The sequence below is a fragment of the Corvus kubaryi genome, unplaced genomic scaffold (genome assembly GCF_017639235.1).
Source record: "Corvus kubaryi isolate FWS band 111438036 unplaced genomic scaffold, C.kubaryi_AGA036_p1.0 37398, whole genome shotgun sequence".
NCBI classification, from domain to species: Eukaryota; Metazoa; Chordata; class Aves; order Passeriformes; family Corvidae; genus Corvus; species Corvus kubaryi.
The window spans coordinates 50,616,621-50,904,978 of record NW_024581137.1 but is presented as its reverse complement, the minus strand read 5'-3'; the positions used below and the strand labels follow the sequence as shown (position 1 = coordinate 50,904,978).

Sequence of the window (288,358 nt, the reverse complement as noted above, 5' to 3'; positions counted from 1 at the left end):
ATGTTTCAGCAAAATCACCTTGTCCATTGGTCAGGTAACAGTAAAGCTGCCTTCCATCCTAGAAAATGATAGAAAAAAAAGTTATCCCTAGGTTTCAGAATTGCATGGAATGGGTATGAAAGACCTACTGTGATGTGTGGGGAGAAGTGTAGGAATATTTGCTATCAGTGTTAAAATACAAGAGACCTTACATTAGGCACTTCTTACACATGGGTTTCACTGACATGGGTATGCAGTTACCACACTGCATTCACATGATGATCATCTTCAGGTGGAACAGCTCCAGCAAACAAGAATGAATATGGGAACCTTTCCTTGTATTTGTCATGTCAGAAATAAATCTCTATTGTTGAACTATAACAGCATTTCTTCCTAGTGCAGGTAGTGTTGCCTTTATCACATCCATCATGATCCTAAATGCAAGACCAATGCTTCATAGAACTTTCCCAGTCCAAGATTTGATTGAAAATTAAACCACTGACTTTGCATATCAAAATCTTGCCTGTTACAGCACAGACGTGTTTAGGATTCATCCAACAAATCCTGACAATGTTGTTTGCTTCACACTGAGGCAGCAATCTTGGTTTCAGTGTAGGCTGTGGTGTAACACCTTTCTCTGCTTTCAATTATTTCTATCTTCACTTCCATTTGAATGCTTCACTTCCATTTATCCTCTGAGGCAGAGAGTGTTCTAGGACAGGATTTTCTCTATTCACCCTTTTGGAATACTTTCTGTGGAAGATTGAAATATTCACTGTGTGTTACGGATTCAACAGGATTTACAACCATCCATTCATGAATTAGATTAAATCTTCCCTCACCAAAATATAAAATTTTCTCTGAAGGAACTATGTCTTTCATGGGATAGATAAATGGTTTGGGCAATAATTCTAAAATGAAATGTTTCACAATGACTAATTTGACTTTTTTGTCAAATTGATGAGAGAAAAATTGTTTTGATTCTTATCTTGCTTTGGCATTATACTGAAATACTGTTCAGTGCAAAGATTATATAGTTATCAGATTTTAAATGTGCTAATCTCTTTAACATGGTCAAAAATAATTTCATTTTTCCAACCAAAGTAAGTTTACAGAATTATTTTCCATTAAATATTTCAAATATGCATATGGAGCCCCACAACAAAAACAAACTTTAAAATCTTTTAACCAAAGTAAAATTGAAAGTGTTGAAATTGCCCAGAAACGTATAATTCTACTTGTTGGGAAACTTTAATTATATTTCCTAAAAGTTTTCCATGCTTCTATACAGAACCCAAACTTGGTCACTCACTACAATGAGAGATGTGAAAAGGTTTTCCACATCAAAAGCCTGCCTCAGATTGAAATCAGACTTAACACCAACAGCAACAAAATTGTCATTGCTTTTTAAGATTGAGAGAAGAAAAGCATATAAGTTATTTCTTTCCTTTGAAAATAAAATATCTGTAGACATTTTTTCTGAGATCTTACATTTCTCTGCCTCTATTGAGGCTTTTAAAACTGTCAAAAAAAGATTGATTTATGAGAAAGTTCTGTACATTTGTGAAAATGTTCCAATCAATGAATGTAAAAGATTCTGAACAAGGAAAAATTAAAGACTGAATATGTTCAATGGACTCTCATTAAACTTTGGCAGCAGAATTTGTCAAAGATCCTGCCTGTCTTGTTGAGCAATGAGCAGATGCCAACCCAGACCAAAACCCCTCTCACAAACCGGCAATAAAACTTTGGCTGCAAATCAGAATATGGCCAGTGTTTGCTATTCTCAGTGGAAATGCTAAAAGGTCATCACATATCCCAGCTTATTTTGGTCACCCCATGATCACAGTGCCTCTCCATGTTGAATTGCATCCCTGGCATCTCTCTGCAGCCAGAAACAGCAATGCCATGACAAAAATGGATCTCACTAGAGCCATCCCATAGTGTTGCTGATTGTGTGGGAAATAGAAACAAATTAGGCCTCTGGTCCCTCTCTCCCCTACATTTGTAGAAATCTTCAAAAGGGAATAGACATGTTACATGGTGCATCGAACTCTTTTTTCCTCTGTACTGCCAATCACTAAACCAGAATTCTTGCATTTGATTCAGTACATTTCTGCAGAAGTTCCTTAGAGAGTGTCATGCTCATAACCTTAGAGAATAATGACAAAATTTGTGATTCACCGACATCCTGAAGCTTTTGTGTGACTTTGTGCAGCTTTTAATGGAGCTGTTCCACAGAAGCCAACTCAGTTGCAGGGAACTTCCACATTACAGAGGCACTGGAGAGCATTATCCCAAAAAACAGGGAAAAGAGCTCATGACCCATTGACTGTACAGCCAACAAGGTGTGTTTGCCTACCTGCTCCACAGAAAAGGTGTTAATATCAATGTGTTGCATCCTTAGAAGGAATAGAAGAAAGACATTCTGGTTTGAGAGTACAAGTGTGCCCTGGACATTGACTATGCCGTGTGAAGTTGCTAAATTATCCTTCCTCAAGGGGAAGTTGTAAAGTGGGAGCTTATGACTTGTATGATTGCGGGGTGTTGCAACTTAGCGACCACATAAAGTCACGTAGGGTTGAATGGTGTGCATGGGTAAGCCCATCCTGGTTCAAATGTAATTACAAAGCTGAAGGACTTGAATGGGTTGTGTAAGTTACCATGAAGATAGCATCTAAAGCACTTTTTCTATAGTGCTAGCTACTCATCCATAAATATTTATAGGTACATATAATGCAACTAACAATAAAAAATGCATCTAATGCTCTTTTGTTGTGTATCAATAAACATGACTGCCAAAAAGAGAGAATATATGTGTATATATGTAGCATTTTTTCATTTCGTTTTAAAACAACTTTTTGATAATGTGTTTGAACAGTCCCTGAGAGTCTTTAGATTTCAGACAAGTGGACCATGTGACAATTGCAAACATCAAACTACTGTTATTTAACAAAGTTGGTTAAAAGTAATTCCAAAGCCATCATATTTCTAATTAAGTTTGAAAGTGATGCATAACAAAAGGACTCAGAGAAACTTTAATTTCATATTCCAAAGTAGTTAGTCCTATTTGTTTGCTTTGAATCACTCATTTCAATAAGGTGAAAACTTGTGTTAATCCTCCATTCATCAGTTGCCTGGGTGCGTGTGAAATGAGTCATGTGGACAAAATAAACCACTGCTAGCCGCAATATTCTATTGTCCTTTAAGCTTCTTCAAGGGGCCTCTTCACAGGTACCAAAAAGCCACTCTAGACACTTCACATATTTTTGAAGATCCTCCCTTTTTTCACATCGCACATTACTCACTCATTGAAGAATAGCCGAAAACAGGCATAAAATGAAGGGAGCTGAAGTAGGCCAAACTCATTTTCTACACAGAGAGAGATAATTGGCACTGCAGTAGTTTTGAGGAACTGAATTAAATGAATAAATTGTGACATGGGAAAAACTGAAAAGGACAACAGCTTCCTGGCTTGCACATAATAGTTACTTTGGACAGCATTTTTCTTGGAGACCAATTGATAAAACAGGACAAAAATGTTTTTCCCATTAATTGCTTTCAAACATTGTCCTGCTAAATGCCCAATTAAAAGGTAGAAGTGTGAGCTTCTTTTTTCCTTATAATGACCACATATTGGGGGGAAAAAATCAGTAGCAACGTCTTAGCATTTTCTTTTGTGGATGTGGAATAAAAAGATCAATGGAAAAAGGTTCTTAGCTTACCTTAAACTAAAATAGCCTCAAAGTCTGGAGACCAGCATGGGGGTGAGGATGGGGTGGTGGGTGGTGGGACACATACAGTATCACTGCACTGTGCCAAAACTATGATTTACACCAAAAAACTTCATTTCATAAGTTAGTAAAATACAATAACATAAATCCATAAATTTCCAAGTGTTACTATGAATAGTTTATGAATGAGGTTATTTCAGAAGAATAATTATTTCTAAAGAAATAGTTATGTATATAAACAGTATCCCAAAGTTTTCCCTCATTTGATTTTTAAAAAATGCTCGCTGTAAAGACATGGTTCTCTGACAATGAAAGAAAATTCTGATGGGTCAAATGGATAGAAGGCAATGGAGTCAAAGTTACCTTTGAGATAACTCCACTGCATTAAAATGGGTTAATTCATCACCTTTTTATTAACTACATTAGTTGACCTCTAAGAGAGCTGTCACTGCAAGTCAACACTGTAAACATTCATTAATTTTTGCAATGTTATTTTTAACAGCAGATTTCTAGATGGGGCTAGCCTAAAGCTAGCAAAAACATTTTAAAAGGGACATCTTGATAACAAAGTAGCTTTTTTCTGTCCATACATCTTACCCATGCACCAGTAATGCCTATATGTTTCACAGAGCTTTACAATTTCTTCCAGACCATCATGCGCACTCATCACTATCCTTACATGGAAAACATGATTAAATAGTTGTACAGATTAGTTACAAAACACCTGACATGACCTTGCACTGGCTAGTAATACACAAGGAATTAGTGATTTATGAGGTTCTGTTTGGCTGAATTTAGAGATAAATCCTGCTTCAGATGAAAACAATCTGCAATTTTCTAGTACCTAGGAGCACTCTAGAACAGAAGATATGGGTGGTGCTGTGAAGGAAAGCATCAGTGCTGGGCAGGGACCTTATTTGGAACCCTCTGTGTACAGACTCTTCCTAGAGCTGTCTCTGAGCCACACCTCAGATAAGCCATTGATGGTATGCATCCAAATCCACTTATGCTCTTGCAAGGAAGCTTCAAAGAGAGGTAAAGTCAAAGGCCTCCTGACAAAGGGAAATGAGGGGTGAGAAGTCAAATGATAAGAGCTCCACATTTTATAAACTGATTAACAGTTTAAAATCTCAAAGTCCAGCTGAAAGGAAGGATGGCAGGAGACACAGGTTCTCCTGGATACTGCATGAGGCTGCTGCATTCCCAAGAGAGATCTCCTGTGCGTGTGCTACACCTGGATGGACATCTCATTCCCAGCACCAGTATGTCAAAGACCATCCATGACCCTTTTATAGCCATTTCTAGGCCAAAGAGGGAAAGTTTCTGAAGATATCCTGATTATAGTGATTCCAGCGTGTTGGGATTTATGTTGTTGGGGTTGTTTTTTTTTTCTCATCAGTCTAAGTGAAATTTTCTGCCTTTGTCACAGAAAACAGACTGATCCATCTGGGGCAGTAGATTTCTCTTCATCCTCGTTGCCTGAGGCATTGATTAAGTGAAGTGCTTAAGCACCTGTGTGATTGTAAGCACATGAACCATTGCACTGAGTCAGTGAAAGACAGTCAAGTGCAAAAAAAGACCTTGCTTCTGGAAGGTTGCTGTGTAGAGCTATCTGTTAACAGAAAAACAAGCCAGAAATTTCAGTAGGGCACTTCTACATATTTTTTCACTATTTATGGGTATTTAAAGAGCTCTGTGAAACAGACCCTGACCAAAAATTTTAAACTATTAGGTGAGCTTTACATAATCATTCCCTCTTGTTTTAACACATTATGATTTATATTCAACATCTGCTCCATAAAGTTCCATCTTTTAATTTGAAAAGTGAGACATCATTCTTATGCAAAAGGGGGAACACAAATATCATTTCTAAATATTTTTAAAAATGGGCTGAAAGACAGCTGGGTGAAGAGTTTTTAAAATTTGCATGCAGTTTATTGCCTCACTGTTATATATCTTATTTGGAACAGAGAGTGAGAAAAGTATCACAACAAAATGTCACAGAAGTTCCATCCTGCAGCAGACATCCTTACCTGCAAATAAAATGGTTATTTCATTAAAAAACCACAATTTTTTAAAAGAGATCTTCTCAAAGCATTATGATACCTGAAGCTTCAGAAGTTACTTAGGGGGGCTGTCTGTGATGGAGGGAAAACTCTACTTTTCCTCCCCTCCTTACGCCTGTGAATGAATGGCAAAAGCCTCTTTTGTTGCTGCAAGAGGATTTGGCACTGAAGTTGTTATCCTAAATGATTTGTGCAGGGACAGAGTGGGCCTGCAATGCTGTGCCAGTGCTGTGCCTCTGTGTAGAGTCCTGTCCCACACCGCTTTGCTTTCAGTGCAGATTTGGACAGTGTTGAGAACTGACCACATCAGGGCAAAGAAGGACTCTATGATTTTGGAAAGTGTTTGTCAAATGAGAAGGATTTATCTAGACAAAATCTGTGTTTATAATGAAATAAATGAAAGAAAGTGAGCAGCTTCCACTGGAGTTCCACCTCTGCCACCATCTGCAAACTCCTGTTCCTCCATGCCCTGCTCATCACATGCCTGTTACACCTCTGGGTCTTGCATTTAGTCCAGTGGGACTCTGCTGCTTCAGGAGGGATATGCAGTAGAAACTGGGATTAGCTGCTTTGCTATGGTGTCCTGAGCCTAGAGGGAAGAAAGTCTGCTCCAGCTTGACTGAAATGGATGACAGGCAGGTTTATGGTGATATGACATCAAGGAATTCACTCACGTACCCATTAAATAAAGGTGTAAGTTTTATGAAAGCGTTTACACGCCCTGTGTTACATGTACTAGTTCATCTTCCTTTTGCCTCCTATCCCAGAGTGAATTGACAATTCAGAATCTCTTTGGGTGGCTTCTGGAATAGACAAGGAAAATCCAACAGCTGTCTGCTAGGTCTGCTGGCAGAGTGGCCTGAGGGACACTCAAATCATGCATCCCTCTGAGGGGACACCAAAAGAGGACAAGGAAAATCCTTCAAGCAGCCAGTCCCTGGGAGTAGTGGCTGGAACAAATTTTAAGAAAAGTGTTAGGGAAAGAAGACCTTCCCCCACTACATCTCAGAGCCTCTCTGTATAACTCCCTTTCCAAAAGGTCTTTCTTTTCTCCACCATATTTTAAGATCACTGCTTGTGTCAGGTTTCCTGTTTATCACTTATTTTAAGAATTAGCTGGTACATGACCTTTGGATCAACGGGTAAGATCTCATACATTTTGTTAGCCACTATAGATTCATCCAAATATTACAAGGTTGTGTTACTTTAGTACAAGATTGCGCATTATGTTACACCATGCTGAGAGCTAAAACTTCATCTGTACTCTAACTTGATTTCCCTCTGCTTCTGTGGACTTCCAGAACTGCACTCGTGCTTTTCTTCCAGCATCTGCATGTCCACCCTCCCACCATTTTCTGTTGATTGCTTGGTACTGTTCATATTCTTCTATCATCTTGAAAATGGGACTTATTTTTTCCACTAGAGTTTCACTCTTCCAAGAGAGGTCCTAAAACCAAATATATAGTCAAGTCGTCATTTCCTTCATGCCAGTCCTTCAACAGGTGAGCCAGAAAAGTTGAGAATGCCCCATCCCTGGAAGTCCTCAAGGCCAGGCTGGGTGGGGTCCTGAGCAATCTGGTCTAGGGGGTGGCATCCCTGTCCATGGCAGAGGGATTGGAAACAGGTGATCTTTAACATCCCTTCCAACCCAAACCATTCCATGATTCTATGATTCAAGCTTATATAAAATTACATAGTTCTGTAGACCTCGGTGGAGCTACTCTGAGAGATATGTGCTAGAGATTGGTTCTAATATTCTTATATGGAATGTTGATATTTCTGCCAAAAAAATCCAGGTCATTTTTACTGCTTGTGTCTTTCATGGGATGATCTGCATTAAAAAGTAATGTGCATTTCCTATTTTTCAAAAAGTGTAATGATACTAATTTTAAATTTTTAAATATTGAGTTCCCAACAACTGCATTTTACATGCTTTACCCTCAACACATATGAACACTTTTTGAAAGCTGTAGATGAGTGGATATCTCTTCTAAGTAAAAATCTATTAAGCATGAGTAAAAGTCCAGTTACAACTTATCATTAAGGTCTACTGTGTCGTCGTATCCATTACACTTTAATGATCCCTCCAAACATAACTGAAGAAGGATGAATTTACACGTACATTGTATATCAATAACACTCATAGTGAATACTAAAATAATTGCATGTCCTTCACAGTATCCTGTTGAATATTATAGCTTCTATGGGAATATAAAACAGATAATTTGTGTTCCCCAAGCAATTCAAACAATATGATTTTTTTATGTCCCTGCTACTTTAAATGGAATTAGTGAAGGCAGTATGTTATCTCCAGTCACTATCCATCAGAAGTTACGTTAAAATTGATTAAAGTATTACTTATCCTAAGTACTGTTGACCTATTTTCTTTCAAACCTATCACATATACATGTAAGATTAAATATATAGTTGGAACGATGCAAGGATATAGGATGAAAAGCTTGGAATTCAGAACAAAACAGCAGCTGGTTGTTTCCAGAAGAGTAACTTCCTGAATGTTCAGGAGATATTAATAGGATGCAATTTTAACATGAGCCTGGACAGTGAAGGTTTTTTCAGGGATTCATATCTCTAATTCCATCTTCCACACTTTTTTCCTCATTCTTCTGTTTTCTATGCTTTTCTGTTTCCTGTCATCTTTCTTTGTAATTACAAGCCATAACTCTCCCTTCACTTTTTCCGTGGATGCATGAAGAAACTCTGTTTCTCCCACCCCTTTCACAAAGAACCATGCTCTGGAGCAGGGTTCACAACCCCCTTTGGCTGCCAAACCAAAGGAACAACACAGCCAGACCTGACTGTAAATATTTTTTCATTTGTCAATTGAAAATGAGCATCCATTGCCAATTCACAGCCACTCTCAGACACCAGGTAATTCCTGAATGGGGAGACAGCATAAGCTGCTATTCTCTTATTTGAGAACAGGGTCCTGAAAATTATCCAGACGCACATTTATTAAAATCTTGGTGTGGGCAACTGGCAGTTTGGAAGGGGACACTCACAAAATCTAACAAGAGTGAAAATGTGGGTTTTTTTAATAAAAAGAAAACACCATCAAAAGTCAGCAGGCTGACTATTCTTACACATTTTGGGTGAAACACTTCAAAAAGATATATTGATCTGTGTCTTGGAAGTTTATGTTTATGTAATAGATACTTTGGTGACACATGGTGCGCTGTTCTCTTAATATCTCAATGTCGTAGTTTACAATGCAAAATGTAACCAAAAGTATGTATTCCATCACCATCTGTTAAAACCAGGTGGGGCAGTGTTCTTTGTCTCTTCCATGACACATCCCTGATAACTCCCTCCGGGGGATATCTTCTGTTAATGGGCCATCCAGCCTCACTGCATGACTTACAGAATTACATCATCCCACTGTGAGATGCCCCGCCCAGGGGGAGGAGCCGAGCATTCCTACCTGGCTATAATCTAAGGTTTGGAACACCACAGGCAGCCCTTACCTACTGGATTCCCAGAGGACAAGAACTACATAACCACCGCTGGACCTTCAGAGGAAGACCAGACCCTTCTACAGGATCCCTGCTTCAACAGAACCACATCTGTCACCCCAAGAGGCGTGCAGCCACCCCTTGATGGGACTGGTGCCACCACCCTGCCCGACAGGGTGTCAGGTTGTATCCGGACTCTGGCAGGTTAAGGCAGTGTTTCTGTATTAGTGCCTTGTTATATATACTAGTAAAGAACTGTTATTCCTATTTCTCATATAATTGCCTGAAAGCCCCTTAATTTCAAAATCATAATAATTCAGAGGGAAGGGGGTTACATTTTGCATTCCATGGGAGGCTCCTGCTTTCCTTAGCAGACACCTGTCTTTCAAACCAAGGCACGCAATTGCAGTAACACAGTCCTAAAAATGTGAATGTAGATATCGGCAGTGTCTTCTAAATTGGGCTAAAAAGTTTTACTATTTGCCTACAAAATTCTTCCATATACATGTACTTTGATGTCTGTATTTTCTTGCCACAGCCCAGTTTAGATGTCCTGCAGATCCCACAATGTATGTTTTACCTAAACAGCCTATTAGAAAGAATCCACATTGCTAGAATTAAATATTTGCCAGTGACACAGTAATATAAAATCAAATACAAATTCTCTTGTAAAGACATATATATATCTCGAATATTTATATATATTTATATAAATTTCTTTTTATCTTTTACTGTCTTCAACTGTCAATTCAATGAGACTTTGTTGATTTGACAGGCAACCCAAGCACTGCCAAACATGCAAGAAAGTCTGCCTGGGTACCTGGCAGACATGACCATGTGCAGGTTTTTTAGAGTAGGTTGGACAAACATCTGTCAGGAATGACGCAGGTAGACGTGATCCTGCCTTAGGGCAGGGAGCTGGACTAAATTACCTCTTGTGGTCCTCAGCCTTTTATTTAATGATTTTACTGCCTTGGGCCAAGGTGACACATTGGGTCTGATCTCAAGCCTGGAATGTCCAAAAATTTTACATCAGTTACATGTGGGTACACAACATCATGCCTTTCTGTCCACCACTGCTTTATTCTTCTGTCTTTCTTTTATCTAAGCGCTATGCACAAGCTCACAAACTTCCTCAGACTTCTTATTAAACTCTTTTTAAGCCGTTCAAACAGAAAACATAATGAAAACATATGAATATTAGGGGTTGAATATAACCTTTGTCACTCTACACATTTTGCAGTCTGTACTTTCCCTACTGGGGTTTGCTGTCAGGGAGAGAGCATTTAGGATTTTGGTATGTTCTAAAATCTGCAGTGCTTTGTTGGTGTTGCATATTTGTGGGGATTCCTGGCTGGTTCTCACTGTTTGTTTTGCAGAGCCAGAGGTTTGTATTCTGAGACACTGGGAGACAGAAGACTGCAGTTGGGTGAAAGGAACAGATTTGTCAAGGAGACTCTGTAAATGCTGCTTCTGCCCTCTTTTGGAAGAATTAATGCATCTCTAATACCTGAGCTCTTTAGGTGCTCAGGGCTGGGAGTAGAACCCTAGGTTTGATGCTGTGGGAACACCACTCTCATCTTCTTATGTTCCCCAGAGCTGTTATCACTGATTTCAGGGACTACACCAGACTTCACTTACAGTGGTTTCTTAGGCACTTCAGGTACTGCTAACACAGAGTTGCCATGAAATGTCACAGCTTCACACAGGGCCGCACTGCAAGCAGACAGAAAAAAAATGTTAAAATAAAATAAAATAAAATATAAACATCTTCTACTAAAGCCAAAATATGTTCTATCAGTTTGTGAATTACCTGTTCATGAGCCTATCATCAAGAAGGAAGCTGTATCATGAATGTTTCTGCTCAGTGTTTTCTCTAACTGGTCTGTAGTCTGTTAGCTTTCAAGTACGTGGTTATGAATATTCAGGTCTCAAATATACGGGGTCTCATTCTGGGACGGGATTATTCTGTTATCTCCCTTTTCTTTAACATTACTGTTAAAGGAGAAAGCAGAGATTTACCAGTCAAGCTCAAAGACACTGCACTACAATCAACTGCTTCAGATTAAAGTCATAAAAAGCCACCTTTACATCTTGTCCTGAAAGGAAATAAAGATTTCATTTTTGAGGAACAAATAAATGTAGAACATTTGCACAAGAAAATGTTCCTTAAGTTTTGACCCAAAAGTATATAATTGTCATAGAGTCCAGCTATCCTTTACCTCAGTATAGACATTTTTTAATGTGTGTACCTATTTCTGTTCTTGAGTCTTTAAATATGCCCAGTTCATGTCTGGTAAGTGTTAAAACAGGAATATGGCAGGACAAGAGGTCTCTAAATGTAACATAGCTCCGAATCGCAATAGTTTGATTCCTGTCTGTGTGGAAAAATTACTGTATGTTATCCCTCTCCATTTTCTGTTTAGTTTGTTTTCTGATCACTGGAAAACTCATTTCTATTTTCTGGTATGATACTTTTAAGTGTTTGCAAAGTACTTTTTAAGAATAAATTAAAGCCTACAAGTTATCCCTTACTTTCTCCCTGTAAGTACTCACTAGACATTCTCCAGGCTGAAATGGATAGGTAATCTAAGACATGTGGAATTATTTCTGCTCCCCAGAAAGACAATTTCCATTCTTTAAAAAGAGGCAGTAAAAATTTATTATCAAGTGACACTCTTTGCCACCACCTGTAAATATTCACTTCTGGCTCATATCCATGAATTCTACAGAATACACAGTGATTTCATGACCATGTGAGCAACCATCTGAAGATTCTCTACAACCCTGGATCACAAGGAGCAGAGGAGTGATTATATTTATGTGCTTCCCCCCCACCCCCATTCGTCAAAAAGCTCTGCTTTTTAAAGTGTGATAAAAAGATACACAGATGCTTATTTTTTGTATTCCTTCACATTCTAAAGAGCACACTGGAAAGGCACCTGCATAAAACAATATCACAAAGAATGGTCAATAATGACTGAATATAGTGTTAGTACAGGTGTTGTATTAACATCTTTGATCTTGAAAGCTCTGCTTCTTTTAAAAGCTTTAGGAAGAATGAATGTGTTTAAGTCAAAGAAAGAGTATTGTTTTCTAAAGTAGACAGGAAGAAAAATCACTGACTTTACTCAAATACCTGCTACACTACAGCAAGAATAAAGGCTGAAAAGAAGCTAAGGCTTTTTATGTATATATAGAAATATGAGTAGATTAATTCAGCTATCACTGGCTCTCCAACAGTAAAAAGTGTCATACATTATTCATAACCCTCTGATGATCTACTTCTAGGCAGTCTCAGATATGTAATTTCTAATATAAACCTGATCTAGATACCCTTCTCTAAGTTCATATCTGTTAATTTTCTACTAGTTTGAATAGTAGGATAGCAAATATGATTGAAATTCTGACTGTGTTCCTGAGGTTGTAGTGAGATTTTCAGAGGATCTGTACGTTTGCAAAGATATTTGGGTTCACTTGGAATGTTCTTGGAGGCTGTGCCATAGCCACGAACTACATGTGTTCATTTCCTGGAAGCAGCAAGACAATACAGGCATGAAAATACCTGCCTGGGTTGTACCAAAAGTCATACGATGATTTAAGGGCACAAAGCCTCAAAGGTTACACGGCTACTGGATGATCCAAGCTGTGGGAGTGCATCCAGGAGGAGCCCTATTTTCTATAAGCTGAGCCCTTGGTAAGCGCCTAAGTCAGGCAGCCAAACACTCAGCTGCCTATTTCCCCATTTTGAGGTAATCACTTGACGTTTAGTGCATTATTTTTGCTGGTAACTCACCCATAAGACCACTCAGGGCACACATAGATCACAGCACAGTACAGTGGGTTTATCCACTTGTTCCCATTCCTCTCCAAACCCATACTATTGCCTTGCTTCAGACAGCTCACCCTCATGAGCAGAATAAAATATCAGGAGTTAAAAGAGAGAAATAGTGCAGCCAGTTCAGGGTTAGACCCTAGGGGCTCAACAATAACCTGTAGCTCATAGTATCTGAAGGTTCATTTGCAGACGGAAGTTTCTGTCTCCCTTGAAGAAAGAACTTGGTTTAATTCTTACATCTCTTGACAGCAGCCTTGGCCAGAGAATAAAGGCAGAGGCCTTCTCCTGAGCTATTTGATCCTTGGTTTCCGTAGCTGAGATCAGGACCAAACCCAAACCTCAGACCAGTGAGCTGAGAAAGTTTTTTATTCTCTTCAGTCAGACAAGACCACGATCTAACTCCCAAAATGCAGAGGAGTTGAAAGTGAACAACAGATATAATGGCCAGCTTTCCTGAGACTTTCCATTGTCAAACACTAGATAAGGACCTCATACATTAAGTTGCTGCTAAAAATGTGGATATTTGTTCTTTCTTCAGAAAGCAAAAAATAAACAAGTAAATGACAACAGTTAAAGTCTAGCCCGAGTCAAGAATGATGGCCAGAGTTTCAGAAGAGAGGTGACGTTATAACCAGGAGTAAAGTTTATTAGAAAAAAAATAAACAAATTTGTTTGATTCACTGCTGCAGTGGAGCAGGGGAGTGTGCAGCATGCTCTGTGTTAAGATCTGCCGCAAAATACTGAGTGATGTTAATGGAAAATGCAACCAACTTGGTAACCAGCTTTTCAGCTGAATTCAGCCACTACTGAAAAAATTTGGGTCCAAAGAGTGAGGGAGGAGGTAGGTGTTGAGATGGCTACTGAAGATCCCCTTTTAAGAAGCCAGCTGTACATTGACAGTTGCATTTAAATGAATGTATTGCCAGTGATTTTGTCAGTATTTCTTCTAGGGGGTGATGTTACATTTTCAGTAAAGCTTGGAACAAAGTTCTATATTTCTAACAGAAACATTAACCCAATAGAAGAGAAGGAAGGACTCTGTATCTCTGGCATTTGTTTCAGAAAGAAAGGCAGGTTGGAAAACAAGAAATCAATTAGTTAAGATTTAACATTAGCTAGAATTTTCATCTAATTGTTTTTCTTGCCTTCAGAGCCAACATTTCAAACCTGCATTCCTCTCTGTAGTTCAAGGGACTCTGCTGTGAATTTCCCTTAGAAGAGATACTGCTTTTTAGGATCCCAAGAATAACCCTGCTCCATTGTCACACTAATTCCCAACAATGAGTTCCTCAGCCTCAATAGCAGGAGAAGGGTTTTACAATACCAAATTTTCACAAAATGAAGTGGCTAAAAGCTACTGTAACTCCACATTCCCTGAGGTGCCTTGTGAAAACATTCAGAAGCTTAGCACCGTGCTTAGCTGGGGGTTTTTTAAGTTTTGTCTACTCAGCCCATGTCTGCATTAAAAAAAACATTCAGCATCTTGGGATTACAAGAGCAACAATTAAAGTAAAGCCTAAAAGCTGACCTCTCTTCAAAACCTTGAGCTATTGCTGTGCACAAAACTATTTTATACTTAGGTGCCAATCTTTGCATAAGCCTTAAGCTTCCCATAAGCAAACAAAGACTAAAGAAACATTCGTCTCCACCAAACAGCAGTGGCAAACATAAACATAGGGGGGTTTTGTGTATCTGGTGAAAAGACGGTTTGGGAACGGAACCATAATTCACTCTAATTGCCAGATCTGACTTCTGCTCTTTCAGAACAAAAAGATAAATTTGAAGCCTCACAATCTCTTTGGTCAACTCATCTACAACAGACATCAGACGCTCTCATTTTCACATAGTCTCGTGATGAGTTTAACTTGAAAGTGCCCTTTAATGTCCTGGAAAAGAAAAGCAAAGTGAAGAAATACCTCTGACACCTCAATGCTAGGCCTCTTAAAGCAGATGGTATAAAAACTAATGTTGAAAATAAAACCTGGCATCAGCATTTCAAATCACATATTCATTCATAAGAGATGGACCAATTCTTATTTGAAAGTTCACTATAAAGTACTTGCCAAGAGCTTTACTGAACTTGCCTTCTACTAACAAGATGGAAAGCTCACAGAAAAATATTTTCACTGAAATATAATGATTAGGGATAATGTCTGCTGAGTTGCATATGTCAGAGTGGACAGCTACAAACTGGTCTGGTGACTAGGGTACCTCTGCTCCTCACTGGGGGAGGATATTGGGAAGGGAGGGGTAAACTGGAATGTGGTCTTAAGGTTAGTACAACTGTGGTCATCCACACAATTTAGAGAGATCTACAACCAGTGGTAAAGTTGGGTTGAATTTTACAAGAATGTAAAACCAGAGTGTTTCAACATCTTTAAATAAGCCATTTTGCTTATTCATTTTGGAACATGTTCTGGTTTTGATAACTGAAGAGTTAGACATTCACTGAGATTGAATTGGGCAGTGTTACATCAGAGAAGGAAGACCTTTTCATGGGACACATTCTCTTTGGGAGGTGGATCCACAGCCATTCTCATGCCCATGGAAAAGCCCTACAGATCCAACTGCCTGAAACCACCAATTGCTGCATGCTGGGAGATTGTATAATGCCATACACTGACATGCACTGCAAAACAAAGGAATTATGGAAGCCACAGGATAAAACATCAAAGTAAAATTCACTGCATGCCAGTATAGTTCTAACTTAACCTGACTAGAGAAGGAAGATGCATAGATCAGATAAGACAGGTGGCCCAGCTATGATACTTATCCTTCAGCTACTTCACAGAAGAAAAAAAACAAATTGAGAAGAATGAATTGGACTTAGACCTGATTTCATTTTTCTGCTGTGAGTGGTCCAGGATCATAAGGCACATCCAGAGAAAACAAACCCTCCCTGATGGACTGTTTGAGGAAGGTCTGCTTTCCAAAGTCAGGGAACAATAGTTAGCATTTAGACAGCACTTTCAATTAGCAAAGCATTTTGTAGGAGCAGTATTAAGTATATTAAGTGAAAGAGGCAAAATGTTTTGAAGGATCACTTAAAAAGTATAGTGGTATCATATGATATTCCCATTCTTGTGACCCAGGTCCTGATCTGGTGGGAGTTGTTCCTGCCATGGACAGAAGGGTTGAAACTAGATGATCTTTAAGGTCCTTTCCATCCCAAGCCATTCTATGATTCTGTGGTCACTTCATTCTGGGTAGTACTATTCAAAAAGACCGTCAAAAGGACTTTTCTACAGCGGAGCTGTCATGTAGGATATCAGGCAAAATGTCCCATTTTTTTCAGTTTTCTGACACTTGCCCCCTGAATTTTTGTTGCTGATGGTTTCCAGTCACATCAATAAAACTGTGAGCAAAGGAAGGAAAGATATTTTAAGTAACAACTTTCAGGTATGAAGCCACAGGGAAGCAAGACAGCCCTCTAACATGCAGCTTATGTCATATGTACTTAGTACATTTAGTAGTCTGGACACATGGTGGGGATTCTTCTGTGTATCACTTGTGTCAAATACCTGAGCTCGGAGACAAAGTGGACAAAGGCCACCCACAGAAATTTCTCTCAAGGCTGCAAGTTATTGTATAAAACAATTCTTTAGCCATCTTTTATAGCCAAGGAAAGGAAACATCCCCAAAGCTCAATTAATCTCTTACTTGAAGCAGCCAAGGATCCTGAAAGTGAATGTCACCTGTCCCTCCCCTTTAGCCAATGAGAGAGCCAAATAATCCAGCTCAGATACCTAATTTGTGGACAGATAAAGTAACACTACTGAAATCTAGAGATTTTTTCTGAGCAATGCTTTCATGCTGTCTTTAGACTGCAAAGAGGTGCTAAAAAAAGTATCATAAAAATACTTTTTTTCTTCTTTGTTATAAGTCTTATTCCCAATTAAGGAAAATAGATTTTTTTAATGATGACAGGCTCTCACAGTTCTCATGAAAAAAATATTAAAATTGAGGCTCTGTCTTGCTTTCCATAATCTGTTCTCTCCATCTCATTCATGATAAATACTTGTCTTTATCTGACCACCTTTGACACCAAGTAAACTAATTCATAGCTTTCCTGATACTTCTAGTTTAAACCACCTCATACTGCTGTTCTATCACGGCTTGATGTGACCATCTGCTGTGTTCAAATTGATGGAGGACAAAGGAAGGGGCAAGAATGTTCCAAGTGCCTATGCTCACTCCAGAAAAATCATCAATAAGAGATTTCCTTCCCAAGGATTTTTCCCTGCTCCCTCTGTTCTTCTTCTATAAATAAATGAAGATAGAGCAGAAAGTAAAGCAGAAATGTTCATCAGCTTCCTGGAGTTTAGCAGCAAAGGTAACATTTGCTATTTATGAATTGAATTACTTACAGTATTTCTGCTGTAAAAGCTTCAGTATGAAAAACATAATGCAAATACTTTTTTAAAAAATAAAAAAAAAGCTGTCTTTCCCAATCATGCTAAAGCATATTGAAGTAGTCTGGCAAATCAAGCAAAAAGATAGCTAATGGGCCAACAGGATATCAACATCTTTCTCTGACAAGTGAACAAGTGTAAAGGTAGGCAGTAAATGTGAGAAAAGCAAGAGGAAGGAGGAGAAAACACTCAAATGAAAGAAACAACAAAGGATGCAAATAAGGACATTTCCTCCTACTCTCCCTTTCAGCAAAGCAGCCTCTCATTTTCAGTAGGAAATTACAAGAACTAGAAGCAATCCTTTGAAAACAAAACAGGATGTTCTTCTGCTAGTCTACTGCCCTCCAAAACTGACGAAGGTTGTAGCACCAAAAAAAAGTGAATATTGACATTTTATAGACAGTTGGCTGCAGCATTCTAATGAACACACATGTAAGTAGACTGCAATTCCAGACACATTAAATTTAATCCTGGGGGCAGTGTCCCCAGACAAATTTGAAGTCCATGTAAAATTGGCTAATGGCAAACAATGCATTCAGTACTTTCACAGAATCTGCAAACTAAAATGAAATCTCCAGACAGGGTGGGATCCACTCACGCATTAACTCTGTGAGTTACCATCTGAGCCCATTCCCATGCTGGTCATAGTGATGGAGTCTCCGAAGGTGGCACTGCCAAAGTGGTTGCTTTCAGGTTGCACAACACCCCGGCTCTGAAGCTCTGCACTGAGTCGTGGTTTGTGAGCCTGAGCAGGAGATGGAGCTCAAACAACTTTTCTACACCTGGATACCACTCCTCAGCTACCTACCATGACCCAATGTGCTTGTCACACCTACTCATGTATAGAACCAGACACTGCATGCTCCAAGATCTGTCAGGTGAAAATGCATCTTCCCATAACGAAGAAAGGCAAGGCCTCCCACCCTGCCTTACCAACTAAAGCCGCCAGACCTGAAGCTGTGAAAACACTGCTGTGGCACTCAAGTCAAAGAGCAACAAGCTCAGAAGAGATGCTCAGCTATACAACAATACAAGGTCTGGGCCACTGACCTCATCTGACCAAAGGACATGTCAGCAGAACATCCACAGACGAACGTGTCAGGATGTTAGAGAAACCAAAGTGTTTCTGAAACTGCCAGACTTCAGTCCTTAAAGATTAGCTCCAATGCTTTTGATATACACAGAAATCCAACAGCAAGTATACTACTATCAGAAGACAAATTTAACAGACAACCTGTAATTTTTTTGGTTCAAATCCACACATCTACTTCATTTGGACGCAAGTTTTAGAAACAAAATGATATAATCAATCACCTTTAAGCTGTTTCTCCACTATTGTATTCAGGACACATTCTGAACCATGAAACAACAAATAGTATATAATTTGGAAAACAAATGCCTATCTGTATATTTATCTACATACAAACATCCCTTGTTTTAGGACAGTCACAGTTTCTGGCTGTCTGACATTAGCACCTTCATGAAAAAGGTCAGAAACCTTCCTACTCTTTGTTTCACCCTTCTGTCGCTAAATCGCAAAATATATTGACTCCAAACATGCCCCATATGGCACAGATTGCAGAGCTGCTTCAATACTGGTCAGCTTGGAGTTGAGACATAAAAATTGGTACCTGTCTCCAGCCATCTTTGTCAATGCACCCTTAGAATGACTTTCATCTCATGTAATTTGAGGTATCTAAAAATTAAGTATCTAGTTTAAGCCAGGCTGGTTCTATAGCAGAGAATGAACTTCTTGAGGAGTGAAGCTCCAACTGTGACTCATTCACTGACCACCAACTTAAAATGAAGGAATATTTTCATCCTGACCTGGGTTCTTTTGGATGTCATTGCTAAGGGAGCCCATCAGAAAAAGATGATAACACAACTTACTGTTGGCTCTTAAGTCAAATTTTGATGAGTTTGTTAAATTCTCAATATTTATTTTACCAAATAGGTCTAGAAGTTGGAAAAAACACAAACAAACAAAAACAGGCAGAAGACCATCAGCTCCAGCTGTGTTTTCCTGACAATAAGACAGACACTGCTTGTGCCATCCACTTGAATGTGCAGATGGCAGAATCTCAGACAACTCTGTAAAACTAACAGCAAAGACATTCAGAGGGGATTACTGAGATACATGAACACCTCAGGTCTGTGGGAATTCCAGAGACTGGACATTGGGAGTAGGAGACAAGGGGAATGTGGGGGTACATTCAGAAAATAGGGGCCTACTCTGGACAATAGTGCAGCTGTACAGTGTGTGGAAGACTTCTTGCACAATGGCTCGGTTTTATTTTTTAATAAACAGTTAAAAGAGAATGAGTGTCTGTATGGAACAGGTAAGTAATTAAAATTCTTAACTGTGCAGTCAAACACATACAGCAGCACATTGCCAACTACAGACAAAAGTAGGGCTGTACAAGTCTGAACATGCAGCTATTTATTAAATCTTATTTAAAACACTGAACTAAGTGCAGTGTCTGATGAAATATTTAGGTGTTTAAACGTGCCACAGCTGACAGAAAGCTTTTATTTTTTTCTCCTACTGGCACAAGATTATTTTGTTTTGCTTTTTTCTCTCTTTTCTTTCAAAAAAAGACAAGGTAAATGATTTGAACAGCATCTAAGTGCAAGGTAGGCTTTCCATGCCTCCAGTTTCAGCATGGGGCTTTCTAGAAGTGCTGCTGATTAATTGAATAACTTTTTGGTTTGCTGGATTTTAACCCATAGACTTTCCTCTGTGTTTCTAAAGACACAAGCATTTGCATATAATATGACATTGTGCTACTTAATATCACTGCATAGCTGTGCAAGTGGCCTCACGTATTGTTTAAACCCAGACAAACTACTCTTTTGAAGTGGGTGTCCTGGTAGTGATTCTGGCAAAGTGCAAGAAAAGGACATTGTATCATAAATTCTTTGAGCTCCACCAGAATGTCACTCCCTTTTTGACTTTGTGTGAAGCTCCAAGAACCCAGAGGTCATTATCACACAACAGGTAGTAGTCTTCTCTGCTTTGGTAAGTGTTGTTTTCTTTTACCTTCATCACCAGCTATTTCATTTTTTTGTACTTACACAGAGCTTCATGGTAATGGTTGTCTTGGTGCCTACTGGTGCAAAATAAATACTCCTGAGAGCAACGAGAACTACTTCCATGCATGCATACAACCTCATATCTGCTCTTCCTTGCTGGCTTACAAATCTACTGCAAATTCTTTTTGGTAAGGCTGTTAACACATTGCATTTGAATTTTATGGTTCCAGTGACTCCATAATAATCCCTCAAGTTCCCTCTTCAGTCTTCCAGTTTCTCTGCCCATTTTGCAGGCTATTAAACATGTGTGTAGTGCAAATTATCCAAGAAAGCACAGAGCATCTCTAGGTCACTTTGAGTCACTTCCCATTTACTGAAATGTGAGTGGTCAGCTTTCTCACCCAAGCACATCCTGAGCAGCACCTCCCACCAACAGGAAAGGGTATGAAGGTGAAAAAATCCTTAGTGAGCTCCCTTAGGTCATGCCACAGCCACTGCTGTTGGGAAATGGTCTTATTTTGAGGATACAAAAACAAAAATGAGGAGAGGGAAAGTCAAGAAGGAGCGGTAGGATGGGGGCAGGAAAGAGACAGGAATTTAAGGAATGGTGGAAAGCAAGCCAAGGTAGAGAAAACTGGGAAAATTAAAAATGGGAAAAGAAAGTGGTAATGTCCATTCAAACAGCACTGCCAAGCACTGATCCACAGCTTCTTCCCCCATGACTGTCTTGGCTGGATGCAGAGGCATCCACAAGGAACACACAGGGAAAGCCTTCGAAGATACGGCTGAGCTGAAGGATTCACTTCTACTCCAAGTGCCATCCATGGGAGCTGCGGACTCCAACAAAAACCACCTGAAAGATGCTGTGCTAAGGGCCCTAGGGGGTACCACGTAACTTGCCAAATCAGCCACTGAGCTGACATCCAGAGAAGGTGATCCCATTTCGTTCCTGACATGCAGAACCACCAGCAGACGTTGCTAGTCCAGGAAATCCTACCCATTGAATTTGCCTCCATCTTCCTCGTTAAGTCAATGTTTTTGAAGTCTCAGTGAGCTTCTTAACAGACTTGCTCCTATGCCTTCTGGATTAAATGGCAGGACCTACTTTGACTGCAACATGTGTTCTGGCAGATCTTAACAGAGCACTCCAAAGGCTTTCTCAATTACTTACGAACAGCCTAAAAGACTGCAAGAAGTGAGCTTTTATTTTTCCCTTTGGACACTTTGTGAATGTATCATCAATCTTATAGATGTCATCCTACAATGAGTAAGTGATTTATAAGTTATCCAGTTAGTGTTTCCAGCCTCTAGTTGCAGTTTTCTCATGATTGTTCATCCTTCAGATTAAAAAATATCTGTTTATTCTTGGATTGTTCGGATGGTTTTGTTGGGTTGTTTTGTTCCTTCGTGACTAGTCATAAAAGTCACACGATCTGTGCAATTTCAAATTCCAGATTGGATAAATGCAAAAGCACCCACATCTTCAATTTTAAAACAGATTTTATAGTTGGCTTTTCACAAAAATTTCTACAAGACGATTGTCCGCTTTAGACAGCAAATGAACTTACTTCCAAATTCTTAAATTATCGCTAGTTGCCACAACAGCTGTTACCCAAAAAGTGCCAGATACACACCATATTTTTTGCTTTAGTAGCCTAATGAAAATTTCAGATTTTACAAAGAAATTGTAGAAATGAGACAATAAAAATTATATTTCACTCTTCTAGCCTTTTCAAGCACAAGAGTACATTTAGATTTTCATAGGAAATATGAAATAGGCCAAAGATAACTCAGTTTTAACAAATATAATAATAGCATGCTGTTTCTTGTATCTTCTGTCTTCTTTCAGACGTGGAAGCTTCAAACTCTCCTCTGCAAAAAGATGGACTAGAAAGTGCTTTTGTGAACAACTGAGAGCTGAGAGCCTCATATAATATTATAACACCATGACGTAGAAGTTTCAAAAACAAGTCGACATTGAAATGGTGACAACCCTAAAATAAATATCCACTCTGCAGAAGGATGTAAATTGTTATCTGATGGGGGTCGACATGACTTGAAGAGGAATCAGGTCTGCATGCAGGTTGGACCTTGGCAGCAGAGGGACCGCCCAGCCACGTCTCCTCCAGGGCATGAGGTGCCAAACACGAATAAAACATTGCACACGACATGTGCCTTGATGCTACTTCAAACTGAATTTGCCATGGGCCTTTTGGCAAAGACACCAGGCTTTGTGTTGGAGAAGCTGCTTCTGTGCCACTCATCAGAGTGCTGGGGAAGGGAGAGGCTTTGCCTTGCAGGGCACTTGCAGCTCCTGCCTTGCAGCCAGGGATGAAGTGCTTGGAGAGATGGGGGCAGAGGGAGGAAGTGAAGCTGGACACAAGGAAAAGGAAGGGAAGAAGGGATTGCAAAGGTGCCATTGATCCCAAATTTACAGCAATTGTCGCTGTACCTCACCATATACAAAGACAATACCCTGCTTTCCTTCCAAAGACTGGTATTTTCTGCCTCTTGGCTGCTTTGCAATGGGCAGAGCAGATACTGATGCAAACATAGCAGGAAGGAAAACATATTGCAAACGTATTTGGAAGGCATAAGGGATGTCTTATTCATGAAAGTGTATAAAATTGCTTAGACAATATGTCTGTAATTATTCATATTGTGGTAGTAAGGAGAGACGCTACTCTGAGAACCCTGCCATGGTAGGTGACACGTGTGTATTTATCAAAAATCCTAACAGTCTTTCCTCTAAAAACCTCACCATTTTAGCATGGGATGAAAACAACAGGTGGATATAACGAAGAGGGAAATAAAGCAGTCGGGATAACAGCGTATTTATCTTCTTCAGTAGAATAAGTAGCAGCACACCAGCTGCTGGGCTATTGTCAGACGTTTTCCAGCCACCACAGAAAAAGTGAGTTTTGAGGAGGGGTTTGAAGGAGAATAGATTAGCAGCCTTATGGCATTATTATGAGGAGTTATGCATATGCATAAGGAGTAGCTCTGAGAAAGTAAGGAGGCTCTTGGACTAACAAGCGACGAAGAGAGGCATCATGGGGCTGCCACAATGTAGTGCATATTGAACCTGCTTTCATATGTAAACAGACAGCATGCTGCAGTCTCACAGGATCACTGCTGCCTTTTATTCAGCATCCCAGTGCTGCACATAGTGGTGGCTGCTATGCCAGTGATATATTAAATACAATCAGTTAGATAAATAAATATAGTTTAAAATGTCTCAGCATTTGAATACTGAGCACAGCTATAGTGTAATGAAGAAAAAGGTAGGAAAGGGTAATTATGTCATTCTAGGACTATTGGAAATAATGACAAATTTGCTACTAAGTTCACTGGAAGATAGATTTCCCTTTAAGCATTTTGGAAGCTTTAAGCTTCAGGGCTTTAAGCAAGACTGCAGTGTGACTTAAGAAAGGTTTTCTTTATTGATAGGTTATCTTACAGATACCTTTTGCAACATTTCCACTTTTCTCTTGCACAGGAACATACAAACCACAGTGTTGACTCCTTGCAGCAAGGCTCATGCTTCTAAGTAATTTATTGACATAGCTGCCTCTTAGCATAGAAACTTAGGAAAACATTTGGGAATAAGCTCCACAAGAATTAGGTGAAACTTTTTACATTTTCGAGATAAATCTGATTTTTTTTCTTTTCTGTCAGTCCTTTGGATTAATAATATTAGGAAAATGAGGTGGTTTTTTTTGATGACAACGTTTACTTTAGGACAGTGAATGTGCTTCCACATGAAACACATGGGCCATGTCAGTACACGTCCATGTACTGCACATAACCTTTTCATTTGAATTGTACATGTGTTAGGAACATATTCACTGGGGCTACACTAGATGCTGAACACTAATATTTGCACAGGAGGTTCTGTTCCTGCATTTATTCCTCAGTGGGCAGGCTCCTGCCCTCCTTTGAAAGCATTTATAGCTGTATGGTTCAAACAGAATGTGCTGCAGACTGAAATCACCTAGTGCAAAATAATATATGGAGGTTATTTGCTCGGCTGCATGAGCCTGAGACTGGAGCGTATCGCTGCAGGAAGCCGTGGGGACTACGGTGTATTTTCATTAGGTACTTAGGATTTAAATGATTTGAAAACTGCATTTCAAGTAGAGGGAAAATTTGCTGAATAGCCTCTTCACCTACCTTGGGAAATCTGTGAGCTTTCCAGTATTTCAGATATTTCCACAAGCAAATAGGCACTTCTAGAATATCTCTTACGATTTATCATCAGCAGGGCTCTGTATGGAAGGCCACTGAAGTGCCCTGGCATTCTGCAAACACCCTGAACAATTTAGAAATGTTATTTTGCCTCCTTATCAATAGATGGAACACATTACAAAGCCCAGCCCTGATAGAGAGCTCCTGCTCACACAAATAGTGGACCTAGCACTAAAAAGAGAAAGATTTTTAACTCTTTCCACTCCCCTGTCATGCACCACACTAAGTTACTTCAGGGCTGCTACAGGCAGGAAAAAAAACCATAAAAAGAGACATCCAACATGGTGCAAGCATCCACTGACTCCACAAAATATGTGGTGCTGAGCAGCCCACTCAAGCGCTGTCGTGGCACCCCAGAGAGGGCTGCACAGCAGGGAGGGAGTCTGACCTTTGTACCACCAGCACATGGATATGAAACCAGAACTGCAAACCCATCAGGGATCAACCTGCACCATTTTCTGGGAATATTTTATGGGCTTCTGTATCATTCCAGCTGATCTGAGCCTTGCTGTATTTCCTAGCAGTTAAAACACTTTTTCAAGCACTTTGATTTAGTTTTGTGGGCATCTTTCACTTCACTTTCACATCCAAAACAGAGTAGGTTGCATTTATGTCTCCGATACAACTTCCAGAGTGGCTGATGTATTGAACAACTATGAAAGGCCAGGGGATTAGGCATTTTGCTTTATGTTTAGGAATGCTATTTAATTTCCCTTGAACACACTTAGAGGCAAAGTCCTATAGAAGGCTTGAGAAGGAAAACTGAATTTCAGTGGGGAAAAAACCAGTTTGTTTTAAAGCATTACATGGCTTTGTGTTTGGGTTTTTTTTCTTTTCAAGCACTGATAGTGCCATGGGCAGTGTCATTGGTGTGGCCTTATCAGTTTCTGTGTTTTAAAATACAGGGTGGATTTTCAAAGGATGGGTAGGAATCCAGCTACTGTTGGCTTTCTGTGGACACCTTACCTCTCCAAAGAACCTTATAAAATATCCCCCTATGGGTGGAAAACCTGTTGGGCAGGCATGCACACTTTGCAGTCACCCATGCTCAGTTTTATGCCCTTTTTTTAGTCAGTTTCAGCCTGACTGAGGACAGAAGGATTGCAGGTATGGCCACCACTTCCAGGCAATTGAAGGGCAAAGTGGAATAGGGGAAAACAACCTCCTTGAACTCCCTTTATGAAATCCATACCAGCTACAGTGGGTCTCAGTTTGCACAGAAAAGTCCTTTTGTTTCTCCTCTGCCATGACCTCTGTCTGTTTGTCTGCCTGTCTGTCCAGAGGCTGAAAGCTCCAGCTCTTCATGAAAGCCTAGAAAGTGCCTGTAACATTGTGGACACTGCCACAAACAAACATGAGGAAAGACAAATTCCTATAAGATGTTAATAAGAATGCAAAGGCAAATAGTCTTGCAAAATGCAGGAGATCAGACTCGATTATTCAAAGAGTCTTTCCTGGACCTCGTTGTTTATCATTCCATGATAAGGGATATATTTATCTTTTAAATTCTTTCTAGTCAAACAGAAGAGCTTTGCTTTCCCAGAGGAACGATTTCCCTCCATCCCACGTCAAACGCCTCCCTCCCGCCTTCCCCTCTTCCCGATACACACAGCTTCTGGTGCGTGGAAACAGCAGTGGGACATGTCAAGTACATTTTTTCTCCTTAAAGCACGTGTACCTGGGAGGTCACAATCTTTACAAAGTCAAAGTTTTGTGTGTTTGAGAGCTTTGCCCTACTACCATGTAATTGAAATCAAGCTTTTAAAAGCTCACGACAATGTGTTTGTTCTTTAACCTCACCCAGCAAAAGGAGAGGGCTTTGCTGAGAGAACCCATTGTTAAGCTCCTGCACTTAACTGATAAGGCACTGATACAACCAGTAGCAAAGAAAGAAACTAATAATAATAATAAAAAAAAAGATTCACATGCCTTCCTTCCCCACTGCATTAATGCCCTGCCTAGATTAATTTCCCAGGTTCTTAAGAAATGAGGTGCAGCATCTTTAATCATATTAAAATATTGTTATGGAACTTATTTAATAAGAGGGAGATATAATGAGTTCTCTCATCAAAAAATGGAGAGTTTCATGCATTTGAAGGTCTGCTCATTTTCCATTCTTACATTTTAATGATAGATGTGTCTATTACTCAAAAAAAGTAGAGAATCTATTTGGAAATGTTTGAGACTAAATGACTGGAACAATTCTTAAACCATCATACGTCATCTACCACGCATATGGGACACATGTGAAAACCCCTGAGCACATGGGGATGCAACACAAAGATTGAAATGGGACAGGGCTGAGGTGTTGTTTCTCTGATCCCAAGGAGGTGAATGCAGGTTGTGTGAGTGTATATAGCAATCAAAGCAATCACATCCTTTCCCGTCCAGGAACTAGAAGCTCATGAGTGAACTTTGCAAGTGTTTGGATTCTGATTTTTTTTTTTTTCATGCCAAACACTATTCACAAAAGCATTTGTTTCCTCAGTAGAAAGTTTGCAGAAGCATGATCCAGCTTTACCAAGTCACACCTCTGGTGTGCCACGCAGTTTATAAACCCAGAGCTTTCCTTTGGCATGAAAACATCTTTCAAGGATTCAATCATTTCCACCCTGACTGGCTTGTTGATCTGCAAGTTTTTCTTTCCTTACACCATAGTGCCTCTGTGAAAAAGGAACAGGATTTCAATAAGTGGTTTCTATTGGCTTCAACCTTCGATTACACAGAAAGATGCCTGGGATCCAGCAGTGAAAACCCTGGAATGATGGTATCTCTAAAGACAAGAAGTTTCCAAGGACACTAATTGAATTCAACCGGCAAACATTTCTAAATGGAAGATTGTTAGTAGCCAAAAGGTTTTTCCTGGGAAACCACCCAGAAATAGAACTTTGAGCTGATTCCATCAAAGGAGATTCTCAACTGTGAAAAATGATAACAACCCCATGGCAAGTAGTGCATCAAAATCAAATAAGGCTTGGAACAGTAGTTACTAGAAGGGGAGTTTGTTGTGATATAGCAAATATCCATGTGCTGCATCTGCAAAGAAACACTCTGAGATAGCCTTTAAAGGGGCAAATTTCCACCACAGTGTAAAGTCCTTCTGAAGTAGAGAGCAGTACAGATCAGTATGTTTTTACTGAATGGTAAGCCAAGCCACATGGAATATGACAAAAATCTATTAAAGTATACATTCCTCTTAGCAGAGAGAATTAATAAAAAGGAAAGAGAAAACCTAAAAAACAAAGCCATTTACAGCAGCTTGGCCAATTTTTACAACTGAAAGCTGCCCATGTCCCTGCGTAATGGCTCATTATGCTTTTGCAGTGTTATGCTTTTACCTTCTCAGCCAGTGGGGAAGCATCCTCAGAGCTAGATCACTTGCTCTAAGGAACACAGGACAGAGGAATGCTGGTTTATATAGACAAAGAAGGATGCAAGAAGGCCCTTTTAATTCCTTGCTTTTTATGCTGCTTTATCAGAATGGCCATATAAAAGCAGCACAAAATTGTCTGGTTCCCAAGAGGCTGCCATCAAGCTCCTCAGCACAGAAAACAGGTGGGCACAGTGAGCATTGATGCAGTTTTGAGCTGTAATCACTTTTAGGCAGAAATCACTTCACACCACCTGTCTCACTGTTGTCAGGGATTTTTGGTTGCATCGTGGCCTAATGGTAAATAATTCAGCAGAAACTGAGAATCATGTACAAACACAGACAAAGCCAGAAAAGTAAAATAAAAAAGATCAGAGGGAAGATCCATCACTAGATTTAAAAGGTCATCAGTAAAACCCTATTTATAGGCTTTTCTGACCAGCTGAAGCTCTGTCCCTGGAGGTAAAAGCTGCCTGAAATGTCCCCATGTGGGCAGAGCAAACAGAGCCATTCTAACAAGTGAGGAAAGGTTAGGCTCAGGGATGAGTATGAGTGAAAAATATTTGGCTAGACTCCTGGTACAAACTCCCACACAACGCTTTGAAAATCTACCCCTCTGTGTCCTTAGCATTGGTTTTCAAAGTACAGCAGCCTAGAGACAGATGTGCCATTATTGTTTATGGTTCAAAGGCAGAGAACTCGTTTGGTGGGGAAATAAAATCCATACTAATAGAGCAAGTACCAAAAAATGTTCTAAGAGGGAATAAGCATGTTCTAAGGTGTTTTAACAAACTTCTGGCTCCTAGCCCAGAACTCAGTTGGAACAGTTGTATTCATCTCCAGGCCACCACTCTTTGAACTTATGGAAACCTATGGTTATATTTAGCTAGTTAAAAGATATATGGCCAGCTCATTGTAACCCTTTTGTCAATGTCTCCCCATTACAACTTTTAATTTTATTGCTTTTTAACCACAGTTGCTTAATTCATGGGTTCAGCTAAGAGGGACGGAAGGCAGTTGATGGATGGTGTGACAATGGCACTCCTGGCTGCTGTTAAGGCACTCATCATCTTAGGAGGAAAAGCCAGTTTGCACCACTCTGCTCAATGGCTGATCCCAAAGTGACATGTGCTCTGAACCAGCCCTCTCTGTGCTTATTAGATCAGCTATTAATAGATCTGCTGTTAACAAGACATTTTGCAGATAGAACATCGCCTTAGGTAGGCAGTGTACACAAGGCATCACTAAAGAAATAACAGCCAAAAAAGGAGCTTTTTCAGCAGCCCACACCTAAAACTTTTCAGTTATAATGAGTTTCATATTCTTTTGGTTGTATGGGGACCAATCAGGAGTATGTCAAATCTTAATGAAGAGAGAATAAAGCAGAGTATTCAAATATTCGTAGAGCTGAAATTGCCTTCCTGTATGATTGTAAAGATCACATCTACAGATAATGTGCCAAAAGGTCAAGCAATTAAAACCACTGAAGCTCCAGCCTACTAATAGGTCTGGTAAAAAGAAAAGTTTCAGTAACTGAGAAGCTGTAAAAGTATCATAGCGGCTCTGTGGGGTAGCCCAGGTTTCCAGCAACCCCAAAATAGCACTACAGAGGATGGATAAATGTGAGGGCTTAGAGGGTAAGCGGCAACTTTTCTCAGTTTAGCCTCCAGTTTCCAATGCCAGTCCTGAACAGGTGATTCCATCCAGACCACTTGTGCTCTGTAGCCACCAACAGGGACTGGAATGGCATCAGGAAGGATGAAATGAAGATGTGAGGTTGAACACACCACAGAATTGAGTGGCCTGATTATTTCCACCCTCCCTATTTTGAGTGCAAAATGTTGGCAGTGCTGTACCAGGCACAGGGTCAGCAAGTGCACAGGATAAGTGTGTCATGGTCCTTCCTTCCTTCCTTCCTTCCTTCCTTCCTTAGTTCCTTCCTTCCTTCCTCTCCCATCTCCCTCCTGCTGAGTGCTGCCATAGAGCCAGAACCATCATCCATTCACACAAGAGATGAGATGGATGAGTTCCCTAAAATCAATTGGGAAGCAGAGCAATTTTCAGCCCTCATTGGGGTTTGCATGAGTATGGCCACAAAGGAGACAGCAGGAATTCATACTTGGAGAAAGGAAAAGACAAAACTGCAGCTTTCAGGAGCTGCCTGCACAGAGTTTTACTTAAGGCAGTTATGAAACTGCAGCTTGTCTTCATTAGACCTACAGATCCCAGAGGTAGGAGTTTGGTCTAAAGGGAATTTGTGCTGAAATTCTCTCTGTAATACTGCTCAGTGAGGACAAGGAACCACACATTGCCTGCCTTGAGAGCTGAACCCTCAAAGGACTCAGAGAAATGGTTAAAAATAGGAGTTGGAAGCAGTCGTTCAGTTCAGTGCCTAAGTAGCAAAGCAGTTGGACAGGTGGGGGCTGTGTCTGAGTGCCAACTTCATATCAAACATCATTCCCTGTTTCACTCAAAACCGAGGGGATCATCAGCTGTGGGTTCAGCAGCTGCAACTGCAGCTGGATACAAGGGCTCCTGAACTGTGACTTCCTTGAGGAAGCTTGGAGGCATCTATATTTTGTTTTCCTTAGGCTCTGTAGAAAGCTAGCGAGATGTGGAACAACCTCAACTCAGGTGGGAATACATACTAAAGAATATAGCAACATAAAATCATTTTGAAAGGGTATCAATACATTCACTGCTTTCTATTATCCTAAGTTCAGTAAGTTAACACAAAGCTTCCCTAGATCTTCTTGGAAATACTTTTGAGAACATACTAAATGCTTGCTCACTATCAGTTGCCTGCTCTCTCTAAAGCCTCTCAGCAGCAGGTATTAGCAACTCTAACAGGGATTTCACATGCAACAACCTTGAGATTTAACCCCATTCAGACTGTGCTCATCAGAAATACAGTGCGGGGGAAAGTGGACAGTGAGGGCACTGTACATATTTTGTGCCTCTCGTGCTCTCTGACTGTTGTTCACATTTACTAAAAATTAGATTCCAAAACTCATGACTGCTAACTAGTCTTTTCCTGCAATGCAACACAGCCTACTGCCGATGTAGCCATATCTCCACATCTGTGACCAGCAGGCAGCTGAGACCTGTCCTTTGAACCTTAAAAGTTTTTATCAAATTCTTCTCCCATCCCTGTTCCCTTCTTGTTTCTCCAATCCCAGGTCATCTTCCTGACCTTCCCTTTAAGTGCTGAGACAAGGACAAAGCCTGGTATAACAGCCAACACCATGTTACAAATTATCCCCATTCAGATTTTCTTTAGGTTATTATTAAAGAAAGGGTCCCAGGAGGGTTAAAAAAACTTAATAGTATAACTTTCTATCTGTCTACATACATGTTAATGTATCAGCCTAGGAAAAACATAAATATTTTAGTCCCTGTCTCACCCCTAAACCCTGTATTATTTTCAGGAGCTGTCAGCACTGTGCAATCACATTGGAAGACAGCCAGAACCTCCACATTCAGAGGTATGCTGTGAAAATATGCCCTTCCTGAAAAACTTTCCTTGTCTGGTGGATTCTTTAAAACATTTCCATAAAAAATTACCACATAATCTGAACAGGAGCAATGTTTCCCTCCTCACACATCAGGCTGACACATACAAGTAATTCAGTTCATCCTCTTCTTTACCCCCAATATGATGTAAGCAGTTGCCAAGTCTTTTCCTCACCAAATATCCTGGAAAAATGCAAAGGAATATTAAGATCTGTGCAGTTCAATTTAAAGACAGAATATTCCTACAAGATCTAAGCTTCTGTTTAACTATCTGAGAAAACAACTGCAGCAGGGTTATCTTCTCCAATATTATTCAGGATAAATCTGGCTATTTGACAACAGGCCCCTAATGGGGAGCTGTGATAGAATAGTTATTCAAAGGAGATGGGATTTGGAGTAATCACATCAACATCTTGTGGTGAGGAAAAACCTTTGGTCTCACCTGAATTATGTGCAGAGCCTATGAAAGCAGAAACCACTTCATGATTTTATAGCCTAAAAGCAATTTTAAAAATACATAACAAAGGGCTGTAACAACTCTATCCAAGCTAAACCAATGAAATTTGCCTCTACCACACACTGCTGAGCCCTAGGGAAAGCACCTCAAGAACCTGGGATTTGAGTCCGAGACAATGAAAAAGAGTTTTATTCATCAGAAGTCTGGAAGCACAGGGTGGGATTCAGCTGCCTACACATATGTGTCTAGTGCCATTTTTGATGCCTTGGGGTGTTGCTTCTGGCCCCCAGCTGCTGCTCCAGAAGGGAGCAGGTCTTTCATAGATCAAGTGTCAGATCTGCCAGTCCTGTGTGGATGTCTCAGGTGGCCTCAGGCATTGAAAATGATGCTCTGTGCTTATATTTTGGCACCTGAATTGCTCCCGTGCTGCCTATAAGCAATTTCCGGTTCTCTGTTTTAAGTGTTTTCCTTTTTTGTTGTTGTTGTTTTCCCCAGTCTGCATTAAATCATGGAGATTAATTGTCTCACTCTGAGCACCCTTTCTTCCATGTAGGCCTGCACAGTCTATCTCAGTGCCCAGGGCTGGCAGGAGAGATGCTTTGCCCCTTTCTGAGCCCAGGAGAAGCTGAACTCAGCCCCAGCTCCCATGGGCTTCGGTGGGAAGTGAGGCAGCTCGGTGCATCCCTGCAGCCCTCTGCCTGCTCTGGGATGCAGATGAATAATTCCCATGTGAGTCACACACAGGCAGTACAAGACAACTCAGCATTCAATGCCATGGGGCTGTGGCAAGGGACAAAATTTTATTTCTGTCTATGCCAGCTGCAGTTTGGGGATCTGCTGATGACAGAACTGGCTTTCCATTTGTAAAAGATGTTCCTTCCTCATCTTTGTTATCAGACCCTCAGGTCTTTGAAAGAAGAGTGATGATGACTAACCCTCAGTAGGCATTTCTGCCATCATCTCGATCTCCTGAAAATCTTACTTTTAGCTACAGATACAAAATGTGGTGACATGGCCACTATGGCAGCATGGGCACACAGGTGTCCCTTGTGCACCCAGAAAGGTCAGCTACACCTTTTGCAACAAAGAATTGGCTAGGCTGGGAACACACAGGACAGTAAAAGTATGAGGAAGATCTTCACCACTTCATTCAGCCTATTTATGTAGCAGGAATTGTTCTTCAACAAGGACTTTATTACATTAGAATACAATAAGTTATCGTGCCTGTGAAGCAGATATAAGACTGGTGAAGGTATTTATTGTTATATAACAAGTCATATGAGGAGCAGCTGAGGGAGCTGGGAGTGTTTGACCTGGAGAAGAGGAGGCTTGAGCGGGACCTTATCACTCTCTACAACCACCTGAACGGAGGCTGTAGCGAGATGGGGATTGGTTTCTTCTTCAAAGTCATAAGGACAAGACGAAATGGTTTCAAGTTGCACCAGGGGAGGTTTAATTGGATATTAGGAAGTATTTCTCCACTGAAAGGGTGGTCAGGCATTGGAACAAGTTGCCCTGGGAAGTGGTGGAGTCAGCACTCCTGGAGATATTTAAAAGATGTGTAGATGTGGCACTTAGAGACATGGTTCAGAGGTGGAGGTGGCAGTGCTGGGTAAATGGCTGGACTCAATGATCTTAGAGGACTTTTCCATCCTAAACAATTCTACTATTCTGTGATTCTATGACCCAGAGTAGCTTTTGTAGACTATTGTCACTACAAATAGCTACAGGATAGTGAGTGCCTACTCTGATCTGTTAATCACAGAAAAACTCACATCAGTTTCTGCTACAAATAGCATGTCTTCAAAAGACAATCCTAACACATCAGTGAGTAAATCTTTGCAAGCTGTTTCAGTACAATGGCATGAGAACAGCTTTGTAACACCACCTACAAGTGCCAGTGAAGGATCCTGATGCATTGATTTGCCAAGACCGAAACAGAGCAGCGTCCACAGGTGCTTATTTTGCCTTTTTGTACTTCATCAGTGTCGTGCAACTGTTGCTCAGTCAGCAAATGTGTCAGGTCTTGGAATAACAGCTACTTGTGTAGCTTAGCTACCCTGCCAAAAGGTAAGTGTTTTAAAGAGTAAAATCATAAAGTATTATGAACATAAAGCCTGTGATAGCAAAGGTGACCCCTCAGCATTATGCACCACAGCAACATATTTTACCAAGGGCAGGAAAAGTCAGCTTTATCATCACCAGTGTCATCACTCTTAAATATTGCATCCTCGGCAGTTTCCTTTTGGAGTTAGACAGATGCTTTCCGAAGCTCTAATTTTGCTCTTTTAATCTCTGGTAAACACAGGGTTCTCAATTAACAGTTATGAGTTGCTCTCACATGGCACAGACCCATGCAAAAAGCACACAGTACTCCCCAGCCATGCCCTGGGCAGCACCCTGTATGCACATTGTGATGGAAGCATGAGCACAGGGACAGCTCACAAGAGAGGTAGGAAACCTGGAGAAAGCCAAGCAGCAGGCTGACAACATGGTCAAGGGCCAAGACAACATGACTCAGAGGGAGAGGCTAAAGGAGTTGGGTTTGTTTAGTCTGGCAAAGAGGATAAGGGGCAGTGTAATAGCAGTTGACATCTACTTGACAGGTAGTTAGAAAAATGACAGAGCCAAGCTCCTCTCAGTGGTGCTAGACAACATGACAAGGAACAATGGACACAGGCTGGAGCTTGGCATGTTCAAGTCAGACATTATGGAAATAGTGCACTTGAAGGGAGGTGCAGCACGGGAACAGGTGCTTGGAGAGGTTATGAACACTGTCCTCGGCGGCTTTAAGACTCTGTTAAAGGCATGGCTGAAGTCATTCCCAGCTGGCAACAGTCCCACTTCTCATGGGAGGCTGGATGAGAGACCCTCAGAGTTTCCTCCCCACCACCATTTCTGTTTCCTGTTTCAACTCATCACCTTTACAACTCTGCAGGGACTCGTGCCTTAAAAGTGCAATTTGCACTTTGTATTTTCTCATGCCCAAAGTGAGCCTCTGAGCCCCTGAGGTTTAGAATAAGGTCAGTGCTACTTCTCCCTCCAGAAGGGTGTGCCCTGCATGGCTCTCCATGAAGTGAGCATGTTCAGAGCATGTCTTCCAGAGGTGAGCTTTGCTGTGGGAGTGGGCTTGGGACCATGTATAAATAAAGCATCTTGCTACGTGTCTTTATTAACTCCAGAGCACTTCTGATATTCCCAGGTGTGGAACTTTAGGTGGCTGCTGCTTTCAATCAGCTGCATCTTAGGCAGTAGCAGTGCAATGTTCTTGGGCTTCAATTTTTGGATTTAGGGAAGAGATTGAACTTTGTGTGAGTCAGAGCAAAGGAGCACAAGAACAGAGTGCACCTAAAACATTTGATACATAGTGTTATGCAACATACTAAGCATTATAGGGGGATGTATTTTTATTAGTAGTAGTAGCACACTACTAATTTATTAGTAGTAGAAATACACACTTCACTATTCTTAATAACAAATCTTTACGAGTTTTCTGCAGTATCACATGGGACATAAGAATAACCAGACAGTATTAAACCAGTCTAGCCCAGTATCCTGACTCTGATGGTGGTCGGTGGGTAAATATTTTACGGATAGGTCAAATACAGAGTTCTTCCTTGGCAAAATTCATCCTCCTAGACATTCTGAGTTATGGGCTCCTTGAAATGGCTTAATAGTCACCTGAGCAACTATTCCTCACAAAGGTATTAAATTGTCTTACAACTTATACTTTTGGCTTCCACTGTCAAGGTGTACCAAAATTTAATCATGCTTCCTAAAAAAAATCCTTCTATTTGTATATCTTAAGCTTATTTCTTCATAGTTTCACTGCATTCCCCCTAATTCTTGCATTATGAGAAATTGTGAAGTAGTCACAGAGGAGTGCTGTGATGACTACACTGAAGCACTCAAGATGAGTAATTTTGAGTAATCTGTCCTTTGATTACATGATATTAAAGCAGAAGGAAATCCAGACCCTGCAAATAATTTATATCATCTTGCTGGTAGCTTTGATTTTCTGAAGATATTCTACAACTAGATACAGGCTGACAGTGAAATTTCTCTCTGTGTGAAACAGCACAAGCTAACAAAGCATGTCTGTGTAACACACAGAAATTGCTTAACTATTTCAGAGGGTTACCTTGGCACTGCAAGATAAAAGAGAGCAGAGTGAAGAGGAATGATGGGGACGTTGGTGCATTACAAACAAATCTCCAGAATGCTTAAATTCATTTCAGAGCTGACACTTAAATCATGCTGTAAAGTCTTCTGGTGTCCTTTATTGTAAGCAACACAAATCTTACTGATTCTTATCCTGTACTTGTAACAGGTGGGTGGGTGGGTGTGTATGTGTGTATATATATATATATATATATATATATATATATATATGCTCAAGTTTTTCAAGCACTCCTTTCAATTCCACACCAGAATCTGACCCAAGAGAGGACATGGCATTCTTGGAGCAATATTAATAAGTACCAAGTGTCACAGTGAAATCCCTCTTCTGAGGTATCTCTCTATTTTCACTATTTGTTTCCTGCACTAGCTGAAAGCAAAGTGCATCCACATGACAATTAAAGGCTAGAATGATTCATGACTGCTCTTTAACAATAAATTACTGATGGATTTCTGAAGACCCCAATTCAATTCTCATTATAATCTCACAATATGCACTGCCATCTATGCCCTTCAATGTTTGACATAAATTATTTGAGGCAGTATATATTTCATCTTCGTTGATACAAGAAATTGCAAGTGGCCTAGTGGTTAGTGACAGAAGTCGACATATCAAAGGATTCAGAGAAACATAAACAAAAAATAAATCACCATCCCACTGCCCCTCCCCAATACTAAATTCCTCATTTTACAAAGACCATATAATCCTTTCTTTTTCAAACAAATACCACCGTATCACTGTTATTCTAGCATAAGCTAGCATAAAGCTTACAATAAGGACCTGTTTAATGTGCTTTTTAATAGCCCTGTTTGAAGGACTTCTTACTGACATCATATCGCTGGGCAATCCAGAGGGGATTACATGTGTCAGCCCAATCAATTGCTGGTAATTGTATCACAAAAGACCTATCTGGGAGCTCACACAGGCACAGTAAACCATGCTTCTATATTCGCCTACCTTGTTAAAAAAAAAAAAACAGCTATTAAATTAATTGGCACTAAAAGCATGTAATAGTTATCTAATCTATTAATTTTTAGTTTAATATTAACTAGGGTGTCTCCTATGACAAGTATTTGACCTGTAGAGAAAGAATGGAGTAAGATCACCCATGCAGTCTTTCAAGTTAACAAAATAGTTGCTTGAAGGAAAGGGGTGAAGGCATTCTTTAGCCTCTGCCTCGTACTCTAAGATTTTATTTGTTTTCATCCAAGTATTGACTTTATGTGGGGCCAGCCTGGTTGTGCCTGACACAGCATGTTTCTCTGCAAACTTCAGACCTTTCAGCCCAGTCTGGGGGACAGCAGAGGCCACACTGGCACTCTGCAGAGCACAGACGGAGCATTCAGAGCTCACAGCTGCTGTTCAGTCACAGAGGGGCACGAAGAGGTGACCATCCTGTTGGTCAAGATGCTTTGGGTACTGTCAGCTCTAGGAGTGGACTCAGGAGCCCTCATCTCCTCCAGTGAGTTTGTCCATACACGGGGCCAAGAGAACAGCCTGGATGTCAGCATCCTCTTCCTGCCTCCATCACTTGGTTGTGCTTGTCTAACCCAGGCTTCAGGATAGGAAATCGCCAGCCTGCCACAAGGCCTGGCTGCTCCAAGGTGCTGAGAGCTCACACTCTGCTGCAGTCATGACAAGTTGGGTTTAACTCCTTCCAGTCTGCAGCACACCCATGGCACAGGTCAGAGCCAGATCTCAAAACCAGCACTCCTTCTCTAATTTATATTCATGTCACTGAGGTCAGGCTCTGTTTAACTGATTCTGAGTAGTGCAGGATTAGACCTGACACAAGTCCAAAGCCCCTTTAGCAGTAAATTAGTTTTAATTAGGGCAAAAAATCATTTACCACCTTCTACTCCCCTTCAAGGAAAGGCTTTGGGAAAGTATCAGGAAGAGCTAGATAAATATCCAGAACAGAAACTGTGATTTCACCCTCTTGAAAACTGCATTTAGGAGGCTGACATGATTTATTGATCTCAGTAAAAGCCGTGTTTCTGGCTGGCGCACTGCAGCTCCAGGAAAGTGGCTGCCACAAGCTGCAAGTGCACCTGAGGCATTATCCAGCACGACCCCATCACCACTGTGATAACACACCCCAGGCAGTTCCCGTGGTGCCATAAAGTTGGCAGAGAGCTGCAGGTTAAATGCAGTAACACATGAGTGAAGAGTTTCAAAGAGATAAATTCATTCCCTAAGAATACTCAGTCACCAACTAATTGCTCCTACTCCAAATAGTTATAAAAGACCATGTTTTATTTATATGCAGCCTACCTGCCAAGGCTTTCTAAATACCTCACAAAACAAATAAGAAGCATTAAAGGGAACCAAAGTGATCTCACACAGCAAAACTTTCCAAAGAGCCAACACTGCCCTAGCAGTGAAACTAACACCCATTTTTCCTCTGACATTCTTGGGAAGAGAGAGTCAACAAAGAGGGTTAGAAGTTATATCCTCTTTATAGGCCATAATAAATGACCCTCTTGAAAATTATGCATTCTATATATGCAAAAATAGACACTCCTCTGGATTGGCATTGACCAGGACTGAGCAGTCACTTGTGCTGAGTGCAACAACCAAGGATCTTCCCCTAGTGATGCCCAAACACAGTTATCATAAACTTGTCTGCAGTGTTGAAAAATGAGAACAGAAATTAAGTGTACACATATGTCTTCTGAAAACACACCTTCCACTGCTCTCCCAGTAAGGTGAGCAGTAAAAGCAATACTGCAATTTTCAAAAGAGTTAGTTCATGTCTCTGAGAGTCCTCAAACCATCCAATGGCAGGGCAACCTCAGATCATTAATCTAACACAAAAGTAAATAGGTTTTTGGTGACCCCATCATCTTCAAATTAGCAAAGATGCAAGAAGTATATTCACACTGTCATCTGTGTACATCCAGCATGAAAGCCTTACTCCTTTCCTCCATTGACTCACAAAAAAATGGGTCCACAGCCACGGAGAGCAGCTGATCTGAATTGTACATTTTTTGCTTGAGGTTTGGTGTGGTGTTAAGCATCCAGCCACTCTCAGCCACCACAATAAGCAATTTAATGAAGATCATGAACTAATCATTTCAGCATTGTGTTTGCAGGTCAGGTGTCCTTTCTTTGCACCTTGTGGATGAGGCTTCAATTTTCTTCCCCATGTTGTTTGTGTGTCCATAATTCAGTCACCAGCTGCAGATCAGTGTGTTTTATTACAGTTGGATATAATAGAGACAATCAAGATATAGATTTAATAGTGCAATCTATATCAAAATATAGATTTAAAACTGCCATTTTCCACTTGTATTGTTAGCACCCAATTGTCACAACAATGAGGTGCAAAGGCAGAAATTAGTGTTATGTCTCAAAAATCAACCAGACCTGCTTTTTTGATCTAAATGACAAAACATATTTTCTTTACCAGCACACAAGAACTACTAAACATCTCTGCTCTGCTTAGAATAGTTTCATTTTAACTTCCTATGAACAACAAGGCCAAGATTTCAGCAGCAGAACTTTCTTACATTCTTCTCTGTTCATTTGTTAGTGCTCTTGAGTGATAAAAATCATGATTTTCTTAATAAGTGGAGTTAGTGAAGTATGTTTGGAATTTGAAAGAAGTGTTGAGCTCATGGTGTGCATCTCATTCCAGTTAGTCAGCCTTTTGCAAGCCAAGGAAAGGCTCAAATGCAAAGTACAAATTATTCCTTGTCCTTCACAAGTGCCTGACAGGACTGATCCCTTTGAGACTGGGGCACATTAATTCCCTTGCAATACCAGTCCTGGCTGTGCAGCAGGCACTGAGGCATCTTGGTACATTGACATTAGCAGTGACATTAGCTGAGGTCGCTAGAATTGCTAAAATGCAAAAAAGAAGTTACTGTTTTAACCTTGGCAGGATAAAAGGGCATGAAGGCTTTTTTTTATTGTTCTTTAGATCTCTGAACAATTATGTGTGGTAGTGTTTCCCCACAACATGATGGGTCAGTGTGCTGTATGTTTGGTCAGGAATGGAGCATTATTTTACACAGCAAGTGACAGTGGAGGAGGACAGGGAATACTGTGGATGGTTCATCACAGGCTCAGGAGGTGCATGCACAACTCCTGTTCTTCTGTAGATCAGCTTCTGTGATCCTGTGCAATTCCTTTATCTTTTCAAAGCCTGGCTTCACACTTGTACTAGTACTTTCTGCTCCTCTCTCCTAGTCCTAGCGTGTCTGGCTGAGCCAAACTGCAGCTGAATGTGAAAGTGAGTTTCAGACATACATGTTTTTTTCATGTACCTCATGCAAGGCATCCCTTCCTCTAGGCACTGCTGTAGTACAAATTATCACTAATAACAATATGTGCTTTGCAAAGAGACTTAATTCCATAATTATATGGGTAATTATATATGGAGAAGTGAGTATTCTGAGTAGGTGTCATTGTGTCCTGGTTAGAAAAGAATTTCTGCGACTGCAGAGCTTTCCTTTTCTGGCACAGGAAATGCTCAGGTCAGAACGATCCATAGTCCACACCATGAGACGGCTGGAAGTGGGAGAATTCATGTGGATTTGGTCTGAATTAGGGGTATTTACATTACACCTTTGCCTCTTAGGAATAAATTGAAGGACCAGGAGCATCAAGAACCATGGTGAGGTTCAGCAAATTGAGCAGGGAAGAGATTTTCAGCCACCAGTCAAGAGGAAAAAAAATGCAGACCAAGAAAGATCACCAGCATCTCTCTGGGTTTGTGTTCCCTGCAGAGAAGTTACCAAGCACCAGCAGACCATAATTCAGAAGCTGAAACAGCCTCCAGTGTGAAGAGAGGCAACATTAACCAATAATACTGAATTGAAACATAATTCTGTAAACAAGTAACCTAGTGGTAGAATAAAGCACTAAAATACAATAAAATAGACTTCTACAAGGCTTTTTGGTATCCCAAATAAACTTTGACTATCCACTGTGATACCTATTGTCACAAGAAGACAGATGTTGTTGACACAGTATGTGATTACTGAGATAGGTTTTCTTGGCCAAGACAAATATTTTAATTGAAGAGAAAATAAATGCAATTTACATTTCTTTTTGAGCTGCAGTTTTTTGAAATCCAGTGGGGAAATATAATTATCTCATTACTGTCATTTCCTGCTTCTTTCCCAAAGTGGCAAAAAGGCATTCAAAATCTGAAAAATCCAAGCAGCCCCAATGTTCCCTCGTGTTTCCTGTATTCCTGGATTGCAGCAGTGATGACAGTCAGATATGGCACGAGAAGGGTGTGGAAAATGGAAACAGATCATACCCAACCCTGCCTTCAAACACAAGGAGCTTCACCTGCGCTCGAAGGGAAGGTCTAGGAAAACCTGGCAGAGGAAGTTAACACATCTGGAGAGTTTTGGCTGTCGTGCAAAATTTGAAAAATGCATAACCCTGTTGCAAAACTTGTGCATTGTAACAACCAACGTTCTTAAATTCTATTTTCTTAAATTTTATTGGTTTCAGAAATTGTCTATAGACCTCTATTAAATATACTTCTTGATATCTTTTTTCTACAGAATCCTCCAGGATTTTCTAGTCAAAGGAACACATACTCCTCGAAAAGATGTGGACCTGCAGCTCATAATCCCCTGCTGCTCTGCTCTGATCCCAGAGAAAGCCTTTCAGAGTGTACTGAAAAAGAAACTTAGGGATGGTTTCCTCATACTCTAATGCAGACTCACAGAGATGTCCTTAGTCAAGTCACATAATCATATGCATCAATTTATAGGTTTATAGTGCTATTATGAGGCTGTTGTGCTCTTGCTGCCCTCTGAGGCTGTGCTGGGGAGAGGCACATTGAGGTTGTCCCTGCTGCAGGGATTCCTGGAGCAGCAGCATCCCGCCACGTCCCGTCTAGCAGCACCTGACAGGATTCCAGTTGGAGCTTGCACTTGCAGTCAAAGGCTTTCAAGTTTGATCCCTTCAAATCTCTGAAGTTCACCCATACAATTACCTCTGCTGTTCAAAGCAACCCAGGGCTTAGATGGAAATAAAGAGCACGAAAGGATTTCCCAGGGTGCTCTTGGAAACCTGAAAAAAAAAAAAAAAAAAGAACAGGAAAGAAAAAAATATAAAGAAGCAACATTAAACCTTGAAGTTCTTGCAGTGGCAGCAGTTCATTTGACATTAAAAGGCCAAATTCTGCTCTCAGAGAGTGCAGACAGCTGGAGCTCTGCAGAGCCATGAGTCCTGATTGTTCCACACACCAGGCAAGGAAATCCTTCTGGATCCCTGGCAACCCTGAGGACCTTTGCTGGCCAGCAGACACCCCTCTCCCAAAGTGTCTGCCACATTTTCATCTGGAGACAGCACTCCCATGGAATGCAAGCTCTGACAGACTGAGGCTCCAACCCAGTGTGTTATTAGAGATGTATTGGTACAGAAATAACTATTTATAGGACAAACCATATATTAAGCAGTATACTATATAATAAGAAGCACCCTTTCCTTTAAAATTGCTTACAATGTACTGCAGATTTTAAATGTTGCCTACACCTTATGTCCTTCCTCGTTTTATCTGTCCTGTTTCCAGCTTTGACCTTACTTCCTGCATTTCTCTCTCTTTTTTTTCTCTTGCTAATTAGAGATATTTGTATTTCTTAGGAGGTCATCTGATCTTGCTGCTTATTTCCCACTTGGATCAAAACTCTTATAAAAAAAGTTTAAGCTTTTAAAACACATTTTACAAGATACCTATATATATAACTAACCTCTTAGGATCAGTCTTGACCTACATCTTTTTATTCTATCATAATAGGCTTATCTTTACCTGATGCTTAAAATATTCTTTTCACCTGAGTGATTCTGTCATTTACACTTTCTTTCTCTTTCTGCCTCTTGAAAAAACATTACAAGGAAAAGAAAAATCCTCTATTGGATACAGCCTGTTTGCACTGGGCACACATGTTTATGAATCAGATAAGACCTTTGTGTGTCAGGTAGGTGGTGGCACTAAAAGCTTTATATATCACGACATCAAAGCAGTGAGGAGATGAAAGAGCATATTTTTGCATCATAAACAATATTTACATATTGTGATATTCCAAGAATCTTTCATTTAAACAGGTGGAAAAACAGGGAAGCAAGCATACATGTAAAGCAAAGTCTTACTTGTGGTTGATGATTAAATTTTATATGGCTTTGATATAACCACTGCAATTAAGTGTAGTGATGAGCAAGGACTTGTTTTGCTCTTTATAGGGTACACATTATTTACTAATCCCTGGTTCATATGATAAATCCATCATCATCTGGGCACAGCTGCAAATAAAATTTTAAAAGGACAATTTTCACCCTATGGAACAAATTTCAGACTTTTTATCCCTCCTGTGCACCCTCTATTTCTTCTTCCCCTCCCTCCTTGAAATGTGCTATTCTTCAAAAAAGGCAGCTTTTCTATATTCAGACTTCCTGGATGGTGGTGGCTATTTTATATGACAAATACTACCTTTTTTTCAAGCACCAGATAGCACATATGCAACAAAAACAGAGGCTGGAGGTTCATTTACCATTTCACTCGAAGGTAGCTGTTAAAAACTGGAACATTCTCAATCACCGCAAATCAACACACTGCAATTTTCACTTTTCCTGATTTTGAGCATTCATCACCACTTGCTCTTCACCCTTGAAAAGAAGGGCAAAAAGACAAATTACTTTAATTAGGAATTAGTTATGAGAGAATGAGGTGTTCTAATTATATCTAGAACCTCTTAAATAGTTTCACTCAGGCTTATTTGATTTCTTAATTACTGAAAGAGAAAAGCTGCACACAAATTGCACCAGTTTTTGAAAACAGAAATGCTGTCTTTCGTCTGATATTATGGATTAGTCTACAATGAACAGTAGTAAGGCAATAACACCTCCAAGACAGCACATGCATTAGCACAGGATAATTTTTTTTTGTTGAAACGTTCTTCCATATCTCAAAATACATAATTTTATACACTATGGTGTGAAACCATAGATGTGACAGGCTGTAATGATTTATTTATGAGACATTATGCTTTGATGCAAGAATACATTAGGTTATAGATCCTATTTCCACAAATACAATGTGTCATGCACTACATCTCAACTCCAGTAAGATACTGTAGGCTGTGAGGTTCACTTTGTATATATAAAACTGTGTATAAATATATATATTTTATGACTTTATCAACAGCCAAAGTTGCGCAACAGTGTGCCTTTTATCTGATCCTTCAAAATATATTTTTCTCAGATCCATCTGAAAATATGTATCAAACTGGAGAGAGGGTCTAGGAGAGTGACAGGGGCAGTATTTGATTATGAATGGTTTGAATACTGTTCTTTATTATGGATGTTGGATGTATTTATTTTATCTTTTTCAGGACTTCTTAGATTATTCTAAAAATAACTATTGTGATTGTTAGCATCATTTTTTTTTCAACTATACTTGCCCTTGTCTTAATAACATTACTACAACAGAGAGTGCAGATGAAATTTTATACCTCTCTAAAAGTGACTTTCATTATTCTATTTTTTTTCTTCCTAAGTTCTCTTACTGATGGAAAAGTCCCCAAAAGTCCTGGTGTTGGTTGGACTCTTCTCCCAGCAAAACCACTGGGCAGCTTTTACCACATCTGCTCAGGGGAGATTAGAACTTGATGGCCAGTGTCTCTGAGATCAAGTGTGAGGAGAGGCTGCAAGGTCTCTGCACCTCCTCTCTCAAGGAATATTCCTGTTTTAGCAGTGGCTGCTTCTGGCAGATGTAAAATCTCATAGCAAAATGATTTGTGTGAGGGGAAGGAAAAAGGGGCTGGGAAAAGGTCAGGCACATCACGCATCTTGCAGAAATTCTTTTAAATCTTTTGAAAACTTTTTTGGAAGGTGTGATGAATTCAGGATCAAGCCCACACTTACTGAAAAAAATCTCTTAGCAATTAGTTTTCTTTTTATATAAGTACAATGCTTCAGGGTCTTCTTGTGATAGAGCAGTAGGATTCAAGGGGTGTCAAGATCAGCTACTTACTTTCTTTATCACCAGTTGTGATGAGCAACATGCGCAAACGGAGGCATGTTTATTACCAAGCTTAGCACAAAATACTATTTATTCTTTTGACATATCTAAGGTCTAATAATTACAGCCACTGGGCTAAGTTTGTGCAACAAATGTCTAGCCTTTAGAAAAACAGATATCCGTAATAACAGAGGAGGAAGGGTTCAGGTTTCCCAGTTCCTTGGAGCAGCTCATGCAGTATAAAAAACCTGATGAAACCAAAGTGTACAGTTGAACAGGAAAAAGCACTGCAAAACAACACAGTCTGAAAAGGATGAGGAATTTGTAGCAGCCCTGAGAGGGAGACTGCCCCACAGTTAAAAACTGGGAGCTGATTATAAACAAGGGCCATCGTTGGAGAAAAAGACAGATGAGTGTCAGGTATGTGGCACATGTGTGTGCTGGGTCTCCAGGTGGGTATGAGAGCTGAATATGTGTTGCTTTATTTCATTCCTTGAAAAAAGATATTCTTAAAACTGATTTTTTTTCAGGAGAAATCTGATTTTCTTCTTTTGTTTGTTTTGCTTTAATGGTTCATTAACATAATTTTTTCATTTGCCTTCAAAATGTCTTGATTTTTAAATGTTAGTATATGCGTAGGAAAATATCAGTAATAAAAACTGCACTGAAATATGCCATAGATTTCAAATAAAATATTGCATTTATCCATTACTGACTTATAAACTTATTGCAATTTTGGGTTTTATTGCAGTTCAGGCAGGAACACTTTCAAAATGTAAAATATTTTCCAGATTCAGGAAAATTAATTCACCTCACGGCTTTAAAAGCCAAAAAGCGAACCAACACCAATTTTTTGTCCCTGTTAAAAACTTTTTATGATGAATATCCATTCAAATATCTCCTGGAAATGTGTACTGTCTCCAATCCCTGTGGAGTTTATGCTATCCATTAACTTACTTTTGAGGACAGAGTCTCCCTGTTACTGTTTACCCAAAGACCTCATGCCTAAAGCTTGTCTGCTTTCCCAATACATCAATCAGGATAATAAAATCTATTTCTTCCTCCTATATATATCTTGTCCTACTCATATCTTTAAACTCTTATGGCTTTATTAACACCACTATATTAAAAATTTGAACCTTCATGGTGCAGTTTAAATTAAAAATAATAGTAATAATTCATTGCAAACTTTTTCTAGGCAACATTTGGGGCTCCTGAGGAAAGTTCTATGTTTTCTTGTTCATTTGGCTATGTAAGTGTGCACATAAAGTGTTCCTCTAAAAGAGGGTCATCCAAAGTTTCATGCCCATGACCCCTTCTGCTCCTACTCTGTGGAGAAGGAGAGAGATGGGGAACAGGAAGATGTGGCTGCTGTAGCTGATCCTTGTACATTTTGTGAAAAACGATCCTCCTGTGAACAAAGATGTTTCTTCTACCTCATGGAAAGAGAAGGATCCACTGCTTGCTCAAGAAGTTCTGCAGAAACTGCCTACATCACCTGTATTCAAAGCTGGGTCTGTAATGGGCAGTGGGAGTTTCTCATCTAATTAAACACAGGGACATAAATGTGTATATTACATGTACTGTAAATACAGAGTGCATTTAAGCCAGTCACCCCAGGCTGAGGGTATAGTCAGTGAGAACCTCGGCAGTCTGCACATGTAGGAACCTTCGGTGTGATTCATGTCATCTCAAAGTAAATGTCTGTAATAGGCCAGGCAAATTGCACCTTAAAAGCACTTATTGGTCTTCCTTGACTATAAAGGGAACCCAGAGTGATTAGCACAACTGCAGACATCTACTTTGTAGATGTTGAAAGATAAATGACACAAATCCCACCCTCTCCTGTACAAACATCTGAAGAATTCGCCGTAATGACGGTGGTTTAGCCGTGGCCTGCAGAGCACACGACAGCACCGTGTGAGGATGTTCCTGGCTGCTCTCTGTTGCTCCTCAGCAGCAGCAGTTTGCAGAGGTGTCTCAGGGCACCTGCTGATGCAGTCACAAACACCTTTCTGGTAGGAAGGGGTTGAAATCTCAAATCTTTAGAGATTCATGGAAGGTATTTAATTCTTGGAACTATGCAGGACCAAGTCAGGATGTTTCATTTCCAGGCAGAGATCAGAAAACAAGCACTTTTCTTCTTGAGAAATCCAAGACAATTTCTCAGGTGGAGGAACAAATTGCTAATACTTTCAGGAACTCCAGAAGCTGATGAGAAGAGTCTCAATCTTATCCTAAGAAACTACCTAAAGGATCTGACCAGGGATACATCTTGTAGCTATAGTGGAGGAGCTGGGGCCTGTGTGGATACGGTGGGTCAATCTCACCAAAAAAACAGCAGAAGAGAGAAATCTTCTCTCTGAGTTCCCAGCTGCTGCCTCTCAAGCATCTTCAGGTATTTTACAATGACATTTTCCTTTTCTTTTTAAGCCTACAGTCACAAGAGGCTCTGGGATCTATTTACCGACTCCTATTTTCATCAATTTATTTTTAATTTCTCCAAGAGTTTGTACCTTGACAATCTTCCCCTCAAACCAGAACCCTGCCTGAGACTCCCCATGGAGGCCCTGCAATGATGTCTCTTCATTTAGATGGGGCACTGGACAAAGGGAGACATAAGGCCCTCTCTCTGGGAATGGCAGGCATTGCCTCTGGAGCAGATCCCAGCTCTTGCTAGCATAATAGGTGAGAGATTTCCTCATAATAATTTTAATATCTTTCAAATGACTGCATGGATGGATAGCAGTCCTGGAAGAATATACACTAGAGGGTAGTCAGGGAGCATGATTAGTATTGGGAACAAGTATTTTTCTTAGCAGAGGACGAGCGTTCCATTTGATAGATAGTGAAACACAGCAAGAATGCTGCTCAGTAGCAGATGCCAAACATTCTCTTGTGTGCATTGAAGTAAATTGGTTTGGTTTGGTTTGGTTTTAAAGCATAGGGGAGGGAGGGGGGGCTTCCCACTGTCTGCAAGAGCACACATGGCAGTACCTGCCTCTGTGCTGTGACCACAGCATCTGGGACCATTTTCCATCTGTGGTGCTGCTTCTCCCAGCTGTGTTTATCAGGATTAATAAACCATTTGAAAACAGTGACCTGGCTCTGATTTTGTTCTGCATCACTTTGAGAGGTACAAACCTCCCTCGTCCTCATCTTTCACACATAAACATGCACAGCCTCTTGTTTCCAGATTGGCATCTTTCAGATGGAAACACTTGCAAAGGAAAAGGAATGGTATTTCTGAGAAGTTTGTGTTCTCTTTTAAATTAAAACAAAGCTCTATGTTGACAAGGTTTGGATTTTGTATGTTTTAATCCATCACCATATACTTTGGAATAAAATATTCAGTAATTTAAAGAAAAGAAAAACATTCATTATTTTATTTCAAAATAGTGTCTAGTGGGCATCCAGAGCAATGAGCTTTTCATAAATATTTCATAAGGATTTTTAGTGGATGTGTGTAATCTGCTTCACACAGACCCAGACAACTTCTTGTCTAAGGTGTTGATGACTTTTAACCTAAGGCATCTCAGAGCACAATTTGACCTGAAGCTTGCAAATGCTCCTTTGGAGTAATTGCAGCTTATGCCAAGAAGTTAATGGATTGGCTCTAGCATCATAAAATATAATAGATCTACAGTAATGTATTATTGCTATGTATTTACCAGCAGTATCCAATACACTTCTATTAAACCAGCCCAGGCTATGGGGGTTGGCTCCTTGAAATCAGTGTGGAAAAACATTAAGGAACCACATTACTTCCAAAGCCATCACTGGGGCTGTGCTGTTGTATTAGTTTGCTGACAGTATTATATTTCTTCAAAAAGGATGAAAAAACCAGCTCTTGGCCCAGGAGAGGGATTGACTGAATGCCTACTCCAGTGCAACACAGCTGCTCTGAATCATCCAGGTGAAGCACTTCACTCCTGTCCTGAGCTGGCTTTCTCAGATGTGGCCTTCTCCTTGTGAGGGGACGGATAGCTTTCCTCTGAAACAGAGATTAGTGGACAAATCTGGAAAGATAAACAAATCCTTCCTTTTGAACTAAGCCCAACAGAAACATCTGTGTGAAAGAAGAGCCATCACAAACCTTTTCCCCCAATTCATACTCTTCTAAAGTTTGGAAACAGCACTTAATTCTTCATTCTTTTCTTCAGGCTTGTGAAAGTAGAAGTGTTTTCTCCTCCCCACGATTTTACACGTTCAATCATGCTACCTGCTAAACTTGCAACACTCTTCCACATCCTTTCATGAAATCTCCTCCCACCTCTGCAAAAAGCAGTGCTTCCCCTTCTTTTCCTCCAAGGTCACTGCTCTCCCGAGAATTTGCACCACCTGTGACCTGCTGGGGCATTCTTCATTTTCTCCTTACGAGCCAGTGTGTTCCTCAAGGATACCTTCCTTGCCACACATTTCATTACTAGAGAAGGCAACTGAAGCCCAACTGAAATTAATGGCAGAATTCCCATCAACTTCAACAGAGCCAGGATTTTGCTCAAAGTATTCAAATGAGGCCTCAGTTGGATGTCTGTGATGCAGATATTTCTGTGTGCAAGGGCAAATCACATCTGCTGTCTGCATTTAAAGCACATTGAACAGCTGATATTTTCAGTGCTGTATTTCTTTCTAAAATAGACCATTTCATTTGACAACAATGTAGAATTTTTCACATAATGAAAAAAATAAATTAAGAAACAAGCTAATTTATATAAGGGGGTTGTTTTTTTCTCTTCAGCTGGCATATATATATATATATATATATATATATTTGCAGATATCTACATGATGCTGTTTCCTTGAGCACCTCAAACAATAAATTGAAACATGCCTCATGGTAACATGGTTGGGTATTTTTCCCTCACCCACATACATACCTACAAAGGTTTAAAATACAACTCTTGAAAAGATTCAAGATTGAAGGGGGAAAATAATCTTATTATGCAACAATTTATTGTCCTGCCAAATGTGGGTGCCTTGGAAGCTTGAACAACCCGCCAACACACCTGTGTACATTGGCATTAAGTTAAATCAATAACAAAAACCAGGCCTGAAGCCAATTATCTGTCACATGGAGATTCCTTTTAAGTGGAGATTTTACAAGCATAACTTGAATCATATCTAAGTTATAAGATAGTCCACATAAGAGATTTACAAAGATGTTTGAATTTAAAGTAACGCTTACCAAAAAGCTGTGTATAAAAGCACGTTATTAAAAAGCACTCAATAGCCATAATAACAATTGATTTTCCTTCACAGCAGAGCAATTTGCAATAATACAGATATGAGAAAAAAAATGTATTTTCTTTACATTACTGTTTCTTGTGATCAACTTCTTATATTAGACAGGTCAGAAAAATGTCATTCTCTGCTTCCAATGTTTCATTGCCTTGATGCACATGCATCACGTACTAAACATTTATTGCTTTGTTATGATTTTTCAATTCATTCTTTCAGCTCAGTTGCTGTAGGTTTTGAGCTGTTCTCTGCCATCCTGTATGCTAAATACTAATGGCTTAAGGTATATTCATTTATTCGTATGAATCATAGTGGACTTAAAAAGCAATGGTTTTCACATTAAAGATGTTACTCATAAAAGCTATAACTGATATTTCACCATGCACCCATTTTCCTGGAATCCTGAAGGATGGTATTAAACATGATGAATCAACAGTTCCTTTTGACAAACCACTGTTTCTCCACAAGGTCACTGCACGTTGTCAGAGCAGAACTGGTTTGTGGATTTCAGGACATGCTGGGACTTGAAGCTTGGAAGGGAGGACATCATATTCTCTCCCCTGAAATACTCTCCCAGCTATCCTCCCACTCTTCCAAAGTTAGTTAATTTGATAAAACTGCTATCTAAGTCTTCTGAAAATTTATCTTACAATGAAAACATTTTTCCACTAATATTGTAGGAGTTTGGGGCTGATACAGTGCCCATTTGATGCTGGTACAACTGGCTGCAAATATGGGAAATCTTGTTTTACAGTTCTTTTGGGTGCCATATAACTTTTGTGAACATGTAAAATTTTACTTTTCTTCACTAGGAATTTAATCAAGTTGAATTTAGATTTAGATATAAGGAAGAAGTTCTTCCCTGTGAGGGTGGTGAGACACTGGAATAGGTTACTCGGGGAAGTTGTGGATGCCCCATCCCTGGAAGTGTTGAAGGCCAGATTGGATGGGGCTTGGAGCAACCTGCTCTGGTGGAAGGTGTCCCTGACCATGGCAGGGGAGTTGGAAAAAGATGATCTTTAAGGTCTCTTCCAATCCAAACCATTCTATGATTTTATGATTCACTAAGAAAAATAATGATAAGGCAATGTTGAAGATATATTAAACTGGATCCCACTACAGCAATTGCTGTGTCTACTGCACTAATAGATTGTTTTACCTTCTTCTATACATCATTTATCATTTGCATAGAAGTAAGGATGAAAGCACCCAGAGAAAATGGAAATGTCTATCAGAAAATCTCTGTACACCAGTGCCCTAACTTCTATTTTACGAGCACCATGAAAAAAGAGATCCTAAATGTGGAGATGCTAAAATTAATAATTGATTTTTTTTGTAGGAGGTGATAAGAATTTCCTCCCAAGAATTAAAATTATCATTGGAAAATGGATATTATTCAGAAAAGACAAGGAGTAGAAATATGCAAAAGAAAAGTTACATTGTTTAAGGCTGGGTTTAGGAAAATTTTGCCACAATATTTCTGATTGATATAAAAATAAGGGTTTGCATTTGTGGATGAGGGGGTGGAGGAGGAAAGAGGAAAAAAAAGAAAAAATATGAGAAAGAAATGGGCAGCCAGGACAGGCATGGTCAGGGAACATGGGACAACAAGAGGACGTGCTGAGAAAAAGTAGTCCTGGAAAGGCCTCTGGAATATACAGGAACTGGAAAGAGAGTGTATGAACAAATTCTATACAACTTCACCATTTTAACACTGGAAATATTGCCCCAGAGTTAAACAAACTGGCCATGGGCAAAAGGCAATTCATGGCTGGGGTGAACAAGAGCAGTCCCAAGACTTCATGGATGAGTGAGGACAGTGGTGTTTTAGGTGAAGATTAGGGAAAAAGAATGAGAAAAGGTGGTCAAAACTGCAGAGGAATGAAAGTAGGAAAAGTGGGAAAAGACAGCAAAAGAAACCATTAAGGGCCAGAACAGCAGAGAGGAGGAAGATGAAAAATGCTCAATTATAAAATTTCACTTTTATTCCAATGAGCCATTATTAAAACACTTATTTTTACTTTATTATGTATTTTATCTTATTTTCTTGTAAGTGTAGATATCCTCAGTGACAGTAGATTATCATAAAAAGTGACACTCAGGAAAACATTTCTGACAGTTTGAAAACTCTTTTCCCTGACAAACCTGACTTTGTACACTCTTTGCTTTTTTATTGCTAGAAAGTGTTTTCTAAGACTGTCTGTATCTTTGGGGATCTTCTCCTGAAAATTTTGTTATTCTTTATTCCTTGAGATAAAGGAAAACAAAAATGTTTAGATCCTTCCTCTCATACTGACTGATTCTTCAATAAACATTTAGAATAGTGTATTTTATAAATATATATGTAATTTGCAGCTTGAAGTCACTGCTGATGAGTAAATACAGGGATTAATTTTCTTGTTCTAATGTACCCCCACCTCAACTCCAATAGAGTGCTTACCTGAGTTACTTTTTCTTTTTTTTTAGTATTTCAGATAGTCAGAGAGCTAAGAGGTGGCTCTGTTTTGCTGCCAGCCAAAGTATAAACCTAGAATACACAATAAATTTTTTTTCCAAAAGTTAAAGATTAAATAAAGATAAATCTTTTAAAACTGATTATTGTCCAAGGGATGGAAAAAATAGAAGACAACGCTTACAGCTTCCTTTCACAGCTTTAGTACTGGAAATAATTAAATACCCACACCTCACTACCAGGTACATCCTTTGAAGCCTCTATTTATTGAATGCAATAAATACTTCGGAGTTATCAGTATCTGTTGTAACCTGGCAGTATTCTCAGAGAGAGGATTACTAATTAATTAATGGAGAACTACTGAGTCAGAAGTACTTCAGAGAGTGTCCCAGTTACAGTGTTAATAATGGTGCAAGCCAAGCAGAGGGCAGGAATTTATCCTTGAGATCCAGCTCAAAGATGGCACCGAAATGCCAACGGCTCCTTCTACCCCGCTTCGAGTTGAAAGCGCTGAAAGAGCTTCCGCCTTTAAAAAAAAAGCCAACAGATAAAGATGCTTTAGTTTAAATATGCCAAGTGCATATGTAACCTCCCCCAAGCTAGAAAGATTTCCTCATTGTTAAACCAGACCTTGACCTCAGATATACCATAACACACACCAGCCAGGCACAAAATGGGTTTCAACTCTTAACCTAGAGGTGGCTGCTAGGCAAATGCACCCAAAATTATGGTCCTCATAATGCTTATGGACTGGTCCAGAGCCCTGTTTGAAATCCAAATGGTCTAGCTGATTTCTGGAAAACTTATCAAAATCATCTTCTTAGCCTTTAGTCTGATGCTCAAAAAGCACGTAGGATTTGCAGTGTGGTATCAGTTGCAATCAAAGACATTTGCAAATAGCAAATGTGCTGTGTCTGATTCCTTCTCTAAGAAAGGTGGCGTGGAAAAATTTTTGAGTGCAAAAACTGTATGTTGACAAACACAACTCTGCACCATAAGAGAGGCTAAAAGAGGCAGAATATTGACAATGCTGTGTTTAAAAACCTGGAGCTGTTTTCCAAGTTTTTCATCCCCCAAAGCATTATATATTTTAATAATATATATTTATGTGTTTGTATTTATATTCATGTGTGTATTTTGCACTGCAATAGAAAATATATCTATTTTTTTAAAGTGAAATTATGGTATTTCACTATTCTTATCCAGCTATTCTGGGGCAGTTTCCAGTGTGAAATACATATCACTAAGGCATGTAACATTCAGCAGTCGATGGTGAAACCACAGACACCTTCATACAAAATGCCATAGAGCAAAGTTATTGCATGCTTCAATATTCTTGTTTGAGGCCACTTCTGACTTTTATGATCACCCTAATTCAAACTTAAGTAATAGAGAATGTGTCAACACAACTTTCCCTCTAAGTACTGCTAAGGAGCATGCAGGAGCCCACGTGTTTGCTTAACTGGCCCTGCAACCAACACTGCTAACAATAAAACCAGAAGTTCAAACTCAGTTCTTTGCTTTCAAGTATGCCCTTCAAACAGCAAATACCAGTTTATCATCCCCCTAAAACAGGGTGCATGTTAACCAGGAATAAATCCAACATATCTACACCAAGGTGCTTAGCACACTAGATACCAAATCCTTTCACTGACTTTTTTAACCCATAATTTCTCTCAACAGTAACAGCTACTCATGGCATATATGTGTATGCATGTGTGAATGTGTCTCAGAGACACACAACCTCCCCCACCCTGTGTTTTCAAGGACCATAATATACTGCCTGCTTCCTAGTCCTGCAGATACCCTTGAAGTGGAATAATATTTAACAAAGGGCAATGCTGAGGGAAAACTGCCAACGAAAGGAAGGGTGGGGGAAGTCAGTCAAAGCATTCTGATGAATATTTTTGTACCTCCAAAGACACAACTATTATACAAACATTGACCTATTTGTCAAGCAATCACAGTTTACTATTGCTTAAAGGTCACAGAAGTTTCCAAGATTATTAAATAATGCATGGAGCCAAAGACCAAGGATATTATTTAAACAGTGGAGGTAACTTTTGTTAGTGAAGGACAGTATGATGACAATGTCCCTTTATTTTCCCTTGAAATATTGTAGAGTTTGCAGTGTATTATTGTAATGGCCCACTTCAGCTGAAAGAGGGAACTCTGCTGCGGAAATGGGGCTCAACACTATGATAAAGTATTACCTTGATTTTTTGTGTATGTTTGTCAGTACATGATTTAATTTTTTTACAGGCATTCAGTGGTGCTAGGGAATAGCAGTCTGTCCCACACATAAATGAATGCAATGATCTGTCTGTATTTGTCTTTACATTGAGGATTACGAGTCAGTGCAAAAAGTGCTTTGCAACAATTTAGAGGATGTGTTGTGCACGCACTGACAGGAATCAGTAGAAGTTTGTAAAACTCATATCTGCTTAGACTCCTGTTAAGATGGTCTTGTTCTAATAAATACTGCACCTACTGCTTCCCAGTGGCTGCAGTTCTTTTAGCTCTCAGTGGGTCTTCCAGATCACCTCTTCATTGACCTCCAGAGGTGTCCATTTCTAGCTGTTCCCCAGACCCAGGGATTCAAGGAGAATTACAGCTGCCCACATACAGTCCAGCATGGCTTTACTCCTCTGGCTCTCAGTAAGTTTCTGCTGAGTGACAGTCATTTTCCTGTTATCATTGTCCGGAAAAAGAGACACAGCTCAGGGATTAACATCTTCAGCAAAATCATATCCCAAATAGTTCATTATCAAATTATTGTTTTTCCCAGGTCAGAAACATCCCAGTGTATCGCCCATGTAGATGTGCTGTGAAGGACTGTTACAAAGCAGATAATCACCCAGCCTCCACCAGTACCTCCCAGCACTGTAAAACAAAACCTAGCAAGGCTCCCACATCCTCTGTTCTTCACCAGTTACAAAACAGAAATCAATTTAGTCCCCAAAAGGTGGATATTTGGAGAACAATGCCTTTCCTAAATAATCCTTTGCCTCTCCACACTGCAGAAAACTGGTTAATCAGGGCCATCATCAAAAAGAAGACTAAGCAGTAGCAGAGTTAGTCCCTCTCACAAGTCATGTCACAAGACCTGCCCCATCTGATGCAGATGATTCTGCCTCACAAGCATCAAGCTCCAGGCAGCTCCCTTTTTGACTGAGATCATGAAGGACATGTTTCCCCACCACAAAAAGCAGCCAGAAGGTTGTTCTGAGATCTCCAGTGGTCTGGACCTGGGAACTTCACCAGAAACCACAAGCAAGATAACTTAAAAGGTTTTTTCCAATCACTGAAATAATCAATACTTCTCTTTACATCTAAAATATGCAGCAATGCAAAACTGGAATATTGTGGAAGTGAATAATTACTGACAGAATTTCTGATTTAAACTGAATACCAAGAAGAGCAGAGTCATGAATTGGAATGGATTCTAGCACCCACTGCAATATTTCTCCTTGATGTTGCTTGGCTCCTGTTAGTTCATTTTTATGGACATTCATTTTTGGATGTCTAATATTCTACTCAATTACCAAAGTGTCGGGGTCTTCAGTGACAAATTCAAGAAGGGAAAGTAAGAGAAAACTTCAGAGGACTAGTGAGAATTAGAAAAATTCTAGTGTTATTCCTCTGCAAACCATGACTGTGAGTCTGCTCTCTTATGAAAATGTCTACAGGTCACTTAAAATAAAATGAATGAAAATATGATCTCTTTTACATGAAAGACAGCCACCTGCCAAGAAGTGTTTGGTCACATGACAGGGCAATTGAATTTATCATCAAAACCAAAAAATTATATTACAAAAACACCAATAAAAAGGCAGTGCCTTTGGACAATAATTGCACATTACACAGGTAACTACATCATAGGATGACTCTGTCATTCCAAGAGACACAATTTCAGTCGTTAGCTCAAGTGATCTGGGGAGCACATAGGTACCTAATGAAATTGGTGAAAGTTTAGCCAGAATCAGAACCTCACGTCTGACCCTAGGGCTGAAGCAAGATGCTTCAGGGGCAGGAGAAGAAATAATTCATTATTAGTGGGGCTAACAGATACAGAATTATTCCTGGTAAATCCAAAATACAGTCCTGAGAGCCACTTTGCTACAGAAAACTTAATGGCATTTGAAAGGGCATGCAGTAACTTTATTATTCCTTATCCCAGTATAACAAAAGAGGCATATTCATTTGTATACCCTGCAGACTCCTCAAATAAGCCATTGCCCAGGGCACTGTCTGCCAGACCCACCCTTGCCTTCCCTGTAATCTAGGGGAGAAAAGCATGAAATGAGAGCCAGGAAGTTCATCTATCTGGATGCGTCCTGATGGCACTGCAGTGGGCATGTCTATTCTGGCAGCACCATCCCTGCACCCGCTTCTGGTGCAGGGCAACGCCAGGGGGAGATTCCATATCAGGTCACAAAGGCAGGAGATCCTAATTCATAGGCTGTAGCACCCAAATCCTCCCAGTCAGCACCCAGCAGCAGCATGTGGCACAGGCCCCACGAAGAACTAAGCTCCAGTGGGTCCGACAGCTGTGCGTGGTACCTAAACCTCGCTGCCGCCAGCTCTCCTCACTGACTCATCTCAGCACAGACAGGGAAACATCTAGGAATGTAAACTGATGCAGGGGAACTTAATAAACCTTGAACCTACATGAAACTAATACTAGGCTTCCCTCATTCTTTCTCATCCTCGCTGTTCAATAAAAAATATTTTAAAAAAATTTAAAAACGCAAGCAATCTGTAGAGTATAAATCATGACTTGATAAATGTAGGTCCTTAGAAGCCAGTTGTGTAAATACAGATACACCTGCAGGCCCTGATAACCAGATTAGCAGCAACAGCTGCCAGACCACGCATCAAAAACCAAGAGATATTGTTGTGTCCTGGCCAACGAAGTTTCCAGATTGACTCTCAGGTGCTTCCCGTACATCACTGTTAGTGAGAACAATGCATCATGAAAGTAGATGGTGTTCATTGATCTTGAAAATTTAACATTTTTCTCCTTGGATGTAGACAATGAGGCTTGACACTAACATTAGTTCACAGCACCTCTGCTGTACAAAGGGATCGGACTTTGTCTGCTGGCAGCTGGGACGGATTTCTATGAAAACAAAAAAGGTGTCTGGATTTGGTATGACCTCCTATTAAAAAGCATATCATTATTGGATAAAAACCCAGATCAACAGGTTCATAGGTGTCCTGCCACGCCTGTTCTTATTGATGATTAGAAACTAACATTTCTTCTTGGCAAAACCCCACTTAAATCACACAACAAAATCTGATGAGCCTTAGAGCTCCTAGTAATACAAGCTAGACCAAAAAGTACACAAAGAAGACACAGACCTGGGAGAGGTTGGGGGAAAGATAGCTGTCTGTGTTTGGGAAAGAAGCTCTGTGTCCCTAAAAAGCTTGGAAAACAAGTCTAATGTTACTGACTGCACTTCAGCACTATGCTTGCTATTCTTTCAAGAAAATATCATAAAATCCGGATGCTTCTTCACTTTGGGGGCTGTGGAGCTGGGCAGGACCTAACACAGTCCCATCCCTCCTCAGTGGTGCCAGTCCCAGCAGGGTTGATGTGGGCAGAGCCAGGGGTTGGTAACAGGGTCCATCGGCAGCCCCCCAACGTGCCAAGGCATGGACCAGGGCCAGGGATCATCCAAGGGATTCATCCAGGAGCAGAATGACACCGGGCCAGAGAAAGAGTTGAAGATTTCTCTCCTCTGGCATTGTTGAGACAAGGTCTGAATCCAGGATTGTTAGATGCTGAATGTCTGCTCTCTTTGCCTACGGATTCTGGAATGCTGATGCAGAAATATGGGCTCTCCTCTTTGGGTGAACTTGTGTGAGGCTGATTCAGCCCTTACATTCCCAGTCAAGTGTCACTGCATTGTAGATACAGTTGGAAAATAATAATTAATATTCACCAGAGAAATTGCTTTATTTTAAGATGCATTATAACATGCCGTAAAGACATGTAAAAAATAATTTTAAAATACTTAAAAGCTGATGCTAGCTTGTTGTGGCCTGTTGTGAAGCATTTATAAATTGGAGTACTTACAATAGTTCATGCATGTCTCTGCATGTTAGAGCAGCACATCAGAGAATTTATTTATCAGGGAAAAAAAAACCAAACTCTGCTAAGTCATTTTAATGCTTATAAAGGTTACTGTCATTTACAATTTTGCCAGATTTTATAAAGCACAATACCAGATTGTCACATGGGAAAGACGTGCAGATTCAAGTCCTCATTCTTCCCTCTAGCGAGTGCTGGAACCAGCACACTTGGGACACAGAGGTTACGTCAAAGCTTTCCAACTCTTTGAAGGATAATTACCATACCTGCATAATCACATGGTCTACCTTCTATGCATTCATGCTAAGGAGAGGACATTAATCTAACAAACACCCAGCAGCTGACAATTTATATATATAAACAGGTCTCTAGCATTTCTCTATAAGATGCAGTGCTCCACCTAACAGCTGCAGAAAACTCCTAGCCACACTCCCAGTCCTTCCGTGGAAGGGCTGTACAATGCTTTTCCAACCTGCCATACTAGGAAGGAATGTTCTGCTGCAGGATGTGATGCTGTTGATTGTCACTTTCTGTTCTCTCAGTAGACTATCTAGACCACAAGTTTATTGTAAGTTATATAAGAATTACAAAAGGTAGCCAATGAATAATACTGTACTTGCATTACTTATGCTCCAGAACATTTGAAAGTACTTGTAAATATGCCTAGAGGTCATCTAAAACAGCTGTCTAGTTCAAGGAGAGGGTGTGCAATGACAAGGATCTCCTCAGCAAACAAGCCCCAAAGACAACAGTGGATGTAGGATTACCTGCAGGTCTTGGTATAGTAGACTTAGCAGAGCTATGTCTCTCTTCACTGTCTGGTTCAGTATCCAGAGACTGCACTGCCATGCATCAGCAAGGTTCCCCTCTTCGGTATCTGTACAAAGGCAGGGAAATAATCGAATCTAACGGCACGTACCAGCTGGCCTTTTCCTGATGGTTTGCCTGCTTTTGTCAGTCCATGTTTTCAAAACTGGAAACATATGGAAATCTCAGCAGTACCTGGATGTCCCAACAAACACAGTGAGCCCTGTTCTCTCTCTGTCCAGTACAGAGTGGACATGAAGGCACGACCTCTCATGTGTGACCTCTGCTATCTGTGCCCTTGGCTCCTCCCATCTGGGTTACCAAGGTCGGCTCTGCTGCAGCCCTTAGGAGCCTGCGCCTGCTTTCAGGCTCTTTCTGCATGTAATTCCAACTATAAGCTTTTATCTCTAAACTCACCTGCCTTGTGTATTAGATCTTTCGAAGTGCTGTTCTGCCACGCTGCTGAGCTGTGGACACTGGAAGAAGTCCATAGGAGGAGAGCTCTCCTGGATACAACTCTGAGCATGTCCACATACCCCAGAAAATGGGGGGACAAGCGAGATGTTTTGATGGAGGAATTAGGGAAATTAGAGTGTAGAAACACATAAATACAAGACAGAATTCTTGGTCTGCAACTAAAGTCAATAGTCATATATCCTGGATTGAGACCAATGTATGTTTCCATGTTTCAGAGACCTATTGACAAAGCCCGTGTTATTGTGATACTATGTTTTCTTAACGTGTGTCCAGAAAAGCTTATATTTCATTAAAAAGCCATTGTCAAACAGATTCTATAAATGGATAATAGCCCTAATAAATATTATTACTTACTGTGAAAACAGTAACATAAACAAAGCACATTAAGCAAGTCCTTTTACCTACAGAAAACATATCAGAACTATTTTCCTCCAAGATCTAACGAGATTAAGATTTAATTTTCAAAAAAGAAGAAAATAAGTCTTTTACCTGGGGGAGATCTGACTATAAGTCAGCAGCATGTTTGTTGTGTTTTTGTTTGCTACTTTTGTTTATTTGTTTTTTGCTCTATCAAGTGGCAAATTTGCCTCAGTAATAAATAAAAGGAGCACAGGAGTTATAGTACCTACTTAAAAGTAAAGCCCAGCTACACACTAAAACATCAAAAGATAAATTGTTGCATTTTTAAAGCAATTAAATTATTTTCTTTAATGTTTCATACTGCACAAATATTTTCGCAAACAGTAGTATGCATATATTCATGCAAATTTTAAGGAGCCATAGACCCTACTGTCAGCCTTTTCATTTCATATACTTATAAATACAACACCTAAATAAATTCTAAACTCAGAACCAGCCTATGCAATCCTGGAAACAGCGTTTTCATGTGGGGAAAGAGTGCTTTGGTCTACAGCTGCAATGGAGACATGAAGTCGCACAAGTTCTTTGAGATTCAGTTTGATATCTGAAAAATGAGAGATTAATCCCCTCCAACTGCTGAGCATATTACTGATGTAAGAGACCATTGAAACCAAGGAGAGTTCCTACTGTGTTTGGCAGGACTTGAGCCCTCACTGTTTAAGCAGGACAAGAAATGGAATTTCCCTGGCAATTAATATGCTGCCGATGCATATTAAACAGACTGAGGTGGCAGGGGAAGGATCTCGGTATGGGTCTGATCCAAAGGTGAATCTGTGTCCACTCTCTGGGCTTCATGGTGAAAGCACACATTGACTTTGTGTCGCTTTTGGGAGTCTCCCACACCTGACCCCAAGCACTGAACTCTCAGGAGCCTGTGCTCTGCCTGTCCCTGCATTTCACCCTGCAAGGGACTACAAGGCTAAACTTGCTGTTTATGAATGGGTGAATTGCAACAAGCATCACCTTTGTGCATTTGAGTGGCTGCTTTAACCTTCCCTGTGAAGGGTAGAAGACCCAACCACCCTTGACATCAGAAGGCAGCAGTAAGGGACTTGTACTGGTTTTCTGGTGGGACCCATCTTTTGTGTCCACATATCCAGGCTTCAGCATACCTGGGACTGTTTTAGCTCATCATTGAGACTACACTAACATGACTTGTTGAGACCCTTTATTAGTCAGAGTGCAGCTACTCCCTGTGGCTCCTGTCCCAAGCTACCCTGAATCTCACTAACCTGGATCATAGGAAGAGCCACGGTGGAGTAGTCAGCAACAGGCTCATATCACTCTAAGATGTGTCAAATTCATATCCAGTGTGTCCAACTTATTTTTTCTGAGGTCCTCTAAGTTGTTTCACCAGATTCTTTTATCATTGTTGAGATAGGAGATAAAATTTTTATTGAAGTCTGCTTAAAAGAAGGCATTTCTTCACCTCTGGGAGAAGAGTGTTGTCTTCCTAGCTGGGAACTGCTGTCTACCTAATCTCTTATGGGGCCAGAAGCAAGGTGGTAAATGCACAATCCTCTGCAACACCACAGGTGGGACTCATGCTTGGACAGGAGTGAAGTACGGGCTGAGTTTACTCAGAGTTCAGATTTCCCCATTACTCCTGTGTTATCTGTAATATTCCAGATCTCCTCAAAGTCAAAACACCAGAATGTCTTTGTTCTAGTGACAAAACCCAATAGCCCAGCGAGGGGAATTCACCATTTGGGAAGAAATCCAAACTTGAGGTCTTTAGCTGAGAATACGTTCCCCTTTCATCTTAATTTACAGGTCATGTAATTGGAGGGGAATTAGTGGTAGTGAAAAAGGAATAAAGGTAAATTCTGTACTCAAATGACTGAAGGAAAGGATGGCATGAAGGGGCAGAATTCCCTGAACCACATCTGGTAAAAAAAAAAAAAGTTTCATTCTAGATAATATTTAGGGAAAAAAAATCCTTTTTTAACTTTCAGAAGATAATAATGTTTTGAAGTGCATGTAAAGAAAAATATTTGATTTTTGGTCTCCAGATTTTAGACAAAGGCTGAGAAGAGGAGGAAGTGATGGAATGAGGGAGATGGAAGAAATGTGTGTTAATGCTCCAGACTTCTGAGAGAGAGAGTGGGAGAAGAAGCTTGTTCTGGTGAAAAGCCTAATGGGTGACAGTAGAGGACATTTCAGCAGAAAACAAATCCACCAACTGCAACATGATATTGTATGGGGATGGATTATCCCCTCAGGATACTACACAGCAAAGAACCTAACATTTTTTTTTATTCTTCCTGGAAATGTGTTAAAGCAGAGGTCCAAACCTTACCAAATAAAAGAAGAATGGTTTTGGAGGAGGTCTCTGCTACTTCAGTTCCTGTCTTTATCTGACCCAAACCAGAATCCAGACTTTGCAAAATCAGTGTCTATATTCAGCTTTGGTTTCACAGTTCCAGACCAACACCTCCATCCATTCCTGTGTCCATCAGACAGGCATTTCTCTAAAACCATGCACTGTACGCTATGCTGCAATGTCAGCTTTTCCCCAGTACTGTACTTCAGGCTGTAAACCACATCCACTATCAAACTCTCCATAAAGAGAGCTTTCAACCCATAAAGTGAACAGGTCTATTGCTTTACTGAAAAGCAAAGATAATATTAACATTTGCAAATTGTCCACAGCATGCTTGAAGCGTTGCAAGAGTGCTGCTCCTGCCCTTGCCCTTGCTTTGCATGAGCCCCCTCCAGACCCACACCCCGTGTGCCCTCCCTTGAAGTTCCCTCTCCAAAGGAGAGGAGCCAGCATCACACAGTGGGGCTGGAAGGAGCCCTATGACATCACCTGCACTATCTTTCTTCCCCAAGGTATCAAAAGAAGTAATTTAAGGGCACTCCGATAGATCAGAGATAGCCACCCAATTTGTTTGGAGAAAGTATATGAAAGCTTTCCTACTTCAGAAGACCAAAGAGCCAGGCTAAATGTTTCAGAGTGATACTCTTATTTCCTGGTACTTCATTTTTTGATTCAAACTCAAAAATACAAGACCCTTTTTTTACATTCCTTTTTGTCTCATGTTTATTGGGGAATTGTGTAAGAAGAGAGAAGCATTGAAACACTTCAAACTTACAGAAACCATCTGTGCAAGACTGAACTCAAGTGAAGATGAAAAATCAAAAGTGGGCAGTTGTGTTCTTGTTTATCCCAATCTCACCCACCCACATGGTAGCAAAATAGGCACCATGCCAAAACTTTGTGGCAAGAGGCTATTGTGTGGGCTTAGAATAATTTAAGAATTGATTGTCAGCCTGTTTCTTGGCTTCCAGCTATGAAATAATGCTCTAACTAGAGTGCAGTACACTGAAGGACTCATTACAGACTTTAAAGCTGTCTCATTTTCAATTATGAATATTAAAAAGAAATGCTTTGATTCACTCCTGTGTTATAATTAATAGTCTAGATTTTGGGTTGGTTTGTTGATTTTTTGAGGTCTATCTTAAAGACACTTTCATAGCTTATTCCTGAGTTAATTCCCAAAAACCAAACACCGTTCCTGTTTATATCAGTGGGGAAATTCCCAGTGAAAAAACTAATCAGACCCAAGTTAATGAAAACAACACCCCCATGTAAAACAAAGCTCTAACCTTAAACAATCTTCTAGCATAGCCTACTTGTGTACATCCAAGACAAAATTTTATAGCCTGCGTGTTCCAACCTTAAAAAAAATCCTGATTATTTATTTATGCCCTTTTTGTTTAAGAAGTTAAATCCCCAGAGCATCTCAATTTAGATCAAAAGCAAGCTACCAAACTTCACCTGGCACACCTGTGCTGTGTGATTTCTTAATTACCTGCCTAACATTCAGAGAGCTAGGAGGCAGGGATGCAGGACTCATTTAGCACACAGTCAGATCTCTGAAATGCACCTTGTGTAGCAGAGCCTTTCCAGAACGCCTGAGGTGGTAACCAGCACTAAATGATCCTGCATCCCCACAGACACTTGCCTTTCAGCAAATTGCTTTCTCACAGGTTTCAGAAGTCAGAGACCTATGCTGGGGTAAGAAACATGGGGGAAAATGAGGGATTTATGAGCTTCTTGAGGAAGGTTTTCCCCTATCTAGCAAAAGACATGAAGTGAATTTATGTCACTAGATTTGAGCTGCATTCCACTAAGACCAATATTGGGACTAGGCCTGTTCCACGTTTTTGTTACTGGTGCTCGATAATCAGTTAGCTAGGGACCAGGGCAGAGTGTGGCCACCTATGTCAGACACCAGGGAAAACTCCAGTTGGAAGCCCTGGGCATGGAGGGCATCAAACCTAAAGAGACATAGCCAAAGCAGGAGAATGAGGCATGACAAGGACAAGACTGATTTGAAGATGCACACACCAAGCTTCTTCTGAGGCAACTCTACTTGGCTACAGGATGCTTCTGCATGAAAAAAACCTCTCTCGTGTCAGATGTGACTGTCACTTCGCTCTAATGCTGACTGGTTGTTGGCATGTCCCCTGTCTAGAGAAGGACCATGCACAATTTGTCACAGATGGGCTCAAATCACCCACAATGTTTGTTTTGTACATGCACTGATAATTATGTACATGCATGAGAAGTTAAGTCATGTCTTCAACCTCTCTAACACTGAGCACTTGTAGTGGTATGTCCTCATAGTGGTATGTCCTGTGTGAATATTTTTGTACTTTAATAGGGGATTCACTATAATTTCTCATTTATAGTGGCTTGGATAGTAATTAGGCATCAAACATTACATTTCTTTGGCCATTTCAATAGTGTAATTTTATTAATTGGCCAAAGCACTGACTCTGTTACCCTGAATGTAATTTAAACTGCCAAGAGCTGATCGCATTTTTGTTGGTACAGTGAAAATATACAGCTCTGGAAGGAAGTTAAGGGTAAGTATTAGCATTTATAGTTTATGTGTCTCCAGAACACACAGAAGACCCAGAACCATCAGGATTCTTTACATGTAGGAGATGAGACAGATGAACAACATCCAAGTTAAATAAATGCAGTAAGTGTGACAGCCTTTCATCTACAAGCAGGTCACTCATTGTGGCTCATCATTAATGGGGACAGAAAGAAAACATTAAATTTTATTACAGAAACATGTGTCTTCTCATGGAAAATTTCAGGGGAAAACATTTTTAGTTATCTCCTTCCAAATTAAATTTTTGGTTAAGAAACATTTTGGTTGCCAAGAAAATTGTCAAAAAATGCAAAGTCACAGCTGGGATCAGAGATACACTGAGAAGGACTTGTTTCAAGCACACAAAAATACACCCTCCTGATATGATGCAGCAAAATATGAGCCAGTAAATTTTATTTTGCAATGTCCTCCAGCATTAAAATTTCAAATAATTTTGCAAGGGAGATTGTAGGGCCTCTTAAGGTTAATAAAATCAAGGAGAGGTTCAGACACATGGAGTTTTGGTTAATCAGGAAACTACTTAATATTCTGCATCTAATTTTAGTACTTCAATATACTCTTGAAGACCCAAACCAACAAGACTTATCATTGTGCTTTGAAATGACAGTATTTTTCAAAAATTCTGTGAGAACTGCTGGGGCATGGAGATGTGTTTTAAAACCAAGCCACTTCATAGCAAGGCACTTCCCAGCTTCCTACGTGCAATAAAAAAATAACCAGAGTTATCAACAAGAAATCTATCTGCTAAAATTTAATGAGGAACATCTGTTGGTCTACTGGGAGAAACAGTGGAAAAATGGGTGGGAATTTCCAACTTTAACTATGCTGCCACTCCCACAATATTCAAGTCAACAGAAAAAAACTGTCAGCAAAAGGTCAAAGTCATTAGTAGACATTTTTTCATCTACAGAGAGATAGATAAGACACCCATAATTTCAGAGAAATTATTTAGGATTTTCCAAAGTTCTCACATTAATTCATTATATAAAGCAGCCTGTTTTGGAGCAATGTTTTAAAGACTTGTGAGACTACCATGCAGCCAGGACTGTAAGTGAGCAAAGGGCTCAGATTCACAAAGTAACTCAGTTTAAAAAGCCTCTTAACATCAGCCAAGTCAAAATAATTGGCAATGTCCCATAGGTTCATGATCCCAAGCCAGTTGCAAGGCACATTATCTCAGGTAACAGTCTTTCAGAGTGAGAAAAATCCTTATATTTGCCACTGTCATAGGCCATACACGAGCCATTGTTGCTGCTTAACTGATGCACAGAAGTTTGTTAGCTTACAATAATTTGATTGTGACTATGAATCCTAAGATCATTCATGATCTAAGGCAAATAGATGAATGGTACTGCAAAATGCTCCCAGCATGCAGAGTCAAGAGGTGGTTTATGTGAAGTCCCCCAAATACGTTCAGGATGTTTGTCCTGAAAGACACTTGGAGTCAGTGTTTTAATGAGTGAGGATGAGAAATGCTGCTGTGCTGTGCTTCATGATCTTAATAACTTTGTTCAATTGAAAGGCTTTTTTTATCCCCACTTTATACAAAATGTAGCTCTTCCAAGCTGTAAACCCGGTTTCCATCTCAATTTTAAGTAGTATTGACTATAGTGTGATTGAGACTAAAAATGGGGGAAAATCCATTACTAGCTTTATGGTTTTCTTTCTTACCAAGCTACTTATTCAGGAACAAATAGCATCAGCAGATACTATTTACAGGCATGACAATAGATTTTCCTAGCTCTTGGATGACTGTTGAAGTTTGCATCTGTAAAGGTAAGTCTTGGTTTAAAACTCCTCTTGAAAATGTTTATGGGATTCAAATAGATAACTTCAGGGAATTTTTTAAGCAGACAAACCATTCTTAATCATGAACATTTTTGCATAAATATCATCTGTCTTCCTTGGATGATATCCCTACCTATCAGATATAATGGCTATTCCACAGTTCCCATCATCCCGTTTTTCTGTTGATTTAGATTATTATAAAACTGGATAAATGTTAAGCTGAATCATCATAGAATCAAGAGAGTATTTTGAGTTGGAGGGGACCCATCAGGATCACTGAGTCCAACTCCTGGCCCTGAGCTGGACACCCCAAGAATGACACTATCTGCCTGAACTCAGGCTTCTTGAGCTGAGACAGGCTTGGTGCTGTGGCCACTTTCCTCAGGAGTACAATTAGGCACAGCGCATAGGAATTTCATAGGCACTGCTGGAAACACCAATTATTATTAAGATTGCTCAGTTATTCCCATTTTAGGGTCCCAGTGCTGATGACTAAGCTGAACACTGACATGTCAGACACTTGTCTAAACTTGAAAAATCTTCTTTGGAAAACGTCAGCCAAAAGACTTCACCTACTGCCAATAACAAGACCATGGAAAAATACCTGCTTTGTCCATGCTAAAACCATGTGGTAACCCCTTTTTTCAGAACTTTAATGCTTTGGAAAACATACTTGAATTTTGGCATTAAGGTGTGGGTTATCCCTGAAACACATCCTTTACAACTTCTGTACATATCTACAAAATCGACACCAAGAAATTATTGCAATCGTTAGAAAACCACAGGTCACACAAGAACCATGGACTTCTGAGGCCTTGGTCATTCCCTGAATGTACATCCACAACATCAATACTTTGGGTTGGAGATAAAGAGATCTGACACTGTCTTGCTGCTCCGAGTAACTACAAGCTATTTTCATACATTTTAGGGTACTGTAAAGGACAGGGTTACCCATGCTTTCAACCTCCTGGGTGAGGAATATGGAAATAGGTCTCTGAGTTGGAAGTGGGGGAGGGGGGGGAACAGGGAGAAGACAGAGGCAAATGAAGAAACTAAGCCAAGGAACAGGCTGGAAATCTAAGGGCAGCCTGATGTTTGTTTCAGAAGATTTAGACATGGGGAGGCCAGAGCTTAATGCCAGTAGTGTGTGAGGAAGCACAGTGTGGGAGCCAGTGAGGAAGGAAACCTTGAATCATAGCTGAGAAGGACCATTAAAACTAGAAGATCTGAGGGACAGAGCAAGAAGGATGGGGCTTCCCCAGCAATAGAGAAACCAGAAGGAAACTCTGGGGCTGGGCAAAGAGGTTAGGAGCAGTGTCCCAGTCCCCTTTGGCACAGTAAAAGTGGAAAATCTAGAAAAATAGTATGTCAAACTTCCCTCCTGAACTTGCAGTGGAAAACACAGTTTAGGGGCTTTACATATCCCCTGCTGCCCTGAAATACCTACAAAATCCACTAACAATTGTCCAGACTGACCTATAGGAAACAAGCCTCTCAGTGCTTTCAGCAGGACACTGGTATCTGGTGATTAATGTTGCTACTCTATTAAGTGAAGTAGCAGAGCTTTCAGTGGCCAACACAGACTCCAGCCCTGCTGGCTCTCCTGGAACTCACTGTGACCCTGCATAATGAAATCCCTATTTTGGCAGTCTACCTTTTTCCCTCCCCCACTCAAATATGTGAAATTACACACCTCAAACTGTGTGAAAAGAATCTTGCAGTTGCAATCAGATGTGAGGAAGTGCCAGAATCAAATTGCCTCTCCAGCCCTGATTCAATCCCTTCTTTGCATAGGCATTATCTTTAATAGCATGATCATATACTTCTCCCTCCTGCCGGGCACCAAATGGACAGCATTGATGATCGATGGGAGGATGTAACAAAGAGAGACTGCTGCCCATGAGATATGGATGTCTTATAATAGCACAAAAAGAAAAGAGGATTCAGGCGCAGTGATAATGCACTGCAGCATGGCCATTCTCCAGGAATGACCTGGACTGCAGGTATCCCATCGGGGAAGGTAATAGGAGATGGTCACAGCTCACGGCTTCTCCCACTAAATCTGCTGCTAGGGCTTTACCAGAAGAGGAGGATGTCACTGCTGTCCTTGAGCGCTGGTTGTATTTCTGCTGCTCAGCTCCTATGCAAAGCAAGGCAAGCAATTTCAACCAGCTCCTTCTCTCACTGTTATAAATTGTACAGCTTCACTTTCTGGGTCCCTGGCTAGATTCTGAGGGGCCTCTGAGCTGCAGAAGTGCTGAGCATTCACAGTCAACTACTACATGAAATACAACTCCATGGTGTGCAAAGTCAAACTCTAACCAGCAGAAACTGGGCACTCAAATCCAGCAAATATTTCTGGCCTGCCGTGTGCATCACCTGTGGAGACAGGTTAATGCCATATCTCATCTGTTGGGCTGCTGCAGAAATAAATCCTTTTTATTTTTGTGAAACTCCCAGACAGCAGAGAGCTGAAAGCTACAGGAAAACCTAGAGAAAAATAATTATGCTGAATTCAGTACAGGAACTGATAGGAGGGACCAAGAGAATGCTTGGGATCACATGATGAATACCAGAAAGAAAATTAAATACAACTTGCTTGTTATGAGAACATGGCCCAGTCTGAGTACTGAAAGAGGAAGAGAAGAAGCAATGGGACCAACACACAGATCTATAATTAAGAATTATGACCCACTCATAACTTGGGTTACACCCAAACTAACCAAGCTGAGATTGCAAAGGGAACCTTAATTCTGTTATTCTTTGACTTCCATAGCTTGATTTCACAAAGTAGATAATACACTTTTGATGAAGGCCGATGTTTGACTTTTAAATCATCTGTTTGTATTATCTACAGTAATAATTTAAATATTTTAATATTTTAAAGTTACTGAAGTTTATAATTTGAATTATGATACCAAAAAATAATTATTTGAATCCAGCCCGCAGCTAGCAATTGTAGTTTAAAATTTTCCTTTATTATTTGTACTAGTAGCAGAGCTTGCATTGTCACATGGAACACTTGAGGAATGGGATTTAAGTGAAACAGAAATCAAGTTTTGATAAAATAACATCATTTGTACTTAGGAAGAAGAGGAAGAAGAAGTAAAAAAAAAAAAATAAAAAAGTGTTTGATTTGATTAAGAAAATCATTCGCTACAATAATTAGAGAGAATTAGAACTTCACATCCTAATCTAGTTTTTAAAAATTGACTAGATTAACAGATTTATTGCTTTTCCTGTTTTCTATTTTTACAGCAGAAATCTATATTATTACATTCCTTGCAGCTACTTTTGGCATCTAGCTTGTTAGTACACGACTTTAACTGTTGATCCTATTGAAAGAAGTACTTTTTCAGGATTTTTTTGTCACATCATTAATATCTTCATTCAAAGATCATACATCTTTACTTCAAATAAACCGTTCAACCATACAGTAAACATCTTGTTGACCTCACTTACAAACAAGCATTGACAGCTAGTAAAAGACTGAATGATTGCACAGCATTTGCCCTAACCTTCAAGAATATTTAGTTATATTTCATGTGCTATCAATTGTGGTGATCAGGAGAGGTGCCTGAGGACTGCCAGAAACCAAAAGTCACTCCAGTCTTCAAAAAGGGCAAGAGGGACCCAGTGAGCTACTGGCCAGTCAGCCTCATCTCAATCCCTGATAAGGTGGTGGAGCAGCACCTCATTCTGGAGGCTGTCTCCGTCCACATGGATGACAAGAAGGAGATCACAAGCAGTCAGCACAGATTAGCTGAAGGTAAATCATGCCTGACCAACCTGATTGCTTTCCACGATGAAACAACTGCCTGGATGGACGAGGGGAGAGCAGTGGGTATTGTCTACCTCAGCTTTAGCAAGGCTTTGACACTGTGTCTCACAACACCCTCATTCACAAACTCAGGAAGCGTGGACGGGGTGAGTGCACAGTGAGGTGGATTGAGAACTGGCTGAATGGCAGATCCCAGAGGGTCATGATCAGTGGCACAGGGTCTAGTTGGAGGCCTGCCACTGATGGTGTCCCCAATGTTCAGTACTGCATCCAGTGTTTTTCAACTTTTTCATCAATGACCAGGGTGAAGTGGCAGATGCCTCCTCAGTATGTTCACTGATGACACAAAACTGGGACCCTGCTGCAGTGGGACGTGATGCCTGTGTCACAGGGATGGGAGTTATCCCCCGAGCTGGGACCCTGCAGCAGTGGGATGGGACACCTGTGTCCTAAGGATGGGAATTATCCCCTGAGCCAGTCACTGTGCCACCCTTCTTCTTCCCCACCAGTCCCTTGTGCCAGCCTGGGGACACCCACCTGCTCGCTCAGGCCATGGCCTGGGGACATTGGTGCTGGCTGGGAGGGGCAGGTCAGCCTGGGCTGGCCATAGGCATCCTCTGCCTCGCCATCCCTGGCACTGTAGTTGCTGGTGGTGTGGCTGTTGCAGGTCAGGTAGCCTGAGGCCACTGTGCTCAGCAGCTTCAGCAGGTTCAGGCTGTTCTCTGGTGCCACATCTGTCCATGGGGTGGGGATGACAGAGAAAAAAAATTATTATTCTAACTCCTTTTGTCCTTTCTTACACACAAAGTGTTAGTGCCCAAGCTCAGCAGAAGTGGTTTTCTGCAGACCTGTTAGATGTCATCACCTTTCACTACTCAGATTTGTTTTGGCTTTTAAGCATTTCTCTAATTCTTTTTACAAGGAAACAAAATCTGATCCTTCATAAAACGTCAGCTGTTAGGATGAAGCTGCATCTGCACTAAGAGGAAATTAATAGCAAATGTTTATCCAGACCACTGGTGAGTGTGTGGTGGTTTCCCTGCCTGCAGCCAGTCCAGGATTTCAGTTTTTATGGCCTGTGGCTGTTAAATCTTGGCTCTTCAGATGACATATATATATATTCCTTTAGCCCACTCCAGTTATTAGGATAAAGGTGTACCTTAATCCTCTCTGACCGTGGCCAGACCGTCTCTGAAGAAACGGTGGTGGTGACAGCTGATGCTGTTACCAGCTCTTCAGCTGCTTGTGCCTACTTTGCTCACCATTATCACCTCCTGAACAGTTCTGCCAGACAGAGTGAGGAAAGGCATCTTTCACAGTTTTAGACAGTTGTAAAATGCTCATCAGGAGCCCTTCAGGCTCCTCCAAAACTCTCAGAGCAAGAGTTAGGGTAGATGAAGTCCATTCCTGATATCTCATAGCAGACTATCACAATAAAAGCAAGTCACACAAACACACCCATTACTTCTTTATACTGTAGATGTGAGTTTGTCAGCCTGAATTAGGGTTTTACTCTTCTTAGTGAATTCAGCTCTGGTTTGGGTCAAAATTGAAATGGTTTGCTGTTGGAGAGAGGGATTATATCGTTCTCTATATTTTGAAAGGACAAGGCTTAATTCAGGACCTTATTCTGGACACAGGTAATGGCAACGAAAGGTGGTAAACCTAATAGAGAAATGAAATTTTAATCAGTTTTGTGTGTGATATAAAACACTGTTGTCTCCACCGTCTTCTTCCCAACAGGCTACTTCTTTGTAAGCTGAGATACTTGAATCATTAGCTAACACTCCTTTCTGCCACAACTTTTCACATCCATGAAAATGTCTAGCAACAAAGTACCTTAAAATGATCAGCAGCAGAGCACAGATAGCACCAGCAGGGTATTTGTATCCTTTGAATACGGCAATCAAACTTCCATCCCCCTTTATCCTCTCTTACCCCTGCTCAGTTGGCATGGTTGAAATATTAGAGACATTCTCATCAAAACAATCTGAAAGGAAAGTCAGGATCCTTTCAAAGCCCAGAAATATTACTGGAAGCACAGAAAGCTCATCTATACAGAAATTATTAGATCTCAAGTTTGCTTCCTGCAAAAAGGTTAAAGGGCTTACATCCAATTAATACTATGTATCTACTTCAGTCCAAGGCATAATTTAGTTGTGACTATACTTTATTGTACCCCAGTCACTTCTAGACTATAACTACTGTGCAGTGTTTTTATTTTATCCTAAGTATGTCTTTGGTCTAAGTGTGATTATCTTCAGGTTTATTTTGGAGCTGCTTAAATAAACTCTGCAAAAGCAATGCTTGTATTGCCATATAACGAATGTTTGTGGGTTTTATTGTTATGCGAGGTGTGTATTTAGAAACAGGAAAAAAATCAAACTTTTTTTCTATTAATTTAAGAATAAATTTGAAAGAAGAACTGCCTTTAGTGAGAGTTTGTCTCCCCTTTTAAAAATTAATTTTCTCTTTTATAGCGGTTGTAACTACAGATTCCACCAGTGCTTGGCCGCTTCTAAATGCAAACCAGGCCTATCTTAGTTGGAGTTTTACCATTAGCTTCATTAGGAGTAGGGACAGACCTGTCTAATGAGCTGGGGTATAGCACCTCACCTTAAAAAAAAAAGAGGAGCAGGTGCAGAGAAATTACAAGGCAGGCTGATCTTTGGCACTGGCAATCAATCTCTAGGACTGTAAAACATCCTCAGAGTCACTATTTTGCATTTCCATGTCTCTCCATGCCTGGGGGGGCTGAGCAATGCCATGGCCCACATCAGCAGCAGAGAAGAACCCCTCTAAACCCTGAATGAGGGGCCAAATATTGACCAACAGGACCAGGATGCAGGAGCTTGGCTGCTCCCAGCCTTCACCTGCCCCTTAACCCAGTGGGAAGGAGTGAGTGGTGCTAACCTGGACCCTGAGTCAAGATAGTGTCTGTGAAGAGGGGTGTCTTGGCTTTGACTCACCTTCTCCTCCAAAGGGACTCACACAAAGGGGGTTTATGTCCTGGACCTCCAGCTTCCACCCTAAACAAGTCCCACAGTTTGTCCTGAATCCTCTCCTTTCCAGAGGAGCATATACCAGCTGCAAACCACAGGACGGGCTCTTGGAACATCCAGTCTCAGTGGACATTCAGTTCCAGCAGCAAACCTGGTGACATTTGGCAAATCCTCAGAAAACAGATAAAAGTCTAAATCTGCCTCTGTCTGTTGCCACTGGCAGCTACATTTCCAGACAACTGGGCTGTTGCTTATTCTGTGACATCCCTGGGCAGAGGGGAGGCCCAGCACAGCCCTGCTCTCACCTGTAACCTTCAGGGCCAGCTTTCCAAGACCATACGGAGAGAGGCCAAATTATGACATTTAGATGAATGCAGGAAGCTGAGGTATTTTTCCCTTCCTAAAGCATTGTGATCACTTGTATCTAAATTCCTATGCCCTTTGCCAGGCAAACTGCAGGAGAGGAAAAACCACAATCCCAAGAGCAAGGCCTTGTCCACAGAAATATGTTTGAATCTTCCCATGCAGCTTCACAGGCCACATTTGGAGATCAGTGCAATGGCACAGCCCCATGGCTTATGTATACCAATTCTGGATCTTTTTATGTGTTCTCTGTGATGTCTCAACAACATAACGGGGTTTGTAAAACCCACACACACCGAAAAAAATACAGTATATACAATTCATTCCTTTGACAGTTCCCCAGCTCTAACACTAAAAAGAGATATATAAAAAGCAGGTGTTCATGAACATGGCATTGAAAATACTGTGTGGAAAAGGATACATGTTAATCTCTAAATGAGGTGCCATAGGGAGGAATATTTTTACAACCCAAGAAAATGTTAAAGTGAGTTTAAACTTTACCACAAAGTTCACCTTGCCTATTTACTGTGCAAGGTGATATATCACTTCTATGTGAGCCATAAAGATAAATTGTGTTTTAAGGCAGGACTATGAAAATTACAATGTGGATAGAACAGTCTCTTATCATTCCACATATGGTCTAGAAATGGGAATATTGGAAGCAATATAGGCATGTAAGAGATTGAGGCTGAAGAAAGTAGAGGTCTTTTCTCTCCCATGTTATACATGTCCTGCTTGTATTTGCGCAGATTGTTTAACAGTTCCCATTGTTCCCTGGAGACAATATGCAAATAATTATAAATCTTATTAATACTTCTACAAAAGTGCACTTTGGTTATCCCAGATTAACTGTGTCATTCCTGGGATTTGTTATCAGGTTCATGTATTATATGTATTGTGTAGTTATGGTTAAGAAAAAAATCAAACCCAACTGGAATTTATGGCATGGTACTTTTCAGTCTCCATGGTCAGAAATCGTGGTTGGTGCTGCGTCTTGGCGGGGTTTGAAGACATTCTCTCATTAGAGGAAACACAGATATGCTAAATCTTTGGGAGAAAAAAATTTAAATAAATCTAGCAGAATACAATACAACGCAGTTTTCTATTTTTTCCCAGGTATTTTTAGCGCAGTTCTGGCGGCGTGGAGCAGAGGAGGCTCCGCTGGCGCCGGCCGTGCCCGGCTGCTCCTGCAGCGCAGCGCCATCTGCTGCGCGCAACGGGGCGCGGCCCTGGGAAATGCCTGCGCCACCTCCGCAGCCGCTTCCAGCCCCTGCCGTAGGCGCTTCAGCCTCTAAGGAGGTCACTCATCCCGCAGTACCCTTGTCAGTCAGGCGAGAATCAGCATCTCCCCTCGCAAGCAGCTTTGCAGGGGAGAACGCGGGTGATGGGAGTTACCGGGGTGACGGCGGGAATCGGAGGGGACGCCAGGATCGCATCCAGGATCCTTGAGTTAAAACGCTGCCCAGCAGCCACCCGGAAAGAGGCTCGGGGCTCGTGGTTCGGCAGAAATGCCAAAAATTTACTATGGGAAAATTTATTATTGCTGCCACAAACGCTAAGGAATAGGGAGTGTCCAGTGAAATTAAGACATGGCAAAATCAAAACTGGTAAGAGGGAAAGATTTTTCACCTATTCTGCCTGCAGAGCTGACTGCGAAAGGCCACCCCCAAAGCTGAGAACTTAGCAAAATTCATTAAATTTTCAGACTGTTCTGCGGTCAGAACTTTTCAGAGCAACTGTTTATACTGACAAATTTGGAAAGGACAGATAATCCCATGCTTTCAAGTTTAAACCATTCTGTGATGTGTAGAAAGTAAGATGGGCTGAAATCCTGGATCAAGTAGATTACTCCTGTGTCTGTGAGGAACCATCACTTTCCTTTATACCGCCTAATCCTGCCTGGACCAGCAGCAAGACCCTGAAATTTTGGGGGTACAGCAATTTTCTTGTAGTTACAAGGGAGAGGGCCATCTTTCCATTCTGCCACAGATTCCCCATGTGATCTTGGGCAAGACAGTTGGGGTGCAGTTAGATGTGCTTGATCTGGTGTGGCACATTGCCACAAAAGGGACCTCCTTCTCCTTTCCCCCTCAACACATTGTGTCAGAAAATCTCACTTTCTGATGAGCAGTTTCATCTCACCAAACTAGAAGAAATCTGCCAGGAATCCAGAGTGCAGAAGAAATCAGAAGTGACCTTTGCAGCAGAAATGAACATGTATATTCAAACTACAGTTTAATGACACAGGATGAGCCACTCTGACAGCTCATTGCCACCAAAACAGAGAAGATCCTTCTCTTCCTCAGTCAGTCCCTCATCCTCCCTCACTGCTGTTATTAATTTGGCTCCACTTCTGGTGTCACTGACCCCTTTGACCCGGCTCAACTCATAGCAGAAAATAGACTCCACAAAAAAACCAAAAAAACTTCTGCTGGGTTAATGAGTTTTAACTGGTTTATAGCAAAATCCAACTGTCCCAAGACTGGAGTCAAAGCAGTGGGACTTTGCATCTGGGAAAGGGTAGGAAGGATGAAAAAGGGCAGTAGGGAAAAAATGAGTAAAGATGGAAGGTGTTGGGAAGTTGCCTCTCCTTTTGGTCAGTTCATCAGCTCTGTTCAGTTTCTCCTGAAACCAAGCCCAAGCTGTCATCTCATGGTTAACAATCATCAGATGGCCACATACCATAAAAACAGGAGCATAAAAATCACTCATATAAGTTTCCCGATTTCTTCTCTCCTCTACTTTTAACTCATCTCATTTGCTCTCTAATTGTACTGTATTAGGCTTAACTATGTAAGAAAAGTGTTATGGAAAATGCAATTATTTTCTTCTCAATATGAGAAGAAAATCTTCTCTTTTATGAGTATTAATATGGTAAATGTAACCAAATTCTTATTTTGTTACAAACCAAACCTTATAACTGAAGGATTAAGCCTTATCACTGTGTTGGCGCATAAACAAATTCAGATTTATTCTCATAATCTGCTGGTGGAGCCTACATCTTCATCTTGATCAAACAGACAGGCAGCTGAGTCTATGAAATATATTGTAATGAACTGTTAAAAATGAGCATGAGTGAATAGATGTTTCCTCACCTTTCTCCTGAGCAGAATTGAATAGATAGGTGGAAGGAGAAAGAGACATGGACAAAGGTGTAAGAAGGTGTAAGGAAAAAAGTCTCTCTGGCAGCTTTCCTATAGTATGGAAGCTGCCTAATATATATCCATCTGTGCCTCTTAACCCCAGGTATAATTTATATCTCTATTTATACTGAGACTGCCTTTGTCCTACAGTTTCATCGGGATTGCTGCCTGCTCTGACAAGGCTGTGGGGAAAACTCTAAGGAGGAGACATCAGTGGCAAAACTCCTGCTGATGTCAGTGAGATCAAGATGTCAACCTGGACACTTGGATGCCCAAGCTCCCATAGCTCCTCTGGGGGTAAAGTTCTACTGAATAAATAATTGGTCATGAACAGGGGAGAAAGGTAATTTGGTTTCACACAAACAACACAAATTCTCAGGACTCAAAACCAAGCTTCCCCTACTCTAGAGCTTAATCTTTAACATCTCATGTAGTGGATCTTTACTTTTCATGAAGAATGGCGTATTCCTGCCTATTATAATAAAAAAACCCTCACAATAAAACTCCAAAATAAAGGGTGTAACATTATGAGTTACCTACTGTTTTAGCCAGTATGTCCTACACTGGGGCTGCCCCACTGAAATGTAAGGTACATCCATGGACAAAGTCTTCACATGCTCTGACAGCTCTCATGATGGACAAAAAGGACTGACTGGAGAAGATGGCAGGCTGCAGGATGCTAACCTGTAATTCTCTGGAGGTTATGTGGACTTTGGGGTCTGTGAAAGAAAGTGAGACATCTCAAAGAAAGTTTCTTTGGCGGTTTTTTATCTACTTCCTCTTCCAGTTTGAACCAGTATCAGCAGCTAAAGACCAAATCTTGGAATTCTGGGGAAAAATACTAGGTTGGGTTTTATTATGAGTAATAATATTTACAGTACAATAGAGCCTGGAGGCCAATAAGATTGAGATCCATTGTAGTAAATGAAAACCACTTGTCTCCAAGTAATTAAATAATTAAATTATTAAATCACGTTTAGGTCTTCTGAAAAAGTCCTTATTTTTTATCTACACATGAAACAACCAAAACTCCTCCAGTATTGGGGTAAGTGAGAAGGAAACATCTTCTGCAGACAGCTCCATGGCTGCCCTCGGGGCCTTCGCCACTTCACGTGGCTCCCTCATGGCAACCTACACATCCTCCCAGTCCCTTACAAAAACACTTCCCTGGCCAAGCCAGTCGTACTGATACAAACCCGGGGAGTAGACCAGACCAGAGATAGGGAAACTGCTAAACAGGTGTGGCTCATTATTAGGTACTTCATGCTTTCTATTTTTACCTTAATCTCTTTGCTCTTCCCTCAGGGCTTGTGTAGTCTAGAAAAGATTTATTTTGAAACTTATTAGCTCAAGCATTTCAGCTAATATATTTAAAATCCCTGATTTCTGATCCTGGCTCAAAGTGTGGGTATTTTAATCTTCCCAGGAAGGATGCAGGACTCCTCTTTTCACCACTTGGTCCTTTCAGAGGTCCAGGGTGTCCTAACTCTTCCCTTGACTCCTCCACCTAATTAAGCCACTTTTCCATCAACTGATATAACAGAAAATACCTTGTGCTGCTTATTCCAGGGTTTAAACAGGTGTTAATTAAAACACTTAAGCTAGCACACTTTAAAAATAAACCTTTTATCCTAGGACTCAGATATGGGAGCAAGTTCCTGCAAGGCAGCTGAGCCCCACTGCTGCTCAGGCACCGTCAGCTGCCTCCAACCTCTGCTTTCCTCTCTGGCCCTAATCTCTGCAATCTCCACACACACACCATCCACAAACCAACAGCCAGACTGTATTTGCTAAGGAAAGCAATTATTTAAATGTCCATCAATAAATTCTCAATCCTGTTTCAATTAACATATGTAAAACTCGCTGTAATGTTCCCTGTGTAGCCCCTGTATTGCTCTAACACTGCGTAGCCCCAGTTTGAAGAATTAGTTATTTGCCATTAAGAGAATAACGGCACATCTGCCACCCTGATCACTGTGTTTGTATTATTATCAACTTCTGTCTGAGTGCCAAGTAATTTAATCAAACTTGAGAGAAGAAATAATAGCATTTCAGTTGAACAATGGCGTGGCCCTTTGAAAAGGCAGAGATTTGCTCTAGGGTACACTAAAAGGAGAGAAGGTCTATAAACAAAGGGTAACACTGTGAGAAATTCATCTGTCAAATCTAGCTAGCTTTTTTTTTCCCTACTTGCAAAAATTTCTCCAGCAGATTGCAACTACTATAAATGTATCAGCCTTCAACAGATACACGGTGTAACACATTGCTTATTTAGAGATTGCTGGCAGTTTGTTCACTTGAGCATTTACGGTCTCCTTTTCATGCTCTGTGATAGGTTCACAGTATATTATTTTGTTTCTCTGCTCCAACTGGACAGTCCAAAGGAAAATGCAGAGTTCTCTTGGATAAAGAAAAAGTAAAAGAATAATGATAAAAAGAAAGAAACAGAGGGAAAGAAAAGTAAGCAAGCAAGCTGAGAACATGTTAAAATGTGTGAAATCTTTCCTTGTCATTTAGAGTGTCAGGAAAATTATTGTATCTCATTTTACTCCCAGATTGTTTAAACTATTGATGGAGGAAGAGAAGGTATAAGTTATATTTACTGACTGCCTGGAAAACTGTTCAGCCGGTGTAAATTCTTTGCATGTGAGTGCATGTCCATGTGCCGTGTTGTTTGCAAAGGGTGCAGTCCCTTATCCTTGGCCCTTTTGTTTGAGCAAATGCTTAAGTGCCAAGCCTTTGGCCAGAGACATCTGGAAACTGCTGTCTGTCCTCCTTGCAGCACACTTCTGTACTAAAGCCAGTTGTCTTCCTTTTATCTGCTGCTACCAGTGGACAAGCACAGCTAAACCAGAGTGGCTTCTTTTTTTTTTGCCTCCTGGGCAAATTTTTCCTTTTTCTGTGGTTCTCCACTGCCAGATGTGTGACAAAGAACTCAAACTCCCAGAAAATATTACCACAGGTTGTAGTTCCATGCAAGCAGAGGATGACAATCTATTGATAACAATGGAGAGAGCACAGGCTGATAATCAATAAAGAGTGGGAACTAACATCCAGGAAGGAGTCTGTTCACAGCAGAGTTTCCTCTGAAAGAGAATGGAAACCCCAATAGCTCTGAACAATGTATTTATAGAAGCAATATTTGCAAAAAAATTTTGGCCTTCACAGGATGTTATGGGTGTCCTGAGCAAGTGACAAAGCAGTAATCAACTTGTACGTCCCTATTTTCCCCCCTGCCCCTTTGATAGTGGGGGTTATTAGGGTGGGATATGCTCTATAGGGGTAAGAAAGCCAAATCCCGATGTGAAAATGCTTTCAGATCATCTGACAAGAGCAATATGAAGGTTAGAGTTTATATGACTGTTTACAAGAATGTTGTTATTACCATGCTATAAAACAGAAAGGAATGTGACCAGACTAGTACAGAACATCAAAAGAACTGTAGAGTCATTTTAATGAGTTACTAGAAACTAAGTCAGGTTCTGCTGTTTTGAGGCTATATGCTTCTATTCTGTGCAGTGGATTTAAGTCACTTAGCAACCTTAGCACAACTTGCAGCATGTTGAGGCATGCTCCCAGCTGGGGTTTAATGCTCCCAGCATCCCCAGGTGGACAGCTTGTCCTTTCCCTTTTTTACAATGTAGGAAAAGACAATCAGAGCCAAGTGCTCTGTTGCTCTGCTGCCTCTGACCTTGGGTGGACAGTGACAGCTGAGCAAGAAAAGTTAAAAGTGGGGTTTATGGGTATTTGTTCAGACCAACAGTTTTTAAAATTCACTCTATATGTGGGAAAATGCCAGCACAATCAAGGCAGGAAAATCAAGCCTATGTGGATTTAATATGGATCACATAGCTACAAGGAAAGGGAGGCTTAAGGAGGCCGTGTATAACCTATCTTTAGGGAAAAATTCAAAGAAATTTTCAAAGTTAACACTGGTTCATCTAACAGCTATTTTTGCCTTAGAAAAACCTCTATCATGTTTGAAGCATGTTGTTTGCCAGTATTTTCTGATTCATTTTGTTTCCTAGGGGTAATTATTTTTTATACCAAAATATTACCTACATACCAAGCACACAGTTCACCACAGAAGTTCCAGAGTTCTTTTATTTAACATAAAATATCCACAGTAGCATTTAAAAAAAAAATGCACAATTCAGTATTACTCTGGGTTCTTAAGATGAACCTATAACCACAATTTCAGAGCAGTCTTGGGCTGGACCATGAGATAGGCTGTAGAGTCCTTTAAAGTACAAACACAGCTGTATAAATGGTCCATGACAGGGGAGCTGGAACCCAAACTAGTCTATGTTTGTAGGATTCTATGATACTGAAATGTGATATCAGTGAGATATTGATTTTACACTTCTCATAAGATAGGACATTTGGTTTCACTGAAGATAATGTTCTGTAATCTTCTGTTACATTAATGCACATTGTATGAATCTTAGATTGCAAAATTACTCTTTTGAAATTTAGGTCTGCTCTGTTCTTACACAGCTATTATGTCCTTTTTAACCTCCAGGCAGCATCCAGATTTACATCCATCACATGCCGTTAAATTATCTGGAGAGGGTTTAGTACCTGTGGGTATGTTGAAGTTGATGGGCTTCTGAAAGAGGTTACTACTCTCCCTGGATACAGAGCTTCACCAGCCTGTGAGGGGTCCCTTCTGGAGAAGGATTCGTGTGATTTGTCAGGAATTTGCATGAGCTAACCACAGAGTCACCTGCTGGGTCAACTACAGGGGACATGAAAACCTCCTACTCCAAGGGAACCTGAGAGTTTACGAGCCACCAACTCCTTCCACTTAGGCTGTCATGCCCTGAAGAAAATTTGTGGCAATTCGACTTGGACAAGCTGCTTCACTGTAAGTAAAATATTAAGGAAGGAAACAACTAGTGAAAGAAGAGGTGGTTGCATTACCATTGCTGCCTTTTGCCACCTACTTATGTCAACATTTTAATTCCCCAGTAAAATTGCAAGACAGTCTCATTCCCATATTTTGGCCTTTTTAAAAGAAAAAAATGAAGGTGTTGGTCATCAAAAAAATGGGCCATTGTCGTGAATTTGCAGTTTCTCCACCCCCTGGTTCTTGCAGAGATAGGCACTTACCCACCCTTCCCTTTGAAGGCAGCTGGCTGGGTTATTGCTCAAACGAGCACATATCTGCCCTTCTGAGGTGCTGCAGCAAGAGAAAATACCAGTTAAGGTGCCTCTGAAACAAAATATGGAATGAAAAAATTCCCTGGTGCTAGTTTAAACTTTCTATTCTCCATTGTGTCACCAGCTATTTTCTATCTGCTAACGTTGGGTGGGATGGGCCGTGATGGGGTGCAGGGGTACCCAGACAGATCATCCGAGTGGAGACTTGCTGGTACCAAAACATCTCAGTCTGGCTCTTGTTCATTAATCTATTGGGTTAGTTCTGAGGTTTCAAGCTATCAACAATAATATGTGGAGATTGCCACTGTTTTTTCAATTTAAAAGCACCTGTAACAGTTCAAAAGTCTCCAGTCAGCTCTCTGGGATAAACTGTCCGTAAACACCTCAAAAATACGTAACAAATGCAGCACATCAGCTGCTTAAGCAGTTTATCAAATGGATACAGCTTTGTGTTTGCTGTGCTGTGGAATATATGTGCCATATCATTATACACCTGGGTTACACAGCTTACAGCAAATTAAATTTGATATTTTCATAGATAAATACTCACGTTATTAATAGTCATATTTAGGACCATGGCATTATCACAAATGTCACACAGATATTTCAAATTTCCAGTCCCCTGCTTTTAAATAAGTATGTGTTTGGTCAGTGCCTGCTTTGGGTGTTCTTTTCATTAACACACCAAATATAATGGAAATGAAAATATTCCTTGCACTCCCTTGCTTATATACCTCTGTATTCATCCCCAAAACCAACTCAAACTCAAAATGATATCCAGGTTTCTTTTATTATGGCTTTCCAACAGTACACAAGAAATTAATGGTTCTGACTGTGAAAATCTGTCCTGGGAAGCTGCTGGAAAAGCAATTCTCCCTGACACTTGCAGCTGCCACCACTGGGAAAAGTTCCCACATTGATTTTGACCTTCTGAAGTCCAGAAGCAGAAATCTCATCTCTCTCTCAGCTTGATGTTGTACCACGCAAATGTTCACTGTCCTCCCCTTGCCTTGCTGCCTGAGAAATATCAGCTAGCTGGTTTAAAAAATCATGATTTAAATAAATAAATTCTGTACACATCAAGTGTATAATTTAAAATATTATATAAAGATTCGTTTATACATTCATAAAGGCAAGGATTTAAGTAGTTATAGCAAATGTTACATGCCTTAGTGCATATATGACTTTGTGCAGGAGGATCTTGACACAAATTGTCACCATATTGCAGATCCAAGACCTAGAGCTAAGTGACAGGATCCATGATTTCAGGTGCCCAGAAATCCTTGCTGTAATGGGAACAGATGACACAGAACAGCAGCAGGTATTTTGGGTGGGATGTGGGATCTCACAGTAATCCCAGAAGGTGTCAGCATGAAGCTCAAGAGATACCTGTAAGTCCGTTAAGGGTGAATTTCAAACCCTAGAAATTCTTTGACACGAACATCCAAATGGCAGAGTCCATTAGCAACAAGCAACAAGAACATGAAATCTCTCCTGAGAAGTCTACTACAATAAATTTGGGTTAAATTCCTTGTGTCCTTAGGAGGCAACATCAAATCCCAGACATTATGTAACTTGAAGGTATTAAGCCTGGTCTGTTCCCCCCAGGTAGCTGTGAGCAATACCCAGTGGAGTACCTGGACAGATTTACTTTTTTTCCAGCTGACAAATGTCCAGAATTCACCTCTGTGCCTGGAAGCAGAACTCAGCATGCTCATGATGCAAGGAGCCACACGACTGAGGCTCCTGGAGAGTTTATCAGGTCATGCAGACCTACACCACATCTCATGTTTGAACACCAGTCCCAAAGATCTAGTCTTGACCTGTTCCATGCTTGAGTCTTGGGAAAGGTGGAACAAAATGATGCCTGGAGCCCAAAAGGAGAGAGAAGGAGTGGAACCCCTGGGCAATGCAGGAGGCAGCTGGAATTCCAGGACATGCTGGCCTCCAATACACAACAAAAGACCAAACCAGCTCTGGGTCTCTGGAAGCTGCAAAGACTGGCAAAAGACCTCTCCATGCCTGAAACCAGCTCTTCTTCTGGTTCCTTGGGGTTTGCAGTAAAGGTTCCAGGTGTATAAAGAAATCTCAGGCAATGAAACTCACCCATCTTTTTTTAGTTACTACAGATATTTTTCTCAGCTCTGCGTGAAACCACCTGCCCCACACAACCACAAATATTGAGGCAGTAGAGCAATTTTTCTACCACCCACATAAGATAAAGAGTCAGGAGACACAAAGCCTCATTATATGCAAACAAAAAACTTACAAGTAAAAACAGAAGTGTTAAGAGGAAGCTGAAAAAGTAGCTGAAGAAATTAAGCTATTGTGCAATCAAATACAAATTGAATTCCAGTGTGTATTTTATTTAACACATCTGCTAAGTGAAATCCATGTTCAAGTTACATTTTGAAACTCATAAAATCACTGTCATCATCATAACTATAATCTCAGTTAAATTCTACCATAGTTATTTTAAAGCAGCTTTCCAGCAGAGACTCGTGAGGCGAGAGGTGGAGGTGCAGATGCACATGGCTCTACACACTTTTCAGGTATAATGTAGTGTGCCTCAAAAGCAAATCTCAGGGATGGGGTGAACATGGAGACAGCACAAGTTTGCACAATCTGCAGGAGTGCAGATCACAGTGCTTTCTTGGAGCTTTTGCAGCAGTACTCTAATAACAAATTAATTACTGCACCAACCAAGGGACAGCATCCACTGCTTACTCTTTGGAGGACAGCTGATACCTTCAGACTGGCACTGAGGTGAGATGCTATGGAACCACTTCTCCACTTCCCAGGGAAGCAGGTTTCAGGGAAAGAAAAAGTTGACACCAGGGAAGAGTTGAGTGTGGCAGTCTTTTGAGATCTCACACTTTTCCTATACTTGTCCTGTAACCATCAAAACCTCTGAGACTGCACTGAAATACTTTTTGACTTGGAGCAGCCAGAAGAACAAATAAATACTTTCCTAGCTTCAAAACCTTTCCAAAATACTCCAATGCCCTTTTCTTAAGGAGAATAAAGGTGTCCCTAGATGTCTATTGATTGCTTAGACCCCAATGTTGTCAACTGAGTATGCTGACAATCAAGCCACTTGCTCAGTAGTTCTTGCTCAAAAACAAAACTTGATCCGTCCTTCAAATCCATCCCTTTTTATCTCAAATCAACAAAAACACCTCTATTTCTCACTTATTTTTGTGCAGAATCATAGAAAACAAGTCTAGCCATGACTTTTAAAACCAACTAATGCACCCAGCTCACCTGCTTTCCCAAGCAAAGCTGGAAACAGACACACTGAGCTGTTACCTGAAAGCAGCTGCAGCTGGTAAAGCTGGTGGTGTGTTCAGAAAATTCTGCCTCAGAGGAACATGGATTCCTCCTCTTGTCCTTTCTAATTTGTAGTTCACTCCCTTTTGCTGTAAATTATGACCTTAAATTGCTGAATCATGCAAAATACCATCTGAAGGCACTATTTATTTTAAGCATGAGCTCCGTAAGAGCTTGACAGGGAAGCACCACGGTGCCATTCCCAGGATTAATAATGTGAGGTGATGAAGTACAGGGGGCAGTCAAAGGGGGACTTCAGCTTTGCAGCTCTGCCTCTGGATAATCCTCTCCAGGGAGTCCTGAAAGGCAGCAGAGAGCTCTGCATCATGCTGTGGGCTTGGGCCCACGATGAAAGATGCTCTAAAAAAGTCAACTGCAAGGTCAATGTACTTTACACCCATGTGTTGAAAAATAAGTAAGCATCAGTGTCCAATTTAGTTGTCATCACAGAGTGGGACTCTGGGGTAAAGGAATGCTCTAAGCTTGTAAGGACCACACTTCTCTCCTTCCCTTTGATGTGAGCCAAGGTAATGGAGATTCTGCCAAGGTGTGACTAATTCCTTGTAACTATATTGCATAATTTCATATACTTTTTTAAAAAAGGCGGCCTTTAAGAATTGGAGGGAAAGAGAAACTCACCCCTGACACATTCCACAGAACACAACCAGCAGTACAAAGCAGTTTTATTAACAGATGGTGAAAGCTCAATTTAAAAACTACTGTGGGCATTAAAGGAGATTGTTTTATGTCTTTGACATAAATACTCAGGCTAGATGAACTATCAGGGTTTGGTTTAAGTGAGATTAATGCTTAGTATTTGGAATCCATCCAAACTGATTAGATCTGATTGAGTAAGAGAGCACAACTTTCTATATCACTTTCAAAGTGATATGATTAGACCGTATATGTACTATCTGAAAATGTAAATATAAACAGAAGGGAAGGGAAAAATACCCTTCCCAAGTTTTAAATGCAAAAAATAATAATGATCTAACTGTATATAAACACTTACAATTTAGTTGACTATTAGAAGAGTTAGATAAGAAAAAGTGTGTTAATAACATATAGAAAGTGTTACAGGAATAACAAGCCTGTGTTCTGCCCTGCTGAGAGACTCATTTATCTCCTTTGAAGTCAGTTGAAGGGTATAAGTTTGGGTGAGGAGAACTTGACTCCAGATCATTTGATCTAGGAAGGCCAGAGAAACATGGAATTTTTTATATTGTTCATAGATTTGCAGCCACTTCTCCTAACTAGGAACAGTTTGTAATTATTTCAAAGTACACTTTTTATGTCATAAATACTTTACTGATTTTATATTTATTTATATATGTATTCAACAGTTTTGCCAAGCATACATTTACATATGAGGGAGACTCAGCTCCAAATTCAGGTACCTGTATGTTGGTGCCTAGCTGTAAACTTTGTGCCCCAGCTTAGTCAGTGGAGGTCTGACCAATGCAGACAATGAAACTTCTAGATCTCCATCATCTGAGCTCTTCTGGGTGCTAGTTGGTCAGTCAAATTCACTTATTGACAGCTCCATCTAATTCCTTGTGTGCAGACAAAAGACAAAGGACTATATCCTAGAAAATACTACCTCTGAAATAAAATTTAGGCAGACAGTCCCTTGACTTTCCTCTTTCATGTGGTAGGTAAGGGGGCACTGAGAAAGACCACTGCTGAAATGCTGAAACCACTTCTACAGTCCACACACAGACAGCTGGAGAAGGTTCAGAGCAGGCCTATAAAAATAATTTAAGGGATCAGTTAGGAAGCCCAGAGGGCTTCACTTTGCAACAAAGTTAAGAAATTAATCAGGGTCTGCAAATCTATAGCCTTAGAAGGAGAAGATTATTTCAGAAGAAAATAACATGATATAAACATCAATGTCTAACATAAAAAACAATGTAATATCCAGCCTTACTATCTGGGTCTTAAGTTTAGGTAGTTGGTAAGAAACAGTTCTGAAGCTGGTACAGACAGGAGCTCTACCCTAGTGACCATGCCTAGAAGCAACCAGTGTCACCAGGAAGAAATCAGGTGGCCAGAATCTCTGTGACAGCTCAGAGAAGAGGGACTTGTGCCTGCCTCCTGGAATGTTACACTTGCCCCAAACTGATGGCTGCATGTTGACACAAGGGACAAATGACAAAGCCAGATAAAGCCTCTACTGTTGTCACCAGCAGAGCTAACACATTGTCCTTTCTTGCACCTACATCTTCACTGATTTCCAGTTTATTCCCTGTTGAAAATACTGTTTTTCCTTTCAAGTATTTACATGGATAAAACTCACAGTCCTGCCCTTACTGCTGGAAAGTTGCAACTGGGTTACTGAAGTTTCCCAAGTTTTCACCAATCAGCAAAGACACAAAAACTGTATATGTATATACAAATATACGTGTATTAATGTATGTTTTTAACCACCAAAGTATTAGTAGTATTAAATAACACATATTCTTTTAAACCACTATGAAACCAAACATACCTGGTAGCTTATTGTCTGAGCTCATTTCACATTTCCTGTGGGTGACCAACAGGAATGCATTCAACTGCAATAACTTGTCTGTCCAACCATGTTTCACAAAAGCTTTCCTGGGTCTTGATATCAGAGAACTGCATGTGAAGATGTGGCAGAAAGTTTGGAATGGACACATCACCCACAGTACACTGTGCAAGGCATCCAAAACCTTTGGGAATTGTTAGAGGAAACTTTATCCCAAATTTCATCTAAGAAAATAAGTAAATCCTGCTATGCAACATATACAAATGGTGAGGAAGGAGAAAGAAAAAAGTGAGAAAACAGCATTTTACCAAGTCTTTCATCTCAGTTACAACTTCGCAAATTGTGCTGAAATTTTTTCTACTAAAGCCACTACTCATTCCCTCTCCCAGAGGACAGCAATTTCCTTCACAAGGCCAATCCTGCCACCAGGGCTTGTTGGGTTGGGGCAAATAATTTCTCAGCAGAAGCAGCCAAGGTGCTGGGATCCCAACCAGAAACCCAGGCACACCATTTTTCAAGAAGCAACAGCTTTCATCTTCAGCAGCAATGGGCAGCACTTGGTAAAGCTCCTCAGCAATAGCCAAGGTTGGGGCAATTACCTTCCACTGGGTCTTTGGTCAATTAATTCCCTACATTAAAATAAGAGGAGAAGACACAAACAAACAAACAAACAAACAAAAATGTGTATTTGTGAACTGTTTGGCCTCTGTTATGGATTTTTCATGGGACAGCTTTGAATTCCCAAATGCTGAGATCCATAAGCAAAAAGACAGAACAGGGGTCAAAGTCCAGTCTCTGTGGTCAGAAGCTGATGTATCTCCCAGCTCTACAGTGTACCAAGCACTTATTATCCTGTAGGAACTGCACAAATTAAAAGGAGAGAGAAACAGATCTGGTCTGTTTCTGAACATACCCCGATCTGGTGCACAGGCATTCCTGGATATCTCAGCTAAGCTGGAGAGCTGGTGAGGATTAAAGGCAGTACTATGATATGAATCACAAGTTTTATGCAAGTCGAAGAGGTCTCCATTTGACAGCGTTCTTTAATAGGCAAGAGGCAGTTGAGGAATGCAGTGTAGTCTCATGGTTTCTTAATGAAAAAAAGAATAACAAATGCTGAAAAACTCTGCCAAACAACAAAGCTTACATTTTATACATGCTCATCAATTTAACCCTAAAACCTTAAAAGCCTCAGGGTGATCCCAACGCCTTTAATACCAAAGGCCCTAACTATGCCACAGATCAAGCACCAAGCCCAAGCCTGCTTTGTCTAGAAAGATGAAAGCGCACTCAAACAGGTGAAGGCTTCTTTGGAATCATCACCTGCAATTAAGCAAAGGAAAACTAAGAGGAGAAGAGGTAAGCTGAACTTGCTTTAAAAAGACACCACGGGAGCAGGTGGATGCTTGCTAAGGATAGCTGTGGTGTCTGCTGTCATTCTTTCACCAAATGATGTGCATTCATTGGGATTTCCTGCACATTAACAACAGATCACTTGGTGGGAAAGTTGGGTAGGTGCTGCAAAAGCAAAAAAAAATCCCTTTTCTTTTTTTTTTTTTTTACCCTTGCATAACATTCTGGGAAGACTGCTGTTGCCAAGCTGCTATAGATAGCAATATCAGGGCTGTTGAATAAAGCAGTGCCACAAGACATTTCATTTTGAGATGTGGATAATAATTCATCATTCTTTTTTGCCTCAAATAATTTGTGAATAACTGAACATTTAGTTTAAAACAGAGTGAGTAAAAATGTAATGTTTTCCTTCAAAACCCAGCTCTCAAAGTAATACTCTTTCAATTATTATTTTTGGAAGACAGGAAGCTTGTAGCTATTGCTGCCAAGACAAAAATCTTGCACATGTAAGTAAAGGAGTAAACACCAGAATGTAAATTTCAACAAGACTCTAGTTTCTTTACTACTGTTGCATAAATACTCCAAGTCACAATAAAATAAGAATTACATGTAACAAGGGAGAAAAGAAAGACTTACACACCAGCATGCAGAACTTTGTGGCTGTAATATTCTTCATGTTCTGCGTTTGGAAGGCACTTTACACAGTCCCTGAGGACAGATAAGGGCAAGCTGATAATGCTATCAATGCTATTAATAATAGTATTAATTAGGTTCATAATGAGCATTGTAAAATCCATGATAACATTTTTGGTGTTGTTAATCGTTTTAAAGCTTTGCAGAATGACATTATCCATGTGACTTAATTAATTCCATGTATATATGTAGAGCCTACCTAAAATTCCAGGAATCACTGGCTCCTCTTCTACAAATGCCAAAAACTGCTATTCCCATCAATGTCTTCCTCTAAACACACACCTACCCCAAAATCCATAAAATTAACATGTGAGACTGAACAGTGAGAAAGTTCTTTTCCACAGGTCATTTGCCAAAACTTTGTTGTTCACCAACATTAAAATCTTCTCCCTTAACCCCTTTTGCCTCCTAATCTGTGCCCAAGGGGAGCTCGGGAATAGCTCGGGAAAAGTGTGAGTCTGAGCAGCATCCCACAAAATTCATCATCTCCTCCCTTCCAGGAGGAAGTCTAACTATATCTAAGGTCCCCTCACTGAACACCTGGGTTACTGAATGGGGTTGATATGATTATTCAGGCAGTCCATGATTATTCACAGACCAAGACCTCTGCTCCCAGTCAGGCACTGGTAGAGCAGCCGGTACAGAAAAAAATCCCATACCTAGGGTTCAGCCTGAAATGGAAATACTCCAAAAAATTATGATCAGCAGAAAGGAGAGAGTAATGGTAACAACTGGCCTAAAATTTTTATGTGCAGCTTGTTCTTCCCCATGTGGGTTTGAGGAGGGTAGAAAGAGAGAAGAGGAAGAGATGTGTTTAAATTACTGGCCATAAGGAACAAGGCTGATCTGCACAGTGACAACACAAAACAAACAACCTGAATAAAACTTTCAGATAGGGATTATATAAGGAGAAAATCAATATGGTCAAAAAACATAAATAGACAATTAATGGAGAGGGCTTTTATGGAGTGCTAAGATGCAATTCCACAGGAGTGGGCAAAATATGAGAGGGCTTTATAATCTCTTTCTCTCCTTTGTATTATTCAGGTCACCCTGGTTTACAAAAATCAAGTTGTATTTCTTCTGCTTTGCTTCCTGTAAAATCAATAACAACAATCAATTAAAACTTGTTTTGTGCCAGCAGGCTATTGTTTGTGATAATAATGCAGGGGGCTGAAAGAAGATTGCTTTATTTTCTTGACCTCCTTGGTACACAGATAAATATGGTGGCTGTTCCATCCACAACTTGAAACCACAACCCTGTCCCTGGGTTGGTTTTTAAATTATATGAAAGAAGATTAGATATTCTCACACACTGTAAATTGTTTGAAGTATCTGTTTTCAGTATCACTGTAACTAGATGGGAGATAACATCTAATTTATGCCTAATTCAGCAAAAATCCCCAGTATCAGGCTAAGCCCAGGTTTTATTTTGATTTGAATCCTTCGTGATCCCGCTGACTTCGGTCAGTTTTCATCAAATGAAAGACGTGAAGAGCCAAGGAAAAGATCTGGCAATGAGAAATCTTTCACAATTCATATCAACATCAAGCTATGTTCATCTCAGAACACCCAAGATTTCTGCCATGTCCTTCTGGTACCATATACTGCTGTTCAGAACTATACACACACGAACAGATGTATGAAGACATATACAGATATAGGTGTAACAAAACCCAGTCCTGAATTTTTTCATTTGTTTTCCCAAAAGCCCTGAACACCAGTCTGGCCACCCAAAGTCCAGGCACAGGGCAAATGCTGGAGCAGCCCTTTCCTCAACAGCTGGTATTTTAAACATATATGGAAAGCAGGCAAAAAACTGCAGGAAGAGCAAAAAAAGAGGATGAGGTTAACAGCAAGATCGACTCAGGGCCAGCTATGCACGCAGCTTGTCCGGGGGTGGGGTTGCATTAGATCTGAAAACAAAGTTAGAAGGGTTTGTCAACTGGAGATGGGCAGGTTATGCAACTATTTGAACATGAGCATGCCTGCCTGCTCAGAAAGGAGATTAGGGACTTGAATATGCTTTTATACCTGCTAAATAATTAGTATCAAGTAACCAGGTCCACTCTGCACTTCTCCTCTATATAGCAAAATGCAAATGAACTGCTTGTTAATTTAGACAGGAAGGCTGGGATTTTTAAAGGGCCCTGAACAGTGTTAGACATGCAGCACCCAAAAACCTCACCCTGAGATTTGGCTACGTGTTACCAAAATGGAGCCTCATAGGCTTATGCTACTTTTACACACTCACCAGAGGCCTAGCACCTATTCTGCCCCAGGAGACTTCTCCAACACTGGCCCTTGCAGCCTGGTGAAAAACATACGGCCCAGCCCTTGCCAGCTCTTGATACTTCTTGTACAATGCCTTGCTGTTTTTCTTTTCAGTTTTGAGTGTTTTTTTTCAAATAAAGTCACATCAGATCTTACTGATAATATTAGGGTAAAGAACAAACTCTGTGCTCTACTAAGTTCTGATGTACAAAGGGTTAGAATTAGAACTGGAAAAACTGGGAGAAGAGACATGTGCCCTCAAAATGCCTCCTCCATATTTTTTGATTCTTTTAGCACCATTGACAGATATTATTTCTGATTTCACTGCCATGGCATCCCTAAGCTGTTCAGTACTAGAGGCAGATCCTAGGACATACCACACTGTCCAAACACATATGTGATTCAAAATAATCTCATTGCCCTTTACCTGCTTCACTCCATCCCTCCTCCCACCACTTACACAGGGTTATAGTTCAGCACAAGTGAATTTCCAGGCACTGGTTTCCGTTTCTCAGTTTTCCTACGAATTTTTTAGCAAGTGTTGTTTTATTTGGTGTTCTGAGCCCAGCAAAAGTCTTCAGACCACAGATTCACCCTTTGCTTTCCCAATTCAGACTGACTGAAGCTGATGCAAGGAGAAAGACTAATCCTTTCTGTCATGTGACTGCAATTCTCTATTTATTGATTTTACATTGCACAATGCCTTTAGTTTTATAAACTTTGCAAATATCAGAAGAAAAATAATGAATAATCAACACCTCCATAAGCCCACTGCAATCAGCTGGCCTCTAACAGAGGCTGAGAACTCACCATGATCCATAGATGTAACAAACTGCAGAAAATGGACTGTTTATCACCATTTCCAGACATACTCTTAAACAGACTGATTTTATTATACTTCCAGTGTTCATATGGTGAATCAAAGTGCTTTCAAAGAAACAAGAGCTACCCAATTAACCAGAATGAGACAGCAGGAAAAAAACACCGTAGATAGGAAAACAGCCTTGCTTCCTGCTCCAGATCTGTTTAAAAAGCCTGGGTGAAACATATTTTTCCATGCTGCTTTTAACCTCCAAACTGTGGAAACTACGGTTGCTAAAAATTTTTGGAGCCAAAACCATCCTTCTTTCATAATTCCTTGACATTAAATTCAAGCATCACCCTTGCCTTCCCACACAGTTATTTCATATAATTGCTGATATTTCCAGGGTCTTCCTGGGTGAGCTTTTCCTGAGGAGAACAGAGGCAGGGATAACCTGGAAGGAAAGTTTATGAAGCTTGGAAGTGGTAAACTTCAGTGGAAAGTGGTGGGCAAAAACTCAGGTGGCTCCTGGGTAGTGTGTTCCAGAGCTGCAATTTTCCCAGCTAAGATCAGGAGAGCACAGGCCAGGCTGCCTGCCACCTTTAGGGAGTGCTTTTTACAAAGACAAAAAAATACGCATTTTTCCCAATCTTTTCAGGCATCACAGACCTTGAAAACCTAGAAATCCAAAATTTCTACACTCAGCATAATCATTCTTAAAATCCCCTTGACTATTTCATCTACCCTTTTTATCTCCCTATTTCCTCCTTTTCTTTCAATTTTGCTTTCAGTTTTTAAAGTTCTGATGGAAATACTTTCTGCACAGATGAATAACAAATATCCTCATCCCCACTTCACTCATATGTTCTCCTGGCAGAAGTCCCAGGCTTGGGAATATTAAGCCATCAAGCAGGTAACAATATTTGGCTTAGGACTCAGGGTCCTTGCAAGAACTTGTGCTGGTTGTATTTGAAACATTAAGAGAAGAATCAGTGGGATAAAACTTCCCATAACTGAAACCCCAGATCACTCACAAAAATCCTTCAGAGCCAGGGACAAGACAGTGAGATTGGATGACAAGGAATTTTTTCACAATGTTTTTTCTTTCTTCCTTTCCATGTCTTTAACTGGAATATGCAAATATCTTGCTAAACCCTTTCTTTGCTCCCATTTTCTAATCTTTTATGTGCCTGGGCACATTTCAAGCTTTGGTTGTATGTTAGGGTTACTGTATCACTGTTTCACTGAACTTTATTTATGATAATCATATTTCTAAATCAACTCTATTATATTTTTGAGGGTAAAGCTGCTCTGCAGAAATGTACAATTATAGTTCTGAGAACTTGAGTGTGTTTATGTCTGTCAATACTTATTCCATAAATATTTTCATACAAACATCTTTTCCTTGGAGTGAAAAATAGAGACCTACCAGCTGTAGCTTCTGCAATCACAGCTCACCAATCTCTCTCCATCTGATCTCGAAACAGGCATGGGGTGCTCTCAGTGTAACAGTGGGTTTGATAAGAGCAAAGTTACCAAAATAATACATGATTTGGGATGATTTGTATTTGCACAGCTCATCTCCTGAAAGCTGTGATATATAGCCTCCAGCGTGTATAACATTCACCTGCTGTTTTAGGGCATTCACTGGTATTATTGCTCAGCACTTCGAGGACATGCTTGTTTCCCTTGAAGAATTTTCAGTTGTAAGTCCTGCATATGATGCATTTTTCCTTCTTCTGCCATTTCTTAAAGATGTTCCCCCCACACATCTTTTCAGCTCAAAAATTTGTGTTCCCACGGCTTGGGTTTTTCTTCTTCTTTTGCTGTACTCCAGTGTATGAAGGAAACAATATTCATCCAGTTCCTCGCAATCACTAAAGCTGCTGGAATATTTCAATCTTATCTGAAAGAGCAGCACAGCTTTAGCAAGGCCAGGTTCATAAATGCCTTAATGAAAGTGAGCAATCACCCGGAGGACAGGTACTTGAATGAATCTTCAGCTCTCACTGCGAGAAAGGATTCAGCACAATTATACTGGTGGAAAAACCAAAGAGGGAGGTATTTTAAATTACCCAGTGAAGAAAAAGCTCCAGTTTTGCTTGAGCGAGTTGAGAGATGGGACTGTCCATTGTAAAAGATAAAAAAATAAAGTAAATTAGACTTTATAAATTCTGCTGCTGGTGGAACAACTTCTCTCCCATCACTGGCTCCTCACTATCCCAATTATATGTGATTGGCACAGTATTTTCTGGAATATTGTGGAGCTGTATTCTCCACGCATACTCAGACAATGAGAACAGAAATGTCCCTTTCTTGATCCACCCCAGAGGTTTTATACATACATACACTGCTTTGCTGCAGTAGAGCAGGATTTATAACTTTACTGAGAGGAACAGTATTTCTAACAAGTCAAAGTAATAGGCATGATGCAGTCATAAATTACAAAGGTCCAAAATAATACATGCATGTGTCTTTTTTGAGTTGAGATTTCTCTCTCTCTCTCTCTTTTTCTTTTTGGTCTACCATATAGATATGTCATATAGAACTGACTCTCTTTACAGAGAGCCACAATTTACGATAAGTCCTGAAGAAACACCCAGTCCACACTTGGCATATTCACAGATTGACAATGGCATTAAACCTGATCCCATTCATCTCAAAGTCTTGAACTCAGAATTTAAGAGTTCCCACTATGAGTTCCCTTTTAGGGAAGAGCTCATTGTTATTTACTCATGTCAGAGGCTGCTCCAAATACAAGCATAGGAAGGCCTGCATTATCTCAAGCTTTCTCCATCATTTCAATGTATGTAAGTATTCATGTTTGTCAGAATTTTTGCCTATAAATTGCACATTTCAATGCTGCCCAGAAACCTGGGACATTAATTCTGGGTCAGAATTACCAATTCTCTGGAGAAAGATTGGCATCCTGTGAAGTAAAAGCATTAAAGGAAGAATGCAGCATCACAGGACCTGTGGCTGGGCTCCACACTCGGTATTCACCTATGTCACACTTTCAACACAGATACGGCGTCTCAAATAGTCCTGTATTTAGGTTTTGTGAAAGGAAACAGAATCACACCTCTGCTTTAGTATTGCTTCTTTATATACATTTCTTTTTTGTAACATTCATAATTTAGTGGTATATTTCCCTTGTCTTAACTTCCATTATTTTGATGTATTACCCTTAGAATTTATTTTATTTGTTACCTTGTTAATCCTGTTTCATCATTTCTTTCTTACAACTCACCGTTTTCCTCCTTGGAAAAGGTTTGAAATTTCCAAACACACACATTTTAGTGCAGCGAAAGCAGTGGCAGACTTCTTGATTACTTGCCTGAATGGTGTCAGCAAAGAAAAAACAGATGTCAGAGGCACAGCTTTTAAAGGCCAAACAGGCCAAATTAAAGGAAAATGAAAAGATGTTAGGTAAATTCACTCATTCTTCAAACAAACTCATATTCCCTACCTAGGTTTTTTTTAAAAATTGCCATTCCTCTAACTAAAATATTCCAGAGTGTTTATGGTCTGCCAGATGACTGGAGTGTAACAAATGTAATTTTGCAAGCTTGTAAAATATCCTGACATTGCCTTAAAGAAACCACAATAAACTCTCTGGTCAGATTGCTTTATTTCCATTTCTGTGCCTTATTAAACCAGTATGCAGAAGATGTAACAGCAAAACAAGAAGGATAATCTGTTGCAACACTAGAAATAACTGAAAATAGCTTAAAAGTTAATTCTGTTGTAGGCGACAGTCCATTAAAACCCAGTGTATACCCCTTTAAGTCTTGCTACAAGCCAGATCCTTATCTCAGATGCAGGCAGAGCGCCCATTTACTTCAATAGGAGCCGCGCATGCATATTCTGAAGCAGAATTTGGTCTGGTGTATTCATTAAGGGCTTCTGAACTCAAGATGTTACTTTGACGTTCCAGAAGAGGCCTGTAGTACAGATAAGTTTCTGTCGATTCTCAGGGAAGCTCCCTCTGTAGCTGTTTCAGGACAAGTCCCAACACTGAGCCTGCTGGTGTTCCCCTCCAGCGTGACATGCACCTACAGAATAATGAAGACATTGAACTCCTTGATTGACAGAGCCTTATAGAAATGATGCACAGTAAAGAACAATTATTGCAACATCGTGGCAAACCCCATCTTGGATTGAAATTCCCTTTTCATCTGCAAGCTGAGGAGCATGCCAGGATTATAAATTAATTATAAATGGCTATTGCAGGTACACAAACACGCAGCATATTCTAGGAAGTTAAGTGCTATGGCTTCAGACTCAAGTGGCCCAGCAGTGCACCCACGCTCCTAGCAGCTGCCCAGATGTTCAGGCAGTGGCTGGAACTGTGGCAAGAGCTGCCTGCACCCCTCACCCACCTCCACCCACCCAAGGACGGGCTCTGTCATCGGGCAGATCACAGACATGACTGCCAGGTCCCCTCCAGCTTGGGGCCAACCCACAGCCTTTTTGTGGCTCATGAAAGTATTTGGCCTCAGGGACCCCATCAGTCACCTCATCTTCTCCTCCCAAGTCAGCCTTAGATGACCCTCCTGAGATGAGAAGGGTTTAATCCCTAAGAGAGCATTTCCATAGAAACTGAAATTCTGTCAAGGTTCAGGAACAAATAAGAGGATGGAGCAATTTTCTGTGTTTGTCAACTTTGGCACAATTTGCACTATTCTGATCAGTGCTGCTCTTATTCCCTAAAAAGAAGTGGGTTTTTGTCTCAGCAGAAGTACTAAACTTGTTCATGCCCTAATTTATGAAGCCTTTGCATTATCTGTCTTACATCTTTATCTGGGTTATCACATCACCTCTCTTCCTCTCTTCACCCTATTGCCCTGGATAAGGCAGATTTTTTTTTTTACTTGGGAATTCTGTACAGGTTATGAATCTCAGACACCAGCACCAGCACAGTCTGAGCTGCCCCAGGACTCCTCTGGCACCAACAGACTGCAGTGGCTACAGACAAGGGAGTGCCACTGTTCCACCCCGGCACATCCACTTCAGCTGAAATCCATGGAGCACAACACCTGACCCCCAGAAGCTCCTGAGGAGCTGGCACATGGGCATCTTCCCCACCCTTCATACAAGGACAGGGAACTTCACAAGAAGAAAGAGGTGGCAGCAGGAGCTGGGGACTTTCTAGTTTTGGAACATTTCTGGCAACTTTATGGTTTAAATCACCTGTTTTTAGAGGGAGAGCTGAAGGCCTGGGTCTCTCCTCCCACCCCTCTGTCCCTCAAGGAGGAGCAGAGCCAGTGGATGGAAGGTCCTGCTTCTCCTTGCACTCTGGGCCAGCAGAGTCACTGCTCCCATCCAACACACACTAGACCGAAAACCACACATTTAAAAGGGAGAGCAAACACACCATTCATAGTGCTCAGAAGCAGAACTAGCAGATCACATCTCCTTATCCTCCTCTGCTCACCACCTGTGAAGACACTGCAATGCAGATGACCCTGCTCATGCAGCACAAGAGCCTACCCCAGTCCCCAGCTGTATGGGTGAACCAACACAGCTCTCCAGGTTAAAACAATAAACACACGTTCTAGCTACACTGAGGCCCATCTCCATGAGATTATGCATCTATCTAGGAACGTGTTTCATGCCTTTGCCAGAGATTCACACTCTGCAGAGAGTAAAACAGCAGCAGTAGGATTTTTCCAATGCTAGATGCTGAATGACACAATAAAATAAAAATGATCTCTTTCATTTCCCATAGCACCTTCTCTTGGAGGGCCCGACACAAGGAGAATATGCCTTATTGCCCCTGTGTGGTTTGTAATCCTGGAGATCAGCTATGCAGGGTTCAAATGACCTCACTAAGGCTAAACAAGAAGTTTATGATGGAGGCAGGAGGAAGACACAGTTCTGCAAACTCCTCTTCTGTCTTTTAGACCTAAGATTGCTCTTATTCTATGGTCCTGTGCTCCACGGATTCTGCTGCTCCTTGGCTGGAGAAAGGAAATAGCTATTTACATTTTTACACCATAACCCAGGCAGAGGCAATGAAACCTGACACCAGACTAATGTTTTAGCTGCCATTCAACAATGGATTCATTAAAACAAAACGACCCTGCAGATTTGGATTATAAACAAAGCAATTAACAATGACAAAAATTTGCAACCTATTAAAACTATTTTGGGAGCCAGGCCCTCAGTGGTATCTCAGAAGGTCATGCCAGCTGCTATCAGCCCAGCCTATGGCTCCTTGGCTCTGGTCAGTGTCAAATCCATCCCCCAGTGCCCACCTTAAAGCAGCCCTTGAGTCAATCCATGCATTTCCAGCTTCCAATTAATTAATTCGGCAGCTGGCTGATACCACACCCTCCTTCCCCGGCCACACTAATTATGCTGGGCTCGGGGGAAAGAGGGGCTGCAGATGCTGTTGTACTCTTATTTCTGGCACACGCCTGGAATGCCGCGCTGGCTGACTCGTGCAGGGAATTGCTCCCATCCCAGGGCCGAGGATATTTCATCCAGCCCTGGGAAAGGTCAGGAGATGAAGCCCTGACACATGCAGACCTGGCAGGCATCTCTGTCCCACCCTCCAAAACCAAAGTACAAGGGAATTCACTGATTTTCCACAGTTCTGTTGCCTCTTTGCACCTCAGTCTAGGAGTTTGTGGGCCGACAATGTTTCCCCAGAACCCTTTGGAGTGGGGTGGGAGCAGCTTCTGGCAAGTGACTCAGAAAAGCTGCCATCACCCAGGTGCACCCAAACAGGAAGTTTCTCTCAGGCAGTGATAGCAATCACAGCCAGGCCTGGGATTTTGCCCCAGATTGTTTTAAAGTGGTTTAAAACCAGGACTTTACATAGTGAGGCCTGAACTGGGGCTCCGGCCAGTCTTTACTCATCACTTGCAGTTCTGTTGCTGGGAGTCACAGGTTCAGTGTTGTTTATTTATTTTTTTTTCCCCTACAACCTTTCATCAAAATCTCGCTCCCTTGTAAGAGCTTTGGATACTCTTGATGTTTCACATATCACTTCGACTATGAAGTTACAGGTTATGATTCTTGCAAAACTCTGCTATAGACTCCCAGGTGCATATAATACAACTTGTATCATTGTATATAAAAAATATAACTTGTATCATTTTCTCCACTCTATAAATTATTAAGGATTCTCTTGAAAACATTAGCACGCCAGTGACTTTTATTTTGATGTATTTTCAAAAGATGACAGTAGTTCTCTGAGGCTGGAAGTAATGATGGAATGGCAGTGTACTCCTTCCACAAAGAAAAGGCAAGTCAGCTCATAATAAAATGTAGTGTAATAGATAATAGAGATAATACAGCACATGCTTTTGTTTTAAGAAGTTTTGAATTTCTAGATAGCTCTTAATGCCCAAAAGTTCCTTATGTTTTAATCACAATACAAAAGTCTGTCTATTTACCTTAATTATTCATGTTGAGGTTTTCATGGTTCTTTGTGTTCCCATCCTAAGAACTCATCCAGCATCAAAGTTTGGAAGGGGTTTTTTTAGCTCGTGTTCTGAATATATTACAGTTGGCACCATACCATAAAACACTTTGGCAGTCAAGCAAATAGCTTTAAATGAAACCCAGCATAATCGTGGGTTACTGAAATATGCTTCCTGTACACATCTGGAATTCCCCTAATTAGCAGAGCATTTTCTAATCTGCCCAAAATGTATCATGCCAAAACCATGATGCATTTTCTCAGTTGTCCACCTAGGACAGACAACCATTTCATTTCATCAGTTTTGGAAAGCCACCTGTAACATGAAGGGAAATTAATCACTCACTGTCTCTGAATTCACAATTTTTTTGTCCCATTGACTTAATATAGAGATTGGTTGGCCAAAAGTCTTTCACAGGGTAACCCAAAGCAATCACAATTGATAAATCAGTCTGTAGAGGAACCCTTAGATTATGCAGAGCTGCTTTGACAGCCAACACTACAAGCCCAGCATGCATCTTCACAGCCCATGACAGGAGAAGGTTTTTTGGGGTTTATTTTGTTTGGTTGTTTTTTTGGGTTTTTTTTAATTAATTGCATTTTGGAAAATGTAGTTCTGACCCCTACATACTTCCCATCAACAAGACCCTAAATGCGGGAGAGCTTACCAACACAGTCCTCTGCTGGTAAATGTGTGATAAATTCCTTTGTAAAAACTTTTATTAAAAAAAATACACTTTTCCACTTTTCCTTTCTGAGTACCACTGAAAATACTTGCTCTGAACACACTTGCATTATTGATACCAGAGGAGACTTCAGCTTTAATATTAGATTATTTATATATTATTATTCAAGTTAATTAATAAAGATTATTCTGTACTTCATTACCCACTGTGGACCTAAGTTCTCAGGCAGAAGTAGCTGCAGCCTAAAAGCTTTCTGTGGTTTTCAGCACAGAAACTGGAAAAAAAAGCACAAACCACATGCCTTTGGTGGCCAATCATGCAGAATAAACAGCAGCAATGATAAACTCTGATTTCAAGGTAAGTGCAGTTCATAGGCTGGAATGTATTCAAATAAATCTTGCCATAAAATAAAAAAATGTTGAAGGTCAAAAACTATGTGCAGATAACTCACAAACAGCAAAAGAGACTGAAGAATACAATAAGATGTTCATTAGAAATAAACCACCTCCTTTATTGACTGGATACAAACCTTTTAATAAAACAGTTCGTAAGTCTTACAAAAAAAAGAGAAACAGTGTGTGAAAATGAAGAGTTGAAAAAAATTTCTGCTATTGTGGTGAATGCTACCAACATTTGATAACATAATCCATTCTGTAAAAATAGATTTACCTTCCTACAGTAATTTCCAGATTTTAAAACTGTGGACTAGTTTTTGAATGTGTTGACCTAGAGCATTAACTGAGATGATGCATAATCCAGTTGATTTTAGCACTGATTTATGGCCTCAATTATGGAGTTCTACATCAATCTAGAAATTAATATTTCAGCCTAAACACTGTTTCACATTCTGCACAACATAACTTGTCACCGTTAATCTCCAGCCTCGATGTTAAACATCTCCTTGCTACCAAACTGTAAGTACAACATGAACTTTATTTTCTGTACTGCTGGGAAGAATGATTGAAGACTGATCGAAAATCTTGATTTATCTTGTCTACAATTTTCAGTAGTGTGCAGTGATTTATATACCAGAGAAATTTCTTTGATTGGCTTACCATAATCTAGAAAGGCTAAATATTATAGGCATTAAAATTTCAACACAAATGTTATCTCTGCAGTAAGCACAATAGTGACATCTTATGCCTATCAATTCACATATTAACTGAAGTTCTGACACTTCTCAGTAGAGATTTACCTCCAGAGCTTTGAGGTTTGAGCAATCAATATATAACCTACTTTGATGCATTCCACACACCAAACTACATTAAAATAACATTAGGGCTTGCTTTAAGCTGACAACAGCCAGGAAATGCACAGTTAAAGTCAAAACTCAACCTTTAATTGATCCTTACGTAATTTCAGATCCTGTATCCTGTAAGCAACACATGATTTTGTGGCACAGTAACCAGCTAGAGCCTGATTTCAGTGCCCCAGTTCTCCAGGCTTTAGCGATGTTACATACCTGGTCCAACTGTGTTAAACTATCTTCAGCAACTCTTTTATAAAGCATAAAGGAACGATATTCAGAGTCCTCTTGAACCACAGAGACATGCAACAGCTCTGTGTTTGCCTCCTTCCCTGACGCAAGGTTCTGGGACCCCTCACCCTCCTCCTGCTGCAGGTTCCTGAGCAGCCCAGCTCAGGATAGACTCTGGATACTTTTCCTTATAGCCACCAAAGAAAGACTGAGATTCATTCACTTAAGTGTCCTAATAAATACAGATGCCACCCTTGAAATGATCACAATGCATTGGAATGTCAGCCTTAAAGGACATTTGATTAGACATTCAAGGAATATACCTGTTTTAGCAAATACATGCCAATTCTATTTGAAATATGAAGTGGTTTTCTTTGTACAAAACTATTCTAGTGTTAGTTCCACCAATTCCACAGAATGGGCTGAAAACCTCCGTTTTCTCCCAAGAGACAGTTACCTGTGTAGGCTATTCATTCACAGTGCATCACACAGAGATCACTCAGAGCTTTGCCATTTAACTCCTTCACATCAGGTGAACAAATAACCTGCTCTGTCATGACTTTAGGATTGTTCATAACCTTCAACTTTCAGATCTACAACCTGCCTAGGCAGTAATGCCAAAACTTACTGTGAGGTAAGAAACACACCTATAGAACACTACTGACAGAGGTAACACCTCTCCCAAGCACCAAGACGCTTTCCAAGCCAGACTCGTTACTCAGCCCAAAAGCACCTTTTGGGCAAGACTGAGAAAGTGTTCAGCAGAATAGTTATATTTATTTCACTGAAACAGAGGGAAAAGAAGACAAATGTAGAAAAAAAGACCACAGGAGATTGTAATGTCTGACATGTTTGGAGTCAATGATCTTTTCCAACCTAAATGATTCTATGTTTCTAATTCATGAAAATTAATTCACCCAGAAAAGCTGGGTTTGTCTGTTGTGAAAATGTCTGTAGTGTCATGTGTGTTTTCAACAGGTTATAACTGTCACCTGGGATCTGCTAGAAGGCACCCAGTGTCAACATGAGACTGCTTAAGAGCAATGGCTAGAAATAAGATTAACTCAGAAGGAATAAAGCAAAGATGATCTTATCCTCGGGCCTCAAAACCAACAGGGAAACAATATTGCAGAAACAATGAAGAAATCAGATTTGAAAGGCCAGTATATCCCACAGATGCTCCTAAATTGCTGCCTTAAAGTTAGATTAATAAAGTATTATTATTTATTCTATTACTTTTATGCTTCTTCTACTTAGATATCTGTGAGGCCAGATGAATTCTATGTAATTTGGTGAGATTGCAGCCCATACTATTAAAGCTGAAAACCAGTCATTACAATGCATGTTCACACAGCAAAAATTTTTGCTACTGCATGCAGTAAGTTCATGCATGATCACCTAATAAAACCTTTAATTTCTACAACAACAGAAAGAGATAACTTAGATAATGGATAAGATGGGCATACAACAATTAGATAAACTGAAATAGTAATAGGAACTTTTTTAAAGGCTACAAATTCAGATTTATGTTCTTTTTACGATAACATGTACTTTCTGGTTTCATACTCCACCTGTACTAACAGCTGGGGAAAATAAATAAGATTATGGATGCTTTTGGCCTGGGATTCCTCTGCTTGTGTAACTCAGACCTAATTGCAGGTCTGCACTGCAGTCCTGAAACTCTTTTGTACGGAGCATGCATAATCAGCAGACTTGGATGATTCTGCTAATACCACAGTTAAATGCCTTGAGCAAACACACTATTATAATTTTGCACCAATTTGAAAATATCCATTTAAATGTTAAATGAAGAGGAACTAATCAATAAAAACATGCATAGAGTCTCTGGGGAAGTACACTGGAAAAGACAACAATAATCTGCCATTAACATGCAAATAAAGACACAGCAGGAAACAGTGAGAGTATTGACTACCCTGCAATACCTTAGTAAGAATGTTTTACTAAAATTTGGGCCAAATTTAACTTTTATTTAAATAATTGTAAACACAGAGCAGCTAGATTTGACATAGGAGGAAAGGAAGAACAGTTCCAAATTCTGGAGGCATGAGATAACTAATGGTACTGCTGATTGGCCAGGCTGACCTTATGTGGCATTTGGGGTAAGGTGCTGTACAAACATTTTTAATTAGATTGCCTAAAGTGCTTAGCATCTGAGGGAGTATGCAAACCAAGTATGGAGTGAAAGGAAGTAATATAATGAACAATCAAAGGCTTGAACTGGCAAGACTGGCCAGTCTACTTAATTATTTTTTATGCTAACATAAACACTGCTATGCATCTCTAACCTTCTATTTAAGATAGTGAGCTAGCTCCCTGAAAGGTGAACATCAGAAATAGATATTAAAAAAGAGATTGAGTCACAAAGAACAGAGCGATATAGACCAGAATTCTTTGTATCAGAGAAGAGAAAATAAAATTATGGACACATAGGGAAATGGACGTGGCTGGCTTCAAAAGAAACTGAAGAAATCATAGGCAAGAATAGGCAGACTGGTACTGACAGAGGTGTGAAAAGGTTGAATGAAAAGCCTGCTTTTTTTTTTTTTTTTTTTTTTGAAGCAGGAAAGAATGAGCTTTTTGAAGAATAAAAAAGCTGGAAAGATAAGCAAGAAAGGTTTTTATAGCGGCTGCAACAAAGAAACAGGATGCACAAGAAGAAAGCAAAACCCTCATAATAAGTAGAAAAGCAAACAGAAAAGCTCACAGTAATCAAGATACAGGAATAAAAGGGATTTATTTTGAGAACTAGGTTGCTAGATGATTTTATAACAGTTTATCCACAAATGCACAATTCATGAACCCTCTGTGCCACTGGGTAACACCTGGGTTCCCTCTTACACAACTCCGCTGCAACTCAGCTGCTGCCATGCTACTGCCACCAAAGTAAAAACAAAGAGCTCCTTCAGGAGTCACTCACTGTTAATCAATCGTCTTTTGCTCTGTGAAGATAGTAGCCTGGACCAGCCAGATATTTCCAGAGAGCAGAAATTTTTAATTTAAAACAATGAGCATTTTTTCTGTACTTTGTGGTGCATCATCTTAGCTCTTGCTGGCAGTGATACAGTACTCCCACTGTAAGTCATGCTGTCATTGGAAAAGGGAAAAAACCTGCGGTGTTCTTCTCTGTGTCATCTCAAACATTGCTGCTTGCAGATTGGCATCTCTAGGCTGTCAAGATCTTACTCCTCTGCTCCTCTTGCTATATTCCTTATCTGCCTTGAATGGAGGCAGCTACACTTCAGTCCTTAACCACTGACTGTCCTTTCCTGCAGTTCAGAACTTGCTCAGAGGAAGGTAAAATTTAAGTGAATGCCTGGAAAACTGAAGGAATGTCCTAGCACTGCTGTCGTGCTGGAACAGACAAATTTCCCCTGGAAGAGGCTGAAAGCTCATTTAGCCAAGATGCTCCACCTGAGATTAACAACCTTTTGGAAAAGGGGCATTAATTCAATCACCTGCCTGGCTTCTTTTCCCCACTTGCAAAGGGACACAAAGATGCAAGTTAAATCATCAACATTTCTTTTCCAGAACTTCTTTGCCATCCTTTAGTGACAACTTATTTTCTTCAAGCACCAAGAGTTATCCTTGGGATTATGCTCCCAAGTATAGTAAGTAGTAATGTGAACAGTGTTAAAGAAAACCTAGAGGCTCCTAAATAATCCGTTCAGGGTAATCCTTGCCTGACTTTGTAACTATCTGACTTTTCCCTCTGCAGCCAGGTAACCCTGCTAGCAGATCTGGACATCAGTTAGTGCTGTAGTTCACTGCCTGCTGTAGCTCACTAACAAAAACCCAAGAAAATAGGTTGGCCCCTGCGTGAGAATGTAAAGCAAGTGAAGACTCCTTATTTTTTTACACATTTCTTTATAAAAGCTGGCATAGACTCCCTTATCATGCCATTAAACAAAACCTCTCTGGCTACACATTATTTTAGCACCATCACTTCATTTATCTGCTTGACGAATCTTACTTTAGATGCTCAGCCCATCTTATCCACCTGATCTCAGTGAAACATTTAAATTTAGCCTGAGGATAAAATATTGAATACTGTTCCTATTTATACACTTCTGTGACCAAACTAAGAAAGAAAAAAAAAAAATCACCTGATGAATCAGAGGAAAGGAGCACTGGCATTGGCCCACACTCTGATCTCACCCACAGCCAACCTGCTGTGATTAATGAGCTGTGATATCATAGTCTGTGAGCAGGCATACATAAGTGGCAAGGAGAAGAATAGCACCAGACACCATCAGGCTGCTTCTGTCTAAATCTGGGAGGAGGAAAAAATAAAAATACAGGTTGTAGTACTGATTTCTTTAAAGGAAAAAGGAAATCCCTCATATATCAAGGCTCCTGGACTTGGAGAGATATGTTGTTGGGTTTTTTTTCCAATAAAGATATATAAAACCAGCCATTTCCCTGAAGTGCTGAAGATTTTTATGAAAGTGCTTTAAAATATTAGTGGTTACTGGAAAAACAAAGGGTATTTTTTAACCTGAAGAAGTCATTAAAATCTGACAGCTTTTGAAATTGCTTTGTGTCTTCCTTACAAACCGGCAAAAAGAATAGCCACAGTTTCTCAGAGAAAGATGCTTCACAGTCATTGAAAGCAAAAACTGATGTGTCAGGAGAGAAGGATATTTCAAGGTCAGGTCTGGTCAGAGGAGACTCATTTCTGTCTTTTATGATGACTTTCTTAATAATTTTCAAATATGGCATTCAGTACATATTGCTAAATTTTCACCTAGCCCTACTGGCCCTTGGAGTTTGCAAGAGACTAGGAAGAGAATAGAGAAATATTTTCCAGTTAAATTATTGGACAGGGATTCAGTACTGCATTTGTCCCTGGGTCTTCCCACAGATTTCCTAGGGCTGCTCTCAGCCACTTGGGAAACAAAGGGTTTGGACATTGATGATAGCTGGAAGGAATGCACCAAATATCTGGAAAAGAAGAGTTTGGAGGCTGGATTTGGGGAAGCGGTACCCTTGGCATACATCTCCCTCTGTCTCTCTCATTGAAGTAGAAGTGGAGAATAGGCAGGTTGGTAGGGTGATATCCATATATCCTTGGGGTCAGGCCCTGGCTAGGAATTAAGAGGAGGACTAAGGACTGGGCTGGTACAAAACGATCCCTTTCCAAAAACATAGTCGCAAACATCTGACAACCCATGAGTTAGGGGCTTCCTCCAGGTGTCCTGCAGGCTTTTTCCACAGTCATTTTGGTGATCTTTCCCTAGAAAGAGACCAAACTCTGCTACAACAGAGGAATTCAAGTTGGAGAGGATCCCCTTGTGCAGGTGGGAGAAGCAGTCGTGCTCTTACCTCAGGTTTTACTTCCTAGGATTTTCCTTTTAGTAAATGCAGTCACCTGGAAAACATTACAGACTCAATGTGAATAAGAAAGGTCCCTTCTTGAAATCCAGAAAGCAGAAAAAAAAGTGTAATTAATATGGTAAGGCCATCCTTAAAATCTTACAAACTGTATCCAGTTATGCCAGTGAAGAAGACACAGACTTCCATGGAAGCATGTGGAAACAAAAGAATAAATTTAGTATGAGGGCCATCATTTTAATTCATATTAGAAAAACGATGGACTTACATTCCATATGCAAATTTAATATAAACATAATATAGCTACATGTAAGTCTAACAGACAGGTAATATCTTTCCTTAAAACTAACCAGCTTCCACAGATTGATTTTTACCATAGAGATTCCAGTTTATAGCACCATTTTTCTAAGTGATTCTCTGCACTAGAGTATAATTTAGATGATGAATCCCTCTCAATTACTGTCCATTAGAAGACAGGAAAACATTAAGTTCAAGTGAGTATTATGAGAATTATGGGTTACCCTCTAAGTGAAGAGATTGTAAGTGAAAATTAATTTTAACATGTCCATTTCTGATGTTGTGTAGCATGTTTTTGAGAAAAAAAGCTTCCCAATTACAAAATTGTTTTTCAAGTAAAAGCACCTTTCATTAAAGAAAAAACCACAGTGCAAGAGAGTAAAAGCATGTCGCTCAAACAGCAAATATTGCAAAGTATTTCACATGACCTCCCTACCTGATTTTAGATGGAGCCTGCACCACAAGACAGAGGATGGCTGGAATATGCTGCAGATGTTCTGAACATGCAGATGTTAAAGGGCTGTGAGAAGGCACAAGTGATGTCCAGCACAAGAAACATACTGGTGCTGCACATGCACATTTTTGTATAAGTTGGAGTAGAAGCTGAATGCCCTTACCTCAAAATATCAGAGCAATAAAGAGTAAAACTTTAAACCAACTCACCAAATTTCAAACTAAACTCTTCCCTGTGCAAATTCCACGCTTTTCACATGGACATGCCATGTATTTGCAGCAGTTCACTTTAGTTACCTATTTATCAAATTTGCTTACTCCATTCAGAAAGCCAACTTGAAAAATAGAACTTTTTCATATAATCTTGATACTGAGGCTAATTTAGAGACATAACATTACCATCCTGACTTCAGAAGGCATTTCCCTGATCTACTATTTCAAAATAAAGTTAGACAAACTTGAGTGTTCTTTCAGACCACTCTTTTTTTCATTGACAGTATATCCTAATATGAAACATCATGTGCTTACCCTTTGAAAATTACTTTGAAAATTCCTCAATATTATTAAAAAATAAAATCTTTCTCCCTCTGTAGAGACCCATGTGGAAACAAGGCAAGATGAACATTTTGCATGACATGAAGAACAATTGCTCTGCAGCTGCTGCCACAACCCTCAGGCTACACTAGAGTCATGGCCCACTTCCTTTCCCTATAGGGATCTTGTGGTTAATGTATCCATTTAGTTTACAGCTCAAGTATAAATCCTATTTTATGCCAACTTACTGAGAACTGCATAGCAGGTTGCTTTCTATCTGTGTGTCCTGCACACTCTCATACAATAAAATATTTGCCTTTAAGCCCTTTCTGACACTACATGAAATCCAAGGGATTTGTGTGGTGAAATCTTTGTCTTCATGGTGTGATTGACGAAACTGCTAGGGACAGGAAGACACCAGGTCCAGTTCTTTGCTCATTGTCTCTGGAGGAGTGACCTAGTCTGCCTATGGAGCAACTTTGTTAATAATCAGTAGTTAACATTCAACAGCTTTCAGAACTAATGCATAATACAAAATGTTCCTAGGAATACAATGCATATCTAAATACCATTTATGTCTAAATTCCTTCACAGATGTCCATGTGTACTCAGTCAGTCATCAATATTGTCTATGATTTGCATTCTTATGGCACCTGCACCTGCCATGTGGAGACCTTGACCAAGATTAGTTAAGCTTCTCCCACAGCACATCTGTGAGGATGGCAGAGCTCTCAGGAACTAGCACTGCATATAAAAGCATGTTACAGAAAAGGGAAAAGTCCTCATGCAGGGTGGAATATTGGCCTTTTCAAGGTCAAAAGATGTTTTGATTTCAGCTTAAATAGAAACAGGAATTGAGCTCATCTGCTTGCTTGTTTTTTTCTTTTAACCTATGAAACCAAGGGACCTTTCTACTCCTCCTCTCCTTTTGGCTGTACTCCAGCTCCTACACATGCAACAGGGATTGATAACAATAAAATATGCTGGTATTGAAAATCTGCCCATTATTAATAGGGCAGATGACTCATTACTCCTTCAATATGATGTTAACTCAGAATAAAGCCAGCCTTTTATTGCTATGGGGGTTTTGTTTGTTTACTTCAGAGCTCTGTTGCTCTTGCCAATGGTTTAGGTCCATAAGAAAGTGAGATCATTACAAGTGCTGCCACAGTGACACCGGTTTGACCCCTGTCCATTCCAGACAGTGACAGCTTTTCCATTCTTCTGAATTGGAGCAGGATCAACACCACTTTAAATCACTGGAAAGTTCCACACCCTCCTGTTGCCATTTCACAGCATCAGATTAGGACTGTGCAATCCTTTAAGGTTTTAATACACACATATGATGAATGTAAATTTCTTTCATATCTTCACGCAAAAGGTAGCAAATGCAAAGTCCAAAATGCTGCCACACAGCAGTCCAGGCTGGACACTTAGCAGGTACAAAGCCTTGTATTTCCCCCCTTCATGAATCCCAGTGTTCATTTAATGCATATTTTGAGTGAATGAAAAACCAGAGTATAAGGAGAGCAGAGATTGAGACCAAGAATACACTGGGACGGTGAAGACAAAGTCACAGGGGCCAAGTATTCATCAGTAGTTGACCATGAAATGATAACATCCTATCAAATTAGAACCAAAATATTAAGTTCTCAGATCTTGTGGTTGAAGCAGTTTCTTAGGATGTTTTTGTTCGATTGATCTCTGTTTACCAAGTCCCTTTATCTACCAGTGAATTTTGTGTGTGTTATGCTCTTTTCAGGGTTCACCAAAACCAAAGACATCATGAAAGTTTGCCTCACAGAATATATTTTCACTCTTCAACAGAAAGAAGATACAGACATACCAAGATTTCCATTTAATAGCCTAAAGCTGAGCAGAGCAGGTACTTCTCTGGGACATAGGAAACCTACCTTTCTGAAGACAAAACTGGTGAGCAAACAGCAATCTGTCTCTGCTTTATGATAAAGCTGTTACTGCTTGTTATAGAAAAGCTTTGTCATTAAGTTAAAAATGAGAGGATACTTCCCAGGCTGTATCTGAAATGAAGCAGCTGAATATCTGGCAAAACCCATATATCATAAACTGTGCCTCTAAAACTGATATTCACTTCTCTTCCTTATATGTCAGAAACCTAAGAATTCCTTCCTTTCACCAAATTGCAGGAAACATCTCATCTCATAAATGCCACTTTTTCTTAGAATCTTTTAAATATGTATTTTTCATTAAAATTCTAATTTTTGATAAACTGAAAGCAAGATCTGGTGACAAAGAGGTTATAATTAATCTAGCAAGAGCAGTCAAAGAAATCCATGTAATTGAAAGCGAATGTATGAATGAGGAGACTAATGCTACAGAACTTCCAAAGCCTTTTCTGTGGAATTAATACTACAGAGACCCATAAAAGATTAATCAAGATAAGCAATCGATAACTTCTCAAGTGCTAATAAGCACTGCCATGTTCCATGATATGTTGAACATTTTATCATGTTTAACCATATGAAGATTTATAGAAAATCCATTGTTAAAACCAAAGGATGAGGTAATGCACCACTTAGTAAATGAAGTGCAATTAAAATTTATGCTTGATATTACACATTCAAAAGATCTGTAAAAATCATTTTGATTTCCTCTTTTTAAAGGAACGAAATTAAGGTAGTAGTTGTACCTTTCAGTCAGTAGTCCTGAGAGAACAGTGAAGACAGCAATGGCATTCTTCAAGTTAATATCTGCTTTCAAGTGAAAGGTGATGAAATAGCCTTAAAAATTGTTAAGCTCTCGTCTCACTTCATTTTACTCAGGGATCAAACTTTGCTTGAAAATTTTGAAAGTTAAATAGAATACCTATTAGAAACATAAAGGTCTCTGCTATCCATCAATCTGATAGATTTGCAGGTCAGATGAGTGAATTACTTAATGGCTAATTAATAGTCCATAAACTACAGGTCTTGACCTTGGGGTCACCATGACAGAACTCCACACTACAGCATATTATTAATTAAAATGATCAAATTATGTATTTAGTAATCAATTATTTAACATTATTAAGATCTCTCAAATGTATTGACATGATTTGTTATTTATTTATATGTCACTGGCCAGCAATATATTCTGACTAGCATGTCACAAGCATTCCTGGTGAACTTTGGACAGTTACAGAACAGGATGTATACTTTTCCTTTATAGGTACCTGTTTTTGTCTACTTTTAGTTTTGTTTGGGGCAATACTTTGTAAGTGAGAATCTCCTCCAAAGCTCAGCAAAAATTTTAATTTAAAAATCTTTATGGTCACAGATAAGTCATAGGAAAAAAAGTTAAGATCCTGCCTGCTTCCTTGATAAATTGCTAACTCTTAAAAGCCTTGTATTAAAACCAGTGACACTATGTACATCACTTTGCCTTTGCAGTGTCCTGGACCATATATTTAAGCTTATACCTAGATGCTCAACTATGTACATACATATATATTTATACATACTAAACCATTGCTGTGTTCCAGTTACAGTCATTCCTAAAGCACAGATGATTCCTGTTTTCCTATGGCATGCAGATAATCATACAGGAGAGAAAATAAATAAACTAAACACTATCCCAAGAAGTGTACAAAATGACAATCAAGATTCAGCAAGCAAGAATCAAATTTTCAAAATACAGATGATTGTCACCTTGTAGGACAGACAGTCACTTCATTAGTAGAAGGTGGAAGCAGAACGAATGAGCTGAAGTGCTCCATGGACACATAAAAAACCTAGGATGAGGAGTGTATTGGTTTTTCTCAGCCTGGTTTTTGGTAGCAGCGGGGTCCTGTGAGAACCTCCTGGAAGTTTTCACCTTGTCCAGCAGAGCTAATCTCTGATGGCTCTGAAGATGGACATGCTGCTGGCCAAAACCAGGCCAATGAGAGAGGTTGGTAACGCCTCTGTGATGGCATATTTAAGAAGAAAATCAAAACAAAGTCATGGGGTTTTGCTTCTATTCAGAGAAGAGGAGAAGGTGAGAACATGTCGGGAAAGCCACAAAGCGACACCAAGGTCAGTGAAGAAGGAGGGGCAGGAGGTGCTCCAGGCAGCAAAGCCGAGGTTCCTCTGCAGGCCGTGGTGAGGACCGTGGTGCAGCAGCTGTGCCCCTGCAGCCCCCGGGTCTGGGGGATGCACAGATCCACCCTCAGCCCGCGGGGGAGGGGCCCGTGCCGGAGCGGGTGGATGCCTGGAGGAGGCTGTGCTCCAGTGGGAGACCCGGTGGAGAGAGAGGGCCCTGCTTCCAGGCTGGAGCAGCCTGCCCTTGGAGCACTGCACGCCGTGGGAAGAGAGAGCCCCAACACAGCAGCTCTGGGAGGGCTGTGTGCCCGTGGGAGGGGCTCAGGCTGCAGCAGGGCCGGTGGGGCTGCTGCTCCTGAGAGGGGACCCACGCCAGGGAAGTTCAGGAGAACTGTCTCCCATGGGAGGGACCCCACGGCCTCGCAGGGGAAGACTCCTGTCCCGGAGCAGCGGAAGGAAATCTCGGAGATGGACTGACCAAACCCCCGGGCCCTGTCCCCCTGCGCTGTCGGTGGGAAGGAGGGAGGGGCTGGGGAAAAAGGTGTTTTAAGGGCTTGTTTTACTTCTCATTATCCTGCTCTGATTCTGTTAGCAATAAATTCACTTTGTAACTTTAAGCTAAGCCTGTTTTGCCCTTGAAGTGTCTTTTTTTTCTCCCGGTCCTTATCTCAAGTCGTGAAGACTTTGTTAACTTTTTTCTTTCTCTCCTCTGCCCAGCGGTGGCATAGGAGGGTGAGTGGCTCTCGTGGGTCCCTGGCGCTAGGTCAGTGCCAAACCAGGACAAGGAGGAATTGAATCCAAGGCCTGGAAACTCATGAGACTGCTTAGTGATTAGTGCTCATCCTGTCTCATAAGATAAACTCTTTTGTTTCATTGCTGCTGCTCACCAGGAGAAGCACATTCATGTGTCCAGATGTGCTTGCTTTGAATTGTCCTCAGAGGTACCTGCTCTTCTTATCTAACATGGAAACTGAACTTCTTAACTTCTGGTGTGCTAAATCACACCTAAATTAGATGCCTTAAATAAACAGCATGGGTTACCTCCCTCCATGGACAATAAATTATGCAGATAAATGCATCACTATAAATTATATCAGTATGATAGATACATACAACTGAGGGTGCGTAGTTCCTAATTAATTAACTGGCATATTCGTCTGCAATTAGCAAATAAGCTCTCAAATCTTGGCATGGGTACTGTAAATTGTATAAGGCATGGATGCGTAATTACAATGAAGCATGATTCTTTTTCATGATACTTTCTTCAGGAAAACATATTCACTCTAACCTATATTCACAAATTGCTCTGACTCACCCAAAATTACATTTTACAAAACAAGTATAGTGTTTAGAAGGCAATGGAAGGATTATTAAGGTTATATTAGAGACGTACTTTGCTGGGACATCACTTTTATTACTAACATTAGCTGGTTGTTTTTAACCACCTTTGCTTCAGAGTGGTACAAATCATTTTGTACCACCTACAACTGAATATATAACACTCACTTTAGGACAAAAAGTGTTCCAGAAACATTTACAGCCAAGGGAAGTTTGCTTGTGAAGTGGGACCATCTTCTTCCGTTATATAAGTATGATGAGTGAAATATTCTACAGTGCAGTGTGACATAGAAGTTCATGCCCATATCAGTAGACACTGACAGAGCTGGCCTTGGGTCTCCTAACAGCTGACTGGTAAAAAAAAAAAAATAAGAAAAATTGCTGCTAAAAACTGTATGACTGTTCTGTTGATGGGCACAGAGCTGGTTAAACTGCCTCTGAAGCAGACTGCTCAAGTCAAGCCCGATATTTTTTGAAATACTCATTCTTAGCAGAACTTTCCTACATAGCCACCACAGTTTAAGCAAGGAATTATGTAAAATTTTAGTGCTCAAACACAATGCCAACACTTCCACTCTGAACTTAAATTATTGCTGTTTATCTGCAAGTCACAGGTAACTGTGGGAGCCCATGATGCACCACCTTGCCGAAGTCACACCCAAGTACCATGCAACCAGTGGCACTAAAAAGACACCCAGTGCCATTAACATGTCATGCTGGATGTACAGCCTGCAGAGGAGACACTGCATCCAGAGCAAGAAGCATTGCCTATGGAAACCACGTTCCTTCCTGGCATCTCTAGGGCATAGGGTTCACTGTGTTTATAGTGAATGTCTTAATGTAATTTTATATTAAACGTTTCAGGCACTTTCACTTACCTTTCAGAATTAAAGATTAATCAATTCCATGACTGTGGAGATCTAAACAAAATGTATTGATCCCATTCATTTTTAAAAGCGAGACACTCTGCTGTATTTCAGTATGTCATATTTTAAGACAAACTTATTGATCGCATTTTGAGAACTCTTGATATTCCATTGGAATTTAAGATACAAGAGTAAGCGTAAGATTTTCATTATGATGATGTGTCCACGGAAGCCACGCTCTTTTGTATTGACACGTTTTTGTTTGCATTGGAATCCACCCACTTCTCTTGTTACAAGCAGAGGCTCAACCTGAGAACCATTATCCTGCTGTTTTCCCTGGGACCACACATACATGTTGAAAGTACTCCTACGTGCAAGAAGATCCTAAAAACTGGGAGTACGCTTGCATGAGTTTCACGTTACGCCCACTCTTATACTACAAGCCTTCAGAAACCAGCTACTTTTCTGGGAGCAATTTCACTAAATTCAGTTACAACCTTTCACCTTTATAGCAGTTAAATTCTTCAGAGCAAGACCAGAACCTTTGTTTTGCTTCTTTGGTACTTAATGTTGGTACGGTTGGCTAACAGAGGATGAATTTAATGGAGCACCAATAGCTTATGGATTCCAGATATGACAGTGAGGGTGTCATAACACAGAAAGGTTAAGCAAGAAGGTGCACTGATCACATCTACAGGATCAAATCAGCAGTCTGGAGGCATTAAGCAATGAATCAACAATCATTGGTTCAATTTTCAAGATTTACATTTCTAAATGCTCAGCCTTGGAATGTTGATAAAGTAGCAAACAGAAAGTGAGTATGTTCACCAATATCAGACATACTCCTACATGGCCCCATTTTCTTGGGTGTGTATTTCTGGATGAATGCACTGAAGTTGAGCCATAGAGTCCTATTGGTGTCCACAGAAGTCCAAATGCTACATACACACAGAGAAAGCATGCTATTCAGGTAGTATACACTGCAAAACACAGGAATACACTGGAAAAGAAGAAAGGAAGGAATCCTTTCTGGATGCCTCTCGGAACAGCCAGCTTCACAAGAGGATCTTAAAGAAGATGGCACATACCTTAAAACCACTGCTCTGTGCAGGCATTCCATGTGTTACTCTTCAGCATTACCAATGGAGTCTCTTCCATAAGTAATAGATATGTTATGTAAATACAAACACAAATAAATTCTAGTGCTCCAGGCAAAAAAGAGCTTATATTATAATATCATAAATTACGAAGACTGTAATTTCTACAGCCAATAACTTTTCAGAACAGAACTGTGCTGATAAATAGGTGTGATAAGACTGAGTAAGGCTTAGTTTCAGAGTGGAGAAAATCAGTTGATTTAAGTCAGTGGGATTATAGAAGTCAGGTAATACAGTGAAGGCCTCAAAAAGTCATCAGCTTTCTCCCAACACTTTTTTTAATCCTGAGAAGGAGCAATGTAAATGAAACCTGTGCAAGAGACAAAAAAAAAAAATTCTCTGTGAGTTAGAAACAAGGAATCAGAGAATATACTGAGTTGGAAGAGAACCCTCAGGATCATTGAGCCCAACTCCTGGCTGTGGGCAGGACACCCCAAGAATCTCAAAGATACCAAACACCAACACTTCTTTAAGCATCTTTACTCTCTAGCTACTTTTAAGAAATCAATACATTCTTCGCACAAGAAATCTCAGTCAGTGATTTTGTATTTATAAAATACAGAGAAGAATAGAAATTATGGGCTTTACTCTAGATCACTTCCTGAAATGTGGTGGTTTAAAAGACTAATTGAACATATCTACCACAAACAAACATACTTTGTAAAAACAAACAAAAATGCAGCCCTGTGTGCCTAGCTATGAGGGTTTCTCAAAAGGCATGCAGGTTCAAAGTAGAGTTGAGGCAAAATCAGGGGAAAATCTGGAAAATTTTTCCAAGATCCCAGAGTGTTGACAAAATGAGATTAGGATTCAATTTATTTCTGCTTTAATGGAAGACACAAATTGATTTAATCCATTTTTAAAAACAAAAAGAAAAGCGCAGACTGTCACCCATTTTTCTCAAGAGGCAGTTTCCTTTATTCTAAACACCAATCTTTCTGTTCCTCTACCTGTGTTCCACCAGTAGCGACTGCTTGGTGCAATAAATGTCTTTTATAAATCTTTAGGAGAAGCAGAACTGATAAAAAACAGTGACATTTCTCAGGCTGCATTCTGAAGCTTTTAATTTGATTTTCTCTCAGACAATTTCCTCCACTCTAATTACCTCTCTCAGTCTCTTAGGTGACCTCCTCTACCATACCCTGAAAATTTGTCTCCCCACATTCTACAGATCCTGTAGTTTCTAAACCCTAACCCAAAAATGTCTATATTTTTATTATGTCATTAATCCTCAAGATCACTTCATAGTGCACCTGCTAGGTAAACTCTCTCTGGTGAAGTCCATTTAGCTCACAGAAAATATGACCCAATATGAATAATGTCATATTTCTTTTCCTTATTACCAGTTTGATGACACCAGCCTTTTTACTGATGAAATCCCCATCATTTTCCCTAGCAGAGCCCTCATACCCAGACTCTGAAGTTTCTCCACTTTCTACATCTCCATTTGTGTCTTCTGTTGCCATCCTCACTGCTAAGACTCAATTTCCTATTTTTCCATAACACATTCTCACTCTCCCTTCCAGCTCAGCTGCACTTGAAACTCAGCTCTCTATGGCTCCTCTCTCTCAGTGTATCTCCTCCAATCTCCCACATCCATGTTTCTTCTTTCTTTCAAAGCTTTCTTTCAAAGCCACATCTCTACTTTCATCTCCTCCTACACTCCTTAGCTCTGGCAAATCCATCCCTTTCACCACCTTTCATGTATATTCCTTACTTTGCGCCACCCAATTTGTTTGGAACAAACTCAATTATCTATCAAATTCTCTCACTCTCCTTCCTCATCTGTGGGATACAAACCTCACCTTTCTAGACTTATAAGGCACTCGGGTTGACATGAGTGTGTAAATTCATGGACATCACATAACATGCCATTGATGTTTGGGAAAGTATCTATGGCTGATGAGGCCTTAAAGAAGATAAATCACAAAGTCCTGTTTCAAGAAGTCTTGATCTTCATGATAAAACCAAATCGAAGAAGTAATCAATCCTACTTCTAAACACATGAATGGAGTCCCTTATAATCCCTGCAACATTTAAAACCAGATACATTTAAAATTTGTTTCCATAAATAATCCTTTATCAGACCCAAACATTGTACCAACTCATGTTTGTAAAAATGAACATCTAATTCTCCCCAGAAATTTACTCTTGGGGATCCAAAAAATGCTTCTGGTATGCCAAACTCATTGAGCACATCATACTTGCTAGATTTCTTTAGCTTTCTGCAAGCATCATGCTATGTGGTAATACCAAATGTTGTCCTAAGGGTTTGACATTGATTCAGATCTCAGGGCTTTGATTGCCATCCAGATAAAAAGCATTTTGTAAGTATGCCAAATTAATAAAAATGTCTCCTTGCTACAATTCACCTGGCCTTGCATTACCTGTCTGTACCCATCTACACCAGAAGAACAATGTAATTTCAATTCTGAAATTCCAGAGAGAGTTCGAAAGACCTTTCACTCCACTTAAGAATACTCATTTATCTCTAGTACATAAAGCCCATAAAATTAGGGTAAGAAGCAGCTCCTCTGCTGTAACCCGAGTCTGTCTATGCAAGCAATGTTTTGTTTTCTACTAATCCTAATTGTAATCACATTGCAGGTTCAATCTATGTGCAGAATATGGCTTTTTCTTACTGTTATGCTTTAACAATTCATGTTTACTCAGCTCAGACTAAACTTGGATTTTGCACAAGAGAACTTCTATTTTTTTTATTTAAAACAGGAATGTGCTCTAGAAGGTAAGTACTTGAATTACAATCTTTGTCTCTTAAGACATGTCCCAGTATTTATTCTAAGAAAGGAAAAAGATTTCATAGGAAAATGTAAATACAGCAAAACACATTAGAATGCTCTAACTACAAAAGGAAACAAAGGTGACTGCAAGTTAAGGAATAATAGGGTAACACCACTCAATCCTAAAATGTATCTGCAGAGGAAGTAAGTCTAAAGCCAATGTGGTTTATTTTAAAGGGTGGAAGGAGGAGGGAACGAAACAGATTTCAAAGGCACAGAAAATTCCACACCATAAAATCAGTCGAAATAAAAAGTTTGGATGAATCTGGATGTGCCATGAAAAATCTAAAATCTCTTTAGTTCATGAGTGGATTAAATATCTAGATCACTGTTGTAGATGTAAATTAGCAAAGCCGTAAACCCTGTAATTCTACAATGGCCTCATCCCTGAAACTCCACAGAATGAATTGAAGCAACAATAAAGCACTGCCAGAACTGACACCAAATTTCTTCCAAAAACAAAAGTTCTGATATTATAGGGTACATCACCTGTATCTCAAACACATTCTTGAAATATCATAAGTAGACATCATCATGCCATCCAGTCAAATTCTTTCTCCTTTTCCAGGTGTAGCTTACAACTGGAATATCTGAGTTTTGGCCCCATAATTTCCACAGAAAATCTTATCTAGAATCAAGCAACTTCCTTCTATTCAACAAAAATCCCCTATAAAATATGTAGCCAAAGATAATGCTATCAACCTTGTGTGCTGGTAGTCTGGTATAAATCTTACCCTGTATAATGGAGAAACAGTGGCATGTTGTCAGGCTACTGCTCCCTATTGTAGATACAAATCTACTTCAACTTCCAGCTCATTCCCAACACTCATTACCATACGAAATTGCAAATGTTATGTAGCTCTATGTGCACAGCAGATAATCTTCTAATAATATTATTAATGTGTTGATATTAATAATATTGGCATATGGTCAGAAACACCTGGTTGCAAAAATCACATGCTCTCCTTCTGATGGCAAAAGATAAAAGTCTGCTTTTGAACGGGGAGGATGGCAACTTGAATGGAATGCTGATCTCCTTTCATAGAGTGTCAAACTTATCTACTATCAGCCCAGAGTTTCACTAAATATCGGCCAGTCCCACTTCTAAGAACACCTCTGCCTCTTCTTGGAGAATGTTCTCCAGTTATGCTGCAGTCAACAGAAATCAATAAATTCTATTTTCATATGCATAGCTTTTCCTAAGTCTCACCAAATCAATGTTAGTATTCAACTAATTTTATTCTTTCAGTAGGCTTTGGAGTCGCCCTATATTTTATTTATTTTTAGACAAATATTCACTGCTACCAAAGATCTAGAATAGGCTAATACTCTAACACTATTACAAATGACTTATAATGACATCTCAGCTGACACTTAGACTGGAGATGCCAGTGTGAGCTGACATAATCTACTGCATTATACTGCATTATACCCTTTTATAAATTGAGCACACTCCACTCTTATTTCCTCACAGTTTGTAATGGGAGGTGGCTCCAGAACTTTACCTGCTCTTTCTGATACAAATATTGTTCACGTTGCCAGCCTTACTCACGGATGATTAGACCCATTTGCTTTAATGCCAACATCTTCCAGCTTCACCAGCACCAGGGTTTTTCCTCCCTTGCTGGGTGTACAGAGCAGACATACACACTTACAGCACAGCGTTTGCTAAGCTAAACCACCCCAGGCTTTAACAGTGCTTTTTGGGATGACATCAATAGTCTTTATCACTACTGGAAACACAGTGCCTGAGACTTTCTATTTGCCTTTTCTGCAGTCACTTGGGTGAATCACTGTCATCCTGTTGTTAGCTACCAGACTCCAGACTTTCTACCCTCTTTGTCATTTTGTGTGGGCGAGCTTCCAGATTGCAGCAATTTGTCTTTTTATTAACTTTTCTTCATATTACGATGTTTTATTTAATTTTTTTCTCTTCCTTCTTATATGCCCAGCTAAGATATCTATATACCACCATCCAGTATATCCTTTCTTTTATAAGACATGAGCTCTCACCTTCACTCTTAATCACTGGAAGCTCTCCATTCTTTGGCGTAACTGAGGAAGTTCATTATTAGTTCAAAATTTACATCCTGGGCCAAAAGGAAGACAGGATTTCTTTCTGCTGAGAGGATATGAGAAACAGAGAAGCAGGAAAAATCATATGAAAAAGCTGATTATCTTCAGAAAGACAACCTAATTCTTGTATTTGGGGATTTAAATCTGGTGTCTAGAGAAAGATACTGAGAGCTGCACTTTGATTGGGCAGGAAAGAATGCCTAAAGCAACAATGAGACTCAACATTGAGGTTACCATGGCCTTGCATGTACTACTGCTGAGATAGTGTACACAAGGCAGTTCCAGACTCTTCTCAGTGGTATCCAAGAAAACAAGGGATACAAGCAAGGAATTAAACTTATACATAAGAAAAAGCTTTTACCTTGTAGGGGTGACTGAACACTACAATAGGTTGCCCAGAGATGTTGTGGAGTCTCTATCCATGGATATATTCAAAACCCAACTAGATATGGCCCTGAGTAACTTGCTGTGGCTGACTCTGCTTTGAGCAGGAGGGGCTGGACTAGACAAATTCCAGAGGTGCCTTCCAACCTCAGTCATTCTGTGGTTCTCTATAACTGGGAAGGTAAATTGAAATCTACACAGGACTCAATTTTTGACCAAATTTTGCTCCACAATAGAAATCTCATGGCCAGAGTTCCACAAAGTCATTAAGTCCCTGCTTCTCAAAAATCTTCATCTTTCACTTCCCCATTCTGAAAAGCCTATCTTCGGAAGGATCAAACCCATCTTGTTTCTTAGGTGCCCTTTTATTCTCATGTCACGGTCTCTGAAATGCAGATCTCAGAGCCTATTACATGTAACTGCAGCACTAACATACACACCTCACTCCTGAGCTGGGATCAGCTCTTGCTGTCAGCTTGGAGGTGACCCTTTCTCAGTGAATCCCTGCTGGTTTCCACAGCTGTTTGCTCCTGCCCTGCATAACTCACCCAGTGTTGCCACTCTAAGTAGTGTTTGATAAAGGTCACCTTTCCTTCACAGGAGGCATTTCATTTCCTTCCCTTCCACCAACAGAGGGCCCAGTCCAAAACCCACTAGAGAAGAGTCCATATAAATCAAACGGCCACTTAAGTCTCTCACTCATTGCAATCAAGAAAAGAGACAAGTCACACCTATAGGAAAGAACAAACTTGGTGTTCACCTCGTCTAGTTTCACACGAGGCATCTAGTCCAACAGAGGTCTGTAGGCTTCATCCACAGACACAGGAGGACACAGTAGTAAACAGGACACAGCAGCACTTCACAAGAGGATTCAATTCATCTCTAAGACAAGAGGCACAAGTCACCCTTCCCCCTTCACTCTATTGCACCTAAACAAGAATTTCAGGCAGCAAGTCAGGTGAGCCAAAGCCCATGGCATTCCCTCCACAGCACCTTTGTCCATTTCCTCATTCATATAACCACTATTCCCCCTCCCCAGTCAAATGCAAGTCCATTTGAATTTGCTTTCTCTATGTCTGCCGACTTAGTAAATCAAATCCATTGTAAGGCACAAAAGCAAAGGCTTTCTTCAAATCCAAATAAATTACGTTCAATGTTTCAGGATTGCCTCCCAATCTGCTAGTGTATATAATGCATTTAAATGAAACGTATGCATATGAATGGTGATTGCTCCTTATTGAAACGCACATCTCTAAACACCCTGTAATCTTGTTTCTTACCAGTGTCTCCCAGAAATTATTCCAGCATAAAAGGCTTTCTTCTTCATCCTCAAACCAGTTTTAAAGCCATAAAACACAAACTGTTACTCAAGCTCTTATATTGTCATTATATTTATTATTTATTCCCTTTGCTCACATACACATTTATAAGTGTTTTCCAAATATATAAAGGAAATTCTCAAGACTGGAATTTGCACAAAGGTTAGGAAAACAAGCGATATATGAAAGACAGAAAGTCTCCTAATATTGTGTCAAAAATTGGTAATTATTTAGAGACCTCATCTGATGCTTATTGCCAAGAGTAAGAGACTTTTTCATTCAGCAGTGATTTTTTTGCAGCCTGAATTTCTTTCCCATCAGTCAGTCCCCCAGAACCATCTGATCTCTTAAATGAGCAAAGTAAATGAGTTCTCTTCTCCCTGCCTGTGTCTTATGTGCTCTGATTCCGTGTTCTGAATGACTCAAAGAGGCATTAAAATCTGGACACATTGTCTCAAAAAATGTATAAAGGCTTCCCTAGAAGATTTCTAGCATACCTACATTTTCACTGAGTCTCAACTGCTGTCAAATTACATTTCTTCCAATTTGCCTACTAGGAAGTAAATTTCACAATCAAAATGACTTTAAAAACCTAAACTTCATTTCCCAGATGACCAAAATACTTCAGATTCAAATCACATTGAAAACCTTCTACCTGCCTAAATTTCTTTTGAAAACTGACTGCTTCATAGCCGTTTCCCAAAGAAACCTACACTCTCCCTGTTAAATTACAGGTCTGACTATTTATTTTCTTTCAAGTAGAAAGGTGACATTTTTTTCAGAAAACAGATATTTCATCACCAGGAAAATAAAATAATTTTGTAGAATGACATCATTTAAAATACACTAGTTGCAGTATGATTCGTGAGTGAACGGGTGATGAAAGAAATGCATTTCTTCCTGCCAAAACTAACAGCTGTATTATTAAAAATATTGATAGGATTGTGCAAAAAAATCCAGTCAGATTACTATTGTGAAAAAGTACCTCATCTGCTGCTTCTTTTTAATACAGTAGCAAATATACTGCCTGGTTTGGCTTCATGCCAAGATTAATTTTAAATTGGACCTCATGAAATATTTATGAGGTCCAATTTAATGGGATTGCTTTCTCTGGCATTAAGCCTGTGTGGATAGCATCTTAAACACTGATATTTTTAAGAGAACCTCAAGACACACACACAAAAATATCCTTGGGTATTAATAGGCTTATTAATAAATTGTTTAACATTGTGACAGTCTGTTAGAAGTATTTTGACAGGCCCTTTGTTGTGAATCTTTACCTGCTTTTCTCTGAGCCCGCACTTCGCACTCTGTCAAACAAACGCTGCTTAGCATTTAGCTAAATGGTAAATCATCATTAGTTAGAAACAAGCTGAAGTAAGCCTGAGTAAAGAGCTAATCACCCTTAGGTAGGCTTCCTGGGGAACTGACAATGCTCAGAAAGCTACAGACACCACTCAGCTCCTCTGTGGCTTTCTTGACTCACCGAGACACCATTTACCTTTGGTTTCTAATTACATTTAATAGTTCAATAAAAACACTATATTGAGACACACATACTTACAAAAACCCTCAGTGTTTCGTACAAAGAAAACATGCTGAATAATTGATAAATCATTTTCCTTCCCTTTTTCAATTAAGAGCATGGGCCTAATCTCTAGAGCAAATTATTTCAACTGCATTTGAACCCATTTCTAAATAGCTGCTTCACTGCTTCTCCTCAGTGTTCACAGTGGACCTTCAGCAATCAAAGACCACGAATGGAGCGTAGTGCTAAAGCCAGTACAAACCACAGCCAAATTTTACCTCAGCCTGTTACTACTAGACAGCACCATTGATGTGTGACGCCTGTTAAATGTGAAAACAATACTGCTGATACCAAATGCCCCCTAACTCTATGGATCAGCTCTGCAAGCTGCAGCACGGTTCCCTGAGTACAGAACCAAGTGGGTAATGGAGTACAGAACCTCTCTCTTTCCTACAGAGGGCTTTGGGAGGCCTGACCAAACAGAGGCTTGTCTGGAGTGGAGGGCAGTCGTGTTCTGCGCCACAAAACAGAAAACATATTCCTGTGTTTCCCAGCATGACCCCTTTAGAAGGGCCACAGACAGCTTACATTCCTTGGGAGAAAACAACTAACATGAGACAATCAGAAAAAAGAGATTGTCCATCTGACCTGCTTGCTTCAACAAACCTTTGCAAAAAATAAAGGCTGCTTGCCAGAAAGGTAAAAAGTATCAGGCAAGCAGGAGTGAGTAGCACACAATTCAAAAATGAAAGAGTGGGGAGAGAAATCACATCAAATTATGTGTTTGGGTAACTAGAAGTCAGTAGCAAAAAGATACACCTTTCCATATGGGTGCCCTCTGATTTTAGAACAGTAATTGACAGTCACAGAGTGAGACATGACATTGCAAAACACGCCTCAGTTTATTTGTAGTGCAGCTAGATATATTCCCACTTAAACCCCATATCCATATCACCAATACTGCATCCAAGGAGGCAGGAAGTTGGCTTCACCATTTGCCTTCCAAGGACCCAACATGCTCAACAATGAGAGCCCTTTAACAAAAATAGAGCCACGTTACCAGGAGTTTGGAACTAAATATAAAAAGATAATGATCTAAATAATGAAACTACAAGGGAGTTTTAGGAAGGCAGATTGTAATTAGCCAACTGGAATTTAGCCAGGACACCACAGCTAACACCTCTGTGACCTTCAATCAACACTCTTTTAATATGCATGAAGTTGAGTTTCTTTATCATTAATAAACTGAATGAAAATTCAATTGGAGCAAATACTCCATTGGTTGATTTTCATCATTACAGAGCTGCTGGGATGATGAAATTCTTGGGGGAAAAAATGGTGAGTAGTCAGTCTTAAATGCACAGCGAGCTAGCATTCTGTCCCCTTTCCAATACTTCTGATGCTTGACAGCTGTTGGATGTGCACAGAAAATACTTTCACACTCATATCTGGGGGGTGTAAGCAAGATATTTCGGATGTCTTCCTGGCGAAAACCAAACCACCCAAATTCCCATTGTAGTCAGTCAGATGGAAGAAGAATCTGTAGAAGGATACCTGGAATTCTCTTTCACACTCCTATGAGGCCACCTTAGGACTTGGTATATTTTCTGAATCACATGCTGCACCCATCCACTTTATTGAGGCATAAAAGTGCCAGGTCAGAACAGCACAAAACCTGCTCATTTTGTTGTTCCCACACAGATCCACACTCCCAGCATTAAAGAAAAGCTAATCACAGAAAAGCCATGATTCACAGGCAGCCATTTCAAATGAAGGAATCCCACCCCACACAAAGCAGCTCTATGGAATAAAAACTTTGAACCAGCTACCCTTGTTTAGGAGTGTTGATAGCAAGATTAATTATCCTTCTGTTGAGAGGCAGAACCTGCCACAATGATGTGTCACCAGCACTTACTGAGCAAGGATGTATTCATCACAAGTGACAAGACTGCAGAGAAGTGAAATTCTTGTTTAATATGTGTCTGTATGCTAATGCAGTTTGAAAACAAAGTTCTCAAAAGCTGGATGAGAAGAAAAAAGAGAAGAAAAAAGAAAAGGAAGAAGAAAAATGCTTTAGCCAAAGTAAATGACAGGAAGAAGTAAAGCAATTTAATTTTTTTACTCATTTTACAGACCTTTTGAGATTTAATCTGCACAGCCATTAGGGATTTAAAGAGGACTGATGTTTAACTTGTTTGCCCATTTGACTTAAGACAAATCCATCTGACAACAACAAAGCACTTTCTTTGTCTTCACCACCACTTAATTTAAAGGGGACATGTTTACTAACAGCTTAATCTGTTTAATACAAATAGTCTTTTACATTCTTTTATCTTGTCCAAAAAAATAAGAAAAAATACCAAAACAAACTTTCAGAAACCATTTGGTCCCTTCCAAAGCCCAAAGCCGGACACTGTGGAACGTGATATCAATAAAATATCTTAGCTGTACAAACACACTGAACGATTTAAATCTTCTTTATAAAAGCAGGAAAAATACATTATTTTTAAAGTGTCTGTTGAACACTATACGCTTTTATTTGTGAAAAAAGCTGTTAATCTGCAGGAGTTCTATGTCAAATGCACGTATTTATTTCATAGAGCTGCATGCACAAAATTTTAGTCATGAGGATTAATGTCAAAGAGCATAATAACCACAACATCTCTCAATGTCACACTATTTCTAAAAACTACTCAGGAGAGTTCAGTGGTCTTTTTTCAATGCACATATAGGCTTGAACTGCACATGGAATGCCCCTTTTTCTAGTATATTCTCTTCCATCACCACCAGTGTCACTTGATTGTTTAATGCTAATAAAAATGGAAATGTCTTATTCTGTAAAAGTGTTAACCACCTGCTGGTCAGGTTTATTCTTTTCTGATTGCATTTTCTCATCTTTGCTGCTGATGTTAATTGCAATCCAGCAAAAAAATAGAGTAATGAGAATCAACAGATTCCAATAGTCTTAATTCTGGGGCTGTCTGCTGTACCATCCCAAATAAATGATTCAGCCCCAAGCCAGCGTAACATGTGGGCACATACCTAAGAACAATCATTCATAATAAAGATGCACTTTATTGCCTTATTGCATTGAAGCCTTGCTTTCCTCTGCATTTCAATTTCTCCATCTGCAAAATGCACTAAGAGCAATTCCAGCAAAAAGGTATTTGTAAAAAACAAAGTAATGTTCCTGTCACTTTGCCTGAGAACTTTGTTCAGGTAGTGCCAAACTATCCTGTAAGGTGCCAAAGATTAAATTTTGTGGTTTGCATTTAAAATTATTAGTCCACAGAGTTCAGAGCCTTGCAGAACACTGTAGATGTACCGTGTTACCATCAGCTCTCATTGTGTTTCAAAACTTCTAGCAGCATCCATCTTTCCTCTTCTTTAAATACGAAGGAGAAAATATATGTCTGCAAAATGTATTCAGGGCTTAGCATTTTTAATAGAAGGCAGTATAAAAATTGTGTACTGTTTTACTTAATACGTCAGTGTCGCTTCAGGAATTAGACAGTTATTAAAATAAAGCCTTTTATCTTCAGATTCAGAAAGGAATGTAACATAAAGACACCTCTGTCAAAATACTCATAGGGACTACACTCATGAGTAAACTCAGCCATACAAAAGCTAAGTGATTATTAGTCCCTGGTTAAACAAGGAGCTCGTGGAAGAAATGGGAACAAGCCAATACTAAGCATTTACATAGGCCTTTTCACACAAGAATTTAAAACATTTTAAAAAGAAAACAACAACAAAAAAAGCGGCACTTGATTCCTGAAGCTCAGTCTTCTGCCATATCTACTACACATCAATCTTCTCCAGAAAATGTTGGTTTTAGCATTTGTTTTGTTACGGTATTTTCACTCTGCCTCTGTATGAGGTAGGCTGAGTAAACTGCAATTTTAGACTGACATGCATGCTTTTGAAATCAGACAAATATTTGAATTTCACTGTGGTGGCTTCTATAAAACCCAATTACACCCCATCCTGTAAAAACAATCTTTGATAGCAGTAATAAAAATCATATGACAATAATTGTATTTTCACATTAATGGCAAAATAAAGAGCTGCTAGAAGGTAGTCTTTATCAGCCTAACAGCTATGCTATATTTTTAAAAGACCATGGCCACAGAATAGGTTAGATTTTCAGAGGTTTATCTGAAAATTTCCCCTTAAATGATTATTTAAGATTTTAAGTGGTTTAGGAGGAAGGCTGTCTTTTTATTTCATGTTTTTATGGCACTGTATCCTATCTGTCAACATTATAGAAATAATGAAAAAAATCCTGGCAATATTTTCATTAATATTGTGTTCATTGATTGATGGACACCTCTAGCTTGGTCTCAGAAATCTTACCATTTTAATCAGACATAGCATCTTTAAAAAACAAACCAGAACATGGCGCCTCAAGGCATTTGTGAGGATCTTGTGAGGCAAGACCGAGGGATCCACTTGGCTATAGGTGTAAAATGTGCATCCCAACTTTACAGACCTCTTTTGAAAGCCTCACTGGGCTATTTTTGAAAGCATGATGATACTAACTGAGAAGCTGTCTTTCTCTTTAGCTGCAAAAGTATACACAGGGGGTAATTAAATCACAATTAACTTCTAACCACCTTGTCTCTCAACAAAGTGATTCTCTCCTGTGGGAAAGGAGAAAGTAAATGGGATTTGGAGGTGTGGTGTACTTCCCTCTCTGCTTTTCCAGAGCTGATGAATGCCTACTCCAGCTGGAAAAATATAAACAGCTCCAGTGAATCACAGAAGTTTGGACATCTTGCTTGGTTACTTGATGCCAGATATCTGATAATCTGACACTCACTAATCCCCCACGTACGTGGCATTTTTGGAGTAAGACAGAGTATGAATAGTTGATTAATGAAGACAGGGACTTTAATTAACCTTACTTTGTGGGGATTTACAGATTTAGACTGTGCAAGTGGTGGCATTTAAATTTTCTGCCTTATCTCTCTTCACATTTTCATGCATATAAACAGTAAGGACAGCCTTGGGTGTCCTCCTTTTTCAGAGGAAGGCCAAAAAAGGTTCCTTGGAGGCAAACTCGGTTAAGGAAAATAGACCAAATAAAGAAAAAAATGAGGTTAAACATGAAGAATTCTCAAGTATGTAACTATACCAAAGGCATGGTAGCAATCAGGCATTTTCCAAACATGAGCTCTCCCAATGGCAGTGAAATGCTGGATGTCACACTGAGAAATGGGACATGTTTTATTGGGTTTTAATTAAGAATGATTGCTTCAGCTGTGCAGGCAAAAGAATATGCCAGAAGCAAGTGCAGGTGAAAGAAAACAGCTTTTTACTACAAATTTTTAGTGCAAGAATCTTCTATGCCTGTGTTGTCACTGTAATGTCTCACGATTACCCAAAATCAGTTGAAATTGGGCAGGTCTCTGCACAACAAGAGATGCCACCATAAGGAAAGCCCCCCTTACCACCAAGGTATCCCAAATCTGTGATGCATTTTGGTGTGTGCTGCTTCAGTTTCATTTGAAATGATATAACCTGCAAGACAACCAGTAAATCCGTTGTGGGAATTAAAAATTCTGCTTCTTTGAGAACAGTCCATCTTCTTCAGCTGTCATAGGGCCTGGAAGTTTTATGGCTGCATTTCTCGCTGCCTTTGGCCTTTATATTATTTCTTTATTTAGCATTGAGAGTGAATATGGACAATTTATGGATCAAAGACTCTCAGATGCTCTCTAATGTGTCCAGGTAAGAAAAATTAAGACTGCCCAACCCTGTGACATGCAATAGAGGATTAGGCATTTGGTGGGATTGTATGGGTTGGAATTTGAAAAATTTCCAATTTCAGTGCATACCTTAGTGTGTCTGCATTCATTTCACATTCAAAATGTCCTCACAAATGTGTCTCACAAATTATTCCTATTTTTAAGAAGCTTTTCATTACTTTCAAAATCATTGCCACTGTAGTCAGAAACTACCAGAATCAAGAGTATACTGGTAAGAGTTTGGGTAAACATTATTCATTTATTCATGCCCTTTGCATCAAGAACCAAGTATCCGCTATACAGGCAAATGCTGTATGTTTAATTTACATCAGCTGGCCTGAGCATCATAGCACAACCAGGCAATGTAAAGTTTGTTCACTGAAAAACAATGGAAAGTCAAAAATGCAGTTTGTTATTACAGCAAATAAAAGATAAATTACTTAAGACTTTTTCTTGTATACTTCTTTTTTTGCTAAAGGAATCTGTCAGGACATAGGAGGGTGTTTGCAAGTGTGGTGAACAAAGACCATAAAAATGGATGACAAAGAAAATAAACTTTTAATATACCAGGGCTTGCAGTCACAAGGATACTGAGAACTTTCAGCTCCTGATTTTGTCTCTAAAGGAATGGTTTGTTGAAGGTGTTGTGTGCAGGAGCACATTTTAGTTAATTGTGCTCACTGTAACTATCTATTGATGCCAGGGAGAGCTCCACTTTCAGATGCTTATTGAAGAATGTGATGCCAAGGCATCCAGAATAAGGTATGGAATCCTTTTACAGTTTTATAAGTAATTAAACATTGATTTATGGTAAGCCTTGTTTAATTGCAGGAAGAGCTGAGAAGGTACTGCAGAAAAGGGAAAATATTCACGTGAGTTCCTGGTTTTATTATAAAAATGCAGAAGAGGAACTGTAGAGTCTAGCCATGCAGAATTTTATTTCGTTATCTCATTATCTTTTAGTCATGTTAGAAGCTAATCCAATTTTGATGCAACTCTGTAAATCTGACACAGGAAAAAATTCAAACTATTGTCTTAGTTTACATTTGTACCCTTTCTATTCTATTTCACAGCTCAATTTCTCCAACCAGCCTTCACCTCTCATGATGCACCAGCATGATTCCGTCTTACTGCACCCTTGACAATTCATGGCTCAGGGAAGATTAAGAATAACAGGAGAGTTTGTCTCATTGAGGAAACTGGGAGGAAGAAATGCAAAGATTGTAATCACTAAAGCCTGCATAAGCATCTATTTACTTTTAAAAATCACATTTCCTTGTAATAGAGGAGAGAATTTTAATAGGTTATAATAGTGACAAAATAGGAGTATTTGATAAAACGCTAAAGTGAAATGCAAAAACCTATAATCCAAAAGGCATTTCTTTATCAAATGCGTGCAGGATAGCAATTGTCAGCAGATAACATTAGTAGTTAAACCCAACCATCTGTTTAAGCCAGGTCATGTCACTCAAAGTTTAGGGTCAAATAATGTTATAAAGTATCAGAGGTGATGAAGAGATGGACACAGATTAAAAGAAACAAATGGTAGAATGTGAGGTACAAGACGAATGCTGAAAAGAGGCACAGATATTAGGAATATGAAAATACACCACTGGCCTGATTCTCATTTGTATTATGGAGTCTTTATTCCTCTCTGTTTATTTAATGTGGCTTTGAATGAAAGAAAATTAAAAATCCATAACCCCACTGGATTTACTGGCATGACCTCATCTGCTTCAGTGCTGACAAGAATTTAAATCTTATTCTTCAATAAAATTAAATTATTTAACATTAAAACTGGTTAAATAGAGAAAAGGGAAAAAATAGTATTCATATTCCAAAAACTATTCAAACAAATTAGATTTCTAATTTTTTATTCTTCATTCACACATATTCACCTGAATTCATTTTCAGTTGCATGAATGGAGAATATTGCAAAGAGTCACACTTGATGTGAACGCCCTGGGATGGGCAGCAACAGCTCAGTGACTCCATTCAAGAGCAAAACCATCATCAGGTAACCAATCCCAAAGTACCAATATATGCTACCAATATAATCAACTCTTCTTGGACAGATTCAGGTCGGGTTTTAGTTTGAGCTGCTTGAAATTTGAGTGATTTCAAATTTCTCACAGAGAATTGCATTGGTTTTGTCACAGGAATAGGTGTGTTTCAAAACAGCCTTTAAAAAACTAAACCCAGGTGAAAGAAAAATCATGTCATTTAGTTGGAAATATCAGGTGCAGACAAACAAGACTCATATTTTGCAGTGATAAATCCGAATATGAGATGTGTTAATATACAAGTCAGAGAGCAGAAATTCCCTGCACATACCACCCTAACCAAACCTCTCTCATAAAGGAGGGAAATGGAAAAACAGTTTCCATCCTGACTTCCTCACATGAATCTCACTGTCAACAGAGTATCAACTGCTAATGAAAGGTTCCTTCAGACTGCCTTGTACTTTACTCTGAGTCAAAGTATCATGACTGCTTTCACCTGCTCCTGCCAGGATAATCATCTGAAAGTTGATCAAACATATCTGAGCCTGTACAAGAGCAAGAACTGCTGGAGATGGATGCTGTCAGGTAGGAAGATGTCTTCACGCGCTGTTTGTTCTGCACTTGTCACCTCCGGATCACAGAACCTCTGTGTGCACCTTTCTTTTTTATTATGCCAACACTGCAGTCCAGCAGCTTTCATTCCTGAAAGCTTGATGAAAATACGTGATGATTTTTTGAAATATGAGAAGAAGCTGCTTATCTTTGGAAAGATGTTTTCTTTGATGCTGGTGTAAAAATGCATGGAATGCATCTAAACTCAATTAAGGAATATTTGTAGTATCACTTAACCTCTTGCAAATGCTTCCTAGCCAATTCTAAAGAGAGCTGACATTTTCTTTGAACAGAAGAAAAAAAGGATCAGGGAGATACATATTAAAACTTACTTCTTGTGGGAATATGGTCTGGGAAGTTTCTTCCCAGAAGAGAAAAGTTTTAGGGCTGCCAACAAAATGTAACATTATGTAACATCATGTAATTGCTTAAAGGTTGTGATGCCTTAAGAGGCCTCCCAGAAACAGAGACTGGTCAGGAGTAAAAGAATAAAATAGGTATTTATTTGAAAGGCCTTCAAAGGTACCCCCTGGGGAGCCAGAGGCTATTGCCAAAAATGGACCCCGAGATGGACAACAGGTCACAAGTTCTTCACACTTCTGTAGGTTTGGTTCATTTGCATATCAGGGTTAATTCTCCAATTAAAGCTTCAGTTCAATGATGTAATTTCCCCTCTGCTTGCCCCCCTAAGAGGCTCTTTGGTTTATACTTTTTGGGCCTAGGATGGTCTGGGTGATCTTGGAGAGCAGGCCCGGAGAGGCTTTGTTATGTCTACCTAGCACAAGAGAGCAGAAATTAGCAAGCTACAAGAAACCTCAGTTACACACTAAGCTACAAGAAACCTCAGAGTTACGCACTAAGCAGTACAGAATCAGGAAAGCATAAAAGTTAAAACCTAGGCATCAGTTGGATATAGAAAACATTCATTACCCGAGAAAATTCCATCTAAAGGTGCTGAGCAGGTTGTAAAGACATCAAAATTTTTTTCTATTTCATTAAAGAATGTAACTACCAAGAAACACTGTACCCTAGTTCTTCTACTGCACAGATTTTTACCACTTCCAAATGACAACACAAAAAAGCATTTTCCCACCCATGGAGTCTTAGACTCAGATACTCAAGAAAAATTGGTGTGTTATTCAGAGGTGGCTTCCAGTTCATTCATTTGAGAATTTCATTACAGCAGGCAAACAGGAACATAGTGGCAAAGGTCTGATAAAGAGCAGACAGTGTTAGTAGGACGTATCTGTAATACCAGCAAGTCTGAAGGAATACAGAGCTTGTCTTCTAAGGTGGCCATTCCAATCTAAAGTAAGTCACAAGATGCTGCCAAGTGCTGTTACTATCTTACTATTCAAGTATTTTACATGCCTAAAGTTATTAACAGAAAACCAGCTTCTTTACCCTCAGCTCCCCCCATCAATACCTCTAGGAAACACACTGGTAGTCATACTTCAGCTCCTAAGGTCTCATGGTCCAGATTCTTACAGCCCAAACTCCATCTGAAGCTGAACTGCTGCTTGTTGCCTTTGGGTGTTCAAGGAATCTCAAATGACAGAGAGCACCAAACAAGTGGAGGTGAGGCTCTGTGAATCATGGATCTCCATGTCCAGATACATACTATGTCTCTCCAGGGCCGGTGTTTTTAACATAAAGCCTTGGAGGAAGAGGGAAGGGATAGTGCAGTGCAACTCACAGCATTTTGCACCCCAGCTCATTCAGCTGAGACTGACACCTCCAGGAAAGTAATTCCCAATGGGTATAAAAGCATAAATAAAAAGTAACAGAAGCTGAACTGGTTTGGGTGTTTAGATACAGCAAGAACAAGGAAAAGTGAGCATCAAAACACTTCAAATCTCAGCTGCATTCTTTCACTTACATGGATGATACAACTGTGACATCAATGGGCTCTTTTAAAAATGATAGTTAGCAAAGAAAATTGGAAAATAGTACAATTCTTTGACTGCTCCAAAAATGCTTCCAAAGGAAGGGTGTGTATTTATTCTGCCAGCAGAAGGATAAGGCTGAAGGTGACAGATGAGGAATTAAGCAGCCACTTGATAACATAAGCATTATGAAATACTATTCACAATGACCAGGTGTCAGCTGTCCTTGATTACCATTCAAGAATAGTAATGGAATTCTAGAATACTATGGACAATTTTCTCCACCACACTTCTGCTCATTAGAGAAAGGTGGTCAGGAATTAAATGAGTGGAGTTTAAGCTGGCAAACATCTGCTCAAACTAATGTGCATTGCCACAGTATCTACACACAGTCACTGCCCTGCACAAAACCATCCACAACCTGTCCTGACTGAAGTTTGCTCAGATACTCATGCCAAATACCCAAGTATTTGCCAGACTTCCTGGAAGGGATTTACAGCCCATACTCCCAGGACAATATCATTAGTACTGGCCATTATCTACTTTTTGTACAAAGGGTACAAGCTGTTGACCAAAGGCTATTGTATCATGAGATAAATTACTTCCTGGAATTCCCTGGATAAAGGCACTGAGAGGTAATGCAATACATAATGATCTCGGGTGGTCTTTAGACTAAGACTAAGCTTCCATAAGCAGGAGAAACTGGAATTTCCTACACTGTTTACTGAACAGGGGCATATTTTAGTAGTTCCTAATCAGTCTGCCTTTAGCATCAAAGAAGCAGCAGATCAGTGGGATTTGGAATTTTAAGTCCTGGTTCTTACAGGGCTTTGTTGCAAAAAAGGAGCAATCACACTTGCATATATCTCCTGGTTCCTCCTGAAAGAACATGGCAAGATAACTAATGAACACACTAAACCATATGAAGAATCATGAGTTTTTCTAATTTGTTTCCTCCAAAATATTTTTACAGTTTGTTTTGTTTCATTTGCACAGTGTTTCTTCATAAAGATTTATCAGAAGCAGAATGCCCACTTTTGCACTGTTCCAATTCACGTTGTAGGTGCTCTGCCCTCTCAACATCCAAGCCTTTTGGTTTTGTTGTGTTATCTAAGTGACTCAGACTGGGAAGATCTGTCCCTCAGCAGGTTTTGGATCATCATGAACAAAATATTCTAGGTCACTTTGGTGTTTAAGCCTGAATCCAAATACATTGATACCTGATAAATACTTCACAGATGTTTAGGTATTGTACCCTGCCATGGCTGGCATAAGGACATTATGTAATGAAGGAACAAAGATTCCTTCCATGTTGAGCTCTTACTTCTAGTTATAAATTGTATCTCTGTGGGAGATCAATAGATTTCTCTCCTTTCTCTTTTCTTCTTTCATTCTTCTGGTTCCTTCTCCCATGTAAACCTTTCCTTCTGTAATGCCTCCTTTTTCCATCCCCCTCGGAAAGAATGCTCAAATGCTTTTGACACGAGAATACAACATAAAAATAATGAAAATCCTTGAAAATAGGGGATCTTATTTACTGGTGGTGTGAAGAAGAAACAAAATCAGTGGGATATAAGCAGAAATAATTGACACACAGAATGGAAAAAAACAGTGTGGATTTGATAAACATCTATACTAAACAGACTTGCATGTAATTTGCCTGAGATTTAAGACCTTTTGATAGCCTAATCTAAAAGTTAAACATCCCAGGAACTAGGAAGAGATGTTGATTGGACAGGGAGGATATCAAAGAAAGAAGGCCCTTGCATATGGAGAAGTGTAGGCAAAGTGAAGTGATTGGCAGGTAACCACAAGAATCAATACAAGGACAGTTTCACTCAAACTGGACATAACATAAAATAAGAGCACATAGCATGGCAGAAGAGCTTAGCAAGAATGAAAATAAAGAAAAGGATGGAGCAGTATTAAGTTTGCTAGGAATAATTTTACAAGTGATCTGAACAAGCTAGGAAAGCATTTGGCTTCCTTATTGTAACCTGCATAAAAGCAGGTTAAAGAGATTTTTACAGCAGTAAAAACTAATGAAACAAAACACACTCTGTGCTACAAAACTTGGCAAGAAAGCTCCTCCTGATGAGCAAGTATAGTTTCATCTTTTGGATCTCTCTTGGCTGCTTAGGTCTCAGTGCTCAGCAACTCTTAAAGAGAGTTAGAGCAGCAGTAAAAACACAGAGATAATATTACAAATATAATAAATATAAATATCCTAATATTTACATACAAAGAAAAATCTCCATCTTCACTTAACCTTCTCAATGGGCATAAGAAAAACTTTCTCTGAATCTGTTTTGTTCTAGTACAAATCACCACTTAAAATACTCTTTCAATGACTGAATACAAGTAAATAAACAGCAAGTCAAATATTTTTCTCTAGCACTAGGTTTAAGAAGAGTATTATATCACTTTTCTTAAATAGCCACCTAAATACAAAAATTTTTCATTTCTTTACTTAAGAGAAATATCACAGTGAAAATATCTTTAACAATAGCATCCTTATTCCTTAGCAGTTAAAAAGTAAAGCCACCTTCTAGAGATCAGTAAGGAAAAATGACAATAATTTGAACTACAAGAAAATTCTACTATTGGAAGTGCTAAGAACACAACTGTGAAAATGAGCAATAAGCAAAATTTCCAGTTAAACACATTCGGAAGTGAAGTACACTGATCAGTTACAGTGTCAAACAAAAGCAAAAGAAAAAAATGGGCAGTCTTCAATTTAGAAATTCAACCTTTTCTTACATTATTGCAAGCATTTTCAGGGAACTCATCATCTTACACCTGTTCTAGCAACAGCCTCAAACAATAAAGGTGTTATCTTTGGATTTCAAAACACCATTTAAAACAAAAAGACTACATAAAAATGCTTTTGATGATGCCAGAGGAAACAGAACTTATGTGTGCAAAGACTGGAGTTAATCAAAATAGGTATTTCTAAGATGGTTAGGAGACACTACAAAAGCAATGAACAAAACTTTCTCACCAGCAGAAGATTATGGTTTACAGTAGAGAATGCAGTATCTACAGAGGGCAGCGCTCTTAGAAAAGGCTGTCTCAGACTTCCCACTAAAATACCATCTTTGCAGGAGTTCACAGCTTCCTCAAACTGTAATGATTTGGGCTGAGAAGCTTGAAAACTGCTAAGGCTGAAATTTTAGAGAAATGTTGGCCCAACAAAATTCTGCTCTTTCTCAGGGCTGGGAGGATGAATACATTTCTTTCCCTATTCCCTCCTCCCCCCATCTTTTACATTTTAAATAAAAACTACCTTTTACAGCTGCTTGGTGGAGATGCTACTGCTCCCTCCATGACTCAGATCAGGATTTGGAAACATGGCACAGCAGTTGCCATAGCATGAATATTCTGTTGTTCTTGTGAAAATGTCCACAAATTCAGCCAAGTTATGAGTTTCTGCACATCTACCCACACAGACTGAGCGGAAATTTTGACTGTAGAGCAAATAATAAGTAGCAAAGCTGGACCCACTGAAACCTATTGGGGCAGCTGGAGTGTGTGTACCTTGTCCTCCTGAATCACAGCTCCATCCCCTGGCAGGGCTTGGTGTGCCTTTCTGTCTGTGTGCACCTACCAGGCCCACCAGCAATGAAAGCTGTATGCTTTCTCTTACTTGTGCCTTTTATTGCCTCTGTCTGCTATCCCCTCTCTCTTCAGTCATGGTTAGAAAGGTACACTGCAAGTTATCCCAGTGGAATGAGAATGAGGCAGAAAAGTTTAAGGATGATTGGATAAAGAAGTTCAATTACAAAATTCACAGTGGAAGCTGGGCCACATAATGAAGAACAACCAACAGCAGCAGATTGTCCAGTGCATCCATGGCTTTTGTCTTTGCCAGTGTGTCGAGCAACCAGCATGCTTCTAGGTGCAACTTTACAATCACCTTTCCAACAAAATTGAAGTCTCACCTCCTCCCACAGGACGGCATTATGAAAATTAAGGCTGGAAAAAACCCAGCACTCTGGAATTCCTCCATAACTTTGTTTCAGCACCTTAGTAGTTTTGGACCATTAGATGATCATCTACATGAAGCCATTTCATTCCATGTACCAAGAGGCCAACAGGCTGGGAACCCATCACAGCTGGAAATGTGCAGAAAATGAGAATGCCATCTTTAAGAAACTCTCTCACTTACAGCAGGAGTTGAAAGACAGGCAGTGCATGAGGAAAGTTTAAAATGTGGTCATAAAATTAAAAAACATAATCCTCTAGTGTTGGAGTCTGGTCAGTTTTGGCCACAACCTGTATGGTGCTGAAAAGATTACTCTGAACTTTGAAAAGATTACTCTGAACTTTGCACTGCTGAACTCTGACTGTCTGGCCCTTACTTTCTGAAAACCCAGATTGCCTGAGATCACAGATTTGATTTATGAAAGGGCTGAGAATCCAGAACTGCTGGAGTTGGCCACAGATCGGCTTTCTCTACAAGTGTAAAGTATTCTGAAATGTAAGAGGTTTAAGGCATCTCAAATTAATAAAATTGATCACTTTTACCTTGCATTTCACCATTTTTTCTGTCCTCATGCATTAAATAGCAAAAATACTTTTAAACAGTTATTAACCAAAGGATTAATAAACCACCCTCTTATGGTAGCGCTATAGAAAGATACTTGAGGAAGTTGATAATTATGCATTCAATGCTGGACAGAATGGTGTGCAGCAAATAACTCAGTGGTATACACTGAGCAATTCAGATAAAAAGAAACATTTCATAAAGCTCCTATTCAGCAATCTCTTTTGTATATGTTAAAGGCACAGACATCTCAGAGAAAAAAGTAGCTATGCAATCATGTAATTTAATATCCCTGTCAGGATGATGATGAACAATTGAAAAAATAACTGGAATTAGGATTGCCCATGTATTTTCTGTTCACTCTATACTTGACTTTACAACCTTAATACTCTTGTAACAAAGCATATGATATACTGACTTACCAAAATCCATTTTTCCAATATGAGCATTTCCATGTCAGGGATTTGTAAACACTATTTTTTTTGTATTGAAGCCCTACTAATATTTAGAAAATTCAGGAACTTTAAAAAGTCACAGGAGATTACATTCAAAAATATTAGTTTATTATACATTTCTAGTAAGTTTTAATACTGAACCTGCCTTTCAAAAACACATGCAAATACTATCATTTTTCACGCAAAGGTGTAAGACCATGACCAGTGACCCATTTTGGAGGGTATGGGGGTAGAGGCCAGGGATCTGAAAATATCCACTTTAAAATGTCTCCCTTCTTTAACTTGGATCAATTAAAGAAATGGTTTGCCATTAAACTATGGCTCTCCCACACACCATTTAAATACACACTTGACTCCCACTGAAATGGTCAGTTCAACTTAAATTAGATTGAACTGTGCATAAACAAAAGGCTACTGGAGAGCACAAAACTCCCATAGCACCCTCTGCTGATAAAGAGGGAATGGGATTAACATTCATATGGAGCAATTCCACAGAACAGGCAAAGTAACAGAGGAAAGTGAAAATGGGTTTTCATTGCGGTTCAGAATTTAAGCTGCTGCTTTATAAAGGGACCCTTTCAAGACATTACACTCAAAGGCCCAATCCTGCAGTCCTTACTCTGGCAAAATTCCAGCTGAAGTCAATGGGAATATTGCCTGTGTAAGGACTATTCAAAATTAGTCAAACTGTCTGAATATCATTCAATCAGCTCTAATCACTGCATTGAGAATAAAGGCCGTAATTTTAGCAGGTTTTGTCACTTTAAATTCTTCAACAAATACTTGCATTATTCTCTGTAAATCATCTTGCCAAGCAGTATTTGTCAAATAATTGGACAATTTTTTTCCATCAACCATTGAATAAATTATGAATAACAAGCACTGATTTAACCATGTGACTCCCATCAGTCAATTCTTAAGTTTCCTATGAAGGGCTTAACTGGAGGTTTTATTGGTGGCTTAAACATTAGAGAAAATCTCATTCAACAAGAACTACTCAGCAACCTTTCCATCAGTATCGACAACGCTAAAACTGAATGGCAATTTACTTTTTTAATTGTATGGACTACCATAAATGTAGCATGTTTTTGAGAGGATGTCTGATTTTACTCATTCTTCCAAATCCAAAGTATAATTTTAGAAAAAAAATATGCAAAACTCTACTTAGGAGAGATGATATATGTAAAGAGATTTAACAATATTTGTCAAATCAAGAGATAATACTTGGAATAAATATTTATTTTCTCTCAGGCACATAAGCCTCACACAGGCACAATAGCTACATCACATTAGCAACAGCATTTGTGTCCCCTATTCAACAAATATTATGCTGGTTCTTTCACCTCTTAGACAAATTCTAATTAGAAATATGAGGGTCTTTAGGAAATTTTACTCTCTGTTAATAAAAAATTAAACTAGAAAATAAATATGCATTTAAACAGGCATTTCATAGGCACTTAAAATAAAAAAATGAATCTCTATTTAAAAAATAGGGAGAAAAATTAATTTAAAATGAGAAATACCAGGGCATCAGCATGCACCAATAGCCCAGCAACCAGTATCTAAAATATTAAGTGACTTCTGGTTTAGAAGAAGAAACAGCCCCTTTAAAAGGTCCATTATTGTGCAATACAGTGCTAGGAGAAAAAAACTTGGGTTTATCTGAGCTTGTATGGCAGCTATAGTCACTGTGACTTGAAACAAATAATTCTGAATATTAATGATGTCATCTGAAACTGTTCTTCAGCAACATCTGTCCCTCAGAATGGCACAAACCCTGTCACGATGATCACACACAAGGCAGGGATGGCCAAGCACAGGCACAGCCAGGGCCCAAGGGATCCCTCTCCTCCTCTCCTCTCTGGAATGAGCACATGGGCTCCTTCAATGACTTTCCGCTCAGGCCAAAACACACAAAAACCAATAAGAATCTGAGGAGACACGGGCAAATGAGAACGTGAGCAAAGAAGATGGTCATGAGAGTTTATAAAGTGATGGTGACTGGTAAAACAAATGAAAACCTCACAGTGAAAAATGAATTATAGAAGGTGTTACTATTCCATGCAGTGGCTTGCCCTACAGAAGCAGCGGGGATTCCCTCTCTCTCTCCCTCATGTGGATGTAACTATCTGCACAGGTTTTTGTCTCATTAACTCTCATTAACTTTGTGTTTCCCTCTCATTAATTCACCTTTTATTTCAGGTAGTATCAGGAAGTGCAATTAGCTGCATCAAGCACATTTTCACTGCACAAATTATTTAGCTGGTAACTGTGTTTATAATTAAGTGGTTTAACACCACTTTATTACATATTTTCAGTTGCTCACAACCTTGCCAAACTTGAGCTGTTTCCCACGCCAGGTTTCTGTCTTGGGAAGAAACATTTCTGGAAGATTTCTGTAAAAACCTTCCATGTGAATGGAAAAACTGTTTTGTCTACATTCAAGACATTTGCGCCTTTCTCAGATATTATTGGTGCAGTAATTGCAGAAAAAGAGATAAAATTGGGGCATGTCCTTCTACATGTGCTCAAGGGAGTCTTGTCAGAGTTGGCAGATTTAAAGCTTCTGTCTTTGGCATGTTCCTTCTTCCCAGAGCTCTGAAAATGAAACCACTTTAACCATATTTTACCCCCAGCAGTTGACCAGCCTCTATTGTTGTCCTGGTAGTCCACACAGAATGCTTTCTGCACCAGTGTAGGAAAACACAGGCACCAGGATCAGAAAAATTGTGGCTTTTACACAGCCTGAGATCTGTGGATCCACAGCTGGGCGGTACAGCCTGGGCAGTTCAACCACATCACCAAGCCTGCCTTGAGCTCAGTGTGGGCCATCCACAAAGTGTTAACTTGGTTTTCCAGAAAGATCTTGTAGGTCCCAGTAAGCTGTATGATGCAGAGAGTTAGAGGCAGAAGGCAGGTTCCCCACCTTGAAGCTGATTTGGGCAGATGGCAGAGGAGCAGAAACACCTTGACAGCTGTATGGACTTTTAAACTGCCTCCTGCACTCTCAGTGCTCCCCTTTTGCTCTGTGGAGCCTAGGTAGAATAGTTTAAAAAGCCCTCCCTGATGCCAATGGAACATAGAACTGGAACTGGGAAAAGGTAGAAGAAAGGGCTAGACAGGAGCAGACTGGGATATGACAGAAGAAATCTGCATCCTACAGCAAAAATTAGACATCAACTTTGCATTGACTGTAAAAACTGATCCTAAGCAGCACTCAAAGAAGCCCACATCTCTAAAGACACACCCTCTAGCCTTTGCACAGCCTTGCTTTCACAATTATGCCAGTCTTGTGCTCTAGGTCTCTGCTACAATTGCCCTGGTTTTCATATTAAAAACATATTGGGGCAAGTTCTCTGCTGGTGTAAACTGGCAAAGTGCCACGGATTCTCATGGAATTGTGCCAATTTTCATCAGCTGCAAATCTGGACCATTCTTGCTAATTTACTTGTAAAGAAGCTCCCCACATGCCTCTAATCATTTCTATTTTCCCCCTTGACCCTTCCTGTGTTTGAGGTTGGGGTTTTATCCTAGAAACATGGTGAGAAAACGCTTTATTTTGTTTCATCAGCAAATAGGGATGTCATTAGTCACCACTTCTAGCCTCTCCTCCAAAATCAGATTCACAATAGGGTGCAGCACAAAAAGGCCTGTGACACCTCCATGGTCTGGGAAGGTGCAGGAAGCGACACACACAAGGCAGCTCAGGGAGTAAGACGTGGTGTGTCAGAAAAAGAGGTGGCCCGTGCTCTGTCTCTGTGGTCATTTAAACACACCTACAGTGATCCTTGGACATCCCACTGACCGATTTATTTTTCTGAGAAAATCTTTTGCTTTCTATCACCAACCTAGTTTTCCCCCTCATTGGCTTTATTTGTCTCACTTTAACTATTAAGTTTTTATTTTTATGCTGAGCTGTGCTACTAGCTTCTCTAGAAAAACTTTGTCCAGTATTTTTTGTGGAACTCATGTCTTTTTTTGATAAAACTATATATGTACCTGTAAATTTCTCCATTAAATTCTTAATCTTTGAAATATACTATAAGGCTGGAGCAGCAAGATATACTGTTGCAACAATCAGGGTTATTTTTCCTTAGAATTATACTCCATCCAGACTCTTTGTAGATTTGGGTCTTTTATCCTTAAGGAATTTATCAGTTAAGTGTCCTGACATCAAAAGAAGTTCACCATTGTAATTCCTGGAAGCATTCTCAGAACCACTTACCACAACACAGTTTTGTATGAAGCTGGCTACCTCCAGTTTTCCTCTATTGTATCACATTTTCCTGATTAATTACCTAACTTTTAATAGGAATTCAGTTAGCAATTCTTTAGCTCCTTCAGATTCCTTGGACGAATGCCACATGTTCTGACTTTCACTGTCATTTAATTCCGTGGGTTGTTGCAAACCCTGTATATACATCACTGCTTTTGGCAGCACTTGCTCTTTGTAAATAGCAAATACTAAAGCAAGTGGTTCCTTACGATCTGCTCTGCTGAAGTTCTAAGCCACCAAAACACTTTGTTTCTGCATAAGCTCTTTGTCTTCTCAGTTTGTTCCCTCTGTGACTTGGTGACTCCTTATGTATTTTCAGCACATTATCACTATAAACCTTCTTCAAATTTCCTCTAAATATTTGAGATTGATTACACTTGTATTACAAGGAAATGGCTTTGAAATAATAATAAACCCCTATTTTTTAAAAATACACACCAATGTTGTCATCTACCTCTACTCACATTCTCCTTAAAACCCCGTCAGAGAAGAAAACAGTCTTTGCTTTGTGCTCTTTACTGTCACTCATAACCTGTTCAAGGTAGTACTGAGCCCATATTTTCCCTCTTGATCCTATGCACTCTTCACTTTTCTTGTCTAAAAAAAACCTATGGGATTTATAGAACAGCCTGCCACTTCCACATCCCAATCTCTTTCTTACACAGTATAGAGAAATGAATTATTGCACCTCATTGATTTTTTAACTTAGCACCATATTTCACATGTGATAAATTATACCTACATTATCCTGATGCCAGACATTAAGCCCTACTCAGAGTTTCCTTTAAGCTCCTTATATCAGTATTTGCAAGTTTTATTATTTTACTGAAATGTTCCTCTTTAGAGGTGTCTTTTCCCCTTGCTGCACCACAGATGCAGTTGTTTATTGTGCCTTCTGGTTTTGGGTGTATATTGCAAAGATGAGAGGTCTGAGCAGTTAAGAAATGGAACATTTTCATCTGCAAATACAAAGAGAAAAGCAAAATTATAGGAAAAAATCCCTTTCTTGTGAAGATTGTTTTTTGCTGCATACACTTTCGTTCTATGAGGAAATGTGTAACACTAAGCAAGAATAAGAAATACTTTTGCTTTGTATAAGTTGATGAAACAAAGAACAGAATACAATATTTTTCAAGTACATTAATTATTTTAAGTTGAAAATTTGTATAATGCACAGGATAATGCATTTATATAATGCAAAAAAGACAGGAAAATATTATAGGCCTAGTCAAATATCTCAAGAGTGGTCTGACAAACCCAATCTATTCAGATTAGCAACAGAAATTGAGGGATGACTTGATGACATCGTTAATGTATCTTTTCAAGGAGAAAATAATACCAGTTAATAAAGAGCTCTTCAGCCTAGCTGAGAGAGGCATAAAAAGAGCAAATGGTTAGAAGCTGATGCCAGACAAATTCAAATGAGACATAATAAAGAGTAACAGTCATGATGATTAATCACTTGAAAAAACAACCTCCCCCAAGTTATGAAATTTTTAGATGAAAACTTGATGGCTTTCTGAAATATCTGATTTAAACAAACGGTGTAAGTTCTAAACTGCATAAAATTCCTTGCACGATCGTAGAAGGTCGAAGTGGGCAATCAAACTGTGCCTCAAACCAGAAAGTTTTAACATGTGGCAACGTCAGAATCACACAACCATTCATAACTATTCATAAAAAAAACCTGCTGGTTTTCTATAACTGTCTTTTTTGAATTCTCTTAAAATGCTGAGTTTGTGAAACCCTTTTCTAACCCTCAGTCTTGTTACACAAAAGGTTAATTTCCCTTCAGACATATCAGGTAAAAAGCAGGTGAAAGTTGTATTTAAAAAAACACTCCTGTTTCAAATAGCATTTAACATAAAGAGAGAGAGGGAGAAGAGGGGAAAAAAAGACACGAACACCAGCTCTGGAAGTATTAAAAGCATGCTCTGAAAACCTCTGTGATGACAGTTTGAAGAAAGCAGCTTTTATGTGCTACTGAACCCATCTCTACAATGTCTTTTAAATGCAGCTGTTTACCTAGAAAATATCAGCAAGGGCCAGAATCTGGACTAGATGAGGCACCTTTTGATTGCAGACAGTGAACTGAATCTTTAACTAATAAATTGTTCCACACCTTTGTCTGAAACAAGAAAAGCAAAGGTCTTCATTTTCTCACAAGAATGCACAAGCCCCCTCAAAAGCAGTATGGTTTTCTACATCTAAGTCTCAGTATTTGTTGACTTAAAGAGTTTGTATGAATGACAATGCACATCACTGGTTTGTTACTTCTGTCATCTGTGCTACTGAGTGTACCTTGGCTCAGATCAAAGTTGAAAGCTTCTTAAAAGATACACAAACCACAATGTGACAAATAGCATGCTTTGTTTGACACAGCAAACAAGAAATTACTTTCATCAACCCAGAGAAAGAATCCTGTGTTTTCAGTGCTAATTCTGAAGGCAGCAGTGATGGAACCAGAGCTTTACTTCATCCCCAAGGAATGAGGACCTCTCCAAAGACAAACAGAAAGGAAGAAACAATATGCGTGCATTAAATGCTGGCAATGGTATGAATTCGAGGCTTGCACTCTACAGTACCCATTTTCAGAAAACTCACCCTTTACACAATTAAACGGATTTCCCACAAAGCAAAAAATGTCTCCATTAAGCAAATATTAATCTGACCGGAAATTACAGATTAGAACATACACAGCACTTCACAAATAGATCCAAAACTAAACATTCCTATGTCTACCACATTACACAGCCTCGTACCACACATGGTTAATGCACAGGCATCAGAAATACTGCAAACAAAATGTTTTGGTTTTTTTACAGCAACATTATCTAAACAAATGCCACTGCATTCTCATAAAATATTTGAAAGTTTTCACAAATATGAAGCACTTCAGATCAATAAATCTTTACTCTATGGGCACTATTGGAGTAACAAGATTTTCACTAAGACATATGCTCAATAAAAATCAATGGTTATATGTGAAATCACATTTTGGTTGGAATCTAATTTGATCCAATAATGTATATATACAAATTTCCCTTTAAATTAAGCTTTTTCTCCCTGAGCAGGAAGTAATATTTACTTAACAGAACAGAGTTTTAATTCAACTACGAACAAGCAACAGCCTTTTCACTGACTTGTAAGGGCTTTAAATGAGACCTAATAACATCTCTACTACCCTTACAAACTAAAATTGCTCAGCTTTCCTACTGAGTCAGAAGCACATGCCTGAAAGTTAACAGAAATTCACAGAAAATGCAAACAGTAGGCAAATAGCATAACAATGACAAATACACAGTATGCCTTCGTACAAACAAATATGTATTTCATATATGTGAACAAAGAGCAAATGAGGTAAAACATTTTCAAACTCCTGAGAAGAAAGGGCAGACACTGTATTTTTGTAATTAAGAATGTCTGACTCAGTTCTCTTAAAACAGCCTTTAACAGGGCAACTACAAAGCTCTGTGACACGGTGTTCCTTGCTGAGTCAAAGGCAGGGCTCACATGTGCAGATTTGCCAAAACCTGCCCTCCTCAGCCAAAAGAAGTATTTCAAGCTGGAATTCCTCTTTAATGCGTTCAGACTCAGCTCTCATTGTTTATGAGAGCAGTGCACTTGGTTCTCAGAAGAAATAGTGGCTTGTAGATTTCCAGTATCATAAATGTCCTGATTTCCAGTGGGAGAAAAAAATCTCTATGTTTACACATGCAAATGTTTACCCATCCTACTCAATGCCTACACCCTGGAACCTGTTTGGAGGCAGTGATACAGCCCAGCATCCCTGGAACAATCCTACCTCACAACCCTTTCAGGGATAAGCTTAGGGCAGGCAGAGCCCTCACCATGCTCACAGCTCACCACACAGGCTTTACTTATTGTGTCAATACACATTTTTATAACACATTCCTTTAGAAACCACCATTCAGTTTGAACCAACCTGCACAACAGTGCTACCTTCCTTTCACTTATATATGCATATTTTTATTGCACTTTTTTAACACAAGTAAGTGTAAAAACACGTTACAGGCAGCAAGTTTCATGATGTGAAGACAGAATATCAGTGAAACTCATTACAGTTGCTACACTGTTTGTTTCAAACCTTTGCCCTAGCATTGCTCTTTCTGTATCAAATTCATTCAGCCCACAGAATTCAATAGCTCTTCCTGAAAAGTTACTCTCCTCCCATTGATGACAGCAGGCCACTTGCCTCTGCTAGTTAGCAATACCATGCCCAGTTGCAGCTCTACAAGAAGAAAATAGATTGGTTCTTTGGCTGGTGCAATTCGCTCTAGAAGAGCAGAAGCTGTTGAATCTGTGTCTTACTCCTCCAAAAAGGTTTTAAAATTTACTGCACCACACAGTACCTCAACTGAGTGCAGCTAACCTTTGGCTCAAATCCTCATTTTTCCTAAGTCTTCTTAAAAAGGACTCTGTAAAAGCCAATCATTCTAGACAGATCTGAGATTTCAGCACTATTTAAACATACAATTAACATTTAAAAATTATGCACATGGATAAAACCAGGTATCATTAGTCACTTATTAGTCACCTTCAAAACAGGCAGCGTGTTCATTATGTTAATGTCCTTGGAGTGTTTAAAGCAACCTTTTGCATTTGAAGTGGAGGCTCGTGGTAAAAGGTGGCACTTAATAAGAAATGGCAATTACCAAGGCATGTTACTCTTCAGAAGACTGCAGTATGAATTTTAATTTCTTCCTGGCCATGTATCAGCTAAGGCTAACACAGGCCTTTTCGTTTAGAAGCAGTTGGAAGTACAGTAAAAGTGAAAACCAAAATAAGAGACGACACTAATCTTCTCTGAGTTTCAATTAAGGCCCAGCACCTCTGGATTAAAGGCTTATTTTAAGGAAAAGCCTTAATTAAGCATACATGTGTATAGGATCACCTTAATGAGGTATGACAGAAATAGAAGAGATGGCAAACATTTGAAAAGAAGCTTATTAGCTGCTTTAGGAAATTCAGTCATAAATTCTAAAAAAAATATAATGCAATACTGAAAAGACAAAAGAATGATGAATCTTGTTCAAGCATAAAACTGAAACCAAAACAGGTACAAGAGAGATTATTTTCAGTATCTTTATATTCAAATTTATACATATTCATGATTTTTCTACACATCAGTGGGTTGGGTTTTGAAAATATAACAGCATTTACACTTTCATTTAAATTTTAGACAGCAGAAAATCAACTTTTCTACTTTATTTCCTAATTAAAATTTATTACTAAGTACCTTTAAAAGTTTATATTTTAAAATATCCCTTCATCATATTACTGAGTCAGGTTGGGGGTCAGGCTAACTTGCAAGTTCACTTTAAAAACCGCTATTTTATCTTTTTATTCCTGCCTTCGGAAACAATCAGTGATTTAATGTCATTTTAAAGATAGCCACTTCAGCTGCTTTTTACATCTTCCCTACCGTACAGAGAGGTATTCTCATTTGCAGATTTGACTTTAAAGTAATTACTTGTAATTACAGAGAAGTGCATCCAGTGGATTAATCACTCCATTTATATGCTACTCAAAAGATTACTCTCAGGACAACCTCACTGCTTTTGCTCAGAAAATGTCACTTCCACAGGAAAACAAAGCTCTCCAGTCAGCAGCAGCTGAGAAGGACTCTGACAAGTATTTAAACCCAAAAAATTAAAGAAATGGTACACCTGGATTTGAGGCACCATCTGTGCCTGTCCTACTCATGAAAAATAAGGCCCACCAAGTGAGAACCAGGAAAATGGCCAGAGGAAGCCTACACTCGTATTAGAAGGTTTTTCACACAATTCTGGATCTGAAAGAAACACATCAGTGCTAATCAAAGGCGTGGGCAGTGCTTCTGGCTCAGGAAGCTGCACTTCAAAATGCGGGAAGTCCCTGAAGATCTGGTGCTGTACTGTCATAGGTTAGTGTTCTTACCATCTCCCTGAGCCATTTTCTTTCTTGCCTTGAACAAAAATGGGACACTAGGTGACAAAGATCATTGTTTGATCCATATGGATACCGTTCATCTGTTGTCTTTATAAAGATTTCTTTTCTTTCAGTGGTGACTATTATAGAGTTGCCAAAGACACAGGTCACCAAAATGGCAGTGAGGAAGCTGGTGAAGGCTCTGGAGCACAAGTCCTGTGGGAAGCAGCTGAGGGAGCTGGGGATGAAGAGCCTGGAGAAAACAAGGCTCAGGGGGGACCTTATTGTTCTCCACAAGTACCTGAAAGGAGTTTGTAGCCAGGTGAGGGTCAGTCCCTTCTTCCAGGTAAGAAGCAATAAAGACGAGAGGAAATGGCCTTGAGTTGGGTCAAGGGAGGTGTAGATTGAATATGAGGAGAAACTTCTTTGCTGAAAGGGTTGTCAAGCACTGGAACAGGCTGCCCAGGGAAGTGGTGGAAAAACCACCCCTGGAAGTGTTTAAAAAAATGTTTAGATGTGGCACTTAGAGACACAGTTTAGTGGTGGATTGGCAGTGCTGGGTTAACGGCTGGACTTTTTCAAACCTAAGCAATTCTATAAATCTATAATAATCACAGGGCCTGCCTCTCATCTTACCACCTGCCAGGTTAAAAACACACATTAAAAATTGAAAAACACAGCAAAAAAAGTCTTCAAATCCAAATGCACGTGAGGGTCAAAATTAATGCTCACTAAGCTGCACAGTACCACACAGACATGGGGCTAAAGGGCAAAACAGTGCCTAGGGACAGTGGGATACAGGAAGTGTGCAGCTTCAGTGGTAGGAAAAATCAGAAAGGAACCATTCCCAGGGGCTTCCCTATGGGCAGTGACTGGGATCAAGCCAGGAGAGGCTCCATTCCACCCTCTGAGGAGAAGGGAGCAACACCTTCCACTGCCACCCTTCCCTCAGAGCCTGTGCTGTGGGGCTGGAGCTGTGCGGGGAAAAAGGACAAGAGGTTGAAAATAATCATCATGGTTGGAAAAGACCTGTAAGACCAGTGAGTCCAACTATTAACCCAGCACTGCCAGGTCCACCACAAAGCCATGTCCCCAAGTGCCACATCCACAGTTTCTTTGCAGCACAGACACAGCCCCTCTGATCATCCCATCTTGAGCTGTGACTGGCGAAGCGCAGGGCTGGCTGTGGTAGCAGAGGAACAACCACACACTGAAAAGTTCAGATCTGGGTCCCAAGTATGGGAAGGACATGGACCTGCAGGAGTGAGTCCAGAGGAGGCCACAGAGATGATGAGGTGGCTGGAGCACCTCTGCTATGGAGACAGGCTGAGAGTTGGAGCTGTTCAGCCTAGAGAAGGGAAGGCTTCAGGGAGACCTTATAGCACCTTCAAGTGCCTTAAGGGACAGCTGGAGAGGGACAATTTACAGGGGAATGGAGTGATAGGACAAGGAGAAATGGCTTCAAGCTGAAAAAGGATAGATTTAGTTAAGATATTAGGAAGAAATTATTTACTGAGAGGGTGGTGAGGCCCTGGCACAGGTTATCCAGAGAAGCTGTGGATGTCCCATCCCTGGAAGTGTTCAATGACAGGCTGGATGGGGCTCTGAGCAACCTGGTCTAGTTGAAGGTCCCCAGACATGGCAGGGCCGTAGAACAAGGTGATCTTTAAGGCCCCTTCCAAACGAAACCGTGCTGTGACTGTGAAGCAGCACAGCCCTGTATGCAATGGCTCCTGTTTTTCACAGCTGAGGGGTCTCACTCCATCCCCTGCAGCCGCCACTCTGGTACCAATCACGTCCTCCTGCTGTGCCAGTGAGGATGTTGGGATCACAGTGGAACAGCTTCAGCCCCAAAGGGGCTGCCAACATCATCCCTGCTCTGTGTATCACAGGCTTCCCTGTCTACAGCAAACTAATCTTGCAGAACAGTTCTGTGGGGTTTATTGCTACAGCCACATCTTTTCCTCAGTTCAGCCTGAAATTTGTGATTCTTGCCATTTGTTTTGAATCCATTCCCTGTATATTGCAGGCAGCCTACTGAGGGTGAAATGAGGTCAACAGGAGAGAAACAAACTTGGTGATTTATGGATCCAAAGTTAACTTCTGTGCCTGGAACAGATGTTAAGCTCTTTCCCATGGGATCCCAAGGAGAAAACAACAGGAATTGTAGGTTCCTTGGCTGCTATTGATGAGGCTGCTTCTCCTGAGAAATATTATTCAAGTTCTTTTTATATCACTGTTTGTAAAGGAACACTATTCTTGTCAAATCAGCTAAAGATTATCAATGGGACATCACAATTTTACATGGTACTATTTTCCACCTCTTAAAATAAAGGATAAGCGTGGGGAGAAACAGAGGAACAGGTAGATAAGCCCATTCCCTGTATAAAAATAATACATTCTTGTTTATATTCAGTGTTCTGGAAGGCAGAATTAGCCTTTGGGATTGTTTTTAATTATATGAAATTAAAATGTGTTCAGGCATGCCAAACTTTTATAGCTCATAATGAGTTTATTGAATATAATAATTATGGGCTCAGTAATTAAAACTCTAAAATTACTGCTATTTTATTTAATATATATAAATAATATAAATGATAAATCAAAGATTTCATTTGACTTTCTGTAAGTTAAAACTAGGATGTGTCAGAAACATCAATCCTAAATTTCATATTACAGTAATTGCATGTTAGGCTTCAACTACTGGACTTGTATGTGTACAAAAGCACTTAACAATTCAAAAAAGTGCAGAGTTTCTTTTAATTTACTACAATATGGATGGTTTAAAATCATTTATAACAATAATTATTCAAGATTGGTTGGGTTTTTTTGCTTTTTAGGGCTGCTCCTCCAAACAAGGGACGAGAGCAGTTTCTGCAGTTGCTCTACAGGATCATACAATAACAGTCATCAGCTTCAGGATCCTTTATTAACAGATTCTTCTAAGTAAAGGACAAGGAATACCAAGAACTTTTACAAATCCCATGAATAAAAGAAATAGTCAGAATAAGAGTAGCTACTGGACTAAGAAAAAAGAGCACCAAAACAAGGAAGATGCAGAAAAGGAGTATCTTCTTGACCCCAGTTCTCCACAGCTAACATTAGGTAAACCATTCTGATTTGTAATTTTTGTTTTTATTTAAAATAAACTAAAATGTGGAAGCTAAGCTTTCTGTTCAGTAAGATGATTTATTGCTAAACAGCATAATATCTTGTTTTAAAATTTGTCAAAATTCAGCAGTTTAAGCCAGTAGGTAAAAAACAGAATTGCCATCAGTAGCTTAAATGCATCTTTTCATACCTGAAATGCATTTAAAATATTATTCTTGTGACAATGAAGGCAAAAAGGTGAAAATAGTGCATCTTGATGAAGACAAATTCTTCATTAGAAGCAAGAAGTACTTTTAATGTCTATTGACTGTCATAACTTTTTTTACATTTTATTCTCAAGAAAACATCAGTGACTTTGATACTATATTTAGCTGGGGGAAGGTTCTAGCATTAAGATTTTTTTTAAGACTATTTGAAACAGTTTGGTTTATTCCTTCTTCTGTAAAAAGACATTTACTAATGCTGCATGAAATGCATTCTTCGTTAATATATACCCAGCTTTGCTCAAAGTTAAAAAGGTTTGTTTTTACAATGGTCCTGGGGCTACACCAGGGAAGAATTAACACCTGTAGCTAAATACCTTTTTCAAATTTAGAAGCAAACATGCAGCAAGATAAAAGTCACAGATGTGAGGGCTTGGAATGATGCCTGGTAGGAAAACTCACTTTCAAATAGTGTTATAAAAATATAGTTGTGGAGCAGCGACAGATACTGCTTAGAAAAACAAAGCCAGGGAGCATCTGAACAGGCCAGGAGACCAAATGTGCTTCCTGCCTCTCAGTTTCAGCCCTGTATTTCCCTTTTCTAAAGATTTCAACAGTATTTTTGCCATGAATGTCTTCTTGTGTCCATCCTTTCTGTTGCCTTGATTAGGCACTACTTAAAGAACCTTCTGGCTCCAGAATTTGCACGTTTGAGCATAATGAGCCTTCATCATCGTTAATAACTATTTTATTTATTCTTTTTCATAGAAACGCCCTTAGGCCTCCCTGAAGATCAGGTTGCCTTTGCCACAGGAACCAGTAGTCACAGTAGTCCCAGCTCCAGAGGGAACCCATTAAACCAGGGACACTCCATCCCAGCAGCTCTGCCTTTGGAATCAGCTCAAGGCTCAGAGGGAAACTTCAGATAACGAACAACAAGTGAGTGTAACCAGTGATAGGACAAAGGTAATAAGATGAGGCAATTAGCACTTTATTTACATGTTTATAGTTCTAAAGATGGGAGGGCTTTTTCTTTAGTTCATTTTGAAGAGAGGATAGCAGGGGGAAAAACAGAAGAGAGGTATTGGGGTTAACAGGAACATCAATAATGAGTGATTATGGAAGCTGAATGCTGAGGTGAAAAAATGCAGCCCAAGTGTGAGCATGTTTTCTGCTATTATTAGAAAGACCAAGAATTTTCTCTTTAAATCACGCATTGACTGAATTGTCCCACATGAATATTTGTGCAAGTGATTCAAAAGACTGTGCTGAAATATTTTTTGAAACTTCAATGGTTCCTGGGATTTACCTTATAGAATTTTCACCAATATTCTCATATTATTTCAAAATGCATGTGTCAAACTTTCTCTTCCTTAATAAGGGTGCACGGTTTAAATATTAAAACTGCAAAACAACTTTAAAAATGTAGTTTAATGCAACATTTTCTCCTTGAGTTTATGGGTAATCAAACAAAGTTTCATAGGTCTCCTATCATTCATTCTTTTCAATAGGGGCTTGATTCCTAAAATCCAGCAGTAATAATTTAAAGGCATGTAAACACTTCTATAAGGTTCATTTTAGGATAAATAACTTGGTTGTAAATGGGTGTGTCAGTAAATGGGTTGGGCTTTTAAATTCGATGCATAAGGATGAAAATTCTTGGATGTCTTGAGCTGTGATAAATGTAGGTTTTCACTGCTTGTATTTTTTCAAAGTGCTGCTTTGAGAATATCTCCATAGAGCTTTTTGCTTTGGCCAACATCCCTCCTTTTGTGTCCTCCTGCCAGTTTTCCTTCAGAAACTCTGTTGTATAAAAGCTTTCCTTCTAAACACCTGTATAACCTCTCACAAGTGTCCCATCTGGTTTGTATTATTTAGAAGTTCAATTTTGCTGCCAATCTCTTCTTGTTTGGCAGTTTAAATAATCCATTTGTGAAAGCTTTAAATAAGCATTTTCTCTTACCCCGGGGGTACACAGAAGGCTTTCCACAAAGCCATCCCATTTTCTTCCTTAAAACAGCCTCTGACCACACTGCTTGGAAAGAAACCAAGATTAGGCATTTTTTAGGTTGTGATACTCTTTCATGCTGTCATTGCTTTGCTTTCTTGTTCACTCCCCCTATACCCAGATTTTCTCATCACAGAGGCCATCCCTCGATATATTGGGCTATCAAAATGGGATAACAAAAGGGGGGGTCGATGTGAAACAAACCACATGTAGGGAAATCATTCCCCACGTTGTTCCAAAAGCATAAACTGACCCAGCTTGAAACCTCAAAGCCATCCTGTTGTTCTAAAATATGGATTCAGATTGATTTATGTTTGAAGGATGTCATGACCTCACAAGGAAGTAGGCTAGGCATATAGTTCAACTAAAGGGAAGACAGTATTCCTGATAGATCCTTTAGTACCTCTCAAAAGTTCTTTTAAAAGATCAAAGGCAGTTTGTGCAAATTTTAGATGATTAACGATATACATCTGTAGATGGATGAGCTCAGGAGGAGAATTTTTGCCTCAAAAATTAACAAATCCTGCCCTAGAATAATGAGATACTTGAGCAAGGGGATCACCAAAACCCCATGATTTGCTAGGATTCCTTTTTTCCTCATGAGAAATGAGTTTGGATGCACAAGCCGCCTGATGGGGGTTTTGAAACCTTACACAGAACAAATATGTGCTGCATAGTAATGTGAGATTTATGCAAAGATTCTGGTATGAATGAAAGAGTTTACCCTTTCCTTCCCATCTAGGACTGGAACTCTCATCTAGGGGGCATCAGCTTGCATTGTAATTATTGTATTGTATTTTTGTCCCTCTTCCTTTCTTGTTTTGTCAAACACCATTAAGGCCTCACTATGAACTCGAGTTATTAGCTTATTACACAAACCCAGGATATTTTTCCACGGATTTTGGTCAATCCAGAAAAGCAGCTTCTTCTGATCTTCAAAGATGACAAAGATCTATCCCCTGCTGTACCTATTAGCACAAGTTTTTTACTGCTGAGATACTGACACTGGACTTTATCTGCCACTTGTGGGGGCAGGTAGTAATACTCTAAGTATTTTCACTGATTCCTTCTTTAAGAAAGCAGATTTCACATGTACATGCAGCAAGGCACCTCACAGTCATTACTGGAGTTGGACACGCTCAGCTGTAACAGTGACACTATCACTGGTCTCTTGGGACCATCTCTTTGTCTCTTCATGCTCTTTATTTCTCTTTCTTATGTCACAGCCTCATCAAACTTCAGTATTTTACAGCAGCAGCCACGGTTTTTTATTATACCACTTGATTAATTTTTATTTTTAAGAATGCATAAATGCAATGCTGAGGAAAACTTCACAATTCTGAGATTTTATTTATGCTGATAATTTGAAATTATGTTGTTGTTACATTCTTTAGGTAATCCCATTTTAAGGGCTCTGAAAAGGTATCAAAATAAATTCAAATTACTCAGCAAATAAAAATGTACATTAAAAAAATCCTGTATAAATCCTGTATGTAAACAGGTTCTGATAATTACTGAATAGCTAATCCATTAATGGTTTGGGTTGAAAGGGACCTTAAAGATCATCCAGTTCCAACTCCCTGCCATGGGCAGGGACACCTACCACTATCCCAGGCTGCTCCAAGCCCTGTCCAACCTGGCCTTGAACACTTCCAGGGATGGGGCATCCACAGCTTCTCTGGGCAGCCTGTGCCAGGGCCTCACAACCTTCACAGGGAAGAATTTTTCCCAATATGTAATTCAAACCTACCCTCTTCCAGTCTGAAGCCATTCCCCCTTGTCCTGTCTCTCGTTGCCCTTGTCAGAAGCCCCTTTCCAGCTCTCTTGTAGCCCCTTTAGGTACTTAATCATAAGAAATATATTGCCTGATGGTTTTTTGTCCAATGATAGATTTATATGAAGTATTTGTATAAAGTATTCCTAAGCAAGTGCATTATCAATGAATTTCATATGAAGAAAATCCATTGTCTGTAAAGGCCAATGGGTTTTATTCAGTGATTTGTTGTTATTGTCCACAGCTCAGAAATCAGTAGTTGAGCATCCTTCCTTGACACTTCCTGCTGAAGAACGGGTCAAAAAAAAGCAGAGATACACACAGCATGGAGAATCCATACAGCCTTGTGCAATATTCAGGGAAGAATTTGCAATTCAAGCTATGGTACATAGGTAACTGAATAATTGTGTGGACTACACAATTGTATTTACTTATTTTATTTTCCTGAGGTGCTGCTGAAAGTCATCAGCTGGAGGAAGAAATAAAGGAAAGATTCTACTTTCAGACACTATTTAGATTTTAGTAAGTGGACCAACTCAGTGGCCAACTCTGATATCATTTTGAACATGACATGGCAGAGGAAGATTGGTAGTATTTGTAGTATCACTTCTGAAGTTATGACAGTAGAGAAGCCTTTTTATCTGTTCTTGCAAAGCAGGTATAGGCTATTTTCTGCTTCAAATAAACTCATGTTAGATATGATTCTGGCCTTCATTCATCAGGTAAACATTTGCTCTTTGTACAATTCAAGATATTTTTTGTCTTCTCACAAGTTTTGTTAATTGCAGTTTAGTACAACAGTTATTTCTATTTGGAAAATGAAGTAGGTGTACACCCAATGCCAGTCAGTCACTTCCTCAGGTTATCTGACGAAATGCCTCGATTTTACCTTGATGGCTTTGCTCAGTGCATGTGTGTAGCATGGGCATAAATACATCCTGTTTTATTACATTCTCTCATCTATCACCTTGAAAATATTAAGCAAAAAAAAGACAAGTGACTGATGGAAGCAAGAGCTGCTTCAGAGAGGTGATGATGGTAATTAGAAGATTATCCCAACTGCTAGCAAGTTTCTCTCCACAGTGCATTTTAGGGTAGTTTTGCTGCCTGTTCTCCCTTTAAATTTTTTTAGAAGACTTCTCCCAACCAAGTCTCTGTTGTGAATCAAAGTCTTTGAATAACCTTAGATGCAGGGCTTTTGCTTCTTTTTACATCAACATTAGCTGGAGGTGAACAACTGTCCACAGACAGGTAGGATATCTCTGGAAAGATCTGCCAATTTCTGGCTACCCTGAAAGTCTGAAGCTTGACAAGAGAGAGCAAAAGACAGCACTCATTAAAAAGGTTACTTTAGATTTGGCACAAAAAGGCAAATGCCTCTGGAATTCTTTTTGTCCTCGGTGTTTCGTTAGCTTTCCTCCCTCAAGGGAAAAAGCCACTGTATCTGAAAGCTTTCCCTCCAGCTGGCTGCTGGCCATTAATCCTCTTGTGTTTGCCAGCTCAAGAGTGCTCACTGCTTGTTCTGGGTTTCACTCCTTTCCCAGTTTTCCCTTCCTCTGAGAGCCAACTGCTTTTTTTGTCCAACTCTGTATCTTTTGTCAGGATGGAGATCATCAGCATTTGGTGGGAATTCAGGTCAGATAAAGGTGAAGTTTTCTTGAAGCCTATCAACATACTTTCTCTTTTGTTTTATTGTATGCGAGAAACGCTGCATTTGATGGGTATCACTTCTTGAAATACCATGTCTCTGTTGGGAAAGGGGAGAAAAATTAATCAGATTTCATTTTAAATGCTTGTTTTACAGTCTTTTCCTCCAGTCAGTAGCAGTTGCCATTTCTTGCTTTCTGCCACCCCATGTGTTGTTAACACAAAATTCACAGATTCAGAAACTAATTTTATTTCCACTCGAAAGATTGCAGTAATCACCAAAGGAAACTGATGACCTTTCAGGCAGTCAGAATTTTTCTTGTCAGCATTTTTTTCCTTTTCAGCTGTTAGAATGCTTTAAAGTCAGGTTTGGTTCTTGGGGTTGTTTTTTTCCTTTGAAAAAACAGGTGCTGCATTCATGTTCCCATGTAGTCCATTAAGTGAGTACATTTTTATATAACTATTCAAGTACATAATACATGAGTCTTTTAATTAAACTACCTAAGTGAATATCTTAATGAATTAAATGTAATCATCCTGAAAAGTAATTTTGATTCCAGATTTTTATGGTAAGAAATATAATTTAAAGCTATTTTATGATGAAGCACTTTATTCTTTTTTATAACCTTTTTTAAAAGCATATGGGAAAACACAGTTTGTAACTGAGCTCTACATGGGTATACTAACCTGGAATAATTTAATCCATGAAGTTTCATGTGAATATGTGGAGATTTACAAAATTCTCTTAACGCTTTAATTTTAAAAGTATGGATCTTGTGGAGTGTTCATGGATTGAAGAATTAAGTGTTTTTACATTCTGTAATCGAGCCTGTTTCATCTGTACCGAGATGAAATATATTGTAAGTAATTTTAATTCTTTTTTCGGTCATATCTGAAAACCTTTGAAAAATTTACAGGTAAAAAGTTGTCCTATGTGTAGAAAAGAGCACTATCAGACCAGAGTAATACATGATAGGGCATGCTTGGTTAAAATGAATGAGTTAGGTAAGCCTTACTTCTGCTACAGGTGCGTCACTGGACAATATTTATTTCTTAATAATGTTCCAAATGCATTAGACTTTTAGTAAGAAACTAGACAAAATGAATGCACTACAAAAGTTAGAGTTTAAAAAAATGCATTAAATTAATGTTTCATGTAAATAATTAAATTATATAAATTAGAGTTTCCTCTTCTTGAGCAGAATTGTGTCTTAGAGAATTCAAGCTTCCTGGAGGGGATACATTGTTAGAAGAGATTATAAAGACCTGAGAGACCCAGTGCCTCCTAAGGATAGAAAATTAAGAAAGCAACTATTTGACAAAAAGTTATGTTGTATTTGCTTCCTTGGTCTGTTTCCTTGGTGTGATTCAGCTTTCTTAAACCAGAATTCCTGAATATCAGCTCCCTCCCTTTTCATTTATTCCTTCTAATTCATATGAAACAGGCAGCACTGGAGTCACTCAGTTGTTTTGTCAGTCTGTTCATTCCATCCTCTTTAGAATCTAAAAGTAAGGAAAATAATTAAAATATTTAATTTTACGACCTGCATTTTGCCTAGCCCAACAATACTGGACTTCTTGTGAGGCTCTGTATCCTTTTTTTTTTTTTTGATAAATCAAAGTGATCTATTTTCCTATAAAATTAAATGAAGGGGGTACGGTAAGGGGAGAAATAAATAAATCCATAAACAATCATAACTCCTTTTGTTGTTGTTCTCTCACTGAACTGGGTACTTCCACTCCACGGCTTTGCCCCTCTCTGACTTCTGCTCAGATGCAAATCGGACTGTAATAAATTAGGGTGACCCCATACAAATAAAGCAGAGTCAAGCATTCTACAGTGACCCCGCTTTGCCTTCCAGCACACAGCTGCTGCTGCAGAGTCCTGGGCAAGCCTCAGGCTCTCCTTTGCCAGCTTCCAGTCTTCCCTCACTTTAGTCACAGCCAGCTCAGATCAGCTTTTCAGGAACAAAAGCTGCTCAGCAATAACTAAACCGTCCCTCAGGGAGTGAGAGGAGACAAGGTCCAGCCCAGGGTCACCAAGAGCCTGGTTCAGAGAGCAGAGCCACATCACCAGCTGTGTCAGTGCTGCTGGTATGTGCAGCCAGGAATATCCTCTCACCCAAGCTGCAAGCTAAAACAGTGCTAAGTTTAGACCAATACTTAAATCGTTTGGTTTGGGTTTTTTAAATAATCACTTTGGTTAAACAGAAGAGTGCTTGCAGAAAAAGGCTTATTACTGTCTGACATCATTTCTCACACGTACACAGCTGTATCCTATTGGAGAGCTTTGGAGGCATGAACCCACTCTTGCCCTATTCTGCACTTCTGTATGATAGTGACACTGTACCCTACATGTAACCTGGCAGACTGGTGACACAAAACTGGTACTGCTGTACAGTGGCAGGATGGGGAGGAAATCCTGTTCTCAGCTGCAACACTGAGACAGATTGCTGGTTGCTTTGCTGCCTTTGGAACCAATGCAAAATCCTTCCCTGTAGCAGAGAAAAAGAATATGAAGGTGACTGAAGAACACTGATGTTACACTCAAAAGTGCTCAAGCCCTTAAGTTTGGAATAAATTAATCTGTTGGCAGATTGTGACTGTCCTCAAGAAGCATGACTGGAACAGACAACAGCAATACTCAGATTTTTCTCCTGTTTGAAAGTCTGGGGAGGCAGATGGATGCTTCTTTCCCAAGAAGGCTGTCAGTTTCCCATGGGCCCAAGATACCATGCTAAGCTATGAAACAAGGTCTCAGCAACAGGAGGTTGAAGAAGGCTCCTAAATATGCTAAAAGCTGCAGCTGAATGTCGTTGGTTAAAATTTCTCTCACTGAACTTCAGATGGCTACAGCTGCAACTCACCAAGCTACCTCCCCTGGGCCAGCTTTAGGGCCTCTGTCTTTGGTGCCTGGCTGCCTACATTTCACCCCATAGTTACAAAAGCCATGGGAAGGTCTTCCTTCAACACAGCACCCACATCGAGGCCTCAGTAGTAGGAATTCATTCTCACATGTAACACTTCAGGATTTCACAGGGAACAATATGGGCACCACTTTTCCACCTTCTATTAAGAATAAATTTATAAAGTCTTCTCATAACAATTAGCTGGGTTTGAATCAATTCAGTACAAGTAATGACTAAAGGATATACACTTATTTTTCTTAGTGGCTTTCAAGTGGGAACTGTAGATGAGTTTTCCTGCTGTTCACTCTTACACTTTTAAGTGTTGGTTAATGAAAACAGTACAGAAAGTTTTCACAAGGAGCTATCCACTTCCAGACACTAAAAAGCTTTTCTAAAATAAAATTTGCTTCTCAAAATTGAACTGTGCTTTTAAAAGGTCACTCCCTAAACATCAGCATAATCAAATGGCGTCACAATAGCAAAAAAAACCCCAACTATTTTTTAATAACCCTGCCCCCTCTGGAAGGATCACAAAGGTTAAATGTCAAGTTCCATATGCTTAAATAAATATCACAAAATAAAAAAAAAGTTCTGAAATATTAGTACTATGAAAGACACATATTGCTTATTTCAGGGTGCTACAGTAGCCCTTATTATACCTGGCATTAAAATTTTTAATAATCTAGATCAAAGGAGATAAGAAAGGTCACTGAAACCAAAGTAGGCTACTTTTAGCACTCCTATACACAGAGAGCAGGGTGTTGCTTCAGCATGTTAGGTAGTGAATTTCTTTGATCCCACCTATAAATGTCACTCTATATGTCATTTAATTGTGGTATAGCCTTTTATTGGTGCAATTAAATCTTTTCTAATGCATTACATTATCTCCAGCCCTGCTAAAAATCCTGCCATTGTTTAGGAAGCGAGGTAAGTCATTGTGAAATGATGCAGTTGACTTTAGTTTCTTCCTCCCCCCTCCACATGATTTCTCCCAACGATTTTAATTTAAATCTCACCAAACAGTATAATGGTCCTGGAATTTGTTTAGTCGTTTGACTTCCTTTATCACACAGAGATGGTAAACATTCTGTTGCTAACCTGAAGTGGCTCCAAGCAGCAAAACTAGGAGGATATTAAACCAGTAAAAGCTTATCAACTGATTCATTGATATGCTGTAAATTCCAGGCTTTTCATTTTACTTTTGAGGGTTGCCATAAGTCAACACATTAGTAAGCAATTTGCTGACACTGGATCACTTAAAAAGGCTTCTCCATGGACAAAGTTCACCTCGGTGCTTTGTTTCATCGTTTCATTTTATCATAGTCTTGTGCTTCTGTACAGATGACTGATGCAGCTTTGCATACCGATGGGGGATTTCACAGAGTCACTTTATGCCACTCTGTTCAAGCTTTAGGAAGTCACAGACATAAAACATACAGGGCATGGTGTTTTCAGAAATAAATTCAATTGCTCAGTTTCACTCGTTCTAGGCTAAAAAGGGTTTTTCAGTATTATGCTTTAAAGCAGAGCAGGATTTCATATTTAAATCCTAGAACGTGCCAACAATAACAAATTACTCAAAATGCTGATATCCTTTCTGTTCACATTCATAGTTTACACTGATTTAGAAAAATTTCTGGGCTAAATTTCAGTTAGGCTTTTTTTTCTTCCCAACCTTAGACTTTATTTACTGATTGATGGATACGAGTTGGGTCAGGTCATACTACAGAAAATCCAGGAGCAGCTCAAAGCAGATAGTATCTTAGCAGTAGAGGAACTTCATAGATCGCTGTCTTATGCAGGAGAAGAGTTTTCCTCTTTATTTTTACAGTTCCAGCTCAAGGAGGCTCACTTGCTTACAAAACCAGGTCAGGTCTGGTCAAGTCTGATACCACTATAAATGAAGACCAAGCATAACTCAGGGCCAGAAGTGTTTTCAAATGGATCAATAGGTACTTGATGGTGAACAGAAACCACAAATTATGGAAGAGTTGGGTGTCATCTCACCTTGTTCCTCCTGAAGCCAGCTTTTAATATGAAATCAGTAAGGGCAGTTAAAATTGCAATGTAGAGATTCAGTTCTAGAACCCAGCTAACAACAGTTAGGTACAACTTACTATGGCTGTTATTGATTAAATACATAATCACATTAAAATATTAAAGACAGAAGCAGCACTTCATGAGTCATTCAGAGAGCACACGGTGTCACCGATCAGGATTGTCTGAAGACCACAAAGTAAATATTGGAGGAGGCCTGTGGTGGGACTCTTGTTTATTTGTTTTTTGTTTTACACATACCACTGAAGGTCACCGTGAACGCCTGTGTGGGAGAGACTGGGATGTTTCTTGACTGAGCAGTGATGAGGGGAGGCACCAGGTTCCCCACCTGCTCTTTGCTACACAGAATTCCCTCACAGAGTACAGGAGGGGCTGCTGCTTTTCCCATCACTTTGGAATTTAAATACATACACAATACAAGGGCTCTCAGGGAACTTCTTTCTGTTATGTTAAATTACTAAATCAGCATTTACTAACAAGGAAACTAATCCAATTTCTACTGACAAATGGATACAGCCTTTCAATATCCTGTTGTGTTAGGGATCATTTGGGAGCAAAGTAAGTCATAACAGTTCTCAGCAGTGAATCAGACCATAGAATAAAAAGAATACATGAGATCTTGTTAGCAGCAAATTTAGGAAATTCAAGTTTATATGAATTCTTAGTGAGTTTTCCACATCATCTCTGTGAGATTTTTGTGGGATTTGGGCTCTTGATTTCTCTGGGTCTAAAAAAGTTCAATTTAAATATTCTGATATATGCTAGGAAGGGTCACTTTTGCAGTTGGAAGGGAGCACGTGTGCTGGTAGAGAAAAGCTACCAAAAGTGAAATGAAACAATAGGAAAGTGTTCAGGTGCCATGAGGCTGTCTGACCTTGAGCTCAACCCTTCTGCCACCTCACCTCTCACTTCCCAAGACACACTCCCTGAAAAAATGGCTCCTTCTTTTCCTATCAGATTTTCACTCACAGGAAATGCAGAGAGAAAGGCTCATGTTGCCTGGTCATGGTACAGCTGTCAAAACACCCCTTAGAAGTGCTGCAAGCATTTATGGGCAGAGACACACAGACAAGTCTAAGACTTGTGCAAGTCTTTGCAGAGCTTTCAGACACTGGGATGCATCAGGAGGAAGTGGCCACAGTGAGCTGGGATTGCATTCAAGATTATTAAATTCAAGAAAAGCAATCATTTTAGGTATTTATTTTGTTGAGCCCATGTGGGAGCATCTTCAGATATGAAGATGAGATTGCCCAGGCCTACATGCAGAAACATATTTAAGGCAGTAAAAAGGCATAAAAATATATTCTGAGGACAACACCTGAGATGCCTCTTCTGTCACTGTCTGTCAAAAAAAAAAAAACAACCCAAAACAACCAACCAAACCAAAAACAAAGTACTGAAGACGATGTAGTGCCACAGCTCAGGCTTGGAGGTTTCTGCCATCCACTTGAGCTCTGCATTTCCAAAAATATATGAGCATCCCCACAGACAGCAAAAAGGATGATGAGAGACCTCCATATAACCATTGAGGGAATTGGGGGTCACCTCATATCAAAAATAAAGGGAAATGTAACCTTTCAGGTGTGGAAAAAGCTGGTGCAAGCAGAATGGCTTGTTTGACTATGGACGTTTGGGAACAAAATTAAAGTTTAAAGCATGGGAAGGGCCCTTTACATTTGACATTTATGAAATCTTGGACAATTAAACACTGGAATATAATGCCTAAAGACAGCACAGCAATCACATCACAGATAGCCCCTGCCAGGCTGGTTAAATACCAGGAATAGCACAGCTATGTTTGATCCTGTGCAGCTGGATGGATCAGACATCTCCAGGTCCCTTCCAGCCATGTGATTCTTGAACTTTAAAAACAGCCTAAACTCTCCTGTGAAACGGAATTTAAAGTCTGAAGCTGTTTAAGTTACAGACGCCTTTGGAAGAAACATGGTGGTCAGGGGTTTAAGATATAAAAATTGCCCTTCAGTCAAACTATTAAGGGATTGAAAATTACTTACAAATTACATAATGAGCATACTCTGCTATAAACAATCCCCACTGGCCTAAAGCAGAGGGTTCAAATTAACTGCACACCTGTCTTAAAACACAGAGCTGTGATGCCTCTGAATGTGCAGGAATCTCCATCATATTCCCTACCTCAGCTATTTTAGAAATGCAGCCATTTGAGAACCTCAAAAGCAGGTTAAATTGGGAGGAGGAAGGAAGAAGAGAGGAAGAAGAGAGAGGAACACAACTATTCATACCAACTATTGACATGATAATTTAGAATGATACAGATTCTTATTTTTTCATTGCTTAGAATCAAAAAAGACACAAAACTCTGCTATAAATCACACTTTACCTTTATTGAAAACACAGTAAAAAAAAATTTTCCTACAAAACATTCAGTGTAACATTTCAAACAAAGGAGAAAAACATAATACCACTGCTTTCCACAAAACAAAAAAAATCAGCCTATCTAAGGCAGCAGATATATTCACTTATTTTTGTAACACAACAAAATATCCACAACAGAGAACATTATAAATCGTAATTCTGGATGACCTAAAATGAACCAGGAAGGGTTTGGTGGGGAGAAGGTATCTACCCAAAAATTGTTGTGATTAAATTAACACTCAAAGCACAGTTTTTCGCTGTGTTATACTGTGGTCAGATACATCCATGTGAAAGTAAAGCCAGTTGGTCAAGACTGTGGAGTTTAGAAAGCCTAAAGCACAAATCAGACCAAGAGGGGACCACCAGTTCCATTCAGCACCTTCCAGCCTCACACAGTTTAGACTGTGCACAATTTATAACTTTTTTTTGTAAACTGTGGTATTAACCAGTAACACTGCAGTGAAAAACCTGGATGTGCACAGTGAAGGCACCTGCTGGCCATCACCATAGCCCAGCCAGCAGCAGCAACTGCCACGGAAACGCCAGCTCAGAATTGTGTTTTCATGGTCAAGCCCACCAAGCCCACATGAACCCAGTTCCACGTGACAGGGACCAGGGTGCCAACAGCACCCCGAGAACATCCTCAGTCTCCTCACTGGGAATTTAAAAGACAAAATTTAGTGGAGACAAGAGCAACATGTGATTTCTATTTAGGTAATGCAGGGTTGGGTCCCAAACCCAGAGGAAACGAAATGCACCCCTTTTTTGTGTACATGTGCTTCATACACACACATCCCCCCCTCAAGATTTCAAATCCCATGACCCAAATGTATCTTCTTTTTAAAGCAACAGAAGTCACACCAAATTAGGCAAAAATACTTTGAAACCTACCTTTAAGAAAGTAAAAGTGACTTTTTTTGTTATATAAAGCCAAGGAGGAGAAAGTACTCACAGAGATTTTGTGACTCTAGGAATTTTGGTCCAGAATGCAAAAACTCATGGTTAGGGGGAAAAGGGAAATCATGCACCAGCTAGTTTTCTTCTTAAGCATTTTAACACACCCACTGAATCCACTGCACAGGTACCACCACCATGACACTTCTCTGAATGATCAATCACACGGGGAGAGAAGGCCCAAAGCATGCTCATACACATGAAATACAAAAATCCAGAGAACAGGTGAAGAGCCTCACCTCAGCACCTCACAAAGCCTGATCCTGATGGGAACATGAGAGCTACACACTGCTGCCCCGATGTGTGTCCACCTCCCACTGAGGGAGGCAGCGAGAGCTGAGGTCTCTCTCTGTACATCCCACAGCAGATGACCAGCGGAGCAGTTCCACAACAGGAGCCACCCTGCAGTGACAACCACCCCACGGGCTCCCAGTGGCCACACCAGCTCATTCCCCTCACTCAGAAGTGGGGCTGTACCCTCACACCACTGGAAGCTAAAAGCACAAATATATGCAATGACTAGACCCTCTCATTCCTAATTCAAAATGACTTGAGCTTTTGGTAATTTGTTAGAGGACCCTCTAGTGACAGGACTGCTTAAATGGAATCTAGTGGTAAAAAATGAACTAATAAAAGTGAACATTTTTGTAGTGGAAGAACAGTTCTAACTGGGGAATATCTCTGTACAGGCTACATGGGAAAAGAAATCCATTAAAAACAAAGCAAGTGCCCCAGTACTTCAATAGCTGGTATCTACGGAAGCAGGGAATAGATGAGGAATGCAAAATAAAGACCTGTTCAGGAAAGGAGCTTCATCCAGTGATGCCGACTATAAAACTTAATATACTGGGGGGGCAGGGAGAAAAGCAACAGCAACACTTGGGGTTAGTGATCAACAAACATTTAGAAACAGCATACCAAAGTGCTCAAGTAGGTACATATCAACATTCAGATACCTAAAAGCCTTTAAGAATTTGGATTTCCTAATTTCTATGTTTATGTAAGGCCTTCATAAAGATACAGCTTTTAAACAGCTTGGAATTCGGTATGTCAAGAATATCAGCATTTACAGGATATTTCTCATACTATCTCTTTGACTGTTTGGAGTCACCTTCTCTATTTGGTAAAACATTTAATGCTTTCTATATTTAAAAAAAAATTATGAGCAATAAGTGAAACTAAAAAAGTTACTGATACAGTATGGTAATTAACACAAAACTAGCAAGCATCCTCAGGTTTCTGTTAGCAAGACAGAGATACCTTCAGGAGTTCACAGGCTTCTATAAAGTCCAAGATACTGTTTCACTGTGAATCACGAAAGATGTTCTAAGAACTTATTAAGTTCTTTTCAGCATCCGTGAATTACTGGTTTAGAGAACATACAATTGACATTTGCATACTAATGATACACATTTCTTCTTTCTCTTTGAAAGAAGAGTTTTAGGTGCTTCATTTGTGAAATATTCCAAAAGCCTTCCATTGAAGTTGCCTTCTGGTATGTTTTCTTACTGTGCATAAATCAAATCTATGCACATTCTTCTGCTATTTCATGTTCTATCTCAAGAAGAGTAGCTGTTCTTAACACAAAGGCCACTGAGAATGACCTGAAAACACTAAAAAGGGAAGCAAACCAAGAGGTTGGGTATCTCCAAGAATCAAGGACAGATTTAGAAAAAAAAAAAGCTCCATCAGTCCCTGAATTCCATGCAATATATTTTCAGCAATCTGGAATTTTAAAGACCAACTAGAAAAATAATAAAAGAATCCAAGCAGGTGAGCTCCATGTCATTTCCATCAGCCACCACCCTTACCCAATTATTGGGCACAGTGGGGACTCTGAAGTCCCATCTGGGGTTGATTCCCCACAAGGTACGTTCTCCTTCCTAGGATTCTGACCAATATTGTTGGGCTTTAAGTGTTCAAGTGCAGCTTGCAGGAGACCCTCTCTGGCTGTGGTGTGGAGGGACACAGTTCCTCTCAGAACCATGCAGCTCTTGAGACAGCAAAAAGCCAATTAAACACAGAACAGCTGCACAGTCATGTACAGACAGAAGATCCTGAACCACCTGAAGCCCTAACAAAACAGCTGAAAGTGCCAAGCTCCAGTTCCTGAACACCTCAGCTATCACCTGGAAACCCCAGGAGTCTGCAATTCCCACCAATTCCCACAGCTCAGCACCTGAACTGTGTGGCAGAGGGACACACCACAGGCTCATCTCTCACCCTGATCACAGGAAGGAACATCACAGCTTCATACAACAGAGACTGTGTCTACCTTGCCTAAGGTCAGGGCAGGGGGCAAGGTAGAAAAGGGGGCAGAAGTTGTATCAGCATGTGGGTGGTGGCTGTGGGCTTAGCTGGTTCTCACTGACTGGGATGAATTCAAAAGCAGCATTTTTGTAAAGCTCAAATCCTGACAATGTGACTGAAAAAACCTGCCAGCTTACCAAGAGCAAATTCAGTGTTCATGGACTGGGGAGGGAACTCAGTGTAGGCAATATCGTCTCAACTCAGCACTAAAATCACAACAAAAATCCTAACACTAGGAGGTAGGGAATCTCATTTCATTAAAGCAATTAAAGTTTTACAGTTCACAACAACACTTTTTTAAACAAAACTAAGCACATTTCTTTTTGAAGAGGTTTTTCATGTGGCCTTATCGTCCTGTCTCTGTTTAGATTATTTCACCTTGATTTAAAAAAATGCTATTTTCAAGATCAGAGAATTGTTTAACAGGATTTAGGATGTTTTCTTGTATTTTAGATGCTAGTCCACTAAGGGTAAGGCTCAGCTGCTGTACATATACCACCACCCCCCTCCTGGAAGAGGAAGAAGAGATGCGAAATAACCTAGAACGTGTTTCGAGTTCAAGGAAAGCCACATGCAGGAAGAGGCCAATTGCTTTGTTTCTACCTTATTCCTTTCTAATTTAGACTATAAATTCTTTAAGAAAAGGGCCATCATGTCTTCACTACACAGCACTAGGCACATGTGAGCACCTCAAATAGCATCAGCTGCTGCACAGACTGACGAGCGAGTGGCAGAGACATGGTGGGATAGACAGGGGCTGCAGCCCCTTGGCACCCATCACTCCTGGTGCCACAGGGGAGGACATGGCACTCCTGGGGACACAGGGGAGGATGTGTCCCCCAGGATCTGCTCCCATGTTCATCCTGCCAAGCACTTGCTGCAGGAGCTCCTCTCCACTGGTGGTCCAGGTGGTATTTGGGAACCAGACAAGGAAAACAACTCGTCAAATCTTTTAATTTCTATGACACTACAACAGTCAACAGGGTCAAAGGTATTGGAGGAACAGGGCCAAAGATAAACATCACGTTACAGACAGTAAACAAAGCTTCCTATGAATGCAAAACTGTTACTTGTACAGTAACCAATACTATTATTTTTTAGCTTAAAGTGATAAGCATGTGTGCTTTATGCTTAGAAATCCTACAAATATTACAGTTCCACCATTGCATTTAATATTGTGCTACCAACATGGAAAAAAGCCAAAAAATGGCTAACTTAAAACACTCAGTTTGCATCTATTTTTTGGTCTTATGTGGTATCTAGTTGAAGATGGAAGCATTGATGTGCTTTTTGCCTCATAAGAAGTGAGGCAGATGTTAATGTTACTAAGATCAGTTGTATATACCTTGAAGGTATAGACCACCTGACTCTACATGAGTCAAAATACTAGGAATGTATTGTCAATATCCATTAATGAATTACCAGTTGCTTGTACTTAAGTGACCATATGCTTCTGTGGAAAGTATACAGTGACCTGTATCCTGCATGCAGTTACAAAGCTTTGCATAAGCATGTCATTTTCAAGGCCAAAGGCTTATTTTAATGTGGACAGCATCACAATATCAGCAGTTGATTTTAAAACAAAACACTGTCAGTAGTTGCAAAGGGTAGTTCTGAATTTCTCACCCACCCTGGAAACCACACAGCACCTCAACCATCCCACAGAGTCCAGTGTAAAGTCTTCCCTAACACAGCCTTAACCCATACACCTGCCTGCAGAATCCAGCAGAAGGGGTGGGAACAGTCAAGGCTGTAACATTTGTTTTGAAAAAGGGATTTAAAGCCTTGCCTGGAGCTTGGGTGCTTCTTGTCAGGAACTGCCCCTGCTCAGTTGAAGTAACTGCCCAACCCACTTGCAGAAGCCACACACACATTACAATCCACCTTATTCTGTGTTCTTGGGTCACTGATGCCAGGACAAATATCTCTCCAAAGGCACGAAGGGCATGACCTATGCTGGTTCACACTCCTAGGTTTATTCCTAATATTAATTTCTTCAGCTTCTATTAACTGTCTTAGCATTGTAATAGAAATATTTCTATAAAGCTAACTGGCCTCACACACCACAATTCACCAGTCCCATTAAGACATGAGCACAATTTTGGTCATACAATGACTTGCATGAAAAAGTGGACACATTTCACCAGTTTTTAACTATGATGCCAATACATAAGGCTACAAGCTCTGAGAATACCTGAATGATGCCCCTAATAATATATCTCCCAATATTTTAAATATGAGCTCATTTTAGAACAACTTTTAATTATAGCTCCCTGTTACTGGTTGCAGAACTTTGACTCACATAAAGATTTCTCACTAAAGTGTCAGCATTAAACAAGAAAAAAGATGCTTGTAAATCTTAGTGAAATCAAGCAATTTTACTTCTTCTTCCAAGACTTGATACAACACATCAATAGTCAGTTCAATAAACCTTGTATTTATACTAATCACACACACACAAAAAAAGTAACTCTCTAGCATCATATTTACTACAGAAATATTTACATTATGCCCCAGTTCAAGTCAGAAAAGGCAGCTGCAAAAAAGGTAATCCTCATGTGTACTGGAGCTTGATTTTTGAAGCACTTTAGGGGAAAAAAAACAAGCAGACATTCACACACACAGCAATAAGGTCTACAGCCCAGAGCAGTCATCTCAGGAAAACAGCCAAAGAGTTTCTGACACAAGGTTTACCTTATTTGGAACCCCACCAGAGAGCAAGCTGTCACCAAATAATATAAGACCTCAAACTACAGACAGGCAGTTTTACACAAATGGGAAATAAACAGGAACATATTCTGGCTCCCTACATGACAGACACTCACTGAAGGTGTCCCCATTCCAGTCTGTTTGAAGATTACTTGTGGCCAAGCAGTACAAAAGTGCTACCAGATTTTGAATACTTACTTGGTTATTTTTCTTAACTATAAACTCCTGAAAGGACTCCTAAGGCTGCAGGAAATGCTACAAGAAAGGACATTACCACCCACTGATGTCATCCTGAATCTAAGGCCTCTGAGCAGTTAAACTGTAACACTACAGAAGTTCAAACTACCAAGACTGAACACACAAGTTTTACTTACCAAACCACCTACATCATCTCTATAACCTTAGAATTTAATTTACGGTATCTACACATATAGGCCTATATACATGTTCATGTGTACATTAAAAAACAGGCTAGTGATAGATAACTGGATTGTGCCACTGAACAGAAATCCTGGTAACTGAAGTATAAATTCAGAGAAATTTACTTCAAATTAAAGATTGTAGAAAACTGCAACTGCAGCCTGTGCTCCTTGCATTGATTCCAGGTACTGCTTACCCACAGTAGTTCATCAAGAATTTCACAGGGGGTACTGGGTAGGGTAAGGGACCTCCACGGCACAACAGCTCACAGAACTGTAAGAGCTGTGACAGGGGGTCTACACAGCTTTTTACAAAGCATACTAGGCTCAGATTTAACACTGAAGTTAATCTTCATCTTGGACTTCTGTAACACATTGTTTGACCATCAGTAAAGCAACCTGGCATTTGGAGCTAAGGACAGAGAGCTGAAAACGCTGCCTTCCGAGACAGATCTGTGACACAGCCTACTGCATCCAGCACCGAGGGAACTGTGATCTCTACTGTCATTTTTAACTCACTCTCAGTAGAACTGTTTATCTTCTGTCAAGGATACCTACTCCAGGTACTTTACATTTCCAGTAAGGGTCATGTTGGCCTTCAAGTGTATGTTTTCTTCTTTTTTTTTTTAACCAAGTCCCAAAGTTATTCTTCATAGCTGTGTTTGTATAACACAGGAGGTACTGTGCATTCAAATGGTAGCAAGTTTAAAAATAAAGATGTGAGACTTTAAGCAAATAAAAAGGAATGCATTTTTCTCTTCAGCTTCCAGTCTTCAAGGCACCTCCTGCATTAACTTACTGGGAAATAAACAAGCAGACCAAAAGTTCACTGGAAAGAGAAGAATCTGACACACATAACTTCCTCAGAAGCACACAGCATCAAAATGAGACAAGGCTCGACCCAAACTAATAACTAAAAGCAATATAAAAATGCTGATGAGATGACAGGAATGCCATGAGGTTGATGTTTTCAGCTCTGTTGACTGCAGGTGACTGTTATCACAGTGTTTTCTGATGGCCATTTGCAGAAGGCTTTGTCTCCGAGTCTCTTGGATTGTTTGATAGATTAAGTTTATCTAGTCCTGCAAAACATTACAGAATAAGAAAAAACTAAGACTCCCCCTTGTTTCATGCACACAGGTATTCAAAAGAACACAAACAATCCAAATTCTACTTTGGGATTGTGGACTTCACATTTGCTGAAGACCACAACTGATGTTCTATCTCCTGTAAGAATTGCTTCTGGGAAATTCCCTCGGTGTTGTTTAAGTGAGAAAAGCCCATTACAGTGGACAAGCATGGAAGCCAGAGAATCCTAACTTCCCATTGCTTAAATCACAGACTCAGATGTTAAGAACCAAGAGAGACTTGCAATAATTTACCCTGTTGCCTACAAAGACTTAAATAATTACCTAAAATATTTCTTTTAAATTACAGCATCTTCTTGTAAATCAACCATTGCTGATCTTAATGTCATTGGTGATGACCAGATCACTTCTCTAAACTATTTATATGTCTAATTACATTTTTAGGACTATACTATTACTGATTTATCTCTGTTTCCAGCCATTTGTTCTTATTGCACAATTCTCTATTTTGAGTGCTAATTCCTCACATCATGCCCCAGGGAAGCAGTTAAATTACTCTCTTTCTTTGTTATTTTGGGGGTGGGAAAGATGAGGAAAGACGGCAAATTTAGCCATATTTTATTCAAAAGAGGCATGATGTCAGTCCTTCCTTGCTTGCTACAGTTTCTCTCTGAAGTCTCCTATCAAGTCTCTAAAATTAAGGATCAAAACTGAAGAGTTTCTTATTCATTTAGTGTAGACTACACTGAATGTTTTACTTAAGTGCCACGATGTACAAAGTTAAATTTCTTCCATTTTTGGAACTGGAATTCCAAAATTTACTGCACTACCAAAAAACTAAAATCGCCTTAATGATGTCTTATTTGTAATTCTGTGAATTTTTTGGTCATAGGCCAATTTTGGTTCTCATTCTTTGAATTCCATGGGACAGTTTTTAACAGACACCTTTTGTTATGTACAGCACTGAAAACAAACACAATTGTGTCAGGAACCTACACATTTCAGGGTTTGTAACTCCCTGCTTGTGTCAAACCCAGTGACCACTACCCTAGTGTGCCTGCATTTTGAAATTTGCTAATCTGCCTTCAACATTTATGATTCTTTATTCAACATTATCTTTCTAATTATTTTACAGTAATTTTAACCTAATTTCCCACCAGCAGAGGTGCTCTCTGGGAAGTGACTGGATTTTTCTGCATCACAACTCTGAAAGCAGTGAAAACTAACATGAGTAACTTCTAGATGATGCAAACTGAATCCTCAGTTACCTTTAGTCCTCTCAATTTAAGTAAATACTACTCTGGGGATCTAAAGAGATAGAAGCTTTCCTAATTAGTAAAGATAAGATGAAGCAACAACAATAAAAAAACCCCCAACATTTTATCCTCTAAGTATCAAATGTGTTTCAATCCTTTCTTCTATAGTCAAGAACTATCAATGCAAAATTTGATCAAACTTTTGATTGTATCAGGTAGAGGTTTTACTCAACCAGTTACTAAGGTTCTGTACATTGCGTACAAAGATTTTCTGAATAGATGCTCAAAAAAAAGCATGACAACAAAGCAGTTAAGATCTCTGCTAGCTATTTTTAGGGAACTAATAAGTTGCTTTAAACAAAAAAGAAAAAAGCCAACCCATACACAAGGTGAAGTTTTAACGTGGAATAATTGCTCATAGCAATGAGAATGTTTCTGCATTCTCCAAAGACTGAAAATCCAACTGCAGATCAGTAAGTACCACACGCATATCATTAAAATCAACACTGTACCTTAGCTCTGCACTCTTCAAAAAACAACACAACGTTACTCATCCTCACACCTTAACTTAGAGGAATTTCCACCAAAAAAAAAGTATTCTGTGAGCTGTGACAGAACTTTACCAGTAGCACATCAAGATGTCAATGGTGGAGAAAGGGAATGTTCAAGCACACAGAGAATTTTCAGGGCTGTGTTACCTATTGCCTTCAGGAGCTCTTCTCGCACAGCAGAAGTGAACTTTCTGACCAGACACAATGTTGTCACGATAGCAAAGAGCAGGTTGTAAGATAACACAATATAGAAGTTCCCCAGCCAGTTGAACCTTCCGAAGTCTCCAAGCAGATCAAATCTGGTGATTCCTGTTAAATTCCATGCAAGATTTAGATCAAAATATTCATAACAATGTTTTAGGAAACACAAAAATTTCATTATATTACATTTACATTTGGATGCAAAATTCTTACAGACAACATACCAGAAGACACATGGTTAAACACACAAGACAATGCTCCTGAAGTCATGTTCTACTTTGTTGCTCACTGTAAAACTCTAAGACACCTTTACCAAAATGTTTTTTAAATTTCATAGTAAAACGCTTGAATAATGGGAGTTGAAATGAATTGTCTATTCTAAATAAGAACTCTTTTAATAAGTTCAATAAATGTAACTAGGAAAAAATCAGCTTTAGTATGAAAACTGCTTAAAACCACAGTTTCTATGAAATCCTTAATGATTTGAGAAAAGAATGAAATGCACTGTGAGCTTTTTTTATTAAAAAAATACAGGTAGCAAACAGCCTTTCTATGAGAGCCACAACAACTTATGGTAAACACTAAGCCTTTTAAGTCTTCTTCCAGAGCACTGCTTTTGAAACCAAAGTTTAAAGACATCTTTCCAACTAGAGTTTTTCTCCTGGATCGGCCCACCACTACAGCCATGGAGCATTTGCACAGAAGGAAAAGAGTTAGGCTGAAAGATGGTGCTGACAGGTCTTCACAGTGCACCTCCAACCCTGGCACTCGGGCTTTGTGCTGATCAAAGGCCTGTCAATCACTAATTAAGGAACAACATTCTTCTGAAACATGGAAACGTCTAAAAGGTGTAGGGCCCATCCCAGAAGGCAGAAGAGGAAGAACCACAGGTTGGTTCCTTTGTCAGGTGTCATGGAGTACTGAATACATGGCAGAACATTGAGATGACAGCCACATGACCACTGTCCAGGATTCAAAAGCAGTTTATTCCCAAAAAACCTAGGGCACAGACAAAGTCAGAGTGACGTGTGCCCTCACAACAGTGCAAAAAAGGAAGCTGATCCTGTCCCAGAACTAAAATGGCAGCAGCAAAGAAGGCAATCACAAAACAGCCCTGGATCTGAAACTCCTAAAAGCTCCTGATTTTCTATCATCGTATTTTGAAAGTGTTTTGGGGCTTTTAAAAACTGACTTCTCAAGTGATAATAAATGAAGAGACAGAATTAAGGGTCAGTTACATTTCTTCCGTGGGTAAACCTGACACTTAGGAATCTCACTGTACCTGGATACCCAAGACTTGCAAGGCAGGTATCACAATGTTAAAAGATACACACACTTGTACAGTCATTTAAATTAAAACATTACTGAATTTGGTATCTAAGGAAAACATACTGAAATGAAAAGAAGAAGTTTCAAAGGATGAAACAAAACAATCACTGATCAAAATAGCAAAAGAGGCAGGGAGAAATACCAAAAAAGCACAGAAGGTCTTAGCACAGAAAGAAGAAACCAGCTGAATTAACTAGTAAAGAGATGAAGGACAATAAACACAGAGCTGCTTTCCCATTTGAAGGCAAACAGTGTCCTTAACATTTCAAAAGCAGCAGTGCTTTAGTCAGACTGTGGAGCCACATGAAAATTAAGAAAGTCAGGTTTGAATGTACAGGCTTCCAGAACTTTAAAGGAAAAGGAACAAAACAGGCAGAGCACTGGAATTCTCTGGAAAAAGAATAACATTCCTTGACACATAGAGGTCCAGAAGAACAGTGAGCCATGGAGTCATGTTACAAGGACAAACAGAAATGAACCCTGACACTTCTGTTAGAGTAGGTGGGAAAATTATTGTCCATAAATTACATTCAATTTCTTCTTACAAACAGAAGAAGTCACTGCTCATCAGAAAAGACCTGACACAGTAACAGTCTGTAAACTCATGGGAGAAAAAGGTTAAAAAGGTTTTGATGACTTTCTTACAAGAAGCAGTATCTACTCAGCCCACGGAGAAAAAAACCCAAGAATTTTAATAACTCTTAAGCTTAAGTTTTTGTTCAATTACTGATCTAGTGGCACAAATATATACACACAAACGCTGATAAAATTTTACCAAATAAACTATTAAAGAATTCTTCAGGTTAACAACAAATAGTAGGTTTTAGACAGCACACACAAATAAATTTAAAATCCCCATTTACTTGCACATAATACTCAAGTGTAGAATTCTAGGAAAACTTCTGTATGCTAGAAAGTTCAATTTCCTCTGCAATTCTTTGGTTTTGTATTCTTGACTATTAAGTGCCTTGCTCCCAATTTGTTTCTCTGTGATTAGAAATATGGTGCTGGTGGGAAACATTTTTGAAGGGCTACTAAAAGGCTGAAAAGTCCTGGGAAAATATGAGTTAACTTATTTCAGTAAAATAATTTATTTTAGTTAAAAACTTTCCTGGAGTTCTAGAAGAATGACAGATTAGACATATCCACCACCTACATATCTAATTAGAATGCCATGAAACATGTAAGAAACTCCATTTCCATTTTTAAAAGTTGAAAAATGGCAGTAGATGCCTTAGGTAACTTTTGCTTTTTCACCTTTCCCATAAGAATAAAGTCTAGTCTTTTCTGTATAGTCTAGAAACTCGCTTTTTTAATAAAGTGAAAAGACTATGGATCTGCTTAACATATTTATTTCTTTTCATCTATTCAGTGCCACAGGGCAGTGGCATGTAGTGCAACACACATTGATATTTCTGCAAAGCACCACATGACTCACTGTACTCTAATACACTCTATTAATCCTGTTTGGACAGCTGTGACTGTGCGTTTGTTAGCTGGGTGTTAATTGTTCCATCTTTTTTCTTCTTTTATTTATCTCTATGGCAAACTATTCAGGAATTTCACTTGTTAGTCTGGTTTTTAAGTGAGTTTTACCATTAATCTGTTTCCTATGAGACAACAATGGGCCCAGCGTGTACACTTACTGCCACAGAATCTGGTTATTATCAGCTGTTAATCTCATGGATCATTAACAATTAATTTTATTTTCTTTTAAACAAGTCTTGAATGCAGTAACTTAGTGGACACAAACTTACATTACGATTCTGTTCTAAAACAGTGATTTTCCAATGTAACATCTGGCTCCACATGCTAGAACCATTTTACTTCTTAAGCCTTTATCATACTGGTTATATTTTAAAACTGCACTACTTTAAATATGTGAATTACTCTTTTGCATTTTCATGAAGTTTTACGACAGATTTTTTTAAAGTAAGTTCTAAAATGAGTATTTTAAGATTCCACACTCCAAAATGCATTACAGAGGGTTTTTCATTTGCTATAGAAATGATTTATAGTTTATTAAAACACTTCATCTGTGTGTATACATAGCATGAGAATACACAGTATAGTTTACTGCAAAACATGAACTACTCTTGATTCAAGAGTATTCTCACTGAAAAGAAAACCAGCTGTAAAACTACTGAGCACACACTGCGGGTCTGTGGGCCTGAGCTCAAACTTCTAAGCTTGTACTTAAGACTTGTACAGCCTGAGGTGAAGATTTTTGTTTTGTTCTATTTAATGTTCCCAATGAAATTCACATTAGCTACAAGGATTCTGCACTACTTAAACATGTAATAGCCTTGCAATTTAACTTCAAGAATTCAAGCTGAAGATTACCTAAATGAAGTGATGATACAACACGACTTTCCAACTGGTTAAAACAGCTTAACTACTTCAATTGCTACTGTCAGTTCTTAGCAATAAAATCAGAAGTTCTTCAGTTCTGCTATGGTAGACTCCAAATTGTTAAACTTGAAAAATGAAGTAGCAAAAAATACAAACATATTATTCTAGGGAAAATGAAAGTAGCCTGGTATCACTGCTGATTAAAAAACTTAGTAAATGAAGAGTCATTAACTTCTGCACTTAGTGCTACCTCAAATTTCAGACACCGAATCCCAAATTTTTCACAGGAACTAAGCATTAATTTCACAGTGACCAGGAAACTATTTCATACTGCTCTGGACAATCAGTTTTCCTATCTTTTCATGTCACAGTCTCCTGTTTTAAGAAGTTTCAAATCTGACCTTCTTAAAATAATATATTCTCTAAAAAACGCTTAGCATCTTTTTCTTTTTAGAAAGCATGTTCTGCAGTTCATGCACATAGATGTATGCTCAACAGCTCATGTTGGTGTAGAAATGAAGGCCATGGATACGTGCTCTTTCCACTGAAAGTGATGGCAAATTAAATACATACTATGGAAAATACAGCTACAGGTTCTTCTTTTTTCTTGTATTTTTTTTAATTCAATTAAACATCCTTTACTATGACTTCCATTTCACTTACCCAGTGTCCTTGACATCACTGGCAAAGCAGAGCTCAGCACCAAGATTGAGACACAGTTTCCAATTATCTGTTTGAAAACGACAAACAGCATTTAAATGATAAACGGGATTGTTGAAGGGAACACAAAGAAAATCAGTGGTCAAGATGAAAAAGAAGAAATCTTAAAAGGCACATTCTTAAAACTGAACCTAAAGCGATTTACAGTAACATATTGTTAGTCTTGCTGACTTCTGTCACTGCTCTCCACATGGTGTTAAACAAGACAAAGATGATCCAAGAAAAAATCAAATATGTATTCATGTGCTTTTAATCAGTGTTATGTATGCTCAGATTCAAAATAATTCAAAACTACCATGCTGCAAAGCATCAACTGTTTACTTACTTCCTGTGAATGTTTTATAAAAGAACAATTCCATGGGCTTAGAATAGATGACTGATACATCAGCTTAAGCCTTGGATGTAACTGCTTGCAGGATTAGCATTATTTAAAAAATTACAACAAAGAGCTTCCTTTCAATTCAATGCCTGTTGTCTACTTTAAATAGTATGAAAAAATTCACAGCTGTTAGATTTTACTCTTGTTCTTCTAAAGCCTTTAAAAAGAGTAATTGAAACTTTCTTTCAAAAGGGATCATTTTCTTCAGGTCTAGTTCTATCAGAAGCCAAAAGAAAAAAAAAATAGAAAACTTGAAAGTAGGTAGACACTTGTACATTCACTATTTATTTCTACACTATTCCTGGTGTACTGTAAACAATCAATAGGAAATATTAAGAACATTCCAACTATCTACTACTTATTACTCTAATCATTCTGTGTGCATACCCACTTTCTCACTTCCAACAATTTGTTGGAAAATACCTTCATCCATTACTAAAAAAAAACCAAAAAAACAAAACAAACAAACAAAAAACCAGAAACAATGAAATATACTGAAAAAATAATTAAATTCAGCATCTGTTCCTTGGTTACTGATCACTTCCCCTTGTCAGCTGTGGGAATATATTGCCAAAAACCTAGGCATGTTCCTCTGAATTAGGTAACAGCATTGGTGATTCTAAAGCCATTGCTAAATTGTAGAAAGTCAAATTAGCTTCAGATTGCAAAATGTTGCTGAATAGCCCTCCTCAGTCTTAGTTTCATTATTCAAATTTGAATTACTTTGTATTACTTCTAGCAACCACGTTGTTCAGATCTCATACAAGTTCCCTCAAGTACAGTTAACGCAATCAAAGTTACTCATTAGCAATAAGTTTCTTTTGAAGAAAGTTCTTTCACTCGCTTTTCTATAGCCAGTTAACAAGCTCTGCCATTCCTGGCTTCTTACAAGTGAATGGATGCCATCCAAGCTAAACAGAGCACATCCTTTTTCCCACTCATTCAGCATTTTGAAAATCTCCCAGTTTGTGTTTACGCAGCTTACAAACAAACAGTGATCACTGCAAATGAGCCATTCAGGGCAATTACTAAGAGAGTCAGTTTGTCTTGGGTGGCAAGAAACACAGGAGGGGGCCATCCCCATCCCAGACTGCACCTTACCTTTGTCATAGTTGTGTCATCCTTCCTGGGAGTGAAATTCTCAAAAAAACGAAGACTGTAGAAGCCGACGACAGAAGATACCATAAGATAGCTGTGAGAATCAAGGAAAAAGGAACCTCCAAGGAATGCAAGTTTCATTCAAGTTCTCAGCAGCCACCTAAAAGTCTTAAGAACTAAAGAAAAAAGAAACAAAAACACTTCAAGTGTTTGAGAAGGACTGACCCATCTCTTTCTTCTTTCCAGGCAAGTGCCTTAGTGTATTACCAGTGTCCCAGAAAACTGGACAGAATACTTGTTAACAGACAGAATTCTTACAGAAAGGATACAAAATCAAAATGATTTCAAGTGCTGCTCCTACAAAGCCAAAGGTGGATAAGGAGGCATTTCCTATTCCAGGCCCCTACAAGGAAAAAGATACTTTGCATAATTAAATAAGATACATACAACAGTTCACAAAGTTACCTCCTACCAAGAACAAAACATGTAACATCTTACATGAAATACAGCCTTTCTCAATTTCAGTGTTTCAGGGGCGTTCTGATGTCCTACCCTCAAAGTCCCCCCACCTCATGTAATGGCATCAGCAGCTTTCAAACTGCAGTGAAATGTATTGCTAAGACAGAACTGCAAACTCCAGATAACCGATCTGCTTTACTGCATCACTGTATCTAAATAAAGCTTCTGCACTATTTTAGTAAGAACTCCCTACAACATGACATGTAATAAACATTTGTGTGGGCACAGCAATGAAACCTAGAAGCAAAGTCAAGGTCAAGGTTCATTAGTTTCCGTGTTACTAAAGCAAAAGTTCACACTTGCACTTCTGCAAGGCCCCCAAAGCTTTACTAAAGTTATAAAAGTTGTAAGGGAAATTTACTTTACCCCTGATCCCTTTGGCATTGCAGTCTCGTCAACCAACAGGTAAAGAATGTTGAGAGCGACTAAGAGAACTGAAATGGACTATAAAAAAGTAGAAACAGTCTTGTTATTGAAAAGTATTCCACATTTTTAAAATCTACTCATTTATGCTCACCAGACTCCATAATGTCAAGTTTTTTTTTAAATGGTCAAGAAAAGAATATCAAGACTGTTGCTTAAACACACATCCCTCAAAAAATTTAAAACTATTCCCTCAAATGACCAAAGAACTCTTCATACTTTTTTGTTGGGGAAAAAAAAGAAAGTTCTTACTGTCTCAGTCAGTAGCAATATCATGACAGCTGGATAGACTAAATTCCTTTCCCAAGCAGAAGCTTTTTTCCTCCGTTCTGTTCAGAAGAGAAAAAACAGAAGCTTAATACCATAGATCACCTTAGAATAAAAAAAGTAAGAATCATTCAGCTATCTATAAGCTCATTATAAGTAACAACAGTAACCTGATCTGGAACAAACATCAACCAGCTGATAAGAACATCCACTCTGTAGAGCTGTACAAAGCAATAGCAAAAACATGAAACCTCTCTAGAGAAAGGCTGGGGAGACAGAGACAAGCAGATTCTTCTTAGAGGTATGTTTCACCATAACTTTTTTCTTCCCCTAGCACACAGCAGTTCCACAAAGTTTAAAATCTGCTGCATTTAAAAATACATTGCTTACATGTAAATTTTAGCATGACCTAAAGGGACAGAATAGCATTTCAGATATTTAAATAGTATTTTCCTCTTGTAAGGTAAGAAAGACAAAACTAACTTCACTAGACATCATTAGCAGATGATGTTTTTAGGAAAAAAAAACAAACAAAAAAAAAAAAAAACCACAATTTGAATTTTATAGAAATAATTCAAACACAAAAAGAAAGTAATGTCCAAATATTCATAAGCATATCATATATTTAAAGCTCCATGCAAAGAAGTCAAGTGTTACAATTTCTCTAATGTTAAAAATAAGATCCAAATCTGACTCCCTACTTGAACTGTTTTGTTGGAGGGGTGCAATGATTCCATGTAATGTACTTGCAAATGCACAAATTTGGTTAAGAACAAACTGAAATCAATCAAGCAACTGCTCCAAACTAAACACAGCACCTTTAAGGTCATTTAGTAAACTACAATCCACATGAAACACTAGAAAGTTCATTACCTAGATTTGTTTTCTTGCTTTTCACTTTTTCCAGCTCACGTTCCAGCTCTACCGTCTGGTATTCCACTGTGGAAGATACACCTTTTAAAACAGAAGACACGATTTTCTTTTGGATGTGACTGACTGTAGTACTGTAAGGCACACAGTGACAATTCAGATTTAGGAAGCATCACATTAGCACTTGTGACTTTAAACTGCTGGTGTTTCTTTGACACTCTTCAAACACTTTTCCAAAACAGAAGCATCTAACCAGAAGAGCTCAGCACAGAGGTTTCAGTGTCATCTCCTGTGATCCTAGCCTGTTTTGCTGATGCCTTAACACAAGTCCAATGACCACAGTGTGACAGAATGTCTCAAATGCCTCATTCTTGTATCCCTGTGTGATTCTTGCACCAAGATGTAAAGAATCCCCAGATGCCCTTCAGGAGCATTATTATTTAGCAACTCAAAGGCAAAGTGGACCTTTGCCTCCAAACTGGCCAGAGCTCCAGATTCAGCTTCTGCCCCTCCCTCCCTTTCCCCAGCAAGCTCAGTTTCCATACTGCTGACCTCCTTGCTGATGGATCCTCTGCTCATGCCAATTTGCCTGCTCCATCCCTCCATGCCACAATCAGATATTCCCACAACTACCCGTGAGACCATCCTGTTCCACTTTCCTTTCCAGTTTACAACATACACATGTCACTGTTGTGCAACTCCTCAAGCTTTCTCCTCTACACCAGCTGAACCCAGACAATCATCATAGTAATTCCTTTCTTCCTATTAATTTTCTGCCTAAAAGTTGCTCAGCAACTTTTCTTCCTGTCCCTACACAGCCTTGAGGAAACCCAGCCCATTTTTTCTCTCCATCCTTTTTCTCTTCAACCTTCCGTTCTCTTCCAACCACTCCTCTTTCCCAGTGCAAGCATACTGTGGTTTCCCTCCTTGATGCCCATTCCTCTACAAACCCTACACTGTGTTCAGGCACTGACACAGCTCTGCAATGCTGACTAGAGATCTGCTGTTTCAGTTCCCATCCCATTATTTCTGCCTTAGCTTTCACTTTCTGCAATCACAACCTGGAAATATTCTGCCTGGGGTAAGTTAAAAACACTCTCCACTCACCTCTGTTCAGAAATAAAAGCGATGAAAGTGGGGCAATCTCACCTGAAAATAAGGGCTCATATTTTCTCTGTCTATTCCAGGCCAGTTTCACTCTGCAATAACACACTGTGGCAGTGACAGTTCAAGGTCTTAAACCCAAAGTCCCCTCTGTTATTGTTTTGCTGATTTACATTCACACCCTTCACCTGCTGGCCATTCCCTACTCTCAGCCCCACCTTTGGCTGCGGGCTAACCCGTATGAGCACCACGCTCCATGTACTTTTTTTAAACACTCTCTAATACATTTATATGAGATTAATATTCTTGTCCAGGCTTTTAGCTCATATCTTGATCACTTGCCTACAAAATCTAAACAGCACTTAGACTGCTGGCACAGCAACACTACTTTGTAGTCCAGTCTCATTATTTCCTTATTTTCTGTTGTCTGCTCATCCATCCAGTAATCTTAATACAAGAATAAAGGCGACTGGTTTTATTGCAGACTATTAAATACTGATTTGTTCAATGCAGTCAAATCATCAATGAAACATCCAACCATTTAAAATTTTAAAAGTTTAATTGAATTAACTGAATGTTTCCTTCACACACATTTTTGCATATAACACAACTTCTGTGCTATGTCTAAACATTTATCTTGGATATCAGTGACATAATGAGTATGGGGTAATATTTACAGGGCTTCAAATATATAAATATCTCTAATCTCAGGACTATCCAGTAAGACCTATAGACACTGTTCCATTACAACATCTTATCACTTGAAGCGCCTGAAATACAACTGTCCGTTTCTCAGTATTTTTTTAAAAATTTATCATAATCCCCAGGTTTTCAGAAAAAGTCTTTTAAAAAAACCCAAGCTAATTACAACTATAAAAATAAGCTTTTGCGATGATGCATGACCCCCCAAAAAAACCTAAAACATCTGTTTTATAGAATGACTAATTACTGTGAGGTGGGGAAAAGGATTTCATGGAAGCAGTTGAACAAGAAGGAAAACTCAGGTCAGCATCTGACATTTTCTTCTTCTCTGTAACTGATTTAGGGGTCTCTGAGGAAAAGCTCAATTCAATATATATATATATGTTGTTTTCTTCCCTCAATATAAAAATCTGGAGCTCAAAACACTGATTTCTTGGGAGTCTATCCAACAAATCAGCGTCATCACACTAGGTCCCTAAGAGACAGCTCAGTAGAAATTCTGAATCATATCTAAGTGCTGTTGTAGTTCCCCCTTAAAAATAGTTGCAAACAACAGGTTGCTATACAAAAGGATATTTTATGAGAGAGGCAAAGTTTCAGATCAGTCAAAAGAGTATTTGAAAAGGATGCAGCTAAATTCTTAAAAGCTCTCTAACATTAGCTTTATTTCAAACACGCACAAAGTTCAATGTCAGCGCTGTCTAGCCAATAAATCAAATTGGTAGACAAGACTTGTTTGGACTAGCAATGAAAAGTTAGAAGGGATTCTCCAAGAAAGCCACAAAGCAGCTCATTTAAGGTCAATTTAACGGTATTATTCTGTTTTTCTTCCAGCCCCGACATAAGATTTCAGTACCTCAAAGGAAATTGTAAGAGTATCTATTTGCATTCCCCCAAGGTGATTGGCAGTTCACCACCAATTAGTTCAAAATTACACTGTTACTAGTGTGCAATAAAAACAACACCTTTCATCTTTCTTACATAGGTAAGGATACCTTCAGAGCCAATAACTTTGATCAAGTAAGTATTTTTGATCCTACCCCACCCGTCTCTTTGGATTCAGGAAAACTAATAGCTGAAGGCAACTTTTTTCTTTCTATATAAAAAAAGTCCCAGCTTTATTCTTCGACTGTAGGAGTGATGTGGGTACTGAAATATAATACACTGGAAACAAACATTTTCCCAAAGCCCAGTATCTCTTCAATAGATAAAAATACTAGGGTAGATAACACAATCAAACTTTCCCCTCCCTCCTACTCCGATTTTCAGTTAGACACTGCAGACACCTGAGGAGGAAGAAAATTAGTTCCCACAAAGAAGATCTACAGTTTCACAGATAGATTTATTTTCAAATATGAAGAGCTTTACAATCATCAAGTATCACTTAAGCCTCTGCTCTGGTCCTCTTCATTTTAATAAAAATTCAACTCTTTAGTTATACATATAAATGAAGTATGTATTTCAGAGCACCTTCCTGCAAACCTGCCCAGCAGGGTTACTTAAGCACATGGATTTCCATCACCAACACTGTGGAAGAGTTGCAATGGCCATGGCAGAGGAAGCATGTAGGTGAATGTATCTGCTGCGACACAGCAACAAAGAGTTACAATCTGTGCACTAAAACACAGATTATGGCCTCTAACATCACAGCACGTCCACTGATGAAATTAGCACCACCCCCATTTATACACATTTTTTAAAATGCAATAAACATGTCCCCTCATAGTTCTGGCAATAACAATGTCTAATTTTTTGGCATAATTTGTATGTATTAGAAAGACTTCTGGAAGAGAAGATGAAGCTTTCCATGCTTGTCATATTGAGAACCATGCTTAAATTTACTTAAGTAACTACTCACAAAAATCCTGCAGAGTGTCTTCTTGCACATATAACATCCTGTCCCAACTACATGCTACCTGCAAGTTTAGATTTTCATTTACTTGTCAGCTTAAGTCCATTCATTTTCTCTGTACACCAAACTAGGGGTTCTCAAGCATTCCTTTAGATGGGGGTGTCAATGCCATTCCCTCAGCATTGGAAACAGAGGGAATTCGGTTCCTCTCCTGTCTCAGGACATTTAAGCCCCATGTCTTTCACTGCTCAAGAGCAGGCTGGTGAGTGGTCCATGGAATATGGGTGGGCTGCAGTTCCACTTTTCATACCAAACAATGAGCTGAAAGAATATCCAGTCTCTTGGCTGGTGGTTAGAGGAGGCCCCTGCACACATCCTAAATCCATATCCAGTTAGTAGACTTACAAACAGCCTAGGTTCACCCCACAAGTGATATTAAACTGAAACATAAGCAACTGTTGAGAGATTTCTGCAAGAAAAAGAGCAGCCGAGCAGCACCTAAATAACCACATTCCCCTTCTGAGTAGCAGACCTCTCTCTGCACTGCTTCCAATAGATTCCTGAATAACTATCGGGTCATTCCTCTGTGTTGTACACAAGCAGAATCACCATGACAACATAAAATATTCAGTTACAAATATTTTACAGTTCCCAGCTAACATCAAACACACAGAATGATTATAATTACCCTATCACAGCTTCAAAGCTGCATGCACCTTTTTGTGTGCCTGTGTGTGAATGCACATCCATAGGGGTGTCACTATAAACAGCTGAGCCTTCAACACTGAAAAGGTGAATGTTACTTTTCAACTGAAATTATGGCTGATTTCAGCACAAAGAAGTCACTACTTCTCCACAAATTAGTCACTACTCCTCCACAAATTTTAAACACTGGAATAGAGATGACCACCATGATCTCCGCTATCAAAGGTACTTCCCCTGACCAAACAACTTCAAACGGAGACTTAATGAGACCTCAGAGAAGAAAAGATTGAGATATATGACAGAATACTGGAAAGTAGGAGAGAAAAAGCAGGAAATTAAAAACATTAAAATAGGTAAGACAGCACAACAATGGATGTGTCATGACATGAACATTCCTTGATTTTCCAAACTGCAGTAGTTGTATAAATTGTGGATGGATGGCTTATCCATGCAGTTAAAAGCAAGACAGAAGGTTTGTACAACATGCTTTCCAGGTTTACAGAACCAATACATTTTCCATAATTGATGCCTGCCATGTTGCAACACTCCTTTCTATTCTAAGCCAAAGCTTCATACTGTTTTTAAAATACTTCATAACAGAAACACCTTATCAAGAAATGCAAAATTGTAAGATTAAATACCGTAAGTCTAAAAACATTTTTGTAATTACTCATTTTCATTACTTATTAATAGAATTTTTTAAATTATTAAATTCACCAAGTAACTCCTAGAATATAAAGGAGTGCTCTGATTTTTAATGAATTACTACCTGAGATTTTAAATAACAATCAACTGAAACATAAAAAATCCTCCAAATTAAAAACAAAGCTCATATTGCAGGAAGTCAAGCCTCTTTTCCTAATTGTTCATTGTCCTTCAAACAAGGCTGAAATAGAGTCATTTACCAATCCAAGCTATTTTGCAGTAAGGGTGGTAGGTCTGGACAACTTTTCAATTGCTCTCTCAGGCTCAGAACATTCCCACATGAGAGAGCTGATGAACAATTTAAAAAGAAAATCAAAGCAAACCACACACAAAGAACCAATCTTGGAAAACCCAGCAAGGAAATGTACACCTTTAGCATTTGTTGCAGGCTAAGATGTTGAAATTTTCTGTTTTGAGAGAGAAGACTGCACACCAGTGAGACCAATACTCCTGACCAGAACCACTCTACTCTAAATACTTAATCTGAAGCACTGTCATTACAGTATAACACACATACCATTAAGCTTCCTCTGAATTGCTTCTTCTTCTAAAGTGATGATATACATCTGCTCATCTAGGTCTTCCAGGATCTGTATTTGGAAACAGAAACATGAACTGAGTATCAGAGACACTTGTTTTCTTGACTGCACTTATATAATCAGGTTCACTTTGCTTCCGTAAGCTGTACTTTAAATACAGTCTACAACTTTACAACGCTGACACAAATAAGAACTTCACAGAAGATTATTCCATTCTGTTAAACAGCTGTATCTTTACTGTAAGCAAAGTTACTGTTTTTATTTCAAGTTAAGGCTTTTATGTTCAGTTTCAATCTAAAGAGACAGAACAGTATGTCTGTCCTACATTCAAATCTTATCAACCTTCACACTCAATTTAAGCAAAAATAAATACAAATTTTGAAAAATTATATTAAAAGCACCTTTTCATATAAGCCAGTATTTCATGCAAATATAAGTTGCTATCGGAAGCTAAAATCAAATGAATAAAGTCTGTCTACCTCAGCTATCAGGTGCTTTGAGACTAAAGGTGACAGATAAGATAAGTAGTACATATTTTCTTTGTATTTCCAGGGTTGAAATGACTAATGAAAAGGAATGCAAGACCTAAGTGAATCCAAATTTCAGTAAATACAAACTAGGACATGTGACACCCAAGTCACTAGAGCACTTGTACATGGTACAAACTTCTCCCTTCCCTCACAGCATTCAGAACATGAACCAAAGAGCATCTGTATATAATAAGCTCTTAAAGATGACAACTAACCACGCTTCACCCATCTATGTGTATCCCCAGGTACCCTTCTTGCTATCCAGACTTTGTTTGCTCTTGTATTCTTTTCTCCTGAACTCAGAATATGCCCACACTTTTCAGGCACTGGTAAAACACAGCAGGAAATACTGGCAATAAATAATACTAGTAGCACTGACATAAATTGAAAAATCAGAGGAAGTATGTATTATTACAAGAAAAACTTCAGAAAAAAACAGGCTTTTGTGTGATATGAAAAATGTGAAACGAGCACATAAATAATGGTTATAGAAACTCTGATGAACTGGAGAGCTCTGTAGAAGTGTAAGCATTCTAGAAGAAAGTACCCAAATACCATTCTACCTTCTCACAGGTAGCACAGGAGGACAGAATTGTGTAGAACTTACTGTCGGCTTCACCAGCAACTGACCCATTACTGTAAACATCCGTGAGAGCCCCACTGGCGTGCACACTGCAGGGGAAGGAAGAGCATGCAAAACTGTCATTAGTAAGTCAAAGACCAGTTTTTTATTTGGATGCTCAGTGTGCTAGTCCACATATAACCATTTTTTGGTTTTGAAAAGAACTGCAAGAGCTTAAAGCTCCAATATGAACTTTTAAGCACACTGCAATCACACAAATTTTGAACAAGACAAGCATCTCTCCCCCCCAAGAGCTTAACTGTGATTTTTTTTTTTGTCAACAAGGAACACCATATAATCAGAGATCTTAAACTTGCTCAACTAATTAATTATTTATTCAAAGCATGTGGCCCCAGAGGCTATGTCTTCACTAGTAAATTCAGCAGTGCCAGAATACATTCCTGGGCTTTAAGGTTGGATTGCCTACCCCAGTAAATTGTTAGAACTATTCCTGGCATGATTCGCCCTGGGCCAGTTAACACTGCTGAATGATTCTCAGTGCAGTTCTGGACTTCAGGCAGCCCAGGGACCATTATCATGAGACAAAGTGCACAGACACCTGCCAACTGCAATATCCTGGATGGAATGACACTGGCTGGCCACAGCACTGGAGAACATATCAGGCATGTTTCATCTTTTAGCACAGGTGCAGCTGCAAGGCCAAGAGATCCTGAAGCTGCTATGCTCTGAAAGTTATCCTTCAACTTCCATTGATAGTAGGCTCAGCTACTAGACTTTAGGTTATTTTCTATGAAATAACAGGCCCTTTCTGATTCTAGCCTGTAATGGTTTTCAGGAATGATGCAAGTATGCTTCTTGGTAGAAAGGCTCAACCATGATAATAGAAAATTATTAGCAGAAAACAACAGTTTAGGGAAAACAGCCTTCAAATACTGAAACGTGTAGGAGATGAAGGAATTTATAACTACATGGATGAGGATGTACATTTATAGTTTCCACTATAATAAAACATGTTGCCAAAAAAAGGAGACAAGATTTTATTGTGAGGATTGCATTTATTTTTATTAACTAGCATTTCACTGTAGCTACTATGTATTACAGAAAAAATACAAGAGTATTCAAAAATCTAACTTAAGTCTGCCTTTACTGCAGAAGAATCCTGCAGGAAAAGGAGAAAAGAAAAAGGAAGTGATGCTCCAAATCACCATGGCAATAGGCTTTACTCAAACACTGCTTCAGCAATTAAGCCAACTGAAGATCTAAAGAAGCACTACCCCAGCAGCTGCCCCACTGCTGTATACTGCCCTTTCAGCTACACAGATCTAACAGCTAGGAGGGCCTTCACCTCAGTGATTTGCTTGTTTAAGTTAAACATTTCCAAAACCTGGTATTTATTCGCAATAATTTTGGTGACCTGGTTTACAACAGCCCCCAGAACAGAGGCTGCGTTTTCAGCTCTGCTGAAGCAAACTACAGGGCAGATTCGAAGTTTTGTAAACCAACTTCCCATTAAAGTGTTCAGCACCTCTGTCAATCCCACTCAGAACAGCCTGCATAAGACTTTGAGAAGCACATTGTTTAATTCTCCCATCTTCCTCCAAAGTAGATTTGCAAATCTGCACATACAGAGAACCTAAGGAGACTCACCGAGGTCTCTTTCATAGACAGATCTGTTTAAAGGGTATTACAAATTATCACTCCCCACTCTTTCTCCACAGTGACAGCCCCATGTAAGCTTTGAACCTGCCAAGCTTGGAGAAGAGACGAAACCGTAATAGTCTAGAAAGGGAGACATTCTGTCCCTCTCAGCAGTGTTCTAGAAATTATTCAGGGAGGGGGCTGAGATTATAAGTGGGATTTGGAGTCTTCCATAATGTTTCTTATTCCCCTAAACATGCATGACTGAACTCTGGTTAGGACCAGTCAATGTAAGGTTAGTTTTTTACTGCATTTGTTTCAAATGCAATTGTGTAACTGACCTGCAGACTGGCCAGAGACCAGCTGTGTGATTATGAAAGCTGACTGCACTGTCTTCCAACTCCTGCCTATACAGAAACATTTTCAATTACAAAAGGAAGAATGGTAGTTTACTGAATATAGGACATAATGTTCCAAAATAATTGTCTCACCGTACTACCGACTTCCTGCAGACATTTCATTTAAAAATTGTGCTTTTCTTTGCAGAATGGAGAAATTCAACTGTTTTTCAACTACCTGCTTTAACAAGTTAGAAGTTGGAATTGTTTTGGGTGAGGTGTAAAGTTTGACAAAAATTGAAGAAGTAAAGTACCATTTATTTAAACTTCAGAACCCAAACCTAAAAAATTCACATCTAAATTTAAATTTACCCAGAACAAGAAAATCCCACTCGACTTTCACAATCAAAAAGTTTCCTTTAACCACAAAAAAAAAAAATTTAAATACAATAGACAAAAAAAAACCCCACCATAAAATCCTTCATCTTTTGGAATAATGAGGAAAATACTTACACAAAAGCAACAAGCATCCCATCAGTGATATACAGGAATATAAATACGGGAGGTAGAATTCCCAGAGGTCTGTAAAAAAAACAGCAAGCACAGCTTTAGCTTATTACAAACAGGCTACTTATGTCACAGAATTTAACATAAGAAATGGTGCTGGCTGAATTAATACACCTTCTTCACAACCTGTGCAACACTCACATAGCATCTACTAGAAATACATTTAACTGGAAACACGCATTTCTGTATCTACAATGAAACTGGTGTGAAGGTTCTTTTGCATTCCATACCATATAAAGACTCCATACTGGCAGCATCATTGTCTATGAGTGCTGAAGCCACCCATACGATTCCAAGGATAAGCAGTGCAAGAAGAATGAGCATTACAAGGGTTTCTAAAATCCGTGCTCTGATGCCCTGTGGGCAGAAGAGGGGAGAGGGAGGATAAAACACAGCCAAGAAGTTTGAATCAGGTATTTTCAAACATTTTTTAAATTACAAACAAATACCAGATCCTTCTTCCTAAATATATACTCACATTTTGCCATGTAGACAAAAGCATAACATGTAATACACATTTAAAAGGTAGTGCATAAAAAAAGGAAGTACTTATGTCTTTATAGTGCCCAGATTGCATTTTTCCCCTTAAACCCATAGAAAAACGTTTTAAATTGCATATGCCTTACAGTTCTCATTAATCTCATTATTCCATAAAGTACTCTTTATACCACATGATTTTGTTCGAGCATTTTTAAAAGATGGATTACTTTTCTAATACTTTCAGCAAAGAAAGTGGATTAGCAAATTTTTATCTATGATTCCAATCAAGGGAATGGAAAGCCAATTATGGCAAATAGCCAAATGGCCCGGCAAGCATTAAGCCCTGCGCAGGTACAATGCAGCAATTCCTTAAAATCCCTCCCGCAGCCGTCAGTCTGCGGAGCCCTCCAGCGCTCGGCTGCGGAACTGCTGCTCCCGGCTCCGCTCAGGCACAGCTCCCACGCTGCCCCGGCCACCGAGCACGCACAGATCACACTTCCACGAGGCCACAGACCACGGCATCTGCTCGAGTCTGAAAATGGAACAACGCTCCAACAGCTGAGTGCTAGATTCGCAAATATAAATATACCAAATAACACACAAAATCAGATTTACTTTTGACTGTGTTGTCACTAATTCAATTAATTTTGAGCAATAGAGTGATTGGGATGCTTTCTTTAGGCATCCAGGCCATTAAGGAACCATCAGACTGATATTCAAATATCAATTTTACTTTTATTTTTCTTTGTTTGCCAGTACACATCTCCACAAGAGAACCCAGCTTGTTTCTCACACAGGTTCACCCCAGCTTGGGGATATTTCACTGCAAAGACTACTTGATAGTTAAAAGCAGAACATGTGTTTTACTTTATTGTTTTTTCTATTTTTATAACCTCTTCCCTCACTGCTTAACTAAAGGATTACTTAAGGGTAATCTTTATATGGCATTTACCCTGAAAATTATGCTTTCTACATAATCAGTGCATCCAACCATGAACGAGGACCTCAGGCATCCTAACCATGAGCACTGATCTCTTGTAGCACACCAGTTCCTCTCTTCTACCAGTCCTCTGCACAACAGTAAGGTTAGCACTGACAACTCACTCCATTCTGCTGAGGGCAGAACAATTTTTATATTGCACAGCACACATACTAGGATTCACACTCTGATGATCATTTTAAAATAGTGAATTAATAATATTTTTAAGAACTTTGGTGAAGTGACTAGATAGAAATATTCTGTCATAGACACTAATGAATACTTGGTAATGGTCCAGGATAAAAAAGAAATTAAGACACCTAAAGTACATAGGTAAATACTTAATCTCAATTAGGCACCTATAAGACTGTGCCCTATAAAAACATTTATGTTCCAGGCACATTAGTTCATACTTACACACATTAGAGTACCTGCCAAATAGCTGCTATTTGAAAGGAATGAAAGGTACAGAATTTTCCTCCCCCGTGCACACAGAAAAAAGCTCTGAAGAATCATGGAATGATTGAGGTTGGCAAGGACCTCCAGAGGTCACCTGGTCCAGCCCCTGCTCAAGCAGGGACACCAAGAACTGGCTGCCAAGACCATGTCCAAGCATCTTTTGAGTATCTCAAAGTTTGGAAACTCCAAAACCTCTCTGGACAACTTCTGCCAGTACTCAGGCACCCTCACAGTAAAAAAGTAGAAAGAAATGAACCTTAGATACCCTTATTACTTCTTTTTTTGCTGAGGGTAGTTTTGCTTATTCAGATTGAAAAATAAAAGCTTGAATACTATTATTAGTAACATCAGTAATTTAAGAGCTGGGCAAGAATCTGTACTCCTAACTTTCAGAAAGATACAGGTACATGTAAGAAATATTTCACTTTATTTCAATAAAGCAAAACTATCCAAACAAAACTTGAAGTTCAGTGCTTTATTTCTTTTCTTTTTTTCCTGAGCAAAAACCTCTTCCCTGACATTTTCGTTTTGACTTAACATTTCTTCTTTGAGTCATTTCACTTCTCTCCCACAGTCCCATTACATTACTTCAAACTTCTTAGATGAACCAAACGTCCCGGCACAGAAGACATTGCCACTTCTACTTCACATAACACTTGTTGCACTTTTTGAATCCATTTACTCCTCACATTTTTTCCTCTGTATGTGAAAAGAAGCATTAGAGCCTGACATCTCCAAAACCATCAACAATCCCATCTAAAACTGGAGATGTGAAATCAGCTTGTAGAGTACATTTATTTCTCATGCTCAGTCTACACCCTCAATCTACACTGGATCTGCCTTGAGCACAGAACATTAGCGCAGTATGAGAAAACACAAAGTGTAGGTACGCAAGACTATTTCCAATCAGCATTCTAAACAAGGACCAAGTTTATTCAGCACTATACAACCAACAAGACTGCATTGGGTTTTTCAGAAGGTGGTTCTGTATCTCAGCTTTCATAACTGCATTTGGTTACACAAACACTATCTCACCCTTAACACATCCTCCAAACCAAGCACGGATTGCACAGCAAAGAACCAGGATGCCTCCAGTGAGGAAGAAGACTGATTTGTAGCTATCCTGTGTTCTAGTACTTAAAGAAGAATTCAAACACAAGATGCAGATTGATACAGACTAAAAATATCTATATTGTTTATTAAAGGTGGGCATAAGGAGAACAACCTCAACACCACTATCAATTAAAATACCAAACACAGATTTCAGACCAGCATTAGCTACTACACTGCCTTAAATAACATTCCTGTGCTGTAAATTTAAGAGATGAATACAACCATAGCCTTTAGAAATAATTAAAGATATAAAAATACACTGGCTTAATTTTCACAAAATGTGATTAAGTTTGACATTATAAAATTAAGTGGCCAATTGAAATACATGTTAAGGTGGTGGGCTTTCATACACTCACTGCTATACACTAAGAATATTGATATGACTTCAAGTTACATTTCTGTGCGTGATGAGAAAGGGGTGGGAAAAAAATAAGGGAAGTAGGAGGACCTGGAAAAATATATTCCTCTAAAATAAAATAAAAAAAAACTTGTCTAGAACAAAGCCTGCAATCAGAAAGACTATTTGCCAATCAAAAATTAGAAAATTTGAATCCGTAACCAGGACATATTTTCTTCAATGGAAACAGATGAAGCAATATAAAGCATGGTTACCTCTCCAGACACTCCCTGAAGATATCAGAAAAACAAACAAACAAACAAACAAAAACAACCAAAAAACACAAGAATGACATGAACAGATTTTTTTATTAAAGAGAAGGGGCTCATAAAGCACCCTCACTTTTGTACACACTTGGGTTGTTCCTACTCTCCAGGGACATGCAGAGAAGGAGGGTTGTAAACACTAAAAAGGAGGAGATGAACTGGAAGTGGAACACAAAGAGCAACAGGATAGAACTAATGCAAGCTAAAAAGGAAGGCAGAAGTGTTGAAAAGAGTCTGATCTTTGATCTTCAATTCATACATAAACTTCTCTGCCTGTTAATAAATGAGAGAAATGCACTCGGGATCATTGTTTAGGAAACACGAACACCCTCCAGTTTGAAGGAAGGTGGCACTTCTCTTTCTCAACAGTGGCTTTGGTTTCAGTAACTCCACTTTAAAGTACTTTTCCATGAAGGTATCTACAACAAAGCATCAACTATCATTGCCCTACAAGCATATAACAACATCTTTGGTAACTGCTGAACAGGAGAACAAAACAAAACACACCAGCACCTTACAAATTCCTCCAGTTGAGTTTCAGATTATCCATAAAGCAAAAGCCACCCCTGAAAGTGAATTTCCTGCGTGGTTCCCTACTGTCCCTAAGCAGAAGTCTGACATCTTTCAGGCTGACTGACACATTAAAGGAGTCTCTTGTGGAAGATGAAAAAAAAATATGATATACAAAAACTTTTGGAAGCAGATTATTATAATCCAATAGAAACTGTAATTTAACTGTTTATCAAGAAAATTGGGGAAAAGGACTGACAGATTATACCCTCAAGCCCCCCCCACCATCTTTTTTTTTTTTAACTTCAAAGTTTCACAGATTACAAGTCCACAGCTCACCTACACTTTTACTCACAGCACATTTTCAAAATCCACCTAGTTCTTTAACATGAGCACTTAACCAAGTGAAGTATTTTATTAAAGGAAAGATATTTAACACATCAATCCCAGCAGACTGTGACTTGCCAGAAGCCCAGTAATATCTGTCATCTTCTCTGTGCACTAATGGGGAGAGTGGAAAAAAAAGAGCATTTGAAGCTCTCAAGGCCTGCCTACAAATAAAAGCTGTCCTACAAACACATTCTAAGAATCGTGTGGTTTGTACAGCCTCAGAGATATCTGATTCTCAGACTTCTAATTCTTTAAAATTCAATTGTCAAGACATTCAGAAGTTTTTATAGTTTAATCCTGAGCTACTTATGCTGCCAGGAGCACCAGGCCTAAGGGTTCATGTTTCAAGAAAAGCCTAATTTTAGCAGGAAAGGTTTTAATTATTTTAGAAGTGTTCTGACAAATTTTTAATTGCTGCTCTGGAAGGCATCATCAAAATCTTACCATGTTTCTTTTCTATTATGATTAATACAGATCTTGGATGACAAACAGCCAAAAGATACTAAAAAACAGCACATGGCCGAAAAAGGTAATTCTTCATCTGAAAAACCCAATGAAGTACAAATGGCAACAGTGCTGAAGGGATAACAGACATCATACAAGCAACTCAGAAAGCATAATTACCAAGGAAACCACCTCTTCCCTGCAGTACATTTTGTGTTGAGGGACTATTACACCACTTACAACACATTAAGACTTTCCTGATATGTGCATTCACACATAACACCTAGAGACTAGTTTTACTTTAGAAGATAATATGTGTGGTGATAGGTTCTTACAGCTTTTCAGTAAGGAAAATTTCTTGATAATGGAGACAAAAATATTGGGGGTTTTTTCCTGTTTAAAATTCTGTAACTACTTTGAATTATACAAACATAACAATACAAAATGCTTTGCCATTGATCTGGCACCAGTAACAAGTGAAGATCTTGCTCTGCACACTGGTTGTCCACCAAGTTTCAGGCCTCTCATATAACAGGCAGCTGGCACAGGGATCTCTCCTCACTCACGAGGGCAGTGCATAGGCAAGAAACCTGCCTGTCTGCTCCTCTCTCCATTAAGAGCCACATGTAAACTCTGGAAAGTTTAAAAGGAAATCTCTGACAACTGCCATTCTAGCAATGCTAAGGCAAGACATGCACCATCTTCCAGGAAAGCCTCTGTGGAAGATAATGTTATCTTCCGAGCAGTGGCACAACCCTGTGCCAGAAACGCACAAGTTGTTATTTTTTGGGAAAGAATGACTACATAAATGAAAGCAATCGGGCCATTTTTTGTCAATTTATGCTCTGCCAATTATGATTAGAAACACAAATATTATTCTTCAGAAATTTAAGCATAGTTTTTAATGCTGTCTAATGCTAGATGGATTTTAACAGATACGTACCAAGAGTTCTTTTGTTTTAATGCTGATGAATGATTAGAAAACCTTTCAATATGTTATCTTCTCCTTTTGCAAGAGGCAAAATTCCTGGTAAAGTCGAAGAACTACAGCCCCATCCTTACCTTAAGAAAAAGTATTTCTTTGTTGGAACATTACCTGGCTATAGAGATTTTGATGAACGTATTATTAGCTCCTATAAGATGGACATTTTTAGAGCTACATTGCCAATGTGAGACATGGAATGGCTTTTGTTAACTCCTCATTTTAATTTGGTTGCAATTTTGCAGAAAAAAAAAATAAAACAGCCTATCATCAATGAAATAAAAATTACGTGTTACACACAAAACCAGAGAGCGCTAACTAAGTTTCTATGGTGCTGAATATTTGAACACAGTTCTGCTTGGACATCTTGACCTCTTGCAAGGTAGGTAAACATCACTTTTTACACCATGCCCTGACCCATGGGGAAAGCCTGGGAAACATTTCTGCAATCATGGCACATTTAAAGTACACATGACGCCCATTGTTTTCACATGGCAGAAAGGAGTCTTAGTAACCTCAAGATTTGTTCAGTGAGGGGCTGATGGCAACAAACACACATGATAACATCTGCAGGAAAAGTGGAGCCACTAAAAAAGGGAGAATTACACTGGGTATGAGGTTGGGGATGTTATATATTAACCCCAATTACATTTTTAGCATCTTTTTCAATTTGCAAGCATTAGTGAAGAGATGAGCGTCAAGCATTTCACCCATTTCTATGGCTTGACACCAGACTTGGAGCAATCTTTGCTGTGACCTATTCAAGGCAGTCCACAAACAAGTCTTGTAATAAGCAAAGGAGAAGCATTCTGCATCAGGCAACATTAAACACATACTACATTTAGCACACTGATACTTAGTCAAGGGGTCATTACCTTATGAGACTACACAAATTACTAAGTCAAAAACAGATGCTGTAGTTTTAGGAAAACTCAGTTCATTTTTAAAATGCAGCTGCTAATGACTCAGAACCCTCATGGAGCAAGCTAAGAACATTTTAATCAAGAAGTAATATATTCAGGCCTCAGATTCGAGTTAAAAAAAAAAAAACAAAAACAAACAACAATTTCCTTGCCCATACAAGAACCAAATACTTCAGACTGTAACCAGCACTGACTGTGTCTTCTCCCACACCACCTCTTTCCTCACAGAATCTCCCCAGCCTCTGGGGATTTTAAGATTAAAATGAGCACTTTTAAATCACAACACAAGTATATTTTAAAGTTTTTCTTTATTTTCCACACAATACAAACATGAAAAATTCAGTCATAAAACATTCCCAGCAACTTTCAGCTGATTTTTCTGTTAACATATTTTCTCAAATGGTTTCACAGTTCTTACTATGCTGTCAATGGAGGAAGAGTAGGCAGCCAAAATACTGACCTGTATCAAACTTAACAGCTACACAGGATAAGTCACAAAATTCAGAAAATTCAAAGAGAAGCAGAGACAGAGAAAAACAAAATGAAAGTTCTGTTGAAAAAAAAAAGAAAATTATTTCTTTGGGTACTGGCTAAAGACATGCAACAATAAGCATTAGAGTTATGCCTGCCGAGCTGGAAGTGAAGGACCAAAATCCCTCAACTAGAGCTCAAGAAAAAGATGCCTGGTGAGGAGGCCATCTATTCAGGATGCAGTACACTCACTGGAGTGATTCCTCTACCAAAGAAAACTTATGCTTCCCTCCTCAGTGTCCCAGAGGAGTATCCAAACCAAAATGCTATAGCATAGTTTGGGATCCATACCCAAACGTTCCTGTTGACACCGCTGCACGCAAATAACTCAGCAAAATAACCTAAGAACCAACATGGACTCCTTGCAGACTTGAGTCCTCACGACTGGGATAAAAACCAGTCCTTTCTCACTTTTTTCCCTAGGATTATTCAATTATCCAATGCAAGATGGAGTCCAGTGAGAATCATAATGTGAGATTCATTTATTGCCTAGCAGTTAAGGCACTGTTTCAAATACATGGATTCAAATTACTCAAGCAAAGCGCATATCCCTGGCTCTTCCACATTAGGTATCATTCTTGTAGATTTAACATAGAAATAGTATATTAGAAATATTATTCCTTCCAAATTTTGTAACAGAATACATACCAATTTCTTAAAATGAGGAAAAGCTACACAGAATGGCAGACAAAATGCAAGCACGCACTAACTGGAATAAAATAATACATCCTACAGCTGTCAGGATGGACACGACTACCCTGCTGCAGCTTGCCCTATGCAGATCTATGGACATACAACCCAAACCTTCTGGGGAGGAGGGAAATGAGAAATGAAAGGACAATCACAGTAAAATGGTAACTGTCCCAGTGTTACCCCTTTCCCCCACAAGTTTGCTCTGTTGTTCCATTCACTAGCCCAGCCTTCACTAATTAGCTCTCAGATGCTCCACTCCCTCCACCTACCAAGTTTCCCAGACTTTCTAAAGCCACCTGCAACAACAACATGGGAGCTGTGGGATTTCTGACACTATGAGTCTCCCTCTAATAATTTACTTTTGGATCAGAAAGAATCTTTCCTGCTAGACTGGCCTGATAGGAAGATAAATAGATGTTTTCCGACTTCCTTATAGCTTGGCAGAGCATTAAGACAAGTAACGCAAAGTATAAAGAAAGACTTGGAATCTGTGATTGTGTTTCTGGCACAAGAAGACTGTTACCAAAAGCAAATGACATGTACAAGCACACAGGTCACTTTTAAAAGTCTAAAGTAAGTAAAGAAAACAAAAATAAATCCCCTGAAGTCATGTCTACTACTAACGTCCTGATAGTGGGTCAATAAGCCCAAGAAGAAAGCACACTTCTAGGAACTGGTCAAAGCACCAGAATGATGGAAGTTCCTATTAGTAAGGTGGGAAACTCTTGAGAAACCTACCAAAAAAAATAGGCAGGGATGGAAGAAAGTCTGTGGTTCTCCCTCCTCCCTGCCTTTGTAAATAAAGTTGTTGTCTGCCTCACAAATTCTCACTACAGATGTGCAAGCTCCTTCCTCGAGATGTCAGTTCAGAAAAAGTGATTCTTAATATAGAGCAATCCTTAACATGAAGTAATTCTACTAATACTAAATAAGTAATGTAGAATACAGATTTAAATATCACATGGTTATAAGTATCAAAATTCCACTGCTTTCCAAGAAGGAATGAGAAGTGATGTCTGCTAGTAAAGCTTCATTTAATAAATGAAAACCCCTTAGAAAAATGTTTATTGCCTTTCTATGATTAAGACAATTATATTAAACCTTTCTGCTACCAATATAAAATTCTATGGAAATTTTCTTCTCTGTGAATTAAAATTACAATTATAGTAAATCTGTAAGTATTTTTCAATTTTAATATAAAGTAACGAAAGCGCATAAACAGATTTAAAATAGAGACAAAGTTTTGCTTGTTCTGAATGGTCACTACTTGATGTCAATGGAGACGCAAATGAAGACACTGATGTGAAAATATTTAAATATTTAAATCTTAGTAAGATAGTCCTCGTGCATAAACCAGCCATTTTTATAAAACAAATCGATTTAATGTTTCTGACCATCTAATGAAATAAATCCAAACACACTGAGATGGAAGATGCTCACATTGCCTCTTGAAGCCTCTAACTCAGACATGCCAAATTCTTAGAGGCATCTGCCTGTTTCCATTGACTAAAAACGGGGTCTGAATCACAGTCATTTCAGAGATTTTGCATGTGTGAATACTTCCTTCCCAAAGCACGTCAAATTTTTCCATGAAACATTTCCGTTTTAAATTAAATTGTTACATGAATTTTATTATAAACGGACCATAAAAAAGAAAATTTTAAAAAATTACATCTCAGGGTTTTTAGATACACAGTTATCATCTACCACAAACAGAAGGATCTATAGAGGGCATTAGGAACGTTCCATCCAGACAAAATTTAAAAGCTACTTATTTCTGCCTAAAAATAAGTGTCTTAGGAAGAAAAAATATTTTAGAAGCCAGTGCTTCAGTCTACATCAGTGATAAACTAAGAGATTCAAGCTTAGCATTGGTAGATGTACCAACTGCACACTTTACAAGTAGTAGAAGTATTTAACATGTTTATTTTTGCTCATGCAGAACTCCGTAAGTTATCCTAAAACCAAATAAAAAAACCAACTCCATTTATGCACTAAGAGAGCAGCAAAGGAAAATATTCTCATCTTATTCCATTTGCAGGCTTCCAGCTACGTGTTAAGGCTCTTAGCAGAAACTGTGGAAATTCTACAAAGCATAAGCATGCTACATACAGCACAAATGTGCAAGTTCAGGGCGACGTAGGCGTGGGGAAAGCACAAAAGTTCAGCAATGCAGCCCATTCCTGGCTGGGGTGAGGTGGAATAACTAATGCTCCAGTGCTAGCTTCCAAAACTGAGTAGTTTTACAGATGCCTCTACCTACTCATAATGCGTCACCTAATGCAGATTCTCACAGTGTGCTAGAGAAGTCACAGTCAGAAAAACCACATTTCAAAATAACACCATTTTCTTTGTGCAGTATTTTTACCCCAATATTACTAACAACACTTGGTTCATCTTGTTACTCTACAAATTTCCATAGCTCAAACACATTAAAATGCTGCAAGAACACAAACTAAGCTGACACATTTTTATTTTCTATCTGCATTATAAAGTTGATCAAAAAAAGTAATTATAACCTCAGCTCCACACACTGCTGCAGAAAGGCTGAACCCCTGCTCAGATAACAAAGTGGCAGTGAGGCAGCCAGTGCAGAAAAGCTGTACCAAATAAACTCCACCACCAGCTTATCTCCTGGTAGCCTATTTTTTTGTACCTTACACTGAGGCCTCTTTAAACGAAGTACCATCTAATTTATGGAAGCAACCAACTGACATTTAACTACTTCAATGAAACGGAGCACAGATCACATCTCATCACATCTTGATCCAATGTGTGCAACAACCAACATTCCCTTATTTCCCCCTCAGCTGTCCCCAGATACAGAACTGTTACTTATATTCAACAAACCACTGATCTCCTTATGCTAATATAAAAAAGGCAGATTTTTGCATATAATGACCCCAACTGACTTAAGCAAGAAGTCTTATAAAAACCTGATAAAATATTTTATATAGCTACAAAACCAAATTCACATTAAGCCATTATTCCTCATACGACAAGTTTCTCTCTCCTGGCCACTGATTCTTGAATTTTTTTATCTCGCTCTCAGTGAAACATGATGTGACCTTAAGCTGTCAAATACATGTTACTTACCTGCCCTGCACAGCCTTTGATCCTAAATGTCCAAATACAGACATTTAGGCCAAAAAAAAAAAAATGTTATATGTGCTGAAGTCAAGATTTTGAAATACAAAAGAATAGTAATACAACCAGGATTCCCAACTTCTTTTGACTTACCTGTAGTAATTGTCAGGCTCTTACATCATTGTGAAAGGACAGCAAACAGACATCGCTGCAAACAGACATCACTTTTACAAAGGTATTTTCATTTCACACTAATCTACAGCAGAGTTACAGATTCCAGTCACAGATTCACAAAAGTAGCCCAAACAACCACCAAACTCTTCATGCATTAATTTGCTAATACATATACCTGTAAGATAAGAACATTTTTCTTTCCTCTGCAGAAGTGCAAATGAAGGACTTGGTAAAGCTGTAATTTAACATGTTTTCAGAGTTGTAACCCTTGTCAATGTGACATGCTAACAAGTTATACTAAACTTTCTCATCTTCCCTTTCCATCCAATTTATAAGCTCTTCTCATACTTAATATTAGATGGGGCTGTCCTCTATATTACTAATTGCAAATACACTCCACATTTAGCTGTGTACAAGCTGTTTCTGAGACTTCAGTGGAAGCAGGAAGCCCACAAAGGTTCCAGATAGGCATCATCCTTAATGCAAGATTTACAGTTAAATACAGTCCTTAGCTCTGCACCTTACATCCTACAAATTAAGTTACGGGTTTGTACAACTGCCAGCTAGGTATGCTTCTAATAGGGAGAAGGAAAAATCATGATCAAGTTACTTGCCAAATCAAAATCCCAGAATAATCAGGATCTGCTTCCAAACAACAACAAACTCTAATAAATTTTAGGTGGTGTCATTTTAAAGGCCTCCAGTTTAAAAACTAGACTTCATATCTGAACTTAACATGTTAGCTTATATCAAAAATACAAATCCAAACAGCTGCCTTTGATGTGACTGATTAAACAACTTTTGTTTCTGGTATTACTAATGGAATGAGTAAATGGGTTGTAATATAATGTACAATAATTCAGTTACATACTAGTAAACATTTCATAGACATCATGCAGAATGATTTTATGGACAAATAAATATGAGCTTAAATGCCAAATAAACATCCACTGTTAACAGGGCACCTCAAGACTATTTGGTGAGCCATGACACAGAGTGGCCTGTGGGTATTGCAGTCAGAGGTACAAGCAAAAAGCATAAAACACAGGCAAATGCTGTTTGCAAACAAGGCTCAACTCTCCAAATCCCTTTTACAGAAAAATCATGGCAAATTTTAAAAACTGACTGATTTTAATTAGAGATTATTTCATATTGGAAAGAATTTCCAAGCCACTTATGTGCCAGTTATTTTGCAGTATAGGAACAAATTTCTCTCCATGAAAATCTGCTTGAGATAAGCAAAAAAGTTGCTAAAAGTAAATACTTCAAAACTAACTTTGAACATACTTCCTACATTGTCATCACACACTGAAATGTCTTTTATAGTAATTTACACCTATCAGAGTTCTACTGGTACAAACAGCAAAACTGGGAGTACAGATTTTCTACATGGAAAAATACAGAAATTAGAATTTCCATACCCACCAAGAAATAAAAAAGCAGCAGGTTCACTTTTCACTGTATTTATTACCATGTTTCTTTTACTTGGAGTTTGCAAATACAATGCATGGCAACACAATACATCAGGAACTTAAGTTTAGTTCAGTCCTATTTCACAGCGACATGACTAGGAAAAGTCATTGCTATTGATAAATATAAAGTGGATCTGAGGACATGGGAGACATACACACTGTGCTTGTTCAGCAAGCTAACAACAGAGTATAGCAAAAAAAAGCAGTTTCAAAAAATATTAATGATAGTATTTTTGCAAAGCTTCAACTTTTCACCCTCTCCCAAAATAAGTAATTTTACTTACAAAACATTTTTAAAAGCCATGCTTCAGTAAAAGAGATGAAGAGAAGAAATCTGCCTTTAAGAGCAGAAACCCCTGCATTTTACTATCTGGAAAGGAACTACACCCCACATTTTACTTGCACGGGTTAAGCTGCAGCAGCTAACACAGGCAGAGCTCTGCAGCCACAACAGCCAAATCTTTATACAGTAGCAAGCACAACACAATAAATGTTCTGAACACTGGCCCAGCTCACCTGCCTTCAGCATATGAATAAACTGCTACATTTTTAAGTGGTGTTTTTATTAAAATAAACTGGGAATTTGGGAAGAGCCATCAAGGAAAGGCAAGCAGATGGAGGGACTAGCTGACACATAACAATAGCTGGTGAAATATTACTCTTATTTTCTGTAATAAACACCAAGATCAAAACATTACGCAAGTTAAATTTCCTTGAAAGGTTCTCAGCAGGAGTTTTCCTTTTTGTTTGTGCAGTACGCGATTTCCTCTCACCCACAAAAAACATACCAAGAATGTGCATGTGCCACTAACACTAAGCAGCACTTCCTTAATCACTCATTTCCAACAATTTATGGATGATCAGTGGCAAAAACGAGCAAAAATAATGAAAGCATGCAATGAAAGCTCATTGAGACAAACCGGCTTGGACTTCCTACTCATTTCTGTGTCTCTTTAAGATGGGGGTCTGATACAAATTAGCCACTGGGAAAAAAGTCATCTGGTCATAAAATACAGTACAGGGTCACTTTTATGTAAGTTTGCCAAAAGGGACATAAACCAGGACAATTTCAAACTGTGACACAGGATAGAAGTATATTAAAAAAATCTTTGTTCCTCCTCCATTGTGCTGTCATGTTGCTCAGCTTTATAGACATTCTGAGCACCAGCTCTGGCCTCTTCGCTTCCACCTGGTCTACCTAATTAATTAAGCAAGGAAGTTACCTCAAATTTTTGTACTATTTGTTTTTATTATCATGCACTTCTTTTGATGTTCCAGGAGTTAACCTCTTAATCCACAGACTCTGTGTGTTGTGTTGTGAACATTTTGGGATGTCTGGATAATTTGGATAATTGGTCAGGATGTTGCTGTCGCTCATGTTAAACTTTATGCTATGACTTCAAGTTCAAAGATCAGTATTAAGGTAATATACTTCATAAAACCTTTTTAAAACTCTACACTTCTGATTATGCAATACCTAGTTTTTCCAGTTTCTCGCTGTGGTAAATTGCACTATTTGTGCTTTCTTACGAGGAAATTACTCCAAAATGTCTCTCTTTGTCAACTTCAAATAAATACAAATTTCCATTGAAGTTACATCAAGAGAAAGCATATTTTAAAGGTCAAGAAAAGGTATAGCAATTATCTCCTCAAAAATGTTTGCCTCCTTCACACAGCAGCACACATGCAATTTTCTGTGCAGTCTGTTACCACACATGGAAACATCAACACTATGACCTACTCAACTGCAAATAGCACAATTTTTCTTTTTTTGGGAGAATGATAAAGAATGAGGCTAATTCAGACATTAAGAAACACTGTTGACAACTTTGTTTCATAACTACTATAGAATCCGAGCACATCAGTGACAAAGAACTAAAAGATTATCTAAACAAGAAACATAACTTTATGCACAGACTCTACAAAGGAAGACAAGAAGAACAGAGAAAAATGTAAAACAGTTTTTAATACTGGTGCAAGAGATTAAAGTGATATCAGGTACTCCAACAGCTCAGTTAATAGCACTGGCTGAGGCATAATGTATCACAATTCCAAGTCTAGAAAAATCCAATTGCTATGTGTGCACAAAAATACGTGTGTGCATCCATACACACATGGCAGATACACAAGGATGTACATGCATATACATTTATATCTTATACACCTCCAGTATTGGCTGGATTATTATTATTGTCCTGACATCTGAATTCTTCAAGTGCCATTAAATGGAAATGAACAAAAGCAAAGAGCAGCACTTAAGCTCTTTAGAAGGGCATAGTCAACTCACTCAGGTTCCAAAATGCCCTTTCTGATTTCACACAGTGGATTTTATGAAAAACTACCAGAGAATCAGTTTGAATTCCAGTGCATCACTGCATCCATCCATGTCCAGTGCCTCATTTCCCTGTTTCTCTCCTCTGCACAACAGGCAAGCCCTTGGTTGTTTTAAACTGCTGCCCTGGGGAATCCAAGTGAGTCTCTAAGAGGGGCCATGTGCCATTTAGAAAGTATATTAGCAGCCAGGGAAAAGAGCCATATGAAATTGGAAGATGGTTAATCAAACCCATTCTGATTCTGAACAGTTAAAGGAGCAATGCTACCATTCAGGAACATGGAAAGAAAAGTTATACAAAGCTCTCAACAGTAATCTATGAACTATCTGAAATATCAGGGTTGGAAAAAAAAAGAATCCTACATATTACAGTCAATACATAAAATCAACTTTTATAGCACAGTCTGTGATAAACAAACAGATGGCTAAAATCTTCAGGAGTCAGACCCATACATGACAATGACTGAAATTACTGTTGCTATTTAATCTGAACAAAGACATCCATTAAAAATGAAAAAAAAAAATTTCAATTTCAGGAATGAAACTCTTTTAATTATGCATTTTCAGAACTTTAATAAAAGCCCAACACGTAATTCATATATGAACACCTTCAAATAGACATCCTCACTGCACACACCTATATCCCAAGTGACCTATTTAGTCATTATGATGAAGGTAATTCAATGACAGGATGACCTGCATAAAAGCTTCCACTGGAACAGTCTTTTTATCCAAATTTTGATTCGAGCTGGGTATCTAGAATCAACTGCTTTCCCAACTCCCAAATGAAAGATTAAAGATCCATGCCAAATCTCTTTACTGAATGTCTTCACATTTACAGTAGATCATTCTTCTCTTAAATGCTACAAGTTTTGCCAAATATATGAAATGTTCTTTTAAATTGAGACCACTAAAATCTGGTTTTCCCAGTGAACAGTAATAACATTTGAACACTGTTTTATCTCTCTGGTCTATTAGTTTGATGTGATGAATGACAAAATATTACTTTTTTTTTTAAATTACACTAAATTATTTGTTCAAATGCCAAAATTCTACAAAGTAATTACAGTCTCAAAATCTTCTCAGAAAAGAGGTAAGAAACATGACGAAAATCTAGTAAAATTAAAAAACAATGGGAAATACCCTTCCTTCACAGATGCTAGAACTGAAAACCTTACATGTAATCCTGATTTCAATTAATTATGAATTTTCCCAGATTCTAATGACCCAATTATGTGATGTAATTCTTTAAAACATGCATAGCAATTATTACAAGTAGAATCATTTATCTACATCAGCACCTGAAAAGAACAGCACATTTAATTTTAACTATCAGCTTAGTCCAGAAGTGCCATCTGCCACTTACTTTCCAAGAAAAGCAATCAGAGACAAGGTATGTTCGTATTACAACAGATCACAATTCCTCAGTCTTGACCAGCAGCTTTAAGGCTCACACAAAACAGGCAGAACAATTCCATCCATTTTGGATAATTTTAAACAGAGCAGTGAGGTAGAACAGACATTGCATAAAGGCCTGGAGTATTTTTACCAGGAATCACACTTGGCTTCTGGGATGTTCCAAAAACATCCAGAACTCAAAAAAAAAATTCCAAAATGGAATTCCCTCCCCTGGGTTTTGATACTAAAAGCAAAACTACCCTAAAGCACCAACAATCATCTTTTCCCTGGCATCTGCAGAAGACTATGGTTCTATCTTATCCATCTCACCTCACAAAAGCATAAACATGCAATGATGATCTGATTTATCTTGAATGGGATTTACTGATAGCCACTATCGTAAGAAAATTACACTTTAACTATTAAAAGTTTCATGTAAAGTGCAAGTTTCATGTAGCTGGGATACACAGAGCATCTGTTGGAGCCAACAGAACTCTACAAGCAGAAGTACCTTACCCAGTATACTAATGGACAGCATCCTTGGTTTTGTTGGATTGCAGGAGATAAAAACCCCACTGTAATTAGTTAACTTATTTTTTAGAAGAAAAGATAAGTATTAGCTGTGGCTAGATAGTTAAGTGTCAAAAGGAAAATGGAGTGGCCTCCACATGAAAACTGGAAGGACAAACAGAGTTGCTAAAAGTTCTCAGCCCTGTATATACCTGAAGTGAAGGAAGAAGAAAGAAGAGTGTTTTCCAGCCAAAATGGACAAGCAGGGTTAAACCAGCAGTCCATCACCAAACTCCTTGGACGCTGAATGCTTTCATTTGGTCACCCAAATTCATAACTGAAGTGACCTGGATACTTCTGTAGTTTGGTCAATGCACAGCAATGCTGCAGCAGCATCAGCTCAGTGCAGGTGACACCAGACAACATCTACCCACCACCTGGGCTGGGCCCTGCAGGTGTTTTCTGACATTGCTGCATTGCTGTAATCCCCCGGTACCTTCTGCTACGGAATAAAGTCTCTGTTTCTCCACATTATTTTCTCTGAATTAAAATTTTCCTTCACACAGTAGTTTCTAAGTTGTTTGTTTTGCTGTCCTCTGTTTTTTCTCAAGTGAACCAAAAACTTGAATGCAGCACTTCAGTTTAGTTTTCCCTAATCCCACCAAGAACCAAAATGGTAACTTTACTGCCTTCATGCCAGTTCCTGTCAATGCAACCAGGAATGATGTTTACCTTCCAAATACAATTATCCCCTAGTGACTTTACATTACATGCCGTGCTTCAATGACTCATACTCTTTTGCATCCATCTTTAATTCATTTCATCCTCCAGATTTCAAGATCACTTTCCAAGCCCCTATGCTTTCTGACAACTGTCATCCAAAGGGAGCAGAATTCCCCCAAGTGTAGTATCATCAAAAACAAAAGCGTTATCATTTGGATGATAAAGATTAATGGTAACGTGCTACAATTGGTCCCAGTCAGTCACTGCAGTTTAATCTATCTCATATTTATGATTTGAAATTAATTTTGATGTGCCTCCCATTATAGTAATTTTTCACTGTGTTTCTTTATGTTCACATATTAATACAATCGTTCTCTCATTGTTCAAAAATTGCCTTGCCAAATTCCCTGCTTCACCGAAATACTCAGCCCTCTCAACCTGAATATTTTCAATGAAGTTGAATATTTTATTATATTCTTTACCCATTTAAGACAGTTTTCTTAACATATTATTGTTAATACTGGCCACATTTAAACCTTTTTTGGGATGTTTGTAATCTTTAAAATTCACAAATCAAGCTTGTTTTCTCAGGGTCATCTGTTATTTAATCACCGTTCCCATTAGCAAGAAACCTGTCCTTCTTCTCCTTGTTATTTTATTTCTTATGCATTTTTTGAACCTTCTCTCCTTTTAACATCCCAAAAAAGTTATCTTCCAAAAAATAAAATCTTGATTGAATTGTTTTGTTCAAAAGAGAGCTAAGTAATTTTCTTGATCTCAGTACATGTGGGTTTTAAGAAGTCCTTTTTCCCCCATAGATCTGGCCTGTGCGAGAGTGTGCAGCTGTATATACACCTTCACATAAGCACACACATCCCAGCACCAAATCCTCCCCAGTCTGTAATATTAGTTTCATCAGAAACGAGGGCTGAAAATGAAATATATACTGCAATTACTCTGTATTTAATAGTGTTTTCCTACCTTTTTCAAGCCAGCAAATCCTTCTGATTCCAGGAAGAAAAACGCAAAGGGCATCAATACAAACAAACACAGATTTGAAAAAAGAGAGGCAAGATTCCACAAACCTGAAACAAACAAGAAAAAGTTTACACTATAAGTTTCTATATTTTAACAGTTAAATATACAACATTTTCTTCCCTTACATATAACAATGTAGTATATGTACAAGTGCCAAGGGTTTATGGGTATAGTTATTTACAGGTCACTGCTGAAAAACTTCCATTTCTCTGCATAATGATCTTCAAACAAAAACTGGATACAACTTACCTTTCAGGAGTAAATGTCTGAAACCTTGGGAGACAGACTGCAAGCTCAGGGGTACGACTTCCACAAACTCACTGAAGGCTCTTTAGAGAACCATTGTAGAAATTTTCAGGACAGAAGTATTTTACTACTCTCAGTGCATCTCAAAAAATCCAGTTCTGTGTATTTCCTTCCTCCCATATTTTTTCAAGAGAAACTTCAGCAAACCATGGATTTTAACATGAGCAGCACACAAATGCCACTGTCACCTCCAAATCAGAAGAAGATATCATGGTAACAGCAGCCTTCCACAACGGAATGACTGGCTTAGCACGCAAAAGGAGAGCAGTAGATATTTTTATCTCAGCTTTATAAGGCTTTCAACATCATCTCCCATTAACCCACTCATCGCTTAATTAATGAGGTATGGGCAAGGTAAATGGACTCTGAACACTGGCTGAGCTTCTGGGCTCCCAGGGTTGTGCCACCAGTGGTATGTACACCCCAGAGGGCTGATGGTGGGTTAAACACCTTCACTGGTGACCTGGGTGGTGGGAGAGGACACATCCCCAGCAAATCTGCTCAACAGACAGGATAGGGAGGAGCAGTCTCCTGCAGCTCTGATGAACCTCAACAGGCTAGACAGAAGGACAGAGAGCAGAGAAGAGTGGACTTAGGGAGATTTAAACAGTATATATATATATGCATAAGATGAGGGAGAGAAAGGAAAACAGTCAGATCTTCACAGTGGTATCTAGTGAATTGAGAAGAGGCAATAAGCATGAACTGAAAAACTGGAAAATCTACTTACTCATAAAAGGGAAGGAAAAAAACCCAAACAAAAACTAAAAATCTCAAACATTTTCCACTGCCACTGTACGCAAACAGTGAAACAGGTTGCCCACAGGTTTTGTAATCTCCATCCTTCAACATACTCAAACCTAAAAGAGGAGCGCCTTGAGCAGCCTTCTATGACTGACCCTGCTTGGAGCAGATTATTTCCAGAGCTCTTTCCAACCTCAACCATTCTGTGATCTATGTGAAAAATCAGCAACTGACTACAAGGAGGACATCTGTAAGACACATGTGACACCTGCAGGAAGAGAAAGGGTTTAGAAAACAACCTGAAGTGATAGCTAATCTCCATTAGAGTATCTGCTCTACTAAGATTTTCTAAGCTGCACACTTACTGAAGAGCCAGTTTCTGGTGCCTAAACATGAATCCATCATCAATCACCCTATGAGAAGTTGTGCAGGATGCAGTGTTTCTTCTTTATAAAAGCAGAAGCTTATCTGCAATTTAGCACCTAACAGGTCTAACTACTGTCACATGTTCTGCATCCTAAAAAAAAAATTCTGTAGAGAAAAACAGGCTTAGTTCCCCACCTTCTCCAAGGCACACACATTTCCATAATTCTGCAGGACTATGTTATATCACCTGAATATCACTCAAAAAAAGAATATTCCCCCATGATAAGAAAATCTGAACTAACAGCTTTGTTTGTTTCCTTCTTCCCATGTACAGGGTTGCTCCTTTTTCTCTTGAAATTGTCCATTTTGTAAAGAATAGGGAAGGAAAGAGATATTTACTGGCTGTCTGGGGTATTCACTATCAAGAGAAATTTCTGTAGTTAGATCCAAATGTAAAATAGTTAGCAGTGATCTTTGCCTGTACCATCTCAAAAAGTGCTTCTGCCATATAACTCCTTTTTGCTCAAATGACAGCATTCGAATTTGAAGGAGAAATAAAAGAGAGAAGGAGGGGGACAGGGGCCAAAAGAACCTCTTCAGCAATTGACAGCAGCAGGATACCAGCAACCAAACCCAGCCAAATAGGCTACAGAAAACAAAACACAAAAATTCCAAAAGATGCGTGAAATATAACACTCATTTGCTAAAGAAAACAGACTGCCTAAAGGTGGCTAAACTCCAGTTAACAAAGAGGGGGATTTTTCCTTTAGAATTTGCTTTGCCAGGAAGCTCCTGTTACCATTTGAGAAACATTCAGGCATAGCAACATCAGCAAGAATGTCATTAACAGCCCTTACGAGGGGACATTAACTTCAGCAGTCTGCGCCTTTTTTTTCCCCAAAAAAGACACCAGAGTAAGAGTAGAAATACAACTAGATGGGGGTAGGAGTCTTATTTCAGCAGTTTTCTCTAACTGAAGACAGAATGCATTCAGTTACCTAATGCAAAGTTCAATATCTGCTTGTCCTAATTTCAGCAGCTCTATTACATGTGTATCTTACAACATAAAACAGTGCTTAGGAGCTGCAGAGGACACAGAGCATTTTAAGGGGGGGAGACTGGTGCACACCCAGGGTGAATTTTTAAAAGTTAAAATCCAGAAATTAACACATTAGTAGCATATAGGAACCACATTTACAGAATGTTAAACTACAGAGCTACAATATGCACACGAAGTTACGAGGCAAGGACAGTGCTGTTCTGCTGCCGACAGACATGTGCACTTTCCTCAAAGTAAGAGTCCTCTGTATTTCTTACCCTAATCTGGTAGTTCAGAAATCAAATTAAAATGGACCCAGAAAAAGAATTATTTTCTACTACACTGACTGCATCATAAAATTGCATGAGACACGTGCAGAGATCAACATATAGAAAAGCTTTAAGCAGTCAATTAGAACTTTTTTTCCTTTGCATTTGCAGTGACCTAAGACTGTACCCCATAAAACAAGTTAATAAAACATAAAAATTAAAAATTTCCCAGTCTTAGGCAAACAGATTAGATCGTGAGCATTTTCCCATTTTTCTTATTCATGGCAGTTTCATTACGTTTTACCCCCACCTGCTGGTTGTACCCAACAGCAGCACAAGGGAACACCGCTGTCAGAACTAGTCCTGGGATTACTTCAGCAGTAGTAATTAGGTAAGAGTGTTTATGCTGGATACAGGTTTGGCCTTTCTGCCTAGTTTCAAAAGTTTGAGGCATATATTTTCTACTTTTTTATTTGCCAGCAGTAATGCAACAATCTACAGAATAAAACCCCTAAGTGTCAGGTTCAAGTACCTCAGATGATAGCTGTAATCGATAAATCTAGGGGGGGAAGTGTTTTAAAGCAACACAAATGCTCCCATTTGATAACATTTACAAAGCAGTTCATAAACCATACGTGAAGGCTGTGTAGGCAGAGTATTACGGGCATGTGAGCCCTTCTGAGCTCGGGTGCCGGTGCCAGGGCTGTGAGCTCCCAAAGCCGCACAGGTTCCCCCTCTGACTGCGCCGGGCGCGGGACGGGATTCGAGCGGGGCGATCCCGGTGAGTGCCACGCGGGGGAGCCCTTGCTCCAGGGAACGGATCCGCACGGGCGCCCGGCCCAGCCCCGATCCAAAACCTCCCCGATCCAAAACCCGCCTCGCATCACCGGAACCCACCCAAGGCTCACCGCGGTCACGCCTACCCCTTTGCCATACACACTTACACCTGGAAACACCAAGATGCTGAATTTCCCTTCTTGCTAGCCACTGCTGCTGGACTTACGGAATATAAATTATACTGTGTATCCATAAAGTGGTATTTTCAAACATTAGCACAGCAAAATCAAAAGATGGTCACTGGAAAATTTAAAGGCCTCCCTATTTAACAGCAACTATTCCAGCAGATTTCATACTAAACCAAATCTTCTCAAGCAACAACTGACAGAGTAAAAATTTCTGAACTGGTTATTATACAATTTCCAGTCTCTGATGCATTTTTTTGGCTTTTTTCCAAAGGCGATTCAGACACGGAAGGATTACTCTCCATTAATTTTTTGAGGGAAGTAAAGAAGAAAAATGCCTGAGCAGCTAAATCCATGTGAAAAATGAGATTCAGCTTGGGTTCTTCCTCCCTTGTAGGAGACATACCAAATTAGCAATCCCCCATGACATGTCACAAACAGGTCATAGAATAACTCAACTAGAAAGAACCTGTAAAGTCACATAGTCTGATCTGCCCTTAAAACAGCCAAACTGCAGGTGCCATCAGGCTGCTCAGGGCTTTGGCCACCTGAGTTTTGGAAAAATTTCAAGATCTCCCAGTTTCTCTGGACAACTTTTTTCAACGTTCAGCCATCCCCACTGTGAAGAATCATTCCTTTATGTCCAACAAATATCCCTTCTTGCCTCTCACTTCACAAAAAAACCAAACCAAAACAAAACCCCAAACAAAATCTTTGCAAGTTAGGGATCTGAAAATTCATGAACTTGTTATGTTTGAATATTATTACACATTTAGCAAAAAGCATACACTTTTCACAGAAAAGTCCTCCAAAGCGAAATTACTATCTCTTCCCAAGACTAAAGAGGACACCACAGTTAACTTGTAAATTATTTATACCAGATTAAATAAATTGTTTCACATAGTGAACATACTTTCTCCAGACAAACCTAGCAAAGATCTTGTTTTCACCAGTTATTTTATCACACATCTTTGCCACAATACTTATGTTCCACAATTTTCCTTGTTTACACATAAATCATTAACAGCTGTATTTAACTATCCAGTCCGAGCTGCCCACAACTAGCAAGTTTCTTAAAACATGATTTTATTTTGAGAATAAATTTATAGGTATCATCATGAAGAGTAAGGCATATGAATCTTGCATTCACACATAAGGAAGAAGTCTGAACAGCATGTTTCAGGTTAGCTTGTAGTAGCTCTTATTTTACATTAATATTCAAAGCAGTGATTTTGGTTTAATTCCAGCAAGTCGGCATAATTCTTAAAAAAAAGAACAGAACAGTTAAGACAGACTTTGGTCATACCTCACACAGCAGCAAAACCAACCAGCCAATAGCACATTAACAATTAGCATAGTAAATGAAAATAAGTTATCAGTTTGAAAATAAGAACATATCTGTGCACGTATAACGAGGACATCCATTTTAATTACATTATGCTGAATACTAACCATGAATTAGTGAGCCATTTAACCACTGAATATAGTAGTTTTGTGGAAAAGAAAGCAGGATCTCATTGCTGATTATTGAGAAAGGTAGAAGCAGGACTGCACCAGCTGAAACTGCTAGAGTGAAGGTGCTCAAGAACAGCCTGAAATTTAAAGAAATGTACTATTGTTACCACCAACATGCTCTGAACAGCAGGAAAAAAAAGTCATAAAACTTCCTGTTAATCAGCATCTAAAGGCAACACATTCTTACATTGTAAATAGTCAGGAGAAACTGGGATTTCCAAAGCATCTGACTTCCAAAAAGCAAATTTAAAATAGTTTACAGAACCCAGTATAAATAATTAGCTTTTACCACCTCCCAGAATTAGTCTCTTGGCACATGTATGCATTCAATTCCAATGTAATACAAAGGTTAAACTACTGGTGTTTATTAAATATCTTTTCACAAGTCTCCTCTTTCAGTTTTAATTTCCCACACAGACACACACATAAGAAAAAAAGATTCAATTTCTATATTCTTAGTGAAAGTTTTAAAAGCAGAGCAACGTTCTAACAACTGAAGTGAGTACAATTATACATAAATATTTTAACACCAAACTGAAAAAAAAGTTGTTTTTTTCACAAAGTAGTTATTCAAGTTATCATCTCATAGCTGTAAAGTCGATATACAGAAATTATCAGAAATATTTAAAGTATTTAAGCTTATTCTTTTTAGATCCCAAATACAACCTAAACCACATGCCATCTTGTGGCATTAAAAAGAACTGTGTTCTTAAAAAAATAAGATCAACAAAACATTCTTACAGAACTAATCTAATGCTGTAATAAAAGCAGAAGTAATTCTCAAATTGCATGACAAAATAATAAATAGAACATCCCTACAACAAGAGCATCTGTAAGCTGCTTACAGAAATCTTACTTTCTTAACAGTCTACAAATCCATTTTTCATTTACACAAAAGTTAACATAAAGAGTGACTAATTTTGTCTTTTAAGATATTCTTATGTTATTGTTGTTGGCTTCTGAGATTTTTTCTTTCATTTAAGGATGTTTAAGTATTCCAAGCCAGAACTGTAAAACCTAACAAACTACAGCAAAGTACTACAGCAGTTTGGCCTTTTTTTCTCCTCCCTCCACACCTCAAGTCCTGACAATTATGCCATGTGGAGAAAAATCTATCTCCATATGTTTGAGAGTTACTGCTTGTAGGAAAATACCATGCACATTTACAGAACAAGAAACCTTAGGCTGAAAGAAAAAAGAACATTTTATATTTACAACAACACTTTTCTATGAGCTCTCCTTCCAAAGGGATGACAGCACCACCAGGGAAGAGCCAAGAGCACTGTAATACACAAGGAGTCGATTCACATTGTTCAGCCAATCACGTAACTGACAGGGCAGCAACAGCCATGGAGGTTCTGTACATCTCGAGGCACATTCAAACAGGAGATATTAATATCTAGCTTTACAAAGGAAGAGGATAAGGAGAGAGTTGCTGGCAGACCAGTAGGTCTGGCAAGTGCTTGTCTTCCACTTGTTACCCCCTCTGCAGCTTTTTCACAATGGTCAGATAAGTTATCTTCTACAGAGGCAGTTAACTTTCTTCCCAGGATCCACTGCCTCCCTTGACAGGCCTTCCATCGACTGCTGTAGGAACTTACACCACCTTGCATCTAAACACCTACATTTTAGAGACCTAAATGCAGGTCTTGCACTCAATTCCACTGCTTGCATCAGGTCCTCATGCAATATTCTGGCCAACTTCATGCTTCCTGGGAAAACCACAGATGAAAAAAGCCCTAGACCAGACTTTCATAACACTTTTCATAACACAGGGCGCCAATTAACCAAATCATTTTCCCTGACCCTCTAGCAATCTATTTAAAATACATTTGAATATTTAAAATAGACTCTTATTTATTTGGAAGCACAGAAGGTTACTATCATAACAATATATTCAGGAAAAGAAGTTCTGCCAAGAAGAGCTATACATACGATATTCTGTTAACAATGGCATCTTCATCTTCTTGCTCATCTGAAAATTAAATTACAGCAGGTTATACTCAATACTCACTTGTTTTTCCTCAGGCTAAAATGTATATCCATCGGAATAATTTTAATTTACAATTAAATTCAGACATACTGATACAATTTATGAGCATGAATAATTTAAGGAAGTTCCTTCCAAAAATGAATACTCACACCCCTTTTTTTTTCTAGTCAAACTCTTTTCAATGTAACAGCAAAGTTATTTCACTTTACTTAAGTATGCAGTTCAAAACTTCTTGGAGACCTCTTCCAGAGTGCTCTACGGCAAACATGCTTTCAGATTACTACAGCCATGGCTGCTGCTAGAAACTGTCCCTTTGGGCATCTCTGGAACCACAGAGAGCAGGCAAGCTACAGGAAAGTCTTAGAGTCCATACTAACTACTACTAGAGATCACTTTCAGTATTAATGTCTTTTTAAAACAAGAAAGTATACTCAGAACAATAATGATGACTACTCAATTGCTTCCCTTTACTTACCCCTCTTCCCAGCTCCTGGGGATTTGGGAGAGGGGAGGAAGGACAGGTGGTGCTATTCTTGTTACTTGTTTTGGATTTAAGATATCATTACTTCCTTCTGATACTTCAAATTTTAGACCATTTTTATTCACTTATTCCTCACTTAATACTTCACTAGAACAATCTTTTTGAAACAATATCAACATTTCACTCAGAGATGAATCACTAACACATCCTTTTACGCTTAACACCCTTCTCAAGGCGCATCAGTACACAAATGTAAGCATTTCTAAATTTAAAATAATGGAAGCATTTTTAAATAAAAATTTCTGAATTTAAAATAATTTTACACTCAGCATTCTAAAGTTTCTCCTATTTTCCATAGGAGATAGAATGCCTGACTTTATTTATTCTTAGATTTTAAAATAAATTTAAGTTCTTAAGAGTCATGCACACAGTTGAAATAAACACACAGCCAATAACATCATGCTATTTTGAAATTCTTCTGTGAACGGACATGGAGTTGTTGGCTTTTTTGATGGAAACCTCATGGTGTTTTGAAAGACTAAGTCAAGGTCTCTTATGAATCATTTTGGCTAAAGAGCTTCTTGGAGAAGCAGCGAACAATTTGTGCTGAAAGAGTTCCAGATGTCTTAACTCTTCAAACATTTCTCATCAGGAAGATCATAGCAGGCTACAAAGTGTGCCTAAGTACATGCTCACAAAGCTTTCATAAAGTCAGGACAGCTGCAGAGCAGTCCCTCTTCCTAGATGAGGAGATCAACCGCCAAAAAAAGGCAATAAAAGTGTCTTTGCATCCAACAGTGTTTGCCAAACCAGTTTCCCCTTCCTGTTCTTCTCCATCTACAAATAGTAGCAGCTTTGTAGTGCCCAAAATACATATCAGGATCAGAAGATAGTATCTGTCTTACTTCCCATGTTTAAAGATATGTACCTTTCTTTTAAGGAATTAAATTCCATGAAAAGTTTACTTTTTAAAACATTAATCTATCTATGAAAGCATCTCTATCATAACACAGGTCACTACAGCTCAATACACAGTTTCCAATAAAGTTCAAAGCACCAAGATCACCATACACAGGAATGTTTCTACAACCTATTATCAAGCACCAAGGTCCCAAATAAGCTGTCAAGAGTCTAAAATTCTGCAATTTTATACCGATTTTTATGCTATTGGTCTTTAGAAAAAATACCGAAGAAAATGACGGGGCTTCCTAAAGACTAGTTTCAGAATGGAAACTAGACCATGTTTCCAAAGGGAAAAAAAACAAGAGTACTATTTCAAGGTATTATCTAAACTTCAGTGGTGAACTCATAAGAAACAGGTTAAGACCACTGAAATAACTGTACCTGAGCAGAGCAGGACTTTTTGAAGAAATAATGCTACTTCTCTTCTGTAGCACTGGCAACCTTTACCAGCAAAAGCTCAGAACCTGATTTTGCTGCTAAAACACAGCTGAAGATACTTATTCTGGAAAGGCTGATGTGAATGGAGAACAGGATCTAAAGGCAAGGGAGGCAGAAGCATCTACTTGACATTAACCCCTTTCTTCCCTCTCAAAACAGTTAACACTTAGGCTGCCATACACAATCAGATCAATCCAGGCTGCCATAGACCAGTAGCCTAACAAATAGCTTTACTTCTTCCACTCTCCTTGTGGAGATGGAGAGGAAAAGAATCATCTATTTATTTGAAAAACAAAAATTATTTTTACATATTAAAATTTCTATGCTTACCTGCTTTCCTTTTGTATCTTGTGATTATAAAGTAGGAAACTATGTAGAGAACAGCAAACAGGAGAAAACAGATCTGGGGAAAAAAATGGCATTTATTAGGTCATGAAGAAATGCCTGGATTATAAATAAACAGTAAATCTAGTCTCAACAATTTAAAATTTAATTCAGATCAACAAGAGTGCATTCTATGCAAATTCAAGTCATTTCAAGACTTATGTTTTATATCTTATTAACAGAAAGTTAAACACATAAGAACAGTTAGGTTAGAGAAACAGTTATTGCATCAATCATATGGCCAGCAAGTTTTACTCTAAAATTAAGAAAAAAGCCTTGTCTACAGTGTGATTTTTTGTTTGAGCGGAGTGGGCTGTTCTTTGAAGTTTGAATCCACTTGAGTTGTAAAAGATATCAGGTTTTGTATCTGCTTCACATGCATCCCTAAGGGGAATTGTATTTTATATAATGGGCTCTTGAGGATCCATTTTGATCTAAGCTGTCAACATGCGTGGAAAGAAACAAACATGTTTACTATTTGCATCCTGTCGTGAATCAAACAAATTCCAGGTGACAACACACACAAGAGAGACTCGTGCCTACAGTGGATGTCCAAGCATGAGCTCATCAAACATGATGTTTCCTTTAAAGTCAGAAACCAAGGACACAACTTCCCTTCGCAGAAGGTTGGTGGTTTATTTAGGTCAGATGTACCTTCTGCCCACAGTGACTTGGATGAAGTTGTTTATAAGATTTAGCGCTACAATTTCAATACTATAAGACCAAAACACCTACAAAAATGCTGGAAATCTTACAGGAAAGGAATTAAACAGCAGGAAAGTTTTAACCTTCCAAGCCTTTGTGGGGTAAAAAAAAATACCAAAAAAAATCCCCACACATTTTATTTGCTCCTGAATGAGGCATCAAGTGGCTCAACACTGCTTCCTTAATCCTGGGTGCTGATGCATATTAAAAACATGAGTCAGACAGAAATGCAACAAGAAGGAAGCATGCCATTCTGTGCGGCAAAACTACTTCACTGGATAACAGCTGATCTATTTCTTTAATCAGTCATTTGTAGATTTGTTGCCTTTAAGAACTCACTGTCTTAAAAAAATCAAGAGCAGAAAGGCTACCTTAAGAGAAAGGGAAAAGTGAAAGTGAAGGTAGTGATAATAGCCTTGATAAATTGGCATCTAAACAATACCACATGCAAATCAGCAAATCAGAGGGGAGAAGAAAGTATCAGGAAAGACAGACTTTCTAAGAAATACTGATAAATATAAACTGAGTTATTTTTCTGCTGTAGTCAGATATTTTGGATTAAAAAAACCCAAGTGACTAAGCATGGCATTTGGGTGCCTGTGACTTCCAGGTGCCTCCCAGAAGGACAACAGTAAGTCTGAAAGTGGCAACCCAGCTCCTTCTCTGTGCAGGCAAAACACAGCAGCAACATGCAAAATACAGCCACTGAAAATCAGGTTTCATAACTAGATCTCTGAATTCCAACTTTTAATCTGAATTGAGTTTACCACTCCAACCTTCTTGAGGATGCCTCAAAGAAGAAAAGATTTTGATAAAGAATTCAGTCCTTTAAATAATTCTAAAGAATGTTATTAAGATTTAATAAAGAACATTTGGTATATTTTTGAACGGGAAGAACAAAAGAAACTGAGAACAGCCTTGGGCTTTCAGAGTACTCTGACATAGCTCGTCCTGTCAGTATCGGAAAAGGCAATGTCAGTGCTGAAAGAGAATCCTACTCTAAGCTTCCAGTTCCTCTGAAAACCAGACCAAGGCTACAGCAACAGACACCTAATTTTAGGCATTCACTTTTGAAAATCAGGTATCACATATACAGAGTAAGTGAATTCTTTAAAAATCTGTCAGATGCAAATGACACGGTGTAACCCATGTAAAAGAAAAATATAGTTCAGCTCATTTTTGGTTTAATTTTATTTAAAACAAGGATCAAAATTACTGCAATCTTGTTTACATCTTCAAATAGAACATGTGGCCTTTATTCTATCCATGACAGCAAGGTTACAATGAAAATGTGGGTCTGTACTTACAAGGTACCACTGAGATAACTGAGGTATTTTGAGGGCATGGCAGACAAAAGCTGTCCAGTAACACAAACTGTCAAATGCTGTATTTCTGGTTTTAGATAACAGCTACTCTGCAACCCAGCAATAAGGGGTAACTATGCATCCTGATGTAATTCTCCCTCTACTTCTGACAGATTTGAGAACGACTTTGTAAATGTTTGATAAAGTTGTTTATTATTGAAAATTCACAAAATTTTAAAATTACTGGCAAGAAAATAAGTAAATTCTTTTAAGTGAAAGCTTTATGATCTTAACAAAAAAGAAGTCAAATTAAAAGTCCTTCATACTGACCAAAACAACTCAAACACCAAACTCAGAAATATTACTGCAGTCTCAATTTACACTCAGTGAAACCTCTGATTCTGAACTGTTTCTAACCATGCATTCTGAATAGCTTTCTAAAGGAAACAGCTCAAGTCAGCATCCCAACTATTTTTAGAGTGGAACTCAGTTAAGCTGGGGAAAAGGAATGTGTTGCCTCTAACAGCTGAAGAATAGGTTCCACTGTCCTGTCATGCTGCAACCTTGGGTTCTTATTCCTCATACTGCTGCTTCTTTTCAGGATATTTTTGTATTAGGAAAAAAAAAAAGCCATCAGGACTTGTTCATATTTGCTGTAGTTTCAGTTATTGTTTCTCAATAATGAGTGGCTGGGCTTGTATGCAGCACTCCAGGTATGATCTTACAGCTGCATGTAACAGCACTAAGCCCTTCTTGCTGCACTGTAAATGCTTCTCCACACTCACCTGAGAATCACACTGGCAGTTCAGCATTATCCCCTGGTCACATCAGCACTGTCCTCCCCAATTGCTTACAGCAGAGTAGCTCTCAAGTTTCAGTAGAAACTTGGCTTTAGGGTTCAAGTTCCTCACTGCGTCTTTTTCTTTTTTTTTTTTTTTTAAATCACACCTTGAAGTCACACTACATACAATCATCTGTCAATTCCATTTCTAATCACTTACTAAAAAAGCACAGGTAGTAATACTGAAATAGGGTGCTACTCACAAAAGAACACCATACACAAAACTACACTGATACCTTCAGTAAAAAAACCAAAATTTAAAACAGCCTATATTCCGTAAATTCCATCTTTCTTTCAGAAAACTACTGTATGTGTCAGTATTGGAGGTAACACTGGAATACAATGTTAAGTCCAAATTATATTGCAAGTTGTTTCCAACCAAAAAGCAATGGTTTATGCCATCACCCATCCCTACAATTACAGCTGACAAAAATTAAGGATGTTGCAAATACAGCAAATCTAGGACAAGGTGTATTCCTCATATCCTCAAGTTCTCTGCAAGGAGATTTTCACTGCAGCTCAAATGCTGCTCTTCTAGGTTTGACTTGGGGAGACAGTCAAGACACTGTGCAGAGAATGTACCCAATTGTGATGAATAAGGATTTCTGATGTCCCCCACTTCACAAGAAATAAAGCTTTTCAATCTTGAAATGTATTTCCTTAAATTCCTTCCAAATTTGATGGACAAAGTAGTTGTGGATCTGTTGCCATAGTTAAATTGGGAAGCTACTTTAAACATACCTATGGTACATACTGACCTTACAGGGGAAATACATTCAGTCCATGTTTGACCGGATGGTTCAAAATAAAAAGGAAATTACGAGGAGCCCAAGAATTGTCTATGGTTATATCCAAACAGTCAACCAAAGCAATTCTTAATAATTTTTAATGTCTCTGTGTGTGTGTCCTTTCCACTCAGTACCTGAAAACAAGACACGTGGATTCTGTGCCACATCCAGGGGCTCCTTTCTAACAGATGGCACGTTAAGAAGCCTTCAAACCTCAACCATGTAATTCATTTACATCTCTTCCCATGGACTAAATACAACCTCTGGTAGGACAAGCAAAAGAAACCTGTCTTCCCGTGGAGCCCTTAATTTTCATTTGGGAAAGGAAGTGCCTTCTGTTCCTGCTTAGATTACACACCAGACACACCAGGAGAGGCTGCTTACGGAGACACACTGCACTACATTCTTAGGTACCTTGTGTCCAACTCTCCCACAGTGTCACAGGTTTGGATCTCTCATCCAAAGTTATCCAAGTATGATCCACATCATACTTTTGGATCTGTACCACAGCTCCCAGCTCCTGGGAGAACGAAGCTGGAGATTACCTGCATACTGTATGTTTCTAAGGGGCCAGCACCGAAGGGCCTGGCATTAAACACAAGCAGTAACAGTCTGAACTAGGTCAAATTACCTTGTACTTATCCTACTGACAATTACTAAAGATCAGCTGGCACTAATTTGTCCTTATGGATGATCTTTAAAACTCTGGCACTGAAATTCATGCCTCAGATTCATGCATCATGCATCATCTTCTGTTGCAAGTGTTAGTTACTTTCACGCTAAGAAAGACTATGTTCAAAATGTGTAAGATTCTTTTTCCCTTCTTACAAACAAGATTCAACCATCTTTTACAACTGCAATTTGTGTGTGTGCACATTAAAAGCTGCATTTTTATGTACAGGATTCTATTCATACAGCATGGGTTGTGAGGGAAGTACAGCTGTAGTTTACACTAGGAAGAAAGCACACAGGTGCCTTGTCCAGTAGTTGTTCCATAGCTCTCAGTCAGTGTGCCCTGGTAGCACACACCTTAAAGAGCATCCCTGGCTGTATTACCTGAAGCAAAGCAAATAATCATGGGGAGTAACTATCTCTCTCCAAGCAGCATTCACCCTGTCACATGTAGTTGCTGTGTCTAGTTTTGAGCCACCAGTACAGGAAAGATGTTGGTAATTGCAGAAAGATGATCACCAGGATGGTCAGGAGGCTGGTGCAGACAGGCTGAAGGACCTCAGCATGTTCAGACTGAGGACAACAAGGCTTCAGGATGGCCTGACAGCAGCAAGGAACTACCACAGAGAGAAATCACAGACCTTAGTAATGTTCTTTAACCTAACACACTTCCAAGCACAAAACACAGGTTCAACACAGGTTCATTTCCACTTGAAAAGCATCAAAGCAGATAAGTGATTGTTTCCTCCAACTTGACTGCATACTAGCTTTTAGAACAGAGAAAATCTGGAGGAGTAAAACAGACAAGCAGCAAACAGCATTTTACTATGCCATGTGTGAAATGAAAGATCAAGAAGCTCTGAACAGTAGCTCCAAAGAGTAAGGGAAGAAAGGAAGTAACTTTAAAATGAAGTGGCTGTGCCAGTATTTAAAAAAAAAAAGTTACTGCTATTACATCCACAAGCATTTCTATGCAAATTATACACAAAAAACAGCTATGGATGTAATAAAGAACATCTCCACTTCTAGCTATTACTTTACAGAATTTGTCCTTTTCCCTAAGGGGAAAAAACAGCACAGAGAAAAGAGAAGGCAGAGATCCCTCTGGGTAATATCACCATGTAGAATATGTCTATTTACATGTTTAAGTGTTGAAAATGAAACAGTCAGTATTTTGCCTGTGATTACTATCTACAGAAAATAATAGTGTTACACTTCTGGATTTAATTTCTGTAATATAAAACAACGAACACAGCATTTTACATCCATCTCTTACTGCTCTAACGCTGCTCAAGTATTTCAATGTGCATCAAAATACCACACGGCAACCAAAAAGCTTCCTCCTACTGTCCCACTTGGCAACTGCTTCTGTTTACTCATAGAAAAGATGGCAGGAATAAACAGCCAAAAAAATATAGGTGGAGACAAGCAGTTCTGCTTGGTCTATTTCTAATAACTCAATTATCCCAGAAATCTAAAAAGCAAACAAGGCATTCCACCTGCTTTGGATGTGTCAACAGTAAGTGACCTACAACCAACTAAGCACACCACAGAAAACTAAAAATTGTAACTAGGCCCTCAGTTTGACCTTGGCATTCATTGTATCATCTGCTCTGGAAATTTCATTTTTCTCAAATGAGACATTAACTCTGCACTCTGTGGTTAGATTAAGCTCACTCTAAACCAGCCAGCGTTATACACTTCGCATGACACACTAAATTTAATCTTATGAGAAAATATCAAATATGTCCTATGACTACAGATTAATTTTTCTCATTAACACTGCCCTCCATTCCTATGATTCCCCCCATGTATGGTCTCTTCTCAGGACTCCTCCCTGGCTTAAAACATTTGCAAGAGATTGACCCACTTTTTTTTGTTGGTTCCTAAGTCATGAAGAAATTATAAGTGGTTTGGAGGCAGGTGCCCAGACTTGCTCATCCAGACAAAACATCCAGGATCCAACAGAAAGTACGAAACATTCAAAAATATATTCTGTGTTCTAGAAATTCTGCTGAAGATAAAAACCAGCTTCTACAGCCCTTCAGTCAAGAATGTTTTTCAGCATTAGTGCAAGATTTAAAAACAACCTCTAGAATTAACACCAGCAGCACCAACCCAGACCATGCTAACATTCTGTCCCTGAATGAAGGCATTGTTCAACACTGGAAAGTCAGGTTATAATAATCGGTTATATTAAAACTCCAGAGTCATACCATTAAAAATTCATTTCTGAAAAAATAACCTTAAAAGTCTCATTAATAGAGACTTGGTAAACAATTTATTTGTTTTAAGACAGATTTTTTGACTAATACTAATTTTCGGGGCAAGATGCGGAAGATCTTAGAAGACTGAGCTAATAAACTTTCTCATCATAATACAAAAATACTCTTCCTTGTCTTCTCACACATTTATCCTGGAGCATTTTTAAGTGGCACCCCTACTCCCAAAACACAAACATATTTAAACTGCAACACCTGTATGTTTTCATAATTCTCACCAATTATGCTGACTCTCTACTGGATATAAGCTACCACAGTCTGAAACTCAGTAAATATTTTAGACATGTTCCTATTGTCAAATTCAACTAAAACTCATCAGCATCAATTTTTCCTATAAATACATCAAAAATAGAAATTACAGTTAGATAATGGAAAAAATGGGATACCCAAGGCCTAAACAGGCATGTAAAATCAACAGTAAAACTAAAGCACCATGTTTTGATGACAATTGTGAAGCTTATCCTGGAAACCACACAAGAAGGTAAAGGGGGAAAAAGCATCACATTGCTTCTATCCTCTGTACATTACCCAGCCATATGCAGAGTTTGATGCCATCAATATACACACAACATTAGGAGCACACATGATTTGGAAACAGAGGAACTGAAACATAGTTCTGTATTTTCCAGTTAATCAAATTTTTCAAAAATTGTCCAAGTGTTCAAATATTAAAACAGTACAAAGCACAGGGCTCTCTCTTGGAACCATGTTGATGGTAGTTAGAAACAACTTTTAACACACCCAGCTAATCAAAAAACTAGAAACCTCTGTGTGAGAAGCAGCTGAGCTACACAATTATACATGAATATTCAACACCCAGCTGACAAAACGCCAACATGAGTTTTGAAACCATCATTATGAGAGTCAATTGGATCCCAAAGAGCACAGGTCAAAGCTGCTGAAAGCGTGAAGCAACCTCCCCTGTCACATGAATAGCTAATCAGGGGGTTAGAGCAGCAGACTGTTCCAGGTCATCTCTACCTGGCTCTATGCTCACCCTCCAGAGTGATGCAACAACCAAGGCTGTTTGTCATTAGATGCATAAAAACACAAACTCCAGCCATGACTTCCAAAGTCTCTCCTCTTCCTGTGTTGTAAGTGGTATAAATTTTTGCACGATTGTTCCTGAGAAGGCAGTGCCCCAAGTCATTTGACAGCACAAGGTTACATGACAGAGTCAGTGGTTTTCAAGGTAAAGGGGAGAGCGCGGGAGTAGAGAGTGATGCAGAAGTTAAGACTTTCTCAATAAGAGTTATCACTGCCCTCCTAAATGAGGATAAATATCAATTTAAATATGGAAGGCTGAAAGACAGGAAAGGAGAAAGCACTTCAGTTTACAAGAAAGAAAAAAAAAAAAAAAACTTGCATAATCTTCAAATACAAGCAGGAAACTTATAATGAATGGAATGTTTTCTTTAGTCTTCCTTAACCCAAAATTCCATCTACGTCAACAGAACTGAACTCTGAATTTCTTATCATAATGTCACTGGCAACATGCTTCAGATTCTCTCTCCTCTCTGACTTTACCACCATCTCCTCTGCTGCTCTGCTCACCTCTTCACCCATTTCTCAACCCTCCTCAACGTCTCTGAAAACACCTATTTCCAAACTAACAAACTCAGTAACACTCAGCAACCTCCTCACAGCAAAGGCTGAGTTGTTATTACAACCCTCCCATCTCCCAGTTACACCCTGCCATCTTATCCAGTCCCTCTACTCCATGCCCAGCCACCCAAACAAAACCCAAGAGGGATATGCTTGGTTTCGGTCATATAATGAAAAGTTGGTTTTGTTTGCTGTCAGTTCTTTTGCTTTTTATTAGATTTTCTCAAAATTAATTATACCTTAATACAAATTTTTCTTAAACATATGTCTGTACCCTCCATAAAGTGTGTTGCCCTTCTGGTCAACTGCTCCTCCAAAGAAACACACCAGTAACTCAGAAGAAATTATTTTGAACTGCAATTAATTGCAAATTTTTACACTTCAGCCTCTCATGTTTATTTTATGTAAACAGAAATAGTGGAACTCTCCAAAAGCTGTTTCTGTTTAGGGAATAAGTATCCCTCTCCATTTGTCTATGCCAAGTATTTTGAGATGCCTATTGATTCCAGATGGATCCACAGCACTGATCCCCAGGACCAACAGCCAGAAGATGATTCATCACTTCTTAAAGTTCAGTACAGCACCCATCTTTACAAGTAAAGGTATAGTTTTAAGATGACAGAATTATGCCAACATTTTATATATTTAATTATATTAAATGTGCACCAATCATTCAGCTTTATGTCTCACATCACTAGTACAAATACTCCTTTATTCAGTTACAAATCTTTCCCAAAATATTTAAAAGAAAAACTAAAAAGAAGCAATACTGAGAAACCTAAGCAAATTTATTTTCTGAAATACAAGAAGCCATTTAAGATATAAAGCAGTTCTCAAGTTTCCAGTGTTGGTGAAAAGAATTGAAAGGCATTTTTTTAATACAAGATAAACTTGCATAAGCATTCAAACAAAAACATTTCAGTATGTAGTAAGTTTGTTCTCACAAATCCCCCACGCTTCTAATCAGCACTTTCTTCCTGGCCCACTGTCAGAATATCATCACTGCTGGCAGAAAAAAAGGTCTGTGAAGATCAGTTTTTTTAGGAAGTAGAACTCATCACAAACAAGAGCCCACTACCAACAGAAGTCAAATGCTCAAACCAGCTCCCTCATTTTACAGCCTTATAGAGGACAAATGCCAGCAGCAGCCATGGTGAATTAAGAGAAGAAATAGAGAAACTAAGCTTCTCAGAATATTTAGCATCGGAAGGCTGCACCCCTGAAAACATTTAGTCCTTCAAATGGAAGTGTATCATATTTAACATAAAACTCCATAATACACCAGTTTCAGTATCTGTCTGAACTTGCATGAAACACTTAAAAGTTTTAATATCACTTCTGTATTTGCATTTGTTCTACCAGGGCTGATTTTTTCGTTACATATTTAATATAGTAAACTTATTTCCAAATACACTATGTTCATTCTTAAGCTCCCTATCTAATAGTTCTACGGTTCTAATAATAGAACCTAGAAGTAGATAATAATAATAGAACCTAGTAGTTCTACTGTGCTCTTCCACAGTTTTCCCCACACTACAAATGCAAGCACAGAGTATTTATTTTGCTAAGGAACCCTCATAACCAAGTGTACATGTATATTTTTACAAACTCAAAATCTGACATTTTTTAAGTGGAAAAATAAGGAAAATGTAGCTTTAACTTTTAAAAATACAAGCTAATACTGCAGAACAGAAGACTCAAATCAGAAAAAAAAGGGAAGAAGACAATATTCTAAAAAATGAACCCAGGGGACCACAAACAGACTGAACCATTGCACTTGCTCCATTTACATTTGCAATAAACTGTTCCCAACAATACCAGAGGAACATGGAACACTTTATTAACAGACAAATTAATAACAGGACACAAGGGAAAAGCAGTTCCCTAAAAGCTCAAATATCTTCCATGGATGTGCAAGATCTCAGCAAATTATAAATTAATCTAAAGGACCAAGAAGGGCAAACTAACAGAATATTGTCCTGCATTTACAGCTCTTTCATACAAGTACTGATGAAGTACAGAACACAAACCCTTTCCTGTATTTTGCAATCAACTAAAACTGCTTTTCAGAAAGATGTCCCTTTTAGCCAGAACTGAGGATCGCTCTGGCTTTGTTGAAATCAAGGATCTCACTGACTTCAAGCAAACTCATGGCTATGCCATGTCTCTTACACTGGGTCACCAGTTCACAGTGTCAACATTTACTTCATTGCATCCGAATTTTAAAGTTCAGACAAGTCTCAATCTGGTTGTTTTCCAGAACTGTTCAAATCAACAAATCCTCTATAGAGCAGATTAATGTTTGAAGAGCCATGCCTAACTAGGGAGTTAACCATGTTCTAGTTGCACAGATCATCCTCATGAAGCAACAAAATCCAAGGCAGACAATTTTGTTGCAAACAGGCACCCTCTTGAAAAACAGGTGCCATACACACTCCAAATGAGGTCAAGAGTAAACAGTCCTGAGTTAAATTAAGCATTAAAGCACTGAGTCACCTCAAAAGCAGATGAAGGATGTATTTTTTAAAAAACAATCTTTTCCTACCCTTGCTCAATCTATAAACATGTGTCAAAAATATTTGTCTTTTGAAGGCGGAATTAGCAGAAGTTGGCACCTGCAGAAAGAGACAGGCACCACCAGCAAAAGGATAACAAGCCTTGAATTTTTTTTATGTTACACAACTTTATGGAAAACTTTGTAGCTTGCCAGTTCAGAGAATAGATGAAACAGAAATAAAGCATTACACTGAAGCTAAACTCAGTGTGCCCTTAGGATTTCATCAGAAAGCACAATATAGAAATCCGGTATGTATTCAGAGAAAATTTGAAAGAGAAAAGTGAAAAGGATTTTCTTTTCAACAACATTAGCTTACTTTGATTTCTCTTCTCTCATGAATGTATCATTTTAGCTTCCAGTAAAAACTGTGCCACACAACTAGCTCTTCAAAGATACTTCTAACAGACAACATAAATTTCTCTTGTTCCTAACAGGCATAGAGAGGTCTCCTCTACTGTAATATTCCACAATAGACTGGAATGGTTTGGGTTGGAAGGGACTTTAAATATCATCTGGTTCCAAACCCCAGCCAAGGGATACCTTCCACTAGACCAGGTAGCTCAAAGCCCCATCCAACCTGGCCTTGAACACTGCCAGGGAATCGGGTATCCACATCTTCTCCGGGCAACTGTGCCAGTGCCTCGCCACCCTCACAATAAACTATTTTTCCTAATATCTAATCTAAACCTACCCTATCCCAATTTAAAGCCATTACCTCTTGTAACATCAAATGCTTCTATTAACCGCTCCAGGGCCCCCAGCCCACCTGCAGCTGGAATCAAGTTTTTACTCATGTGTCAGAGTGGAATATGCTCCCTGCTCCAGCTGAGGGGCTGATGATTACGCCCACTACCCACACAACAACTGTCAATTTGCGTATTTTAAGGAATTCTATTCACCATATAACTACGTGAGCAGCAAGAGCAGGAATAGTAAGGAGAGGATGTTAACATAATTGCACATGCAAGCAACATATATTGTGTGCTCCAGCATACTCAGACTAACCACAAATGCACTCATACTTGCAATATTCTGCAGCTGTGCAGGACCCACAGGAGGCTGCACACTCAGCTGGGGATGGCAACACTTTATGCAGTCATAAAACCCTGTGGTGCTCCAACCCAAATTGAAGACAAAATCATAAGTGTACCAGGGTATGATTTAAAAGGCAACATTGTTATTATTCCCACTGATTAAACAATAACAAAGGTGGCCTGTGATCAGTGTTAAGATCAAAGTAAAGTTTCAAGAGCAAGAATATTCTGCTTCCACTGTTCAAACAAAACAAAACTGCACCTCTAAAATATGAGTTACTGATGTCCTATGTGATTTCTCACATGACTACACCAATAGGAAGACCTACCAATTGCTCTAGAGGGGCTGAAGAAGTCCCTCTAACTTTAGAGGGGTACCTACAGTACAGATGAGCTAGTTCTTTAAGAATTTAATAGACTTCACTATTTGTAACAGTACCCAGAGAGGCTGCATACAGCCATTCCTTCAGACTCAAAAATCTGTGTTTCCTACTGAATGAAATCACAAGATGTAGCATCTGATTTATCAGAACAAGACTCTGGTAAAAATAAGTAGGAGATAATTAGCACACAATGAAATACAAATGGAAAAACAGACATGAGGGAAAAGAGAGAAGATTTGTACATACTTTCATGTTTTCATACCACAAAGGTGATTAAGATGATACTTAGAACATTCTTTACAAAGAAGTATTTTACTTTTTGTGCCCCTCCACTAGTCATGGCTCCCAGGACATACATTACATCCATGCCCAAAGAAGAGACATTCCAAAATATCTCCTAAAGTAACTGTTCTCCTCATACAGGCTTGTTTTGCACTCTTCAGAGACAAACATCCCAGAAATAGAATACTTCACCACAAGAAAGGTCTTAACATAGATTCATAAAATACAGAAGAGGAATTAATACATTCCAAGCAAGTCTCTGCTATCAAGTGACCTAGCCATAGCCCTACATAAACTGGTTAACAGCAGTATTTTAGAGTCTCCCAATAAGGCTGAAAAATACTTAAAGCTAAATTATGAAATCTTATTTTAATTCAAGAAATCCTTTTTTCCCCCAAATAACAGAGATAGCAAAGAAAACACGATTCCCCATCTGAGCTGGGACAGCACGTCTACAACACTGCATGTCTCCCATGTACAGCATGTATTTCCTTCCGGGAATTGAAGTAGGAGAGACATGAGCTCCATCAAAACACCTCCATCAGCTTTGAATAGTCCTGAAAACAATTACGAGGCTGTCAGAGAGGAAACTGCAACTGCTCTGTCTGCACGCAGGGTGTAGTGCTGCACTTGCCAACGGAGGGCTGAGGGAGACAGGACAGCACAGGCACTGCCATGTGCTCCACTGGGAGAGCACGGCACATGAGGGATCAGGGAAAACACGCACTGCATACACACAGCACTGCAAACAGCCCAACAAGGCAGGAGAATTCCAGTATGACAAGAGACACCATGAAATCCCATGCACACCTGATGGAACAGGGCTGCACCTGAGGGCTGAGGTGTTCAAAGAATCCCACAATGGGTCACAGTGGGTCATCCCAGAGCACACAGCAAAGGAGTGCATCCAGGAGTTCTTGACTGCCTCCAGTAAGGGAGGCTCCACAGCCTCCCTGGACAATCTGTTCCAGTCCATGGTCACCTGCACAGTAAAGAAGTTCTTCCTCATGTTCAGCTGGAGCTTCCTGTGCATCAGTTTCTGCCCATTGCCTCATCTCCTGGTGGCTGGCACTACCGAGCAGAGCCTGATCCATCCTCTTGGCAGCTCCCCTTTAGATACCTATACACATTAATGATGTCCGCTCTCAGTCATCTCTTAGGAAGCTGAGCACTGCTCACGAGGTTGTTGCACTGGTATCTGTTCCGAGATCACTCCCATGGAGTACACCGATGCCCTGCATGCATACACAGCATCTCCATCTTTCGCTGAAGGCACAAGGAGAGGAAAACCCTCCAGGGGATTCAGCGCTGGGATCCTCCAGCTCTCGTGGCACCTCAGAGAAGGTGCACGCACCTCTCTGCCCACCCGGGACAGGCCCCCGAGTTCCTCCGGGCACTGGGGCGAGGGGCAGGCAAGGACAGCGGGAGGGAGCGGGACAAGCCGCCGGTGCCCGGGGACAGGGCTGGGACGGAGAGCAATGACAGGTCAGAAAGGGTCCGCGGGGCACGGCGGCACCTACCGTGTACTCCCGCACTTGGCTGTGGAAGTTCTGCTCCCGGATCGTCACCTCGTCCGCTTCCATCCTTCATAGTACCGCGGCCCCCGCAAGCAATGGCGGCCGCCGCCGCGCCTGCTCCTGCCCCGCCGGCAACGAGCGGGGCACCATGGCCGGATGCAGCACGGCTGCTCCCCCGGACCCCGGCAGTGGCTGAGGGGCCCCGGCTCCGCCGCTCTGTCCCCGTCCGGCGAGCGCGGAGGAGGAGGAGGAGGAAGGGCGGGAAGCGCCGCCTCAGCTCCTCCTGCTGCGTCACCGCGCAGCGACCCCGGCAGGGGCGGGGAAGGGTGGGGGCGGGGTCGGGCGGGGCGTGGCTTAGCCCCAGCGCGGGGCGGGCGAAGGCGCGCCCGGGGCGGGGCTAAAGGAAGGCGGGAGGCGGGAGGCGGGGGGCGGGGGGAGGGAGGGGGCGCGGCCGAGGCGGGGCGGGACCGGGGCGGGCCTGGAGGAGGCGGGGGCGGGGCTCGGGACCGGGGACGGGCGGGGATGGTTTCACCGGCAAGGGGGGTTCACAGAATCACGGAATCGTTTAGGCAGGAAAGACCTCCGAGATCATCGAGTCCAACCTATGACCGAACACCACCACGTCAACTAGACTGCGGCACTAAGTACCATGTCGTCTTTCCTTATACACTCCCAGGAACGGTGACTCCACCACCTCCCTGGGCAGCCCATTGCAATGTCGAATCACTCTTTCAGTGAAGAATTTCCTCCTAATGTCCAAGCTGAACTTCCCATGGTGCACCTTAAGACTGTGTCCTCCCATCCTGTCGGAAACAAGTCAGCTGTTTGTGCCCGTGTGGGGACCGGCAGGGACAGAGAGCCCCTCTGTGACCTGGGGGACAGGGAGCGGGGGCCGTGGGAGAAGGGACAGTCTGAACGGGGGGCAGGACGCTCCTGGAGGGGAGCAGGGCGGGAGGCAGTGGTTGCCATGAGAAGAGCTGCAGCCCAGGGCCCTGCAGGGAGCTCCCCAGTGAGGGCAGTCGGCAGAGCAGTCTGGACCCCGGGGGTCACCCGCAAGAGTCACCCGGAGCAGCGCACGGAGCCCCTCAGACACGGGTATGGACAGGGGTTCAGCCACCACTGTCATTGAACCCGTGAGGGCACCATGAGAGAGTGGGGGATGTTCGGCTCTAGTTGATCCTCCTGAAACTCAACAATGTAAACGCAACAGAATTTCTAGTTTGAAAGACTGTACTTAAAACTTCAGTCACAACTTGTGTTCCACTCCCCTGGAGCAGGTTTCTGCCTTTGAGTGATTTCTGCTTTGTTGGTTTTTGCCCAAGTGCTGTGGAGAGAAGGCACAATCTCGGCATTTTTCCCTGTTCCCTCTACACACACGGGCAATCTTCTTTGTTTCTGAGTTTGCAAGTAGATCAATTGTCTAAATATCCACAGTCGACTATTAATCTAGGACACACTATAAATTATAGATTGTGGTTTAGCAAATCAAACCCTTATTTCAATCCAAATACGTATCATTAGTTGAAAGAAGTTTCAAAAATAAGGATCATCATTTTCTGCTTATTTACAACTATTGATACGTTATACATGTTGTCAATGCCAATTATAATTCCGATTATATTCATTCCCCAGCATCTGGCCCATTTTCTTGGTTAAAAGCAAATGGTAAAGGATTTATGAAATTTTAGAGTTAGAAAAAGTAATCTTTGACTGATGTATTTCTTGTAGTCCTGAATGGATGCAGAGCATCCTGCAGCTTCAGAATGGCCACAGTTCCACTCTTGTTCTTTTGATACTTGTGAAGATAAAGGTAAGGTATTTGCAGGCACAGTCACACCCTGCATGTGACAGGCCAGAAATGTCCCCATGCTCTCTCCTCTTGAAGCTCAGGGAGGGAGATTTCAGGCGTTCACTGAGGCTGTAGGAACAGAATACCATTAAAAGTAGAGTTGAAGGAGCAGGGAGCACAGTCTTTGAGCGCCTTCTTGGGGAAAACTGTCCTACTTTACAGCTCTTTTCTGCACAGCACTTGATTCTGTCTGACAGAAAATATTATTACTTCTCTGGGGTTTTTTCTTTGCCTATTCCCATTTATCTTCAATCTCCTTTTCTTCTTCAGATGCTGAAAGTGGTGAAAGCATCCCTAGTTTCCAAGATGAATTTGACATAGAATTAGGCTTCTAGTTGAAGCCTAGTTCTAATTTTGACTAGAATAAGGCTAATGCTGTTCTCTGCTCAGGAGATGGTCCAGACTGAACAGTGTAGCTGAAGGTGAGGTTATAGGTAAACACAATATCTTTTATTATAACAAAAACAGCTGGCAAGAGCAGACAACTGTCTGGTATGTGCAAACCTGACCCCAGGGAAACCAAATTCTCTTAGAGCTGCCTATAGAAATACTGGTACAGAACAGACAGGATCCCAACTTTCATCATCTTATATAAAAGACTCACACAATAAATGACAATGGTATTGTAGCCAGGCTGTTAGGAACCCAGTGTTAGGCCTTCACGGTATTTGTGATGAAGAGAGAAATGCTGTCACCATAACAAACCCGCTCTAAGAACTAGGGAGACCAGATGGCCCAATCAAAGAGGAAAAACAGGAACAACCAGAGATTCAGCCAGCAGTCCAAGCCTGAGGTGAGGGTTAGTTCCTGAGCTACCTGGGAAATGACTCATGCACTGTCAAGGAACAGCATTTCAAGCATTTCTAACTTTATCTGCAGACATATTAAACACTGGAAGATTGCAAGGAAAATTAACTGAATTTTTGTATCTTATAGAAATTAAAATTAAGATTTAGAAGACCTGAAGCTGCCACTTCCATTTGGGCAATATGTGTTCCTTTTAATCTACTGAATTTGAAGTAAGGAAACCTTACTTGAAACCTAAGGAGGAGATATAGTACATAATTTGTCTCATACTGTGGACTGTCAAGTTCTTTCTTCCAGTTCTAGCAGATGAATCATCAGAAACATGATATACATTTATATTTGCTGAAAAGGCAGGGAAGGGGTGGAAATAGCTTCGATCCTTTCGTGGGCAGAAGCTACTGCTCGGTTCTGAGGTATCTACATCACAAAGGAAGGTCAGAGTAGCCACCACAGCAAAATCTATTTATACCAAAGGAAACTCAGTCTAAAGTAGGCAGCTTTTGCAAACTGATGAGAAGGCTGACAGATGCATGCATTGATCTGATGGGAGTACAAAAGTAATAGTTTGAAGTATACTAGATGCAAAACTACCAAAGCAAGTCTGAGATACTTTGCACCAGAGTGGTTAAAAGACTTCTAGATGTTTTGCACCCATATCCCAGACAAAACAAGACAGTGCTGGAGGGACTGTCCTCAGCTGTTCTTAGGACCTCCTCAGTAACCCTAAGGGACCTGGTGTAGGTGTAAGCTACGTGCGATTTAGGTGTAAATAGAAAACGTTCTCATACTGGTAATGGACAGCTACACGCACACAAAAGCAATAATAAAAACTGGCCTTCTTTTAAACTTACATTTGGTGGTGCCTAACCCCTCAGCATAAAAGTTGAGAAGATTTATGAGATTTTGCTCAGTTTATTGCTTTTCAGCATAGTTTTAACACCATTTTTCAGCTCCAGGATGACCCAGTAAGTATCTGTACCCCGAATCCCCAAGGAGGGTTTTATGTGCACAGGGTTACCTCTGAGATTTTCCAGAAAAAAAAGTTGGGATATTCAAGCTAATAAAATTCATTCAAATTGTCAAAGATGGAAGTTTTTAAAGTTGGAACTGTTTCTCTAGGAAGGTTCCCTCAGAATTTGCCAATGGATTTTAAAGCACTCTTTAACTGTAAATGCGAAATTGGCACCATGCCTTTAAATCTAAATTTATCTCATAGCATTTGAATAGGTGATACTTGCTTTTCAAATCATTCTTCAGCCAAATGCAGCTTGGACTAAACAGAAAATAGGAAGCTATTCTCTCAGTTAGTATGACTACTTACATACTTATATTCAAGATATTACCTAAGAATTGGCCAGATTGAAGCCCAAAGCCCACTATAATATGGTGCCAAGAAGGACCACTGACTTTGAAGAGAATTTTGGGTAAACATATGCCACAGACGACACCCAGCACTTTATACTCAAAAGCCAATTACAGAAGACAAAAAGAAAGATTCAAAAGTTAAAGTATCTTGATAATGGTAAAAAAGAAACATTATGCTATCACAATTACGTACATTAAGTTTATTTATTGGGCAATTTTTTCAGTGTCTTATATTTGGTAAGCTAAAACACAGCAAGAATTGCATTATAACTTTAGAAATCCAGCTCTATCGGTCTTGGATCTGGATTCAACTTAAAACATTGCTGGCTGACATTTCATTTCTATTCATAACTTATACTTTTTATTTTTTTGCTTTTTTTAGAACAAAAAAGTGGGGTTTTTTTTGGTTCCAAATACTTCCAGCCTATATTTTCATTGCATCAACCCAGTAACAATAGCTCCCCAGCTAAATGCTGTAGTATAGCACAATATATATTTTTAATTCTTTTAAACATCCAAGGGGAAGAAATTTAAATTAAAAATTACAATGTTGGCACGAAAAGAAAAAGGCTATAAACTACTTCAGTATAGACCCACATAGGTATGTTCTGGATTTTATATATATATAGTAATAAATGTATTGATGAATATCTACTCCCTCCAAAAAGAAGAAAAAAGCACAATCAAAGCATTACAATCTTGAACAAGCTTTTAAAACTAACATTTTAGTAAAAATCTGCACTACTTCTAACTTAAAGCTTGGTCCACTTGTAAAAAGTTTAGTGAGATTGCTTTCAATAACAAGGAACTGGATTTGGTAATGAACAAAACCCCTTATAATCCTTAAGTTTCCTTCACTGATAGGAGCCTAGAGTCAGAAAACCTGCAGAGTTTATTACAGTCAGAAACATAAACGCTGCAGGAGTTGAGTGCTGTCAGGTAAAGGAAGCATAAGTCACATCATGAAGCTAGAACAGTTTCTCTTGCATATCTAGGCAGCATGAAGTGACTGAAAGTTCGTTTTGCTTCCATTCACCTTTAATGGGTCTTTCATGCACCACTGGGAGTATTCAAAGCAGTCCTCAAAACAAAACAAAACTCACACCACATTGCAGCTTAAATTTTATTAAGAATAAAATGAAAGGAAATATTCAAGGATATGCAGCTGCATCTCTAAGTCAAAGTTCACCTGCTGTGTAGATATGAACAAGGCCAGGGTCATCTGTTCCATGCTGTGCACCCATGGCTGTTTGGGCTGATTCTTCAAGTAGGTATTTATTGGTAAAATGGCTGTCTGGGTCAATACTGTTACAGAAGAACCAAAGAATTAAATCAACCAAAAAAAAAAAAAAAAAAAAGGTGTCCCTTTCACCAGTCTATGTCTGTTTTGAGCCCAGAAATTAGTGTTAGACTCAATCAGCCTCTGAGAGGGGTTCAGCTAGAGCAGATGGATGAAAACTTCTCCTTATGGTGTGCTCAGTATTAAATTCCTGCTAATCACAATTCTCCTCAAAATCTCCTTTTCAACTGCTTAAAAAGATTTACTCTAAGTAAATTTACCCTTTAAAGATTTCTCTCAACCATGAACTCTTTTTTTTTCTTTCATCCCTGAATTCTCTCCAAACTTCTAACATACTTATTAAAATGCAGACACAAAAACTGAAAGCAGTATTCTAGGCTCAATTTCAGCAATCCTATGACCAGATGTAAAATCACCTTCTTATTTTATGCTCTTTATTACAGACCATTTAATCATTACAGAGGAAAACAGCACACAGATTCAGAGGTGAAAAACATGATTACTTCCCAGAAGTAAATGGAATGTGCAATTGAAGACACTTGTATCTACTTCTGTCCTCCTTCTGTCAGAGGCCTGGCTGTAGGTAAAAGGCTGCCTTGTGGTTTTGATTGCCATGTCCACTTCCGTCCTTACAGAGACTAAAGCCAATTTTAGGGACATTTTAATCCAAATGCTATAGCAATCATTTCCTTGACATAGAAAATAGTGGCTACCTCTGAACTTCACTCATACCAACCAGCAGCAATCTGTAATTTTTATTCTGAATCATTGCCCTCCAGGTACAGCCCTTGTTTTGCATAAAGGACCGAAGCCCCTTGCTCCTGGTGCATTCATGGGCTTTTGACTGAAATCAAGCCTCCTTTGTTTTCTGCTTCCCAAACATTTCAGATTGCTCTGTATGATTAGCTCATCCTTGTCATTTACCACTCCTATTTCCAGTATTTGCCAGCATTTTTGTGTTATCTGCCAGTAGCATTAGCAGTGATTTGTCGACCAGAGTAAGTACATCCTTTAAAAAAAAGTCATTACCATCTCTCTGGGGTTCATTTAATCAAAATAATTTTTTCTTATATTTTTTTTCTCATCTTTGGAAAGTTCCTGATGTACTAAGTACATAAAATAATTATTTTACTGGTTGAAAGTGTTATGTTTGCCCATATGTAATACAAGCTTGCCAATATCATGTGTTGGTTACATAGCAACACCATAATGGGATTAAAAGAGTTATCCGACAGCAAAGTCAATATCATTTGTGTTAGCAAATAATCATTAGAAGCTTTAATGTTGTTTTACCACTGGCTGAATAATAGCACCAAATGTGTCTCTGAAACCAAAGTGTCACAAACAATTCTTCTGTTCTTCAAGAAGAGATGCTCTCTTCACTCCTGTGCTTTTTCTTCATCTGTTTAGTTCCTACTCTTGAAGTGCCCACATGGTCCCATTTTCAATGACCCCAGGCCCTGCTGCACTTCGGTTTGTTGTGTTCATGGCACTACATTACATCTACACAACTCAGAACACGGGCTGCACGCTCTCACCCGTCACCACCCCGTGCTTTCCCCACAAGCTCTGCTGATCATTTACCTTGTTACTTTACAATGTTTCTCTGTGCTTTCAGAATATTCTCCTTTAATTTGTGGGCCAGTCAACATCTTGCATTAGACATCTGAGTCTGCCAATCTACTATTGATTCTAAAAGATGTGATCATGCATTAGCCGCATTATAAATGACAAAATTGCAAATACCCACCCATATGATCAGTTCCTGACTACTTAACATGGCTGTAATCATCGTCCTTTAAAAAAATTAAATCATTAATCTGCTGGGCCATCTGTGCTTACTCTGAACTATCCTCAAGCTATTTTTTGTTAGTTACATAGTTTTGAGAAATGGAATTTTACTATTTTTGAAGAAGATAGGTTGCACTGTGAAATCCTTAAACAATAATAAAAAAAAAAGGTATTAGTTAAATAATTTTACTTTTTTCTCTCTAAATTCAGCATCTGACTCATCATGACTAAGATTCTTGTGCTGTTAAATACCACACGGAAGGCATTTCAAAAATCTATGCAGTATTAACTACAACCGTTTTTCAGTCTGGGTGACAAAAATCACATTGTATAAATTTAGTCTTTGAAAGTAAGCCATGCACCTTTTATGAAGGACTTTTATCCAAAATGCTAGAAATTTTAAAGGAAATTAATCATCTTAATTTCTTAAATTAATAGGTACAAGATTTATTCTTAAATCATGGATACTCCTTTCTAATTAAATTCAAATGTGTTTAATGCATCTCAAGAGTGTTAAGATAATAAGTAGTCCTTTTCTGGAACTTAACATCCTCGATCCCTGTCAATAATTATATTGGGTGACTAATAAAATATGATGCCAGGCATTTTTTATATCTTTATCTTCCTCCTCTGTCTCATTAGCAAAATGAATAGGTTTGCTCCACAGGCACCACCTAATCTGGAGAATTCAATGTTGTTCAAGGACAGAGCAAATAAATTTCAGCAGGTATTCCTTCCTGCAACAGTCATATATAAAATGCACTTTTACAGCATCTGCCAGTTGCCCATTGCTGTATAAGGCTACTGCCATTGTAAAAGCCACCAAAGGCTGGAAGACCAAAAAGGTCTGTCAGGTGTGATCTCCTGATTAGGAGAACTTTATGCAGTTATCCCATCAAAGACTACACTCCTCACAGAGCTCCGGTGTCCAGTAATTGATCCACAGAAGACATGGCAGTGGTCTATCAGAAAATGCTGACACCAAGAGAGCAAGTTATTTTATAATATAAGACAAAACTTCTTTTCAGAAACTGGACTCAGCTCTAGAGGCCTTTTAACAAAAATCATGCCATTAATGGGAAATTAGCTAATTTGTTCTTGAGAGTTTAATTTCCTTTCTCAAGTAGACATTACATTACAGTAATTACACCTGCAAGTAAGAAAAAAAAAATGGCAGGATCCTCAGTCCCTGGGATGATATATAGTCCTCTGGCCCTCATATGAAAGCAAAAGCCATCTCTAGTCACTTGGGTATATCTAAGTATTTGAATGGAGGAGTCCAGGGATTTCATACTAACTCAAAGGTGGGAGGACAGAACAAGGAATAGGTTGTGATTCATCCAACTCTTTAAAATATTTTCATCTTTCTAATTTTAGGTCCTGTAAGCCATACATTAAACTCAAATTATACCCACCCTGCCAGAGATTGCAACTGCAGAGATACTGCATGCTGATACCCCATCTCTGTCTATGCTACAAGGCATATGTGATATTTGACCACATTTTACATGCAGTGTGTCACATGGAATCCCAGAATCTTTTGAGTTGAAAGGGACCCATAAGGATTGTCAAGCCCAACTCCCTGCTCCTTGCAGGACTACCTGGAAATAAACTATATGACTGAGAGCAATGTCCAGATATTCTCTGAACTCTGACAAGCTTAGTGCCATCACCACTTCTCTGGGAAGCCTGTTCCAGTGACCAAGCACCCTCTCAGTGGAGAACCTTTTCCTAACTGAAGTCCAGTCTGAACTTCCCCTGACACAGCCTCATTCTATTCCATAAGGCACCCCTTTGAAAGTCACTATCACACTGAAAAATGTTTTTCCCATTTTATTAAGTTGTAGCCCTTGGCCTGGGCAAGAGGAAAGGTCAATCTATACAACATATAGAAAAGCATGTGGCTGTCTGACAAAATCTCCAAATCCAGTGTTTTTCTAGAGACTACTGTCCACATACTTCATCTTACTCTGTGAGTAATCACCTATTTAAATTGTAGAGATAATACAAAATTAGTGAAGTTTCATAGGATATATTTGTACTGTTTTATATCATGTGTGTTGATACCTCAAAACTTACTTGCTTTTACAGAAACAATATTTTTTGCATTGTTGTTAATTTGCCAATAGCTACTCATACATTAAAAGAATGCATTAAAAGTCACTATAAGGCACGTAGGAAAACCTGAATACAAAAGGGTCACTTCATCCTGAATAGTAATAACAACAAACCATGGGAAATAACTCTGCAGTTTGTAGTCAGTGGTAAAGTATTGCAGAGGATGTAGTTTTTATTGCAGTACCATTAATGCTGCATAGCATGTGACAGCTTTGCTATTTATGAAGTCACGTCTGTGCTGCTTCTGTAGCCTGACAGCCTATCTTCCTACCCCACACTGTCCTGTCATCACTGGGGGTATCCAAGTGCCAGTACTCTGAGCATATGCTAACCTGACATCATCCCCATCTTTAAATCTTAGCCTGCAGCACCTGTTGGTCCATTTATAGTCACATGCCCCAAAATTAGCATAATTACAATATACTTTGAGACCTACTTGCTGTCTTGTTGTGTATTAACACCTGAATATCATCAACAAAGTAAGAAAACAACCAGCTTGTCTCAGACAGATCTTCTCCCTCCTTCAACTCTGTTACCAAAGTGACATTTAGTCTGGAATGCATTCAGGCTGCTAGCAAACCTGTTAGGGAATTAATTATTGAACATTGCTCTTGTCCTAAATAACACTATAGGCTATGACATACACTTGGTTTTTTTGTTGCAGTGGCAAAGATAGCACATCAGTGAGCTCATCATCTTTCCAAGTTCTCTTCACCCCACACCCCACAGTAAAACACCAGCAGCATCCTGGTGAGATTAAATTCCAGCTGTACTCCTTGCCTTCCCCTGTTTTGCAGCCCCACAACTGACTCCCATGTTCAACACCATCACCACGCAGCGGGATCTGCTGATGCATCCTTCTACCCTTCATATTTTCTTGTTGTACCTTGAGTCATGCCAGGCTTGAGGGAACATTAGCTTTCAAACAGCTCTGCAGAAAGTCTCAGATTCCTTCTCTGTGGCCTAAAGCACCTTACAGATTACCTGAATAAAAAACTATTTTGTCTGTTCAAGTTCTAAAATTTAGCCCATAATTTGGCACTTGTGAAGTAATCCTCCAGCAGATATGTACAACTCCAAGTTCCCTACTTTTAATTGATTTTATATTACTGCAGGCTAATAATCTCCATAGAACCTCTGAAAAACTCAAGTGAGGTTTTCATTTGAGCACTTTGTAAAAGTACTCGAGCAAGTACTTTTTGGGCTGTAGTGCTGATCCTGTCCAGCTCCATTCTTGTTCAGTTTATTCCCACTGCCTGTCAGCAGCACTGACACAGCCACACATGGCTGGTCAGACCTGGGGAAAATAACTGAGCAAAAATAAAAAAATTTTATCAGGATTAATTCTCTGAGCCAGTTCATTCTGCGTTCACACAACAGAAGGAACTACTCCATCCACCACTGTTGCAGAGAGAAATGCTTGTGAGCTACAGTGTACACTCAAAGCAATCACAAATATGTTTTTCTGTTTGGCTAATGCCATTTGTAGTACTGAGAGTGATAGAAAATGTGAGAAACTATTTTGTCCTTTTGCTCTGTAATCACAGTCCTCTAAAGGATTTATGAGTCAAGATATAACTACAGACCAACAATTTTCAGACAGTTCTTCCTGCCCTGGGCATACAGCAGAAGAAATACGTATGCAGAGTGCCAGCAGGACAAGTTTATTGCATGTTTTTTAAGAGTTTGTTCAAAGATTCCCTCACACAGTAGATTTTAAAGAGTACATTTTCAAATCATTGAATGATTTATATACTGCATGCATACTTATACATAGTGTGGGTCTGTGTATTTATTAAGCTATATGTGGGGTGTGTGTGCTTATTTTTATTTAAAGTTCTCCAAAATACAGTTACTCTCCCATAGTACTAAAATAAGCTTGTACAGAAGAGAGCATTGGGTAGGGTCCTCTAGAGAATTTCTTTACAAGAGCCAAATTACATATTTTGTATGCTGAGTTAAATTCAAGCACAGTATGGGTATGAGCTTTTTTTTTTTACAAAATCATGGTGTAGTGACTTTTATGAAAACAGTATTTTTGCCTTTATAAAGAAGCAGCAGCTTATATAATTCTTTCATGTGAGTTTGCGTGACTATATATATGAAACAAAAACATAGGTTAATTACTGTTGGAGGGCCTCTTTAGCTTATCATTTTATTATGCAGTGCCTCTTCAGCTTATCATTTTATTTTGCAGTTTATATTTTATTTCCTTAAGAGGGGCATTGAAGTTTGTGCCCCAAATAAATTCTTTATTTTAAAACTGATGAAATATTTAAGTGGCTGCTTAATATAATACAAGAACTAATAAGTGAAAGTGTTATGAACTGAAAAAATTATTATGGATAATCTGAAATATACACAAACTAAATCATTATCTTAGTTATCTTCCCTTGTTAGATGCATCACTGCATGCACAAAGTCATGTAGCTCAAATCAATGTGTTGACTTAAGCTATGCTCTGGGAAAAAATGGGAGTTTTGACTACATAGAAATATAATAAGAATTCCACAATGTGACCTATAGTTTTTACTGAAATAAATTAATGGATGGCATACAGATGCCAAGATTAAACAGAGTAATAACAAAACATTAGTAAGCACTTTTAGCATAATTAAATTTTTGATGTATTACAAATTTTAGTGCGTAATTATTTTTGAAGGAACTGGAGAGTAATACTGGATCACACCCTTACTCAATCTAGTTACTAAAGAATAAAGTGTGGTGATACTTTTAAATTCTATTGCAGAATAATGGTGTATTGTCCATCACAGATAATGATGGCAAGGTTTTTCTCATCTGATAATCACTCATAGTGATTACCTAATAAAAGGACAATCCTTGGTACTGCAAGAACCCCTGGTCAGTCCAGAATGTAAGCAAGCATTAAGATGTGCTATATAAAGCATCTCAGCTTGCAAGTGACCTTGAATCTGCTTCCTTATTGCTGGAGGTTGGGATTGTTCCATGGCTATGTTCCCAGTCTGCATCAAGAGGCTGCTCATAACATCAATCTTATACACGAGTCTTTAAAACTATTTTTGATGTTGGCCTTGAACAAGTCTAATAATTTCACTTAATCACCTCTGTTTCTACACAAAAACTGGAATCTAGGCTGACTACTAATATTTCATTCTTGTGAAATCCAGCCACTGGTTTTCTGTCTGCCATCAAATATCTGGAATCACAATTAGCTAAAATATGTCAGATGCCCTGTGACTCCCAGCCATCTTTATTGTATAGAAGTTCACTTTCAGCTAAGAGTAGAATAAATTCTGTTCGAGTGAGAGGTCAGTCCTTGAGAAGAAAAATGGGAAGTCTGTTCATTCGCATATTCACACATGCAAATTGAATGCATCCAATTTGCGTTATTTGTCTCCTAATGAGAATGACCTTTCCTGCTGATGGGAAAAAGCAATTGAAATTAGGCATGTGAAAGTCATGGAAAATACGAAATTCCAACTCTAACAAAACAGGTCATCTGCTTGATCCTGGAAGTTAAAAAATAGTCAATGTCATATCGAACCCCAAATCTGGGTGCTCTCTCATCTTTAGGACACCCAGATTAGGCTCAGTATCTGAATTTTGCTACTTAGATGTATCTCTAATAACACTTCTTGCCTAGCACAACTTCCTCTTCACCACCCTTTATGAAGAACATCTAAACTGTTCTGCCACCACTAATGTGGCTCAAGTTAACACCACAACATCTTTATAATTAATTTGCGTAACAAAATATGAAGCTTTAAAATTCAAAGATCAAGTGACCTGCCCAAGGCTACAAAGAGGATGTTACTACATCAGGACTGAAACTCAGTTACATCTGGTCTTTGGTCCTGTGTAGATCAAGTTTCTTTCAATACCAAAGTTGAAACAGAAAGAAGCCACGATCAATTTACCAAGAAAAGGAACATTAAGATCACATAGCCGGTGTTGTTCTCCTTCTGTGAATGCTGGAGAAGAAAACAAGTCTTACATATGGGCAGCTCATCTGTAGACAGATATCATCATCACTACTAGTGCCTTGCATTAATATGCATTAACACTATTTTCTGCCCAAGAAAAAAAAAGGGAAAAAATTACATATGGTCAAATTTCTGATATGCTTCTCTTCCTTTCAAGCTTCCCCTTTCATCTGCAGAGCTCAAAACCAGGCAGTAGTGTCACCACATAGGTAACAGGTCTTAGAATTGGAACCACTCATGTGTAGGACTCAGGACTAATTAAAGAGCTCAGAATTCAAACCAACATCTTGACATGCCTTAGAAGCATGGGCACAGTTATTTATTCTTGTTATTGTTGTTTCTTCTTCATTATGGTGCTGCAGGAGTCCCCCATCAGGGGGGGATTTAAACACTTAATGAAAATATCACACCTGTAGTTAAGAATTTACAACTGCAATTATAAGATGAAGAATAAAACTGTCTCTTCAGCTGATTTCTGTAATCATAAAATTCTAAATGATACTAACATGTGCCTCATTTTAAGTGTGCGTTTTCCCATGATTTCTTAGAGGAATAGGATGCAGTAAGCTTAACACTGCCATTCTGGAAGTGCATCCACACAAATGTGGGTTGTCCTAAAAATAGATTTCTTACCTTTGCCACCAGTAAACAAGGAGGAAATTTCCACTGAAGAAAAAAAATTCAAGCTGTACAGACTCAGCCAGCTCCCTAAGCACACACATACAGGTGTGTAGGCTTTATTCTTAACATTAACTTACTTGTTAGCATGCTTTGCTTTTTAGAAAATTATTCAGGAGATCGAAGAAGACAAGCCCTTTCATGACAAACAATGTAGTTACACAAAAAGGGGTTTTGTAATTGTTCCTGTTTTCACCCGTGTTTCAAAACCTTTTTCAGACTGGGCAACAGAAGGGCCAGCTGTAGCTGTTGAATAATGAATTTTCCTTTGAAACAGCATGGGAAATAACCCTGACACAGTAATTTCTGTAATCTGCTAATGCTGTAGTTTCATAACTGATTTTGGGTGATCTTGCTCTGCGCTGCAACTGGAAGACGTTCTCTTCCCTTTCCCACAGCTAGCTACCTCTTTGTGTAGTTGAATCAAAATTAAGGCAGTCCAATTTAAAAACTTTTTAGTTTCATTGTGATCAAATCTTGAATTTGGTGCATTATGCCATGACTCCTGGTGTTAACATGGGGAAGTGCATTACCCGGACAAATTCGTGGCAGATTGACCTAAAGTAGCTGCAAAATGGCAGGTTTGAAAGATGGCAATCACTTGAAAGGGAAGTCATGAAGTGAAGGACTAGATTAGGGTGGTATCCAGTGTCAGATACTGCCAGACACAAACTGTGTAAACACTAGGTCACTTAAGGTCATTTGAGTATGGTTTTGTTTTGCTGCCATGACCTTTGCATGAGTCACCTAATGAGGTATCTCCAAGGCCATTGCCTGCAGCTAAGCCGGTCATGGAAGGCAGCCTTTTCACCTTGGGTTAAGGGAGTCTAAGGCACTGATCATCGTGTCCTGAAGCAGAAGCCTAAGATGAATTAGATGAGTTTTTTTTCTCTAAGAGTCATTATTTCTCTCCGTTTGACTATAAACAGAAATCAAGGTGACTGGCTCAGCTGTAGATGTCTGTCTAAACTGAGGGAGAAGAACCCTATGGTCTGTCAGGCTTAGATCAGTGTGGCTATTTCAAAGTACTTTGAGAGAAGGGTCTGTAACTAGAGATGGGGCAGGCACAGTCCACTGCTGCACTGCTGCACTCTGCTTATGGTCATGTAAGCAGAGCTCCAGATCAGGAACTGTACCTTAAATCAATACTATATTATACATAATAACATCATGCTTTATAAGAACTGGGATTAAAATATAGAATGGCAGCCAATGTGTATGAATTGATATCATTGTTTCAGTACAAGGTTGCTGACACCCTGGAGAGACCTCCAAATGCTTCATTCTATTTGGCTCAGACACACATCATATTTTGCATGTTTAGCAAAAGCCTCAGAAAAAATGCAGTAAGAATTTTGTTAACAGCTAGGAGCACCCCACTGAGCTGAAAAAGCAGCTGGAGATTGTCCCTGGAAATGATCACTTTACACCACGTACCAAAGAGACAGTGCTAGCAGGGGGATGAACAGCAGCACTGCACACTGCTACTGCTGCAACTGCTCCTGTGTCAGGGCCACATGTACTCTTGCCACTGTCCTCACTTTTGTAAATAAATAAACAAACGGGTAAAAAATGTTAAGTTTAAGGAATTTGTTTGTTGAATTCAAGCCTTCCCAAGTATTTATTCTGGAGCATCACTCCTAAGTATTCTTTTTGTAAAGTTTCCTTGTCAGTACTAAAGAAATAGCTGATAAAGACTGATCTTCTGGGAACAGAATTACAACTGGTATGTTAAAGCTAAGTAATTAACAACAAAGGAGAAAGAACAGAGAGAAAAGGATCCCTTGGTATGTATTTACAGATTTTTGATGAAAACTGCCTTCTAAATGACAATACAAGTGTTCATTAGATAAGGTTGGTGTTTAGCACAAAGTCTCCCACAGAGACAATTCTTGGCACAGAAGCTTTGATTATATAAATTTTGTATGAAAAATGCAAAGTGCCATAATGTGGGACTTTGACCAATGGTGCTATTCTGATTTACAACTGGGGTTTTTTTAAACTATGATGTGCACAAAACACTAATTTAAAATCTCATTTTAGTTGCAATTTACCTATTCCTTTTAATAGCAAAAAGTAATATGATTGCATTTTTTCAGTCAACCTTGTGCCACGTATTAGATAATCTCCCTGTAGTTTAAAACTAAAATTGCTAATGGATTGGGGAAATGGATTTCTGCTTTCACTCACCATATCCGTCTTTTTTATGCTTGTCTTTCAGATCATTTATCTAAATAATAACCTTTACTACCCACTCCTTCCTTCCAATGAACTAAAAGATATTGATGATCAAAATCAGTGAATACGCATCTTCTCCCTACTCAAGTTTTGCCAGCTGAGATTTCCACTTTTAGCTGCTGCTTTTTTGGAGGGGAGGGGGAGAACTACAGACATCCCCGTATGAAATACTCATGGTTACTTTCTAATTTGTCTCAATCAAACAGCTTAAATTATCTTAAAATAATGGTAGATCTCTTTTAAGGAGCATCACCAGTGAGCACTGACTGAAATGACATTGATTTCAGGGACTAAAAGACAGCAATTACATGAAAAACTCAGCAAACAGCTTTTGGTCAGCAAATCTGTTGGGGCAGCCACAGAGAAGAAGCAGGAATTACCCCTCAAGGGGAGGTGCTGTGGGTGGGAATGTCCTCAGCAGACAAACTTGGAGATACAGGAGGATATACTTGTGTGGCTTTAGTCTCAGAATGATGGAAAGAGACTCATTTTGTACAAAGGCAGCAGAGAGAAGATAAATGACCAGCCCAAGGTCAGGTACAAAGATGATGGAAATGTGGGAGAAAGTGCCAGAACAGATCTTTTTCTAGATTCTTTGTGTAGTCAGTTTTCAGCATGCCTGGCTAAGCTGTCTACAGACCAAGAGTGCAGGAATTACTTAGCACATACACCCTGGAAAAAAAACCAAAACAAAAACAAATAAAGAACCCAAAACCAAGAAAACAAAAAACCCAACAAACCAACAACCAAAAAAGATTCTGAGCATCAGGGATGTATCTTTAAAACACCACGGAAACCACTTTCTTCACCTGCCAATACCTTCTTCAATAGGTAGGGCTGAAACACATCTTAAGAGCCAGCAACTTTGTACTCCCTTGAGACTCTGGAAAATGTTTTCCAGAAGAAAATTGTCCTTCTGCAGACAATCTTTCCCAGCAGACCAAATTTCAGTTCTGCTGATCCCAGTGGTGACAGTATGACATGGGGAGAAGCAGTACCTCCAGTAGATGGATGCTGTGCTGGGTACTCATAGCAGAGCAACTTGCACTGTTCTGAGGCTCTCAGTGCTTGGAATAAATTCATTCTGGCAAGAAGCTTTTAGTCTGTAGAGTCAAAAAAGGCTTTGTATTTAAAGCCATGTTCTTACATTAATCAGGCTGTTTTCTCCATTGATGAGAACAAAGAGCAACCCTTTTGAGCTCAGTCTAAAAGTCTTTCTGGTGCTGCTTTGATATTTCCTGTAGTGATAAATATTCTCAATAGCTGCAAATTACAAAAGAGCCAGAATATACCTATGTGCATTATGTAGTCACAAAGGCACATTTTCATGGCATGTGGGAGGTGATCAGGAGACAATAGCAGAGAAGCAGCTAAAGGAATTGTATTCTGCTCATTCTGCTAAGGGTTGGGAAATAATAATCCATGAAAATAAAGTAATAGGAAAGGAAATCTGTTAACAAAGATTATCTCAGCAGGAAGGAACAATTCTATATGAACTTTCATTTCCAGTGAATCATGCCATTATGCTCAATTTCATTGCAAATGTGAAGCCTACCCTCGTGGCTTGTTCTCTGATGTGGGATCACTGTCAAAACAAAAGACAATTACAAAATGTACCCTCAATTCCGAATTCCTGTTTGATAAGTAATGCTCACATGATGCAGAGCTCTAAATGTGAAATCTGTGAAATGGAAACTGGATTTCCTCCCTTTTCTGGTATTTAGACAACACAGGAATGTTGGAAGAGACCTTGGCAGGAGTTTCTAATTTATTCACATTTTAGATCTTAAGAAGACTGTATTTACCAGGTACTTGAAGCCAAATTGGTAAATGTAAAATAATAAGCCACAACATTCTGGGATAGGATCTGAAATATTTCTTGTAATGTGTTTCTTTTGATATGGCATCACCAGATTTCAACGCTAGATTAGTCTATTAAGCAGATTGGTATTTCTTCAAATATTACATTTTCTTGACTATGATATTCATGTTTTGTCTGAAATATTGTTTTAATTCTTTGAAAGTATTTTTACTTCAAAACCAGGTAATAATATTTCTATCCATACATTTTTTGCAAAAGTAGCATGCCCATTTTCACCCAGTTTGAGATTATGGGGTTCAACAAAATACATGCTCTTCACATTTTGCTTTGTGACATGAATAATTGAAGAAGGCAAATATCAGCATTTTCTCTCTTTGAAGATACATGAAATTTCCCATTATTGGAAAGCTCTCTTGCCCTGAATAACAAATTACATGATGAGACACAAGGAAGATGCAAATCTTAAAGAGTTCTAAAAGCACCTAATATTTTCTCAAATTATATTCAGCTGTATTTAGCTTACATTCTGACATGCTGCTGGATTACTATTATCAATAAATCTATAAATAGGATGCAAAATGCATGTGAGCTGTCTGTGCATGAATAGAGAGTGGCCCGGCAATAAATTACAACATAATATATAGTTTAAAATGTAGCAAAGCAATGCCTTGACAAATCAATGCAACATATTTTGTCAGTGAGGATGAAAGATTCATTATGCATCAGCCTAGAGAAAGCTGAATTTCCGAGGCATGGGTCATCTAGGACATATGATGTAATCAGAGAATATGGAAACATGCATAGAAAGACAAAAATAATCTTCTGAGTAATAAAGCCATATTAGATTTTCAGGTAAAATGTAAGTCCTACACAGTACTTCATTGTCCAAAAGAGGTCAGGAGTACCATGACAAACAAAATGAAACCTGACTGTCGGGGTCCCTTCCCCCTGCCATGTGGTCCTGGGAGAGGGGCCCTGGGGGACAGACACGGCGTTTCTCTGCCCCTGCTCAGCCTCGTTCCCCACTGGTTGTTTTGTGTTCCCCTGCCCGGCAAGGACCCTCGGGTCCCGTGACTGAGCAGTTCCTCGGCAGAGCCCCGGCCATGCGGCTGGAGAAATAAACATCTCTGAAACATCTACCAAGAATCCGTCCATAGATATTTCTTTTCCACGGGTCTCCTTGTCTGATACACGTGTTGCAGTATCCCCACTGTAACACCTGACTTCCTCTGGATTTGGTCCCCACAGCAGGTTCAAGACCAGCCCTTTTTCGGAAACTGGGTCATGTGTCCTGGCTTTCATTTGTGTTTTTCTCATGTCTGCTAAGGCCTAAGCTCATCTTGAGGCTCTTTGTTCAGCCAAGAAATTCTTTCCTCTGCCCAGTTTTCAATGAACTTTGGGAAAATTCAGTGTTTTGGGGAACTCTAGGCATCTGCCAGACAAGACTGGCACACACCCAGCAGGCTCCATAAGCCTAGAGCACAGCAGAGACTAAAAATAAGACTAACGAATTGGTTTTCCTGCTGACAGCAGCAAACTGCCATGGGACATTTAATTTCCCCTGATCACATAGATGACAGACAAGCTGTCACCAGCTGTGCAGAGCCAGGAAGATGTGTGCCTGTGGTACGTACACAGATCCCAGCAGTGGCATCAACCTTGCCCTGCACGCTGCTGAGGGTGGAAATGCCCCAAGAGAAGCTGGCAGCTGTCACAGAATCCCAGAATGGGTCGGGTTGGAAGAGACCTCAGTGGGTCATCTGGTCCAATCTTCCTGCTCAAGCAGGGTCATCCCAGAGTACACGGCACAGGATTGCATCCAGATGGTTCTGGAATACCTCCAGTAAGGCAGACTCCACATCTTCTCCGGGCAATCTGCTCCAGTGCATGGTCACCCACACAACAAAGTTCTTCGTCATGTTTAGGTGGAGTTTCTGTGCATCAGTTTCTACCCGCTGCCTCTTGTGCTAATGTTTGGTACCACTGAGAAGAGCCTGGTTCATCCTCTTGGCACCCTGCCATAGATATTTATTTACATTAATGATGTCCCCTCTCAGTCATCTCTTCTAGAGGCTGAACAGGCCCTGCTCCCTCAGCCTGTCCTCATAAGAGAGATGCTCCAGTCCCTCAATCCTCTTTGTACCCTCCACTGGACTTGCCCCAGGAGCTCCATGTCTCTCTTGTACTGAGGAGCCCAGAACTGCACACAGCACTCCAGCTGTGCATCACAAAGGCTGAATAGAGAGGCAGGATCGCCTCCCTGACCTGCTGGCAATGCTCTTCCGAATGCATTCAAGGATCCCAAGGCCTTCTTGGCCACAAGGACACACTGCTGACTCATGGACTGCTTGTCATCCATCAGCACCCCCAAGTTCCTCTACAGAAGGACATGGCCGTGGATGTTTGCGCTGGCACACTCAGGAAGAGACACCCGAGCTTGGCAGGGTTGGAAGGGGCTTAAAATGCGGGTCTTGGCAGGTGGAGGAGAGGCCAGGGGCTGGTGTCCCTCGGCTCCTCAAGAGGCATCAGCAAGAGCCTCATGCCCCATGGGAGCCTTGTGATCACAGCCAGGGTGTGAAGGACAAATTGTTCCAGTCCCTGGCATAAGAAGATGGACAAGCCTTGCATTTTCTTTCTGGAGCATGTCCAGAAAGGGATAATGGAGGTGCTGAAGAGTCCGTAGCATGTCTTATAAGCAACAGATGAGGAAAACGGTGTTGTTTAGCCTGGAGGAGGCTCAGGGGAGACCTTACCACCCTCTACAACCTCCTGAAAGGAGGGTGTAGCCAGGTGGGGGTTGGGCTCTTCTCCCAGGTAGCAAGTGACAGGATGAGAGGATGCAGCCTCAAACTGCACCAGAGGATGTTCAGGTTGGACATTAGGAGAAATTTCTTCACAGAAAGGGTGACTGGAATGGGCTGCCCAGGGAGGTGGTAGAATCCCGGTCCCTGGAGGTGTTTAAGAAAGGACTGTACGTGGCACTTAATGCCACGGTCTAGTTGCCGTGATGGTGTTCGGTCATAGGTTGGACTCCATGATTTAAGAGGTCTTTTCCAACCTAATTCATTCAGTTATTCCGTGATTCTAAAATACATACGCACAAACGACGGGATCTCTACGGACAGAGAGCCTTTGGTGCGGCGCTCAAGAACCCCGTCCCCTCAGAGCTGGAGCCGCCTGCGCCCAGCAGGGGGCGCTGTGCCCGCCATGGCGGCAGCGCGGCGGAAGCGGCCGCCCGGCCCCTCTCCAAGATGGCGGCGCCCAGGCGCGGTGTGGCCGCGGGCGGGATGAAGCGGGGGGCGGCCGCCCGCGCCCGCCGCGGCGGGAAACTGGATCGGCTGCGGCAGGCGGTGCAGGACTATGTGCAGGCGGCCGGAGGCCAGCCGTCGCTGGCCCTGCTGAAAGACTCGGGGAGGCAGAGCCGCAGGAGCCGCCGGGACGCCAGGAAGGAGAAGCGCAGGCTCAAGCGGAGCCGCCGCCGCCGACTCCAACGCGGGGAGCTGGTGGAGGTTCCCACCGCTCCGGCCAAGCCCGCCCCGGCCAAGCCCGCCCCGGCCAAGCCCGCCCCGGCCAAGCCCGCTCCCGCCGCTCGCCTCGGAGCCCCGGCTTCGCCCGCCGCTGGGAAGCAGCGGCCCAGGCCGGTGTCGGCACAGACATCGGCAGCCCTTGAGGCCCTCTCGACCGCCGCAGCCACCTCGGCGCGGAAACGGGCCCTGCTGGAGGCCAACGAGGAGGAGGAGAAGGAGATCCGGCGGCTGGAGCGGCAGCTGGGGCTCGGGAAGCGGCGCAAGAAGCAGGAAGGTTCCGCGGCCGAGCGGGTGCCGCAGAGCTTCCTGCGGGACGGGCTGGGATACGTGCTGGGAGCGCTGGGCACACGGGCCGGGCTCAGCCAGCTGTGCGAGAGCAGCGACGAGGAGGAGCAGGAGGAGACCCAGCCGGGTCCGCGGGAGCGCCCGCCGAGGAAGAAGGAGGAAGATGAGGACGAGGAGGATGGTGAGGACGAGGAGGATGGTGAGGACGAGGAAGCTCAGGAAGACACCTCAGACCCCTCCGAGGCGGATGACGTGGAAGGACATTGGGAGAGCGAGAGCTCGTCCCCCGAGGACAGCGGGGTGCCAGAGGCCAGCGAGCCCTCGAGCGAGGAGGAGGAGGTGGAGGCAGAGGTAGGATGTTCTCCTCAGATAGCACAGACCTGCTTCCCAAAGCACGTCCCGCAACCTGAACATAAAGCAGAGTTGCATCGCCGCGGTTAAGCCCGGGTGTTTGCTGTCCAGTTGGGCCATGTGGAGTGTTGTCCTGGTTCAAAACAGCCGGGCCCAGCGACAGTGTTGACTTGAGGGGTCTGCCAGGTCCTAGGGACACTTGTTAGGCATAGAGGGGAGAGTTCCCGAGTCATGCTGGTGGCAGGTAATACCCTCCAACACAAGGCATGTGGGAGCTCTATATGTGTGAAATCTGCAAATAAAAGGAACTGCCCTGGCGTTTGAGTGTAAGAATATGATTAACTCTTCCGTAAAGAGAGCTTGTGTTGAAATTAGCAGCGGTTACACACTGAAATGTTACTTTCTGAACGATCTCAGAGGTTCTGCCAGTATTAGGTCTTGTTGAATGGGTGGAGGAGAGGAGGTCATACAGGTCATTTAGCCCTCATGGGCCTAAACTTAAAGTGTCGCTGATAAAACTTGAGTAAACCCAGGACCTAAGATGTCAGGTTTTAATGACCATAACTTAAAGAAAATTTCATGTATAGGGAAGAGGGGCTTTGCTGCTATCAAGTTTGTTTTAAAGGGTTACCTTTTTGCCTGCTTCTTTTCTGCATGTTGTTCCTTTGACATTGGTTATTACATGGTAAGATATATCCTTAACTAAAAGTTTGGTATTTTAATCTTAAATAGAGATGTGTGTTTGTGTTCAAGTATTTAAGATACTGGTCTCATCTGATACCTTGTTTTCTTCTTTTTCTGGTAAGAGTGATAATCACGGTGTTACAAAGTATGTTCCTCCTCAAATAAGGAAAGCTCAGGAGACAGTAGATGACAAGAAAAGAGAAGAATTGGGAAGACTGAAGAAAATGGTCAATGGCCTCATTAATAGGTAATGTAATAAGGAAAGTCATTAATCTTTCTAGATCAATGTGACAATGCTCATCATTCAAGCCCAGGTGGCAAAGATGTGACTTTTCTCTTCACAAGCTGATTTTAAGTTGGCAATCATGTCTACTATTGTTAAGAATAATTATCTTTATTGGTATAAATTCTTCAAAGTTAGTCATTATAGGTGTTGAAAAATCTAGAAAATAAATTTAAGATTGGGCTGAATTCCACACAGCAGTTGCCTGCAAGTGCTAGTTATAATTACTAAGTGTCAGTTGGAGTTGGAGTATGCTTATAAAAAACCTCACAAGAAAACAAGTTTTGGGTTGTCTAAGGTTTTTTTAAATTAAATTTTTCCAACACTACAACTGAGAAGGAGCAACCCTTCATATATTGAAGTACTGAAGAATAGAAAAAGTAATTAACATTCATTTCAATTTTAGAGTGGTTTTTAAATAAGAAATCTATTGGCAATTTTCATCCATTACCTGTAAAACGCAGACTAGAGTTTGTTCAGTCATTAGAAATTTGATATACCATATGGTTAAAGTATGAATTACTTTCATACTTAATTTCTTCAAAGACTGCGATGTGCCATAGTTAAAACTGCTAAAACCAGTCTGTTTTCTTGAGAAATTTGTTCAGTGTGACAGTAAGCAGATTGACAGTGCTTTGTAAATACTGCTGCTAATGTGTTTTTACAAGTAGTGGGTTTTTTTGCAAAAAATTACACTCAAATTAAATGTACTGTACTTTTTTAGTTTAGAAAACACAGTAAAATACAAAAGGTCCCTTACAGTCATCTTGTCAATCTTCAATCTTTTCTTCTGAAGTCAAACTAGTTTCTCTAAAAAGAATAGTTGTTTGTTAGGTGAACTCAAAACTGTGTAAGGAGAAGAAAGAGTGAACACTGGAATTTGTTTCTCCATAGGCTGAGTGAACCAAATTTGTCCTCCATCAGTGGACAGATGGAAGAGCTCTACATGGCCAACAGCAGAAAGGACATGAATGACACTCTGACAGACATTCTCATGAATGCCTGTGTTACTGCAGTTGCCATGCCTGCAAGACTGATGATGGAGCACGTCCTTCTGGTTAGCATCCTTCATCATAATGTAGGAATTGAGGTAATTCTTGTGCTTGGGACAAACTTTGAATAATAATAGATACTGTAGAGTGTTTTCCTTGTTTTCTTTGAATTGCCTTGTGATTTTTAATTGTGTGTCACTAACAAGCATCTTTAGTTGAGTTTCATCAGTGTTTTGTGGCTTATTTGCAAGGCTTCCACAGGTGAAAGGGTCTAAATCTGTTGCTTTATCTGATTTTATTTCCTCCATGAGTTACCACTGGTCAGTTATAAAACCATCATTTTTTCATCAAAATCTTTCTGCCCCCAGTAATCAAAAATTTTTAACCTTCAGCTTCTCTTCCCTTTAGTTGCACTAATCCATTTCTGTTCTCATGGATACATGAGGGTATTGTTTGAATCATGTGTATCCAGATAAGAAAAGTGTTACAATTACAGAAATCCTTTTACAGATTTTCTAAGCAAATCATGCAAATCATCAGTGGAATTAAGTAGTTATAACATGGAATAATAAAAACTTTAAAAAGCATGGCAATTTTTTGAGGAGATTTTGTGTTGTGTTTTTAAGCCTGATGAGTGAGATAAAATCTCTCACTTAAGCTGATGCTGAAGCTACTGATGTCAAAGGGAAGATTTTAGCTAATTTCAGTGAAATGTCTCTCAGGAAACAGTTTTTTCAGCAGTATGTTCCTATTAGATTACTCTTTTTTTCCCCCTGCCACATCTCAGTGCAAAAGATGTATTAATGCAAGTTTTTCAGTTTGTCATACAGTGGCCTGAATGCTGGCTCTGAAACCATATTAAATATCAGATGGATGCAATTACAGCAGCTTTCTCCGTGTAGCCTTGGCATTAAATGGTTTTTTTGTCCCTCTTTGTGCTTGAAAGGCAGTTCTGACTGCAAATATAATGTTTCTGTAAAATAAATATACAATGTGCATTACATGAACGAGTGATAGTACAGCTGCACTGAAGATTAGGTTGAGCAATGCAGGAGTTGGGCTCTGTTTATAAATTTGTGCAGCCACTGGATAGTTAACACTTAAGGTGGTCAAGGTTTGTAAAGCAAGTCAGTACTGCTGCTGGGACTTCTGGTTTCCTTAAGAACAGCATATTTTAGCACAGTAATAATGGGTGAGAGGTTTATTTAGCAGCAGTGTATTCATTGTCTCCCTGTGTTTTGGTAGGCTTTCTAATCCCAGCCTTTAGCATCAGTTCTCTCTTCAGAAGTAAATATATTCCAAAATTTCTTTTCCCGGCTGTACCACTGACAAACATCTAAGAATTATCCCCATTTCAAAAGCAGCTTAAGCTCGTGCTCCACAACTGTGAAAACTTGGTATTTTGGGGATTTTTTTCACAATATTATTTTTTTATCCTCCTGTTAAGGATTTTGTTCTGGAGTGCCGAACTCAGCAATGATTTTGGTTTTTGACATGCGGCTTTTCCTGGATGAATGACTAGCAGTAACAGCATGCTAGCCTGACAGCTGGAAAGATGCTAATATGTGTCCATGAAAATTATGTAAATGTGTACTGTAGGTTCATAATACTTGTTTTTCTTGCACAGGCTTTAAAAGGCAACTGGATGTCATATATGAGGTGTAAATGACATAGACTTCTACAAAAACGTCACACCTCTTAAATATTTGTGTATGTAAATGTCGAACATCCATATTGGTTAAGAGAAGCAACAGTATTTCTTTAAAATTAATAGTGGCAGTGACCCAAAAATGAATGTTTTACAGACATCTGTAAAATCTACTTACAGTTAATGGCTGGATTTTTTTTTCTTTTTTTTTCCCCTTGATGGAATTGTTGCCAGGTCGGTGCTCACTTTTTGGAAGCCGTGGTGAAGAAATTTGATGAACTCTGTAAAAGTGATGCTGAAGGGAAAGAATGTGAAAATCTGCTTGCTTTGATTGCTCATCTGTACAACTTCCATGTGGTTCATTGCCTGCTGATCTTTGATATTCTGAAAAAGCTTGTTAGCACTTTCACTGAAAAAGAGATTGAGCTGATTTTATTTCTTCTGAAAAATGTGGGCTTTTCCTTAAGAAAAGATGATGCATTGGCTTTGAAGGAACTGATCACTGAAGCCCAGAGGAAAGCAAGCACAGCAGAGAAGAAATTCCAGGATCAGACTAGGGTATGTGTTTGTTTTAAAGATTTTATATTCTCAACAGACTGTAATAAGTACTTGGATACATAGTTTAATTTACAGAAACATTTTCTGCTACATTCTGTTTAGGTTATAAATTACCATTAGTGTGATATTGAGTTACTTGCATTCTTCTTGTTTGTCTTTCCCCGTTAGTTCTTAGTACACAGACACCAAAATGCTTCTGATGGGTGAGACAGGACTGGTTTGTATCTTATGCAATGGTCAGATTTTCTGTTTCATGATACTTTGTGCCCTTCAAAAAATGGTCACTGAGGCATGGTGTTTAGCAGATGAAGCTTGTACACAAATTAGTATAAAAGGGGTTAAAGTAAACTTGAACACAAATTAATATAATAGGGGTTAAAGTAAACATGTTGTATTTAAATTTTGATGTATATAGCCAGCTGAGCTGCTTATTCTCACAGAATAGTAATTTCAAGGTACACTCTTCTACTTTACTTAATAAACCCACAGCACATAATCTACAGAACTCTTTCTTTTCCCAATAGGTTCGTTTTATGCTGGAGACTATGCTGGCACTTAGGAACAATGACATGCGTAAGATTCCTGGTTATGATCCTGAGCCAGTGGAAAGACTCCTCAAATTGCAGAGAGCGCTGGTGAGAACTTTCTTGGCAGGTGTAGCCTTGTTCTTCTTAATGCAGGAGTAATTATTTGTATTGGATGTCAGCTTTCCTGGGGGTTTTTTGTTTTCTTTTTTTTTTTTTTTTTTTTGACAGAGAGGGCAGTTTGTCTAGAACAACCCAGTATAAAAGAGGTGAAAGTAATTTATCAGTGCAGGATGTGCATATCAGAATAAGCTAGGTAACCTAGTTCTGTAGGTTTTCCTCTCTTAAATTTTTGCAGTCCTCCTGGTAGGCTTCTAGACTCTTTTGTTGAAAGTTTGTTCTTTGTTCACAGGGTTTAAAATTTTTATTTGAACTGTACAATACATAAGGCAGTTTGTTGTCTTTGTATGTAATCACAAGTGTTCAAAAGGAAAATCATGACCAGATTGTAAGATGCTGCAATGTCAGCATCATCTGAATTCTAATCAAACTTCATGATTGGAAGATGCCTACTTTTTAGATTATTATCTCTTTTTTCAAATAAAAAACCCAAGAGCTTCTACATGTAGATTTATGCAACTTTATGCATTTAAAAAATTACAGCATGTGGAAAATTGTAAATTCTTTTCAGGTTGCTGATTGAAACAAAGGTTGGGGAGGAAACATGGGAAGACCTTTATGGAGATACAAACTTGTATGTTTAAAGTTTTTGTTTAAAAATCATTTTTAGTAACTAAAGTATTTGTTGTTTTCTGTAAGAAAAGAAAAAAGAGTTTCAAGTAAAAGCTTTTGTGTTGGTTTTTACTTTTGTTTTGTTATTCAAGGTTCACAGCAGTGGTTCAGGAAAAGACACTCAGCTCCGTGTGTCTCTGGAGTCTCTCCTCAGTGCTGACCAGGTTGGTCGCTGGTGGATCGTAGGGTCATCCTGGAGTGGAGCACCAATGATCAGTGATACAAAAAGCCAGGCTCAGCAAAAGCTGCACGTAGGAAAGGTAAATCCAAATTTTAAGTCTAAGTGTTTGTGATCTGAAGATTTTTTATACATGTCATTAAGTTCATTTCAGAGCCCACCAAAAAAACCTTCATGTGCTCTTGTAAGACCAAGATTTTGGACTGTAAATTCTGCTCTTAGATTTTTTTAAAACATTATACTCATCTCCTTCAAAAGAGCTGTTACTACAAATATGGTATAGCTTGTTTTTTCTTATCCTGTGGAATTGCTAAGGTGAAAGAAGAGACTTAACAATGGATTTGCTGGTAGGAATTCTGACAGGTTGTGGTGTCTGTCTGTGGCATATATCCAAGCTGATTCCAAAAGTAATGTGGTGAGATGGTCATGGTGAATTACTTACAATAGAAAAGCACATCTTAAAATTAATTGGCACAATTGAAGTAAATTAAAATGTATTTCCATAGTTGAAAAAGCTCCCGATGATGTCTGTGCCTCTGGACAAAAGCTCAGGACCTTTGGATTGGTGATTCATGGTTTACTGGAGAGCTTCATTGATGGTGTTATTTAAGGTATAGAAATAGCTTTTGTAAGGCAAACATAAATAAAATAGCATATAACTTTATTTTCAGGTGAGTTCAAAAATAATGGAACTTGCTCGTAAGCTGAGAATGAACACTGATATCAGGAGAAGTATTTTTTGTGTCTTGATGACAAGTGAAGACTTCATGGATGCCTTTGAAAAACTTCTGAAGTAAGTACAGACTAGCACAAAAGACATCCCAGAACTAAAAATAGCATTAAATGGGTTTAAATACAGCATTTCTGGTCTGAGCTTAAATGCATTTAGTTGATAATACAATTAAAAGAAGTACATAGCCAGGAATCCACATAGGGTAAAAGAGTTGGAGAAGGGAACCAGAAACCTGGTATAAGGATTAATGTGGGCAGGCAGAACTGACTGGCGGTCAGAGGAAAGGAGTAGCCCCTGTTCCTGTCACTCCTGGCTGTAACTGTGATTTGCAGCATCTTTTGATGTAAGGAGCCTGTGTCTTTTTGCATTGGATCTGTGTATCCCAGCAGAGTGGATGGAAGGCTGCTGCAGGCTTGTTTCCTTACAGGGGCAGAGCAGAAGCCCCTCTAGAACATCTCGTGGTTTTGTTGCTGGATTGCTGTGATTTCTGTACTACTGCCTCTTCTTTGACTTCTTGCCACCTTGTTAAGCCATCTCTGCCCATACTTGTGTGACCTGGTAGTGTTCTAATACCTCCCCTTCTCTCTTGCATAATTTATTAGCTTTGGGTTTGCTTCCCATTAAGACCAGTTTCCTTACCCCTTGACAAGCAGCTCTTCTGAAGAAGATGTGATCAGGAAAAAGCTCAAACTGAGGTATTCCTTGTGTTTGTCAGAATATTCATTGTAAGTCTGTAGTAACTGGGAGGGGAGAGATCAGGTCTGAACTTTTCTGTCACAGCCTTGTAGCTCAAGGGTATTGTCTTACCAGGATGGCATGCAATTATTTAATTTGCTTACCAAACCAAAACAGACTTTGTAATAAAGTCAACTAATATTTGATTAAATGCCACTTCTGCAAAACACAGCTTGGATTTAAGACTGTGATGGAGTCATTCCAATATCTTAATATGGCCTGTTCAATTAAAAGAAATTAGCTGCTGCTGCAGCTCTTGCCAAGACCTGGTAGCTCAATTTGCAAATTGGACTTGACTCTCATCTGTGCTATTTAAGCTGGTACACAAATCTGAATACATACAGGCTTGGCAGAAAATCTCTCTTCAGGCTCCCTGGTGTGTGTTGGTGCTGATGTTTATATGGCAAACTCAGGGAGAGGAATTCTTAAATCTGCCCACATCTGGCAGAGTATAATGGAAAGTATACAGAATTGTCAGTGAAGGAATTAACTTCAGTGTGAACATGTGTTCCTGAGTTTATAGGAATTTGTATTCATGTGTTTGATGTCAGTCTCATGAGAAAGAGCATATAAAGAAATATTTTAACTGCTCTTGTTGATTCATCTGCTGCTAGTTCTGTGGCAGAGTTGAGATGTGGTTAAAGGATAATTTAAACTATTTAAAATCCAGACTGCTATATTTCTTCCAGTTCCTTTCCTCCTTACTGCAGATGAAAGTAATTAGTTTGAGGCCAGAGCAGCTTCCTGAAGTGGCTCAGTGATTGCAGAGGTGTCGGTGAAGAGACAAGGTGACAAAGAGGAGGGAGTGAGACTGGATCCTCTTCATCAGCTGAAAGGCCACACCTTCACAAACCACAGTTTCACTCAGGAGAGAGAATGAATCCTGCTTAAGTTTGATGGAGAGGCAATTTTTGAAGTTATCTTGTAGAGATAAAGAATTTGAGAAACTTTCCATCTCAGAAAATACTGAGACACTCATAAAAGGCTCAGCTATCCTACTGGAGTGAGATGTATAACTAAGGATAACAAGTGTCTACCAAAGTGATTGTATCTACTAATATAATTTGTACTGACTTTTAAAAGGGGATTCAACAGTTGCTATTTTTGATCTAAAGGCAGTGATAATCTTGGGCTTCAGCTGATGATAACTAACCTACTTGGAGGCAGGCTTCTGCTGGTGATAAATAACCTACTTCAGAGGCAGTTATCCCATTTACAGCAGGATCATGATACACAAGTCCATGGGAATACTGTAACTCATGAATAATTGAATCAGTGAGGTGCTTGCACATTCTTTATCAAAGAATATCAGGCTTATGAAATCTATACAGTTTTGTGGTGAAGCTCAGCAGTGAAAGATAGTCCAGACTGTTAAATTTTAGATGTTTAGGAATTCTAGTTCTGCGAAGAACAAATATATGTATATATATGTATTTATATCCAAGTGTTGTCACTTGGTTACAACTCTGGCAACATGAGTATTTCCTAAATAAGCAAGTCATGATAGGCGTGATGATCAACAAGTAAAAGGAGAGTGTGCTAAACTAGTGATTGCAGTGTAACTTCCCAAGTCATCTGTTAAATGCAAATCTGATGGCTGAAAACCTGTGTACTTGTAAAAAAACCTTTTGTTGCTCTGAAATCAGATGGAACTTGGCTGATGGGAGAGCAGGTAGATTGTGACACAGACACAGCACTTGTAGTACTGACCCCTTTGGAAGTGCAGATGTCTGAATTTTCACTGCTCGTTAGCAATCAGCCTAGAAATCATCCCAGATTTTCCTACTGTAAAACTTTAAATTCTGGGGAGTTTGGGCTGAACAGCAGTGTTTTCTCTGTTCACCTGTTGTGTCTGTGGTCACATGCAATGCAGATGTCTGGAGGTGTGTACAAAGGAGGGATATTGGCATCAGGTGATGGCCAGCTACCCTACCGACAGTAGGGCAAGTTCCAATGGAGTCAGACTTGGTTAGAAAGTACTCTTGAGTTGTACTAATGCCCTGTGAAACTTGAATATGAGAAGAATTTTGTTTGATGTTTTTCAGATTCTAATATGATGCATTTTTCATTTTAATTGGTTTTAATGCTGCCAAACACTTGGCAGCATTAGGAAGTTAAGTCATACTACTCACAAACAGGTACACTGTTAGTTACTGCTCCCTGCCAGAGTGTCTCAGCCCTCTTTTAGACTGGTCAGCTAGACTGGTTGGAGTGGGAAAGCTGCTCAATCCTTGGCCTTCATACTGGGGCCTCCAACATAAGTACTTGTAGATCTTGTTTTCTTCAGGCTTTTTTAAGATGCTGTGAAATCACTGACTGTACCCTCTTAGGCTACTATCAAACAAAAATGAATTTCAAGTATCACGTAGCGTGGATTTGACCCAGAGATTAAAAAATTCATATCACCAAGTAAGAAAAACATCTTAGAATATTTTCTTATCTGTACTAAGTACCACACAAGTGAAGGGTCCTGGAAATGTTTCTCCAGAATAGGCTTACACTGATCCAAAGGCTGGATTTCCTCCCATGACCATAAGTACAAGCATGAGATAATCACAATGGGACCCTACAGTTCTTGTTTCACTTTTTAGCCTTTGTTTCACTGTTTAACCCTGGTAGTGGTAACCATGGGTGCAGTTCTACTGCTGGTACTTCTGTGCCCTCTCTTCTGTTCATGGAGAGCTACAAACATGGAGTGGGATACCTTTCCTTCCCTGGGCAATAATACTTTTATCATTCCACTTCTGTCTCTTTAGGTCTTGCTTTTGCATCTACTCCTTTAACGTCCATAATGCTTCAGCATTTCCACAGTGCCATACCAGGATACTCATTTAGCCAACACTCTTAAAGGTTGGACACTACAAGTTTTAAAGACTTCGTAGGTACTTTGTAACAAGTAAAATCTAATGTGATGTTTGGAGGGGTTTTAAAGTATTGCTCTCAGATGTTGACTGTAGCTCTTACTTTGTGTCACTAAGTTTTTCCTTACAAAATTATTCTCATTTTCTCGCTACATTTTAGGCTTGGACTGAAAGATCAGCAGGAGAGAGAAATAGTTCATGTCATCCTTTACTGCTGCTTACAGGAAAAGACATTCAACCCCTTCTATGCATTTTTGGCTAACAAGTTTTGTGGATATGAGAGACGATTTCAGGTAAAAACAATTCTGTTGCTTCATTGGTTTAGTGTCATAATTGTGGTTAGGAAGACATTACTGAATACCTGAGAATGGGTGCAGGCCTGTTAAGATCTTGATCCCAGGAAAAATTCTGCTGGTATAGCTAAGCATTCAGTAAGGCATACTCATGGTCAGATCTGAATAGGAAATGAAATAACTACTGCTGAAGGTTTTCCTTCTTCTGTTTTATGCATTTTAAAATAATTGGAACAGTCTGATCAAGCATTTCTGTTAATTAACAGAGGGCTTATAAAGAATAGAAGGTCAAAAGGTTTGCTATATTGTTATTCATTTAAACAGGCACTTGATTTGCAGGATTATTTTTTTGCCTTTGACCCCCAGGTGACATTTCAGTTTAGTATTTGGGACAAAATCAGAGGTTTAGAAAACCTGTCAGCTGCTGCCATCTCCAACTTGGTGTCACTGCTGGCTCACTTAATAAGGACAAAATCACTGCCACTTTCAGTTCTCAAGGTAGGTGTGTTTTCTTTTCAAATCCTTCTGTTTTTCCTGCATTTGCTAGTTCTATGGAAGGTGTATTTTCTGTGTTACCTATGCGGTACTTTAGCTGATTATGCTAAGACAAACTTGTTTTAAAATTATGAAATTGTTCCAATTGATTATGTTTATGCTATCATTTTGGGAAAGGGGAATGTGCGGTGACCCAGGCATAGAGAAAGTCTACATTTCTTTATCTAGAGCAGTTGTAAGATTATTTCCTTTAGTGTATCCAGAGTTGGAACTGAGGCCCCTTTATTAACAGGCTTTGCCAGTGGATTTTGTGCTATGGTTTTTAGCTGATGTTGTTTTTATTAGACAAGAAAGTGCTGAGTAGATTTCTTGGATTTCAGAATGGGGAGTCCATATAATTCTATTAGAAGAATAACTGAATTATATTAAACAGGCAATTAAATGGATTGTCCCAGGTACTTACAAAGTATTTATCTAATTGAGAAATTACGTCTGGTATTCTGGTACAAGTAGATTTCTATTCCTTAGAAGGCTTTTTGCTTTCCTTATTGATTGGCTTTTGCAGGCAGCATTCTCAGGTAATTATTCTGTGCTAAACTCAAAGCTCAGTAGATGCAGAGGCCGGTTGGTGTGCTAAAAACTCTTCATTTAGGAGAAAAGACCGGCTGTTTGAAATACTTGAATTAATCTAATTCTCGCTCTCTGTCTGCCAGGTAATTGAATTCAGTGAACTGGACAAACCCAAAGTCCGTTTCTTGCGACAGGTATTAAGCACACTGTTAACCAAAGCAGATGAGGAAGAACTTACTGATGTTTTTATGAGGTAAGTGATCACTGACACCTCCACAGAACCCTTGTTGAGTAGTAATTAACATAAGAAGTTTGCCAATTTTGTTTGGAATTACACTGTGCCTTTTCCACCATTAGCCCTCCATCCCTTAAAATGTGAGCTCTCCTGGCTGAGTGGGGGAAGTGTGTCATTTGTGTGTTGGTACAGGCTCTGACAGAGATGCAACTGTAAGAGGTGTTACACAAAATAAGGCCTCCAGATATTCAGTGTATCATTTTGGTCATAGGAATTTCATGAGCCAAGTTCTGTAATTGCCTGTTTCCCTTATCGCTGTATTACCCGTGTGCAGTGGGATTTGCTCTGCCAGCAGTCATTGCTCGGAGGTATCATAAGAAGGAAAAATAAAGTGATACTAATGAGGCAAAGGTTTGGGGTATTTTTATAGGGTTTTTTTTCAACATTCTCTGAAAAATCTTTTTTTTGATATGGAACAGAGTTGTCTGGAGAGTCTGGGAAATCTCCATCCTTAGAGACGCTTAGGACTTGAGTGGATAAGACTTGCAATGTCACATAAAGTTAGAAAAAATTAGTTGGTGATGTTTCAGCTGTCATGCAGCAACAAAAGGAAGCTTGAACACGGTGTTTGCTTTGGTTTTTGCTGTAATGTAATTGTTTACATAAAGTAAGTCTGAGGCTGCACTATTCCATTTTGTTGTTGAGGGCCAGTTGTATGTCAAGTGTTTGGGCAGTTTGCCAAACCAAGGTAGACTTGGTAATTTGAAAGCTTCTTCAATAAAACTTCTTTTATAGGTTGTCTTTTTTCTACAGCCCTTTTTGAAGAAGATGATAAAATGAATCAACTTCTGAAACGGGAGCAGACTAAATAATATTTTTGATCTGTATCTTTACAGGGTATCTGACAACCCCAAACTGGGAATGCTGCGGGAAGGGTTGAAACTCTTCCTTACCCACTTCTTACTGAAACATGCACAAGCCCAAAAGAGTGCTGAAGAAGCTAGCTTGTTAAAAGAGAGAGTGGAACTAGCAACCAAGGCTTTGGAGGCAAAAGAACCCAAACTGAAACTATAGTTCTGTTTTTTCTAATAAAACATACGGGAAAACCAAGCTGGGGTCTTTCAGACCTAAATAATTGAGAGTGAGGAGAGCTGTGTTACTCTAAAGGATCCATTTTTTAATATAAGCAGTTGCTGTGCTCTACATGCTAGTTAGAGATTTAAATTAAGGAGATACAAGGCCTTTTTGAAGAAAGGGAAAATGTAGTTTTGTCATGTCCCTTTTTAGTACAAGTGCTTCATGCTAATGGTTGGTATCTGGAGAAGACAGTGGATTACTCTTCTATAATACTCTGTCAGCAGCGGTGTTTTGCATTGCATATTCTAGCCTTTCATTTAAAATAATAAAAGAAACTGCCTTAGCTAAAGGCTTTTAATGAGGGATCATGGTACTCACCTGAAGAAAGGGGCCACTAGATGGCACAAGCACTGGTGAGTCGGTTTTGGGAAGAAATCAACTTTTTTCTTAAAGTGTTGGAAGTTATTCACTAATTCTGTGAATTGTTTCCCTGACTGTGGGTCAGGAAAAGATCTTCAGTTGGATTCAAAGCTGTAGCAAAGCAACTTGAAGATCTGTCTTTGCCCAATTATATAGGGTTTAGAGATCACAGCGTAGTTTTATGGCTTTTTTAGCCTGTTTTTCACAGCTTTAGAATTGGAGTTGCTGAATCACTTGTGTTAATCAGATTTTTCTAGACATAAACAATATCATCAATATGAGTCTTTTAAGGAGAGAATACCTCCCTTAAGAGTTTGCTCACATTTTTCATTTGGATGCTTAAAAAAAAATAGGCACATTTCTTTCTGTGACGCTCTTTTAATGGTTTGTTTCTTTTGTCACCTCACCACTACACATTAAACTGCTGTTTTTCTAAATGCTTTGGTGTTTGTGTTAGCTTTGCTCTGGCTGGCCTGGCAGGAAGGGAATGACCTTAAACTGGGTGGAGGGGGGAAGTGCTTTCTCATCTGCAATGTGCATCTGTGATCTACCTGTGTTGGAGTTGTCAGCCTTATTTCTGTAGCCAGACTTGCTGTCTTAGGTTACAGTGTAAGATGTAACCAAAAGTATGTATTCCATCACCATCTGTTGAAACCAGGTGGGGCAGTGTTCTTTGTCTCTTCCATGACACATCCCTGATAACTCCTTCCGGGGGATATCTTCTGTTAATGGGCCATCCAGCCTCACTGCATGACTTACAGAATTACATCATCCCACTGTGAGATGCCCCGCCCAGGGGGAGGAGCCGAGCATTCCTACCTGGCTATAATCTGAGGTTTGGAACACCACAGGCAGCCCTTACCTACTGGATTCCCAGAGGACAAGAACTACATAACCACCGCTGGACCTTCAGAGGAAGACCAGACCCTTCTACAGGATCCCTGCTTCAACAGAACCACATCTGTCACCCCAAGAGGCGTGCAGCCACCCCTTGATGGGACTGGTGCCACCACCCTGCCCGACAGGGTGTCAGGTTGTATCCGGACTCTGGCAGGTTAAGGCAGTGTTTCTGTATTATTGCCTTGTTATGTATACTAGTAAAGAACTGTTATTCCTATTTCTCATATAATTGCCTGAAATCCCCTTAATTTCAAAATTATAGTAATTCAGAGGGAAGGGGATTACATTTTCCATTCCACAGGAGGCTCCTGCCTTCCTTAGCAGACACCTGTCTCTCAAACCAAGGCACTTGCATCTGATGTCCAATAGACCATTTACTTATGGTGCCTCCCAGGTGCATTTGGTACCAATGGATCTGTCCTTGTTGGGAAAGTTTATTCTTTAATCAAATTGTTAAATGTAGTATACTCTGTTTGATCAGGTGTACTGTTTTCAGGGGGAGAAGTGCTTCTCCCAGAAGCCAGGGAGCTGTTTTTTCTCACCTTTCCTTTGAGAGGATAGGGCAAGTTTTAGGGAAGAAGGTGTCCTGGGAGCAGAGAGACCCACTTTCAAAATCCTGGGTTATACTAGCAAGGTAACAACAGAAGAGATTACAATCAAAAGAGCAAAGCAAGATTCTTTTTTCATACCATTGGCATCTTTTAAGTGTACAAAACTGGAAAAAAATTATTATATTTTCTAAAATTCATACCAATTAAGAGAAGTGTGGGCAGCAGCAGAATTGATGCTATTTTGGCTACAAAAGTCACAGCTGCAGGGTGTGTGTGTAAACATCTCCCTTAACAACCAACCTTGCCAAACCTTGTTATTTAAGGTTTGGAGAAGGAGAAGATCTGTGCAAGCCCCTAGAAAGTGGCTGCTGTGGAACACATGGGACTCAGTGAGTAAAAATTGCTCTCCTTGCACTGCAGCAGCCACTTAGTTACCTTTTTTGCAGGAGCTTAGGTAGACCCAGCATGTCAATGTGTTGGTGGTTTAATAACACATAAATGGAAACACATTGCTCTAGCAGGGAGGCTGGGGCAACTTTGCTGCTGGAGATAAATTTTGAATCATCTTCCTTAGCCCAAGGTGCCAGGTTGCTTGTCCCTGCCTGGTGTGAGTGCTTAGCTTGGTGATGGGAGCGGACCAGCTTTGCTGCCGTGGCAGGATTGCCAAGTGTTTGATGGGTGTGAGTATTCACTTGCTGCAGCTGCCTGAGGTGGTGCAATGCAGGTGTTGCTGTGCAATTAGAGGGGATGGTTTTAACCTTACAGTAAAAAATTACAAGGGTTTTTTTTTTTTTACACTGAGACTTGCATTAATTATTATTTCTCAGAAAGAACTTGTATGTTCTGTTCAAAATTAGTGTTATCAGAGCCATTGTTTTGTTTCTGAAGAAAACTGATTTTACCTGCCAGGGGCTTTTACATTCAGCAGATTTATGTATTTTAAAATTTTAAATTTTAAATTTAAATTTTAAAAAACAACCAAAAAAACCCTACTTTTCAAGGAAAGCAGCAGAAATACACTGCCAGCCCACAGTGCTGTAGTCATGTCAAGGATAGGTTTTGTGGTGATTCTGCACAAGTCCCATCCTGTCACTGTGATTTAGTGAGGAAATAACTGTCTGACAGAAATTTGACAATTCCAAGATAAATGTGAATTCCTGAGTTGTGGATCTTGCCCTATTTAACAACTTTTTCCATGGTCCTACTGGCCAGACTGCCACAGCTTGAGAGAGGTGGAAGGCCTGGCAGAGTCTGCTGTCGATGTACATATGCATCTGCAAGCTGTTGCTTCTGTGGTCTTTACATTCCAAGGCTATAAAGCACGTGTGAAAAGGAAAGCAGAGAGGATTTTGTACTTATTTATATGTGTATTTATACTAAAATTTATATGCATAATGTGTTTTATAGGTATTCTACAGGTATGCTTCTGTGTCTAAGCATATATTATACACGATGCATAATTTTTGCATGTATCACACTTTTAACCCTGGAGAAAAAACTTGTCCTAGCAGAGCTAGTCTCTCCTCCTTCTAGCAGGGCCATAAGGTCTCTGTAAGAGCAGCAAGACCAAATGCTGGCAGTCGCCTTCCTGCAGGACTGCACACTAAGCACTGCCTGCCAGCAGAGGTTGCTGGGGAACTTACACCTGGCTGGGACACATTTTGCTTTGTCTGCCACGAGTAAGTGTTCAATAATATACACAAAATACAGCCCGTTGAGATTTCTTCCTGTTGAGTATTAGTCTGGCAACCTACGTCAAACCCCTGTGAGAAATGGTCCCTGATCATTCTAATAACAGAGATGCCACTTAAAATGTCCCAAATTCTTCCATAAAGCAGATATGGGAGAGTTGCTACTTAGTGAGAAGAAAAGGACTTTGGATTGGTAAAAATACAATATGCCAGAAAGCCAAGTGGCTGCGGTTGCACCACTGATCCTTACTCCCGCCAGGCCGCTGGAAAACACCGTGTGATTTGCTTTAGATGCATTTAACAAAAAGCCGGATGTTTGATTTTTAGCTGTGTAGCAGAAAATTTCAATTCCCCCTTTAAACAGCATGATCCACTCCTAGCTATTATGGCAGCTTCGATTTTTGTTTTCTTTCAAGCTGGACAGCAATGTTTTAAACTTTCTCTGTTTTCTGTATCAAAATTAACAGGGCAGTGAAGTCTGGTTTTTAGCTTTGGCCAGAGTGTTATGCTGATAAATCATACAAAAGTCCTTTTGGCAGGGTTTTAACACCACACCTGAACGAGCCAAGTATCTGCAGGGCTTTTTTAACTTGACATTTTTCCATTGTCCTCCACACCGGGGATGAGGGGCTGATGTCAGTCGTGCTCCGAAGGTGCAGACGCAGCGGGGCTGCCCTGCCTGGTGCTAGCAAAGGTGTGCAACCCAATACTGTGCTCAGAGCACATCTGGGATCGTTTGGTTCCCATTGTTCTGCGAGTGAACTTTGCACATGAAAAGTTACAGCCCGGGAGCAGCTGGTGCATGACAGTGATTTCAGCTTAATAAATATGTGAGTGGCAACTCTAACACTCCAATTTTTGTTGCATTGATCGTAATTGCAGCTTAGTGCCCAGCTACATCCCATGTGTGTGAGTCAATATGTGATTTTTTCCTGCAGTTGATAAAGCAATTTTGTTTTCAGGAGACAATTTGATCCGTAGGGTCACTTTTAAAAGGCTGAGTGTACATTTTACCCAAGACTTTTTGGGTTGGACTGATTTCAGGGATTGTAGGTAGAGATATGACTCTTTTACCATATGACACTTCTTGTGATTTCATCTCCTGGAGGAACTTTCCTTCACCCTCCTGTAAAGCTCAGTTTAGCATGAGGCTTGCAGGCATGGACAGCACAGCTGCCCATATGAAACAGCTGTGCTATCCCCAAATTCTGGTGTGACCTCCAGCCTTGCTTTAAAGCTAATTACAGTAGCCTTCCCCTAATTTAGGTGGCATGCACAATTCCCAATCGGATACCACGTGGTTTCCGTAATAACACTTTAAGGAAATGAATGAGCATCTATCAAAGATAAGCTTAGGAAGAGCCAGCTGGCACCAAAAATTCCTTAAAACTTGTGTCCTAGGACAAAACAGTTAACACACCAAAATTAGCTGACCTCATGTGAATGGAGTGGAATTCACTTCAAAGTGAACTAAAAATGACTGAGTAATGTAACTAGAATGAGAGGTACCGTGCAAAATTAAAACAGAGACCATTTTTGAATTGTTCCTTAATAGTCTTTTGTCAGTTACAATGAAATCATTGTTTCGTTTTCATAAGTGAAAGATTTCCAGGCATTACACATTTTTCATTAGAAACTCCATTATGGACCTTTTATGGTTCAGATGGTAAGAGTACCCTGAAATCTCTCTTGGGTGCACAGGCCCACACAGCTCTGGCGTGGAATAGCAGGGAGTATTGTTGGAGGCACTGAAGCCACTGGGGAGCAACCATTGGTTACAGCCAGGGGACAGAACAATATGTTTTTCTAGTATAGAGACAATAACCCAAGATATGCTTGGTGTCACCTTGGGGAAAAATGAGTCACCTTGATTGCATTTTCTAGGCTTGCATCTTCACAAAATTATCTTTTCTCCTCAGCCAAAGCCTTAGATTCTGGATAGGATTTATTTTTCCTCACTCCATAGTTCAAATCACCCATAAAATATTGGCCAGATGGTATTTACTTTCCAAATTTCCTTACCTAAATGGTTTGAAACTATGTGTTGCTGCCTTGGGGATATTTGTTATGCTAGGGATAATGCAGGTACTGTGTGGGAGGGATGAGGAAGCAGTGCAGAATGGCAGGGACAGCACCTGGGAATCCTAAACCGTTCTTGTGATGATAAAAGCTGTGGAGGGACGCTCAAGGGAGCTCTTCACCAGCACTTCAGAGCTTGAGCAGAAGGCAATAGATCAGTTCAAAAGCTGCTTTGGGTTTTGAATCAGTACAAATCTGTTATCTCTGGTCTGAAATCTGTGTAAGAATCAGATCTGGAGACACCCTAGACCCATCTGTGCTTCTGGGCCACCCTGTTTTTGGGAAGCCTCATAACAGGTTTGTGAGTTTAAGGAGCCTTCAGACTGCTAAGAACTGGAGAAACAAACCTTTATTCCTGGCCAGGTTTTTGACACCCTCACATCAAGCTGAGAAACACTTTCCCTGAAATGGCCTCCTCCAGGGAGGAGCCTGGGCTACCCAAGGATGACGTGGAGCTGTCGGAGGCACAGGAGTAACAGGTTTTGCAGAAGAGCACAGAGACTTTTCAACATTACCCCATTATCATCTGCTACCAAAATCGACCCTCAAATCTAACCTGTAGATGTAATTATCAGTCCTAGAGATGAAGATTTGGAGGGATAAAGGAGTGGGAGGTTTAGGTATCTTGCTGTCCGTAACTGATGAAAGAGACTTCTTCCATCCCCAAAGCCAGAGGAACCCATGAGGTTTTGGGTTACTGCAAGAGTGGCACATTTCAGAGGCACAGATAGGGCATCTCTCCTCTGCTAAAACCTCCATCATGGGCTCTCCATCACTTGAAACCTGTGTTACACTGAGTGGAGTCTGATCACAGGCTGAGGAGTGAGAATGTGGATAAAATTTATAAGTTTTATTACAACAAACCACACACTTAGATTGCTGTTATTCCATCTCCTCCACAGTCATTGATTGACTCATCAGAGGTTTCCAAGACACACAAAAAGGCAAAACAAGGTGTTAAGACCAGCCACTCATGAGGTGGAGGCTGAAGAAAGGTGAAGTAGCTTGCACACATTGTCTAAGCAAGTTATCTGCAGAGCAGAGCTGAATGTCCTGATGCTCTGAGCAGGAGCATAGAGGCAGCAGATCACTGCCTCACATCACCCAAATCTGCCTCTCCCAGCACCCCCAGCTCACCCTCACAATACCATGTGAATTGCTATTAAACAGCTTAAAAATCCTCAGGCTGTGGTGAACTAGGCCCTTCAGAAAAGCTGGGGGGCCAAGAGCATGGGAGGAATGAAGGGAGTGAAGAGATCCCTGAAGGAGAGTGAGAGCTGCAGCAGGAGCTGGGAGGGGAGAAGACAGCACAGACAGCAGGAACCACTAGCTGATGCTGCTGAAGTGTCATCTTAATTATCCCTGGCAAAAGAACAGTAATTAACATCGATGACTGTGGACAACCTTTATGTAATTACTCATTAACATTTCTAAAATTGCACCTAGCTGCTACAGCAATACTTGCTTTATAGATTCATCATGTTGAAGTCCAGAAAGAATCATTAGATGGTTTGTGCAGCCCCCAGCACACTGCCAGCCACTATTACACTGCAGAAATCAGCACCAGAGGCAGCTTGGCAGCTTCTGCTTGGTTCCCACATCCTTTCCAGAAAGGCCATCCAGGGATACCAAGCAATGGACAATCTGCCCTATCCCTTGAGGTGTTGTTCTAAATTGAGATCAGTCCCCTGCCTCAGCCTTACATCAAAATCCATGCTGGCTGCTCTTTTTTTTTATTATTATTATTTATGGAAATGGTACCCAGAGCCAAGCAGGGCTGGATGGGGACAGGAATTCTCCGTCCCCATCTCCTCTGTGCGGGAAGAGAGGAGGCAGCCGAATCAGGAACTTCTGCATTGTGCAGCCGTGCTCCCTCTTCAGACATGAGTCCCACCTGCCAAAAGGTACCATTGGCCAAGAACATTAACAGAAGTCCTATGAATAATAATTTAAAATAGTGGATTAATTAGAGGAAATTGTGATCTGCTTGCAAATATCCTGCAGGCAGTAAAATGGAGCTAAGCCTTGCAGATCCAAAATTCATTGCAAGCCACTGCCTCTGCTGAGGTTTTACTAAAGGAAAAGGGCATTGTTCTTCTCCTTTACTCATTTTAGAGACCAGTCCCTGTTAGACTAACTCAGCAAAATGTGGGTTTTTTCCAAAAGGAACCTGAAAACCAAATTTTTGTAGAAGCTTGTGATCAGAGAAAAAATACTCTGACCTCCTACATATTGCAGGTGATCCCATTTCCATGCAGGAACTTGCATTTCCACCTAGGACTTAATTAAGTAAAGTTCTTCTGTCCTCAGAGTAGGCAGAAGACAGTAAATATCCCCTGGGTCCACTGCCCTTGTAGAGAACTGTTTGGAAGAGATATTACACAACCCTCAAGGCAAGAAAAATGAAGCAAGAAGTCCCAGAAAAGACAAAACCACCTTTTCTAATGCAGGACAAGCCCAATCCACTGTTGCTATGATTCTGATGGCATGAGTATTGGTGAAAAATAAAAAATCTGTGTCACAGTGCTGAGTAATTCTCAGAGTAATGTGCAGTTGGTATTTCACTCTGGCCAGACCATTTTTTGGTCTGAACCGTTTTTGGGGGGCAGAAAGATTGTAATTTGGTCACTACACAACACCCAAGGGAGACTAAGGAGTTTGGGAGCTTCATCCCTTCTCGTACTTGTCCTGGGTGTTATTCCTGGGATTCAAACAGCCTACCAAGAAGCTCCCTGCACATGACAGGAACAATGGCATGTTCCTGCTGAAGCACGGTGTGGTTATCCCGACACCCACAGCACACAAGGGGAAATTCGGGAAAGCAAGAAGGGAGTCTACGCTAGGACTCACTGTCCTGAGGCATCTCTGGTGTCACCTGGGAAGCCTTAGCGTAGCTCCCCTCGGCAGAGGAATCAGCAGTGTGCAGGAATCAGTCTAGAAGGATCCATGGGAGCGAGGTGGCTGCCGGCACTCACACGGGAGCAGCAGGCACACGGTGTGCAGCCCTCCCACGCATGTCCAGCCCCGCAGGCACGAGAAGGAGTGTGAGAGGAGGAGGAAGAACTGTGGGGTGGGGTCTTACTGAGAGCTAGAGAAATCACTGAGAAATAGAACATCAATCTCTTGTTTTTGGATGAGTGTAACAGTTTGGACTTCAGCAATAATCAAAAGTCTTTCTGCTAGTGGAGTATTTCATTCCGAGCAGTTTCACGGAGAGTTTGAGGAAGATTATATATTTATGGTTTCCCATTTGAAAGACTTTTAGCAGGTTTACCTCGAACATATGGATCCTGTTTTGGTTCTTTTGTTTTAGCACTTAATGCTTGTGAAATTGCCAGTTAATGACATCCATCCCTAAACCATGTTGCTTTTTAAAGTAAAATGTCTACCAAAGGTCCGTGTTCATACTTACCACTTCTCGAATACAGCAATGAAAATTTTAAGAGGTTTGTTACCTACTGTGTCTGGGGGAGGGAATCGGCCGAATAATGAAATTACAAACAGGGGGTTAGATTAAAGCCCTGCCTGTGCTGGGTCTTGAGGCAACGCAACCCCATCAACACCAGTGGGGCACCCCGGGGCTGGGTGTTGGGGGCACGCTGGGAGCGGGTGCAGGGAGGCCCCACACTTGCAGGAAGGTTGGTGTGGGGGGAGGTAGGCTGGGAGCATGAGGCCCCTGGAGCAGGGTGAGGGGTGCCGGGGTCAGGGGGATCAGGCTGGATGCGGGGACACCCCGGAACTGCTGCGGGGGGACCCTGGTGCGGGCTCAGACCGAGAGCGCGTCCCCTCCGCCCCCAGCCGCTGGCCGAGCTGGCACGTGGGTGATAACGGGGCCCCTTTGATACCTCCCGGCTGGGCCCCCCCCGGCAGAGACCTCCCCCGCCCGGGGCGCTCCGGGAGCGGGCGCGGAGCCTCCCCGGGCCGGGCGCGGAGCGAAGCGCGGAGCGTGTCGCATACGTTACCGGCTCCGCTAATCACCCTGAGCCTTTGATTGCCCTGCACGTGGGGACGAGCCTCCGCACTTCAAAAGAGCGTGGGAAATCCTGATTAAAAGGCTTTTCTCCCCCGTTGGGACCGACGCCTTCTTTGAAGCCCTTCCAAGCGACCATGCAAACGCACCCAGCGTCAAAGGACCGTATCTATATTTTAAGTGACTTTCATTTCTCTTCCCCCCTCTTGCTCTCTTTCCCCCTCCTCTCCTTTCAGTTTTGGAAACACCTGGTAAGTTGTAAAATGATTTACGAAGTGAAAGTGTTAAATGAGGCCACCAGCTGTAAGACTGACAGAGCTTTATGAGTTTTATTAGGTGCCCTATTATGGAAAATAAACTTTAATCCGTCCATAAAAACAGAATCTGAAAAACATATTTGCCCTTGTAGTCTGGAACAGTGAAGGTATTCTTGTGAGATGCTGGGCTTTAAAGAGATTAATTTTATTGAGACAGACACAATACACCGGTAGGACTTTGATACCGAGTCCGTGAATAGTTGCCTGTACCCGCTAGGCTGGTTTTCATGGGGCTGAGACGAGTGTGGACACACACCTCTTGGGCATACAGGATATTTCTGGCCCGGTGGGGCACGTCTGCCATCTTAATTAGTGGGTATTTAATTGGAAATTAATGACTGAAGGAGGATCTTTGGGGGGGGGGGGGTGATTTCAGGTGTCTCTTAAATTATTGTTATTGTTATTAATGTTGTTGTTGTTGTATACAGCATGCATTATATTTCATTTATTGGTATTTTTTTTAAGATAATGTGTCCTCCAGACTGATACGGTTTAGGCATTTTAAGGTCTAAAGACGTAAATCCTGGTGACAGTGAGTAACTCGGACGTGTCTCCGGGATTAGGACAGAGGAGCCACTGCGGTCCTACGCGGGTTTTGCGCGCTCCTGCACGGCCGTTCACTCACGAAGGTGCAGCCTCAGTCACAGAGATACTCATGCCTTTATTTTTCTATCGCCTTGAACTCTCCACAGCCTGTGCCCAAGAGAAAAATCGTTTACAAATTTAAATCAGAGCCCCCGATGCGATTGTTTCCGTGCAAGGGGGTAGGTATCGGTCAGATCCAAATCGAGATTATCCCAATCAAGTTTTTTGACATATGGGATCTGTTCAGATTGATGACATATCGTGATTTTTGGTGTGTCACCCCGGGGCAGTGGGTGTGCGGAGGCGGTGAGCTGGTAATTACGCGCGTTATGCCTGGCTGCCACCTCCGGCCGCCCCACCTGAAGCTCTCCGTGAGGCATAACATTTTCCTTCATGAATCTCATCCCATAATCTCATGCATCCACCAGCCTGTGGTTCACGGGCGGATTTTTACAGAAGCTGTTAAGAGGGGCCACGCTGTGGCCTCATAGGAAAGGTTAAAGTAGAGTTTGTAGAAAATATCTTTACTAAAGTTATTATTATTGTGTTTTTATTTTTAAAGTGCACGGGAGCGGAAAAGCTCTGTGTTTCAGAGGTCCTCATCCTCCGGGGCTAGGAGGGGGAGCAGTGCCCCAGGAGCCAGTGGCACTCGAGGTGCGGAGCCGCCCCGTAATTCATCCGCGGGGATGAATTGCCAGACGTGGCCCCGAGCTGGTGGGGATGAGCCAGTGATTATATTTAAATTCGCTATAATTGATTTGGGGAAGAGCTGCCGTGACAGGGATTAATTGATCTGCAAATTTATTGGTGAGATAAATCCCGCAGTTATCGGAAACCCCGCGCTCCACCGCCGGCGGAGGAGGGAGTGGGGGGTCCTGTCCTCGGTACCGGGGAGGGCAGGGGAGTCGCTCGCTCCTTTGGAAGGCGAGCTGCCCCTGGAAAACGGCCCTGCTCCCTCCTTTCCTAGGCCCCAGCCCCTCGGGAGGGGATGGCCCCTGCCAGTCCCCGAGCTCCCGAAAGCTTCGCACGACGGGAGTCGCCGCTGCCTCCCCGAAACCCGCCTGGGACACGCGGCTCTGGTGCCGGGGGCGGATTCTCCCCTGTGCTGAGGCGCTCCTCTCGGAAAGACGCCGCGCCGATATCAGACGTTACACGGCAGTGGCGGCACTGGGCTAAATTCGGGTCGGAAGTGGTTCCCCCCGTTCTCTCCCGAGCGCTTCCGCACCTCCCAGAGCACCGGGAGGCCCCGGGCCCGGGAGCGGCGAGCATCCTCCCCTCACAGAGCGCTCATACACCTCCGGTAAAAAACGCCGTTTATTTTCCACCCCATCGCACGGGCCGGAGGACCTGGGGAATAATTTAGCATGCATAAGTAGAGGTAATTTTTTTTTTTTATAAATACGATATACAAAAATAAAGACAGTATTGAGATTTCCAGCAGTTTTAACGTTCATGACATAAACAGTTTTCCCGATATATAAGTAAGAACAAAACATTTCCAATACTCAGCGAAAGGGACGCGCTTCCAGAGGGCAGGGATGGGGGGGTGGGGGAGCTCAAGTTTTGTCTGTTTTTCAGTCAATAATAACACTGTATTCATGATAAATCCTCTTCCCCGCCCGGCATGCGGAGGATCCTCTTCTCCATCCCTCTCCAAGCAGGGAGAAATCAGAGCAAGGCGGGAGCGGGACCGGTGCCAACCAGGAGCGGCAGGACTCCCCCGCGGTGGGACAGCTGGAGGGAGCGGGGCGTGCGGGGGGGCTCACTGGGGCTGCGCCGGGGCTCCGTGCCGGCCCCGGGGCTGCGTGTCCTCCTCGTCCGCCTCGGAGCAGTCGGAGGAGTGGTACGGGCAGCATCTCCCGGCTGCCGCCGCCGCCTCCTCTTCCTCCTCCTCCTCTTCCTCGTCCTCAGGTTCGCTATCGGGCAGATCCCGCATCCTCCTCCCGCCGCTCTTCTCGGGGGCGGGCAGCAGCAGGTCCTCATCCCCCTTGTCGTCGCCGCCGCCCCCTTTCTGCTTCTCGGCCTCCTGTGCCGCCTGCTCCTTCGCCTTCTTGCTGCGCTTCCACTTCATGCGCCGGTTCTGGAACCAGATCTTCACCTGGGGGAGACGGGACACAAACACATCCCCTCATCCACCGCCCGCCAGGACAGCCACCGCCGCCCCCCCTCGCCGCGGGGCCGGGGCACTCACCTGTGTCTCGGTCAGCATGAGCGACGTGGCCACCTCGAAGCGCTTGGGCCGGGAGAGGTACTTGTTGAGCTTGAACTGGTGCTCCAGCTCCAGCAGCTGCTGGCTGGTGAAGGCCGTGCGGGGCCGGCGACACTTCCCCAGGAGGTTGGACTGCGCCTGGGCTAGGAAAGGAGAAGGGGGAGCGCGGAGGTGAGCGCGGAGCCGCCCTGCTGCGGCCGTGCGTCCGCAGGGAGGGCAGTGAGAAGTGGGGAGGCAGGAAAGACTCTGCGTGTGAGACTGAAGCAAGGATGGACCATTATCCACCGGAGCACGGACCGAGGCAGGGATCTCCTCCAGCCTCCAGGCCCTCTGGCTCCGGGGTTTCTCTGCTTCCACAGTGTCAGGGGATCGCCCACGGGGACGACAAAAAAAAAAAAAAAAAAAAAAAAAAAAAAAAAAAAGAATTAAATGAAATCTCTTAAATAAAGGAAAATATGTCTCTTGATTTCCCAAGAGCCTAACAAACGCGAGACAATAAACCGAAGCCAGGGATCGCGGCGAAGGGGCACGGGGCTCTCCAGGGAGCGGCAATTTGCCCCATTTAATGTTTTAGTTAAACCTGCCGCTCTCCCAGCCCGCCCATATCCGTTTAATTAGCGGGATTGCAGGCGGGCACACCTCCGGCGGGCCGGAACCAGGGCCGGGACCGAGACTGGGGCCCGCTCCGCGCCCTGCGAGCGCCGGGCACCAGCCGCTCCTCGATGAGTAAATCAGCAGAGAGGACTAGAAAACGGTCTTGGAAACGGGGGGGGGGGGAAGGCGTGTTTTCCTCATTCAAAACATAATAATTAAAACTAAGGATTTATTAGAGAGGGAAAAAAACTCCACCAAAACAAACCAAAAAAGACTCAGCCACGAGCAAGCGGGAACTAAGCCCCTTCGAAGGCCTCGATATCCCTGAGCATGCGATCCAGCAGCGCTACTGCCCATTTCTCAAAGTATTTTGATACTTTGACTTATTTGGTTTCGAAAATAATAAAAAAAAAAAAAAAAAAAATCTGGGAAAGGGCGGCTCCTGCTCCCCGGCCGCGGTTGGAGACAGCTCGCTAAAGCAGCAGAAAGAAAGGGACAGTGTCCGCTCCCGGCCGCAGCGCCCGGGAGATTTTCTCACTGCGGTGCGATTTTCTGAGGCTCGTTTCGCTCGGTTATTTATTCCCCTCTGCCCCTTGTTTGAGAGGCAGGGCTCTGACAGCTCTCCTAATTATTTTTTCTTCCTGAATGTTCCAGTCTAAACAACCCCAATTCGAGGGAAAACAATGGACTTTTTTGTCTGCGAATGTGTGTGTAGAGCAGGAGAAGGGAAAAAAAAAAATCCCAATTCTTTTCCTGGCATGATTTTCGTAAAACTACACCTCCGGTATTGTTAAACCGGCCATTCCCACCGAGAGCTCACACCTCCGAAAATGATCTTTGCTTAAACCAGATGCATGCAAGTTCCCCATCGCCGCGAGGCCTAGAGCTCGGCACCGCGGTTTGCTGGGACTCCGGGGTTGCCTGGTTCCATTCAGCACTCCCAGCCTTTCCTGGGCCAAATCTAAACCCTTCTGACTGTACTTCTCTCCTGCTCATTATCCCCCGGGGAACGCAGAACCCCAAGTTTTTGGCAGATCCCAGATCCTCCCCACATCCCTTTGCCTAGGAGACCTGACATCATTGTTATATGCCTATTCCCGATGCAGGAGAAATAAAATTAAGATCGGTGAGTGAGTGATGCGACCTGCCACCTCGCTTTCGGAGGGTTACACTGAAACTGGGATTTTGGAGATTCCTGCCCCTGCTCTGTCCCCACCAACCCCCACGGCCCCTCCCCGGCCGGCTTTTGCCCTCCAGGAACGGCGAGAAAAGGCATTTGCAAAGGCAGGGAGCAATTTGTCACCTTCCCGTTTAACCTGCCGTGAGAGGCCGGACTGTCCGGGGCTCCTCAAGGGCCGGGAATGGAGAAGTGACCGCACATCCCCGTTTCCTATCGCGGAGAGCTGTTTATTTCTTCTAATATAATTTTTCAAAAAATAAAAGCGTCGCTTCCAGTTTAAGTCCGCAGCTTGTTTAGGCTGGGGCAGGAGGGGACTTCTACCCTCTCGGAAGGAAGCAGCTCCCGGTAGGCCCCTGCAGCGGGACAGGGGATGGAGGGGGCGCGGCTGCCGTGAGGAGAGAGGCAAATACTCACAGTTGAAGTCGGGCATCTTGGGCAGGATCATGCCCGCCGTGGAGGCCCGCAGCCACTGGTCCAGCTGGAAGGTGCCGGCGCTGAGCTTGATGGGGTCGGCGGCGGGGTGGGAGGGGTGTGCTCCCTGCACCTGCGAGTAGGGGTAGGAGAGCGCCGGGTGCTGCCCGCCCAGCGCCGAGTACCCGTACACCGGGTGCCCGTAGAGGGCCGCCTGCGCCGGCATGCCCGGCCCGCCGGGCGCCGCGGGGTGCAGTCCCAGGGCCATGCCGGCCGCGGAGGCGTGGTGGTGCGGGTGGGCGCCGGTGCCCGTCCCGGGCAGGAAGCCGGGCTTGGGGACCAGGGCGCAGTGGGCGGCCAGGAGGCGCGGCGGAGAGGGGCTGTCGGTGCGCAGGCAGTCGGCGGGGCCGCCGGCGGGGTGCTCGGAGGAGGACGAAGAGGACGAGGAAGAGGAGGATGAGGACGGAGGGCTGCCGCTCCCGCTGCTGCTACTACCGCTGCCACCCAGCGAGGTGACCAGGGCCAGCGGCGCGCTCTGCCCCGCCGCTGCCTTGGGGGGGTCGACAGCCAGCAGCGCGTCGATGCGGAAATTTTTGGATTTTTCCATGGGAGCGCCGGCGGGAGGCGGCTGGGGACCGTGCGGCTGCCCCGGGCCGGCCGCGTCTCCCGGCGGCGGCGGGCGGCAGTGCGGCCGCGCTCCGCGGCGCGCCCCTTCAAGGGCCGCAGGCGGCTCCCATTGGCCCCGCGCCGCTGCGGCCTCGCCCGCCATTGGTCGCGCCGCCCACCCGTCACCGCCGAGCGCCCGCCCCCTCCTCACACCCGCGCTGCGGGCGGCGGCCCCGGGGGACAGCCCGGGACACCTGTGGGGACAGCCCGGGGGCGACCGGCTGCTCCCCGCGGATACAGCCCGCTCATCCGTGCGAGTGTGCGGCTCTCCGCCGGCCGCGCTGGCTCCGCCGTGTGCCCAGTGACAGTTTTCCACCATTCCCGCACCCGGCAAATATTTGCCTTAAACGCGCCGCCGGCCGCTTTTTAACGAGTCGGAAAGAATAAACACCTGCGGGTCAGGGAGTCACCCTGCCACCAAATCCCGGGTCTGTCAACAGCGTTATTACACCTGCTTATCTAAGGCAAACAGCTTCGGACAGAAAAGGGAAAGAGCGGGGTGAGAGGTCCCTCCTTACCAGGGTCCCGTTTCTCCGGAGGGGCCGTGGGGACCCTCGCCCCGGCCGTGTGAGCGAAAGGTCAGGCTGCGGCACGAAGCGCTGCCAAGGCAAACACATTCTCCTTTCAAAAGTTCTCCCCCGGGCAGAAGGGTCTCGGCTGCGGGAAATGCCCAAGTCGCGGCTCTGTCGCCCTGAGCCCCCCAGGAGGGGCCGCTCCGCACCCGGGGGGCGGCGGAGCTGTGCCCCAGGGGCGGCCGGGGCCACCACAACAAGGGTGCGCTGTGCCTCCCGGCCCATACCCCTGGGGTGGGAAAAGTAAAAGCAACGAAAAGAGGAGAGGAAAAGGGGAAAAGAACGGCAGAAGGGAAAAAATGGAGAAGAGAAACGGAGTCCAACACAGCCAACAAAGTATCCGACAACTTTGGCCCTGTCTCCTTGCCGCTGCTCCGTGGGAGGAAGGCCCACACCTCTGCGGGGTGTGCACACAGGCACGCATACGGACACGCACCCTTTGCTCAGTGCCCTCGTAATTCTCCTTTTCTTCTGCAGTTTTTCCCCCCCTTGACCTCACTGGAGCTTCCGGACACACTCGCACGACAGATACACAGACACGAGCAGGACAGATATGTAGACACAATTCCAGCAGGCACACAGACGCATCTGTGCATAGGCCTGGCACGATGCACACGCGTGGCACAGCAGAGCCACACGCACACACACAACACCCGCACACGGGCACCGGAGAGCGGATGCTCCCAAACAGCCGCTCCCGCCCGGGGAACCCCAACACACACCGGGCACAGCCCGCACACGCCGCGGGGGCCGGGGTCGAGCCTCGCAGCCGCACAAGACCCCAGAGCCCCCCGCTTCCCGGGATGAAGATGGGGACACCGAGTCGCAGGATCGTTTTCATGAGCCGCTTCGGTTTTGCCGGGGCTTCGAGGGGCTGGGGAGGCCCCAGGGAAACAACCCGGGATCGCGGCAGCCGCCCCGGGCATCCCAGTCAGCCCCACGTTTCCCATTGACTGGCACTTTTTGCCCCACGCACGAGCAGTCCCAGAGCAGCGAGTGGCCGGACCAGGGGCTTGTCCCTGTGACCGATCCCGGAGGAGGAGGAGGGTAGTGCACCCGCACCCGCCTCCTTCCCTGCGTCCCGGCCCCGCCAGGGATGAGGGCCACCCCCCTGCAATGTGTGGTGTCCAGCCCGCTGGACACGGGGTCGCGGCTGTCACCGGCCGGGCGCCCCGGGCAAAGTCGGTGCCAGCTCCCGATGCCCGGGCCGGCGGCGCCGGGGCTGCGCG

The 288,358-nt window shown here is 40.1% G+C and overlaps 4 protein-coding genes and 1 long non-coding RNA gene across 7 annotated transcripts; 2 read left to right on the top strand and 3 right to left on the bottom strand.

The window, feature by feature from the left end:
- Positions 1-97,264: 97,264 nt before the first annotated feature.
- Positions 97,265-117,511, bottom strand: LOC121671713. Its single transcript, XR_006018584.1, has 3 exons — positions 117,452-117,511; positions 108,830-108,875; positions 97,265-97,946 (listed from the first exon to the last, which is right to left on the bottom strand). It is a non-coding gene; the product is annotated as an uncharacterized LOC121671713 (long non-coding RNA).
- A 34,332-nt stretch (positions 117,512-151,843) lies between these two features.
- Positions 151,844-161,225, top strand: RNF32 (ring finger protein 32). Its single transcript, XM_042042805.1, is given in 9 exon segments — positions 151,844-152,104; positions 153,928-153,988; positions 153,991-154,076; positions 154,079-154,127; positions 154,130-154,192; positions 158,428-158,567; positions 160,711-160,754; positions 160,756-160,830; positions 161,030-161,225. Coding segments are annotated over 9 exon segments (975 nt in total).
- Positions 161,226-167,141: 5,916 nt separating this feature from the next.
- On the bottom strand, positions 167,142-236,525 carry LMBR1 (limb development membrane protein 1). 3 transcript variants are annotated; one of them, XM_042042825.1, is made up of 17 exons: positions 236,234-236,525; positions 222,207-222,279; positions 219,937-219,976; positions 217,939-218,078; positions 212,744-212,847; positions 194,130-194,256; positions 193,846-193,914; positions 191,381-191,445; positions 190,222-190,294; positions 184,640-184,720; positions 183,752-183,828; positions 183,443-183,520; positions 182,887-182,960; positions 182,561-182,651; positions 181,024-181,090; positions 176,626-176,787; positions 167,142-174,665 (listed from the first exon to the last, which is right to left on the bottom strand). In XM_042042825.1, exons 1-17 carry the CDS (start codon positions 236,294-236,296, stop codon positions 174,583-174,585), a joined length of 1,467 nt encoding a protein of 488 aa, XP_041898759.1. In that variant the 5' UTR covers positions 236,297-236,525; the 3' UTR covers positions 167,142-174,582. The 3 variants fall into 3 exon arrangements, with proteins under 3 accessions (XP_041898759.1, XP_041898760.1, XP_041898761.1); XM_042042826.1 differs by lacking the exons at positions 217,939-218,078; positions 222,207-222,279; positions 236,234-236,525; XM_042042827.1 differs by lacking the exons at positions 212,744-212,847; positions 217,939-218,078; positions 219,937-219,976; positions 222,207-222,279; positions 236,234-236,525 and adding an exon at positions 205,307-205,361.
- Positions 236,526-257,390: 20,865 nt separating this feature from the next.
- Positions 257,391-271,841, top strand: NOM1 (nucleolar protein with MIF4G domain 1). The gene is made up of 11 exons (XM_042043905.1): positions 257,391-258,326; positions 259,133-259,257; positions 260,188-260,383; positions 262,168-262,491; positions 263,016-263,126; positions 263,900-264,067; positions 264,657-264,778; positions 268,475-268,607; positions 268,974-269,105; positions 269,816-269,925; positions 270,804-271,841. Exons 1-11 carry the CDS (start codon positions 257,415-257,417, stop codon positions 270,979-270,981), a joined length of 2,511 nt encoding a protein of 836 aa, XP_041899839.1. The 5' UTR covers positions 257,391-257,414; the 3' UTR covers positions 270,982-271,841.
- Positions 271,842-282,478: 10,637 nt separating this feature from the next.
- On the bottom strand, positions 282,479-286,519 carry MNX1 (motor neuron and pancreas homeobox 1). Its single transcript, XM_042043926.1, has 3 exons — positions 285,895-286,519; positions 283,689-283,849; positions 282,479-283,595 (listed from the first exon to the last, which is right to left on the bottom strand). Exons 1-3 carry the CDS (start codon positions 286,496-286,498, stop codon positions 283,260-283,262), a joined length of 1,101 nt encoding a protein of 366 aa, XP_041899860.1. The 5' UTR covers positions 286,499-286,519; the 3' UTR covers positions 282,479-283,259.
- Positions 286,520-288,358: the final 1,839 nt, after the last annotated feature.

Excerpts from the sequence above, each read along its gene's own strand:
- MNX1 (XM_042043926.1), bottom strand. The coding sequence starts at position 286,498 with ATGGAAAAATCCAAAAATTTCCGCATCGACGCGCTGCTGGCTGTCGAC. Across the intron at positions 283,850-285,894 it reads CAAGATGCCCGACTTCAACT|CCCAGGCGCAGTCCAACCTC; the intron begins GTGAGTATTTGC and ends CTCCTTTCCTAG. Across the intron at positions 283,596-283,688 it reads TCATGCTGACCGAGACACAG|GTGAAGATCTGGTTCCAGAA; the intron begins GTGAGTGCCCCG and ends CGTCTCCCCCAG.
- NOM1 (XM_042043905.1), top strand. The coding sequence starts at position 257,415 with ATGGCGGCGCCCAGGCGCGGTGTGGCCGCGGGCGGGATGAAGCGGGGG. Across the intron at positions 259,258-260,187 it reads GTCAATGGCCTCATTAATAG|GCTGAGTGAACCAAATTTGT; the intron begins GTAATGTAATAA and ends GTTTCTCCATAG. Across the intron at positions 268,608-268,973 it reads GATATGAGAGACGATTTCAG|GTGACATTTCAGTTTAGTAT; the intron begins GTAAAAACAATT and ends TTTGACCCCCAG.
- LMBR1 (XM_042042825.1), bottom strand. The coding sequence starts at position 236,296 with ATGGAAGCGGACGAGGTGACGATCCGGGAGCAGAACTTCCACAGCCAA. Across the intron at positions 194,257-212,743 it reads GATTTGCTGGCTTGAAAAAG|GGCATCAGAGCACGGATTTT; the intron begins GTAGGAAAACAC and ends TTCTGCCCACAG. Across the intron at positions 183,829-184,639 it reads AAGCAAGAAAACAAATCTAG|AACGGAGGAAAAAAGCTTCT; the intron begins GTAATGAACTTT and ends TCTTCTGAACAG.